General features: G+C 42.3%; 8 protein-coding genes across 8 annotated transcripts; 4 read left to right on the top strand and 4 right to left on the bottom strand.

The window, feature by feature from the left end:
* Window positions 1–82,282: 82,282 nt before the first annotated feature.
* Window positions 82,283–123,446, top strand: rapgef1b (Rap guanine nucleotide exchange factor (GEF) 1b). The gene is made up of 26 exons (XM_070850493.1): window positions 82,283–82,538; window positions 102,641–102,786; window positions 103,386–103,564; window positions 105,196–105,352; window positions 105,462–105,550; window positions 105,637–105,792; window positions 107,057–107,171; window positions 107,283–107,469; window positions 108,168–108,689; window positions 110,636–110,838; window positions 113,027–113,188; window positions 114,999–115,145; window positions 115,654–115,746; window positions 116,765–116,850; window positions 117,250–117,355; window positions 118,062–118,137; window positions 118,542–118,626; window positions 119,165–119,257; window positions 119,911–120,096; window positions 120,883–120,967; window positions 121,084–121,178; window positions 121,284–121,362; window positions 121,446–121,547; window positions 121,654–121,751; window positions 121,841–121,969; window positions 122,230–123,446. Exons 1-26 carry the CDS (start codon window positions 82,511–82,513, stop codon window positions 122,378–122,380), a joined length of 3,555 nt encoding a protein of 1,184 aa, XP_070706594.1. The 5' UTR covers window positions 82,283–82,510; the 3' UTR covers window positions 122,381–123,446.
* A 58-nt stretch (window positions 123,447–123,504) lies between these two features.
* Window positions 123,505–126,236, bottom strand: uck1 (uridine-cytidine kinase 1). Its single transcript, XM_070850412.1, has 7 exons — window positions 126,087–126,236; window positions 125,467–125,626; window positions 124,989–125,085; window positions 124,743–124,885; window positions 124,571–124,665; window positions 124,418–124,466; window positions 123,505–124,331 (listed from the first exon to the last, which is right to left on the bottom strand). Exons 1-7 carry the CDS (start codon window positions 126,174–126,176, stop codon window positions 124,138–124,140), a joined length of 828 nt encoding a protein of 275 aa, XP_070706513.1. The 5' UTR covers window positions 126,177–126,236; the 3' UTR covers window positions 123,505–124,137.
* A 5,481-nt stretch (window positions 126,237–131,717) lies between these two features.
* On the top strand, window positions 131,718–146,522 carry lrrc8aa (leucine rich repeat containing 8 VRAC subunit Aa). The gene is made up of 3 exons (XM_070850116.1): window positions 131,718–131,903; window positions 138,230–140,354; window positions 141,945–146,522. The coding sequence occupies exons 2-3, from the start codon at window positions 138,240–138,242 to the stop codon at window positions 142,218–142,220; spliced, it is 2,391 nt and encodes a 796-aa protein (XP_070706217.1). The 5' UTR covers window positions 131,718–131,903; window positions 138,230–138,239; the 3' UTR covers window positions 142,221–146,522.
* An 838-nt stretch (window positions 146,523–147,360) lies between these two features.
* On the top strand, window positions 147,361–153,474 carry phyhd1 (phytanoyl-CoA dioxygenase domain containing 1). The gene is made up of 11 exons (XM_070850444.1): window positions 147,361–147,477; window positions 150,478–150,636; window positions 151,001–151,076; window positions 151,151–151,198; window positions 151,285–151,340; window positions 151,425–151,487; window positions 151,600–151,621; window positions 151,714–151,842; window positions 151,933–152,049; window positions 152,212–152,338; window positions 153,119–153,474. The coding sequence occupies exons 1-11, from the start codon at window positions 147,445–147,447 to the stop codon at window positions 153,165–153,167; spliced, it is 879 nt and encodes a 292-aa protein (XP_070706545.1). The 5' UTR covers window positions 147,361–147,444; the 3' UTR covers window positions 153,168–153,474.
* Window positions 153,475–153,580: 106 nt separating this feature from the next.
* dolk (dolichol kinase) lies at window positions 153,581–157,450 on the bottom strand. Its single transcript, XM_070850443.1, has 2 exons — window positions 157,444–157,450; window positions 153,581–156,954 (listed from the first exon to the last, which is right to left on the bottom strand). Exon 2 carries the CDS (start codon window positions 156,811–156,813, stop codon window positions 155,242–155,244), a length of 1,572 nt encoding a protein of 523 aa, XP_070706544.1. The 5' UTR covers window positions 156,814–156,954; window positions 157,444–157,450; the 3' UTR covers window positions 153,581–155,241.
* A 948-nt stretch (window positions 157,451–158,398) lies between these two features.
* On the top strand, window positions 158,399–173,506 carry nup188 (nucleoporin 188). Its single transcript, XM_070850441.1, has 43 exons — window positions 158,399–158,429; window positions 159,411–159,465; window positions 159,728–159,801; window positions 159,889–159,973; window positions 160,084–160,164; window positions 160,463–160,507; window positions 160,617–160,709; window positions 160,831–160,950; window positions 161,116–161,327; window positions 161,909–162,023; window positions 162,246–162,446; window positions 162,979–163,059; window positions 163,162–163,254; window positions 163,355–163,474; window positions 163,559–163,685; window positions 163,876–164,034; window positions 164,577–164,703; window positions 164,830–164,917; window positions 165,022–165,098; window positions 165,192–165,306; window positions 165,425–165,545; window positions 165,638–165,704; window positions 166,065–166,190; window positions 166,347–166,587; window positions 166,698–166,904; window positions 167,008–167,177; window positions 167,290–167,359; window positions 167,449–167,516; window positions 167,630–167,825; window positions 168,439–168,516; window positions 168,634–168,719; window positions 168,842–168,987; window positions 169,097–169,278; window positions 169,786–169,986; window positions 170,172–170,264; window positions 170,396–170,548; window positions 170,975–171,112; window positions 171,219–171,293; window positions 171,428–171,643; window positions 171,821–171,952; window positions 172,041–172,114; window positions 172,255–172,384; window positions 172,652–173,506. The coding sequence occupies exons 1-43, from the start codon at window positions 158,404–158,406 to the stop codon at window positions 172,829–172,831; spliced, it is 5,244 nt and encodes a 1,747-aa protein (XP_070706542.1). The 5' UTR covers window positions 158,399–158,403; the 3' UTR covers window positions 172,832–173,506.
* Window positions 173,486–205,261, bottom strand: cdk5rap2 (CDK5 regulatory subunit associated protein 2). Its single transcript, XM_070850440.1, has 51 exons — window positions 204,993–205,261; window positions 201,751–201,806; window positions 200,591–200,652; window positions 199,738–199,848; window positions 199,174–199,250; window positions 198,928–199,051; window positions 198,367–198,545; window positions 198,115–198,262; window positions 197,835–197,888; window positions 194,789–194,908; window positions 194,583–194,702; window positions 194,330–194,426; window positions 193,900–194,114; window positions 193,557–193,727; window positions 193,361–193,471; window positions 193,143–193,280; window positions 192,853–193,032; window positions 192,525–192,719; window positions 192,002–192,193; window positions 191,732–191,861; window positions 191,495–191,634; window positions 191,280–191,396; window positions 190,986–191,129; window positions 190,781–190,893; window positions 190,538–190,677; window positions 188,072–188,212; window positions 187,874–187,983; window positions 187,554–187,697; window positions 186,943–187,038; window positions 186,622–186,809; window positions 186,182–186,530; window positions 184,530–186,078; window positions 184,253–184,354; window positions 183,665–183,813; window positions 183,175–183,563; window positions 182,787–183,019; window positions 182,443–182,494; window positions 180,609–180,781; window positions 179,454–179,801; window positions 179,121–179,246; window positions 178,884–179,000; window positions 178,470–178,659; window positions 177,265–177,386; window positions 176,606–176,818; window positions 176,427–176,516; window positions 176,067–176,329; window positions 175,809–175,961; window positions 175,579–175,717; window positions 175,191–175,237; window positions 175,002–175,056; window positions 173,486–174,070 (listed from the first exon to the last, which is right to left on the bottom strand). The coding sequence occupies exons 1-51, from the start codon at window positions 205,043–205,045 to the stop codon at window positions 173,928–173,930; spliced, it is 8,868 nt and encodes a 2,955-aa protein (XP_070706541.1). The 5' UTR covers window positions 205,046–205,261; the 3' UTR covers window positions 173,486–173,927.
* A 3,446-nt stretch (window positions 205,262–208,707) lies between these two features.
* col27a1a (collagen, type XXVII, alpha 1a) lies at window positions 208,708–272,128 on the bottom strand. The gene is made up of 61 exons (XM_070850684.1): window positions 272,076–272,128; window positions 267,400–267,470; window positions 260,508–262,015; window positions 257,111–257,164; window positions 251,017–251,070; window positions 248,588–248,641; window positions 248,404–248,457; window positions 242,623–242,667; window positions 240,000–240,053; window positions 239,455–239,499; window positions 238,238–238,291; window positions 237,473–237,517; window positions 234,133–234,186; window positions 232,633–232,677; window positions 230,502–230,555; window positions 230,143–230,187; window positions 229,134–229,187; window positions 228,686–228,739; window positions 228,296–228,349; window positions 228,150–228,203; window positions 227,560–227,613; window positions 227,370–227,414; window positions 225,406–225,459; window positions 225,263–225,307; window positions 225,127–225,180; window positions 224,981–225,034; window positions 223,486–223,539; window positions 222,719–222,772; window positions 219,625–219,678; window positions 219,304–219,348; window positions 218,578–218,622; window positions 218,151–218,204; window positions 216,568–216,621; window positions 216,075–216,128; window positions 215,868–215,921; window positions 215,722–215,775; window positions 215,507–215,614; window positions 215,339–215,392; window positions 215,116–215,223; window positions 214,934–214,987; window positions 214,778–214,831; window positions 214,280–214,336; window positions 214,119–214,172; window positions 213,979–214,032; window positions 213,802–213,855; window positions 213,502–213,555; window positions 213,132–213,239; window positions 212,783–212,890; window positions 212,446–212,553; window positions 212,244–212,297; window positions 211,133–211,195; window positions 210,992–211,045; window positions 210,870–210,905; window positions 210,759–210,776; window positions 210,606–210,641; window positions 210,467–210,493; window positions 210,276–210,326; window positions 210,028–210,196; window positions 209,828–209,937; window positions 209,487–209,705; window positions 208,708–209,367 (listed from the first exon to the last, which is right to left on the bottom strand). The coding sequence occupies exons 1-61, from the start codon at window positions 272,126–272,128 to the stop codon at window positions 209,221–209,223; spliced, it is 5,292 nt and encodes a 1,763-aa protein (XP_070706785.1). The 3' UTR covers window positions 208,708–209,220.
* Between the last annotated feature and the right edge of the window lie 1,536 nt (window positions 272,129–273,664).

The raw sequence follows: 273,664 nt of genomic DNA, 5'->3' as shown, positions 1-273,664 counted from the left end.
CTTCCCTCAGCATACTGTCATTAATGTAATAACAAACTTAAACCAACACAAGCTGCACTGGAACTAGATGCCGGATTTATTCCCTTAATTTAATTATAATTTCTATTTTAAACTGAATACATGAATAAATGAATAAATATGGGTGACATTTCTTGCAGTGTGCCCTCATTGATCATAATCCGACTGTCATCCCACACTGACAGGAGCCGGGTCCCTGAACCCATCCCACACAACCCTGTGGACTCTGACTTAGTTCAGTTGTCAAGTGAAGTCGCCAAAGCTATTTCCCGGCACTGACAGTCTTGTAGGGGTGTGTCAGTTCCTACAGTAGTGCATCCCACCGCGCAGCATCGCTCACACTGTCCGTATAGTGTGTCTTCACAAATGAATGCATTCATGTCTTTTGTCTAAAATATGGTAAATTTGAGATTTTCACAAAAGTCCCCTCACCACTCTGTTTATCCTGGAGTGGTCCGGATAGTGTGCATAACTCAGTGCAGCTTCTCGGTGCAGACTTCAGAGAGCTAAATAGGAAAATGCATCGAGATTACATCAGATAAAGCACTTACTTCTAACATGCATCCGTGAGAGAGGTCAGCACTTTGCCTGGCGTTGGAGTCCGTGCACGTCCCCCTCTGTGGGCTAAAAGATCCCCCCGATCACCCACTGTACTCGCTCCCCGCCGCGGTCGTCACAGTACTCCCGTTATCCGCCGGCCCGGTTCGTTGTTTGTTGTTGCCTTCTGCCGGATACTTTTTTATCACACCGTGGATGGCTGCGCTCGGTAGATCGGTGTCCTAGATCTAGAAATGGTTGGGAAAAGAGGACTGGAATCCAGCGTCAAGGAGTATCAAAAGTATAAAATATTGACTTTGAGGAAAGGCTTGTGCCCGCCCTGCTTCCCCCCTGTCCTCCTCTTCTTCCTACTTTACAAGCTCGGGTTTACCCGGAATGCTCAAGGGCAGAAAGAAAGAGAGAAAAAAAAAGGCTTTATGGAAAATATCACCCTCCCTCCTTCTCCTCCTCCTCCCTCTCTGTCTCTCTCTCTCTCTCTCTCTCTCTGTCTCACTCTGTCTCTATCTCCCCCCCCCCCTCTCTCTCTCCCTCTCTCAGTTAATGCCCAGGCTAAATCCTTTTACCATCACTTTCAATCACTATCTGAGCTTTTATCTGCTCCAGCCCTGCTGCCTGAACCGGGGCGGTGCAACTTCCCCTCTCCTCTGCGCTCCTGCTCCAAACTGTTCCCCACACGGTCCGGTCTGCACCCTGCCCGGCTTAAAGGACCAGCGGGGAAACGGGGACCCGCTGTTACTCTGCTCTCACCCTCAATCTGCTTAGATGTGTTAAACATTTAAAAAAAAAAAAAAGAAAGAAATGGCTGTACTGTACTGTACACACTGTTCACATGGAGGGGCAACTCACAGTTTCACATTTCCACCTCTCCTTGTCTTGTAGTTTGTCTGGTGACCTTATCCTACTTTGTTGTATTAGTTATCTTTCATAATGCTGCCCTATAACATTCCCCATAAGATGTTGTCGATATGAACTTTTGCTGTGGTTTCCTTCGGCCTGCAGTGCATGCAATATTATTATCTTCAGGGTTATAACACATGATTATCAGTGGATCTGAACTTCAAATAAATAGGTCATGTTTACAGGGCAGGTGCAATGCTGTGTAATGGTTCCATACTGCAGCAGGGTGGTGCGCTGTCCGTCGTGCTGATATGCAGCTTTAAACTTCTCATGCAGAGGACGCAACATAAGCCATGAATCTACACCACACTTTTTCCAGTTTCAGCTGATTTGTTGTTGTTAGAATTTGCCATGGAGTTGCAAAATTATGCGCACTATGGGGTAATTCAGTTGTTGACAAGATAAACAGGGAAGGAAAGCAGAAAAAAAAACATCTTCTGCTACACAATGTTTGTGTTTGTTTATATGTGTTCTTTTAAAGGGCCAGTCCACTGATTCTACACATGACGTTCAGTTTACTCATCAGGAGGGGATGACCTCGTCTGTAAAATTAGCTGCATAATATCTTTTGTAGTTCTAGAGTGTGTTTTCCAAAGTTTGAAAAATCACCCTGAATTGCATTATGGGAAATATAGGTTCCAGCAGTTGGGGCTTAACCTAAACTCGACCTAAACTGCAGAATAAAGTCAGGAAATCGTGACCATCACCTTTTTTCATCAAGAGTAACTTAACAACCCGTGAGCATCCTGTTTTTGGTGACCTCCAGTGGTCTAACTTCTCACCTTGCTTTAGTAAGTGTCAGTACACCTTGACATCATTATGGGGTCTCGTTTCAGATGTAAAAAAAAAGCACCCTTCTAATCCCACCCAGGGTGTCCGAGGTGAAACAAGCTTGAAGCTTTCAACATTGGGCCACTTTACAGTTTACAGCTTTGCTCTTTAATCTGTCCCTGAGTACTCCGACTTTATGGAAGTGCAATTCTCCAGTAAATCACAGAAGTGCCCTTTTAATCTTCTTTTTACTTACATGAATAACTGGATAATTTGACCTCTTCAGGCCTCTAAAATGTCCAAATAAAGAAAGGAAAAATAAATCCCTTTCCAGTTTCTGTAGACAAAATGCAGCTGATGGGGGGTCACAGGTAGACCTTTTATTATTTTACAGAGTCAGAGGCTTAACCAGTTGAGAACTACAGTTGGATACATATCTGGTTATCAGAGCCCTCTCTCTAAGGCAGCTATGACGTGTGGAAGAAATGTGAAGCTGAACAATCCCTCATTCTGCTGGAGACCTGCAGCAACATCCTTAAGAACTCCAAAGGTCCCTGCTCCTAATTTTGGACACCACTGAAGTAACTAACACCGTTGTACAGCCAGCAGAGGCACAGATGTGTATAATCAGCTCATAGTGAGCCAGGACAATGTAATTCACACTGCAGAGGTGAATGACAAGCATTTGGGCTTACATAATTCACACCTCTGGTCACATTTTAGGTCAATAGAAGAAGAAAAAGAGGCCAAAAGACAAAGAGAGAGGGGTGGGGGGTGGGGGGGTACGATTCATAGGAAGTTATGAACCTCTGTATGAAACAGTGGCAGTACACCCAGGCGAGGATCAATAGTTTGTCCTTGCAGGGCCTTTCCTCTATTTTCACATCTTTGAGATGAGTCTTAAACCTTCTTTTTGTACTGCTGAAGACCCCCTTTCCACAGCACTGTGAACAGGGCCAGACTGGAAGACCGATTTCCCCCCCACGGGGATCAATAGAGCATCACAAATATGGCATGCGCTGCTATAACCGGCTGTTGATATAGAATAACACAGGCCTCTAATCGACACTGCGCTGGGGCAGAAGGAAAAGAGGGGCCTCCTGAGTTTGTCAAAGATGAAACACAAACTTTGTGGCGTTTGTTAGAGGTTGAGACAAACCTAAAAAAACTCATGCAGCAACATATATTTTACTTTCAATATTAAACCTCCAAAGGTTACCAGATTTCACTGGTTGTATTTTGAGACCTTGTGCAACATTCTCTCCGTTTTTTCTTACTTGCTTTGAGGGTGTGATTTAAAGCAGAGGTTTCATCTCTGATTCAGCAGTGGTCAGAGTGCCAGCCATGCTTAAAACATGACTTAGTATGATTAAGCTCCAAACATTTATTTCACAAATGGATAAGGATTACATGTGTAGGCAGTGAAGCTGATTGCATTTTGTGCAGCCTCCACGATTAACTGCTCTGTGCTTCTAACAAAAATCACGATCATGTTCAGCCAACTACACATTTTCTACATCTATATTTTCTTTGACACTTTACTAAATTCACTTGAATGTGCATCAATAACCTGATAGAAATGTCATCCCTCAACATGATGAATGAGTGATACTGTAGTTTGGAATTCAATTATGTTTAACTAAATAAGAGCATCAATAACAATAGAACAGGCTGTCCTGGCTAATAGACCTGTACACACTGCACTATGTGGCACAACAGGCCATCGCTGCATTCATTTCCTCCAGCAATGTTGGTGCCTTGACCATGCTGTGTAAAATAAGACATCCTTTTAAAAACTGGTTGATTCTGAATCGGCTGCATGTGTGTATTATATCATTTCTGTCCGGACAGTTTATATAGAATTCTGCTCAGTGAATCATTCGGCTCCCCGGAGTGCGCTCACCGAATCTGAAAAGTTGTGTAAAACAATGAGTGTCAGTAAGTGGCAAAAATCAGATGACAAGACTCTCCCCCCCCTTTTCTTTTTTTTTTTTGTCACGCTCCATCTTTCTTTATACTCTCCCTCTCTTTCACTCTCACTCTCTCCATGTTTGTATTTTGGCAGAGGATTGAACTGTCAGAGTAGCCTAGCTGGCAGACCTTGATAAAAAATATACCCTTCATCGTGGCAGCCTGCAGAGTTTGGACAGGGTTCAGGACAGGCCTCATCCCGCCCAACTCTCTCTCTCTCTCTCTCTCTCTCTCTCTCTCTCTCTCTCTCTCTCACTCCCTCTCTCTCTATTTGCTGAGAGGATGACGCAAAAGTCAACTTGTGCGGGAGTCACGCTCTCACATAAATCAGTTTAGAACTCAGGGAACGCCCAAAACAAGTTGTGCATAATCGTGTGCATTGTGAAATGCTTTGACCAGATGGCCATGCTGGAATCACACGTACACATACAGCGCAATATACACTTTTCTGTTTGGACACACAGGCTGATGTCTTTAAAAAGTTCTCGAGGATGTTTTCTGAAGCTTTTAGCTCACAGGGCCATGTATCTATGAGAAGGTGGGTCGATTTTAAAGGGGAACTCTACTGATTTTAAACATCAAAGTCTGTTGGGGATTACATTTGAAAATGGAAAAAAAAAAATCCATGAATGTGGACTTAGAAAGAAGTGAGCTTACTGGATCTGAAACCTGCTGAATTGCATTATAGGTAATGTAGGCACCAGATTTTGACAAGAAAGAAGAATATACAGAATATTTTTTTAAAATTGTCCTTCGTGAAACTGATAAAGTTCAATGCTAAATATTTTAAATAAATCACTTTCCAGTTTTTCTCAAAAATGCCCCAATTTCCTGAGAGATTTGATATGTTTATTTCTTTTTTGCTAAATGCTAAAATCAAAGTGTGCGTGAATATTTAAGATAAGATATTTATTTATTGATCCCTCAGTGGGGAAACTTTGCTGTTACAGCAGCTCAAAGGGACAGACAAAAAGAATAAAAGCACACAGTTAAGAATTAGAAAAATTAAATAGCAGAATATAATATAATATATACAGTGGTAAAAACCTATGTACACAAAAAAATGTAATTACAGAGACAACAACAGGGTGAAGTGAAGTGGGGTGAGAATTATTGTACAGTTTATGTTATAGTAAAGTGCACAGGTGGTGGTGGTGGTTGGTTGGTTTCCACTTTGTTCATGTTTTTTTTAAATTTTTTTTTATTTAGATTAGTTTTAGTAGTAGTTTCATTAGTAGTTTCATTTCATGCCATTTTTGGCCAGTGAGCCTTACATGTGTCTCCCAGACTACACAACACCTGTCACTATGATCATATGATGTTCTTTAAACAACCAGATGGGTCCTTCAGAAAATGAATAGACACACACACACACACACACACACAGTCACAGAATGAGGCCTACACGAGCATGCACACACATGCGCACACATACACCAATCACGGTCTCCTAGCAACTCCTAGTTAGCAGACCTACCTTGGGAGCGATGCTCTTTTCACTTACATCAGGTGTTTGCCCACCAGGGAAACCAGAAATAACCTTGGGATGACCCTAAATGCAGACACATTTCACCTCCTTCCCACTAACCACATCTAACCTGTCTACCCCCAACAACCCCCCCCCCACCAAAAAAATATCATCACAAGCAGTTTTTCTTCCCTTTATATTTCACCACCCTTGTACGTTAATGGAGTTTTAGGCTGAACTCTGATTGTTTCTGTCCTGAGAAGTCTAATGGGTGGGTGGGTGGGGGGGTGGATGCAGTGGTTAAGGATCCAAAAGAAGTGAGCTGTAATGAGCAGAAAAATCACCTGAGGACTCATGCTTCTAAATCACGTATCGGTTACTTTATAAGGAGGGATGACAAGCCGTCGACTCTGAGATTTAATATCATCTGTGGAGCGCCCAGTTGGTGTCCTGTCCCACACTGGGCCAGCAGCAGAAACACTAATCTGCTATGGTGTGTGTGTTTGTGTGTAGGCATACAAAAAAGCCAGCGTTTGTGTTGATTTGGTGTGTGTATGCAGTGCTGTAGGGGAGTGGAAGGTGAATCCATGTGTGAGGTGCACTACATTTGTGTGTGTGTGTGTGTGTGTGTTTGAGTGTAGTGGCCTCTTTTCTGCTTGTCGGCCATGGCATGACTGAACCTCCTCAGCGTCCCTGTGTGATCCAGTGATCGATGCAAACCTCTGGAGGTGCCTTTCACACACACAGACACACACACACTTCTCTCCACTCTGCTGAAGGTTACGGTAACAAACCCAGCCTCTCACTCACCCTCTTACTCAGTCGATCAATCAATTAGTCATTCACTTCCTCATACTCACTCACTCACTCACTCACTCACTCACCTATCACGTCATCTTGTTAAGTTTGACATGATATTAACTCACCATTGCTCCGAAACTGGTAAATCTCATTGACATGACGGGTGCTGATGTCACTCGCACTGCTCTGCTACTCATTCATGCATTGAGTGAATGAGTGAGCTCATTGTTCACAGGCTGACTCACTCATTGGTGAGCTTGCTCATTCACTGTCGCTCTCTCGTTGGTCAAAGAATTTGTGATTTAAGGCCTGATTTATATACTGTATGTTGATGCTGACGATTTCTTGGAGTGGATTTCTCTGTTTGTTGTTGTGATCTACAAGGAGTTTCTGAGGGGATATATGTGCTATATGAGGCTGCAGCTGTATGGATGCAATGAAGATGTGTTTGAAGGTGATGGTTGCACAATCATGAAGTGTTTTAAAAAGTGGGATAAGTGACTCCAGAGTTTGCAGTATTTCACTACTGCATGCTTCAAAAGTCAGCCATGCACACGCCACAATCTCTCACTCATTCTTCCACTTATTTCCTCGCCTGCTGTCTGACTCTTTTACTTGCTATTTGTCAATTCTTAAGTTACTCACGGTCACACTCTTGATTTTTAGTCTCTAGCAGGGGCCATGATTCGGAAATAATGGATCCTACACTTCCCATTGTACAACCACATCATGAGGATGATTTTTTTTAGACTTGAGAAGCCCTTCCAGAAAACCGTTTTCACAAGTTGAATACTATTTCCCATGAGTAGTAAGTTGACTTTGACATGAAAAATCAGTGAAGTGCCCCTTTAATGCTGGTTTCTCAACTTAGAGGTCATGACCCCCTTTTTTTTCGATGGTCTGACTCAGTCATGGGAGATGTTATTGGCTGATAATCTGATGACATTGATTCATTAGGTTTGATATATATATTTTATATATATTCATTCTCTTGAAGATGAAAGTCAGAAGTATCTTCAACTGGGATTTCAGGCGAGAGTGTTGAGAAATCCTGATTCAACACCTGCAACTTGTATTGACTGTTTGCTTCTCATGGTGGTGTTTATTGATTTATTTTAACAGTCGTTACATCAGAATGAGATAAAGTGGTTTTCTATTCCGTGTGATTGTAATTCCATTGGAAATATTGAATCTTGAACGTTCATGTAACTGAAGATGAACACATTATTTGCCGTGTGCTATCATAGCCATGTATGTGCCTTTTTCATATTTATGACTCAGGTTTAGCAGCAAATTAAAGTCAGGTCTAGAAGAGGATAAAAGATTTGCAGTCTATTCACCAGAATGGTCTGCTAACAGTCGTTCAGCCTACTCACACCATTATATCCTTCATTAAGTGAGCTGTAGAGGAGAGAATGAGATTTATCCTGCTGCTCTCAGGGCAAACAGGGCACAGTCTCTTCTTCAGACTGACGCTCCGTGTTGACATTGGGGGGGGGGGATAAATCCAGCAGGATCAATACCAGCTTTTCGTCTCATTGATTTGCTCATACAACCTCGCCCTCGTCCCACCCAGAGGTTCTTCCGCCATGCTGACCCCTCTCCGTCACCTGTGGACGCCATTCATTCATCTATCTACATATAGTGCCTATCCATTTCCCCGACTGGAGGGAGTGACATTGTACAGTGAGAGCAGCTCTTAGAGGTCTCATGATGTCATCTCTTTATCTCCCCTTTTTAAAACATAACTCAACAGTGAATGTTGAACGTTTACCTACTTTGTGTATTTTGTATGCGCAGTTTATATTTGTAAAAGTGAACAACCTTTGACAGAACTTAGCTCCTGAGGTCGTGACAGAAAGCCCTTAAAAAATATCCCAAATTCACTGAGAAAATTCATCCTCCAGAATGAGTCATATAAGCATTTTCTGATTCTGCTGCCCCTTTCGTTAAGGAAAGATCATAGTTTGGGTTAAAATTATTACTTTTTAGTGGTTAGGGCACTTAAGGTTTCATGTTTACAGTATGTTATGTTTTGTTGATCTACCCTCTTCCCTCTGTCGACTTTGTGGCTCTATGATAACATCTCACTACTTACTTTTTTTTTTTATCCGGATGGATAAGAAACATGACAACTACAGTATGTCCGCTGGACTTATGCTGAAGACGACTGATACTGTCATTTTTCTTGGTAGAACATTCTCAGCAAACTTGATTCATAGACTGTCTTTTCTATTCTATATCTATTACACCCTAATGACGGAGCACATGACATGTGCTGTGCCTGATAACGGCAGACTGTCTATAACCAGTAATACCAGTTCCAGGCTCACTAGTTCAGTATGATAGAATTGTTGTGTGTAAATGCTGTGTTGCAGTGACATTTCTTTCATTATTGAAACACTGTCACAAATGAGCGTCATTGTGACTTTTTTATGATCGAAAGCCAGTGGGCTCTATACAGGAAGACGGCCACTCTGACCTTTCGCTGCAGCGGTATTTTGTTTCCATCACTCGAACAGCAGTGGTCTTTGTTTATTTCTGTCCTTCCTCGGGGGTAAATAAGACCCCGTTCTGCCAGAGAGGAGCCTGGGTAATGAGGCTTGTGTCTTTGGAAGCTCTACATCCAACAGGTCAGGGGTCAACCTCGGAGATACAGGCGAAATGGATATGAGGCTGGAGGGATCTATTTATGTTACATTATATGATATTTCTATGCATCGATGTGTGTTTTTGCCCTGTAATAGAATCCATGCCCATCGTTGTCATCATGAATGGAGAAACGTTTCATCAAGTAAAATAATCAAACCAACACAATGTCAAAAAAGAAATCAATGATAGTTAAAACCCAACATGTCACAATAACAAATCAGCAAAACTCAAAATATGACAAAAATGAGTGAACACATTAGAAAAACTAAATGTGAGTTTTAACAAGTTTTGTGCTTTTTAGGTTAATTTTAAAAACTAGACTGGAAATACAGTTAGAGGATAATAAGAGTTCCTTACCGTCATTTTTAAGTGACAGTATAACTTTCACTCAAGACACGTGTGTAAGTACAATATTCAGGATATTTTTGTAACAGATATATTCCCAAACTTCATGGTGCTTTCAAAGGAGAAGAGGAAAATTTTGAGGAAAAATAGGAAGAAAAAAGGGGAAAATATAATTATTCTGTCAAAAAAAGGTGCAAACAACTCTTCATCTGACTGTCGTTTCTCTCTCCAAGTAATTTTCTTAAAATCTGAAGCTCTTTTTAGTTTCTTTCCAACAGAAACTGTCATGAGTAGCCTCCCTGACGTTATCGGCTCTGATGGTTCCAATTCTAAGAGTTATTTCCAGTGCTACTTCTTTATGGACATCTAGGGGACATACAGTAAATTACGAGTATCGGGTCTAATAATACCATATACATTGGTAGTTTAACTTGTTAGCATTTTCCCCGTATATCTTCCATCAATAAAATACATATGCTGTCTATCATTGGGTAAACCAACCTATTGGGTATTGATGCTGTTTGTGTTTTGCTTGTCAGCCCGACTAATCACGAATTAATCAAATCCATTTGGGAACAGAAAGAGCTAGTGTTGAATTATTATTGTCTAATGCGGCTGGGATGAAGACAGTTAAAAGAAAATTTATAATTGACAAATTTAAATGATTAAAGCTGCACTCATCAGTGTTTTTGTATTAACAATCAGTCAAATTACGACGTGTGATGTGAAAGATGTTGTTTGTAGTGACAAACCACCAGAAAATAACTCCCCCTCTGCAGTTTCTTTTAGCTCTACAGAGAGTTTTAGCATCTTTCAGCTCATAGTTTTGGCTTTCCAGCCTGTGCCTTCACTGTATTTTTTCACTCCCATCAAAGTTTCCAGCAGCTCTGAACAACACAGTGGAGCATTTAGCAGCTTAAAACCCAGCTATTTCACTCAGGAGTTAGTGAAGACTAAAATGGTGTTAAAAGAGAGCGAATATTGGAGTTTTCACATTAATTTGGCTGGCGCAAATAATTCTTCAAATGTTTGTCCATGTCTGATGGATATGTAGTTATGTAAGTGTTTGCTAATATATCCACTTTATAAGGTGATATGTTAAAGGCAAAATATCTCTTCTAAACTAAGCCAATTTACGTCCCGTCAGTTGATAATTGGTTATAGTAACATGTTTATTAAAAAAATCAACAATTAAAAATATAATAAATAGTATTTGTACACTAAAAATAGCATCAAACATCAATTGGCAGCATTCAGTTCGACTTTCCATTTGATTTTATACACATGTGGTTTTGTTGGATGTTGTGTTTTGCACTTCCAAGCAGTGGTTTGTGGCCTTTTGCCTTTTCTTTTTTCCTCTTGCATCAAAAGCCTTTAAAACATCTGTGAACACAGTGAACAGCAGCTCCAGTGACAGTCTGCGATGGTACCTCTGCTAATTACCATCAGACCCAGCAGCCTACAGTAGCTAAACACTGCCGTGGTTCAGGGTACGATTTCAGCACAGACCAAAGGTTTGCAGGATTTAAAAGCACTTCTCCCTCCACTCTCTGATATCTCCCCTATTAGACCCAGACAAAGAACATTGATTCTCATGCAATTATTTTTTTTGCTCCACCACAACTGGATGATTTCCGTCATGCTTTTTAGTCTGTCTGCTGGAGTCATGGCCTGTCAGTGTGTGCTGTGTGTCAGTCAGCATGTGTGTGAATGTTTCCTTACTTCATATAACGTGCAATTCCCCAAATGCGAGTATCTTCACCTTTATTGTGCAAGTCCAACCTGTATTGGTGTATATGCACGTGCACTTAGATCAGTTAGAGGCTTCTTTGTGCCAGTATTGGAACATTTTCCCACAGCATGCAGACTTGGGGTGATGGGGCAGAGGTGGTGGGTGGAGGTAGGAGTACCTCCCCTGTCCAGTCAGGATGGGAATGAAGCAGGTAGTGGGTGGAGGTCTGGCAAGAGATTAGCCCTCCTCTCTGTGTGTGATCCCAGGACTGCAGCAAAGGCAGGGCTGGCCTCTCCTCTGCAGCGCCCCACGTAGCCGTTAATGTAAACACGATCAATATGTTTGCTGTGAGACCTGCACAACTAAAAGCAGGGAATGAAACCACATGAGGTCAGAATCCTGGCTAATTCTCACCGTCTGTCTATAACCTATCACATCTCCATGTCCTTCTTATTCTAAAATGTATTTGCTGTGTAATATTGTACTGTATACGTTAGGCGCCCTAAATTATTCTGTTTGAACACCTTTAAGCTCCTGTCAGGCTCCCAAGCAGCAACCACTACAACTGAATTGTGAAGCAATGCAAAGTACATTAAGTCTAGTTCCCCTAATGGCTGCTAGATGCTGGTATTGAAAACTGATATTGTTTTAAAGTGACGAGATTTTTTATTTTTAATTTTTTTTTTTCCAATTCAGTATAGTTTCAGTTGATTTTCCAAAGTGGGTTTGCTCATTTCAGTTTAGTTTTTGTTGTTTTAACATATTTAGTTTTTGTTCAGTTTTTATTAGTTTTAGTTTCCTCTGTCTGGTTGTTGTTCATCATTTTATTGTCTTATTGCTGTATGATTATTTTCTTATTTTCTCTCTGCCTCTCCCTCTCTTTCTCTCTCATTTCTTTTCAGGCTGCAGCTGCTATGCTCTGACTTGCATGCAGTTCTGATAACCTCTCACCCAGAATGACTTTTAGAGACATAGTTTTTGGTGATCAAAGGACCTTTCATTGCTGTGTCACTTCTGTAGCTCTTTTCTCAAGTTTACGGGCTTTTTTTTTACCCAGAGAAATTCTGCTTTTGAAGGTTAGGAGCATATTTTGAACCTTTAATTCCAAGCAAGTCAGAATGGCTATTATTCATACAGTGATAGTGATAGTTATAGTCTGTTCTCAAAAAAAACCCCAACTAATTCTTCATTAGATTTTTTTTTTTTAACAATCTGCCAATTTAATAATGACACATTCAAAGAATTTAATCCTATTAAGCTTGATTTTCTCTGTCAGAGAAAGTGGAGTCAGTACTGTAAGTTGAATGAGTTGCATATGAATGATTGCCACGGTCACAGCTGGTCTGTCTTCTCTCCTACGGGTTTTGCTGCCCGCACTCATCTGTCTCGGCCATTCCTCACCTGTCCACCAGATGCCCTCGGTGTGCTCCCCTGCCCTTCACACCTGTGACTCACCCCTAATCAGCTGTGATCCGCAGCCTGCCTTCCCAGCTGCCCCCTCATCTCCAATTATTGTTCCCCTGTTGCCTCTACCCTGCCTGAGATCTGTTTCCTGACATGCTACCTCTTTTCTTCCTATTGCCTGACCCACTGCCCAATCAAACTACTTAATTCTACCTGCCTGTTTCAGTAATATCATGTCAATCTGCTGAATGGTGTGTGCACTAAATACCTTAGAAATAATCTCTACTTGGCTTTGCTGCGTACCGTGTATGTGTTTGCGTTGTATAAATGTATTTGGCGACTGAGGATGCACAACTAGAGGTATGACATAAAGTCTTTATGAAAATTTGAACAATAAAAGACAAATCTGTGAAAAACTGAAATGTATTTTTGAAACAAAAATTGAGAGAATAAGTGAAATATTTTAGACACACTTTTATACTATTCTAAAATATAAAATATCAAACCTTATTCACAGCTGAATTGTATCAAAATGCCTTTGAATCACCATGTCACATTATTTACACAAATTTGACCTCTGGCTTGTTTTTGCAGTCGCCCCAAAGCAGCTAATGTAGCGACTGTACATATTTTAGCTGGAGGCTATGGTGAGGAGCGTAGCATGTGTGTGGTAGTCTGCCTGCGTGTGTTTTTGTAGCCGCTCAGTCTCAAGGAGGACGACAGAAGTATCATGTAGTGACGGTTTATACATGCCTACAGTGTTGTGAGAAGAGGTCTCAAAATGAGCAAAAACAGTTGTGTGGGTGTGAGGCTTGTAATAGAAGAGAAGAATTAGCACATAACTGCTAATAGACCTTTGTCGGACCTGTGTAAAACGCAGGTGTTATTAATAAACATTAATTAACACGGTTAGCTCCCTGCCACGCGCACCATATTGTGACACCTAAATGAAACTGAGCCATTGTTAATGTTATTAGTCACACCTGAGCTGTTCTTGATCTGACAGGTCACTGGAAAAATATTCAGTGTCAGCAGTGCAAAATATATTTGAAAGCCTATGCAGCCTAAATCTAAGTGTTTTATTTTAATAAATTGTCACCCAGAGGTCCATTTTCTTCCTTATCTTTTAAATAAAAATAATTGCAAATTGGTATTACTAATTTGACTTGTTATACTGTCGCAAGAACAAGGGAGAAGCACAAGTGTAAGTTATAACATTAATTGTGACATGTCAAAATGTCAGCCGTAAAATCGGCCTCTTGATGAGCTTTGTTGTCCAAAGATCGAACAAAGAAGACAAACATTGGATCATATGTAAGATTAAAGAAACATTATCTCAGGAGACCTTTTGAATGCACATACAGGGAGAGTTTTTCAAGGACTGCGTGGGTGTAAATACTGTACACATGCACAGTCCTTTGAAGCGACTTTATCTACATTTCTGTGATTTGACTATTTTTATCAAATGTTCCTTGGTGACCTCACATACATAATTCTGAACATCGATGAGCAGCGGATGTCTCACCAGCCAGGACATGTGAGAGCGCCTATGTGGATCTGCACAGCCAATTTTTATTATTAACAGGCCTTAATTAGCTTAATAGTTCTGAAATCCTGCAGACTCCGACACCACAGGGAAATGGGCTCAACTTGGCGTATGTGCATTGTGACTATATTTTATCTAAGTTTCTGTCTTTATGGTTTTGTGCTTAAGAAATTGTGCTATAAAAGCCTGACCTATCCAAGTTTTCTGTAATAATGTGAGTGTGTGCAGTGTATGATTGTGCATACATCCTAAGGTGAGTAGGGCCCCTTGAAAAACTCCCTTCATTACTGCTGCCCTCAGTGAGCATCACCTTCGAAGATAACATCACAGACAAAAATGAATGGAAGTAACATGTTTTCAGTAATTGGTTACTGTTCACTAGCAGTTTTCAGCAGACTGCTTCTAACAGTGCACTGATATATGAAACTACCATATTAATAACTTAATTTAACTTAATTTAGTTTCAACACTTGTCCCTTGTATTGTCCATTCTGGCTCACTGGCTTGGCTAACTAGAACAAATAAGTCGAAATGTGTCCTGCCTGTAAATGTCTGGACTCCACTCAGATCTCACCCTCAGTGTGAACAGTGTCCCAGCATCCCGCCACAACCTCTGAGCATTAGTTTGAGAAAGAGGAGACATATTTTCTAAAGGTTGAGCTGCTTACCCGTTCTCATTCTCATGGCGTCTTGTGGGGATTGTGTTCTAACAATAGAAGCTCAGAGGAATCTGATGGAGCTGTGGCACGGTCCGATCTTTGTTATGTGACTTGTGGGCCCAGGAACATTTGTTCTTCTTCATCCCTCGATATGTGTGGGATGAACAGATCCTTCCCAGGAGAGTCCAAACCATCTATCTGCCTCATCCTTCATGCCATCCTTTTCTCTCCCTTGCCAGCCGTCTTATTTTTCTTTATCTGGTTAATCTCTGTAATCTTTGTCTATTTCTATTTTGTTTGATTTTGTTTTTTTCCTCTTCTCTCAACTCTCCTTCCACCTCCCGTTATCATTGTTTGCCTGTAATCATATGAGTGGAGTGTGTGCAGAAACACACCCACAATAGCAAAATAATGAGCATCTAATGGAGCTGCTTTTATGAAAGATTGTCAAAATAAATTATTATATGCCTGCCTTCCTAGATAACTTGGATTAGGCAGAAAACGTTGCTATGAATGTTTAGATATGCTAGCAATCTGGCTAAAGGATGGTAAGTGTAGGTCAGTCGGAGGGTTGGTCCATTCAGACTGAAATATGTTAACAACTAATGAATGGGTTGCTATGGAATTTGGTACAGACATTCATGGTTCCCAGATAATAAATCATAATGACTTTGGTGAACCTGTCTTTTCTTTTAGCACCACTATTGTTTATGTTTGCGGGTCAGAATAGAGGACGGCCAATTATTCAGTTTGGCCAATTAATAGGCTACAATAGGACGTTTTACAAACTGTTATCAGTGGAACTTGGCTCTAATAGTGGCCGATGGCTGTGCAGCCTCCCCCAGTCTTACATCACTGTTTTGTATGGAGAGATGAAGAGGCGCAGTCCAAAAGCCCAGCTTACTAACCACCAACAACAAGACAAAAAGTGATTTTGGATTTGCCGCAGATATTCATGAAGATAACTTCTAATTACTTTGACGACCCTCTGACTTTTCCTCTAGTGCCACCAAGAGCTTAAAGTTTTCACTTAGAGTAAAATACCTTGACATCTGCTGGACTGGCACAACATTTGTAGAGACATTTCTGTTTCCCAGATGATGTATCCACATTAATTTGATGATCTCCTGACTTTTTATTTAGCGCCACCATCAGGCCAAAATTGAAATTTGTTCTTCTAATGATACATAATGTTCTGCTAGTGACTACTCACTACTGTTCACAAGCTGTCCAACTGCCACAACAGTATATATATTTTCTGTGCACAGCATTATATTCAATTTTAGTTTATTTCCTGTATTTTAAGTGTACTATTTTATTTGTCTTATATGTTATGCATTACTTTTTTTTTTCTTATTAATGTCTCTTCTACATATTTGAGCATTATTGGAGGGAACCAAAGATTTAGTTCCATTGCCAATGACTGCTTCACTGTAATAACTGTGCACATGGCAAATAAAGAACTTGAAATTTTAAACAAAGATATAAAATCATTTTAACAGCAGTGAAACTAAATTTTGGCCATCGCTAGCCTTCCGCAGTCGTCCAAAATGTGTCCCCCCATTGCAGCGTAAATCAGAGACACACAAACACACTCCCCCTTCCTTAAGCCAGTGACATTCCTCTGTGCATGCAGTTTCTCTCCAGAGTCACTAGATCACTGTCGGATTAGCCCCCTATTTCCCCGCAGGCACTTAGGGTGCCCCAAGTGTGTCTGTGTTTTTCAATATGTGTGTGTGCGTATCTGCGTGTGTGAAATGGCAGGGAACATGGTGATTAACACTGGATGTGTGGTTGCTCCCGGTGCTGGCACAGTCATAGGGAAGTGCTGAGCCGTGTAAGCACCTGCTTTATCCCCTCCCAGTGAGACAACAGAATAAAGACATCAAGTGCAACCCTAAACCCCACCCCCATCCACCCCCACCATCCCCTTGACACACTCAGATACATATACACCAATACACATTCACACACATTGAGGTCTGTGTATGAATGGTGTATATCCAAGCGTAATCTCTTCCAACCAAGAGGACCATATTGGACCTCTGCACCATTTTCCCAAACATGGCCCACACTGCTGGCCAGGCCAGTGCTGGAACGGAACTGTTGTACCACCTCAAATGCACCGTTATTCAGATCTATGGTCAACTCTGTTCCGGCTGTGTCTGCCACTGGTCCTTGGAACCAACCGGCTGACTTCAGATCACAGTGCCTGAATCTTTGGCTTGTCTTGAAGAGTCTGGCAGTGTGTTTTAAGGAATGAGAATTTGAATTAAACAAAACAAGCTGAGAGGAAAACACAGAATATCCTGTAGGGATGCCTCATACCAAGTAAAAAGAAAGAGTGGGGTAAGATGAATTGGGAGCTGGCGGGGAGATGGGGGATGTAGGAGCATGTATTCAATGCTCCTGAAAAGCAGCTTGTCTTTGTTTTTGCCAGACATTGAAATTGATAATAATTAAATTTTTAGGAAATGTATTGTAATATTTGTTTATGCCTTTAATACATTTGGACATCTTAGTTGAAGAGATAACGCACTGTATTGCCTTTTTTGCCCCTCTCTTGTTCTCCAACAAAGATGATAAAATGTATGTTCCTTAGTCAGAAATACTAGTACAGAGAAAATCCAGACCAGGATTATTGCTTTCAAATCGGGTTACTCTGGGTTCAGGTGTGGCTTACTTGAAGGCGATCAAATAAGAGGATGATGGAGTTTAAATCGATGATGCGGGACCAAAGATATCATGTTTTTTTATTCCACTTTGTCCTTGTTTAACCAGCTGCCTACGTTACCCACAATGCAACTTGACTGCCTACAGTTAGGCCAGAGATTAGGTGTGCTATGCTAGTAACAGCCACTATAGTCTCAGGCAGATAAGAGGAGTGGGCTGCAGGGATGTGATAAATCCAGATTATTTTCACTTTCAAACTTGTAGTCTACAATAGCCAATATAGGCTTGATACAGCTTTTTCACATATGCACCAGTGCACAAGACTTTTCTGACTGCGGACAACTCCAGGTCAGGTTTAAGCATCAAAATCACGAGGTTAGGTTTACGTAAAGATTATTCTTTGAGTTAAAATAAGTAAGTACATTAGTTACGGAAGTGAAGTTACATGACATATGTTGCGTAATTGCGTCACTTATGTGTGTTGACTTTTCATTTCACACAGGAAGTAAACCCCAGTCTATTTTATGAAAGTAGGCATATTTTCCATGTGCAGTTGTTAGGTTTCATCTACATCCACCAGATGTAACTTTTGTCACATATGTAAAGTACTTATGTCACATATGTCACTTTACTTCTGTAACCAACCAAACAAACTAAAGTCTCCTGAGTTTGACCCTTCTTACCACCCGACCTACCTACCAGGACTTTCTCACTACTTGTCGCTATATGTTCATCCCTTACTGTAGTCATTATTGCACTGGTGGGACACTGGGCTGAATGATACACTTAGTAGACAGGGTCCACCTACAAGCAGGGAAGCAGCAGTCAGTCAGGACACTCACACAACTTAATTTTTGAATCTGCAGGCTGTCTGCCTGCCTGCTACTGAAATATCCTGATTGCTACAAGAATCTGGGATAATAATGTTATTGCTGGTGCTTAAAGGAATAATTCAACATTTCAGCTATCTAATCCTCTATTTCAAAGACTGATACCAATCACCTATCTGTTCGTTAAAGAGTACCTTCAAAGTTAGCTATACAAGCTCTGATCTCGAGAGAATTTAATTTTACTTTATGGCGTTAAAGGTACTACAAATAAGGTTTTACACTCCAGGTGCAAAACATTACTATGATATATGTGAAGGGGTATAAAGCTGGCTGTCCTATTTCAATAAATAAAGAACAATTAGAAGTTGTGCATAATCTGAAATGTATTGCTTTACCTCTTTTCTTTTGGCTGTACACTTCTACCTATCTATCCACCCCTGTTCATTTATGGTGCGCAGATGTGTGAGACTGCACAAACTAAATTGGTGAACTGCAGGTTACAGTATATGACATGCTGAGCAGAGCTCTGTGCAGAAGCGCTGACAGTGACAGGGTCTAGCGGTGATACTGGGGCACTGGAGGTCTCTCAAGTGTCGCCGAGAGCTATGGCCACATAATTTGATATAGCTGCAGTGGTGAGAATGAAGAAAAACACAAACAGCAACCTTTAATTATGCTGTCACGGCTACTTTGGAAAGAGCGGCGTCTCAAAGTCAGTAAATCTCATCTTTTTATTAACAAGACTTTCAGGAGTTCATTTATCAGGTTAATTCTAAGAGGAACTGGAAGTTTTTGATCAAACTTCTCCCGTGTGCATCCTTACTCTTTAATCAAAGGTAAGATCAGTAGGCTTGTTCTTCACCTCAGATCTCTCTCTGTGACATTTCTTCAAGGGTTAATTTGCCAACAGCCATTGCCAGACATGTCAGTCTATAGTCAAATGATCTCCCTTGCACAGAAATGGTGCTTAAAATTCACTCCATCTCCCCTGTCAATCACTGATGGCTGCATCAGATCAGAGTTTTGTCTGAGCTGAGACTGAACTTGGTGGAGATCAGTGGTGTCAGAGAATTCCCCTGGCCTCCCTCCATCCCCAGAAGGTCACTTTGCCGCAGGCTCTCTTTTCGTTTCTTTGGCTCTAAGAGTTGCGGGAAAGCTATATGCTCGACTAATGAGAGAGAGAAAGACAGGGAGAGGGCAAGGGGAAAAGCAGCCAGCAGATTAGCTTCAGATTTAGATTTAAAATGTTAATCTGTTGTCTAACGTTGAACTCTGTGTCGTAGAGTTTGTGGCAGAGTACCAATAATCTTTCAGTGTTACTAAGCAGCAGAACATGTTCTGCTGCTGTTTCTGTTTGTGAGACTTTTTTGTGGACCAGCTTTCTCCTGAAAGCTGATCAAAAGCTGTTTATTCGTCTGTGTGTGCTGCAGCACCACTGTGCAGATTTCATCTTTGTGTGTGTGTGTGTGTGGTCACTTGTATGTTTGTTTCTGCATTTGAGCACACAAACATGTTTCTCTCAGTCACTACTGGCTTTAATCATCTGTAGAGTGAGGCCACAGGCAGAAGGCAGTGGTGACCCACCCACGCTTATTCAGTGTGTGCGTGCGTGTGTGTGTGTGTCTTTATGCATCATTCCCTCTCGTGCTGCAGTCCTGCTCCACTGCTAATGACCCAGCAAAGCACCTTAATGACAAGGAACACACACTCCCTGCTGTTCTGTGAGCCACAACTAATAAGTTGGTCAGTCAAACACAAAAAGTATTGTAACCCCTTCAAACACAAAAAAGAAATCAATGAGAACACAGCTAGGCGTGAGCTGCAACGAGCCAATGAGATTTCACAGCTCTGGTGTTGAGTGAAAAAAGCTCCCATCACTCAGATCTGCTTGGGTCTTTGATGGGTGGGTGGGGGGGACCACGGCTGAACATTGCAAGAGAAGAGAGGATCGTAAAATCAGAATTTGTTTGTTTATCTTTTACTGCTAATTCCTCATTAAAACCAGTCATAAGCAGCAGGGGCCCTTTGATAAGAAGCAGCACAGTGTTTGCTTTACTTCTCTATGCGCTGTCATCTGGTCGGCCCACTGTGTGAGTTGGCTACAGACACCAAGAGACTGTGTTGATTTACCTTATTTAAAATGTATAATTTTCATACCTCTTTCATTATTTTGCGCGTTGCTAACTGTTTACTCAGTTGTAATCTGGTGAATCAGACCATACAGTGCTGTTCAGACTCAAACAAAGACTTAGTTATTATTAAATACCACCCTGTCCGCTTCCATCACTTCCATGAAATAGTGTTCACGTAATTGCTCTGATGCTTGGCATGTGCATTTGTGTATGTAGGATGAAACATGCGTGTGTGTGTGTGTGTGTGTCCGCAGCCCACACTCAAACTCTATGTGTAATAGCAAGGGCTGTATTGTATTTAAAGACACAGCTATGTTTCATAAGTCATTTCCCTTCGCACCTCTAGCATACAGTATCTGGATGGCATCCATCTAAAGCAGAGATTGAGTTCAGCCCAGTTTTCAACTCTGCCTTTAGTCCAGGTTTTAATTGAGCCAGTCAAAGGATTGGGAGAATTGAGGGACTGATGCGTAGAGGATGACATTGCACATTCACCTCATGCAGCTTTGCCACCCTCATCAGTGTTTATACACCAACCCTGGCAGAACATGACATCAAGGAGGACTTTTACATAGACCTAGAATCCACCATTCTAACACTGAAACACTAGAGTTGACACAGAGCATCTCATATAGAGTAAAGTCTTAGGCTAGCATGGATTGGGGAAAGTGAGTAGCAGTGGGCTCAAGCTCCTCTCTCAACATCCACTGGTCATTACCAATACCACCTTCCAGATGAAGACCAGGCTCAAAACCACATGGCAGCACCCCTGCTTAAAAAACTGGCACCTTCTGGATTACATCATAAGACAAACAGGATGTTCTTACTGCCAGAGTCATGTGCAGAGCTGAATGTTGGAATAATTATCTTTTAGTCAGATATTCAACAATGTCGAACAAGGACAGCTCCAAACACAAAATTCTGCTACACAGCATTGAGTAACCCCACCAATACAGACAACTTCCAATTCTGAAGAAGAAATTCTGAAGGAATTCCCTGATTGAGTAGCTCTGCACACATATATCCACAGTGCAGCCTTGGAAGTACTTTGTCTGTCAAGGAAACATCACCAGGACTGGTTTGCGAACCACTCTGCTGAAATACAGTCACTCCTGCAAACAAAACATGAAGCCCACAGACCTCTCCTGTCCAACCCTGGACTGGTGGTACACATTTCAGAAAGTGCTCTCCCAGAAACACAAGTGTTTCTAGAAGTCTAGATCCACTACTGACATGATCTTTGTCTTACGGCAGCAACTAGAGAAAAGCAGAGAGCAGTGCAAAGACCTGTGCATAGCCTTCAATGGGTAGCTCCCATTCTGAGTCCTTCAGGGTTGTTATTCAGGTGAAGGAAGGGTCTTGTCACCAGTCATGTTCAATCTTCTCCTCCTAGCCATCACCCATCTCTTCGACCATGCCCTGAGATACTGAGATGGACATCATCTGTAGTACCGTCTTGACAGAAGTCTATTTAACATCCGATGGCTTCAGGTCCATACAAAAACGAAGACCTTCCAAATCTGTGAGTTTCAATATGCAGACGACTGCACTCTACTGGCATATAGCCCAGAAACCACGCAGCATGCCCTAAACACAATATTCTGGTCTGTACCAGTGCTTTGGTCTCCAGGTCAACATTAAAAAAACTGAAGTCATGGCACAACTCACTATTCAACCTCCTTCATCCCACGTCCAAATCAATAGGGTTCCATTGTAGTATTGTGGGCCACTTCACCTATCTGGGCTTCACACTTTTCTCAGACTGCTCCGTTGATGCAGAAATAAACAGCCGCATCAACAAAGCCTCATCAGCATTGGGGCACCTCCACAGAAGGATTTTTGAAAGCAAAAATCTGTAGGTCAGCACCAACGTTGCTGTACACAGCGCAGAATGTGCCTCCACTCTACGCTATGGGGCAAAAACTTGGACGCAATATAGATGGTATATCACAAAATTGGAGGCCTTCCACATCCAATGCCTTCAAATGATCGTCAGCCTGTTATGTGAGAATCAAATTCTCCATACTGAGATTTCTATCCCTGACTCCATCTGTATGGAAGCAGCAGTGGCTAAAAAAAACTGCTGGGTAGGGCATACCATCCACATGCTTGACCACTGCCACCAAACCCTCTAAGGGCAATTCAGTGCTGCAAAACAGGTCATTGGCAGTCGGTACAAGGACTATACCACTAAGACCTCCTAAAGCGCTGCAACATAAACCCCATCCATCTTGAACCACTGGCACTCGATACATCGACCTGGCAGGTTTCTCTATCCAACAGAGGAGGACTGGAAGGTGTGTCCAATGACACCAGACGGTTGCCGGCAGTACCCCCCAACACTTGGCTCCCTTGCCACACCTGTATATGAGTGTGTGACTCATTCATTGGCCTCCACATGAAGTGACACCAGCATCATCTTGGCAAGCATCATCTTGGGCATGATGGGCAACTAAGAGGAGTGTGCAGCCCACACTCTTACTAATGTGTGTAACAAGGACTGTATTCCATAGGTCATTTCCCTTCGCTCCTTCAGAGCACAGTACCGGGACGGTGGCCATCTAAAGCTGAGATTGAGTTCAGCTCATTTTTCAATTCTGCCTCATGTCCAGGTTTTAATAAAGCCAGTTGAAGGGTTGGGAGAATTAAGGGGCTGTTGGGTGAAGGGGGGGGGGGGGGGGGGGGTAGCAATGTGAAAGGCACTAATTCTAGCATCGCTTGGTGCTGGTTCAGGATCTCATTAGTGCTATGTTGTACTGTCACACATATGTGTCCACTTGCTCAATCATAGCGAGCAAAGACCTGTTTAAATCCTAAATGAGTTTCTGGCTACAAAGTCTGATTTATGGGGGTGCGACCTAGGAAATACCACAGACCTCTGTTTCAGTGCCCCCATTTTTTATGTTTGGAGATTACTGTTTGTTTTTTGTTCGTCTCCTTTCTTTTTCTCTCCATTCCCCAGTCTTTTCGTGTTATGTGAACATTTCTTTCTTTCTTTCTTTCTTTCTTTCTAATAAGACATATACATTATCCAGAGTAAAAAGCACACTTTGTCTGAAATATTTTTTCAGTGCTTGGAGTAGACCAAATTAATTTTAATGGGGTGGCAGTAGAAACATTAAAGACCGTAATCTCAAAACCTGAGAAATAAACCAAAACCTGAGAAAACTTGTTTTTTTGGGGGGGAATTTCAGTGAACCTGACGAACCTTAGCTTTTATTTTGTTATTGCTAGATGTTGAAGTAGTTGCACTGTAGCTGTAGTATTTTTTGTTTATTTCCCAGTTTTTTTTCTCATCACATCATTTTAATATGAAAAAACTCCTTCTGTACTGAAAATGCTTATACAACACATACAGTGCCTTAGAAACAGAAAGCTATAAGATACTGTAGACATTCCACTGCAAGCTTGTCACATTCATATTAATAAGATGAGCTGGGTTATTTCTCTCTCACTGTGAACATGATATGCAGCTCAAAGCATGAAACAGCCTCTCATTTGGCCCTCTCTACTGTAACAGTGTGTACCTACAGTATCTCATTTCCCTGTGCACCAGTATCCTCCACACTCTCATGAAGGGGCCTGACTATCCTCTAAATCCACCAGGGTTTGATCATTAGGACGTACAGGAGGAATCAATCCGGTGAGTGAATTCACATCACATACACCTCCAGCTCTCATCAAATGACCTTGACTGCTGCTGCCGCTGGCATCACTTGGTTTTAGATGAGAGGCTAAGTATGATAGTAAGATGTGTGATGTGCAGATGAAGTAAAGTACTGCACATTAGTGGGTTCGAAGAGGTAAATTCAGGCAGGCTAATGAATGTGCCATGCTGACTAATTTAAAGTTCAGCTCCCACGTACAGGTAATGAGAGTCGCTGCACACTTACAGAAGGGTTCCAGTACAGGCCAGAGTTGCTGATTTGAGGTTAGACATCTGCAGTGTTTGAGAGGACATGAGAGTGGTGTAGGTTGACTCAGAGCTGTTAGTTAACGGCATGGTTCACAGCGCTCTGGTCCTGGTGGTGATTACCTCATCAGCGGGACAGTGCCTGGTCTCCTGTGTCAGCTTCCAATATGCAGGCCCCATCCCAAGACATATGGAATTACAAAGCGATGCAATATTTGCACATGTGCTGTCACCTCACTGAATGCATACATAGACACTAAAACACGCTGTCACAGTGCGATACTGCAGATCTCTGCTCCTGCCAGCTCGGCAGCTTTGTTAACATCTTTGCCTACTGTACTACACTAGCTCCCTCATCCATATGCACTACATCTCGGTAATAAAATGAGTGTCACCTGCGTGTGACTGAGATATTTTTGTAGGTGAAGATGCGATACCCGTAGCCAGCAGTTCTGAGAATGCAGGTGGTTCGGAGGGAGAGATGAATGTTCTTCAGACTGGGGCAAATGTCGCTGTTACACAACTGAAGAGTAATAACTGCAATGAGGGCCAACTCCGTTTTTTTTTCCTCCTCTGCTGCTCTGTGCAGGAGACTGGGCAGAGTTTCAAAGCCTCCTCTTTTCTCACTCTGACTCAGTCGGAAGGAGAGAGAAGAAAAAAGTGTCCTTCTCCCACATTCACACAGGAAATTCATCATTCTGTTTTCTGTGTGTGGACTAAAAGATTCCAGAAGCGAAAGACTATTGTCTCCTCTGTTCAGTACAATGTCACTACCTGCATGTCATGGTCATCATCCCTAAACCTTTCACACCATTCGCACTCACACAAATACACACATGCACTTACAATGTTTGACATTCCCCTGAGACTCAAATGCCTTTACGCATCAGTGCCAGTGTGACCGCTATGCACAGAAAATTCAAAGCACTTGTTTATCTATGCATGTACTCCTCTTATTTATTCACCTTGTAATTTATTTATCCGCACATTTTGTTTTTTGAGTATATGAACCACAGTTCTTGAGCCGGGAACGTGCATGCTGCAGCAAGATGTCGGGTTCGTTTTAACTAGGCTCATTAGCTGCAGAAGGCGGCACCGGTTAATTAAAATAATTCCCTGTTATCGCGGCTGCTTTGGTCAGCCAAACGATACCCGGGGACTGCTATGCAGCACAGACTGCTCTCGCTTGGCGAACGGTGCTCCTCAAGCACAGCTAGCACCTAATTAGCGCTGGAGGAGGAATATTTTACCGTGAATTAACATGCCACGCTTCGGCCAGTGCTCTAATTGACGAACCTCATCTGAGGGTCGGTGGAAGACTGCGGCTGTACGGAGGCTCAACTCAAGCGCAGGAGAGAAACACGCACAGAATGTTTAACCATTTCATAATTAGTGAGAATCAAAAATCTGCTTGTTTAGTGGCGGATTTGAGTTCATTTTTATGGGCGTTGCATACTCAATCAGAGGAGGGCCTCCCTGTGTTCTCCCATGACCTCCGCTGCACTCATTCCAGCATGAAAGCAGGTGGGGATGTTACACAGGTTAGAGGGCAACAGTGGTAAATATCCTATAATCCATGTTCAGATCCAAACTCAAAGGTTCAGCCTAATGAAAGCATTTGGATGATCCATAATCCAGAGTAATAGAAAGGGATCCCACAAACACTCTGCTCATCAAGTCACTCTGTTGAATATCATTAAAACCCAAACAACCTTCAAAATACATATGTAAAACCCCAGGGTTAGCTTTCGCACATGGCAGGAGGGAGTGTTTTACAAGAAATATTAACTACACAAATGCTTGATTGGACTTTCTTGCTGGGCAGTAGGATAATTGCAGTTGTGGGTTGTTGATATGACTGTGGTCGTTCTTGCAACAGTGTTGACATGCACATATGCACGGTACATTGATAGAAACAGGTGGGCTATAAAATCTGCTATACAAGTCGGTCAAACCAAATGAACGTCTTCCAACTTTTCCAAAGACTGTTTTGTGTTACTTTGCTAAAGTCACACAGAAAACACTGGTCAGGGAAACACAAGTGCTAATGTTGCAGTAAAATGATTAACTGTGGAAGATACCCATTTGGTTTGACTAATTCACAAGAGCTCTCGCTAGATTCAGAATGAATTTTTACACAGGACTGTGAATTTTATCCCCCATCTTCTACATTGGAATCCCACCAGGAAAGGATCTTCTCACAGCCAATATGGCAAACTGATAATCTTGGAATCATGGAGAAATGATTACACCAATTAAGACCTTTCAGTGTACATATAGCATGGGTATGTCTTAAGATAGAAAATGTGAACAAATCCTGTTATTAATATTAAGATATTTAAAACAGAAAGATCCTATGTTTTAACCCAATAATTGAAAAAACAGCTTTTCTAATAAGGGATACTTTATTAAGACAAATATCATAACAAATATCATTAATGCAATGGAGACTTAAAAATGGTCAAAATCAGAGCAGCAAAGGCCACACATATCCTAATTTTAGTCCACAATGTGGATCAAGCTCCAAAAACACTGGACCACACCATCCCTATAATGCAATCGATAGCTCACTTTGAGCATGGAGATGGAAAAATATGCTAAGTCTGATAATATCACTATTATTATGGCAGTGATGCTTTGGTCTCACAGTTGGTGAAGCTCCTCCAGAGCCACAGAAGACCTTATGCTGTTATGCTGCAACTGTTTTGACAGTCTGAGTAGTACTAATCATGACTAGTAAACCCATTTTAATGTGTAAACTGTTGTGTTTCATTCACAGTACAGTTTATGCAGCACAGACAGATTCCACTTGTGTATTGTGCAGATTAGGGGAGGTTATGCTGCTGTAATCAGTTCATAAAACTGGAAACATTTGCCCAATATTCCCTCTGATGATATTTGTAGTACATCTGAGATAACTATTGTGACTAATACACTGCTCTTTCCAGACGAAAAGATGTCTCTTTTTCTTTCCCTCTGTTTCTCTCCTTTGCTATTTCTCCCTTTTGTCTCTGCGTGCAGAGCTGTAACAACATTGTCACATTTTAACATATTGGTTGTGAGGAGAGTGGGTGGGAGCGCTGACTCTTCTTAAGAATGTTTTTATCCATGTATTTGTATGGTGATGTTTGTTCTCAGTATGCTAATCTAGCAGTCAACAGTGGTAAAGCCCGAGTTGTGTATTTCAGACATCCAGGGATCTTTTGATCAGACCAGCGGTGCCTGCTGAGTCCCTTCGCAACCCTACTGAGGCTTGTTTGCAGCTGCACACACTGTATGCGAAGGCTGCAGGAGTAGAGGTTCATACTGTATGCTTTCACACATGCTCACACACACCTGTGCATTAACATTTGTCACACACAAAAAAATGTCTTTGTCCACATTCTGATAATGAAAGCATAGCCATGTAGGTGCACGTGGCCTGTACACCCACATACATCCATTCATAGTGGGTAAAAAAAAAAAAACCTACTACAGTTCAACTTTACCATAGACTCTGTGGGGGTGACACACACAGCTGTGCACACACACACATCTGAGCCCACTCACTGACACATGAAAGCAGACACAGAGACGAGCAGCCTCCGTGGGCCTCAGGGAGCTCTAATGGCCTTGTAGAGTGCAGTCAGGGAGAGTGAGAGTGAGGGTGAAGAGCAGAGCAAGGTGAAGGCGCACAGCCCTACTCCCAGTTAAACACACACACACACACGCACGCATGTGAACATCTGTGTGCTTTGACACATTGTAGACCAGCATAGCGAAAAGTACAACCACATAGAAAGCGCGCAACTAACAAACATGCAACTACAAGCAAAATTCTGTGCAACACACACTTTCTCTCACACACTCTCTCTCTCTCTCTCTCTCTCTCTCTCTCTCACTCTCTCTCTCTCTCTCACACACACACACACACTCTGCATTGCTACAGTCAAGCGGCCCTGTCCTGATGAAGCTGCTGTTTCTAAAAGGAGCAGAACATGAATTATGCAGGTTTGTCTTCACATGAGGGGGTTTTTCTCCTTCTTCGCTGCATTCCTCTAAGCCAGCTGTTTTCTACTTCTCCTCTGACTTTCCCCCTCTCTCTCTCACTCTTTTAAACTCATTTTCTCATGTCAAACATTTCTATCTTTTTCACTTTAAATCATCGCTCCCAAAAAACTGCAGGTCTCCCTCCGCGCTCCTGCATGCTGCCCCCCGGGCTCCCCACACTTCTCCTTTTCTGCTCTCTGCTGCACCCGCTAACCCTTTTCCCATTTCTTTATCTTTGTGTTGATGTTGCACACGTACCCACACTTTCCTCCCCTCTCCCGCACCATCTCTCCGTATTTCTGCTCACTTATCCCCATGGATGGAGTGCTGAGCAGAGGAAGGGAAGAGGGCCAGTGCTCTTCCAGTCGTATCGGATTCTCATAAGTGTGTGAAAGAAGAGAAGAGGAAGTCTTACAGTTTGTCATCCGCCGCTGCGGCTTAAGTTTCCCTATTAAAGATGCCTGTGACAAATGTCCTTTGTGATCTGCAACCATCAAATTGTGCAATGTTTGTTTGTTTGAGAAGAAAGTGGTGTATATTTGTATCAGTGTGGTGACAGAGGAGGTGAACACTAGCTAACAGCTACAGTACATGTTTCTATATGTGCTTGTGTGTGTGTGTGTGTGTGTGTGTGTGTGTGTTAAAAAGTTGGTTAACCCCTTGCAGCATATATTTAAAAAAATTCAACAGATATCTACTTTCCAGCGTAGCAAGGACATCTACACTTCAATCAGTTGTCACTGGAACTACTTTCTTCAAAGTTAGGGTTAGGGGACACTTTTTTTTTTTAAAGGCATGTTGCTTTTGAATGTTGGCGCTGGCAATATTCTATGTTGGATATTTTCTTATTGTCACTTGCTGATTGTCATTACTTAAAATCAAGCCTCGAAACATAGTTTTGCTCAGAAGTATGTTGTTGTTCTTTCAATTTGTCTTTAAAGGGATCACTTTTATGTATTTCATGTTTTTAATAGCCTTTAACTGACGCCATTTCCCACAAGTCAAGTGAATTTTATTCAAGTAGCTCAAAGACGAGACCAAACATCACCTGCTTAACTGAAGAGGGCAGTTGAGCGGCCATAGCTTGGATGGACATGGAGAATTTTAGCCTTGTTAGCTGATTGCCATTACTTCATGAATTACAATGTCGGATGGTTGGTCAACCACTTTGGTCCATAATATGATAAACCATTGGATGAGCTGCCATCACATTTGTTACTAACATTCATGTTCCTCTCACAATGAATTGTAATAATTTTGATGATCTCTTGAAAATAAAAATTTCAACCTGATGACGGGGTTAGACAAAAAGCTTCTTCTAGCCCCGAGCTGCTCTGTCATCAGGTTGAAATTTTTATTTGACTAATACTTTGGTTAAAGATTAAAAACCCTCAAAACCAAGAATATTCCTCTTAACCTCAATTTAACCTCATTTTGTGTGCTAATTAGCAAGTGTTAGCTTGCCAAAACTGTAAACGAAGTTGTCGATTATGGTAGACATTATACCTGTTTAACATCAGCATGTTCACATTGTCATTGTGAGTATCTTAGCATGCTTACGTGCTTACATTTAGCACAGCTTCACAGAACCACCTGCATTGGCCACAGCCTCTTAGTCTTGCTTAGACAGCAGAGATAACAGCTACATGGAGAAAATGGAAAGATATTGGAGGAGAGAGTGGGGGGACAACATACAGGGATAGGGGAGAAACCAGTTATGATGTAGGAATGAATAAAAAATTTGTTAAAAACTACACATAGTTCAAATTCCAGTATCACATGCTTTAGTAGATACTAACACATCATAGAATATGGATGGTAAACCTCAGGAATACAGTTAATTTTGTCAGAAAAACAGATTACATGGAGTTACGCAAGTTGGTGGCACAGCAGCTAGCCTGGAGGAGATGTCAGCGCTTCGGCTGATGGACAAAATCTTTTCATCACAAATAGATAGCGGTTTTAAAACTAAAGCTACATGTTTTAAAGACTAAACTAAGTAATTTCCTAAAGCATTGTATTTGTTGAGGACTATTTTCAGCCATGGATCACTACATATTTGAAGCTTTAGTGAGGTTCATGTGTATGGGATTGACTCAAAATAAACTTCAGCTCCCATGTTCATCATAATAAAGGAACTTGTTTTTGAACAACAATGCTGGCCCATAGAAACAATCCTTGTTCAAAAACAATTCCAATTTCATTCACCTCTATTTTACCGGGTTGGTGGCAGAAATTTGAGAAAGATCAGAGCAGCCGCTGGAATCTAAGGCAAAAAGGTCACCTCTCTTCCCCGTAGTGTGGTGAGAAGTCACCAGTGGGCCAATCACCGGGGCCATTTTCATCTCTCTCAAAGCAGCTGCTTTGTCCTTGCGGGATCGATCCGGAGTGGCATTGTCGGGTCGGTTCTGCCGTGCCCCTGTCAGCAGGGAATCCAGGCGTTCCTAACAGGAGCACCTCACATGGCCCCGGCTCCCCTTCGGGGTCCAGATCCACCCAGCTCCAGAACACATGTGGTCTGGCCCACTGCCATCTCTACAGCACACAGCACACATGACCACTGTAGCTGAGTCTGACTTTGTGTGACAGTGTGTGTGTACTCATGCAGATAAGTTTATGACCTTGTGTGTACCTGTGGGATGACAGAAGGCTCTCACATTGGGGAGCTTTTCTGTAACTTGTAACAAAAAGTTTATCCCTTTTATTCCTCAAGGGCAATATTTGAGTTTGGACAAGATTTTCTTTGTGTCTGTGCACCTGGGGTTGTTGTTTTTACAACATAGGGGTCTTTCATACAAAGAAGGATAAAGATGTTGAACAGAGACTGTCATGATGACCTGATTTTTGTGCTGCCTACTTAAGCAGGGAAGGGGGTTAAAGGGATAGAGAGATGAAAGACTAGTGAGTGATGGTGAAGATCTCTGCATTGTTAACCTCACAGCACCCTGTTCTCCTCCCCGTGAATACAGACATGCTGCTTGCTACTCAATCCCATTACCTCAGCTGTCCTTCTGTTGCCCCAACATTACCCGATCTCATATAGTCTCCGATTATGGGGGAGACAAGCAGAGATAAAGTGTTTACACAGGTTAGAGCAGCAGCACTGATGCTCAGATAAAGCTATGCTCTGTTTTGTTACCTTTCTCCCCTCTCCCTCACCCCTGCATTCTCCTCTCAAAGCAACCACAGAGCCTGTTGCGCAATGGTCAGTCATTTTTCCTGCTCTTGTTTGGACATCTTTTTGTGTTTAATCGTGGGGGATTGAAAGGATTATACTGGCGATTACGTATGGCGGGATTACACTGACCCCGTTATCGGGAGGCCTCTGGGACGGGATGAGGGGAAAGAGGTGCAGTAAGGGAGGTGGGAGAGGGAGAGAACCATGGGACCTAGATGAGGGTGGATAAATGACGAGAGAGAAAGATGGAAGGGAAGAGGAGGGGAGAGATGGAGTTGGGAAGGGATTTGGGAGATAATTGTGTGCGATCCGAGATGTGTCAGGAATAGACAAGATGGTGGGGTAACAGAGTAGAAGATTTCATCGGGTCGGGGCATGCGAAGGGAAAGGGAGGTGGATAAAAGGACAGAAAGTGTTGTCCCAGAGGTGCAGCACACACTCAATATTGAAGAATAACTCCTTATTTACACATCAAGTTAAAATAACTAAAAAAAAAAGTGAAATGGCAAAAAAACACAAGCAGTCAGATGCTCATACAGGTTTTGAAAATGGAAAGAAAAAGCCAAAACAAAGAGCAACTGTTATCCCTGTGCAGTAAGGGGGTTATTGCCAATATTTCAGGTTTAATTGCTTTCAGTTTTATGGAGAGGAAAACTATATATAAGGACTGGATTAAACAGTTGGTCTGCTATCGTGGCTGCAAACAGCACGTCTGACTAACTTACTAACCATTAGTAATGGTTACTGCTCTAACAGTAACTGCTGCAGCTGGCAGTGGCAAAGGGTCAGTTATTTTGCTACAGTGTATAGTGTCATCATAACTGAGAGTTATGATAGCAAAAGCTACAAAAACAACATCCAACTGGTTAGGAACCAGATTTATCCTTTAAGTTTGATGCGATAGATGCTTTTTTTTTCTGTTAATCTTTTCCCACTTATTACAACTTGTACCTTTGTACATGCCTGAGGCCATTAATGCAGTTCAAATTCAAAGCTGCACAGCAGTTGGTGAACTTGTGCGTGCTCTCGTCACCGACACGTGGAAAAACGTATTCACACTTTCATGTTATCACGTAAGCAATAACACATGCACAGACACTTACATGCACACACAAACACATACGCCCATACAGAGTGGCTTATTACAAGCCCACATCCCATATTGAGGGATTTATTCATCAGATTCTGTGTCATCTCTGCTTATCCATGTTTCATTCATTTAGAACTGCCAGTTTTGGTTTAACTGGGAGTCAGAACAGATTTATCAGAGCTACGGAGGAGAGTCATTAGAATGTGTCTGGACAGGGAGAGGGAGAAAGTGAGAACACAAATGAAGAGATACTACAGTAGTAGTGGATGGAGACCTTGAGTCTGTAGCATCATTCACGCACAATTGCCACATCATGCAACAGTCATTGTATTGCCAATGAGTAAGACTCTATTTGTAGAAGTGAAGTTCGGTGTTTCTGTTGTATGTAGTGGATTGATAACATAAGTAGAATTCATGCTCTAAGAAAACCACTTCCTCTGAGTTTGTTTAAACAAAAAAAACATCTTCACACACATGCCATGAAATGAACGATCGACCATTAAAGAAAATGTGGATATAGCTCAAAGAGTGAAGGTCCCATTCAGACAGACTGACAGGCGCTTCTTCGGCATCCACATCCTGTCCTCCTTGTTTACTCCAGAGGCTCTCTTTTGCATTGGCTACAATACCTTGATGTCACCCATCGATTGTCAGCAGTTAGAGAGACGTGCGCAATGCCCTGATTAGCATACAATTAGGATTGACCTGCTGCCCCAGGGACCGGACGGAGCAAGGGATGGATGGAGGGCTTACGAAGGAGGGAGGGATGGAGGGAAAAAGCAGCCTGACACAGTGGCTTCTGTTTCTGCTGACACTTGCAGGACACTGGTGGGGTCTCAAAGGGCACCGTGGGCCAAGGTGTGCCAAACCTGTATTGACGTCTGGGATAGGTGTCTCGGCCGCACTGACGGACGCCACTATGAGGGCTTAATGACCGTCCCAGCCAGGGAAAAGGTGTACAAATGCATACGTGTGTTCATATCAGTATGTGAGGTAGAGTGAGTGTGTGTTAAGAGACTTAGAGAAGCGAATGAGGACTTTTTTTTAACAGCAGCACCAGTAAATATAGACACTTACATGATGCCACGTTTGGACAATCCAGTTCAAGTGATTCTAAGGCTTCCACCAACCATTATTTTTTTCAATCCATTAACCTATGTATTATTTTTCTGTATATAAAATGTCAGAAATGTGTGTGAACTGCCCATCAGTGTCTGACACCTTCAAATAGCTTGTTTTGTTTCACCAACAGTACGAAACCCAAACATGTTCCATTTACTGTAACAGAAAAAAATCTAAAAATCCTCACATTTAAGTTGGCCAATGTTTGCCTTTTTTGCTGGATAATTATTATTAAGCATTTATGAAAAGTGACTAATAGATTAAGCAACTCATTGTTTCACCCTTGGGTGATTCCAATTTTAAGCCATGCTAGAGGCATGGCTCTATGAATAACAAGGCTGAAATTCGACTATTAGATAGACTGCAATGAAATTTGGTATTGACATTCATGGTTAGCAGACATTGTTTTTTTAATAACTTTGGTAATCATGTGACTTTTCCTCTAACGCCATCATGGAGTTGATGTTTGCAGTTTTGAGTGAAATGTCTTAGTGGGTCAGAATATTCATTTGTCCAGAACTTTGGTTTATTCCAAATACATGCAAATTCACATCATGCTCAACTGTATTCTATGTTTAGTGCTAATTAGCGATTGTTAGCATGCAAACACATTAAATTGAAATAGTAACCCTTAACATTATGCAGTCTTAACATCAGTATGTTAACACTCTCATTGCGAGCATGTAGGAGTGCTGATGTTAGCATTTAGCTCAGAGCACTGCCGTTCCTCACGACACTAGCACGGCTGTAGACACTTCATCTTGTTGAAGAACACTTTATCTAAAATAGATACTTGAAACTGAATTCTTGAGGAGCTCGATGATCGAAACTTGCTCCGACTGTGCCAGCAATTTTTTTTAGTGTTTCTTTTAACAGCAAAAGTGATTCTGGGAACTTCATTTTGGAAAACCCAGAAGTGTCCCGCAGTCATGTTGTCAGAGTAAATTATTTGAACTTTGCCTTTTTGAACTGTGTGTTAAATTGTTGCAAGTGAGTCATTGCAGTGAAGATATGCAGTGCTGACATTGGTTAACTGTCCATGAATTCATATGAGTAGCGCATACTGAAATATAAAAATGTTCCACTGAAATGAAGCATTGCTTTGGGAAACTGTTGTAATTCTCTTGCTGGCCTCTTAATGACCTCATATACCTGTACTTTAATGGAGATTTATGTGTTTGAAGATTTGACCTTTCTATTATCTCCTCTGGTGTGATCTGTTGTCATCTCTCTCTTCCCATTCTTCTCTCCTCTCTCCTCCAGACAAACGTACAGGCCCGGGCCGGCTACCTCTGCAGCTGCAGCACTGAAGCCTTAATCAGAGGTGCGTATCAATAATATCGAACCCAGAAATCCCCCTGTGTCCCATGGCGTTTGTTCTGATGCATTGATGTACTATTGACGGAAACAGGACGGCCAACGGTGACAAATTAAAATGTCAGCTGTGGCAAAGGTGAGCCTCGCCTCTCCTCACCGCGTCCTTAAGGTTGGGTGACAGGCCATCAGCTGAACGATTCCTGATAAAATGCTGACACCTCACTCAGACACACATACACACCCCGACAAGGGCATCAGTGACATGGGGAGTTGCATATTGAAAGGTAGAGAGTCAGGTGAGAGGACAAGTAGGGGGATAAACTGTGACATAATGGTTTAATAATAGCATTCTGACCAGAGATTCTGGTTATAAAGGTACTGAAACTGATACATTTAGCACAGCTGCTCCCGATTCACATATTAGAGTCTAAAATGCAGATCGGTTATTAAGCCACTTCTTTACATCTGTAAAATGTGATTACAGAGTACTGATGAACACTGTAATTACACAAATGACAGCATTTTCCGAGAATTAGACGAATTATAATGCTGGTGCACAGTTGTGTCATTTAGCATGAGTCGGCTTGATGCTCATTGATTTCATGCAGTGTGTTTGGAGGAGTGAGATGAAATGAAGACAGAGTGACGGAGGACACGAGCGCTAGGCATTCTGTCAACATTTAAATATCACGAGGCCTGTGCGTGCGCTCCCACCCATCTGCCCACTCACGACACACAGAGAGAGTATATGATTACTGTAAAAAAAAAAAAAAAAACTTTGCAAGAACTTAAGCCTCCTTGTCTTTCTTCTGGCTCTCTTTTGACTATTTTGACAGTTTATCTTGATTTGGCTACTTATAAATGTCCTCCTTGCCACATTAATCTGTCAATGTCATTCTCCTGATGTTCCAGCTGTGCTCTGGTTGTAATGGTGCTGCATTGTTGATGAGTATAACTCTGACAGCCAACTGTCCAACCAACTCGGGACAGCTATGGTCGCCCAGCCTCAAGAGAACACTCTTCAGCCAACCAGGGTCAAGGACTGCTGCTGATTGACAGCCCTGTATAATTTAGATCTACATTAAGTCATGCTGTTTACATGACACGCATCCTAACTTCCAGGGACTAACGAGTGCCTTAACTGTAAGGGTGTCTAGTTTCCCAGGCCAGAAGACTGCTCTGATATCCTGCTGTTGTAAGTAATGGATGGAGGGAGTGGTACTGTCGGTATCAGGTTTGTTTTATTCATGTTCTCTGTTGCAATATTAAGCCTGCTATCGAGCCATCCTTGACTGACCTGTACTGACGGGAGCCTCTGCAGTATGAACAGGCCCACTCCTCGTCTCACTCCTGTGTAGCCTAGATTCAGCTTGATCAACACGAGCTGTAGTCTAATTTATGCGCCAGCATGCAATTTACAGAACAACCATTAGCATAGTATCTGTCAACATAGTCCTATACATCTTGAGAGCAATGTTTTATAAAGATAAATCTGCATCATTCTGCCTGTAACCTAAAACAGATATATAAAATTGTCTTGCAAATGGCATTTTAATGTGATGCTTATGCATTTAAAAATAAAAATATGGAGTAACAGGCAAACAGGCCCCGCTCCAATCTCCTCACTCGTTTTCCAATAAACAAACAACTCTTGAGTTTGTTTTGTCCTCTACTAAAAGTCGCCTGTCATTGAAAGTTTGGCATCAGCCACACGAATCGATAAAATAAATATCTTACCATCATATATTTATAAAATCCACCTTACTGTGTGCACATTTCAGCGCAAGGTTTGTGCAACTCTCACCTCCATGTTAATCAAGTTTCGCTCAACTTTGATTGTAATTATACTGTCCTCACAATGAGTAGTCCTTACTCCAAGGCTACACAGTTAACTAACAGACTGAAGTCCTCCATTAAACACAGAGGACAACTTTACTCGGATATTTATTTTACTACTGTAAAACTACAGCAAACGTACCAAGACATGTACTAACTCCAAACAAACTGAGCTCATGGCACAAAGCTTGTGTAATTTAAGCACTATGACGTCAATTTGAAATCATTGCATTTTATCACATGTAGATCTCTTTTTTTTTATAATCAGAATTTGCTCATTTAAATCGCAGTCCGTTGCGCAAACACACCGAACAGCCAATTGTACTGACAAATGCAGGACTCAGAGCAGATTTGGCAGGCCGTGCACAAAGCTAACTACACCAGCTAACGTTCCGATCAGACAGACGGCGTTTTGCAGGTTGTAAAACAGGAGGTCTTTTTTGTTGAAGCCCATGGATGGAGAAGCCAACTATTTAAAAAAGTGTCTGTGTCTTTCTTGTTGTTGCTAGGCAACCACTTCACTTCATGGCGTACTTTACCTCAGAATCAGTGCAGCAATTAGCAAACTATGTATGCAACTTCTACTGACAGGGACGTACATTGTTTTTTTATATGTTGCTTGAATGATTAAGATGATCTGTCTTTGAGCAGTTAGCTTGTTAGCTTGCTAACCCCTGCACTGATTCTGAAGTAACTGCCGTTTTGAGGTGAGGAACAGCGTATAGCCCTATTACAGATGTTGTGTCTAGTATCATGAAATACTTTTGTTGTGAGCTATTTAGCTAATGTTCGCTCTCACTCTCTCTCACACTTCAATCTCGCTGAAAACCAATACAAAAAGCCACTCCATGCTGCTAACAAGCACTCTGTCTGATCCGGGCCTAAAATGCTGGTTACGTGTAAAAACAACATTAGGTTACATCCGGTTTTAGGTATTTCCTGAAGGTCTCCATCCATCTCCAAGTACAAAAAAAAGAAAATCTCTGTTTTTGCATTAATCCACACTAGAGAATGTTTTAAACACATTTGTGGGTGTGAAAATTGCAATGTTAGTGTGGACAAAAGGCCGAAATAGAGAGATAAAAATGTGTTATTAGATGTAGCCTGTATAGTGAGAAAAGGAAGGTGTCATTCAGAGACCCTTTGTGTGGCTGTTTCTTTTTTACTTGTACATGCAAGATCGAGTTTTTTTTCTTCCGTTTGAGTCCCAAATTATGTAAATTATCTTACAGTATGTCAAATGAGGACCTTTATTTTGTGAATAAAGCTATCCAGCGGACCAACTGTAGTATGTGTAGAGACAGTCAACAGATACTTGGCTCATTGCAGATAGTTGCCACAGCTGTGGTATGGTCACTGGTCATTTCTATTCCTAACCCTGTTCTGACCGTCTCTCCTTCATGTAACATGGACACACAAGTCCTTGAGTAATTTTTCAATTTACACTATATTTTCTCCTGTACTGTTTGTTTAACAGTAGTCACTTTATCATTTCACTGTAACAGTGAACAGTGTGTTCGCATTATTTTTGGCAGCTGGCACACACACACAAGCAAAGCGCTGTAATGTCTCTCTGCGGATGCTTCTCAGTTCTGGTGATAATTATTTTGCATGTCTCACCATTGTTAATGTGACATGCATTCACCTGGGTGAGATAGTCAGTGCCATGGTGGGTTGCCAAGATAATAACATCACTTGAATACACTCGTTTTACATTTTCTGTGGATGTTTATGTTCTGTAGTCACTCTGAGGACATATTGTGGAGCCAACAAAAAAAAAAATTATTACTTTAAATCAGTGTAACTGGGACCAGATTCAGGTCTATGGATTAAAAAAACATTTGCTACAGCAAGTAGAGCAACATTAAAATTTACCACCTGTGACTGTAAGTCCAAGATTCACTCCCCACCCAACTCTGTTTTGGTCTCCACCAACTCCTTGGGGAAATATCTGGCTGCACTATGTTCACCAGGTAGTTGCAAACTGTGACTGTCTGTTGAAAAAAACACTGATGAAAGAAGTTAAAAAAAAAAGCTTATAGTCCAGACTGCAGAATTGGGTGATAATCATTTGCGTGTTAACAATTTAACAATCCTGATGAGCTGATGAGGTTTATGGGTTTGGTGGCATGTAGCACCCTAGAACAGGTCATACTGACATCATTCTCAGGAACAAAGATAAAACATTTAACTGGCTTGCTTAAAATTACTATACAATATTGTTAAATTATCCAGAGTCATATGTTTCTGTGTAATATTGAGGTTATTGTTAATGTTTTATATATATTTGACAACACCCCAGGTTGTATGCCACTGGCTGCTCCTCTCAGTTGCTGTTGGATATATGAAGATTACACTAAATAACTGAGGCCTAAATTGTGAGCTACATAGAATTACACGCACAAACATTCACATAAAATAATTTGCAGTGAAGTTGGTCGTCAGTGCTTAGTCAAAGACCATCTCTTTCATGTCACAACAAAGTCTGCTCTCAGCCTGGTTACAGAAAGTCGTCCCACCCTTATTTTCCTTCATCTCCATCATTCCTCATCTATTACCATCTTTCTCTCTCACTTCCCTCTTTGCCTCATCTTCATTATCCCCCCTCCCTCCTCACTGCTTCTCTCTCTTATCTGCATCTTTTGCTCTCTACCAACCTACCTACCTACCTACCTACCTACCTACCTCGCTGCCTTCCCGGTGGTGGAGCAGCGGCCCAGACCTAGTGGTCGTGGGGTTCCAGATGGTCTGGCTGGCAGAGGATTCAAAACTGACCCCTCGGCAGCTGATCCTGTCCTACCTCAAACCCCAGGGGGTCCGAGCGGGAACACGTATCTCAAGCAAGATGAGAGGCAGAGGACAGGAGAGGGACCGAGAGCTGGGGGAGAGTTACATAACAGCCGAACCTGTCATTTACTGCATCTCATCCTCAAACAGTCGGAGGCTGTTTTTTTCAAAGTGTCTGCACTTCAGAGATGTTTGAAGCACAAGCACACACACACTTTGCTATCACTCAAGTAGTGTGTAACCAAAAAAAAAAAACTGACTTGAACAGTAAAGGGAGGGAGTTGGTAAAAGAAAAAGCAGACAGATCATATTACGGATAGAAATGTGAGAGAGAATTCAAGGCAATGAGGGAGGGAGAATGGAAAGGAAGACTCAGCGAGGCATGGATGACAGCTTGTGACGCCACATTAGTCATTGTGCAAGAATACAGAGGTGTCTACACGGCCTCTTTAGCGCTGTCTCCTCTAATGGCTGTGTGTGTGTTTGAGGAGGTGCGGTGCCCACAGCCTGTGGTGCGTCCCGCCAATGCTGCCCGTGTTTAGACAGCGGCTGCAGCAGTGTTGATGGAAACACACAAGGGGGAGGGAGGAGGGGATGTGGTGGAGGGGTGGGGGGCAGGGCAGTGCTAATTGGGACAGAAGATCGGGGTCAGGAAGAAAAGAAGGAGAAGGGAAGAGGAGCAGAGGAGAGACAGGGAGTCCTCAAGCCCTCCGGTGGCTCTCTCTGCTTAATGATGCGTCTCTCTCGTAATTAGCAGACGGTAATTAACGCTCGGATCACCTGGGTCTCTGTGGGTCACGTTCTCTCTCTCTCTCTGCCACTCCACATCCACGCCTCGCTACAAACAAGCACCAGTCACATCCCTGTGGTCCCGCTCCGCAGAGCTCCCAGCAGCCCCTGTGGCTCAGACTTTGCTAATAAAAGCATTCCTTCCATATGGGACACACATTTTATGGATTTATCTATGGCTCTGTCTAAACCAGCTTGTGTTTATTTTTTCTGTATGTATTTGTCTGTTTGTCTGCTCTGGTGCATGTGTGTGTGTGTGTGTGCGCGCGCAATAAGGAAGTTTATATGGGAGGCAGCCAGTGTTTTGTACACACGGTCTGTCAGGCTGTGTTAGAGTGGGCCTCACCTCCAGGCTCGTTTAAATATTAAGACTGAGTGGTGGCGCAGCATGCATATTTTAATGCAGCCCTTTTGTGGATGCAAGAAGTGGTTACTACTGGTCATTCAACACAGCGAAACTTCACACTCCAACTTAATTATCATGATCTGAACCAGACTGCACACACTTTACCTGACCTTAATGCGCCAAACACGCTGTGCATGACAGAAATAGACACACTAGCGCATAAACACACATTTGGTCGCACACAAACACATGCAAGGAAAAATACACACAGATGGTGGCGCAAGACACAATATGCTTTTGCTGGCTTGCTCCACGACCGTTAATAAAACATGGAGTTGGTGAGACATTCATTCCAGACAAACCCATCTCCAAACAAGACTTTGTGCTTAATAATACAGATATGAATTTATCCATATCTCCTCTCCTCTGTTTCTTCACTTGTGTGCCCTAGGATTGGGTCATGTTGGGCTTTGCCCCCCAGGGGTGGCGTTGGCTTCGTGGGATGTTCACTTTCTTATTAATTGAATTTTAAAGTGACCTTGCAGTGATATTGATCTTCATTTGATGAAACACACACGCACACTTGCACACAGAGAGACACACACGCATCCATCCTGCCTTATGCATCCTTCACAAGCTCAAGGTTAGCGTAGGAGCAAAGTAAGCAGCATGCTGGAGTGCTTCGTGGTGTGGAATATTTGTCAGAGTTCTGTGATGGCTGAAGTTCGGGAGTTGTGCTGAGCCGTGCAATAAAGGCGGAAGAGGCCGGCAGAAGAGACAAGAGGAGGAAAAGGTGGAGGAAGGGGAAAATGGAGTGTGAGTGAGAGAGAGAGAGAAAGAAGGGAGGGAGGGAGGTGAGGGGGAGCATGTCCAAAGTGCTGGGTAAAGTCAGTGTGATGATGTGGTAAGGAGGATAAAGAGGGAAAAGAGAAAGCACGGGGTGCTATTGTGTTACTGGATTTAAAGGAAGTGAGGAGGAAGTGAGCGCCGGGTACAGCCAGGTGTGAGGGAGAGAAAGACTTCTCTGACCTATTTTAAAGAGTTTGGATGCCGCTTCCCCACTAGCAGCTCCCTCTTCTGGTACAAAATAAGTAATACATCCAAAAACTAGCTCTATTAAGTGTTTTCATTCCTCATTAGTTGCAATGAAAGTCAGCTCTTAACAAATTGCTCACATCTGAACACGCTCATCCATCACTTTGCCTGTTAACAACAGCTGCCAGAGTGAATTTTGGTTTTCAACATCCAAGCAGACGTATGCTGTTGATGACCATGATTGCAGGAAATGGCTCGGAGATACCCAAATGTGTCTTATTTGCGGTAAAGATCTCAATTTATGCATGAAGAAACTGATTATATCATCTTTAACGCCTTGGTTGCTTGGATCACATGTAAAACCATGGGATTTGTGTGTCGCATGGAGCTGTGGCACACCCACGAGTGTGAGAGTGATCAAGCGACTGTGTGTCCATGTGTGGGTGTGTGCTTGCATGTCTGTATGGGAGTTGTGAGGATGTGAAGGAAGAAACAGTCGAAACTACAGTAGCTCAGCACATATTCACTCCTTCCTTTATACTTGTTCCTCTGTGTCCAATCATGCCTGTTGTTTCCACTGTAATCAGACAGACAGAAACATGTCAGACCACATGTGAAGTATGTGCAGAGGCGAGCTCAGCAAGGAGAGTTTTGAAGACTTTTTCGAAAAAAACTTTTTTTATATTTGAGAGAGTTTAACTCAATGCAGGGAAGTTTTGTGAAGCAACAAAATGCGGTGGAAGTCATAATGTGCTATTAGTCAGGCCAGACATCAGAGTGGGGTTAAACACGGTGAATCACAGATCTAATTTCTAATCTAATTTCTGCTTGGTGACATTACAGAGACAGAAGGATATTAAAGAGCTTCCAATAATTTGTGGCATTTATCACGCACATTGACGCTGATTGTCTGCTTAACTGGTGCAAGCAGGGGTTAATAGCAATTGATTGGATGATGTTAATCACCGTGGTTTGTGATTACCTGGCAGGGTCGCATTGATTGCTCATTGATCAATGCATCTCCGCCACTTCTACCACTGTGTCTGTGAGCTCACTGTCATTTAGCGCTTTGCTGGCGCAATATTGTCATTATGACACCCCAGGCGTCAGTGTTGCTCAATGACTCCCTGGTGGCAAATGTCTGCTGCATTACAGAAGCACCGGCCGGTCAGCCAAAGTTTGATTTACATGTCTGCAGGGTGGAAAACCAAACTGGAGAGACTGTGTCTTTGTTAGACTGCATCTTTGTGGGGCCTTCTGGCTTACCTCAGCTAGCTTGTCGTGCTTGAAAGGTTTGTTCCCCCACAGCTCTATGGTTAAGTGAGGTGAGGGTGTTGTGTGAATTAGGAATAAAAGTTTACTCTCACCTCACTCCCTTTCTCTCTCTCTGTCTCCTTCTCATTCATTTCTGTACCTTGGTGTGCCTGGACCTAGCCTCCATTAAAAACCTTGTCTAAAGTAATGAGTTCAAAGTCTGGGTACCTGTCTCAGGGAGGGAATAGAAACACTGTGTGTGTGTGTGTGTGTGTTTCTTGAACCTTGTGTGAGCATTTTACTGCACACCCAGGATTTTGAGAATAATTGCATGTGTTTGTGCGTCTGCTTGTGTGTGCGCGCTAAGGCTTTGAGGTATGCTTTGACAGCTGCGAATTTAATAAGCAAACGTTAAAGGTGGTGGTGGGGAGGGTGGGGGGTATGCATAGGGCTCTGCTTATGAAATATGAATGACTGCTTCTGCATCTTCTTCAGCGGGCTTGATATCATCTCTGGTTTGCAATTCCCCAGCTCCGCTCAGAGCGGGATGCACAGTCCAGCAGTCTTGTGAGAGGGATGCTGCACTGTATATAGACATCTCTCTTCAACTTGTCAAATTTGGCTGCACAGAGTTTTGATTGGCTGCGTCATATCTTAACTTAAAGAGATATTTCTCTTTGGTGGAAGATTTTTACATTTTAGCATGCGTACCCTGCTGTGGCTGCATGAGCAGTCAGTCACCAATACTAAGTAACTTAAGCTCTTTAAATTGATTTCACACTCAGTTTTTAAAGCCTACAAACTAAAGCAAGGTAATTCAAACCATGAGAATGTCCTTTGCACTGTACCATAACTTTTACAAAGTTTCTGATCCCTTATTAATCAGTCAAAAGTTATTCTTATCTTGTATATGTGAATCAAAGACAGCATCTGTAGTTCTAAACAGCAGAAAATGAACCAAAAGTTTCCTTATTTCTGTGAAGATGTCAGATTATGATTTAGGGACTGATGGTATGGACGAATGCTAATTTACCAAAATCTGTATAATATGTCTTTTGTTTGTTCATGGTATTCTTGATGTCTTCTGCATCCCTTTTATGACACATGAACAGACAAACAAACAGACAACAAATTATCAATATATAACCGATTTCAGATCCCTATTTGAATTGTAAGCGATTTAGTATTTCACTTCCAATAAATTTGGGGATTTGCAAGAGAGAGATTGTGAAGCAATGTCAACCCTGGTATGCTGTAAAAAATAGCATGTCATGGTTTATCTGCTATCTGTTTATCTTGTTAACTATAATTATAAATTCTAACAATAAATTCACACATATTATTCAAAAGACATATTAGAACCATCAGTGTCTGCAAACCATTCTTCTCATGCGGAGCAGTTTCTACTCATAGTTGGCTTAATTGAAGGTGACTTGTGTAACACAGCTCTCACAACTCTTCGTTCCCTCAAAGGTCAACATTGTCAATATTGTTTGCACTTGGTCAAAGGTGCAGATTTGCAGGTCAGAGTTCACTGAAGCTGAACTTGACGTAAAAAATGTGCGCCGGTTTACTTTGAGCCCTCATGCGAATCTGCTCCTCACAGCAGTACCACTGGATAAGTCACTAGTATGGATATAGGTCCAAAGAAAAGCTTGGTCTTGTACTTGATACCGTACAGTGTCAATCTCCACACCCATGGTTTGCAATACAATTGTAATGTAGTCTCTACTGCCACATTCTTGTAATGTCAGAGTTATCATAAATGCGTATTTTCCAACATATAAACAATGTTCTTGTCAACTTCTAAGCCACAATCAGGGAAACTGTGATTCTTCTGAGAGCTCTGATATATCTGACTTGGCATTTATAAATATTGAAATAACTGAAAATCAAACAAACATTGATTCCTCAGAACACCCAAGCACTGTCATTCAGTGTAATGTAATGTAATTAAACCCAAATTGAATGGATGTGATGTTATATTGTCAAAGCACAGTATTTTAATCCCCAAGCAACCAACCCTGTAATTGTATAACTGCCTTTTCCATCTCTCCCGTCTCGCCCTCTGTCCTACATGACTTGAATGTGGCATAAGCCTAAACTTGATGCCATAATCAGACTTAGTTTCTTAGACTTGACAAAGCCTTTCCAGAGCCACAAAATACATTAAGCCTTTCAGCGCCTCAGTATAACGCCCCATGTCCAATAAACATACATTTATGTGTAAATTTAAGTATTATTCCTGGTTAGGCAACATGAACATGGAATTTGAAAAGGGAATGCAATATTTAACATCCACCTCTGCAAAACTGTGAGACTGCAGAATTCATTCCCATAATCTGCTAAGTTTTGTAACATATGATGATCATGTTTGTGGCTTAAAAGGAACCCAAACTTTAATAAGTTTTTTTTTTTCCTGAATGTGTTTCTAAATGGTGCCTTATCTAATATGGATAAGGTTTTAGATTGCAATCCTGCCAGATGGTGCCTATTTTCCACACTGAACTGTAATAATGTTACTCTCTCTCTCTCTCTCTCTCTCTCTCTCTCTCTCTCTCTCTCTCTCTCTCTCTCTCTCTCTCTCTCTCTCTCTCTCTCTCTCTCTCTCTCTCTCTCCAAACCCCACTGCCACTCTTTCAACTAGTGTTTCCGTTTGTTATAAGTTTGTTATATAGATAAATAGCTTTAGTTGTGCTGCGCTGATGACAGCAACAGCAGTCCTGCATAATGTCTCACTGTCCTAACAGCTCGGCTCTGTTCAATAAAATCCTTTAATGACTGAATATATGTTCTAAAGTTCAAAAATACACCAAAGGAAGCCTCTGTTTTGTGCTGGGGGAGAAACAGAAATATTAATACGAGAAAAGTTGAAAAATATTTTCAGGATGATCTGCAGTTCAAACCAGCTCAGAATACAATTTAGGAACCAAAGTATGAACCAGTCTTGAGCGCATATAGAATAAGCAGTAACACATCTAACAAACAATGATAAGACAGAATGTATTAACAATGGTAATAAGTGCTATTATTGGTTATATTGTTTATCTTGTAAGCTAAATATTAAACCTCTCCTCTTGATTTAGCCTGAGGCCGACAGATTACACAGATCTGAACTATCCAAGCAACCTGCTGGCTCCCAGAAGCTTTGGGCTCGCTAACAAGTGGTTATATTACAACAAATCTCCATATGATTTGTTTTCATTGTAGAATAGTGATGTGTGATAAAAGTTGACACAGTAACACAGAGGCTGACCTAAGTTTAGAACCAAGTAACCACCTCGAGTCTGTCTTTAAACACTTCCTCCACACAAGTGAAATAAAGGCAAACAAGGTCATCAGACAATTAACTTTCTTTGTTTTCCTCCTCTATTCCCCGTGTATATTAATTCCACCCCCTCGATCTTAAGATTAGATTCCTTTCGTCCCAACAGAGGGGTCCTCCCCTCCCTCCCCGGCCTTCAACACTAAAAGGGTGATGAAATGCGAAAGAAAGTCGTAAAGAAAGACTTCAGCCTGTATTTCTGTGCATCGCTGTGCAGGGAGAGAAGCCTTCCTTCATCCGTTCTCCCAGATGCCACGGTTCTCCATAGTGTTCAGTTTAACCCCTCCATCCCTTTTCTTCAACCCTAATTACACACTCACACCCACACATCTTTCTAAGTCCCATAGTAACAGAGAACTGGCTGCCTGTTCACTAGGCTCAATAGGATGAAACTGATGAGGTTACAGGCACATACAACAGCTCTCATTAGCAGTCTCACACCGGTAATGTGGAGATGAAAAGACGCTGCGCCCCTGGGTGTGCTGTGCTGTTTTCTATCAGCTTACAATATGCATTACTGCAATGCTGAAGCCTTGAGAGACACACAGTTGTGCTTCTGACATTGTTTTAACTTGCTTTGTGGAGGGGAGAGAGCATTTCCAGTCCAGCCAGGGGAGAATACTTTTGTTTCCTTTAGAACAGGGTATGACTGACAACGGGGATGAGTGGCTGAATTAATGAATGTCGTGTCTGTCTTTTTAAATGATTAGAATATTCCTATTAACCGATACACACATGTTTGCATTCATTTCTTTATTTGACCTTTACATACCTTATAAGAAGAAAACTTCATCCTCAAGCCCTGCATAAGTAAAAGTTGTTGTGCTGCAACTAATCTTTTTTTTTATCTATTAATCTAATTAATTAAGAGAAGCAGCAAATCCTCACAACTGAGAAGCGGAATCAGAACATTTGGCTTTTTTTGAATAGTTGCTGAAATGCAACCATTTTCTAAGCTTCCACAAGTCATTTTGAGCCAACCCAAATGTTGAAGGTGCTGTAAGCATAATTCTTATGTTAAAATAAGTGTCAAATATCTCGACATTTTGACAGCCATCACTGAAATAAAGTGATCAGTAACATGGATCTCAGTGTCTCTCGGCTCTGCAGTGAGCAGAAAATAAACTTTCTGGTATCCCGTTTTCAAGTTATCCAATCAGGAGAGAGAAGCAGTATCTCCCTCTCCTTGGCAACACTTCGATGTGTTCAGTACCCAGGAATCATGGACAGGAGAACTGGTGTGAAAGTTCATTAAAATGACAGGCAGCAGGATCACTCACATCACTGTGTCTGATGAAGCTCTTGTGCTCAGTAATCCTTGGTTTCAGCTGCATGCTGCAGCTTTACCTTTGTAAATCTTATCACATGTGCATTTTATTAAATAAGTAGTAGTAGTAGTAGTGTGCTGCATGTGATAAAACCCTTAATATGAAAACCCAGTCTTGGATGTCTAAAAACAAGAGTTTTCCATGTATTGCAGCACTGAGCACAACTGCCACATTGTTAATCTCCTCCTTTTAGGAGCTAAAGTTTGTTTTGGACCTGCCTTAATGTTGTGTTATGTAGGACCACTTCTATAGACAAGCAGGGGACGGTCCTTGGGAGAGCCAATAATTTAGAATAGTGTTCTTGAGGATATGGTGATGCAGGAGACAGAGTACCATTTATCTTTTTTGTAAAAGATCACAGCAGGATTTTGAAAATGCAAATTGTTAAGCCTCATCAATACTTTAAAGAATAGTCTCTTTCCAAAAAGTGCTCTTTCATTGCAGCAGCTTCACCAATGACTTCCTCATTAGAGTGACATGCACAACTTATATACTGATACTTATAGAACTGCCTCTTGGGTAAAACATATTTCAGAGCTGTGGGATGAGCACTGCTGGCAAAGGAGGAATGTATTCCTATCCCTTTCTTGTTCATATAAGATAGTGATGAGGCTGCCATTGGAATTTTCGATCACCACATCCAAAAAAGACTCACGTTTATGATCATATCGAACGGAGAACTAAGGAGATTAATGAAATCATTCACCTCATTGCCAGACCCTTTGGAAATGCAAAAGATGTCATCTAGATATCTGAACCTCCTCTCTATGATTCCAGGTAAAGCATTCTAGTATGACCCCCAAATAAAGTATGAAACAGAAAATTGGCATAATATGTCTCCTTTAAGTCCTTGCTGAAAAGGAGGCCTCTTAGATCTGCTGGGTTAGGCTAACCCAGAGAAAAAAAGAGTCCAGGTGAAGTAGTCAGCCGAGTCGGCAAGAACAGACAGGAAGTTAGCCAAAATGCCAACTTCACTTATAGCCCCTTTAAGGTTTTTGGACTTGGTGAGGGCTAGGGTAAGACAGTGATCTGAGATGATCTGAGATGATCAAGGTTAGTGGACCTTCATCATAATGTTTAAAATGATAATTACTTGGTTGCGTTTTGGAAAGGATCATGGCATGGTTAAATAAACCAACACTGGCTGTCAGTGAGAAATGCGAATTATGTCAATGTCCCATGTTTTTCTGAACCAACCATCCACCAACCTATTCCATCTGCCGAGTCCTGATAATGCTGGTGTGCAGCACGGCAGTGTGAAAAGGCCTTATCACATTGTGCTGTCCTAAAGAATGCCAGAAAAATTTGGCAAGTGAACGAATCAGACCACTAAAAGTGATGGATAAATGGTTGAACTGACCAGCTTCTGCCACTCCAAGTGGTAACCACGCCTTCCTGTGTGAACAAAAATATTGTAACCATATCCACTTGCTGCATTTATAAGTTTTAACATAGAGTTTATTGTCCATCCAGAAGAACACGTTTGAAGCATGCCAAGTGGTGAGTTGAGTTCATCTGATGGGGTGGACAAAAAAGGTTAGGACCCACTGACAGAGAATACGATATGCCCTCTTAGACATTTTTCTCTCAGTCCTCACTTTCTGTCTCCGCTTCGTTTTCTTCTCCTTTGAGAATTGGTGGCGAGGTGCTAAAAGCCACTGTGGTGTTGATGGGTTGCACTTCCACTATGGTGGAGAGTAACCTTCCAAAATAACCAGCTGGTGCGGGTCTTGCTGGGTTTTTACGAAGAGCTCAGGGTTCTGTGCATGACTGTTTGTGTTTGAATGTGTTAATATAAACCAAACAATGCCAGAATGGACAAATGGACTGAGAAAAAGTCAGGAAATCTCATAATCTCAAACAGGCTTCACGTAAGTAAAACTGTAGTGAATGGCACAGTTCGGGTGTGTTTTATAATTTGGGTCCCTTTTCAAAGCCTTCCATGTATGTGGGTGGAAGGTGCTTGATCTTCCCTTGTTCATATTAAATAAGTCAGATTCCAGCCCCCACCTCAAAAACCTATACTCACATTTACTCTGGGGCTTATTGGATGTGAGTATGAGCCTGTGTGTAGCTTTCCTTTCAGCTCAGGCCAGTGAGTTTGAGTCCTTTTGAACAGGCAGTAACATGAGGCAACTATGACAGGCAGGACGACCCTTGATCACTGTTAATTATCTAAGTGGACGTGAGGCTCCCAAACCACCAGAGCGATGCAGCTAGCGCTTTACATCAGGGAGGGTCTGTGCATATGTGCTCGCAAACCAGTGTGAAACACTTTGTGTGAGTCGACTTGCATGTTTGTGTGTATCTGCGCGTTGCCGTTATTATCACCATATAACTTATTGCCCTTCAAGTGTATGTCATGCTCACAGGAAGGCAGTCATTGTCTTTAACACCATTCAGAAGTCAGACCTGTCAAACCAAAGCCACACTAAGGAGCTCTTGAGTAACATGTCTTTAATGAAGCAGAGGCCATTTAAGATTTATGAAAGAGTATTACAACCCCACAACTACAATGGACTGTCATTACATTTGAATTCAAAATGGTTGCATCATCTCATAGGAAATTGTCTGTACGTGTGGAGATGATGCACTGAATTCCCTGGTGATTAAAAGCAAAGAATAGGAAGAGTGCGGTATCAGTTTCATACATGCTCAGATCAATTACTAAACTTTTAGATCTTGTGACATGAAAAGGAAGAAACTTTCAAGAAATTTGACATTTTACCAAAAAAAAAGTTCGTTAACTTTAAGTGTCCTCAGACTGGTGCACATTTACATAATGACTCAACATCGTGTGTTAGTGAGTCATGACAGTATCAGTCAGTGTAGTGCCCACTGAAACAGCCAGAGATCACAACATAGATGGTCAAAGTGTCCTTGAAGGTACTGACTGAATTACAGCATATCACTGATGGACAGCAGATCTTATCCTGGGAGGGAATCTGCGAATAGCCTAAGAAGAAATAATGGTCTGTTTTTCACAAGAAACCCTCATCCGTGGGTGCCGTTTCATTTGCACTATAATGGCTTTATAGTCCAAATAGTTCCAAATGGATTTATGAAATAGATGTATTGATGTCCCCTTCATTTGAGGCTAAGACAGCTGCTGATGCGGATTTGCTTCATCATTGTTCTCTAGCGGTGGTGTTCTTCCTGTAAAATGACATCTGCTTTACTGACCTAATATACTAAGCAAATTTAAAACTATAAGTCCTCAAGACAGCTAATGAATCATAAGAATCCGTTTGACATCCTAGGAAACACACTTTTCTTGCTGAGGATTACATGAGGAAATCAGTACCGAGCAAGTCACTTGAAAAATGTTATCAATTATAAACAACAAATTACTCATTGCAAAAGTAATTATTTCGGTTACTCAGCCCAGCTCTGGCGAAGGTGCCGTTAAACACCTCTAAATCCTCTGTGCACCCATCCTGTGTTTAGTAGGTGTAGAAATCTAAAACAAAGGAAAAACTAATTGCACTACTGTCACATGCTACTAAGTGAAGGGGAAACCACTATCCTGCACTCAGCAACACGAAGAAGCAGTTAGAGCAAGAGAAATCACAGCTTTTTTAAAGTTTCTATTTTTGTGCATTTTTGGACTTTAGAGAGAACCACGCTAGTTATTTCCCCGTGCTTTCAGTCTTTATGCTAAGCTAAGCTAAAAACGCCTCCTGGCTCCAGATCCATAGTGCAATCTTCTCATCTAACTTTCAGCAAAGGAGCTAATAAGTATATCTGGCTTTACAAGCAATGGTAAGCGTTTGCAGAAAGTTACAGTGGAATCAATGAGCAGCATTGACTTAACCCAGAGCACTTTATAGGCTAACTGGTAAAGGCATGATAGGTTAAAAGCTGTGCTTTTCAGATTTTTGATTTTATTAAATGTATGTTGAACTCAGTTTCTCAGCTTATATATATAATGCTTTTCTCCTTGTGTCAGTGGGAAGTCAAAATCTTGTTCTTTCTGTCAGCCCTAAACCAAATAACAGCCATTTAACAAGAGGGAGTTTGTTGTCAGTTTTCCTAAGCAGATACGTCCTTGCATTAGCTGTCAGGATGTCTGATATAGAGAAATAACTTCTGAGTGCCTTTACATTTATTCCCCCAAGATTTTCTGAGGAGAGACCAGAGTAAACAGAAATGCTCCGTGACAACTTCTATCTGCGCAGAGGATGCTGAGGGAAGATGTGAATAGACTATGGCTAAGGGAAAGTTACATCATGCCGATGGACTTTCTATCTGTCATTCTTTGGGGAAAAAGGGAGCTCACTATGGCACAGGCCCAGAGTTTGAGTTACAGCATCCTCATGCTGGCAGGTGAATCAAAAACAAAACAAAAGAAAAACATAACAGGGATGGTCCACCACTTTTATTGTAAAATGAAATAAATTATTCCAAAAATTAAAGTTTTAGGGAGTGGGATTCCTGTTTCCCTTTCATTTTCCCTCTAAAATGTTTCTGTCCATTTCCAGCAAGTCATTGTTATTGCTCCGACTCTGAATATCTGTGTTATAGAATGTGTGTGTGTGATCTCATCATTGTGCAGATTAATGTTTGCGATCTACATTGTGTGTGGAGGGAAGGAAAAAGCAAGTGAGAGATAGAGGGAAAGAGATGCAGGGGGAGCACAAAAAACAACACTATCAAAGGAGGGCTTCAAAGACTATCAGCTACGTCTCCTGGGTAATTTGCGATCCTGCATTCTTTCGACTTCAAAGGGCCGCTGTGTGTTGGAATACTGCAAGTGGGAGAGTCGGAGGGTGGGGGGGGACGAGGGATGGAGAGGGGGAGAATCTGATTTCTCTAATAAATGCTGACACCAGGCCTGTTTGATATTAGATTCAGGGAACAGTTTGATTTGTTATCGCCTTTGAAACTCTTCGGACGTCCTTCAGAGGCAGGCTGACTACCACCACACCCTGAGTGCAAGAGAGGAGAGCAGAGAGCGCCGGGCTGGTAGGACAAATGTCCAGCTATAAAAATGACCATTAAGGAACTATTGATTAGGAGTCTCACAGTCTGACTCTTTGTCTGTCTCTCTGTCGAGACCCATTCTGTGCACACCTCAACAGCTCAATGCACCCTAAAAAACATTTTAAACAGCCAATAAGAGAGTTTGACCAGAGTCAGACCTGTGCTGAAGCAATGGTTCAATACAACATGACTCAACAGTTCTAATTCACTTCTATCATAGTTAAGGCAACTGCTTGAAAGACATCTATCCACGAACTTCTGATTAAGATAAAACTTAAAAGACTGAATGATCTTCATATTTTAATGATCATGGTAACATACTGTCAGTTTGAAAATAAACTGCTTAGAATAAGAGAAATTCAGCAGTCTCAGGAGGTCTTTTTTGATGCAGTGCCGTTAGTGAGCAGCAGGGAGGAACATTTTGATACCTACCACAGACTGCAGCTGAAGAGGAAAGTCTCGGGGGTTGTCAGAATAGCACTTCTATCGGGATAGTTCACAGCTGCAAGTTTGCATATTGGCAGACTTTTGGGAAGTTTTCTGAAAGTGAGATCTATGCTTGCAGTTCGGAGGTCTTTGGTGCAATGTAGATTTACTGCCCATGACTAAACATTCTTGACAAAACACTAAGTAGAGGAGGATGTTTAAGACACATGACGCACCCCACATGACATGAGCCCTCAGTGGTCTGACAGCAGCGGCTGAAATATGTGCATGCGCTGTAGTCACAAGAAAAGCCCATGTTAAATAGGATTATGGTGGAACAAAGGTGGAAGTGTGATGTTACTGGTGCCGTCAAGCCTGGGTGGTGAGGTGTTTGGATGGCTCAGCAAATCATGTCAATTAGACACACAAGATTGCTCCTTTTACTAACTGTCAACAACATTTTCCACAAAAGGTTAACCAACCTTAACCTTTGACCAAAACTGTAATCTTATCCTAATCTTAACTGAAGAATAATTAGTAAGATAATATTAGTACAAGACAACAGATTAGAGGTCTGCAACCCAAACCTCCCAGGACTCAATTCTTTCAGGTCAGATTGACCATTTTCTATCAATTTTTCTTCAACATTTTGTTTGGGTTTGATTTGGCAAGTTGTTTGATTAATCACATTTTATTCCCATTTATATAAATCTGGTACTAATATATAGGCCCATCCTATAACAGCTTTTATTACATCTGTCCTCATATTTACTTACACTACCAGTGTCAGACTACAGCCTGCGCTCTCAGGGCTCCCTGCTAGGGTCCTTACCAAGGGTACATATGGGGCTTGGTAAAAGGGCTTTTATGTGGGCAGCTCCATCTGCTTGGAATGAACTACAAAAAAAACAACTATTTTAGACGCAAAGTCACAGACATTTTAAGGAGCAAAATGGGAGAGTTATTTTCTGTTTTTTTCCCCTGTCACTTTCATAATTGGTCGGGGAAATCATTCAGTTTTGTGTCAGTGCATGCATTCTGTGTGTGTGTGTGCGTGCATGTGTGTGTGTGTGTGTGTGTGAGAGAGAGAGACATCCTTTTTTTTTTATAAAGCAGCCATCACACACACTAATTAAAGCCGTCACAAATATTATGTAGACTATCAGCGCAGAGAGAGTCCGTTAGAGGACTGAGTATCTCTTTCTTCAGTTTGTTTTGCAGTTCAGTGAGATGCATAGAACCGGAGACCAGTATCCCTCAGCTAAGAGTTTGTATGAGGAACTTTTAAAGCCAGTCTGACCTGTAATCTGGTGTCATGGATGTTAGCTTTGACCTCAACTACAGATGTCAAATATCTTTGCAACTTAGCATAGACTAGCATAGCCTTGCAAATAAAAAATATCAACTGCTGGATGTCAGTGATGGCCATCAAACCTGAAATCTCTCTCTAAAATGTTTCTTATCCTTGTTTTCAACAGCTATAGAATGTAAGTGAGAATAGCAAGAAAAAAAGGTTTTATTTGATGCTTTTCATGTGAAAATTGCTCCGCTGTTACTACCTGTTTGGACATAAGAATTAATTGCGTAGAGACTATATAGCATAGTGTGTTTTATTGTCGGTTTTATTCATATTAATCATATCATGCATAACTTTAGTGGATCATTACATATTAGGTATTGAATCAGATGCTACAAATGCTGCTACAAAACAAGACCAAAGTGTTCTATGGATGTGAGTTTTTGAACAATAAACACCAATGTGTGGCCTACAACAGACTAAGTAAGGCTTGTGTTTAACCTCGCTGAATGCCTCTTGCTCTTTCAAACTGAAGCACTTAAAAGGAGCGAAGAGTTGGTAGTCAATGACGGGATAAAACAGTCAATAAAACAGGTTTTTCAAAACTTGTGAAGCACCTCAACTGCGAGAGGTTGTTCGGCACACAGGCATACATGTGCACAAAAAATATTTGGCTGATCTGTCCAATGTTTTTCGAGATTAGCCGCGGACAGACTGAATACGCACCCACACTCCCCTCCAGGCGTACACCTGGCAGAGATAGTAAATAAACTCTGTTTTTGTGAATTCATCTTCATCTTCATACATGTAGTTCTACCTTTCCAGCTCCCCTCACACACACACACACACACACACACACACACACACACACACACACACACACACACACACACACACACACACACACACACACAAATGCACAGATGCACATCAAAGTGGATGTAAGCAGATAACACCTGCAGTGTCATCATCTTGCCCCACAACTACAGCATTCACTGACCCAGGGGAGGATTGTGGTATTTGATTATTCTACAGGGTGATTGATGTATCGCACACCACCGAGGTTTGTATGCATATGGAAGCATACATCACCATTGATCTATTGATGCATGGGATTGTGTAATGAATATGCAAAACTGCAATGCGCTGCTGCACATCCCAGCGATTGGCTATCAATGAGATCATTGCCAAGACACAGGTGTTAGCTTTTTGCTGTCCAGTCAGGACACTAGAGGCTTGTAAATGAGATGTAATCAGTACATCAGTACTAACACTCCTGTATCTGTGCCAGCTGAAAAACACCCCATCATGCAACCTCCAAATCTCTCGCCCCTCCTCATTGCCCCTGCCAGAGTCCCTCCCCTGCTTTTCAGTCTCTCTATCTGCTCATTAGTGCTGGGTTTGGAACAAAGAGCCATCTGGGCACGGCTACCTGCCAGCTCAGGTGGGCCTCTACAATGAAAAGACATCTTCTCTTCAACATCTGTCTGCCGGGATCAAAGACATTTCTGTTTACCCCTTTAACTCCCCCTCTCACTTTCTCTGCTTCCCTCCCTCTCCATCTCTCACTCCCTTATTTCTACCGCCAAAAGTTCCCATACATTGGATAGGAAGCAGACTAAATGCGGCGTCCTCCTCCCCCATTATGTCTCTCTCCGCCTCTTTGTCACTTCCTAGCTTTTCTCTTCACCCTCAGGGTGTCATACATTCTACCAGACTGCTTTGTTTTCTGTTTTGAGCGTTTTCAGATAATTGTTTCCCTGTATGTATAATGAGGGAGACATGATTTTTGGAATTCCTCTGTGCTTATGCATCTCAGCAGTCATTTTCTTTTTTAAATAATCATCCTCTCCTCCTAGCCTTGGGTTTTATATGCAAACACATAGAGGAGAAGCAAGTTCCTCTAAGTGCTCAAAGTAACTTCTTGGATTAGCAGCTAAAAGTAGCACTGGTACTTTTTATGGATGTCCGCACAAGGTATCACAATGTCCACTAAGATCGATAAACATGCTGCACTATATGTGCAGACAGTAAAATAAGGGTCAGTCAGATTTACAGCTTGTAATCAGATGCAGATGGGTCCCCAGTCCCTCTCTGAGGGCAGCTTACATCATGGAAAGTATTGATGCTTTTTTTTTTTTTCATCCACTTTTAGAGAAATGATGCCAGCTTCTATTGCTGGAGGTAACCCCTTCCGTGGTTATGAGATGTATTCAGCTGGTCTGGCCCTGTATATACAGGGGATCAGGGGAAGTGTTATCCTTTAAGCCAGGTGCCGCTGTTCAACACAGCCGGTTCCTGCTGACTGAAACACTTCCCTGCACGCTTCTGTCTGCTTGTCTGACTGTGCTCTCGCAGGCTCAGTGTGTGTGTGAAGACGTTACTCAGGCCCTCTGTCTGAGCTGTGAGTGTGTACCCTATGAATGCGAATGTTTGATTGTCTAAGAGCAGACTTTCTGGAAGCCTCCTCAATATATTGCTGTGTTTCTGTTAGTGTTTCAAGCCCTTTGCTCAGAACTAATAAAGATTGATTAGTCTTTCGTTCAAGATCAATGGCGACGCTATTTTGGTTATGCCTGTTTACCAGGATGCATTCTGATCAATGGCAAAGCTATTTTTTGTGTCAAGGGCAGGGCCCAGTTTACTTCAGGCAGAATGGGAGAAAAAAAGCTTGGCTGATGGACCGTTCAAGGCCACAGAAGCTTCAGTGGGCTCGGCTGAACTCCCCCCTTCTCTCCCCTGAATAGTCTCCTATTCTGAAAGTGTTGATGGTGAATTCGTTTTGAGAGATTTCACATGCTCTATGTCACACACATACCAGCAGGGACAATTACATCACTGTCGGATTGCAAAGCGCTACCCTGCTGTTCTGCCAGTTTCTAAAAACACTTCCAGGAAAACCCTACCTAAAGTGTTGCATGCGTCTTTTCTCCATTTTCTCCCTCTCTCTCTTTCTTCAACCTCTCCTTACTCCTGACCCTCCTCCAGCAGAGGCTTTCTCCTGCATTGACTTGGAACTGAAGGGGAGGGGATGGGGGTCATTGTCCATTTTTCTCCAGCATCATGTTCAGCAGGAGACAGCCAACTGGAGCGTAAAACAAGGCTGTAGTCTGCAGGTAGCCACCGGCTGAGCTCATCTGCCGCTAAATTCACTCTGACAGGTGAGATCACAGCCTCGTGGTGGGGCATGGCACCCCACAGAGTGGCGAGAAGCATGTGGGTGTAGCAGCTCAGCCTCCTAGGACCCACCTCTGCACTGCAGCTCGGAGGAACACAGAGATGCAAAGTTGTCACCTTTCGGCAAAAATCAATGTTTTGAATCCAGAATAGGCCATTTGTCTGATTTGTGTAGATCAAAGTAAGTATCTCTTATAGTAGTGTTATGATAACCTAAATTGACTAGTATGATGATATATTAATCATAAGGCTTTAGGTTTTGATTAAACAAATGCTAGCCATCAAAATTTGGGTCATATTAAGTGTTCAAATTTTTTCCATGGAGTCAAATATTCTCTATTATACTTGTTATTCCATAGTCCACTTGTGCAGCTTCACTGGAATTAGGGCTACTCATTTAGTGTGATGATGTTACATTAATTCTTCTTTTCCCTGTATCCTCATGCTAACATCAACTCTAAATTCACATTTCAAAGCTGATTTAAAAAAAAACAAAACGTTCTTCCCAGGGTGGGCATGAACACCGGACCACCCTGGGGGGTTCATATCTTTGTCACGTTTTTCATCTCTGAGTTTGCATCGCTTGGAACAAGGTGGTTAATAGTGAAATATCTCATGGCTTGCAAGGCTGCACAGCCTGTAGTCTCTCTGTTGGATAGAAATCACAATGTCCACTACTCTCAGCTGGGCAGGCTGCAAGATATGGGCCAGATAGTCACAGGAGTCGCTTTTAAAGAGGAGTTCATTTTGTTTTAATAAAAGATAATGACTTTCATTAAAGGTATACCCTCATAACACAAGCATGGACCATACTATAAAAGAAGTGGGAGTCTTTTAATGAATTTGAACCACCCTGGGTGGGACAGTATATCATTTATAGTATAAATACAGCCACATGAAAAGTACGAAATTAGCCTGCACAAATTGACATTCTCGTTTTAACTGACATTTCTCTACGTGTTGTAAATTAAAAACGAGACATCACACATAAAGTACAAGCTGTTTTTGAGTTTAGATATGATTTTGTTTAATTTGTACAGAAGGAGTCTTTAATCTTTGATAACCCAGGTGAAGCTGAGGCCTTCTGGTCCTAACAAGATAGGAATTAAGGATACACTAAAGCTGGACTGGATTTTAGGGTCATAGCTCACATTTGTTTGCCAAACAAAGCTCATCAGAAGCTCACAAGAGCCTCAGCATCTCCCATCTTAGTTTTAGCGTCTTTGTGCTTTTTCCCCAGTGACTGGTGCATATTTTCTGTTGAGTATTTTCATGTTTTTATGGGATGGGTGGTTAAAATTAAACTGGAGTTAAGTTGACAATGGCTTCCCTTTAAACTTTGAGGGGAAAGAACAATAGCATTCTGCAGAACTACTGGTGTGTGGTTTGTTTGTCACGTTCTTCCGTCGCCAGAGTGTTTTTATTTGTTTCACTCAGGTGCAAAACACACCACAGGGAAACCACTCCCTACACAAACATGCATACATCTACACACACACACACACACATACCTACACACACAAAGCTCCCCACTCAAACTTATCCCAGCTCCACTGCTGCAACTCAGCAAATGTGGCGGGTAGGGTTTAATTTTCTGGCCCCCCGCCTCAGCCCCAGCCTCATGCATTTTTCATCACCACCATCCTGTTCCCACTCAGCCACTGCCGCTGCACAATGGTATTGATTGGCGATTAAGCCATCAAACTGTTATAAAGAGGTTAATATTTTAAAACTGTTATGCTTCCACCCTCCTTACATTAATGTGTACCCTCTTGTACAGTTTCAAGGGTTTTTAAGAGTTTCCACTCCAATGCCAGGTCAGGTTATGAATGTTTGATGCACTGCAGACGGTGGGGTTTTTTCCCCCGCTCCTATACAATGCTTACTCCAGCTCTGAGGTGGTGTGTTCGATCAGCTGACTGTGCCAAAGGTCGAGAGGGAACAGTGTCAGTCAGCAGGGAGACTGGGTAGGGTCATACTCTGCTAACCCCACATGTTGGATATGTCTAGTTGTTGACCAATTTGCTTATGGTAATTCCAATAGATCTCTGGAGGCCGCCTGGCAATATTGAGGGTTCAGCGTTAATTGTGACCACTGGGCAAAGAATCTGCAATCTCATCCTATTCTAGCAACTGATGAGCATCTTGAGTTATTTTTAGGTGTTAATCCAGAGGAGAAACTCTTTTTCTCCTCTCCTTAAAGTAATGCATGCGGATATACTTAACACCTCTCCTATACCAGCCATGATATTTTCACTTTTTTCATGCTTTCTTCATGTGTCAGATGGCAAGAAATTATATTAATATTTAATTAATTGATTAATTATTCAAGTAATTTGACAATATGTATATTTTATAATCGTTGTTTTACAACGTTGATTATTATAACATGAACACTTCACTGAAGGACTTTTTAACTTCTGAAGAGACATATTGCATGCAGAGTGGTAGCCAGAACTGTAGATATACTGAGGTCATGTGTCCAAGTCCAAATTTACATATAATGTGTCTTCAGTATTGCAGTCAGGCTATAATACAGCCACCATGGGATATTACAAATTCCCCTTAGGATGGTAAAAACTCAGGAGGTGATCTCAGTATCCTCAAGGGTTGCCATGGACCTGTGTATATACTTGAGTTAGGAAAATACAAGTAACGGTCCAACAGGGTTCTTTAAGGGGGGACGCGAACAAAGATGTGGGTTAAGAGACGCGAGAATGGACACAGAATGGATTGAAGGAGAGAAAGAGAGGTAGAGAAACAGAGAGAGAGTTTGTGGGTGTTAGTCTGGCAGGATTCACACCTGCAGGTCATGGGACTAGAAGGTAAGAATGTCAGAGAGGCAGGGACAGGGTTGCAGGGTGTAGGTGAGCACTGAGGGAAAACAACCCTCCATTATTGTGCAGCCTTTGCTTCTAGCAAAGGTCATACACTGGAGGGCACAGATTCCACCTGTTATGTGTCCTCATCTGGCACAACTAGTCACTGTCCACAGGCCTAAATCCGTTCCGCTGATATGCTATTTCTCCACGTGCCAGTCATTTTCTCGCTCCGCTTGATGGTCCAGGCAAGTGACTCATATAATAAGAGCGGTGCTCTCCATTAGTGCCAGTCAGTTTGTGCTGTTTAAGTCCTTACGGTGTTCTCCTCTAGGGCAGAGCTGGATAACACGCTTGAGCAGTGTCCCAATCACTGTGATCACCTGTGACAAACCACACCGAGGCCCAATCAATACACTGCTCTCCTGAGGACAGAGGAATTAATGTAACTCTGCTGCCCTGCATGGCTGCACGTGTTTAGTGCCGCACAAATAAATAGATAGAGAGAGACACAGAGAGAGAGACACAGAGAGAGAGAGAGAGATGTCATTGTCCACCTTACTGGATATCTGTTTGGTTTCTCCCAGAGTGCAACAAAAACCCACAAACTACACATAGCATGAGAGCAAATCTTATAAAATAACAAGTCTTTGTTATGGCAGAGGGAATAAAAGCCTTCTCATATGTTCCAGTTGGCCCTCAGGACTGTAAATCGACAGCCAGACGGGAGCAGCTCAATGTGTAGTGTAGTGGGTGTGAGGTATCTGTAATTATATGTTTTGCGTTTCTGTGTGCAGCGCTGTCAAATATATTGACAAGTTGTGTTTGTGACCAGTGACCTTCCCAGCAATGTTTCACATTTTGGAGAGCTTGTTCTTGCTCTTTACGTTCAAGTTGCCGTACCATGCCGTTATGTTAAATAATAAAACACCTTCAACCAGGTGTCTTTATGCCATTTCAAGTATGTGTCACAAAAGCCCCCCAAAGCTTCCTGATTAAAATCAATCACTAATTGGCTCTGTAAAAAACGCTCCCTGAGTTCTCATTAAAAGTTCGGGTCTGATCTTACTTGCGTAAGATGTTCTACTCGTTCTCCAGGCTGGTTATTGAGTATGACAGGGAGAACGTTACTGGTTCCGCTTGGACTGCTCCAACAGAACATTTTGAAACTGATTATATCAAAAAAGTAAGAATCTAGTCGCCCCGGTTTGTGATTTGGAAATGATCTCTCCTTACCTGAAAAGACAGATCAGAGAGGGAGAAAGAATAACAGGAGAAATTAGAGAATGAGGACTGAAAAAACAAACAACAAAAAAAAACGAAAGCAGGCCCAAGAAATTAGACTCATGGAGAAAGTAGCAGCGGTATAAATGAAGGCAGTGTGTGGGAGACTCAGTACAGGCGAGGGGAGGGGTGGGATGGGGGGGGCACAGAGCTCAGTCGGTGACTCCTAAGGGAGAGTGTTCACAGCTATATTAATATAACACAGAGGGGGTAGTTAGAGAAGCTTTGTTTGTCTTGGGCTAAATTAACACCCCCTTACCATCATAATAGTCATGTCATTATAGGAGGAGGGTGAAGAGCCTGAAGAGTGTTTATGTCAATGTTTTTCCTTCCACTTAATGAGCTGGGTTTACTTCCTCCAAATAAATTAGCAGATAAGACTACTGAGCTGTTAGTGAGGTAAAGAGTTTGGGGTTTCTTTTGCTCTGTCAATGCTTTGGTGTAAGAGTAAGTTGGAGACGAACAGCCACAAATACACACCCGCGTGTACACAGTGTACCAGATGTCCAGCTGTTCAGTGTCTTCATTAATCTGTTATGAGCTGTGTTTTTTCTTTTACTTGTCCACGGCATTTTGTTGCTGGTCTTTGTTCCCCTCTTTCTCCACGTCTCCTCTTCCTCCACCTCCCCCCCAGCTCATGTCGAACCTCCTGCTGCGGTTGCCTCCAAACACTATCCACCCACCGCCACTACCCCCATGCCTGCAAGAGTTTGTCCCTCATTATCGGTCCTTACTGTACCCCAACCAACCTTCCCACCCAGCATGGTGTCATAGCTTCAGTGTGGTATTGTCTCATTATCTCCGCAGACACCAGAGAGGCCGGGCATTTGGACACATCAGACACTCCCCCTCGGTTAGAGGGCTGGGGGCTACTGACGGAGATGACAGGTGATTAAGACAGACCAAAGGTTTTGTCTGGCCAATGCAGCTAAACTCATCGCTTTTTCATGTGCGTCCTGGTTCATATATTTGTCATGAGCAACTCAAGAGAGCAGCCAAAATTAATGCTCAAAGGTAACAGTTGTTCATGCTTCAAACCACAATTTATGAGAAAAAAAGCTAGCGAAGAAGTTAAATGTGTATTTTCTTCAGTTTTTTCATCTTTGGGTTTGCTTAAGTCAAGCCAAATTAGGTCATATTGTCTCTATGTTCTTCTCCCAAAGAGACAAAGGACACCAATAAGGATGATAAAACAAGCGACTGAAAAAGCTGAAATAGATGTGGTGTTTGATTGGATTTACCTCAAACTTCTGTGAAGAGTGTTTTACAAGAACCGCTGTATTGGTTTGGTTTGTAAGCACTTTGCTCTCGGTTTTCTGTCATTTCTGTTGGTTAAAAAGCTCCAGCCTCTGCAGAAATAGCTGTGCTTCAACGTTATATTCACATGTGGAAATATTTCTACACAACAGCAAACTAGCCAACTAAAAGTTTCCAGGTTGATGTAACTATGGCTTGACTTTGCTTTGAGCAGACCTGTGCTGTTAAAAGAGTTTAGATGCAAATTTATCTTTTTGGCTTTTGCTCACATCAAATGACACCCATGACACTGAATAAATTCAACGGGATCATTTCATATTAACAGATGGTGCTGAGGTGACACCAAGAAGCAATGTAACAGGGAGGTGTGCTGTACAAAAATCTGAAATGAAATTATCCGTATTATGTAATTTGATTTAGTTAGAACCTGCGGTTACTGAGCTTGAAAAGTGTTTTGTCACAGATTGTGTTAACTTGTTTAAATTCTCTTTCCCCTGCTCCATGTGTTCCACCTGTAAACTCCTCCAAAGATCCTGTAAGACCAAATTATCCAAAGCAAATTGTGAAGAAGCAGGCTTGTCATAAATAAATCATCACTCCATCTTCTTCATGTATGGGTTTAAATGCACTTGGCTCTCCGTCTCCTCCTTGAGTCATCTCTCCAAATTCCTTCTGTCTTCCCAGAGCTCCAAAAAGCAACACGTAACGCCCGTGTAACTGTTGGGCCTGTTTTCTTGGTTTCGGGATGGGGGTGGCGTGGCAGAGGAGCGGGGCTGGCGAGGACACAGCGCTGAGAAAGAGGAGGAAGGAGGGGGGTTGTCTGTCCTAGGAGACAGATGGCGCGGGGGGCTGGTCCATGATGGGCTGGTGCTGGACGGGCTCCATGTGCTGTAGTGGGTAACTGGGGCCCAGGGTGGAACGTAGGCGGCACTCTGATCCTAAGCGCCACAGTAGTCCTCAGGCACAGGAGTCCACTTCCCCCGCCCATCTGTTCCTTCCATCGCAGCTATGGCAAATGTTCCCATACACACATGCACGCACAAAAATATACACAGCCGAACATACACACGCGTTCGCATACACACACATACGTCAGAGACTGCCCCCTGCTAATCTGCAGCTTTGGGTTCAGTTACAGTGCACCAGCAGCTCTTCCCCCAACATTCCTCCTCCCCATCTTACAAAATTAGCCTCCAGGTTTGACTAGATCCCACCAGTTTCCGCTCCTATCTCAGTCACGCTGACTACATCTCTTAATGTAACGTTTAAGCTCTCCCACTCCGTAATCCTACATAATATTACACTACTCCCACACATACTTGTCGATGGCCGCAACCTTTGCTATCAACTAATTCTGGCACTGGGGATTTAATTGCTCTACTGTCACCTGTGAGGGGTTTAAGGGCAGGGGAGAGCAGGTAGATCCACAGACTGGGAGACAGAAGCCAGAAGGCAAGGTTGTAAACAGCAGAAAAACATGTTGCCATAAGGTCTGTAATGTGTGCTGGAGGATGATGTGTTTCTGTGACTGATGCATGTCTCCCGAGATTTTTTTTTTCTCAAATCATAAATGTTTTCACAATCAGCCTGATAATAAACGTGCTACCACACATGCAGTACTCAGGGTGATACTGACTTGAATGAGAAGGTGACATCACAGTCACGGTCAAAAGGCTGTTGTGAGTCAAGGTCAGGCAGAGGCAGAGTACAAGATGTTTTTTTTTTCCTTTTTTCAACCTGGAACGCTCGTGATCTTCAAGTCTTCTTTTAAACACTTTTAATCTGCGCTCTGAGATGAAAATGCGCAATGATATTTTCAACAGTGAGTCATTTCTTAATTAACTTCCTCTGGTTTTTCCTTTTACAGACTGCACTGTGTGGACAGCAGGGAAACACCCCTGAAACAGGTTGTCACACTATTACAGGTTCAATAAAAACACACGGTCACTACTGATCATGTTCACACAGCGCAAGCAATTTGTCCATGTGGCTTGTTTGTCTTTGAACTGCAGAAAGAAACCGTAGCAGCTGGTGGAAATCCGCACATGAATGGGAGAAAATCTAAACTAAGAACCAAGAAACCAAGAAACAAACTGTAATTTTGCTTTGAGGTGAAACCGATGTAACTCCTCTGGGCTGTTTTTCACTGCTAACACAACTACAAATATAATCAAGTTCCATCTTTAAGTTCTCATATTTAAGCTCGCAATGATACACCTGAACTCCATCTATGTCACCAGCTTCAACCTTCATGCATGCCCAAATGTTCTCTACTTGTCTCCTGCCTTGTCACATTTCTCCGTTAGGACAAACAAAAGCCAAGACATTAAAGTGAGACTATTCAAGTTTGGCCCAACAGCAGCCGCTGTAGCCACAAGTAGTAATAACATGATAATCGCACACTGAATTTTTCTTTATTTCTCAAGGTTACCTTGACTTAGTTGCTTTAAAGATAACATCATTGGGTGGCCTGACTGAGAACGAATAGAATGAGAACACAACAGGAACCACCAAACATGTTTCCTGGCGAGCTGTGAAATACAAATGAATGCGTGTTTCCATCCACTACATTTATGCAAATATTAAAAGTTGGGCACAGATAAAGGGACAAACAGCCGGTGGTGCAAATTCTCCAGTCAGGTGCTATTAAACCATTGCAGAAGAAGAGGGTGAGATAATGAGATAGCAGAATTAAAAAGTGCCACTCAAACCTGAAACAGTGGAAAACAATGTAGAAAACATGATGTGCTTGTAAATTTCCCTGTTGTGGGGCTAATAAAGCTCTTTAAGCCCAATAATCTTGATGTTTTTGTCTGCTGTCATTTTTCATCTCTTTAGTGAAACTGAAGCTTCAGTGGACTTTTAAGTGTACTTCAATACTTCATGCACGTCATGTTTCCCTTACATGTTGTCACTTAAAAAAAAGATTTAGCAAGGGCACACTAGATTAAAGATTAAGCTATTTCCTTTTTTACACACTACTTCGTCTCCCTTTAAGACATTCTTAATAGGTAAATTGTTTAAGATAAATGAACATTCAGCAACAAATTAAAAAGAAACCATTTCTTTCAGTGTTTGTAAGTACAATCTTTGCTGAGCTCCATACATAAGACATGGTATTTGGAAAGGAAATACTTTAAAGGTCATTTAAAAATTGCCCTTAATTAAGTTACTTTCTTTTCTTACAAAACATTTAACACACTAACAACATATATGACATTCCACCGAGCGCCGGGCTTGACATGCTTTTAGAGAGGCCCTTAGCCGGCTGTCTGAATGCCAGTTAGGGAAACATTAGACCTTAAATATTAATGCAGTAATATGGCATTGTTGGAATGCTTACTGAGCTGTGGGCTCCAGGCCTGCTGGGTTATTTGTCACACTCCAGAAAGCTCACAGCAGCCAGAAAAAGAAACCTCCGCGAAAGGGTGAGAGCTTGCACAATGCAGAGCATAGCCTTTTAAGCCAATAGGAAAAAATGCACCACCTTTCATAACTAGGACACTGGAGTCACGTAGCTTTATAGTTGCCGTTTTGTATCTTTTAGTGTCCTTTGTGTAGCTAAAGCAAACCTCTAATGTTCCCTTTCTTCTGCTAAATGCACCTGGACTCCCAGCACATTAGCTGATACTTCATAGCTGTCTTTTGTAAGTACTAAATTCAACCAAAACCCAAACGAAATGTGGCTATTCACTCTGAATCCAATTGAGATTTGCACAATCAAAAACAGGTACAAAATGCATTAAGCTCAATAGTCAAAGCATCGCTCCCCTCCTTTTTCTCTCTCTGTGTGAATCTTCCAGCAACAGATGGCCGATAGAGAAATCAGCAACACGTTTATTTTCTCTGTCCTTTATTTTAACAAAATTGTGTCATAATTGGACGGCTACCCGAACACACACATATTTTAGTATACACTGATTTTGTTCCAATAGAGATATTTTCATCTTACATCATCCAGTGAACTGAATATGCGTGCCTTTGGGAATAAGTCGCTTTCCACCAACAACTGTTTTTTAAGATTTAGTTTTTGTGTAAACAGAAAATATGCAAACGTGCACAAAATGCTATGATTAATCACCACACACATAAAAAGTACAGACACATGCAGCCTCAGTGTTCTGTAGTTTACTGCTTGTAATGTATTAAGTTAACCTTGGAGACACCCTATGGTGCTTTAGCTAGGGCTGCCAGCGATGCCTTAAACTCTGCGGGGAATGAAAAGATGAGAAGACAGAAGGGGAAAAAAGACACGCTAACAACCAGAGTTTAACTTCAGAGAAAGAGTGAGATCTTTTTTTTTTTTGGCATATATATGTGTGTGTGTGTGTGTCTTTGTGTTTGAGGGGGTTATGTTGGAGCTCGACATCTGCCTGATTGGATATGTAAAGAAATGCAAATATAAAATCAGTGATAGGGTGCTGGTGCTGGTGCAGGCTCACAACTGAGAAACAGTTGCTGTGGGTTGCATGGAAAGGTCGGGGAAATGGGGGGCAGTGGCGAGTTAGGGGGTGCATGCGGTGAGAGGGGGTCAATGATGTGAATTCCATCGATCGCAGGCTTCCTGACAAGTGTTCAGTGATTTCCTGTCCCTGGCAAAAATATGGTGCTTGTTAATCCATTTGAGTCAAAGCAGCAAGGGGGCTCAGTGGAAGAGGCAGATAGTCTGTGTGTTTGCCTGAGTGTGTGGGCGCGTGTGTGTGTGTGTGTGTGTGTGTGTGTGCACTGCTGCTTGGAAATGGTGGAGTGGGGGGGGGGGGTCAACGCAAACAGGATGCTAATGAGTCTGCGCTAATCAATGTGTGCTTAATCAGCTATTCAGCTCTGAGTGGCCACGGGAAGGAGAGAGGAGGGGAGCAGAGGGAGAGACTGTTGGGAGGAGTTCATGAGAAAGTGCAGGCCCAACCTCTGATTCACTCCCTTAGTTAAGAACATTGGTTCTCAGGAACCCCTTGGTGAATGCAGATTCAGACAGTGGAGCAGCCAATGCGTTGTTGTGTTTCTGAATTAGTAGTTCTGTTGATTCACTCCTCTGGAAAAATAACTCTGCGACATTCAATGTAAAAGACGGTGACATCGTGATTTATGCTGTTTACTGTATATATATGAAATATTATCCAGTATATTGAAGAGAATGCACGTACACTGACAAGGAAGGTTTGCACATTTTCAGCTGGAGTTTGGCAAGTGTGTCCTTAAAAATGATACCTTAACAATCTGCTGTTAAAGTGAATATCTAATATGAGACAATATCTAGTGTCGTGTATTGTGATTTTGCAGAAAGATGCAGGAAATGCATCAACCTGTCAGTCTTCATGTCCTCTCAAGTTGATCCACCATACAAATGAATTCACATCATTTTGAAATCAACTTTCTTCCAGCCAAACTGCACTATATTTATCACCATTTGCTAAGCCCTACTCCCATTTGTTACTTGTTTGGTACACCCGTACAGCTCTCCGTTCTGGCACATATGCAGTTTACAATGGTACTGGTGGCGGATTTATTGCTTAAAAATTAGAAATTAGAAACAATTGGCTCTTGTTTTCAGTGCAAGAGAGACAAAAACAGGTTTCTCATTTCTACCTGCCAACTGTTCATTTTCACCGCTGACATGTCCATTGTTGCTGGCAGATTTTTCACTACAGGGGACATATTATGCAAAATGCACTTTTTAATGTCTTTTCAACATAAATATTCCCAGTGTGTCTACAGACCCTCAAATTTTGAGAGAAGACCACCCTCTCTCCTTTTCCCCTACTCCATCTTCTATTAAATATGTTTAAAAATACTCTGTTTAGTTTTGGCCCCACTTCTGATGTCACACACAGGGATCTCTTGAACATATGAACTTGTTGAGCATTAGCATGTTGCCCGGCTAATGTGTCTCCCATTTGGAGACAGCAGAGCTGATGCGGGAGTTGGTGGGCGGTGCTTGCTCAGCTTTGTGGGAGCTGACCTATCAGATAGGGTGAAAAGAGTAGTATGATATATGCACAGTATGAGAAAAATAGTGTGTTTTTTTAACATTACAGCATGTAAACATATTCCAGTAGGACCCCCAGTCAGAATGAAGTCTAATATTGTTTTGTGCTATTAAGTGCTTATTAAAAAAAATGCTGCTGGAAAGATCATTTACTCATTTCATTACTCATAAAAGATTTTTTTGGCACCCACGCTACTTTCTTTATGCACTCTCATTTCCCTGAACAAATCACATGTGTCCTCCATAAAGAATTAATGATATAGGACATAATTCTCTCGTTCATAAACTTTCATTATTTAACCCTCTCACATTGGACATTTTCTCACCTTTTTCTTTTCTTTTTTCCAGCGTGTTCGTCTCATGAGTTACGCATTAATCCTGTTCTTTAACCCACTCAGAAAAAGGCCACAACTCAATCAGTCTCCCGTCCTCTGGAACAGCAGCCTTTAAAAAATGACTCCATACCCTGAGTTGACAGCCCAAAGATGGGAAGAGAGGAATTAATCTCACAGAAAGACCCAGAATAACAGGGAGGAGGGAGGGGGGAGGGGGGAAGGGGGGATAACTAAAGAGAAGGCTAGGAAGGGTGCAAAAACAAGCTATGTGTTTGGTGAATGTAGGTGCAGCTTAGGTCCACTCATTGTACATAAATTCTGCAGCACAGCACACGGTGTATACGCACACCCACGCATCCAGTATGTGTGAAGATGAGAGGTCGGAGGGAGAGGGAGCGGGGATCAATCCATATTACGGTCTAATCTGTATCGCCCTGGGCTGCTGCAGATGCAGGGACCATATGAAGTGTCAACAAGTTGTGATTCCAACTGGAGCTGGACCAGGAAAATCGGACCACTGCATTTGGTTGTTAATATTCTATAACAGGGCCGGGTCAGTGCAGACACTGTGGCGGCTACTTCCTAACAGTTAACAAAGAGACACATTATCTGGCTACATTGACTGGCCACCCAAATAGGATGTGACCTGAGTGTAGCCAACAGCTGTAGGGGGATGATAGAGTAAAGCAGTGAGAAGTGGATGAGCAGAGAGAGAAAGAAAAGAAGTGTTGATTCCTGGCAGACGTCCATATCAACGCTCTCATGGAGTGTGTTAGTGAGTTTGCGTTGGTGTGCGAACTGTTTCGAAATTTGGATGGAGAACAGAGGCAGATAGGGAGGCAGATTGGGGAGAGATAAATGAAGAGAAGGATGGATCGCAAAGGACCATGCCAGAATCTTAAGCCTCGGGAGGACGGCGTATCTCCGAGGCCGGCCATTGTGAATCACGAATGCCAGTAAATTTATCACATCACAGCGTACAACACTCCTCATTCTATTTCATTGCTCCTCTTGATCATTCTGACCATTCATCCTGTGAGACAGCTGCATGTACATGGTGATGTCCAATTGATTAACTGTTCTGAAAAATACACATTACCATGCCTAACAGTTGTCACATACAAATCCGTGACTGTAATTCAAATGGCTCAAGTCTGATGTCATGTCATTTGGCTTGTGTTGGAGAATATTTGATAAGGCTACATCATTACAAACCCCTCTATCTATCTATGTATCTTTTCGGATAAATGAGCAATGGCTCTCGTTTGAGCCGGGAAGCCGAGCTGTCATTAGTCTGCCTTCAAATACACCCACCAGCTCTAATGATGCAAAAACATGCCTGGCTATGCCTGAGCACGAGCCGTTTGAAGAGCGTGAAAAAAAAAATGAAATAAAAAGATTTGAAGGAAGATGGATGTAGCGACGTGTACGTCTTCAGGTGGATGTAGTGTTTCACCACTAAGAGACAGGGATGATGATGGGATCTTTTCGTGGAGTGGCGATGTGTGTCTGTGTGTTTCGGTTTTATTTTCATTTTAAAGAGGAATGGGCTTTTAACATGCAACTCAGAATCTGTCTGTCTGTCAACCACTCTTTGATGTCCTGCTGCTTCTGTAGTCTTTGAGAGGGCTTGGGTATCATTAAGCACTTCCAATGAGTCCCACGTAGAAAGATGACTGGATCCCTAAAGTTTTTCATCATCAATAAAAAGGAGTCTGTCTCTCCTTTAACTGGGAACTTCAATCATTAACTTTAATTCATTTATTTGTCCATAAATAACCTGACTGTGATTAGCCAAATGATATTTCTTTGGCATTGTTGGAAAATCTATCACTGCCCTCTCTTTTTCCACAGCTGCTCCATCCCAGCGACGTCTGGCATGTGGTCTGTAATAACGTGCAGGTATCTATCGTATGTGAGTGATGTGGGGCTAATATGTGGAGAACTAATGTATGCCTGTCACCAGTAAAGGAGAGCATGAGCACTCCAGAGTGCACCGCATGCTGAATTTGAACGAGGGGGAAGACATTAAATATTCTTTTTGATTACATATCCAGCTGCATATTCTCACAGAGGGATTTTGCTTTTAACTGAATGTGCTGTACACAAGCACTTTGCAGTTTAACAAATATTTTTCCCCTGGCAATGTCTCAGCCCACCGGTGGTTTAGTACTTAATCCTTCCCAACAAATTCTACTACTCGATTCACCCAGGGGTGGGCGGGGAGCTGCCATCTCTACAAAGGGAATTATTGACATTATTAAGCTATCTGTTTACAGTAGAAAAAGCATTTTGTATCATAAACAAATGTATGGTTTCAATCCCTATAAGCCCTCTGTAGGCTATAACTTAGCTCATAATGATAAAAGTGACCTTGCTCTGGAGAGTTGGGTGGGCAGGTTTTACTAATGTAGGTGGAAATACTTAAGGGAATACTAATGTCAGTTGAGGCAACATCTTAGGCCTGCTTATAGCAGTTCTTACCCCAGGTTTCCCCCAGAATCAAGGGTCCTTTTGAAAAAGCCCATCTTCTCATCTCTGGCTCTGTTCTGAAAGCTCATTAGGACCAGAGATCAAAGAGTGGGGCAGCCGGCCTGTGAACTGGACACTGTGGGCTATTTCCATCTATTTATCACTCATACGGCTATTTTGGCTCTCACTGGAGGTGATCTGCATCCAGATCGCACCACAACTTTCCTCTGTAATCGTGCCATTTTGGTGACATCCATCAGCAGCCTTGCAAGAGCTCTCTGAACGGAATGCCTGTTTCCAAAAAATGCTGGCACCGCACATGAAAAGCCTATTCACAAGTTGGAGAAACAAACAGCTTTAACCTTGTCCATATGAGACTAAAATGGAGAGGCTGTGCTAATTTTACAAAATATTACAAAGCTAAAAGGACACCGAAGACATTTGCATAAAATAATTCCACGTTATCAAAAGTTGAAATGGCATGAAGATTAGTCTTTCCTTTATGAATTATTGTGTATTCTTGTTGTATTGTTTAACTTGTTCCTTATTGATTTTTTTTTTTTCTTACTCCCCGTGTCTGCTTTTCTCCAAGGTCAGCGGTTTGTTTGGTTTGGTTAGTGTCCTCTCTGCTCAGTTGTGACACTACATTATGCAACATTGGTGATGTTAGAATAGCAGTAATGGAGGAAAGCCAGACGGACACAGGAATATAAAAAGTATGTATGTAATGTGTATGATCTAATGAGGTAAACACAATATATACATACACATATGACAATAACTCAATTTGATGTGTAAAACAGTGGAGTTCTCCTTTTATGCAGACTGTGTGGCTGTTTTTCCTGTCTGCCTTTTCACTTGGAGCAGCTTTGTGAAGCCTCAGACTAGATGCCAAGAAGGAATTTGATCAGTTGAGGAAGAAGAGGACAGGACAAACAATGCACTTCCTGTCTGAACCTTTCCCCTGCTTTTACAGTCTGCAGACAAACACACCTGCAAGCGTATGTGGGCTTAAACACACATGTTCATTCACTTACATCAATGAATGACCTCAGACAGCCCAGAGCAGGTGGTGAGCAGGTGGTGAGGAGGCGATCTGTCTGTCTGCATTTATACTTGTTTAACGATGACATTGAACAACCAAGTCAAACAATACTGTGAAGACAGGCTGCGGATCTCATTCACTTGTGCAACTCTGTTCTCCCTCAATGCACAAACTGGGGGACGCGGGGACATGCAGTATTTATAACCTTTAAAACCTTTCTATTCCTCAGGCTTATAGTGTCCATATCACACAGGACAAGAGTAGAAGTGTGAGAAAATGCACAAAACAGGAGTCTAATGGGAGTTAGTCTAAGACGGATGAGCCATAAGGCACAGTGTGTGACAGACAGTGTCACACTACAGCGACCTCTCTACATATGATACATTATACATGACACACCTGCACTCCACATGCATATACAGCCTTTCCACTCCTACATGTCCCCCCATTCGTGTCATAAACATACCTGAACAGTGTACTGACCCGTTCCCTGGAGCAAGCGTTTTTGCTCTCACAAGCTGTCCAAACATTTCTGCCTTTGAAGGCCTATCTCAGTCTTTTCTGCCTCCGCCTGGTACCTGGCTTCTTTTAAAAGCAACCCTAACTACTGATTTATACTTCAGAGAGACAGAGACTGAGTGGGAGAGAGAAGGGATTGAGTGTGTGTGATTTGGTGTGTTCTTGTGCACATCAGAAACTTGTGCACTATGTTACAAGGATAGTGGGATGTTTCATTGCAGGATTTGTTTTTTGCCAATTAAACAGGCAGTAATATCCATCACAATGCCTGAGCTGAGGGGCTTCAGAGTTCGTGGTTGCTATGTTCGCGGTGAACAGAGCAAACTAGGTTACTATCTACATAAAAAAGTTGACTGCAGCACATCAGAGCTAAAGCAGCCCGAACACCCCAATGGCTGTCGTTGGAGCTCAACAGATGTAGCTTCCTTCGCTAAATCAGCTCCTGGAAAGTTGTCAACACAGCTCTGTCAGAACTGCTGCTTCTCTTCTTCTTGTACGTTATAGTTGCCTTTTTTTCTATTTGCTACGGTGTTTAGTGTTTGCTGACTGACTGCGGGAGCGATAATGAGGAGGGTGTTCTGTCTTTTGTCGCCCGTCCACGTCCTCCTTTTGCATTGACACGCACATTCATACTTTATAGACTTATTACTATACAGTGTGTTTGTCTAGTGTATGTGTCAGCGTGCATGGATGTGTGTGTATGAAGTAAGGGCGTGTAATAAATGTTATATAAGTGCCTTTTCATGCACCTTGGTATCACAATAGTATTCACAGTTCTGCGTTTTTGACTATTTTCAGGGACACCTTTGACATTTAAAGAGTTACCTATGAAATTTGAATTTTTTACAAATCTGAACACTGTCTTAATTCTTTTAAACTGGCACAGCTAACATGTTAGCAAACCATAGCAAACGGTTGCATTTACAAATCCAGCCGACACAGAGCAACATTAGCATTTGTTGCTGGGCAGGTAGTATAGTGAGTTTACAGTGAAGCTTTTCAATAGTTTTTGTTCATGAAATCAAGTGCTTGTCATTAAGAAAAAGACACAGTAACCTCATAAGGCCACAATGATCCATGGGTGTTTGAAAATGAAAACTTGATAAAATAATTGAGTTGACGTTGTAAATTTTTGTATTTTGGTGTCCTGTATAAAAACCAGCCATACTATCATCCAACAAATAAATCTCAGGTCAACATGTCCTCAATGCGCGGCAGGCATAAAAATAGCACCATGAATTATATATTCAAACTCAGATTGACAAGGCTGAGCCAGAGGTTAAAGGAGGTCAAGTGAAAAAGGTGATTTAACGTGTTGGAATCGTTGACAGAGCGTGTCACTTTCTGCTCACAGCTACAAGGCTCCAGGTTTGATCCCCAGTCACTGGTGCATTCTCTTTGTTCTCCCTCTGTACATATGGGTTTCTTCTAGATACCCTGGCGTCATCCCACAGCCCACAGGCATACAGTCAGGTGGATTAGAGATTCTAAATTTCCCACAGGAACGAATTGGAGTGTGCTTGTGTTTATCTGTCAATCTGTGTTAGCTCTGTGATAGACTGGCAACATGTCCAGGGCTTTCCCTGCCTTCTGCAGAGTGTGTGCTGGTGTAGGACCCAGCCCTTCTCCATTATTATTAGCCTGGAGAGAAATAAGTGAGAAAAGACAACACTCCTTTTTTTTTCCCTGAGAAACAAAAAGTAATTCAGTGAAATGTTAAAATTACCAGTGAGTGGTTCACTTCGAGCATTAGGTGCACAAAGTGTGTGTGTGTGTTTGCATGTGTGTGTAGGTAAGTAGGGCAGTTCTACATTAATAATGGCCTGTCACAATGTATTTTTTTTGACATAGCGCGAGCGATTACACCTGAACTGTTTCCCACTTCCACACTATATACTAATACAATTTTCACTATGTGCTAAACTTCGTAGTATAGCCTACTGGTTTGGCAGTTGATGTTCAAGAAATGCATTTTGCTATTTTGTACAGAAAATGATGCAAAAGCTGTGCCAGCAAACATGAACCAAACAGCAATTTTGAAACAACGCTTCCAATTTCAATTCTGGAAACTTAACAAAGACAAAGCAAAATGTTCTAAGCATTAAACACTTATTCAGTACTAATGGAGCTGTGAGCAGATCCTTCACCAACATGATTCTGGATAATCAAGAGAATTTAACATGCATACCAACATCTTTGAGAATATTTTTGTCACTTTTCCCGTGTGAGCACTCTCAGGCTGGACTAGACATGAAAAAATGCAAAGAAGAAGTCTTGCTTTCATTCACCATTGTAGCGCCTCATGTATTTATGAATTAGCACATAATCTGGATCAACACGCACATATTGTACATAAACAAAGTCAAATTTAAGTTGCTATGTAGATAAAAAAGAACTGTGAAGAACTTTAGATGTTTAAACTAACTACTCTTCCCACAAACGTCCTCATCTTATTCTGTCCAAGTCTCTGTTAGGGAGCTTTAGCTTCGGGTCTCACAATCCTAATTCAATTACTCACAGCCCTAATCACTGATCCTGTTAAATGGCCCTTGTGCGGATTGTAAGTTGGCTAGCCAGACAGCCGAGCCATGTTGCAGGACTTTGCAGGACAGCAGTGCGGTAACCCCCTCACCCAGGAGCTGGCATGAACTTAAGCGTGACACCCACGGACCAGACTGTCTCCCTCAGCACCTAGTTCATAATAACATGCTCCTGTCAAAACTGGGCTGGACCAGTGTGAAGAGACAGTGACGCATCTTAGTCAACTGCCATATCCACTGATAACACCTACCAGAACAACTGAACAGTATTGCTCGCTGAAAGAGTACGCTGAGCTGTGTGAGGGGGATATAACACGCAAAAAAAAGGTGTGCGATAAAGACGTTACTGAAACACTAAAGCTCTTTCAGGGAAGTACCTGAAGAAGGATAAACACAAGAATGATAGTGGACCAGATGTGTGCAATAGAAAAACATTTTAATGTCACTGAAGTAATACACTCATTAAACCCTCAAACACTCATTAAATACCTCAGGTCTGCAGAGCAGAATAAAGGATGAACGTTGACATTAAGTCCTCTAAAGTGGAAAGCAGAAGGTCAAAAGGAGGCTGAGGCTGCTAAGATGATAATCTAAAGAAGTGTAATTGTTCTTTGTGTCACTGCATCACACAGTTGGCCTATACACTCCCGTGCTTTGTGTTTTTACACCACGGGCCCCGAGCTCACCTCTCTGGCTGAGGGCGTCTGCAGACCCCAGGGACTCCAGCGGCTAATGGAGGTGGAGGTGCAAGATAGGGAGTGGTCATGTCTCACTGTGCACCCCCCGCAGCCAATCTCATTTCATGCTCTTTGGCCCTCTTTGCCCTGGCCTCAGAGCTAAATGTCAATCAGGCGCAGTGGAAGGACTGGAACAGTGGAATGGAGGGTCCCACCACGAAGACCGGTCGACCCTGCTGCTTGAAAGCACCATGAGAAATAGAAGGGAGGGAGAAAGCAATAGAGAGAGAGTGCGGTTTAGGTAGTGAGCGCTCCACTGTCATGGTGATAGGACGGAGCGCTCTTGAAAGGCAAGCAGCTGTGCTTTCCAAAAGCCAGGGCCGCCGCCCTGTAGCGCTCCAAAGAGCAGCGCAACAATGCCTGTCTCAGCACATAAATAATTCCTGTGTGTTAGAGGGTGTATGCATCCACAAATGTGTGCACACAGTTACAGTATGTGTGTGCCCTGTCCTATATAAAGTTGACTTTGGGAAAACTTGTGGTCGGTTTGATATCTGCGTTAATACATGTGTGTTTATGCACTCTTCATTTTAGGTGTGCACTGGAAAGAGCGTGCAGCTCTGTTTGTTTTTCCATAGCTCCAGTCAACGATCAAATTTTCCCGACCTTGTCAACATGTCTCTCCGTGTGTTTGTTTGTGGCAGTGACAGAGTGTTCTATTCTCATGCAGTATTGAGTAGGTCATGACCTAGACATCTTGTCCTCTTCGTCCAATGCCTCTCTATCTTCAAGCTCCACCGACTTGTGTCTCACCCCCTTATCGATGCCTCTAGCAGTCCATCTTAATTCCACCATGAAAAGCTCCCTTGAAAAACCACTGTAATGTATGTTAACAAAGGGGGCCAAATATAGAGGACCCCGATTGCTGTGGAGGTCTTTTTCCCCTCCTCAGTTAAATGTATTCATTCATTTAAGCCTCCCTGATCCCCTCCCTCTTTCCCCAACTCTCAGATGTGAGACAGACAGAGGGGCCTGACCGCTGGCCAAGGTTAACAGAGCCTTAAACTGTGTTTGAGCTCTGCATCACACGCCCACCACCGCAGAGATCAAACACTGTTCTTCTCCCAGCTCCCACTGACAACTCTCAGCTAACAAAACTGTCTCGCTTCTGCTTTCCTTGCCCTGTCTACCGTGAACCGTATCCAGCTCACTGCAGACCTGCTCACACTCTAAGCCCAGTGTGAAACTTCCTAGTGTGAACCAGTACGAACCTTCCCACATTCATTATACATTTCGATCCTGAATATTTAAGCATGGTGATTGATTGGTGCCTGTTTCGATAACCTGATGCAATTTACAGTAGTTATCACTTATGCGGTAGAATTAAGTTGTTATGAAATATATGACAACTTATCCATCATGTAAGGATTTAGTTACAGTATTTGTTATTGACTTTCTTTGTAAGCTTTGTCATAGTTTAATCTTAAGCCCTGCTATCAGCTTGACTTGTTTCAGTGGATCTCATTACGAAAATAGCAGATTTCATCATTGTAAAACCAGATTCTGGTACATTAGACTAACCCCTCTCAAATTAAATTTCATCAGCGCTCCCTCTATACCCCCATACATTGCTACAAATAAACCTACAGGGTGCATAAAGCAGAGCCCTGGGAAACAAGAATGATCAGTAGTTCATGAGCACCACTCTGTGGCACAAAGTATAATGGCAGTGTTTGTTTGCACTGTGTTGTGTAGCCAACAGATAGCAGCCAAGAGCTCCACTGCATGACCACGATACCTGTGTGACATAAATGACAAGATGAAACTTGACATGAAAAATGATGGATGTCAGTCATCGTCAGTGAAAGAGGGGGTAATGCCTGCACACTTGTTCCATGCCACAGAATCATCTGCCAAACTGCATTCTGTCACATGTGGCAGACATCTACTTTCACAAAACCTCTCATCATGACTGAGTATATTTTCCACCCCATCCTCCTTGTAAGAGCTAACAAACCGTTGTTTTTAATGACAGAGAGGTTTTGCACTGCCCTGTGAAGCCCGTATTTTGAAGCCAGGTTGTGTAAATGACAGCTAGGCTGATTCAAATTACACTGCTGACAGGGTGAATGTAGCCTGTCAAAGAGAGCTCGGACACACAAAACAGAACTACTGTACTCTGAACGCGCCGTGAGGCCTATTCCGCCCTGACAAGTCTCTCACTGCTTAGGAGTTCGTTGTCTTCCCTGGGTGACTTTATCATTCCCTCAGGGAAGGTATTCGACTCTTTCCCCTCCACCACACGCGCCCACACATTCCCTAGTGCACGCATACAATCAGAAAGCACTTCGCACTTGTTACATGGGTGTGGTTTCTGCTGTGCAAGCAAGAGCACGAGGGAGCAGGCATAATGACAGCCAGTGTAAATATGAACCCTCGACTCTCAAGGCCCCAGTTTGATAGCTGATTAAATGCAGTAGTGATGAGGTAAGCTGCACAAGGCTCCAAAGAAGCCTCTAACGACATGTAATGAACTCCTTATGTCAGTATTTCAATACGTGCCTCTGCTTTCACGAGTGCATCACAAGCGTACGAGCTGACCCAGATCACTCAGAGAATGTAGATCATTTCAGTCAGATCAATTATTCATAAATAAGATGACAGGGTGTGCTTGCTTCGTCTTGGTATGCCAGGGACATAGTCTAGATGGTTGCTCCTTAATGGTTTGGATAATGTGCAGCACTAAATTGGCAAAAGACATAGTCAGCAGTTTACTGAAATCAGGGTGAAATCAGAATTCATCCACTCCCTCGTTCTTCTGCTTCACTCATTTAAAGAGCAAGTTGTAGTGGGGGAATTATATGGCTGTATCCCTCGCATCAAGTCAAGATGCCCAACAGGGGGCTCTGTGCTTCCATTTAAGCAGATAGTATTATTTTTCTATCAATATGTCCATAAATTATAGATGTGAAAAAAATGTGATGACTTTACACCAAAGCTCAACAGGTACCCACAGATTGTATTTTTGTTTAACCATTTATTGCAGGCCATTTTCAGTGGATTGGTAAAGATCAGGTAAGGAAAAATAAAGATAAAATAGACCGAGTTCTGCTTTTAAATATAACAGCTGAAGGTGATGCCTGTTAATATGGCTAGTGCATCAGGTGTGTACCAGTAACCAATAGATATCACCAGGAAACCTGCATTTTTTAATGAGTTACATTAAGACAATTATTTCTTGTATTGCAAATTTTCTGAAATTGTATGTTGAAATATTCAAATAAGGCGTTACCTAATTAAATATGGGTTCCTTTGCACACATGTCCAGAACAGAAACCATAACATTGGATAAAGCAACATTTAATTTTGTTGACATGTGAGAGCCAAAAGTTTCTACAGAGGGAATTGTGGATATCTTTTTTTTTTTTTTTTTATCACTCCATAAATCCGAACAGCCATAAGAAAAGCATATTTCAGGGATAAAATCTAATAGAAACCAGGCTGTGGATGCCATGTGAACAAAGCCCTCTGTAAAAACCCTCAAAATATTAGTGAGCAAGGAGGTAAGGCAGAGAGTAAGATTAAAAACTCATTTTGACAAAACAGCTTTTAAAGAGATGGATTTAAGAGAAATCTACAGACACAATAGACAAAGTGTAGTAAAATAAACACCTAAATGTGTATTTTGGATGTTTTCTTTCCACTTGTCTGAAAGAGGAAATGTTACAGAGGCAAAATAGCCCAAAATCTCAAAATCTGACCAGCGTATGAAAAAACAATGTTTTCACCTGTAGTCTCTTGCCTGGAAATGTCTGAAAGCCCTGTCATGCTCAGGAAATACTTTAACCTGACCTAACAGAAAAATGCATGTGCACAAAAGTAGACTAGCCTTGATGCTAACCAGTGGACGGCCTTGGAGAGCAATGAAGGACCTGGACCTGGCTCAGGAAAAACTCTATGGACCAAAACAATATTCTTGGGCAGGAGATGAAGTAGAGAAATTACATGGGAGAAAAAGTGTGCCAAGGCATCTTTTACAGGAAAGAAAAGGCAAGATAGTCCAACTTGGTATGTGCAGAAAGAGAGAATTTTAGATAAAAATGCTGGTTGTTGATGTTGCTGTTAATGACAAGCAAAACCCTGGTGAGTTATACTGGGCTTGGAAGACAGAATTAATTACAGTCTCCATCCAACAGTATTAGCCTGAGTCTTGACCTGATGTTGTGGTCCAACACTCAGCAGTCTGTGTGAGTGAATTCTTTCTTTAATCAGGCAGTATCATTAGATATCATTAGGTTGAGATATTTTTTTTCCAAGCAGGAAAAGACACATTCATTCAGTTCACACAACACAGAAACATGTGAGTTGAGACAAATGTCAGTAAATGAAGCTTTAAAGCTGACAATAATGGGGACATATTATTTTGTAGAGGCCTGCCACAGAAAAACATGCTTTGTTTCATGGGGAAGCAGGGAAGCAGAGATACATTCATGTGATGTATGTAATAACCAATGTACTCTAACATTACATTAATACAGAATGTAGCCCAGAGAATGTCAGCTATTAAGATTATTGTGAAGCTTGTTATTGATTTGTAGAAACCAGTGCTGTTACGCATCCCCTCACTCTGTATTTCTCAAGTCAACTGGTGCATTTCAGTTTCCTCGTGCTGCTGAGACTGATGGTGGATGAGGTCAGAAATGAATGTGATGGCATTGACTACAGCTTTTAACTAGGTCATATACCACCCTATTCACGCTGTCCTACAGTGTTTCGTTTTGTTCTTTTTATCTCTGTATCTGTCATCTGTTAGGATGCACTCAAAATACAATTTAAAAAATCATATTGTTTTTGCTTTTCTGGTTGTCTGCATCAATGTATGGGACTTTATGCATTTTCATCATAGATAGATATAGATTTAAGTATTTTTGCAGGTGTCTGTGTGCAGTTCTGTGCTGTAACTAAGTGCATTTCCTCAACTGTGAATAAGCTGTGATTAAGACAATACTTTATTGATCCCAGTGGGGCACATTCACAAGTAACCCAGCAGCATATAAAGTGACTAAAATTAGCTCCAACTTTACCAGCTGCAACATTAAAGCGATGTGACGCTTGAATGGATCAGTTACTACAATCCAATAATATAATAAATATGATTCTGAAATGAGTCATTCTGCATAATGACTACTTTTACTTTCAGTGCTTTAAGTAAAAGTTGACGCTAATACTTTTGAACTTAAATCAGTTTCTGAATGTTTGACTTGTTCTTGTTTTCTACACATTGCTACCTTTACTACAGTACATTTTCTGAGTAGATCCTCCTCCACTGTCTGAGCAGTGAATTTCCACAGTGCTGTTGTGAGCATGCAAACGACCAAAGACTGTTAGTGTTTTTAGTCGTTTATGAGTGCATGTGCAACACTTGCCAGCTCTGCGTGAGTCTTCCATGCTCCCCACAAACGCACCGCACTGACATCTGTCCCAGAAAACAGACAAACCCTGGTCTGTTACAACTCTTTGAATTGAAATTGAAACACGCCCATGGTCTTGTTGACAGATTGGTGGGGCTAATTCCTCACGCAAGGGGGCGCTGTTACACTGAACCACGGCGCTCTGCCCGAGTCTAGGTTCAAGACACTAACGTGTGTGTGTGGTGTGGTGTGTGTGTGTATCCAGTGAAAATCACCCGGAGACGGACTGAGACAGTTTTTGACCGTACCAATGTGTGTAGCCTGTAAATATATTATATTAACCCCGGCGGAATCATCTCATGGACACAACGGGATATCGAAAATGAGGGAATAATCAGAGGAGACACACGGCGAGGCTCGTCTGTAGCTAACGTTTTGTTGAACTGCGAGTGGGATCACAGCTGCTGGCTACGAAAATGTCGGGAAAAATAGAGAGCAAGCAAGGTAAGTCCTGCCCGGCTAGACTCAACCACACTGCTCCACCTCGGGATACTGTATAACGGTATTCCTCACACGGGGCACGGGTGGATCAAATGTGGGGGTCCCTGGGACAACGCTTTCAATAAATGAGGATCCAAGTAACGTTGGACGTATATATTCAGTGTAAATGGTGGTTTAATTGGGCCTTATGGATTGTTCTTTTATCGACTCCAGTTAAAATAAAGCGTCACCGTATCAGCTAGCTGGTGTTAGCTCGTCTTAGTTACTGGAGCAAATGGCTTTTGTGTGCCGTTCCAGCCCCATGTTGACCATAAAGAACTGGGCCAGTAAATGATTAACGTTGTTATTACTCCAGCAATTCGGCCATATAGCTGCATGTCCCGGGCTAGCTAGCCCGGAGAGTACCATTTAAATGTGCTATAGCTTACACGGTACTTCACCGGCATTTCACCATTCACTCTCCGCTCAGCGGTCGTAAATAATGCCGTGGTGTGATTGTTTGAAAGCATCGCTAACATTCAAGAACAAATCTCGGCTTTTCACCCGGGGAGGAAACATTTGAAGACTGTTAAATAAACGAGCGCCTTGTGTTTGAAATCGTTTTTCTGCTTCATAGTTGGCCGTAAGCTAACATTTAAGATGGGTTTGTAACGGCGGCTAGCAGCAGCTAAAGGTTAGCTTTTCACTAGCTAGCGCTAGCTCCGCTGATACCCAGTGCCACTGGAGTTGTAATGCGTTCACGCCCAAGACTGTCGTCTGCATTTGTGTTGTGTTGATTTCAGCACTGTGCACGTGGCATTTTTCGTCGCTTTGAGACTCTTTGTGTCTGCGAGCCGTTCATTTTGCATGCAGCTCCAGAGACAAATGAAGCACAGCAGAGAGCGCTCAGGATGAGGGGAAACAGGGTGGTCTCGGGTATGTCTTTGGAAGGAAACTTTATACCCGCCAGCTACACTTGCATCCCACTCCACCAGCTGTCTCCCTGCTTCGCTCCACATACTGTCCTGTCCGGTGATGCCTGCAGTAAATGGACACACACACACACACACACACTCACACACTCACACACACATGCACACTCAGTTCCCAGTAACAGGCGGGGAGGGAGTGTCATCCACCACTAGCTCAGTCATTCTTCATAGGCGTAAAAGTTTCCGATTCCTTTCGTGTCTTGCAGACAGATGACTACATATGGTCACAGCTAAATGAAAACTCAGAGGCAGTGTAGATTCTGCTTCACTCATGAAGTTAAAAGCAAACAAAGGGTGAAGTGTATTTGGATGATGGTCACAATCAGCTTCAATCCATCACTTGTCTCATGTGGACCAGCCTCCCCAGGGTTCCTAGTTGTGTTTACTGGGTCACTTGTCGGCCTGCTGTCCCTGCTCTCCTTCTCCATGTACCCATCGATCCCACATACGTACCCAGAGGACACATTATGCCGGATGCCGGTGAATTGGAAAGAGAGGGCAAAGCCGGGGGACTCATTGTAGCACTGAAAAACTGTGCAGCAGGCATAGCTTCAGTGTCAGCCAGTTAAGCCTTTTCCTCAGAGGGAGAGAATGTGTGCAGGGATTGGAGGGAATAGCTGGAGTTAAAAGGAGCCTGTTGTCTATGTGGGCTTAGGCTGTGGAGACTCTACAGAAAGGGGACCCGTTTTAGACCTTGACAGAAGGAGATTAATTCACTGGTGCCTCCAGGAGCAAATTAAAAGGGAAAAGATTTAAAGAAAGCGAAATAAAGTTCATGCATATAAGAAGGGATTCCTGCACATGGATGCAGGCATGGGTTATGGTTAAAATAGTGACATGATGGACGATGCAAATGATTACCATAGCACACATACCAAGTAGGACTATCAATGCACACAGGGGGACCAAGCTGCAGCAGGAGACTTATGGCCAACATTTCTTCCAGAGTCACTAGCCACATCAACATACTCCCTAATCACCATGGATACCAACTTGTCCCCTCGTGGGACACTGACACACTGCTACCTGTTTAGGGTTGCCTCTGCACCCAGTTGTGTGCAGCTAAATTAGGAATGTCACCTCCTAGGGAATAATGTGGGTGGTTCTTGTGTCTGTTTCCACACTGAACCCCGTTATTTACATGCACCCACATGACTTCATCACAGGCAGCTCAAAGTGTAATCCGTTATCCGGTTCAGTGTCTGTGATGGTGTTGCCCAAAAGCCAAGAGCAGCAGCAACCAAGCTCATCTCAATGCTTACCTCAGAGAAAATTAACTGGGTGGAGATGACTGAAAATGTAGCGTGCATTTTTATTTGTAAGCCCACACTTTGTGTACTGTGTTGGACTTGTTTAAAAGGAATCAGAAAAGGGGACTGTCAGGGTAATTGGATGGTAAACTGAAAAGAATAAAGGTGCTGAAACATGAAGACCCACATTTACACAAATGATGTGTTATTTATAGTTTATATTTATAGTTAATATAATTGGAGGTACCTTTCTCTGAGCATCATCACTTTTATCCAAAACTCAATTTTTCTAATTTGTGCAAAACTAGCTAATGAGTGATGAATAAAATGGTTTGCACGTGCTTATATTGTGTATGAAATATAAATACTTACTGCTCTATCTAACACCATATTTTGTTGTAGAGACTTAGTTCAGTCATTCAGCTGTGCTGCACTGTGACTCTCCTACTGAGCCATTACCTAAGTTCAAACTCTACTCTGTTCATATACTTTGTACTTCAGCAGTGGTTTCCAAATGCCTTTTGCAATTGGTAAAATTGCTCATTGGGTGTTTTGTTGGTGTGTTTGTTGATTGTAAAGCTTTTGATGACTAATTAGACACCCTGGAATGATTTCACTGTTGCAGATATAGGCAAGTTGGCCGTGCTACATATAATGCAACACCCTTGAAACAGGCTTTATCGTTGCTGACATGGTCAGATTTTTGGGACAAAGTGACAAACAATTTGAGCCAAGCAAATATTTTCAGCTTCACATTGCAGAATAAACCCTGCATTCACTTTTAAGAAAAAAAAAAACCTTCCTGTAGAAAAATACAGTAGAGATGCACATCTGGTGCGACTTAACATTTTTTTTGGCTGAGACAAGGGTGTCACCCTGTTTATGAAGTCTTCATTCACACGAAAAATTCTAGAATTGAATGGCGTGACTACAACTTGTAACAATTATAGCTGCTTCTTGCCGCCAGAATGTGTGCACTGTGTTCATTGTACAGACTCTCAAATGAGTTTTATTCCAAGGATAAGTAGAGGCTTTAACGCTCAAATATCTAGTGCCTTTTTTCCATGCTGTGTTGAAAAAATACTGTATTGTGAACCTAGTAATGGCACATTCATAAAACCACGTGTTTGTGCTTTTGCATGGATCTTGTCCACACGTTTTCCATTTAGTACGATACTGATGTTGCTGTTAACTTACATTTCAATTGACGAAATATGTCTCTGAGTGTTGCTTTTACATGCATTACAGGAAAAAGGCTTAATTGAGACAATATATGTTTTATTGCAATGTTTGAAATTGCAAAATGTGTTTGTCTGTATTTTCCCCACAGAGATTGAGGTTGTGACACAACAGTTGTGGCATGTCAGTGTTGGTAACAAAGTAGTGGGAGTAGCTCAGTGTTTTATTATTAGCCTGTTGAATCTTCTCTTACTGGACAGTCGGTGGTAGTGGCCAGCGGAACTGATCCATCAGTTCGCTGCATAGTGTGGGGGGTGTGCATCGGTGTATTTGCCTTTGAAAGGGTCTAGCTGTAATGCAAAGAGTTGGCTCTCAAGCATTCCTAGAGTTAACACTGAAGTGTAAGTCATTCTGATGGCTTTGTGTTTGCTAAGTGGTTACTGCATCGCCTCAGACTAAAATATCTTCCTGTCTGATGTACAGAAATAGCAAGCTCCACATGCCTTAGTCACCAAAACCCTGAGCAAGAGCTAAAGTAATGGCGATTACAAAAGGGTTCCCCGGACGATTAGGTTTACGCACATTGCTGATGAGTGATCCTGCTGTTGCACAGAACGAGCTATGGCTTTCGGTTTGACATGCTGCAATTTTGAGGTTTGATGGCAAAAAAGCATTTCACCCTCCCTCTCCCACAGAATGAGAGGCTTGCTGTTCCCATATAGGTTTAGCTGTGTTGTAATTAGTTTTTTTTTTGTGTGTGTGTGTGTGCTCTGTGTATGGGAAAAGCGCAAAGAGGGTGGGAACAGAGCTGAGGGAGGGAGGGAATGTAAGAGGGTGGAGAAAGGTAGGGCATTGATGGAAATCGAGTTTCTCCACAGAGAATCAGGGAGAGAAATGGATGGATTACATGTTGACTGGAAAGAGGCTATCGACAAGCGATGGAAGGCAACCAGGTTCTTCAAAGATGAATATTTTCAAGGCCGCTCCGCCTTCGACATCCTCGCAGGAGCTAAAGACGGCAGTTAAGATCGTTTTCGGAGATCTCGTGTAATTCAGTGCTTATTATTTACAGGCCATATTCACCTCTCTACTTCCATCTGTGCTCTTGAGACTTCTCTCTCAGAGGGCTTTATCTTATAAGATGGTGCTCCACTTGATTTCTCTGCTGTGTGTTGGCCTACATGCCAGAGAGCAGGTCAATTTATTCCCGCAGGTGGTCTACTCTCTTCCTTGTGACTGTTCAGTACATCCCCACTCCAGATAACTGTGGGTTGGACCCTCTCCACGACCACTGATGACAGCTTAGATCCTGTCCAGGACCAAGTGATCCTGCCTGTATATACGAGAGGAAATATTTGATCAGCAATTGACATTACTTTTAGCAAGTACATTACTTTTCAGTTCCTCTCTCCGTCCCTCAGTGCTATTTGTGGATCTTTCCTCTGAAGTGTTGCGTAGCGCGGCTGACTCCAGAGAGAATGATCACGCAGACCAGTTTGTATGTGACTAACTCTCAGCAGTGCCATTGAGTGATAGCTGTGAAAATGCCAGCCTGACCAACAAGCCGCCAGGATACAAAAAGTAGAGCCGTCAGAGTCACTCCTGGACCAGTAGCTGTGTGGACTCAGGCCTCTTGGATGGGCAATATAAGCTGGAGGAGCCAGGCCTCCTCAGAGGACACAGACTCCTCTCTGCAGGGGGATCTGGATGAGGACACAGGTAAAGACATCCAGTTCTTCTCTTAATGCAGCCATGGTGGACTGTGAGATCAATGCTTTTTATGCTGTTTTCTCAATAATTGCTACAGAATAAACACGATTCAAGCGCTGAAAGAAGAAGAAAAGGGACTGTTGAGTGACTTTCATTAAAACAAATGAATATGTTTTATTCTTATTTTTGGAAAGGTGTATTTAAATGACAATAACAATGAAATAACTTGGTATAGCTTTTTGATATTCTTTGTTTTGTCTGTAATTTAAGAAGCTCAGAGCTTGAACAAGTCAGAAGAGAGGGCATTAACTGAAGTGGAAATGAACAGGCCCAAACAGACTGTTCTCTGCTAAAATTATTCTCAAGCACAGGCATTTGTCTGACTTGCAGAGTTACAGGAGTAGCTGGTCACAGAAGTTTCATGCACACCATGCATTTATTCAACAGTTTTTTTTGTTAAATAAATGCATGCTTGCATTGTTTTTTTTGGGATGTGTACTTCTTTGTTTCAGGCTGCTGTTGCGAGCTGTCGCCCGGTTTTGGAGCTTTAATGTAAAATAGGCTCGCTGGCAGAGGGAAATGCAGGGGACATTCCTTGCTGTGCTTTTTGTGTCGTGTGGCTTTATAGAAGGTGCTCATTTGCTCCGCTGAAGCCTTGGGTGGACCCAGCCCGAGGAGGGTGCTCTTCAGGGCCACGGCCTTCCATCATGGACTGCCTCTCTGCCTTGTCACCTCCAAAATCTGTAGGCAGAAACCGTAGCTTGACTAATCTGGGCTCATCAGGTGAGGATCTGCCAGTGTGCCTAGATTTTGTTAATCCAGTTACACAATACAAAAAATTGGTATTGATTACACTGTAATCTTGGCATCTTAAATCCAACCTGCCTGCTTTGCTTCACCATGGCAGCTTATCCTGTTTGTTGACCCACATTCTGGGGTTAACACTGTTTGATTTATTAATGTTTGTAGTGAGTTTTTGCTTCCCCTGTTAAGCTGTGTGGAGAGATCCACCCTGGTGAGCCCGTAGCACATAGAGGCTCCATAATTAAGGTAGTTGAGTCCATCATTGTGTAATTACACAGTGCCGAGTTCCATAGTACCTTGTTTTGAAAACACACAGTCTGTGGTGCGCTCAGCCTAATAAATCTGTGCATTTCAGCCCAGCAGGCAGCCAGAATCCATGGGTGTGTGTATCCTCTATTACGTCTGTCTACCCTGACCTACCCAGTCTCCATAGCTGTGAGTGAGTGATGTGTTTCAGGCAGATGGACGGTGGTACAGATGAGGAGGTGTCGGCTCAGCCACAGCTAAGTTTGCTACAGATGTTCTGAACTACTGTAAATAGTCTTGGCTTGACTGCAGTGAAGATCCACAGTAAGGATCATCAACAGAATGATCCAATCTCATACAAGCCCAAAGTAGCTGAAACGTTTTGGACATGCTCTGGGTGTTCCTGTCTTCTCATCCAGCAACAAGCTAATTGCATCAATGGATGCGTCTGGTGGTACGGGTGTAAAGCGAACTTTGACCCGATGCCAGAACTAAAACTAGCAAGACTGAGAACTACTACTGAAACTCTTAACGGGTTCTATGACTTTTATCTCAGTTCTTGTTTTGCACTGAGCCTTCTGTTGAGTTCACGTTTCAGCTTGCTGAGATTTGAGTTACATTTCTGCAGAGCTATAAGTCATGGATGCATAAATTTTCATTTGAAACCACAGCCAGTCATTGTCAGTGTATTTGCACTTGTGACTACTTGGCATGTAGATTTGAATGAAGAAATACACGTGTGCGTGTATCTATACCGTAGATGTATATTATATACATTTATTACAGAGACTTGCCAGTGAAAATACCTGTCTGCATGAAAATTTCCAAGCAGCCAAAGACAAGTGAGCAGCAGGGAGAGTCAGAAATAGCTAGTGGCCTTGACTGAGAACAACAGTCTCAATGGCCGAGGGAAAATGTGGAGATCCTGAAAAAGGATTTCATGTCAAGTCGCGTGTGTGCGCTTGAGTTGAGTGTGTCAAATCGTTCAGACCCCGGGGTGGCATGGCTGGGTCAGGGAGCTGGCATACAATGAAGGGGATGTCCCACAGTTGCTGCCAGTTTCCGATGCCAGTCTAAATCAGGAGTGGAGAGAGAAGTTGACACTGCAACAAGTCACCGCTGTTGTCAAGGCAGATGTGGCCGTGTGTCTGTGTGTGTGCGCTAGTCTGGGTGCAGGAATGATTCACATCGTTGGTTTGATATCTTTTTATCAAACCCAGACAGCATACGACAGACTTTCGTGCCAACACACACAATGTTTATTCTGTCAGTGACGGAGCCCGTAGCCCCGTGGGCAGAATGTGGACTTTACGTTTGCCGTCACTGACCCACTTTCTCCTGGATGTTCCTCCTCATACAACCTGAATGAGAGAATATGTTTATGAAATGGCAATAAAACATGCAATACTGTAGATTTATGAGCTTGCAAGGCAACTGTAAAACACTTTGCTTGACTGAATGAAGTTTTTCTCCAGAAAGTGAACTGTGGTCTGAGAAGATCAAACAGAAAACAACCTCGAGGTTTCATTCAGCACACAGTTTGGCTTTTTGCGCCAATGCCAGTTGAAATTCATTAATTAAGGTTAAGTGATTTACATTGAAAGTTCTTGAGGAAAAACCACAAACCTTTCATTGTTCACTCTCTCAGTGCCAACAGATCCTTGGGTTGCTCTTATTCCCTTGTGCTTCATCATTGTTGCAATCCTTTTAGGACCAACAAAAACTCCACTGCTGCAACCAAAGTAGTTTGAAAGAAATGTGGCAATGTGTTTGAATTGTACAGCACATAGCGACACAAATAACCAGATATTAAACTTGTCTGACTTATAAAGTGATGTCGTTATCAGAAAAGTAACCAGACTGACTGTGTTACTAAACAAGGTTGCACATACATACCACATGTACCACACATACTACATACATAGAATGTAACATACATGCTAACAGTTGAATTTTAAGAGCATGAATTTACATCAGAAACAGCTAGCTATTTGTGTTCAGATGTCAAATATGGTTAGGAAAAAATCTATGGAGAAGTCTGTAAAAGTAAGGAATTTTGTATGTGTAGGAACCCTGACAATCTGACAATAGATTCTTTTTAGCTGCAATTAATCAAAAAGAGACAGTACAACTGGAGCTGGACCAAAAGATGCGGATAGAACGTTGCAGTTACCTCATCAGCTTTTCTGCATAGACTTGTCCTAATGATTCCACCTGTGGTGCTGATAGATGCATCACTGTACCACACAATCTGACTTTTTTTTTCGTAAAACATAGAAGTGACTCAACTTGAACTCTCCGAATGGATGATTTTATAGTACCAGATGTGTTTTAAAGGTCCCACCATATTATGTTTTAGGATCGCTTTCAGTGAAAATGTAAATGCACGCACGTTTTGTCTTTTAATGCAGACTTTGTGCAGCTCTGCAGTGTGTCTGCTGCAGTGTGTCTGCATTCAGAGGAAAACCAGAGGGCAAGACATCAGTCGATCAATAAATCCCTGGAAGACGATATGCAGTTATGTGAACTTTTTTCGTTAGCCTTTTAGATATGACATCAAAAGTAAATCTGCTGCCATGGATTCAATGAATAAACAAAAAAGATTATATCAATGTTTTTTTTTGTGCATAAAAGAGAAAAGAGATTTTGTTTTAAAGACTGATTATCAAGGCCTGATGTTAAGTGATCCTTATATATATAGAGCTCTTGTGGTCTTTGTCCTGCCCACTATCAAATCAAGTTCCGGCCAACTTTACGTCCCGTCCCAACACGCTGTTTCATCCGGAAAAATCTCAAACTACAGAAAGAAACTAATGTCACTAAAGTCATTTTTATGCAACTTTTTTTTTTCAAAAAATGATGCAGCACCACAATAGATTCATCTCATCTTTATTGAAGTGATCAATGTTTTGCACTATTGGCAAAATATGTAGCTGTTAAGACAGTAACACTTGAACACAGGTTTTTGATCAAACAAAGTTGCAACACAAAATTTGAAATGGGAAAATAGGAATATTTATAAGAAATGACAGACGCACATATGGTCTATGACAGTACAGAGGGAGTGAAACAGGTTCATTGTTTTCTTTGCGTGCATGATAATTAAAATATTGAAAAAGAAACAAGTTATTTTGGTGCCTGTTGGATTATTCATCACTGACAAAGTTTTAGCAACTACTGCTTAATTATAAGTGGATGTGCGTGAGCGAGTCTGTTTCTTTCTGTGACACATCTGTCATCCAAGCCTATTTTTAAGAAGCTGTGAAACAGAATGCGAAGAGTTCGGTTTGCCACATTGCAGCTGAACTGCAAAATGAGATGTATTATTTGGCATCTGCGTGTCAGCCTTGTCCGACGACTTCGTGTGCGCGAAGTGTCAAGAGGATGACAAGCAGCGCGCCGTGCAGACAAGATCGGCTTTGTACAGCACTCTAACGCGGGGAGAGTGGTACCACTCCTCGCTGCTTGAGGCCATTTACTCACAAGAACACTGTTGCTTATGCTTCTCTGCCTCTCTGTATCTGTCTCTGTCTTACACTCAGGCAGTGAAGTGATTGGTTCTCTTGTGGCTATTTGTCTGTGTATACGATCAGTCTTCTATCTCAAGTGCTTTACAGTGCCCGTTTGCCTCGTGCTCTCTTGCCAAACAGCTGCCTTTCACAGAGAGCTCTGGATTCATCTCGGTAGATCACAGGGTTTTTAGCTGTCGCGGTGTCTCTGCTCTGGTGCTGCTTGATGTTACAGATACTGACAAGCTGGGTATTTATAGCACTTTGTGGTTCTTTAGTCTATTGGTTTCACCCAAGGTGAACCTGCTGCCTGCCAGCCGGTCTGCTCTCGCTCTGCCGAAACGTTTGGTTCAGACAGCGAGCTTTAAATGGAACACTGGAAAATGCAGTAAACCACTGTAGCCAGAAGGTCACTTGAAGGATCAGACTGCTTTGAGCGTGTTTCTATGTGTGTGTGATGCAGTGAGCTTCTTTTGTCTTGTGTGAGCCACTGTCTGGGTGTGTGTACTGTGGTATTAGGCCTGTTTAGGTTTGGCGGGTTGTTATACAGGTGAGCCATAGAAGCAGAGGTTCTGAGTCCAGGCTGCTCTGGACTGTGAAGCTTGTCCAGAAAAGAGGGAGCGGTTCTCACTGAGGGAGACAAGGGACAGGAAATCATGCCAGTGGCCTCGGCGTCAGGAGGGAAGGAACAGGAGGGGTAGCCACGATGGTGTATTCGTGTGTGTGTGTGTGTGTGTGTGTGTGATTTCCACGCTTTCAGCCCTCTACCTCATGTCCTGCCCTCCAATGTAACTGGTGAATGTGTGTCACGGTCTGTCGCCTCCCTCATTCCTTATCAGCGGAATCATGTGCGGCCACCACTCTGGATTCCAAGTATGGCCAAGCAAATCAATATCCAAATTAGGCCTAAAACTAATGATTGTTGATCGGATTGATCATTGATTATCCTGCTTATCATTTTCTCCATTAATCAATTGATTGCTTAGTCTTCAAAATGTAAGGAAATGGAAAAAGTCATCAAATGACACAGAAATCACATTTTTTGCAGTTTATTATCACTTAACATAGAAAAAAAGCAACAAATTATTCTAGATGGAAAGCTGGTACCAGCAAATGTTTGTCGTTTATGTAAAAAAAAAAAAAAATGTCTCCGCTATCAAAATTGCTTTCCTCAATGGCAATAAAATGAAAATACCTTTCTTTATTTATCCCATAATCTCTTTTCTCTGATAACATGAGTGATCCATCTCACTTTTGCGTTCCCCATAGCGACACACTAAGATGCACTTTTGTAAAAGAACATTATTCTTAATGATAACAACTCTATGATGTGCTGATCCTTTCTGGTCTTCAGACTCTCAAGATCATTGTTGTTGCGATACACATTCACCATTGGACCTTTTCTTTTTCACGTTTTACCCAACCCCTTTATCGCTGTGCCAAATAGTGTGTACAGCTTTGCGTTTTATTTCTTTTTTTATTTTACAACTGGGGCGTCAGAAGCTTGCTGCTCATGTGCTGTCGACCATGTTGTATTTGTTGTCGATGCTGTTGAAAACCCGGCCCCGTGGCATCCCCTTTGCAACCCTTTTGCTTGCGGTTGAATAGTTTAGAGGGACTCTTTGTGCGCTCGTTTGTTTCTGTCTGGGGATGTGGATGTGCATTGTGTGCATGTGTGTGTGTGTGTCTGTTGTACGTAGGACAATTGAATGACCTAGACCTCAGGGCTCCCTCCGTAGCTTTCAATACGACCTTACTGAACTGCTGTGCCAAGGGCTCCCATTTACTATTTCCATTAGCTCGTCCAGTGCCCCCTATGAGACCTCAACCCACATTTAGGATCATAAAAAGAGTTACAACTACTGCCAGAGAGTGAGGATTATTTGAATAGCTGTAATATCTTAAAGGTCAGTCACAGCCCACAGTCAATGCAGTGTGCTATAATGCAGTACTGTATGTGGCCATTGTGACACTAAAGCTGCCACACGCAGGATCACTAATAAATTGCTGTTAATTTAGTTGAAATTACACATAGACAGAGACACTAACATAAAAAGGGGGGGGGGGGGGGGGTAAATTAAAGGCCAACAAAAGCAGTGGGGGTGGAGGAATGAATGAGTAATAAAAGAAGTAGCTTGGGGGTGGGGGTTGATGTGGCAGTCCCAACAGTATATTTGGATATACATTTTCTTCTTCTCAAACCAACACGGTGATGTGAAAATATGGACAAACAATGTGGTGTTCACCGTCATCACACTTTAGCTAGAATGGAGGAAATGTGTGGGCTAACTGCCAGCAAACGATAGCAGCAAGAATGAACCACCAGCCACGGCAGCAGCAGTGGTAGGAAGGCACAGAGGGGCACAGAGAAATACAGATGGGAGAAAAGATGCTGTTAACGCAGAGGGAGCTTTGGAAGAAGGAGTTTTGTTGGCTTCAGAGTAACACAGAGGAGGCATTGAAGCTAGTGGCTTGTAAATGTTTATGCCACCACACAATACACACGCCTAATGGTCGCACCCTCTTCCAAAACACCACCTTCCAGACTACTGGCTTACATTAGACACAGTGCACAGCCCTGCGTCAGAGTCTTATTGGGCTGAAAATGCACTGATCCAAGTGGGTGGTTTTTATTCCAAGACAATCCTCCAATTCCAAGACTCCTCAAGAAATTTCTCATCAATAATTAACTGCTTGCCCACCAGGAAAGCTCTAGGAATGGCTCACTTTGGATTAATGCTGTGTTAATATTTCAAATTACCCACTGAACAGACAAACCTTCTCTTTGTCAGCTTTCAATATAACAGCAGCAGGTACAGTTAGCTTCCCGTGTGTGGCATTGCAGAAAGTCCCTGCCAGGCAGCATTTACTCTTTATTTCTGTTGCTGATGCATCAGTGGTTAAGCAGTCCATTATTTGTGTGCTGGAACACACCCTCTTACTGTGCAAATAGCATTTATATAGTGATATAGATCACCATTAGATTATGGTTGATTAATTGTTCATAAGAACATTCTACAATGAACATATAGAAATATAAAAGGCCTTATATTCATACATTGTATCCTTATCATAAAATGCCCTAGTGAACCCCGTAGTACAACATAATGGTAAATGACTAACGGTATAGAAAACCTATTACCAAACTATACTAAACCAGACTATAACGAATATCTCATATAATTTTTTCTATTAGGTTGACTCAAAAAATACAATATAAGGCCTGTGCTTCAAGTACTTAAGAAGATTTGAAATGACCCCCTACCCCCAATATCTGCAATCATCTGCAAACTGTGTAATTATGGGACTGTGAATAGGCTGCTCTAACCTCAGCAGCCTTGAGTACAAGCGTAGTAGTTTATTTCAAGCAGCATTATGACTGTAAAACATTATGTTTGTTCCTCTTCACCGTTCAGCCTCGAACCCTGTTTTCCTGTCATGGTGCTAGCACAGTATAACTGTGCGATTGTGTGACTGTTGCAAAACATTGCTTCAAGCCATAGTTTTGTGGCTGTACATGACAGACCAATGTGGTAATAGATCTGCATGTGTTTCAACTTGCCTTTTTAAAACCGAAGCAAAAAAAAAAACACATACATGGCCACAGATCTTGGTGACACGCATGTTGCACCCAATGCGACTGCCAACTACTGTAGAACAAGATGGTGCATCAAAGCAGAGATCCACGGCTGTGTAGTTGGTTTCATAGGTACTAACAGGAATAAACAGTTTGTTTTGGTGTAAATGATGGATTTGTCTCTGAAACTCCATTCTTCATGGGATGGAAATGTTTGTTTGTGATGTCGTGCTGTCTGACTTCAGCTATTCCTCCTTATTAATAAGAACACAACACCATACAAATATACCGACTCAAGAATGCGAGGTGTGCCAGTAAGAGATTAGGCCGGATTCTGTTGTTATGTGTCTCTACATGCTGCTTGTTGCTTATCATGGCTTAATACAACATGTTTTCTTCCCTACTGATGATTCTAGTTTCAGTTAATTTTGTACATGGTTCAGGTTGGGTAATCAGATCTTATTTGCATGTTGCGTGTTATGTGGATATTCTTTTTTATCTCATAATGCAATCTAATGACTCATAGGGGTAATGATGCCTTGCTCACAGAGCAGGAGTTTCCCTGTTTAGATCTCAGTCATCAGCCACGCACCTCTGTGGTTAGATTTGAGAGTAGATGGTATTAACACACTCAAGGAAAGAGTTTTCTGAGTTGCGTTCACAGTCACACACAGGCTGAACATGGGTCACCAAACCCCGCCTCAAGTTCTGGACTTGCATTGCTGTTTTGTAATATGGATCTGCGTTATAGATCGCCTCTGTTGTGTGGCCACGCTCTGTTAGCCATGGTTGACCAGGCCGTCTGTTCCCATGCAACCCAGCACGTGGAGCGCCTCCATCACCGCATTGATATTTGCTTCTGGCCATTGACCCTTGCTTGGTGGGCCTGCTTTACTAGTCATTGACATACTGAGGGCATGTTTGTGTTAGTTATTAATAGCATGAAATATTGGCTGAAGTGGATGTTACAGAACCAGAGATCAGGAAAAGGCAAAAGCAGTGCTTGAAAGACATTATTTTTGTTTCTAAAAAATGTAAAAGTAAATGTATGTTATTATATAAATGAGCTCAGAGTGACCTGTGTTCTATTACTTCAGTCAAGTATTCATTTAGATCTAAATTAGTATCTGAAGTGGCTCATAATGCTTTCAGTTAGAAATGGCTTGTAGTTTATTAAAATCCCTGATGTTATTGCTAACATCAACCAAATCAATATTATTTGCTCATCATGTTTATTTTAGGACTTTAGCCACTGTGAAGTGAGTGACCGAAGAAATCCAGTATTTGGATGTGTCGCTTTGCACTGATAATTTGATTGTCCACATGGAAACCATCTTTGATGTCTCATTTACTCATTTGTTAAGTGAAATACAGTAAGCTGGTGAGTGGACTGAGCACTTAACATCCACTACATCTCATTTTCTTACTCAGTAAGTGGACTGGATGCTCTCAGTCTTCCTGTGGCTCATTGTTGAACATCATACTCAAACAGCACAGCTGGAAAACTGGAAAACCCACCACTGGACTTCTTCCTCCATTACTTCTGAAATCAGCCATTAACCAGGGCCATGCTTTATGCTAGGGCTTCCTCTCTTCCCTGCCATCCCTTGGACTGTAGCTTGGCTTGCATTACCCACACACACCACACCCACACACACACACACACAGGCTGCTGTATCCTATAGTGCTGCTTGTTGATAACTTAGGATATAAAGAGGATTCCTATTGAAAATTGAAAACAACCAGCAGGAAGCCAACCACTACAATAGAGAGAATAAATAATTCACCAAGCACTTAACTATTTCCAGTTGAATCTTCCTCTCTGTTTTTCTCCCTGCTGTTCATATTACGTGCCTCAGGCTTGCTTTCCACACAGCAAGTCTTGCCTGTAGAGATATGATACTGTGCGGCTTTTGTTTTACAGTATAGCAGACGGTAATTGTTGTCGTTTTATAGACAAATGGAGCCTCGTTGCAGGCAGTGTTGCTTATTGACAGTGTCTATTTACATGTGTAAATGCTAGGATGGGGTTTCTCTCATTTTCAGAAGTTCTACTTAAAAATGTGAAGGGAGAAAGAATGAATATATTCTCTGTTTTAAAAGTGCAGTAAATAATGTCACACCAGTTAGCACACTGATATTAGCATTTAGTTTAATTTCAGAAAACTCTAAAAACTCTATGTTCCCCTAGGTCAGTAGAGAGCAGATAACTTTTAGGTAATCCATTCATTCACATCATTCTAACCAATGTTAACTCTCCTGTTCAGAAGATAATACTATTAATAATAATAATAATCTCCTGTACACACACTTTAAGGTGAGTTTTTCCTTTTTGCCTTCTTCCCTCTTCAACAGCTGGCACGGTGACCTTTCTGACTCTGCTTTCAGTCTTTTAGCAGGCTCAACAAGTCCATATATGCAGGGCTTGCACGCTTTCATTGAGCACAGTGAGGGAGTTCAGCAGGAGGTGACAGCTGTGTGTGTAACCTTAAGCACAGCCTCCCTGTATCCCTCCAGCCACTTTTTCATCCTGTTCCTAGAGTGGGGGGCCAGCGAGGGGCTGACCAGCTGTCCTGTATAGATCACACCTGTACTGAACAAGAACCAGATCAATCTGCCAGCCTGACAGACCTGGACAAGCTCACATGTCACAAGTCATCAGTTGTGTTGAGGGGATCACTACCAGTAACAGGGAGCACTGGGATTTCCTGCTGAAATCTCTTACTGTATATCCGTTGTCCTGAGGTTTGGCCAGGCAGCAAAGTGCATGTTGTATAAATTCAAGTGTTTAGTGTAATTTCCGAAACACATCATCTCAAGGGAATCCCACATGTAAAAGCAGGAACAACCAGTTGGCGCATAAATTCACAATTTTGTTACTAAATAGATACAAGAATATATAGACATTTTACACTAATATAGTTCAGTGGATAAGAAAGTAGTGTTCCAAAAACCTTCAATAATGTCTGTCACACAGCCACTCAGGTGTGCTATAGCTTCGTTTATTCATTACACCCTTGTGAAAACATATTTGCCTTAAGCACAAAATGTACCATAAAATAAAACTATTAAACTACTAAACTACTTTGGAGCCCAGCCATCGATAGGGAGGGAAATCCTTGCTCATGTTTAGAATGTAACATGTATATTTTTTATATATATACTTTTTAGCAATGTTAGACATACTGATTTCGAATGATGTGCCTGCAAGGATTGTACCTGAGCCTGTCTGTCTGTGTTGTGGTAGGAGAAACCCCTGACTGGAAGTTCCATGGAAGATACCAGATGTCCCCGAATGGCTGTTGGTATCTATATGTATAAAGAGCCATCTCTTAGGTGCATTGAGAACACACACTAAAACAGGCAGTGTTTTTAAAGTAACACACTTGTGTCATATGAGGGAAAAGTAGGCTGTCTCAGCTTCACACTATAATAAACACACTTGCCACACAATGCAAATATTTTAGAAATACAATATGATGTAAGCCCTGGACAGTATGAGGGCCACCAGTTAACTTGGCAAAAATATACACACAAATCAATCAATACAAGGTGTAATGCATACACTTAACAGCGTGTTTTTGCCAAAAGCACCCATGAATTGACCCCTGGTGTGTATGTGTACGTCTGTATTTGCTTATTGCGTAATTAAGCTTTGAGGCTCCTAGGGACTCTACTATACCACAGAGTTGTGCGAGAACTCTCCCAGGCTTTGTTCAAGAGTCATTCAGATTGGAGTGTTTGTTTTAAATGTCCCCAAGGCCTTTCGAAGCAGCAAAGTGTTTAAGCAATTCAAATTACTCCAAAAGATGCTTACTTGCTAAATCTTTCACTATTTATTGCTAATTGTTAAACTGATTTTTGTGATGACCTCCAATATCCTTTATAGCATCGTGATAAAACATGGACATTATCATATGTTTTATTGCTATGATATCCACAGGAACTGTTAAGTCATCACACTATACTCTGCCAGTGGCTGCGAGGTGCAGTGTAACATAGTGAGGCTCAGGGGAGGCTCTTTGTGATTCAGGTCTCTGTGGGACTGTTGCAGTCTACAAAAGAGGAGACACACCTCACCCTTTATGGAAGTGTAAGCACACTTTAGTGTTCATCAGGCTGGCTCTGCTGCTGTATTACCCTGCATTTAAAGGGAGTCGGGAAGAAGGTTGGAAACCACCAGCCAGAATCAATAAGGAAAATTATCTGGTCCATTGTAGGAATATTGAAATGTCCGTTTCAAACCATTCTGTGTTTACTATATCTCTAAAGGCAGCAAAAATCCAAATATTTTTTCTAAAGAAAGAACATGTTTTGCAGGTGTACCAGAGCAGACAGAGTTTAGGATGCACAGCAGCATAAAGGCGTGTTGTGGCCCACGCAGCTGAAAAAAAAACCAGGGGAGAAAATGTTAGGCTTCTTTCAGTCTTTTACTGACTCCACGACGAGTGAGATCCAGTGCAAGAGACATTACAGGCAATGACATCACCACCTCATAACTCCGGACAGCAGCACGCAGAGAGCAGGAGGGATGGCTGGGCCGGAGGAGTGGAGGGCGGACGCTGAGAGGCGTACATGACTATAACAGAGCACTTCACTGTATTCTCTCTCTCTCTCTCTCTCTCTCTCTCTCTCTCTGACTTTCTCTCTTTCACCCTGTTCATTTCTTTCTGTTGATGATGTCATTTCCATGCTGAGCCAGACTTCCAGCGAGCTCTAGACGAAGCAGGGAAGGGCTCTCAGTTCTCAGAAGTGAAAAGCGAGGGAGGGAGGTGGCAGAGAACTGAATAGGGAGCAGAGGAGACAGGGAACCTGCCCTGTGAGCACGATAAACAGCTGAGCCGCGGGGGCTGCGATGGTGTCTGAGGGACCAGCTGTATCGATCGTGGCGGTGACTCATTGTGCTGATGTCACTCGCTGCCCTCAACTCTGGTCTGAAACTGCAGCTGTAAACTCACACATAGTCCTTCTGGGCCTGAGCTAGAGGGGCCAGCATACTGTGATTCTAGCCACAGTCCCTGCACTTGTGCCAGGAATATGGGAGGAAACAAGGTCAAACAGACGGGATTATCTGAGGCTAAATTCATATGGAAGCTGCTGTGCAATCAAAAGCACATGACACATGCAGCAAAACTGACACAGGTATGTAAAGCCTCAGGACACTTCCAGCCCTAGCTATCCTATTCAGACTCTGTTTAGGTGCACTGAAGCAGCACAGCATCCCCTGTGGCCGAGCTGCAGAGTATCGATCCAGACAGCTGTTAAGATGAACAGGTTGTCGCCCTCTGCAGCGTCTTCACTTTGTCTAGTCACTGGTCTGACTCAAACACTTTGTTTTCTTTCTCTCTCCCTCAATCCTGCCTGGACTGCGAGCTGATGCTTTATCTCTTTACTCCACTGATGGTATCATCACACAGTATTTATAACACCCCCATGAAGAGGCTGCTATCTGTGTGTCATAGTAGTTTTGCCTCTGTAGTGACATAACTGGGCTACTATTGAAATTTACAAGAATTCTATATTTGTCTGCCACGTCTTCTAACATCAGTTGTGTTATATTGCAACAAAGCTGATGCATTTATACAGTAACATGTAAAAGTAATATACAAAGTATATACAAAGTGTACATGAGTGAATTGACCTATTTGGATGTTGGAAACTAGGTCAAATGCAGTTTAAAGGTGACACGACAGTCATGAGACACATTTCCAGTAACTCCGTTCATTAAATCAGCCATGCACCATTAGTAACAGCCAGTGTTGATTTATGTTTGCAAAACAGTGAGATAAGGTTTTTAGAAAAAATGCAGAGTAAAACAAGAGCCCAAGGGGTCATGCATGCCTCATCACATGCATTTGCATCGGGAGGAAACTCCACTGGAAGCGTTCTCATCAACATTTTTAATGAGACACACAGTCGTCCTTGGCTGCCTCAGCAAACTTTGGCTTTTGCCCGGAGTAAGGGATGATGAGGATTAGTGGTGGAGAGAGAGAACAGTAGGGTGGATATGTGCGCGGCATGTGGATCGATGGCGCAGATGAAAGCGCTGCCCAGCTGGAAGGCTAGTTTGTGGCGTGTTCCTGCTGGTGATTGCTATTCAGCATTCAGTGTTTTTTTGCGCTGATGGCCGCGGAATGCTAGATCCCGCTGTCATCGAACTAAGGGGAGATTACACCAGATAGAGGTGTAATTTTGTTGCTGATAAAACCCACGCTTCCTGCCGACTGCCTCCGCTGTTACTAGTATTTATCTCCTGATTCAGTTTGGCATGGAGATAGAGGGAAGGGGCAGAAAGGTGAAGGGAGACGGTGAGCGAACACTGAACGAAGTGGGGATTCTTCTCTTCCTAGATACAATCAGCACTCTCAACAGCGAACATGTGGAATTCTGCTAAATTACTCTGCTATTATGAAGCCTCTCTCAATTATGTACCATAAAGCAATTTTCATCTCAGCACTAACTGGAGTATTATAACCACACTCTTCTGCTCTGTCCTCTCTTTGTGTGCTCTCACATGTGTGTGCACACATCTGCACACATAATGGACTGCTGGAAGGGCCTCTGAATGCGCCTGTCCAGCAGATTTATCATTGGGAGCAAAAAGAGCAGATGAAAGCGGATGTTGCACATAAATATACAAATAAATCTCTAATGCTTGCTTTCCTTAAAAATACCAGTTTGCTCTTGTGTCTCTTGGGTGTTTAGCTCTTCACTTGAGCATCGTTTCAGATGAGTGCCATTGTGTGATAGTGATATCAACACTTCAGTGTGCTTGTGCCATCTGTTTTTATTCCCCCACAAGAGTCTCTCCTCAGCTGACCACTCAACTTTCCGCGTTTTTTTCCTCCACTGTTCGCAGACTCGCAGCGGTCCCATCTGTCCTCTTTCACCATGAAACTGATGGACAAGTTCCATTCTCCCAAGATCAAGAGGACTCCATCCAAGAAGGGCAAGCAGCTGCAGCCCGAGCCAGCAGCCAAGAGTACAGAGAAACCTGCTAACAAGGTGCGTGTGGTGTCATGTGCCAGAAAATATGTGTGTATTGTGGGAAATCCATCTCTTTCCCACCTATTCTGTGTGTTTGTTTGCTTATTTGTGAGACGATTGTCTTCCTGTCTAATGCTTTGTGCTCCCATAATCCATTGTGTCCGTGTATGTGCGCCAGTATCCCTGCTGGTTCCCACAGCTTCCCAGTCGCTGTGGCGGCTGGCTGCACTACAGCAGGTGTCTAAACCTATAAAGACATGAATGGAATCGGGCCGCTTCCTGAATGAACTCCTCCGCTGCCTCTTAAGGGTTTTGGTGTAATGAGTATATTCCCCAGCAGCCCTGCTGTGAAAGACTAGAGAAGCTGAAAGAGCCTGTTGCTGTATTACCTAGATGGCTCAAAGCCACATCGCTTGATAGACGGTGCTTTGAGCTGCGAGCAAACCATGGGACCACAGTAGAGAGCCCAGACTGTTGTGATGGTCCAAACACTGAATAGGTTCTTTTTTCACTCTGCATTCAGTTTATGGCATTTAAAAAAAGCTTGTCAGTTGTTTGACACCATGAAGAGTAGTTTTGTTGTACAATGCTAAGTCTGTGTTATTGCTTTGTTTTAGAAGGTTAGTCGGCTGGAGGAGCAAGAGAAGGAGGTGGTCAGTGCCCTGCGCTACTTCAAGACAATCGTGGACAAAATGGTTGTAGAGAAGAAGGTGCTGGAGATGCTCCCGGGCTCGGCCAGCAAGGTGCTTGAAGCCATCCTGCCTCTGGTTCAGGTAGAGGCCCGGATACAGCACAGGTGAGTCACACTAGGTAGAAAATGTAGGTTAATTCCTCATTCCTACTCGACCCTGTGATTTGTAGCCAGATAAGACAGAAACCTTCATGTATCCTTCTTGTTTTTTAGAATGCTCTTTAGAAAACAGTCATTACAATAAGGTCTTACTGTGTGGTTGCTGTCCTTTTCCCGATCCATTCTTACCATTAATCCCTCTTGACGTAACTTCTAACGCCGCTGGTATACATGCAGAACATGTCCCAACTAGCATAATGTAGACTACCACTCATGGAGCAGCTTGTGAAGACTGACAGTCGACATCCCTCACCTCAAGGCTTCCTGCACTCTATGCCTGAAACCTTTAAAGTCGTCTTTGTGTTGCTCACTGTTCACTCAGAAAAGTTACCTTCAAGGGAGAACATTTATTCCATCTTCTGGGCACATCAACCGCTAGAATGAGTCTGTTTGTTTTACTTCCTTTCTGGGTAAAGTAAAACCTTTCTGTAGAAGTAACCTTAGCTGCAGTTTTGTTTGGACTGTCAAGACATGTTAGAACTTCTCTGTCTTTGTCTTTGTGCCTTTCCCCATCCGTCAGTGCAGATGAAGGTATGGAGGTCAGAGGTGACAGATTTTGTATCTCCCAGCACCGTGTTTAGAAGCAATTGATGGATTGCTGCTGCAACACTGAGAAGCAGGCATCTCTGGGGATTTGACCTCAGTCTAATGAAGTCAAATACCCCAATAGATCAAAGTAGAAGTTTTAGGTTTATTTGCCAAATAAGCTACTGTACATCAAGTTAGTATTGTGTGAAAAAAGAACATTACTTTCATGTGCTAATAATGCTAAAATGATTTTTTTCCATTTGCTGAACATGCACAGCGTGCTGCAATGTGAGATTGTCTGCAGTGATTTAAATCAATATTGGTCAAATAACTAGGTCAACAGTGGGTGTTACTCCTACCCGCTGTCTTGGCACAGTGTTAAGTTGATTAAAGTGCTTATTTGCCAAAAGGTTAGTGTATCTATCTTATATCTACTCATTCTGAATGGTCTCTCTTAGCTGCAGACCTACCAGTGCAACCTAACTGCTTCCAACTGCTCCACCGTCCCTCAAATCCTTCCGCTAACCCCCGCAGCTACAGTCATCTCCTGCTCACCGTAGGGCCAGGCTGTGTTGGAGACAGTGGATGGGTATTCCAGCACTTTGAATCAGCTGCAGCGTGTTGGTACAGGCCTGTGCCACACCTTAGTGCCGGCTCTGAATGCACCACTCACTACAGGCAGAAACAACACCCCTCTTCCCCGTGTGGTTAAACATTCCTCTGTCAGCATCAGCTAGCACAAGCAGCCTCCAGGCATACCTGCACTTCATCAACAAATGCCCTCTAAATATTTAGTAGATGGTAGATAAATCGAAGTGTATGATGTGTTCTTGTGTTTATGTGATTTTTCTCACCCCCGCTCTAATATGTACTTGTCCCATTGCTTTTTTCACACCCCTCTGTTGTGCTGTCTGCACCTCCGATCTCCACCACTTCCTTTTTTATCTGTTCCATATGCCATTTTTCTTCTTCTCCCGCCTGAATTCCTCTTACCTCAATGCTTTGCTCTCTCACCCTCACCCAACCCTATTCTCGCACCCTCTCAACAGTTCGGCGCTGTCTTCCTGCCACAACCGTGTGTATCAGAGCCTGGCCAATCTTATCCGTTGGGCAGACCAGGTGATGCTGGATGGCATCGACTTAGAGGACAAAGAAAATGTGGCTTCGGTCACCAGTGTCATCAAAGCAGTGCTGGATGGAGTAAAGGTAGGCCCTCCGCTGATTTGGGAAATGTTGTTGGTGTTCTCTACACCCTCCCGTGTTGTTGTTTTTGGACGAGCCACTGAGGCTGGCTGTGTCGCCTCTCTGTGAACAGGAATTAGTGAAGCTGACCATCGAGAAGCAGGAGCAGCCGTCGCCCACCACCCCTAACAAACCAGCGCCACCTGCTATCACAGCAGAGAGGTGAGTACGGTGCGCTCCGCAGAATACAAACATTCATTCAAGCACAAGTACTTCATTCACTCAGACGGCTTTTACCTGCGTAGCAGCGTGTCATCGGAGGTGCCCTTGATAGAACGCGAGCAGGAGGTCTCGAGTAAGACGGCCCCGGCTGCTACTCCTGCAGAGGCTGCCCCTGACATACCAGATGAGGACGTGGCCCCTCCCAAACCCCCCCTTCCTGAAGCCAAAATGGCAGAGCTCAGGTGAGGAGGACACACTCTAAAGCTGCCTCTCCATGTAGAGTTAATGTATAGAAATTCAGGTGTCTGTTTGGCCAAAGTGAAAGTTGATAATGGGCTGAAATATTAATTCTACAGGAGTTTCTCAGCCAACTGTTCTCACTGGAGCCTCCACTTTGGCTAAACAGTGCTGCGGAGGTAGTTGCACCTCATGTAGCACTATTTGTTGACTTCATAGAGTCTTAAAGGTTTCCTGATGCTGAGGCTGATGCAAGACTATGAGATACTTTCTCAGTTCAAAGTTTCCTTTTTTTTCCCTGTTTTGTCTCCATCCAATGAGAAGCGAAGACGACATTTCGCACTAAAGTCACAAAAGCAGAAGTGCAATTAATTCATCAGAGCAGTTTCATTTTAAGTTTAACTTATTTTCAAACGTTTATGAATGTTTCACTAATAACAAATGAGGAATAAAGATGGCTTTTAGGATGTGGATATTTAAGGGGGACTTCTGTATGTAGTCCTTTTTTGAGAAGCGCATTATCTGCTCAATGCTCAAAATTCCACAAATCTTTCATTGCTTTCACATTTGAGGCTTTAAATATGGCACCTTTAGGTTTGTTTGTTTCCCTGTCGCTTCCTGTCTTACTCTTTCTGCTCTCTCTCTCAATGTGTCTCATCTTTGGTTTCCCTTTGGATTCTGGGAACAGAGCACAGTTGAGTGCTGACGCTGGCCAAAGGAGACCCTCTCAGAAGGAGAAGTATGTTAGCCTATAGGATCACCTGTCTCCATTGTAACATCCCACCCTAGACCCCCATAAAGCTTCTGGATTGGATGGCCGTGTTTTTTGACTTGCATGGTTGCATAATCCCAACGTTTGTGTCACCCTGGGCATCCCCTGAAGAATTCATCATCCAATCAGAAGACCGTCCAGTGCATGAGAGTGTGTGACTGACCTATGCAGTGTCTTTTCGCTGGCCTCCATGTCATGATGCCCTGTGTTCCGCTCTCTGTCCCATTTTGACCGGGTATTAACTCACTGAGAGAGTGTAGGTTTAACAAGCAGGACCGCTTCATGTCATAGCTGAGAGAGGCTAACATGAAACGCCCTCACTTTCATCTCACTATTCCACAGGAGGGATGATAACGTGTGTGCTCATGTATTCATACATGGATTTGTGTGTGCATACATGTCTGAGAAAGCCGTGTTTTGCGTGCTTGCCTGACTTTGCCACTGGGACAAAAGCCTCCAACATTCCTGTTATTTTATTCTGATGTTTCTGTCAACAGCCCTCCACCAGCTCTTCCCCCTAAGAAGCGTCAGTCAGCCCCTTCGCCTACTCGGGTCGCAGTGGTTGCCCCAATGAGCCGTGGCTCCAGCCTTCCCTGCAGCGTCCACAGACAGGTGGGGGTTTCATTGTGCTTTCAGCCTCAGTTTAAGACCATATCAACATAATATACAGCAGATAAACAAACCATTAAGAAAACTGAGTACAAATGGTCTTTATCTGTGCAGCAGCAGGACTATGAGCAGGAGTTCCTTCAGAGGCGTTTCTCTGGGGGGAGCCAGTCCTATGGGGGCGACTCTCCACGCCTGTCTCCGTGCAGCAGCATGGGGAAACTTAGCAAGTCTGACGAACAGCTTTCCTCCATGGAGCAGGACAGCGGCCAGTGTTCTCGCAACACCAGCTGCGAGACGCTTGGTAAGACTACGAAGACAAACTGAGATCTGTAGTTGATACATATGTAGCTGATGAGTTTAAAGTATTTTAATGATATACATTAATGTTAAACAAGGAGATTGTCCTGGATTTGATGTGCCTCAATCAGCTGATAATTTCTCCAAAGAGGAGCCATCATTCTGTTGATCTTGTTGAATTACAAAAACACCTTCTGCGGTCATAGAGTGGCATTACAGAGTGATGTTTCTTTTCACTCACAAACCACATACAGACACCAGTTTGCAAAGAGCACATTGACCAGACAACATCAGGAAGTTTCCGTGTACTGTAACCGTAATGGAATTAACATTTGCCAGCTCCAGCTGACATAATCTACTGCTGGTGTCTTTTTAAACGCAGTATCCTGTGCTGTTTTATAAATGAGAGGCCTACTTATGTTACCTAAATGCTTTCTACGCTGCTCTTTGCTTGTGAGGAGAGATAAAAGGTTTGATTGTGTCAGAGCTTATTGAGTCTGGGTTTTTTCCCAATAGGAAACCAGATCCAAAACGGAACCAACTATCTGAACCCATATCTTTGCTAATGTGCTTTCTGTCATTGATATTTTTCATCTCACGTATTGTGAATTTGCTAAAGGTAAACGCTTCACTCCTGTTGAGGGTTCAGTCTGAGTATATGATGATCGAAATGTAATTTGTGCCTTTCCTTCACCTTTTCAGACAATACGGAGAATTACGACCCGGATTATGACTTCCTCCACCAGGACTTATCAGTGGGGGAAAACCTACCCCCGATACCAGTAGGAGGGTGCCTGAGCCCCCTGCCCGAGTCTCACAGCGAGTCCTCTTCCCCTGTTCCCGGACAGCTTCCCTCACATCCCCGCTTCAGCGCTCCTCCGCCTCAAAATCCGCCAGAATACTGGACCCCGCAGCCCAATCAAACCAATCCCTTACAGTCCCGCATCAGCGCGCCCCCCGCCCTGCCCCAGAAGAAGCGACGCAGCACCCAGACATCGCCCTTCCCTGACGGAGGGTCCAGAGTGTTGTATGAACGCTACCCCTCGCAATATGACAACCTGTCAGAAGAGGAGCTGCACCCCACTCCGCCATTCCCCCTTTTCACACCCATCTCACCCATGCCCCAGACAAACGGGGGCGTGTTCGTCGCCCAGTACATAGCCAGCGAGAACGCAGATGTCCCAGCCAGCCCCCCACCACTGCCAGAAAAGAAAAGCAGACACAGTAAGTGAGGCAAAAGGAGGGGATGGGGACGTAATGAGGGAGCGATGAAGGCACGGAAGAAGAAAGATCCTTAAATGAGTTCACTGAGTAGAGGGCACAGAGGCAAAGGAAGGGACAAAGAGTCTAATGTAGGGAAGAATAAAGGAAAGGATGAGGTTGATTTAGGAAGGGACAGTGGGACATTGGCTGCACTTCATCATCAGTTCATTGAAACATAGCTTATGTCAAGGAAATATTCCACTGTGAATAGAGGCAGGAAGTGAAAACCAGGATGTGCTACAATGGGTACAGCTCCAGGGGCACAGAGGGCAACATTTGGTCATTTCCTGACACACCTGCTACATCACGTCCTCTCAAGCTACTGTATTATGTCATTCCATACAGTCGCCCCTTCCTGTTAGCTGAAACACTCATTAGAAAGTATGACTACATGCGTGCACGTTTTCATGTGGAAGTAAGTTTAAAGGGACACTCCACAGATTTTACACATCACGTTACAGGTCATGGTTTACAGGTGACTACTGCTCAGCCTGTGAGAATAGTTGGATAATATCTTCTGATGCTCTGGAGGTCTTTTGTCAATTCTGAGTAAATAAAACGATGATGTCATGGCAGTGATGCTGTTAGGCATGCGTCCTGCGTGAGTTCACTAAAGGACACGTGAACTCACAGCCGACACATCCCGCGGATCTTTTTTTTTTATATAATGCTTTGTGAACAATAAATCGGTGTTGAATCACTGAAATAAACAAAAGAACCCTCGCTGTCACAAATCAGTCATCGGATCACGTTTTACCCATGGCCTCCAGCCCGACTCATTACTGCTATTGTTAGCTTTGCACAGTCTGGACCATCGCTGTTGGAACTTTTCTGTGGCAACAAACCAACTAGATTCCATCACATACACAGGTTACCCACAAGGCCACCCTCTTTATTGCTATAGATAGATATTTAGGGTTTTGCTCATTTTAACTACTTTGTATACTGTTAGATAGTTAAATCTACAGCAGTGCATCGTTGTCTTTAAAATCATCATATGTTTGTTGCTGTCCTCTGAGAACCACATATTTTCAAAAAAGTCCACTTCTCATGAGTTCAGAAACAGCCTGTTTTCAGCTCTGTGGCGATGCATTTTCCAGCTAAGCCAAGAGGGTTTGAAATAGTTTGTTTAGTTTAAGAAGGAGGAGAATTTTCTCCATAAAGGAAGACTTCCTCCTTCAGTTTATCACAAACAATCATTAATAAAACATGTAGAGAAACATGGTTTTCACTGGACAGGAAGGGGATGAAAAATTGTGATCTGTAAAGTAACTAAAGCTGTCAGACAAATGTAGTGAAGTAAAAAGCACAATATTTCCGTTTGAGAGGAAGTGGAGTAGAAGTAGAAAGTTGCTGAAAATGAAAACAATCAAGTAAAACACAAGAGCCTGAGTAAATGTACATTCCAACAGTGGCTACTGTCTACTCACTACTGCTGCTGCATAACTATATTAATAGAAGCATTTTGATTAATATAATTATTTAATGTTTGTTTAGCTCATAGGGTTAGAAAATGTTAGACAATTAGGATATATATCGTATATAAGCATAGCAAAATATTGAGATATTAATTTATAAACCATAAAACACATATTTTATTGACCACCTGTTGGACCCGAAACTTCATTGAAAACCTATCAACATCTCTGCCATTGTGACATCATCAGGGCGATGTCATCTTGGGCTTGGAGAAGTTTTTGGCAGAAAGCCTTCTTTACAACAAAAAAAACACGTCTTTGTCCTTTGCTGTTTATGTTTTAACCATTTTCTTAAAATATGTCTCTGTAAGTCTCCCAACTTTGTAGAAGCGCATTACTAAATCGTCCCTTTAATGAACAGTGAGGAGTGTTAAGTCAAAGCAAACAAAATACACAATGTTTCTAATGTAATCCATCTCCCTCCTCCAGTCCTCCAGTACATGCAGTTTGTGGAAGACTACTCCGAGCCACAGCCCTCTGTATTCTACCAGATGCCACAGAGCGAGAGCATCTACGAGCAGCGCAACAAGCGCTTCCAGGAGGTCTACGGCTTCAACGACTCATTCAGCAGCACCGACTCAGTCCACGAGCCGCTGCAGCCCCCTGCATTGCCCCCGAAACAAAGGCAACTGGTAAGAAATCTCTTTGTCTGTGCAAATATGATGGCAGCGACTCTTTGGGAAGACCTAAACTTGTTCCTTTGATAATGTACCATTTCTAAAGAACTTACCAGGGTTAAAGTGAATAAGTGTCTTTTTACAAGTGGGTAGAAATAAACAGTTGGGTTAACTAATGTGGACTGTGTGAGCAAAGCTGTCATTTAAAGTCCTGAAATTGGTCAGTTCATCTTCCTTAAAACTTTGAGGCTGTGGATCCAGAGAGTGTAGTGAGGACAAGGTTACAGGCATGTGTGAACAACTCCGCGGTAGAGCTCAGTGAGTGTGCAGTGTCTTTGTGCTTTATGTTGGCTGTGGAGGAAAGAGTGGGAATGAATGCAGATTGCATTCTGGGGCTCAAGTACATTCCAGTGGTAATGCTCATCAATTTTCCTCCAAGCCGCCTCCTATCTTGTTATCTCTCTCACCTATTCAGCCCCTCCTCCCCACTCTCTATATCTCCCCTCCTTGCCGTTTTTGTAACGAGAACAGACACACACGGAGGTGTTTGGTTGTTAGTGGCAGATAAGACCAGCCTTTATCAGTCCCCCCCATCAGATCGAGGCCACTTATCTTAATCTGGGTCGGCGTCTGGGTTAATTGAGACAACTGTCTGACAGAGTCAGGAGGAGAGAGAGGAAGAAGCACGGTAGGATAGGTCATAGCAGGGGAGGGCGCGCTGTGATGAGCCATCACGTAATGAGAACGAAACCTTAAAATGATTCTTCTTACTACAGTATGATTGATGGGGTTCTGCATGAACACTCTATTTTCAGCCAAACTTAGAACAATTTAGTTTTATTTTCCTTTTCCATTGGTTTGAAGTGAATCACAGTTAAGCAGGGTTCAAATTGGATTCTGATTACAGTCGTTGGGTTGTTTGTTCGGTGTCAATCAAATCCGTTCGAACCATACCCACATGAAGCGGAGTAGGTGCGCGAGCCTCCTACAGCTTTCCAAATAAACATAATTTTTCAAATGCTTGTCTGTGAGTCCAACCCAAAGTAAACACAGAGGGTAGCCCCTGCCCCACATTTATGGGTTGAAATATACTGCAATTTCCCTGTAATGGTCGTCGCTGTAGAGCTACGAGCAAAACGCTGCGTTCAGTAGATGGTCCAGAAGCACCCTTTCCCCCCCCACTAATGCCTGCCATGCATATTTGAAGGTGACAAATTGATCTGTGGTCGGCCTAAAGCTTTGACTTAATTAGGACAGTACGTTGGTGAACAGTAAACAGATGACACTCCTCTCTGGGGGATAGCTACATGTACAGTATCACAACCCAGTAAAGAAAATAGACTGTGTGGCTGAGTGCCATTCCACCCAGGCCACCTCACAGAGTCTTTCTTCTGTTTCTTTGTCCATTGTCCTCTCTCTGCCACCACAACTGTGTATTCGGAGCCCTGTGACCAGCTTTTATTTTTATCATTCTTTTGTCTGAGCACACAGTCAGACCGAGCTCATCTCTGCTCCTGCCGCCAGGCCTAATCTGGCCTCATGTTTTGGACTTGATGAGCTCGTGGCCCAGTGGAATAAGCCTGTTTGCCTCCTCCATAAACCCATGTTCCAGGCTTACACGCTTTGGCGACTTTACACAGCTTTGAAAAAAAGAAAAAAAAAAAAAGTCATTTCAGCTGCCGTGTGGATAAGGAACTGGGGGGGAAAAAAACCCGAGCGGATAATATTGGCCCTGTTTAGAACGTGTTGCAGTTGGCCTGGATTCTGTAAAGCCCTTAAAGCTCAGGACATTAAAAGTTTATTGGACTGTCACAGTAGACGTAAATGTGTGTAACCTGTGCATGTCACATGACCCTCTAGCAATTAAGGCTTTCTAGGAAGAACTTTTACTGAAACATAACAGTGGGCCCATATTCAGTAACAGCTGTAGTCTCTTCCGTATTTACTTCCACAGCCAGTAAGCTGATGCTTCTCAACTAAACTACCAAAATCCCCCTCAGCTTTCACCACTTTGACTTTACTACTCTGCTGCTGAACTTTGATTAAATCTGCTCTAATTCAGTCTTGCTTACTAGTGTAATCAACTGTCCCCTTTTTCTCTTCTTTTTTCTCCCATAACACCCGTCCTTAACCTCCATTACTCTCACTCCCTTTCTTTTCTATCTCTTCTACCTTTCTTCCTCTCTCTTTGTTTCCGTCTCAGGCCTCCCACTCGTCCTCCCCCTCTTCCTCCTCCTCCTCTTCTCTCTCCTGCCACCTCCAGCCGTCTGTAGCGGCCATGGAGGAGGCGGGCTCTGGGCTGGGCCTCAGTATGTCCGTTTCTAACTCCTACCTGATTGGTCAAGCATCCTTGACCACACCCACGGTGAGTCCCCCCCCCCATCCCTCCACCTCCATTTCTCCACTTTGGCGTGGGTGCTGTGTGGTCTTGGACTGGTCCAGGGGCGGCTTGACCTGTGTGTGTGCTCCATATGTGATACAGTCTGTTTGTCTGCCCCTGCTCCTTTGAGGTTTCTGATGGGGCCATCCCTTAAGGGTCGGTGGTCCGGTTGCTGTGTGGTCCTTAATTTAGCTCATCAACCCGTCCATGTGTGCATTTGGTTTGACAGTGTGAATTTGTTGTTTTGTTGTGTGTTTTGTTTTACCTGAGGCATTAGATATGGTGCTACCATTGTGTGCTTCCTGTGGTCGTGAATGTGTGCAGTCATTCGTTGTGGGTCTTTGCGGCATCTCGCTAGCCAAGCTTGTGTGTTTTATGTGTCGCGCTGAAGCATTCCTTCACATGACAGGTAATTATTTGACCCTTTCCCTCTTTTCAGTTTGCCTCAGAGTTACAGTCGGTGAGTTGTGTGTCTGGAGCAGCTCGTCCAAATATCACAAGAGACTGTCAGGCCTTATAAGTAACAAACTTGCCTTTTGTTTCCACCATCAGCAAGTTCTTGCAAATGAGTTAGATTGTGGTTAATCAGTGCTATATTCAAGTTACTTAAACCTGACCCTGACCCCATAGCAGACCTGGCTAAGTTACCAGGGTTTGGTCAGTATTTTAAGGGGGGTTGACCCGTGATGACCCCTATGGTGTGCGAGCCACCCAAAGACACGATGTGGATCTCCCTCAGGATATCTCCAGTGGAATGCAGCTCCAGATGGACCTGATGGAAAACACATTCCTCCCATTTCTGCTCCTCTTCCTTCCTCTCCTCTCCTCCTCGCCTTTTTCATGCTCCTCTGTCCACACACTCTCTACTTTCTCCTGTCTGTCCAGCCTCCCCTCCACCCTACCTCATGCCCCCCAAATGCACACACACCTCCACACCTCCCATTCGCCCGTTTCTGTGGAGTGTTTGCATTCCTCCACTCACTCTGCCATGGTGTTTTTGGGGGATGACATGAGGGCGGCAAAGGCATGCCAGGAGAGCTGCTTTGCATATGATGGGTGGAAAGGGAAAGAAATATCCAGTAGTTCAGTGTAATGTGGAAGTGGTTAGTACAGTACAGTAGGACTTCACAACTTCAATAGAATTATTTAAGGCCGCTGCTACGAAATAAGGGGAGAATGAGTGGCCACAGTTTCCAGCTGATCCTGCATGTCTGTGCATGAACATGTGCATGCATTTGCACGCACGTCAGCGAAGTGTGTGCAGTGTTTATCTGGGATCTACGTACGCGCCGCTCTACGCCGGTATGCTGAAACAGGGCTCATGAGTGCAACATGTCGAAACAGGTTACCGCTACCTCCCTGCAGACAGGCATCTCCTCAGCTGGCCACACACACACACACAAGCATATTGTTAAGGCATCTCTGGTCTAAACACACATGCATACTCAGAGTTTATGCTAGCTTATCCACATGTTTCCCAGTTCAACATTTCTGTGTGGTCATCTTCCATGTTTTTTCACTGGAGATGTTTTTGTTGCCACTGGTTTCAGTTTTGTTTTTTGGGTATGAGTGTGTGTGCGTGCAGTGCAGTGCATTTCGTGTTAAGACGCATCCCTCCCATAGTCCAGGCATAATGGAGGTATCGGAGAACGAGGTGAACACTTTTTTTCCTCCGCTGCTACCTATTGTTCAGCTTCTTTTTCTATCTGCTCTGTCTTTACCTCTCTGATCCCTCAGTCCTGTCTTTTACTTTATTACTTTCCTCTCCTGCTTTCGTTCTTTCCACCAATCACAGAGCTTGGACCAAGTTGCCTTGACCAATGCCACCATTCTGGATGGCAGCGGGGGCGGGCCCAACGGTTCCCTGGCCGGCTCAATGGGCTCTGTGGCTGTCTGTCTTCCTTCTGAGTCTTCTCTCACTGACTCTCTCCACACCTCAGCGGTGAGCTTACAAAGAGTAGATTTTTGGAAGCACGAGCAGGATGCTTATGTGAACCAGCTCTCTAAAACAGATTCTAATATGTGACACTGGACCCCTTCCCTTGGCAGACTGGTGTTAGATTACAGGAGTTTGTTGTTCAGAATTGTTGTTCAGATGATAAAATAGTGACTCATACTGGCATCTTGTTGTCATTATCACTGCCCACAAACTGTCTGCTGTCTGATTATTGGTCTTAAAAGAATCCCAGTAGAGCATGTTGCACTGCATGTTCTTTTTGCCAGTAAATACTCCTACCTTTACAAATGATGCACTCCAGTGCCACCTGGTGGTCATGGCGATCCTGAGCCGGAAAACACACCGCTCACTACACAATACAATACCAAACCTCGGCTAGCTGCTACCTCTCCTCCTTAGCCACATATTCCCACTTGACGCCTGTAAGCAAACGCTCTGTGCCCCCTCTCTGCACCCTTACGCCTGGGTTTGTGTCCCTCCTCTTTTCCCGTAGAGCGAGAGCGCGAATGACGAGGGCGGGGAGGGGGAGTACGTCAACTTGTACTCATCCAGCCAGGCCAATGGGGAGCTGCCTCTCTCCCTCAGAGTAAGTAGCTGACCGCCACGGGTCAAAGGTCAATTCCATTTACACGTCCCATCACTTCAGGACCCGAATCAGTTTGAAGTGCGGTGATGGATTTGAAGTAAGGAGGCCTGTTTGACTGGCAGATATCACTCGCACCATTCATCTGTTGCAGCGAGCAGCTCTTATTGATTCATCTCTTGAACTGATGGCGCTGAAATGGAATGTGGATGTAGTCAAACCTGACTGAGCGTGCCTTAATGTTCACGGGTTTGCCTGCAAGGGACTCATGTGCTATGGTTGGTGTCTGTGGAAAAAGATGTCCATCTGTATGTTGCTCTGACTGCCTGGCTGGTGATTGCTGTCTCTCTGGCTGCGCTTCAACTGTAACGAGCGTTTAACCTTGTTCCAGTCTAACACCTGACATGTGGCTGCTCCAAAAGGGATTCTCAATGGTTCACCGGGTTTCAATTTTCCAATAACATTCCCCATAACAGCTTATGTGTACTTGTGCATGTGTGACAGCATATGTGTGTGAGTGTGTCTGACTGTGTTTGTTTTCTCTTGGGTCAGCGTGAGCATTCAGGTTGTATTGTAGGCATGTCTGGGTCATTGTGTGTGTGTGTGTGTGTGTGTGTGTGTGTGTGTGTGTGTAAGTGAGAGAGCAGAAGAGTAAATGTATGGATGTGTGGTTGTATTTATAGTTTTACATTTGGTGCCGTATCAGTGTGTGTATGAATTCCACCCTCTGGTATCTCTCTTTTGGATCTCATCTGTTCGGTTTTCCCCGCTCATACTGAGGAAAAGCTGCATTTTACCCATCAGCTTAAACCTCATCTAAGTCAACACTAATAGAGATAACATTCCTTGTAAACATAGTGATGTAGACATTTGAACATCCATCCTCCCCTCCACCAGCAGGCATGCACTGGTGGTTCATACGATCTTCTCACATCCTTCTGTCACTGCATGGAACCATTCACCAATGATGTTCCATGTTACGCACAAAGCAGATGTTGATAATTGCTTTTCCATTGATTAGGAAACGATCACAGCTGACGACGTACTTCAAGACCCCACCCCTCAGATGCCATCCACTAACAGCAAAGAGGCTTTGGACAAGGAAAGGTAAGTTATGACCCCTTATGTTAACATCATGTAAGTGGCATACGCTGTGTCCCACTAACTGTAAACAGTATGTACTATATACTAATCTTAATAGTAAATGTACTGTTATTGAATATCTTTTATTTTTTAAAGATGATGAATACAAATAGTTTGTTTTATATGGCCAACAGGCCAAAGATCCAAAGATATTCAATTTACTCTCATACATATCAAATATGAGTAGTTAGTTACATATCACATTTGAGAAGCTGAAACCAAATTTTTTTTTAGAAACGATTAATTGATTATTTTGAAATAGTTGATCAACTAAAAGTTTAAGCAGTGTGGCTTTGAGACTGTGGGTCTCAGAAAGCTGTGAGTTTTTCTGTGCTGAGGAGTTGTGTGGGTGTTTTGTTTTAGGAGGCAGAAGTCAACAGAGTCGGCCGGGAGCGACGAGGAGGACGTGGATGAGCTCTCCCTCATAGACCACAAGGAGATCATGAGCAGGATAACACTAAAACAAGAAGTAAGACAACAGCCACTGCTGATGTTGTGTGGCGTTTTTAGGAATCTGCTGTGACAGAGCTGCGGGGCACCAGCATACAAAGCAGATTTGATCCTGTTAGTGCAGCGCAGGCTAAAGGTCACTGTGAGTCACTCAGATGTGAAATCAGATCCTGAGATCCGCCACTGATAGCCATTGCTGCCCTCTGGAGTTAACTCTCCGAAACTGCAGAGCTGAAATTGACAAAACGCCCTCCACCCACGCCTCCTCCTCTTTTGTCCTGCGTGGTGCAGTCTGATAGACAGATGTGTGAAAACGCTGCTCGCCACCCCACAAGGTTAGGGCCAACGTGACAGCAGTGATTTACAGATAGAGATGGGGGAGATCAGACGTGGAGGGAGGGAAGATTTATAGCCTGTGATGACATTTAGCGGCGTTACAGAAGACATATTGCAGTGGTGGGGCTTTTATCATACACAAGTCTGACTTTTTCTTCGTCATCAGAGGAGCTGGTGCAGGACAGGGAGAGGTGGGGGCCTTTTTAGAGGGGTGGAAGAAAAAAAAAAAAAAGCAGGCAGAAGAAGGGAAGGTGCAAGCTACATTTGGCTTCACTGCATCACTCCACATCAACCCTAACCACTCTTTTCCTCCCTCGCTCCTCTCCATCTCTCTGTCGTTCATTTTCTCTCATTCTTCACGCCTCGCTTGCTCTCCTTAATTTTCCCAGAACGATGATGGCCCAGACGTTCGCGCTGGATCAGGAGATATTCTATTAGTCCACGCTACAGAAACAGACCGCAAAGGTACAGTACAGAACATTTTGATGCTCATTCTCACCCCGTGTATTTGCTATGTACACCACAGTATGCCACTGGGCTTCTGGGTCACTGGAACAGCTTTGTTTTGCTAGCATGACAGAGCTGCAGTCATTTTGTATTCAAAGACAGATTTACTCACAAAGTGTGATTCTGTAGTTTGACTGATGTGTTATTACTATGCTAAGTAGCATTTTAAATAGCTTCAATCTCTCTTTTGTTCAGTTATTTGCAGCGTGTCAGTCTGCGTGTGTTGCCTGATTATGTGTTTCAGCTTCAGACAGTGAAGTCAGAACTTTGGCTGCACTTGAACTGAAACATGCTGCTCTCCTTCCCCCCACCCACCTACACCCCCCCCCCCCCCCACCCACCCCTCTGTTTTTGCTCGACAGATCTTGTTTTGTACTGTGAAGCCTTTCTGACTACATATAGGACGTTTATAACCCCCGAGGACCTCATTAAGAAGCTACACTACAGATATCCTTTTCAAATCAACGTGTCACTCTGAGCTTGATTGCTGTTTTGTGGGTAGAAGGCTGTTCTTCTCGCCCAGTGATATTTTTGTTATGATCCATATTTACAAGGAAAGTCTTCTCTATCTTGTTCGCTCTCGCTCAGCTCTTTCAGTTACAAGCATTCATAGACTGAGACCTGCAGAACAACCGCCATCCTCTCTAAGTCTAAGTTACTACTGAAAATATATGGGGCTTTTTGTCATTGTCATTTTCTACCCTGTTTAATGGTACATAAGAGTCTATTTATACCATAAAATATAATAGGAAATAAGTTATTTTTTTAACTTCTGAATGGAACACTGTATAGGGTAAAAGCTAAGTAATTATTGAACTGATTTGTTGACCATGAAATGTCCTTATAGTGGACAGATGCACACTATTTTAAAGACCAAAGCTTGTCTCGTCACTTGATGAAGGATCATAAATGTCGAAGAGCTTGTAAACTTGTATTTTGTAGTCCACGTACAATATTGTTTTCTTTGTCCTTGACCACAAAGCACATACACTAGGTTCTGCCACAGTCCGGACACCTTCAAGAAGCGGGTCAGCAAGAACACATTCTTTGTGCTGGTTCGTGTGGTGGATGAGCTGTGGTGAGTAGGACTCAGTATTTCTCTGGAAAATCACTGAATTAATGAATAAAAGCAGCTGCATGTTTAGAAACATGGATTTTCTAGCTTTATATTGGACTGTGAATGCCATTATTTTGGTTGTCGCTTGTAAGCAAGGCTTTTAAAGAAAATGTACACAATGACAGTCTCAATGCAGTCTTTATAGTATCTACTAAGCAGGTCGGGGTTCCAACTTACAAGTCATAGACATAAGCAATCTGTGGGAAAGGATTGCGAATAGATATTGCTTAGCTTTAAAGGGTCATGAGCCAAAACTGTTGGGAACTAGTGTAATGAGAGAAGCTGGTTATCGGTACCTGTGGGCAAAGTCCATCATGTAAAGTCATGAATGATTGATTTGATGCTGGGATATAACAATAAAAGTATTTCTTCAGTGGTACTTCATTATTCTGTGCTGACAGCTATAACCACAAAATGTGCCTATTTCTGCAAAAGCATGCAGAGCTCTCTCTCTCTCTCTCTCTCTCTCGCTCTCTCTCTCTCTCTCTCTCTCTCTGCTCCAAATCGCCCTTAAATTGACGTTTTTTCAACAACCAATAGAATTACTTTCTTCTTTCCGCCTCCTCTGCTTGCCGCATCGCAAATTTGAATCGTTTAATTATCTAATCCTGCAGCTTGGTGGAGCTGACGGAGGACATCTTGAAGCAGCTCATGGACCTGGTGTTCACGCTGGTGTGCAACGGCGAGCTCAGCCTCGCCCGCGTGCTCCGCAAGAACATCCTGGATAAGGTGGAGCAGAAGAAGCTGCTGCGCTACACTAACTCCCTCAAGCCGCTCGCCGCCCGAGGGGTCTCTGCAAGGTACTGTGGGGGTCAAGGGTCGGCTTATTCTGACACTGGTGTCAGATGTGCTCTTAGTAAGCGTAGCTTAACACTGGGCTGAAGCCATTCCTATGGCTCACTGCTCCTGAGAACAACAGACAGTGTTTTGTTTATGACTGTTTGTAAAGACGGATGACATGACTGCTCCCCAAAAGTAAAGCCAAAACATCTCAGAGTTTATCCCAGTGACGATGTCACATTTCAGGTAGCTCCTCTCACAGTGATATGTGTTCAAGTGTTAATTTCTCTGATGAGTTTGGTTTTAAGTAATGTTGATGCTATAAAAAGGGGCTGTGGCGTCATGATTGGCAGCTAACCCGAGTCAGGTGGGTGGTTGCATTATACAGAAAGGTGTTTGTCATTTAGCTGGCATTTTGATAGTACAGTACAGTATATAGCAAGTATATAATAGTTTTTACAGTGTGTATGCATACAGAAATTTAGAGTGAGAAATATAAGAAATATAAATGACCATAAATACCAAACGTACAATATTACAACCACTTTTTCAAAATATTTTTTCCAAATACAGTGTTTCATATGAACCCATTTAAATTAGTTGGCACTAATGATTCACTCTTGGGTTAATTTTCCTTGTACAACATGAACAGACTTTCTGTAAAGCAATTCAGCTGCACCACAAAGAGTTACCATGATAGACCGGAGTTATTCCCTTCTATCCATTTCTTTCCTGTGGCTACAGCCAATTCGCAGTGTAAACGTTGAAGTTAAAGACATCAGCTAATAGTTTGTGTGTCCTGACAGGCCTGGAACTCTCCATGACTTCCGCAGTCACGAGATTGCAGATCAGCTCACTCTTCTTGACGCTGAGCTCTTCTATAAAATCGAGGTACAGTGGCCTCTTTGTGTTAAGTCCCGCCAGCATTTGTTGACACTGATTGCGTTTTGACGCAGAGCTCTACGGTCACTTCATCACAACTTTCAACCCTCCCTGTTTCCCCTCAGATTCCCGAGGTGCTGCTTTGGGCCAAGGAGCAGAATGAGGAGAAGAGTCCGAACCTGACTCAGTTCACAGAGCACTTTAACAACATGAGCTATTGGTAAGACCACAAACTAGATGCCCTCGTATCCTGCCTGTCCGTCATTGGTATTCCTGGCTTCCCTCCTCTGTGACACTACACTGCGTACTTCTCTTTATCCTCCAGGGTCCGCTCTTTGATAATTCAGCAGGAGAAAGCCCAAGACAGAGAGAAGCTGCTTCTCAAGTTCATCAAGATAATGAAGGTTAGTCACTATAGATTCAGATATCCCGATGTAACTTCCTCCTTGTTTGATGCTGTAACATTTACACAAATTTCCCATTACAGCACTTAAGAAAGTTGAATAATTTCAACTCCTACCTGGCAATACTGTCCGCCCTGGACTCTGCCCCCATCAGGAGACTGGAGTGGCAGAAACAGACCTCTGAGGTGAGAGGACCCTCAAAATCTGTGTCTCTAAATGTAGACATCTACTCCTGTTGATAATAGAGAAGTGTCATTGCTATTTCTATGATTTTCCTCTTTCTTTTTTCAGGGATTGGAGGAATATTGCACGTTGATTGACAGCTCCTCCTCCTTCAGGGCATACAGAGCTGCTCTGGCTGAAGTGGAGCCTCCCTGCATCCCGTACCTGTAAGTGAAAGAATGTTTGCACATATATTTGAGCGCATGTTTTTTTTCAGCCGAGAGCCACAGCTAGACACGACTCCTCCTTCTTGCAGGGGTCTCATTCTCCAGGACTTGACCTTCGTCCACCTGGGGAACCCCGACCTCATCGACGGGAAGGTCAATTTCTCCAAACGCTGGCAGCAGTTCAACATCCTGGACAGCATGCGGCGCTTCCAGCAAGTGTAAGTCCACCGGGATGAATTCGCATTAGGATGAAAAGATGCACGTGATCTTGATGTATGATTACAGAGCTTTATAAACATCGATCACAGTAATAAATGTCATCACTTATTTGCCACTGGCAGGCTGCACGATGTATGCCTACTTTGTTTTTCATTCAATTTTAATATCATGAAGCATCGCTGCCTCCTCCACGTGGGCTGTCTGTTTTCCTGCTAATGAATTCCTCCATTAATCAAACATCGACCTCTTCTCATCCCAGGCATTATGAGCTGAAGCGCAACGAAGACATCGTCTGTTTCTTCAACGACTTCAGCGACCACCTGGCGGAGGAGGCCCTGTGGGAGCTGTCGCTGAAGATCAAGCCCAGGAACATCACCAGGCGCAAGACTGACCGCGAGGAGAAGACCTAGGGCCCGTGGGCCTCCGAGACTGACCTCCAACTGTGCTTCATGACACTAACTCCACTTTACTACAGACTGAGAGAACGCTATCCGCTGGAGCTGATGGGAGACTCATTGTGGGGAATGCAGAACTACAGACGACTGAAGCGTGGCTGAGGTTTACAAAGAGCTTTGCCACTCGAGGAGATTATAATTGGGATTACTGTGGTTTGGGCGTTTAGATGGGGAGAGATTCAGTGACTATGGTGAAACGGGAGGAAGCCTGGTGCCAAGGAGGAGCGAAGAATCACACAGAGCGGACAGGGAGACGCTACGGAAATAACCAAAGTCTGCTCCCTGGGCTCTCTGTTTTAGAGTGGAGCTGTTGCGTGTGAGTGAGATTGAGCTTGAATGGTCCATTACTCTCCGAGTTGCTCCTTCCTCTTCCTTTTATGTATGTGCCATTTGTTGGTCAACTTCTGCAGCCCTCTCCTTGACTCACAAGCCCCCCCCCCCCCAAAAACAGCAGAACCTCGAGAGCGACCCACTCTGAACTGTGACGCCAACACGCAGGCCGCCGACCGGAGAATCTGCAGGGGATCTGCGTGAGGGGATTTGAACTTGAAGGGAGGACGACCATTAGAGACTGAGTTTGTTTTGAAACATTTTGTGTAAGAATCATGTATGGTTATGATATGTATTATATACAGTGCTCCTTTTGTTCTTAAAAAGGATGTTTATGCTTATGAGAAGAGCTTAGCTTCTCCCAAGTGCCATACATATGTGCACTAAAAAAAGCAAAGCAAAAACACAAAAAGATAAATTACTAAAGATGCTGTGATCTATGTATGTCATACTGAATCATTGTGTGCCGTGTTCAGGTGTAGAGAACCATCAGGCAATCACAATCATGTCCCAGTCATGTCGGCGTGTGAAAGAGTGTTTGTGTGTGAATGAAGTCCCCAGTGACTTGTGTGTTTGTCATTCCAAAATGTGCTGTAGTAAATCATTTGATTCCTTTTTGGGATAATTGTCAAAACCAACACATCACACTGTGCTATCAAACTCCAATAAAACATACAGCTCTGTTTCTATACATGCTGTGCTGGTCAGGAGCTTCATTTTCACTGTCAAAATTCAAATAAGCTTCACACTTTAAAACTTTAGAATTCCCATTTATTGTTGTACAGAATGGTCAGTGGGAAATTAACTTAAAAAAAAAATTAAGGCATGTATTCAACTATAAATGATCAAAAGGAAGCTCTCGGTACCAATTTAGGTGTGACGCTACTAAACCACACAGCCACTTGGAACTAATTTGATTTAAATAAATTAAACAGGAAAAGCACCAAGACATCTGCAACACATAAGTATTGATATAATTTAAATATAGTCTCAATAAAAAGCAACAAAGAAGCAGGTATAAATACAAGGTCAATGTGCAAAAGCATGACTGAAGTTAAACGTTTAAATAACTCTTCCTACCCTCCATGTCAGTAACCAGTCACCACTGAAAAATCAAACCGCGTGATGGAAGACTGTTGCATGTGAAAAGCATACTCTATTAGTTATGCACAGATAATTACAGTAAAATGAAGACATTGCAGCACTGAATGCTTTCACTGTGGGATTGTGGATAATTTTTTTTTTTTTCATAAAAAAGGCTGTAGAGGGTGAGACTGGCATCACAGTTGCTTACCCATCCAGCCCAAATCAGTAGAAGCAATCCCAGCTCGGCTCATATTCACAGTCTGGACGCATCCGTCCAGCCACACATCTACACAGTCTCAGTGAGGCCGACAGCTGGGCTCCAGCAAGACCCTCTTTCCCGGGGGATTAGCGGTACCGTTCTGCAGGTCGCCCTGCTCCGAAATGGCCCGTTTAAAGCCCCGTCCGTGGCCGTTGATGGACCCGCGTTGCCATTTGCAGATGTCGCCATTCAGGATGTCTTGGATGTGCTGTACGATGAGGTTGATGGCCACTGGTGAGAGACAGACGGTCTGTCAAGCATTCATGCTGGAGAAATTAGCAGAAAAGCATCATTTCATCAGGGAAAAAAACACTCACCCATGTTGTCAACTCCCCTTGGAATGATGACATCTGCATACTTCTTTGTCTGAGAAATAAAGCGAGGTAGTGATCGATAATGTCTGCTCAAAGGAGGTTTGTTGACAGACTCTGGAGAATAGCCACACAATCAGTGAGGACCATCATACTTACAGGCAAGCAAAACTCTTCAAAAGCGGGCTTGACAAACGTTGTATACTGAGTGAGGATCTGCTCCAGGTCTCTCCCTCTGTTCATGTCTCGAAGAACTACAGGAAAAATAGATCAAACTATTGATACACTGTGGAAACATCTGGAATATTGTATGTGGGGGAGACATTCGTACCTCTGCGAGACAGTCTGACGTCTGAATCTGTGTCCACGAAGAGCTTCATGTGGAACATGTCGCGCACTATCTGGGGGTAGAAGACCAGGATCCCCTCAAAGAGAACCACATCTGCTGGGTAAACTGTGATTCTGTCCTCCAACCTGGAAATATGCACACAGTTTTCATTCAGAGGCAACGATGACGCGATTAGCTCAGTAAAGACTGCAGAGAGCTGTTTCGTGATGTGAAATGTCTCCTTCCTACCTGGAATGGGTGACGAAGTCATACGTTGGCACTTCAACCACCCTACCCTCCACAATGTCCTTCAAGGTTTTATACATCAACTCATTGTCAAATGCCTCTGCAAGACATTAAATATATATTACCATGCATGAACACATTTATATACAGTACATAATTTAGACTACGTTCTTGAAGTGATTAGGAAAAAAGTATTGTCACATTAGTTCAGGAATTTGACAACCAAAATTGCAGATTCCTCACTACTAATATGTGACAGACATATTGTATGTATCATTTCTAAATATCCAGTAGGCCACAGTAATCTAGTACAAGACCCTGCAAATGTTGCAGTTTAATGGGGGGGGACTGGCATTACAGATGGCACATTGCTGATATTGTTATAGGGTTAAAAACAAGTGCAGTCCCATCAGGACCTTTGACTAAAAGCAGGGAGGGGTGTGTGCTGTTTTAAGGACACCACTCTGTAGCCTGGACCTACCTGGGTGATCAAAGTTGTACTGGCCCTTAAGCGCTTTCGCCTTTTGGTCAGGAGTAAGGACTCTGTAGAAGCTGTCTTGGCTTATAATAGCCACCTTCCTCTGGCGATGGTCCACCTTGTTCTGGCCCAGAAGCTCCATGATCTTGGCGCAAACTGTTGACTGTGGCAGAAAACTTGTTTCACTCAACTATTGACATTTATCATCTGTCCTAGTGCTTTATTGTGATAAAACTGCATGTCTATGATGGTGTCTTGGGGAACTGAAGTCCTAAAGTGTGGAATGACCTTCTCAATGTGACGTTTATCAGCTGACTCTCGGACTGACTGGCGCTGCGAGGGACTTGACAGATCTTAAAACAACGGCTAGTTAGCTATGTGGAGCTCTTTGGCGCTAAAATGTCCTAAGGAAGTGCTTGCAATGGCAGTAAAAACGAACAGAGCACAGATGCGCAAACTGGTCCGTATTAGAGAAAAATATAAAGAAAATATTAACAACACAAGTGGGCGTGTCAGCTGGTTTGACAGTTTACACAATGCTAACGCTGCTAGCAAACTAAGCTAAGCTACTCGGGATGCTAATTTCCGTTGTTAGGAGATTCTCCGGCTGAAAAAGGACCGACCTTGCCGCTGGCGGTTCCTCCGCTGACTCCTATTAGGAATGGGCGATGTCGTGGCCTCTCTGCCTCGTCTAGGGCTCCGAGGGCATCCATCGCAGTCCAGCTTTTGGAAAAAGACTGCCGAAATCTAGATAGCTTCGCTGGGTGCTAGCTAAGCTATCTTAGTAGCAACAACAAGGGGCTCTTCGCGCGAGAAGTGACGCGATTTCCACCAATGAATACAGGACAGTTCAGGCTGGAATTGTTCAATATTTACTTAAAACAGGATTGTTCAACACCTATACACATTTGGACAAAATATGATAAACTAGCACATACAGTGCAATCTCTTTGTTATATTTGTATATACTGCATAGCCTTTTTATTCTATTTATATTATATTATACTTATATAGGCACCTGTTGTTTAACTTATCTTTGCACTGTTGTTCTTGTTTTTTGCTGCTGCAAATTTGCAAATTTCCCCAATATGGGACCAATAAATGTTTATCTTATCTTATACAATCTAATCTACATATATAATGTAATGTTTCTGAATGCCTTTGGTTGTAGTTAGAAAATCTTCAGAATCCATGACAACAAATACATCAACAATTACAATGATTTGTGTTTATTATCAAATTAAATATAGACATCTCACAATATACATATAGAGTACAAACACTGCATTATTGTTTTTCTGGATCGTTGTCTGATTTCTCTGTATCTTCACCAGGTTGTGACTTGTCTTTGCGTGATTCCTCCAACACTATCTCCAGTGCAGCACTTCCTTCAACCCTCTTCACAGTTTCTCCTTTGGCAGCAAGGATTTCCTCAATGTTTCTAAAGCAACACAGCAGGAGTCATTCAGAAATATAGGCTTAGAAGTAGTATTGTAGAAGCAGTTATTAGTAAATCAAAAATACAAATTTCTCTAGTGCATTCTGAACAGTTTTTTGCTCCTTATATATACACTTAACGGGTTACAGATGTGTTGTTCATCAGTGGTTGCTAATGAATTTCCATGCACTTGGGAACTTGCATCCTTTGCCCAAACCGAAATTGTTATCAGTCAACTTAAATAGTATAAGCAGCACATGTACAGATGGCGTGACCAATATATCAACCTTATTACAGATATACTGGTATCAGCATACATGTATGTGGGCAAATAAATAACAAGAGTTTGTAGACTAGAAATTCCAACATGTTTGAGGAAATTTAGGAACAGTCGCCATTACAGAATTTGTCCACCAGAGTGCACTAATAAGTTCATTTTTCAACTCTTAAAATGCCCTGCGCAGTGCTCATCTATGTCCCAATTATTCATTTACTAAGTTTTAAGGATACTTTTAAAAAAAGGTTTGTTTATATTATGTATATGTCTTTAAATATCACTTGATATATCAGATTTTTCTTAACTCTCAAATACTGACATCAGTATCAGCGCCAATAATCATATATTATTATCCAATGCTGTGAAATACTGCTGGATGGTTGGATCCATTACACGGCATGACACATAAGGGCGCACATCAAAATGAGTGACAGCACAACACTTGTAATAGTTATGGTTTGGGAGATGTGACGAATCGATGACGTGTCCTGGTTGGTCCTAAAGCGCTACCAACCTCTTCCCCTCCAGGTCAGAGAACCAGCTGAGGTTATCAGCGATGATGTGGTGATTCTCACAGCCCGGACATGTCACTATCACAACACCTTTGTGATAAGCCAGCTTGGATATATTCTGCTTAGACCTCGTGGAGCAAACCTGAGAAAAACAATAACCCAGCCTGCCTGTCAGATACATGACTCCAGACAGGAGAGGCAACAGACAAACACAGACCAAGGTGACCAGAAATGTTTTGGTACCTTGCATGTGTAAATGAGCTGATAATGTGTTGACTGGATCTTTCCAACAGCGTCGCTCCTGATGCTCTGTGAAGCCGAGAATCCTCTGTGACCGCTAACACGAGCTTCACGTCTGTCAGCAGGTGAGAAAATATGAAAACTACGCAGTTGCAGCGAGGAGAGAAGTCCCGTCGGTGCTTCTGGAGGACTACACGTGAAGGCAGCACATAGCCTGGACCGTGTTGAACGACACCACCGACTGACGGTCAGTGTCGTCCTCGAAGACTCCGACACACGTAAAATATCTAAACTTTTACGCAAAACAAACATGACAGGTTCTGTCTAAGTATTTAAGGACACAAGCGTTTCTCGCGATTTCATCAACCCGTGGTGCGTCGCGGTTTGGTGACGTCACAGATGTTGACATTTTCAAAATTACCTTTATTGACAAATTGTTCTTACAACAAATTAAAGGTGATGGTGAATAAAAAAGTTGAAGGTGAAATGCAAATTGTTTGCATAAAACTAACGTAATTGTTAACAGACAAACAAAAAGGCATTACACGGAATTATGCAGTATTAATTGATTAAACAGATTGGGGTCAGTGATGAACGAAGTGCTCAGATTTTTACTTCTGTAATATTTACCCAGTCTGTGATAATACCACAGTGTAGAAATACACCATAGAAGTCAAAGTCCTCCATCCAGTGTTTAAAGAACAAAAGAATTAGCATCAAAATAAGTACCAAGAGTAAAAGTACGTACTATGCAATGGTCCATTTTAGAATAATGTATATTATGTTATTGAATTATAATTGTTGAAGAATTAATGTGTACATCACCTTAATGTTGCATTTTGTATTATTAATTTGAATCTGCAACGTAACAAGTAACTGAAGCTATGAAATAAAAGTAGTGGGGTAAAAAGTACAAGATTTCTATACAGATTCTTAGATCTGTTTGACAGAATCATAAGAGCTTTTTTGAGTCAGTGTTTTTCTGTGAAAGTTGTAGTTACATATAGGTTAAATATTGCAGTTGTGGAAAATAACTAAGAGGGTCAGTAACAAGGTGTATCAATAAAAGTGTAAAGATAATCCTGTATCGATGTTCAGATGAGGATAGTTATACAGTCTTAATCTTGTGTTTAAATCACCAGGTTACCAACATACATGAATTTTAGTTCTAAATTCTGCATCACAATGAAGAGCCATTTTAAGGAGTGATGTATATTTTTAATATACAACTGTGCTGCCACAAGTGTCTCTCCTGTTACTTACATTTTCTTCCTGTCCCTGGTCAGTGGAAAGTTGTCATGTGAAGGCAGTCTTGCAAAAGAATAATGATATTGTTTGCTTCGAGTTTATTTTTAACAGTAACGATGGTGCACGTTTATATTCAAAGACAAAATCCAATTTAAGTTTTGGTTAAGTAAATGTGTGAAAGAGGGTATTTCTTTGAACACAACCTCTCAGTCTCATATGACACTGAGATGTATCTCTGAGATGTACAGTGTGGCCCAAGTCAGTATTAGTATTATTATTGTACTGGGTTCTGGAGCTATCATCGCCTCATTGTTTTTTAATGCTTAAGAGGGAATAGGGGATTATGCATTTTTTGCCTTTGTCCCAACTGGCTGAGGCCAAGGCTGCTGCAAGAGTGTACAGTTGAGATGAATGATAATCAGCACAAATGACAAATTTAGCGACCTGGTGGTGACTGAAGGGTGCGTTGCTTAATTCTGATCGGAAAGGTGCAGAGAGCTTGTTTAGGGGAAACTGCAGTCAGTCTGAAACTGGAAGGCCTCCCAGTGCTGACACACTGCCTCTTTGTTGAGTCCATGTGCAGTTTTTGTGAAATGTATGCTGAAAACTGATCATTATGCCAGAACAAAAAGGGATGTCATAATAGAGCTTACGTACAGTATATTATACCTACTTACAATAAAACTGGACAGCATAGATACAGACAGAATAGGTTCTTTTATACTAGAACCTAGACAGAAATGACAAGAGGTTTGATTGTCTTCTTTGAAACACATGATCCCCAAATGTTGCTGGTTTGACATCACACCACATCTGATATTCTGCACAATTAATTTTTACAGGAAGCATTCATTCTTTATTTATAAGATCTCACTTTAAGCAAACATTTATTATTTAATAGGAACGATCCTCTCTTAAAAGTTAGATTTTAGATCTGGTCAGTGGGTATACAATGTTTGAAATGAAGTTCACACATTTGCCACAATACTTTTGATCATAAGGAGTGAAGACCTTATTTAAATGTATTGTGCATAGCTTTGGAGTTAACGCTTGGCTATATTTCACTTCATTTCATGCCTTGTGTGGCTTTTGATTAGCACATTCTCCTCAATTATTTTTATGATATATGTTGTTATTCCAGATTATGATCTGGATTGGTGACATCAGACACACTGAGTTGTCTTAATGTACAGTGAAATCACATATGTTGCAGAGATTTTAAAATTAAAGAATACTTTCTCTCTCACGTTCCCATACTGAATACTTACATTGTTAGTGTTGCACATTATGATTTGAAAAAATCATGGCCATGCCAATATAGCTAATTTAATTTGGTACAGTAAAAGGCCACTATGAAGTCAATACAAAGCCATTTAAACACAGTAATATCTTGAAGATGTGCTGTTCATGTTTACCTTTATTGTACAGCAGTCTATGGAATTGCAATGCAAGCATTTATCAGGTGTAACTGCGATACTGAAATAAGAAAATAGCAGCATAGCAAGACATGCACCCAAAAATAAAACACTTGCCAAAATCATGGAAAAGAAAGGAAGAAGCAATAAGAAAACACTGAAAAGAAAGGTCTGATTAGAAAAATATGCATTGTCTTCCAGTCACAATCAAGTAAATTTTACAAGATTTTCTTCTCTGTATCACTTCTAATTTTACATTTTTAGGTAGAAGTTCTTTATTTGTCGTGTCCATAGCAATCTCAGACTCCCTGCAACAATGCTCACACAATAGTCCTACAGAGAAAAACATGCAGGTAAAAGTCAAAACGAGAAAGCTAAGGCAAAGGAACGAAATTCTGTTTCTCCTGGTCTCTGGTGCAAAATAACAGAAGTATGAATGATACAACATTCAGTGGAGTGAACCAAAAAATCAGACCACACATAAGGTGTAGAGTACAGATAAGATACGAAACAGGTATAACACAAGATACAACAAGTACATGCAAACATGTACTGCATCAACAGAACTGTACAAGAATTATAAAAATATAGATATAAGTAAGTGTGTACAAATATAAAGTGAGGTAGTTCTTTAGCAGCAATAAAAACAGCAGCTTTTGGGTCTCTGAGGATATTAATGCATACAGGGTATGTATTATTATTATTATTATTATTATTAGGGTATGTATGTAGTGAGATGGTAGAAGACAGAAAGTGTGGTGGGTAAGTATGAAAAGGGTATGAAGGGACTAGTGTAGGTGTATGTGTATCTGAGAACTTAGACATAAAATAGTGCAGAATTGAATATAATATTGGTAATATTGGCAGACGTACAGTAATCATGAAGCTGCAATGAAGACAGGTTGTGCAAATGTAGGAAGGTACTGAGAACTGGTGAGGACAGGACAGAACTGGTAAACACAGAAGAACTGACGCTCATCAGAGCAGCATAACAGGTGAGCGAGTGTCCCTTTCACTGTGATTGATTCCAATGCTGTGTGACACTTCGTCACTCTACCACTGCCGTGCTTTTATCTTGATAGCGTTTTTTTTTATGGTTGTACTTCCGCCAGTCTCGTGCAGCAGCAGCAGTTGTCTTCGTGAGAGCCGACCAGCCCGCTCGGCTCGTGCCTCCGTGGGCTTTTTCTCCTCCGTCACCGTCGTACGGGGCTCCGGCCCGGTGTCCGACCAGCCGCAGCAGCCGAGAAACGCTTGAGAAATGTGTCACCCGAGTGCGGACGAGGCGAGAGACACCGGCTTTGCTAAAACAGGTGGGTCCTCTCTGTGTTTTCTCATGTGTTTAACTAGCTAGCTGCGCGGCTCATGAGTGATTTCACTGCCGCAGCGTGCTAACCGGGCATCGGTATGAGACATCGTTTCCAGTGGCCGCTCGGCGGACTGGTTGTTGTGGAGAGGAGCCACCTTAATGAAAGGTCGCTCCCTGGTGTAGATTACATGCTTTTTTTTTTTTTTTTTTTTTTTATCAGACTGCATCACTGACACACTCTTAATCTCAGATGAATAGCGAATGGCACTCTCGATCAAATGTGTAACGTTTTGTCCACAGGTGAAGGCCGGCAAGGTAATTTTACTCTGGTGTTATGACACAAACACAAAATCAAAGACTGGGATAATAAACTAAGGATTTTGTCACAAACTACAGATCTTGATAAAGCGATAAAGCCCTGTAGAGTCTATCTGTAGTGTTATTTTCTGTCATGAATTACACTGCTTTTATGGTGTATTGTTGAGTTTATGGTGATCAGTCTTTCTCAAGGTGTTTACAGTATGACGCGAATATTGCAGTGCTAAAGGGATGTTGTGTCACTGTAACAAGCATGTCAGAGCTTATATTGTAGCTGTGATCTTTGTATTATGTCTGTGCAAGGTGTTTTATAGTATAAGTGGAGTCAAATCTGTGCAAATCAGGCTGTGCAATGCTGTGCAATTATATCATCAAGATATGCTTTTGCAAAGGTTTTAGATGCCCCTTGTCTTAGATGTGTATTGTGAGCATGTACATATGCATCACCACTGCTGTAGGGAGAAAGAAAGTAGCCTTTTGTGAGCCAGAACCAGTTAGACCTGGTTGAAAGCTGAAAACACTGTCCGGTCTGCTCATTCTCTCAATTGCTATCGTTGGGCAGATGGGTTGTGAACAGAAGCCCTGATAACTGTTTTAGAGGAAAAGGAAAAATGTCATGATTTGGAAAGATTTGTGGGTGTCTAGGATCCCCATATCAGCTGCTAAGAATCCAATCCTGAACCCTTTATATCCACAGTGAACCTTTCTCACCCACACCTCAAAAAACACACCCAATCAGAATGGGCCATAGCAAAACCCAGAAACAGGCAGATGAATAAATACATCAAAAATCATCTAAAATATATTTTGTAGAAAGGTTATGCATGCTGAAGAGGCTAAAATCTTGATAGTTTTGTGTACCAGTTTGTTTCGCTGAATAGTATCGAAGCAGATACTGACCTCATTAAGTACATCAGGTACTGGCCCGACATAATTGATCCACATTAGCCTAAATTCAGTTCAGTAATTCAGTTCACAGTGCTCAGCAGACTCAGTTTTCAGTGGCACAACAATCCCTGGCTTCATGTTAGCTTACATAAAAAATGGATCCGGTGACTTTCAGATACCCTGAGTGAGGGTATTAAAATCGTATTTGGAGTGAAAAAAAAATGGGAACCATTTATTTCTCTAAAGTTTGTTAAGGTTGTGCACTAGAGTTGCCACTTACAATTATCTTCATTGCTAAATAATCTACCAGTTACTTTCTCGATTAATCAATTAATCATTTACGCTAAGAAAAAAGTGAATATGACAGTTACAGTCCCCCAAAACCCAATGTGACATCTTCATATGTCTTGTTTTATCCAGCTAACAAAGTCCATGGATATTCATTGTACAATGACACAAAACACAGAAAAACAGGAAATTATTACATTAGAGAAGCTGGAATTAGGACATTTTTGCTTGAAAAATCCTCAGTGATTAATCAAAACAGTTGCAGATTCGTTTTGTGTTATTCAACTAATTGATAAATTGATTAATCGCCATTGTGCACCCATCACAGACAGACCGTCAGTATGAGATGGTCTAAGACTCTTGAGATCCTGTCTTAAACCAGTCTGGTCCTTGATTTAACATTTCCCTTACATCTAGTCTAGTATGTGTTAAGCAACAACTACAACAATAGGATCTGAATATAATAGTTTAACAGCTAAGGGCAGGAGAAAGAATCTGTAAATGCACCATCTCTCATTGTCTTCCCAGCCATGCTGTATCACGGGGTGTGCACCATCAGGACAAAGAAGAAATCTGTAAATATTTGAGACTCTCTCTTGCTGGACTTTGACTGTCCTTTGGGTGAATTCTAGCCCTTGGATTGAAATTCAGGAAGTTTTTTCAGTTAGAATATTGACAGATATATCAAAGACAAAAAACAAATATGAAACTAATAGAATGTAATAAAAGTCCAACTATTAGCTAAGGTGATGCTGGCTTTTATCCATCTTTCCATTCATCTATTTCCTAAACCATTTATATTCTTAAGGGTTGTGTGGAGGCTGGAGCCTATCCCAGCATAGATCGGGGGAGAGGTGGTATACACAAGGCTACACACATAGATAAACACAACTGGGTTATGCTCATGAAGAATTAGTTTGTACGACAGGTTTTCTGACCTCGTTGACCTCAGCCACAGCTGAAGGTGGAGTGAAAAGCCAATCATTATAGGGAGGACGGAGATGCCACAGCATGCTACTTCAACAACAACGGTGCATAGTCTGTAATGGAAGAGATTCATAGTGTTGCACTGGCTTGTTCACATTAAAAGTGACACAGATAGTTGAGATACGTTTAAACCCTGACTCCTTCCACGCCTCAGCACTGTCCAATCACAGCGGGTAGTGTGTGTGAATGTCAGAAAAGTTACAGAAATAGTCAGACACAGTGCCCCAATTCCGAAAGGTGTGGAGGAGGGTTTTTCCGAGACTATTCATCTACGTTAAGAGTCTACAGACATGCCTGCAGCACTGATGCTGTACTGAGTGGTGCTTTGTGCTAAATGCTAACATCAGCATGCTAACATGCTGATGCTGTCAAGCTCGCACCATCTGGTGTGTCGTCTTTGAACGGAATTTGTATCCATGTCTCATCCTTGTCTCTCATTCCTGAGGAATCGGCCTCAGAAAAGTATTTTCCAGTTAGACCATTGACTGCATCCAAATGTTCAACAATTGCATCTTCTGAGTTAAAAGAAAGCCTTCCATTCTGTCATACGGCTGGATGGCATGTGTATGGCAGCCTCGCACAGAACTGTTCAGTCTGTTTGGCTCAGAGAAAACTTCGGCAAGATATGCAAGTTTAGTGACCCAGACATCATCACTGAAATTTGCAGTCAAGTCCTTTTCTTGACAAAACTGACAGCTTTCCTGGCCGAGTCTATTACCCCTGACAATTCAGCACTCATTGCTTTGGCTCGTTTCTTTGTAGCATGTGCTGTGTCTTCACATCAGTTATCAAGCCACATGGTTAACAAGTTCTTGGTCCACAAATGACAACGGAATAGTTTTAAGTTTATTAACATAATCACCATTCACAAATATTGTTTTATACATATTGCTTTTATGGATTTCTCTCCGATCAATCCAAAGTGTAACTTAATATGAGTTTATCAAAGCTAGCTTGCCAACTTTAGCTGATTGTTTCATCAATGCCTGTTGGCCTTTGAGCGATTTATTCCACTGGTATTTCTTTAAGTGGGTGGGTTGTTGTGCCACCACACTTTCATAACTTTATTTGCCAGCACTGTAGAGCAGATTACACACGAGCAATTAAACGTCCTCAGTCTCCTGGAAGGTGAACCTAAACATGAGGGTACTCTTTTGTTTATGCTCATCCGTAGCTGCTTAGTCAGCAGCACTTGTAGCATAGCCAGTGTAAGTGTGTTAGCCTCACCTTCTACACTTTGAGGTGGAGGTCTCTTGGTTGAGAATTTATAGCACGATCCATTGTGACTCACAAAAATGTCTGTACGCTTGAGATAATAATACTGCTAATGGGCCAATATTTTAACTTTATTTTTACTAATGCGTTGTTGCCTATTTTGCTGTTATGGATAAGTGCAGCACAGTGATCTACTGTGGATTAGCTAGCTCACATGAAGAATTGGAGGAGATGGGTTGTCTATCATCAGTGTTGTGTAAATTAAATGTTCTTTAATAGGGCAAATCCTCTTTCTGCATGCCAATGTGTATTTTTAGACATATTTTAACATTTGGAAAATGTCAAACAATAATTTGGGACTCCCCCTGCAGTAACTCTGAAGATGCCCTAGGGGTTGCTGACCCTCGTTGAAGACACAAGTGCTACTATGAAAACATTTGATCACCAAAGACATGAGGATACATGGTCTGAGAATCATGAACATCTGTACAGAATTTCATGTCATTTCGTTTTTCTGGGCCAAAGTGGTGGACCGACATTGTCATTCCCAGAACCATGGCGCTAGCATGGCTCAGCGGTTTTAAAACAATGTAACGTGCATGTGTTTAGACCCAAAGAAAGTCCACTTGCACATGAAGAGAAGATGGAGAAGGTGTGAGGTGTAAAGTTAGCTTCTGTTCATTGTTTGATTTAGTTTGTTAATGTAGGCTGTCAATTATGAATACTGCAATTTCCTTTATATTCTTTTCAGATTGAGTATAAAATACAGATGTCTCAGTCAGGACTTAATTTCTTTTTTTTTTCGTTTGACTGCAGCTTCAGTGGAGAGTCACTGGTGTCCTTGAGGGAAATAATAGTTGGCTCAGTAATATATTGGCTCTCACAGCAGCCAGATTCACCTGCACCTCTTTCAGCCCGTGTGTCAGAGCCCGGCTACAAAGACCGCCTACACAAAAGCAGCTCTGTTCAGAGAACAAATTCAGGAGAAATGCACCATGGTAAAGCTACAAACAGGAATCCAAGAGCAGAGTCACTATTTAATCCACTCTTGACCTTTTCTTTTTTTAATCCAGCTTTGATTTTTTTGATCAGGACATCATATTCCTCTGGTGGTGTTTATGGTGGTGAGAGTGATCAAACAGTTTGCGTTCCTCAAGGGAGTATTTTTTGGTTGAGATTGTAGAGGAGCGGTTTGGGAAGACAGGCAGTGTGATGCATAGACAAGATAAGCTGCTTGCAAAATGTTGTTTATTTTCCTGTGCCAGAATAATCGGAAACAAACCTTGGGTGTTCTTTTAAACTAAAGATGGCAGTGGCTGTGATTATGTCACACTGTGAGTACACTGAACTGGAACTAGATGCTAGAGTGAAGCTCTCCAAAAACTTAAGCTTTTATTTTAAGACACGCTACATGACTCTTTGTTACTGTTTATTTTACCACATAAGCGCAGTCAGGTGACTGGCCTTTATCTATAGTTTGAATTAGGGAGCACAATTGCTGCTTCAAGTTTCCTTCCATCTGTGCCTGGCAATGAGAAACAGTGAAAGTGAGCAGATTTACAGTTTTTTGTGCTGTAAAACCATGTTACACATTCAGCCTAAACATATTTTATGTACTCTTCTGGCTGTGTTCTGTATCTGGTGCTGTTCAGTGGAATAGCGGTTTCATTGGTGTCAAAGATTCCCTGTTGTTGCTTTTAATACCATGCAAATGGTCACAATTAGATGTGTTTTGGCAGCTGTTGGGGTCACTGTGTGTGCTGTAATATCTGACCAGCAACCTAACAGAGGACGCCCACAGCGACTGTACTCCCATTCTGGTTTGAACTGGATGAAACAAGGCTTTTTTTGTTACCACTTGACTAGCTATCCTCTTTCATCCTTTTCCTGTAAGTAAGGAGTGGACAGGAGGTGGACAAGTAAGTTGAGCGGACAGGGAGAGTTTTTGTTTAACAAATTCTTCCCAACTTTGTATTAACACAGGAAGCAGAAATGATAAGATCATGATATTTAGACAGTCTCTTACCAGTTTCGTCTAGGTTAACATTAAGCTTTGAGTGATCAACCTGAATAAGCAGAAAACTGCTTGCTCTATTTCTTGCATGACTCACACAGTTACTATGTGAGGAAGTAGCCAAGCTTTGGTTTGCACTCAAGCATAAAATGATGCCTGAGAGAGTCGTTTGGTTTTGGGTTTTTTTTATTAGTTACTGGTCAGCCGTCACTTCCACTTCACCAATAGATTTTTCCACTGAAAGTTTGCGTAGTTGTTCTTGACTTGATTTCAGTATCCCCACTCATTCTGAAAACATCCCATTTTACAAACAACAAAGAAACAACAACCAATTTGCTGTTTTTCTCTGTTTTATTTAACTTTAAATAGAATATTTGCAGGTGTTGGAGAGTTGGTTGGGCAAAGAAAGTCATTTGAAGATGTCACCTTGCCACATTTTACACTATATTCTGACATTTGACAAAACAATGAATTGATTCATTTAGAACTTAACCATATTAATTGATTAACAAAACCCAACCCAAATCTTAACACATTGAGGTTTCCAAAATACAGTCCATTATGTTTTAAGCTTGACAGGCATGTCACCAACTAATTCCCTGTTTTCTCTGTCTCTCTAGATAAACCATCATGATTCCCATCACAGAGCTCCGGTACTTTGCTGACACCCAGCCAGCGTACCGCATCCTGAAGCCATGGTGGGACGTTTTCACCGACTACATCTCGATCGTCATGCTGATGATTGCGGTGTTCGGTGGTACTCTGCAGGTCACACAGGACAAGATGATCTGCCTGCCTTGCAAGTGGGTGGTCAACAAGTCGTGCGAAACAATGCCCGTCCCAAACGTGAGCACGGCATATGCACCAGAACCTAAAGGCATTCAGTATGACCTTGACCGTCATCAGTATAATTATGTCGATGCCGTCTGCTATGAGAACAAACTACACTGGTTTGCCAAATATTTCCCCTATCTGGTGCTACTCCACACCCTCATCTTCCTGGCCTGTAGCAACTTCTGGTTCAAGTTCCCCCGCACAAGCTCTAAACTGGAGCACTTTGTGTCCATCCTACTCAAGTGCTTTGACTCCCCGTGGACAACAAGGGCCTTGTCTGAGACCGTGGTGGAGGAGAGCGACCCCAAGCCTCTGGGAAAAATGAACGGTTCAATGGACAAGAAGGCCTCATGTGTGAGCGAGGATGTGGAGGCTAGCGTGCCCATGCTCCAACGCACAAAGTCCAGGATTGAACAAGGCATTGTAGATCGCTCTGAAACTGGGGTTTTAGATAAAAAGGAAGGGGAGCAGGCCAAGGCTCTTTTTGAAAAGGTGAAGAAGTTCAGAATCCATGTAGAGGAGGGTGATATAGTGTACCGTCTTTACATACGTCAAACCATCATCAAAGTAATCAAGTTTATTCTAATAATTAGCTACACAGCCTATTATGTACGCTACATCAGGTTCAGCGTGGTGTGTACGGTGAACATTCAGAAACTTACAGGATACAGCACGTTCTATTGTGCTCACCCATTAGCAACTCTTTTCAAGATTTTAGCCTGTTTTTACATCAGCCTGGTGGTGGTTTATGGTCTTATCTGCATGTACACTCTTTGTTGGATGCTCAGCCGCTCCCTCAAACGATACTCCTTCGAATCAATCCGCGAGGAAAGCAGCTACAGTGACATCCCTGACTTGAAGAACGACTTTGCCTTCATGCTACACATGATAGATCAGTATGACCCTCTCTACTCCAAGCGCTTTGCTGTATTTCTGTCAGAGGTGAGCGAGAACAAGCTGAGGCAGCTGAATCTGAACAATGAGTGGACGTTGGAGAAGCTGAGGCAGCGCATCACTAAGAACTCCCAGGAAAAGCTGGAGCTGCATCTGTTCATGCTCAGTGGGATCCCAGACACGGTGTTTGATCTGATTGAGCTGGAAGTGCTCAAGTTGGAGCTTATCCCCGATGTAACTATCCCACCAATCATTGCCCAGCTCTCCAACCTGAGGGAGATGTGGCTCTATCACACACCAGCTAAAATTGAGGCTCCGGCTCTTGCTTTCCTGAGAGAGAACCTGAAGTCTCTGCACATCAAGTTCACAGACATCAAGGAGATCCCATTGTGGATCTACAGCCTGAAGAACCTCTGCGAGCTGCACCTAACTGGGAACCTGAGCGCTGAGAACAATCGTTACATCGTCATCGATGGGCTCAGGGAGCTCAAAAGGCTCAAAGTGCTCCGTCTGAAAAGCAACCTGACCAAGCTGCCGCAGGTGGTGACTGATGTGGGCGTGCACCTCCAAAAGCTCTCCATCAATAATGAAGGCACCAAGCTGATGGTGCTCAACAGCCTTAAGAAAATGGTCAACCTAACAGAGCTTGAGCTTGTTCGTTGCGATCTTGAACGCATTCCACACTCCATCTTTAGTTTGCACAACCTGCAGGAGATTGACCTGAAGGACAACAACCTGAAGACAATAGAGGAGATCATCAGCTTCCAGCACCTGCACCGGCTCGTGTGCCTGAAGCTGTGGTACAACCAGATCGCCTACATCCCCATTCAGATCGGAACACTCACCAACATGGAGAGGCTGTATCTGAACAGAAACAAGATAGAGAAAATCCCCAGCCAGCTTTTCTTCTGTCGCAAGCTACGCTTCTTAGACCTGAGCCACAACAATCTGACCAGCATCCATGCTGATGTTGGCTTCCTACAGAACCTGCAGTACTTCGCTGTGACAGCAAACAGGGTGAGAAGCAAACATTCCCTTAAATTTGTCCATATTTTTCATTTTAGTGACAGTTTGTCTCATACTCACAGAAATGTAATCTGTCTCCACCTCACTATCTTTAAATTAGCTCAAAGGCCAGATAAGGTGTTTACAAAGGTCAACGCTTATAAAAGCTGAAATGCTCATGGACAGATTGAGAATTATGGCTTTAAAGATAACCACATTACTCTGGTGCTGGTAGTTTTGCAGTGTATCGTCAACAGATACTTGTCTGTATATTCCTTGTACTAAAAGTGTCTGTAGGAATCATTTTAAATGTACGTAGAACTTCTGAGTGCAAAACGGTTGCTAACATTGATATATAATCTTGATCTGTTTATCCGATGTAATCTGGGGACAGGCAGCAGTGAATTTATGCAGACTGCTGTCACACATGTTAGAATGAAACACAGGTTTATACGGCCAAGTCCTTTTTTTATCATTCAGTCCAGCAAGTAGAAACAGTCAGGGATTTTCTAAGCTTTGACTACAGGTGATTCTTTGAGCATGATGCACTCCGGGCCTTTTTCACAGTATAATCCAGTCTATCCTCTTCAGAAGAGAAAATGGCTGATTAAAAAATGTTCCCATTTCCTCTAGACTTCCTAGAAAATTAGCTAATACTCTCAAGTAAACCCTCACAAATGGGCTTTATTTAGGATGTTGTTTATTTCAGTTGCGAAGATAATTAACTAAAATACTAATTTATGCGCCAGAATCCTGGCATTACTGTCATGGCTGGGTTATTTTATTTGGTTTTGGGTGAAGCAGATTATTTCAGTCTTGGCAAAATGCTGTTTATTTGATTCATGGTGCAGGAATTTAATCCTTTTCATTGTGAGAAATTAGAAAAACAGCGTTCTGTTTTTCAAGCAAAGGATCATGTGTTTTCAGTAAACACTACTATTAATGCTGTTTTACTGCTTTTGCTTGTGTGGTTGCACACTGAAAATAGGTTCCAGCAGGTTTGTGTGCAGCCAAAAATAGCTCCATTAAATGGGACCCTTCTGGTGTCTCTCGTGCTTTGCCTAAATCGTCTTTACACCATTAGCACATTATCAATTCAAATGAGTTGTGTAATTGTGAATATTGTGTCCATGTAGGTGTTTTAATGGGATGGAATTTCTGTGGATCTCAGTAAATCCAGATTGAAATTTTTGTTTTGAGAAAAGCAAGAATTCATAGGAGTTTGTGGGACATAAGCCCACAAAGGCTATAAGAGATTATAAATTATTAGTTTGACATTTTTGAAGTCATTATTTTTCCAGAGGCTTTATATCTAAAGGCTGACAGCAAAGTTTGAGTGCCCTTTAAACTTATTTTGATTTGTTTCCTGTGCTGAGATCTGAGTTGTGTTATGTTTTTTAATGAGTTAGATCTAGAGCTGAACCATTCTCCAGTCATTACAGTGGATACAGCTGCCTCATTTTCTTAATGCCCTTTGCTCAGTCCTCAGATTCCCGTCTCATCAGGCCAAAGCACGTGGATTAAAAATTGAGCAACTCAGCCTGTCTGATCACTGTTAACTTCCACTCCTCATTATTCTGCCTCTTATCCTCTCCTCTTCAGATCGAGACTTTGCCCCCAGAGCTGTTCAAGTGCAAGAAGCTGCGTACTCTGAATCTGGGAAACAACTGCCTGCAGACGCTGCCATCACGCTTCGGAGAGCTCACCGGGTTGACCCAGCTGGAGCTAAGAGGGAACCGTCTGGAGTGTCTCCCAGTGGAGCTCAGTGAGTGCCGGCTGTTGAAGAGAAGCGGCCTGGTGGTGGAGGAGGACCTGTTCAACACGCTGCCATCTGAAGTCAAAGAGCAGCTTTGGAGGGCCGATAAGGAACAAGCTTGAGCCAAACCGTAGTAGAGAACAGCAGTGGAGAGAGGTTTGATTGGATTAGTAAGCAAGCACTTATTTTGTTTATAAAGGCGGGCAAACCTTGAGAAGCTTGCAACAATGTTGGCCATACAGGCTCAGAAAAGTGATGACTTGTTGCTCTGTTGGTGCTTGGGGCTTCACTCCCTGGACCTATAAAAGAATGGATGTCCACTTATCAATTCTTTTTTGGAAATCACTAGTTTTGTGGGTGCCAAGGAAAAATCTCATCACCAAGCTCGGTGATGAGAGTTGGTTCAGTGATGTGGCTTTTCTGTAATATCTTCCTGAATATAAAGCTGCAAGGATGCAAGCAGGTGATGTTGATCATGCATGCCTCAGTAGGACCTTGCTAAAATTGTTTATTAGAGAGCCAAAAAAATAAATAGCAAAAACTTTGCACGATTCAGCCTTGCCGGTGAGCTAAATTTGCTCATGTTGCTGATCATGGGATACATGCACAAATTAAACATGCTCGAAGCAGTGTTTGCCTGACCTCCCTCTGGCCTTGAGACTCCAAATTTTACTTAAGAAATTTTTACATTTGTAGTTGCGGTGCAGCGCGGCTCAGAGTACTGGCAGATGCTAGTAAATAAATGATAGCGCAACTGACAGCCAATTTGTTGAGCCATGAAAGTTTGGTCCTGTTGTTTTCTTCAGGCTCTCTGTATGCTTAACATGCTCGGAGGCATCTTTTTATGTGAACAAAATGACTCAGCGATGAAGATCAACAGATCATCCCACAGCGGATCTCACAGCGTAGGCCTTAAGTCGGAGGACTGATGAAACGACATCAAAGGAAAGCTGTCGACTATTCAGCAGAAACCTATGGGAACAAACTCTACAGTACAATGTCTAAATACCCTGCAGTTGTTAATTTATAACGCCAGCCTGTGTGGCAGGCCATTTCATGGGAGCTGTGGTGGAGAAATGCACCATTCTTCTCAGACTCTTTATTTTGCCTCACTGAACATCATGTCTTATTTAGGCATGTGAACCAGTCTTTACCTTATTTTGCATGACTAAGCATCGCACACACATTACTGGTGTGTCTTTTTAAGGTATGATTGTGATTGCGTCGGAAATGAGGTCAATAATTTATTTTGACTTCAAGATTCATAGTGTGGTACTTCTAAAGGCTACCACACATTGGTATCATGTTTGGGTCTGTGAAACAGGCTGTATTGTAATTGGTTTTGATATTCAAGTAATACGTCACACATCTTACACAGCCATCGATTTGTTGTCTTGTACTTGTTATTTTAAGCTTCTTTTGGAACATATATCTGTAGTCAAAGATTTTAAGTGACCTTTGTTCGACTGAAGGCTAACTTATGTTGCACCACTCCCCCCCCCCCGCCCCGTCCGCTGACATGAAGTTTTCTGTTCCTGTATTAAAGTTACGGGATCACAGACATTTAGAAAACTCCCTGTCACAGTATATTTTTTTCTTTTATTTATTTATTTCTTTTGCTCTTTGTTAAATTAAAACATATGCAAGCTTGCACGTTAATCATACAACCAGTAGATTATGTAGTCCAATAAAACAAACCAGAATCAAGGTACTTTTTTTTTCACGCTGAGTATGATTTTGAACTATGAAACCATAGGTGATTGTGACCTCTACGTCACCTCCATGTGGATGAACTCCTGCAGATGTGAGGCAGGAGAGTCCGAACTAGCTTCAAGGTCTCCAAAGGAAAAGTGCTGGTGACTGAAGTGCCCAGCTGTTTGTATGCTAACCCCTCTATTTGTCTTGTTCAGTTTACTCCAGGGAAAAACTGGACATTTGTCAGCACTTTGTTTATCCATTCGAGACCGAAACGCGGACAAACAGGAAATTACAGAGCAAAAGAAACTGGTTTTTACCGACACAAGGGAGACATTTATTTGCAGAGAGAGTATGTAGAATATGCGATTTCCACATCCATGGTCCAAATTAGTGCAACATGCTTTGTCTGCTTGAAACACTTTTCTTGTTAAGACTTTGGATTTAATAGCATCGTTTGGAGTAACCCTGCTATGTTTACTCCAGCCAGGCATCTTGTTGCTAATATGGCCTTATCTTTTACAAGCTGTACACCCTGTTAATGATCACAAACATCACATTCATGACTTGTTTTTTGAAGCGTTGTAAAATGTATAGCTGAAATGTTTAGCGTCTTTGTCTCATACATATCAGTCCTATGGTATGCAGTCTTATTGTTACCAGCTGTTTTTTTTTTTTTTAATTTTAGCTTTTGAAGAGATTTAAGGGAAGTTTGACTGTAATAATACAATTGCACCTTTGTTCACAGTGTATTTTGTTTCATTGAGGCCTTGGCAAAATCCAAATGCCCCCCTAGGGGTCATTAGTGTCTCTGTGTTAAATTTGTCGTCTAGTTACCAGAGTAAAAAGGAACAGATGATAACCGTGGAAAGGCAGTAATTCAAAGGAAATCTCTGCTTTTCCACCATACATAAACTTTTGAAGATGATTAGTTTTAAGTGGCATGTCCACCATGATATGGGTGCTCCTGTTAAATCTCTCTGGTACCAAGTAAGAGCAAAAACATATTTTTTACTACGCTCATCAGACAGGGACCGTGGACCTGTTGGAAGCCAGAAAATGAGTGCAAATAGGCAAGAAATTCAAATACTTGCACACTGAACTGCAAAATAAGTAGATCTTACAGTAGCCGGCCATAGATATGGGGACAAGTTGTAAGACGACTGTTGTGTCACTCCAGAGTAAATTTGATATAGTAACGTGGCTCGTTGTAGTGGTGCAGTGCAGTTGCAGTGCTGCTGACACTAAAAATCTGTCTCCTGCAGTGCACCACAGAGTGTCAGATTAGGACGTTCGAACAATGCCCGTCAGTTATTGTATCAAGTGTGTTTTGGCCTCAGTCGTGTCATTAGAGGTCCTTTTTGTTTTAAGTAAAGATCTTATCTACCCCTTAATTGATTCTTGATATTTGGACTGAATGCTATAGAAATCTTTTTCACAGCAGTACTAGGAAGTTATTCACATCTTTGATTTGGAAAATAACTGTATACATATTGCGATATCCATAGGTGTGGCCCTTCTCCATCGTGGCCTGTCTACTTCATGACACATCTGCAGTCAGCCAAATGTGTCTCAGTGTCGCTTTTTCCTGCTAACATTTGGATTTGTATCCACAAATATTTTGGCCAGGAAATGCCTCTGTCATTTTTTTTTCTGACCTCCAGAGCTGCGACCGCAGCCACACAGTCCTTGACAGTCACTTCCCTCTGAGTCACAAGATGAGCACATTAAACCCGAGCCCGACCCCCCCCCCCCCCTTCCTGCACGTCAGCGTCTGAGATGAGGTCAGTCAGCCGTTTGAAAAGAAGGAAGTTGACTTGAGGTGACAAAGACCTCTTATGCTAGCACTTTAATTAGTATCACATCAGAAGCAGCCCATTAAAATAATCTCAATCAATACGTTTTTCTTCTGTTTGACGTTATGTATGCCTTAAGAGGTGTAGTTTGTGTGAAGCAGCATGACTGATCACTTTATCATTCACACAGAAAGAAGTCATTTGAAACCAGAGGGTCTTCACAGCAGGCAGTGAGTTTTCTGATGTCGCTGGACACAGCTCTTGTCTCCAAAAACAAAACAGGACAGAAACACCTCGTGACAATCTGACATACTGTAAATGGAGGTGAGCTCACCCTCCATCGAGGGCATTGTGTGAAACTGTACATGTCATCTGTGTGTGCATCTTTGGACGATCACGTAACATTTCTCCTCAACCCAAAATTTGCATTATTTAAAAAAAAAACCTGTCATGATTACATTGCTTTAAGATCTAATCTCTACCTATGTATGAAATATTTTTAAAAACATGATTGTATCAGTTCCTCTCTGTATTCTGATGCCTGTAGATCAGGGATATGTGAAAACAGTTTGTTGCTTTTCTTTCTGCGTGTTTCACATCCATCACATCTTGCGGCATGAGTTTGTTGATGCTGAAATTGTGTGCATCATAGCCATACAGAAAGCCACCCACCCACTAACCCTAACCCCTCTAACAAACAGACACTGTTGAATATAAACCGTGAGCTGGATGGACAGACTTGTTTTAATCAGCACCATCTGTATCACACTTGACAAGGCCTTTATTGATGAATTGCTGCCAAGTGGACTGAGTACTGGCTTTTTAAGCGGGATGTCTGTAACAAAGGACAGCTGAACTTTGATTTCCTAATGTTCAGACCCTACTTTTGTACCACTCTGACACGTGATAATAAAATAAACACTTATCACTAAATTCTGCTGCAAAGACTTGTTAATTCCTCATCCGGTGGATGGTTATTCTTACAGAGGAAATTCCCAAGAACCGAGCAGGGAAACATTTTAAACACTTAAGTAGCAACCTCTCTTCTTTGCAGACATTTTGATCTGTCATAGCAGGACAAGCACAGATGTGCAACACCTGTGTTTGGCATGCTGTGCTGTATTTCTTTCTCAATAGGAATATTGAATATCCAAATGATAGCAAATAATTTCTTCAGCTGTTTCTCCCTTTTACCATCACAGTGTGTGTCACCATTAACTGATGATGACAGTGCATTATACGGGTGCACAAGGTTGTAGGATGAAATTCTGCACCCTCCATACATGCATAGTGTGAGACCCCTCTTAGACAGTGTACAGAGTGAAGGTTAAATTCATAATAATTCACAGGAAATACACAAAAAATAATGCAAAATCTTAAAAACGTAAACATGATTTGTAGCAGAAATGTGTTTTATGTGTTATCTTACACCCCCTAAGAGGTAGGATTACACTTCTGTTTAATAATGAATGACTTTATAATAAAAATCTCTATTATTGGCTATTGTGGTGTACTTAGTTTTTTCTAGTCTGCTAACCCTAACCAGCAGTAGAAGCATAAAGTAGTAAATAATAGGAATATTAAAGTTAAACACAGAAACCACGTTGTAATTCACTTGTGCTTATTTCTATGTTACAGCAGCGACATCTAGCGGCCACCCTCTGCTACTACAGCACAGTGTTGCAACGAAAGAGTTAAGGTCCAAAATCCTCTTACCCGTCTGCGATGTTACACTTTAATTGATTTAGACACGTCATGTGATCGGAAATCAGCTCCTGCAGGCTGGAGTAGGAGTTTTCCCGGATGGCATACACGGTACACGCTTCATGAGCTGGACTCCTTCGAGCAGAACACCATGGATTATATGACAGATCTTGATGTGCAAAAGGTGAGCGTTACATTGGAATAAAAGCCAAGGTAGTCAACCAGTAACCTGCACTTTATGCTTTAACTCCAAATGCACATTGATAATTAGACTAATCAAAAAGGTCTGTCTCACTATGTAGAACTGTGTAGAACCCTTTCTTCTACTACTGTATCATATTCCTGCGAGGTTTTACTGTTGAGATTCATTTCGTCTTTGTACAGTATTTGTGCACATCTCAGGCTCATTGCATAACATGCTGCAGCCACAAGTGGCCCATTAAAGGTCATTCACATGACCAAATGCTCGTCTATTCTTGCTGTGTGTAGATCTGCCCCAAAGAGGAAATTTGCACGAAGACATTGAAAAGAACTTGTTCATTCTCTCAGCCTAGTTTCTCCTGTTAGTGTAAATATAAGAAAAGAGACAACCGAGACATAAAGAGTGAAATCTAGAGACTCTTCCCTCTAGAAAACTCATAATCCTACTACTACTGATAATAATAAAAAGATGAAGCATCAGACAAAATAAAATTTGTAATGACACAGAAGTGTGAGTGCATATGGTGTGTACTTTGTACCTGTATTTGCGCTAAAGATCCCAATATGTTTATTGATTTCTTATGTTATACAAGCACATAGAAATATACAGCAACCATTCAACAGTTTAAGACCAGAAATATGTACATGTACACACACTTAACAAACACTGATATCATATAGAATCCAAATAAAGTTGAATATTTCCCTACATTATTTATGCTCCAAGTTTGGTTCCCAGAACTGAACAAAGTCTTCCACGAGTAAGTTAGTCCTTCCAGACCGATATAGTCCAGGAATCTTGCCTGTTTGTGTGAGATGGTGGTCAAACAATTCCAGCAAATCTGACTATTTTGAGTTTCAATCAATAGTTTTAGCCTTTTACTAAGCAAAAATGCCAAATGCTCCCTCGTTCTTGCCTCTCAGATTCGCTGTATTTCTTTGTTTTATGTGGTGGTAAATTGGAGTTTTGCACAGCTACTTACATGAAAACAAAAAGCATTTTGATAGCCTCACCATGAGCTTTGGAAATTGTGATATGCATTTTTTGCTATTTTCTCCAGTTTGAACGAACAATTTTACAGAACAATGGAGAAAATAATTGTTGTAATAGATGTAGCCTTTGTCTGAATAGGCAGGACACAAAAGTATTGGAACAGTGAGGCCAATTCCTTTATTTTTGCTGTAGACTGAAAACATTTGGGTTTGACATCAAAAGATGAATATGAGACAAGAGATCAACATTTCAGCTTTTATTTCCAGGTATTTACATCTGGATCTGATACACAACTTAGAAGTTAGCACCTTTTGTTTGAACCCACCCATTTTTCATGTGAGCAAAAGTATTGGAACATGTGACTGACAGGTGTGTTTTGTTGCCCTGGTGTGTCCTGTTACATTGATTATTCAAACAATGAATAGCGCTGAATGTCTACGTTCAGTTTCAGATTTAGGTTTTGCCTGTGCAGACTGCATTTATAGTTAGAGGCGTAACCAACAAGAAAACCAGAGAGCTGTCCGTGGGTGAAAAACAAGCAATTGTGAAGCTGAGAGAAGATGGAAAATCATCATCATCAGTCATTGCACAAACATTGGCCATAGCCAGTACAACCATTTGGAATGTCCTGAAGAAGAAAGAATCCACTGGTGTACTAAGTAACAGACATCGAACGGGTAGACCAAGGAAAACAGCAGCAGTTGATGACAGAAACATTGTGAGAGCTGTAAAGAAAGACCCTAAAACAACTGCTGGGGACATCAGCATCAACCTCCAGAGAGCAGGAGAGAAGGTGTCACAGTCTACTGTACGCAGAAGACTTCATGAACAAAAGTACAGAGGCCACACCAGAAGATGCAAACCACTCATTAGCAAGAAGAATAGGAAGGCCAGGCTGGAATTTGCCAAAAAGTCCAGAGACAAGCCTAAAAATTCTGGGACAAAGTTTTATGGACTGATGAGACAAAGATGAACCTTTACCAAAGTGATGGAAAGGCTAAAGTTTGGAGAAAGAGAGGATCTGCTCATGATCCCAAACATACAAGCTCCTCTGTGAAACACAGTGGAGGTAATGTCATGGCTTGGGCTGGCATGGCTTCTTCTGGGATGGGCTCATTCATCTTCATTGATGATGTAACACATGATGGCAGCAGCAAAATGAACTCAGAAGTCTACAGAGACATTTTGTCTGCCAATTTAAAGAAAGATGCAACCACAACTTCATGGTGCAGCAAGATAATGATTCAAAACACACTGCCAAAACAACAAAGGAGTTCATCAGGGGCAAGAAGTGGGAGGTTTTAGACTGGCCAAGTCAATCTCCAGACTTCAACCCTATAGAGCTGCATTTTACCTGCTAAAGAGCAGACTGAAGGGAGAAACCCCCCAAAACAAACCACAACTGAAAGAGGCTACGGTGAAAGCCTGGAAAAGCATCTCAAAAGCAGAATGCAAAAGTTTGGTGATGTCAATGGGTCACAGGCTTGATGCAGTTATTGCAAGCAAAGGATTTGCAACTAAATATTAAGTTTTTTCACGTTAATGTATTTTAAGTCTATCTGTTCCAATACTTTTGCTCGCCTAAAAATTTGGTGTTCCGTTACAAATAATGCTATCTTCTAAGTTGTGTATCAGATCCAGATGTAAATACCTGGAAATAAAAGCTGAAATGTTGATCTCTTGTCTCATATTCATCTTTTGATGTCAAACCCAAATGTTTTCAGTCTAGGGCAAAAATAAAGGAACTGGCCTCACTGTTCCAATACTTTTGGAGGGGGGTGTATATGTTGAAGTTTGAGTTTGACAGACGTGAAAGATCAGTGAGAGAGCCACCATTCTATCAAATGGAAATATTCTACATTGAGAATGCATGGTGTGTAAACCCTAGATTTGACTTCACAAAACAAAGAGTTTCATCATTGTGTGAAAAAGCCGAAATAATTGACTAATTGAATAATTGACTCCTCGATGATTCCTCTGTCCTAAAAGTACATGGAGGATGGATACGTGGTTCTGGACGGGCTGCTGACCCCCCAGGAGTGTGACGAGCTGAGGCAAAGGATGGCAGAGATAGCTGACCAGATGGACGTCCCGGAGCACTGCCGCACCACCTTCTCCACCTATCACGACGAGCAGCTCAAAACACAGGTGAGCTAAGGCACGGCACAGCTTCAGATGAGGCTTAAACAGCGTCACAGACTCACAGTTTCATCCCCCGATATTTCTCTCACATGCTTTCCATCATATTGCACTTAAAGATGCAGGTAAGGTTCCCACTTGTGCTCCTGAACTGCAGATAGTTGTGTGTGTGTGTGTGCCCCTCAGGATGACGATCATGCAGTCTGTAGGTAGGATATCCCTCCACTGATTCCCAACCCCAAGTGTTCTTCCTCTCAGGCTAATAGCAAACCCTTAAGTCAACAGTGCAGTGTCAGCGTGTGTGTTCCTCCCGTCTGTAACGCAGTCATTCCCTGCTGGATCAGGTGACTGATGTTAACCTTTTGACCTGCAGGGAAATGCCGACTATTTCATCACCAGTGGAGATAAGATCCGCTTTTTCTTTGAGAGAGGAGTTTTTGATGACAAAGGTGAGCTCTGCTGAAATGCTTTCAACTCTGTTCACTATTTTTTATATATATATCTGATTGGATTGGTCTTGCAGGGGAATTCATAGTACCAAAACAGCGGTCGCTAAATAAAGTCGGACATGGTAAGATTTTGTCATATTTTTCCCACTAAATAATGTGCAAAAGGCTTTCCAAAAGTCCAGAACTAATCCCAGTTTATGTCTTTTAGCACTACATGCCTATGAGCCATTGTACAAAAAAGTTACACATTCACCCAAAGTTCAGGTGAGTGAGCTGTTGACCAATATCAATCAGTGATGCACCGAGCCACAGAATAACCAACACTCACATTAAATCTTGTTCTTGCAGGGTATAGCAAAGAAGCTGGGGCTCGTAAGTCCTGTGGTGCTGCAAAGCATGTTCATTTTCAAGGTAAAGCATTCAAGTTTATGTACCTATTTTGAAATACCTTTTTAGTGTCAGGTGATGTTACAGTATAGGGGTAGTTCAGGATGAGATATCTTTTTTTTGCTCTCTATTTCAGCAACCAGGGATTGGCGGGGAAGGTAAGAAAGCTAAACTGATTAAGAGTCAATTAGAAAGACTAAATATTCCCTCGATGAAATATCCTTGTAGCTGATTTACGTCCATTTGTTAGTGACGCCACATCAAGACGCCACGTTTCTGTACACGGAGCCCCTGGGCAGAGTTATGGGGCTGTGGATCGCCCTGGAAGATGCCACTGTTAACAACGGCTGCCTGTGGTTTATCCCCGGGTCACACAACAGTAGGTAACACAGTAAACACCAGTGTATAATCACCATCCAGCCTATATTTAACTTCTCCATCATATTTTTTCATCTCCACCTTTCTCCAGGTGGTATTTCTCGGCGTATGGTGCGTACGCCAAAGGGCACCTTTCCCCTGACAGACTTCACCGGTCGAGAAAAGACCTACGATGACGAGAAGTTTGTCATTGCACCCGTTAAAAAAGGTAACTCCCTTGTGTTCCTAAATTTAAGTGGGGAACTGACAGCCGATGGAGGCTCACTTGACAATAAAAACAGCCTCAGTACTGTGTAGCACCAAATAAAGATGTGAGCGATGGTCACCTGCTGCACATTTCCCACCTATCCGTCCCTCGCTCTGTGGTCAGGTGGTGTGGTCCTGATCCATGGGGAGGTGGTGCATCGCAGTGCTGAAAACACCTCAGAGGACTCTCGCCACGTCTACACCTTCCACATCATGGACTCCCAGGACACCTGCTGGAGCCCTGAAAACTGGTGAGAGATTATCAGAGCCATGTGGCTTCATGGTGTACTCTTTCTTTTAATGTTAATGAGCAGATGGCTGTCAGTCAGTACAAGGGGGATGAATAAAATGAAGTCCTGAGTCATCAAAGTGACACTATAGTTGAAAAAAGAAATAAGACGATCTTCATTCACAATCTTACATTATGAAATGTTATGTTCATCCGTAACGAGGCAGTTCAATGGTTTTATCACAAAAGTCGAGGAAGTGCTTTCCACTCTTGGTCCCATTTTATTTGCTCTCAGGTCACTGAGTGATCATGTCTTTGTCATGTGTCAGGTGTTCTTAGTGACTTGGGAAGGAAGAATTCAATGTGTCACTAATCTGTCATTTCTATGGTTAGTGGCAGTTCAACAAAAGTAAAGTAAAACACGAGTGCAGAACTTTAGCATCCAAATTAACACAAGTAAGATGATGTAATCTCTGTGTGGCCCACAGTTGTGGGAAATGCTGAATGCTGAAATGCACTTTTAACAGTAGAAGGAGCACATGCAGGAAAAAAGTCCTCCAAATGTCTGTTATAGAACAATATATATGTACAAAGTTAGCTCCTGTTGGCTAACATTAGTCATCATAAGTTAATGGTCATACCAGACTAAGTACGGCTGTGGCACCCTCTGTTGAATTGATCAAAAGTCTATTTTATTTCTTATGCATTCAACTTTAAATTAGGGGTACATGTTGCTTTAATTTAATAACAGTCTCACTAAGATTTAAGTTTTAAATGTTTTCCATGTCTTTGTTACTTAAAGGCTGCAGCCCACTGAGGAGCTCCCTTTCCCGCCTCTCTACACCCAATGAATGTTTTTGGTGCTGCAGTCAAGATCCTTAATGTCCTCAACAAGGACCAACACGTATGAATTGTTTTTAACTGCAGAAAATGTGCTGAAAAATTCTTATAGCTTGTTTTGTATCCTTGTTGTGACACCATCTGCGTCTCCAACTCCAACAGCACAGTCAATAATGGAGTAATAGTGACTAATATTTCTCATGAACGTATCAGTGTTTTGATAGATGGGGAAAATTAATTTGTATAAACTTTCCACGGACACTATACCATACAACTGATATTTAGATATACTTTTATTCAGCATCTCCTCATCAACATTGTCACCAGCCAGCATTATTCTTTTTCTAGTTTTCTTTTTAATTTGTGTCAAAATGAGACTCAGATTCCTATTTTTACAGACAACAGTAAGCATTTCTGTTTTCAAGTGTGTTCATTTTAAGATGCAACTTAAATGATAAAATCAACAAAAAAAAAAAATGTATGTGTGAGTGATTCTTAACCACAACATCCAAACCTGTCATGTTAAATTCTAAAAACAAACAGGGACAATCGGACCAAAGGGTTAATGTTCAGGTTGTCAAACTGCGTTCAAACATGTCCTGCTCGTGGATTCTCAAATGAGTAATAAACAAATGGACTAAACAGGAGACATATCAAGTTTATCTTCTCTGATGCACTCAACATGCAATATTACATTTTCAAAAATGTAAGGATGGTGGCAAAAACAACACACTAGTGGGATCATGCTAATAAATTGTTACAACATAAAAAAATAAATTAAAAAAAAAACACCAAGAGGACTCTTACAGATGAACATAAACCAAAGACTGTTAATTAATTCATGCTGAAAACAAGTTTCAGGTTATAAACTGTAACATCCTCATCCGATAATGATGAGAAGAAACCTGATTACAGTTGAGGATCTTCCTAAAAAGCAAATATTCAATAATAAATATAGCTAAATTGTTGCAAAAATAAAAGGGGAGGGCTTATGTCCATCATCTAAGCCCAAAGCATATGTACAGACTCCAAAAATATGCAGTGTTTGAAGGCTCAGTATCACAAGGAAATGTATATATTAAGTTTACCTGTAAGGGGTCCCATCAAACCTCATAAATATTAAGCAAAGTCAATTAACCAAACAAAATAAATACTGTAGGATACCTGTGTACAGTACTGAACTTCACATTAGTGTCATGCAGGAGCATAGTGAGTTTTTACAATAGTGAAGTATAAATCAGCCCTTATAGAGAAGAGTTGAGAAGGGCCGTCATGCTTTCATCTACAATAGTAGGTTATGTGTGATAGAAAATATACTTCTTAAGGCAAATATTTTTAGCAGTAAGTACGTCATATTGCCATCGGGGAGGTTAAATAATCGAATAACAAAATCATTGATCAAGAAAAAGACATATCAATAAGCTAACTTTAAATAATGTTCTTCAAAGGCAATACAAAAGGCATCTATCCGTTTGGATGAAGATAGGAAAACCTTCTCACTGATGATTAAAATGTGCCATTTAGCAGCATCTGTACTGTCCAGAATCATGTAAGTGTTTAAAGGACATTTTTCCACTTTGCTAAACTATCTCCTGTTGCATAATTCAGGAGTTGTTTTGTCAGCGGTTGAGTACCTCGCAGTCCCGACAGTGGCGTGCAACGAAACCATACACCACCGCTGCCACTTCTCACTCAGCTCAAAGAATATTTCGCAACTCTTATTCCCATTCCTTTGTAACGTATACTAAAACGTCTCATTCCTCAAGCAACTGATACTGAAATGACTTGTGATCTGACGGCAGCAGACTCTAATGTCATGCTAACATGTCTGCTGCTGCATAAGGAGTAGATTTTTTTTTTTCTTTTGCCGCTTGATGAAGCCATCAGCTTTTAAGAATTCCATTCTTGTGCTAGAAAAATGGCTCCCACTTATGACAAAGTCCACTGATTCCTAAAGGGATTACTTGTACTATAATTTTTTTCATATTTCTTACATGTTTCCACGAATTTTACCATTCTTTCCTCCCCCTGAAAGAGCTGAGGAGAGCAAGAGGGAATCTGTTTTTGTCTGTGCCATCTGTCCAATCAAAGCAACAGCAGGATGAAGAGGTAGAGTGGGAGTAGGAGGTTATCTATTTGGGAGGTGTAGGCTTCCAGCATGGCCACCAGAGTGACAGAGCCGACAATCCAAGAGTAGGAGGAGTTCAGATTGATGCTCCCATCAAAGATGAGAAACATGGCCACGGCGATGATCTGGGCAAACACAGATGTAGCAGTCCCCTCCATGGTTTTCTTAGTGCCCGGCCAGCGAATCTCCCCCATGGTGCTGCCAAACACAGATGCCACAGTGTCTCCGACCCCTACAGCCAGCACACCTGCATAAGGCACCAGGCCGCCTGCACCAGGAAGTATCCCCTTAGGGGCGCAGGGCCCAGGGAACAGCCATATGGGCAGAGACATGCCCAGCAGCAGGTAGATGTGGGTCAGGATGAGAGGTCCAGAATCCCGCTCATCCAGGAACAAGGTGAGCACCTGCCTGAGTAGCTGACCCAGCGGCCTGATCCGAAAGTAACGTACATACTCCAGGAACAAGAAAACTGCCAAGCAACCCACAGACGCCACGTGGAGCAGCTGTCTGTCGTAGATCAGCCCTGGAACATATGTGGCTACTACAATCAGATGGAAGTACTTCCTGACAACCGTTGAGGCCTGGTGCTTCTTGGACCCCGACTGGCGCTGGTAGTTCTGGTGTAACACAACACAAGTGGCCACAACAGCCAGAAACACCCAGTACCCCAGCAGACAGAGTCTCTGGTCATTTAATGTCACAAAGTCCAACAGCCACATGATGGGGTGCCGGCCGATGAACAGGGAGAGCCACGGCATGAGGATTCCCAGACCCAGAACGGCCGTCATCATGTGAAAGAAAAGCGACGACACCCAGGTTTCAGACTCCATGAAACAGAAAAGCAGGGCAAAGAAAACACCCAGCAACAGTGAGCCCACCACTATGACCGGCAGGAAATAGCTCACTGGATCACCTTTGACCTCTGCCAGGTTCAGGGAGCGCTTGATGAGCTGGTTGACGATGAAACTGATTCCACCGACGATGAGGAGCGCCTCTCCAGGTGTGAAGCAGCGCGGCAGCAGGTAGAGCACAATCAGGCTGAGATAAACGAAGATCAAGAGCACCTCCAAGACCTCGATGACCTCGGACACCGTCAGCGTCTGTTTTGTTGTGTAGAGAATTGCACTGCCAGCCATGCCTGCGATCACACATGTGTTGGTGGGTACGGGTCTCGTGATGCCCAGCGCGATCAGGGAGAGAAACAGGGCCAGCATCATGCCCGTGATGGTGATCACCATGGAGAAGCGCTCAAAGTAGACATTCCCTGAGGCAGAGCACTTTTCTCTCAGCGCCAGGCCCAGTAAAGGCATCACCATGGAGGCCGGGACGATGCCGCTGTTTGCCGCAGGACGGAACTGAAACACGGCGCCCCCCGACTTGAGCAGACGGTCCCATTTGTGCTGAACGTAGAAAGCCTGGATGAAGAGGGCTATGCTGGCCCAGGAGTGCTGGTTCCACACCGCCATGTGGACGCACAGCACCACAGCCAAAACTACAGCTGACTCCACATACACTGCATTGATCTGCATGGCTGCAGGGGTGGAGGCTCGCAGGGAGGGAGGAGGTTTGATCTGAACAGATGGTCTGCAACAATAAAGGCCTTTTTCTGTCAGTTCCTCTCTCTGGCACACTTCATCATTTGGCAGGCATGTGTCGCTTGCTAGAGGTGTCTGGGAAAAAAAAGGGGAGAAATGAAATCAGTGAGGTTAACATTCAAAAGGAAACACCACAAAATAGAATAATGATCTAGTAGCTGTGAGCCTACTGTGTTTAAGTCCATGAGTCATCTTGGCTTATTCTACAGTGAACCTTGCTCATGCTTTATCTGTCGTGAACTATGGCCACACTACTTCTACGTTGCCTGGAACCTTCTGTTCCTGTGGGGGTTGGAGGTTGAACTGCATTTCTACTGAATCAGCTGTCGTGGTTGTGTTAACACATGGCCACCACATCTGTCGGGTACGGTGGAAAGTCGTTGCGGGGGCCAGCTCACTCTTACCAAAGGTGAAAGACGCAAGCCAAGGATGCTGCAACCTCGGACAGCATCAAGCTAACGGCAAAATACAGCTGACTGCACCGAGTTAGCTTAACGCCACAAAGCACAACACTGCAGGCGGAGCGGAAATAAAAGCCAGGCTGACAAAGACAGGCGTACGTACCACATAAGTGCAGTGTTGTCTGGACTGAGTCGCGTTGTGATATGAATCGGTGCCGTCTTTTTATGACCGATTCTGTTCCTTTGTCAGCTGTCCCTTCTCTCACACCCAGTTGGAGGGGGCCATATTTGACAGCCGGATCACGTGGTACAACCACGGCTCAGAACGGCACATCCGGGAACTTCAGTTTGCGACAAGTCCCCGCCCCTTTCTGGGGGAAATCAACCCAGAATCACTTTAAGCTTTTATGTGAAATAGTCCAAAACAACACTAATAGAAAACCACGATTTAAATTACGTTATAAATGACATGAAGACATCATGTGAGGTGAATATACATCAACTCTGCTTGACATGTGAAGCCCAAGATACACGGAAAAGATTAATTTGATCCACTTTATAAAGAACACAGGTCCAACCACAAGCTATTCTGTAACAGGCCATGAATTATTATGCAATTCTTAGCTGCCTTAATTCTACAAAGAAGATGGTCGCTCACAGGCTCTCTGCTACTGTCCCTTGCATGTTCCATGGTTGACAGCATCCGTGCTAGTGACATTAGTCTTCAGCTGTCAATATTAAATTGATGCAAGTAAAATTGGTTTGGCTTTACGTCCCTTAAAGATGCCAAGCTGGTTCAGGGGCAAGAAACAAGTGACTCTTTCCAGGCACTGGCAGATGAGCAGCGCAGCGATAACACGCAAGCATATAGTGTTAGCATGCATTTATCTATTAAAAAAAAAAAAAATCTTATAGTACTGTGTCTTTATAAAGGCATATACTGTTAAAGTGTTTAAAACATTTAAACTAAATTACAGGTAGTCCTAAGGCATAATCATTCCCCCCAGAAGATGGCAGCAGCTTTATTAAAAAGAAAAACACGGCGGCATCAACGAAGAAGAAAGTGCCCAATGACGCTGATGACGATGCAGCACCAACTACCAATCACATGGCAGGAACGAAGATGGCGGAATCGGAGATGATTGTCAGGTAGGCAGATGGCAACAAACTTTAGCTAACGTCTACATTGTGCTATAGTTTTTAAAAGTATTTATCAGCGAGTAAACGTTTTTACGCAGCGTGTCTATTGAATGAGTCCTATTAGCAGTCACATTTATATTTCACAGGGTGTCTTTTGAGCTGTTAGCACCACGCTAACTTAGCTTAGCAAGTGTTAGCAATGTAACATTTGAATGGCTTTTCAACAGTAGCGCGGTGTGCCAGCCGCATGTCAACAACAGAACTCTGTGAAGTTGCCTCGTAAACTATACATTAACTCTGGAGCACCTTTTCTAATTAACTAGATTTAACTGCCCATGTTTCTAGACAAGTAGCCCCTTAATTAGCTCCAGTAACCCACTGTGGTTGGTCATGGAGATGGAGAAGGGGCTCACGCAAGTGTTTGAGCACGGAGAGGACAATAAGTTAGATTCCTATGAATGAAAAATATTTCCCATTGCAAGCTGATAGTAAAGCAACTAATCTGTATTTAATATAAGGGAAATGTAATGAAGGTGTTGCATGTTTAAAATGCATTAATGAGTGTCACAATCCACGAGTTACAAAGTGCACGGCTACATATCAGTCAGCTTTATGAAGGGCTTCAGCGCATTTTCCTACATGTATTCATCTGAATTTTCCATTAGAGTAGATCTAGTGACACCTACACTCAACTGTGTCAGTGTTTGCAAAAACTGTACCACAGCTGGTAAATGGGGTGGACAGCACTGAAAAAACTTTCTCACGGTACAGGTAATGTATCACAACAATGGTATATTCAGTGTACTGTGATGCATTTTCTTTAAGTTCAGATGAAAATACTCAAAAAGATATTGAAAGAAAAGCCACCACAGTTTAAATGGTATGGAAATATCTTTGATGGTTGACAACCCACAATCTGCCCATTAGATCGAGCTGCACTTTCACCTGCAGATGAACTGATGCATTTTCCTGTGTAATGTGTATTAGTAGAAGCTGTCGAGAATTATGGACCATACTGCTGGGAAGGTCTGCATTACGAGAGCCGGTATGTCCTCTTGCCACATATCTTTATGTCCCATTACCTGCATGAGTGTGTTGCTACGCCAGGAGTGTGGGGGTTGAATATGGTCCCATTCGTTCTTTGATTCTCACATGTGTAATTGGTAGAATAATCTTCGTTTGGGAGAGTTTGGCTGTACCAAAATCACAGAAATATTATACTAAAGAAGCAACTTAATTTTTTGTCCACTCACAGCATACTGTTGTTTAGATTCTTCTTCTTATTATGAAATGTTTGGCATGCACAGGCTCAGATAGAGGCAGAGCTAGACAGACACTGGGACAGATTGCATCAAGGACTCAACTATTACAAGCCCCCCAGGTATTTCACAGTTACTTTGATCCTTAAATCAAATACACCATTATTTATAACAACTGGGAGAATAATTGTCTGCATCACTTGTTCTAGCTCATCCTCTGCTGGGAAAGTGAAGGAGAACAAAGATGTTGCACAACCATTGAAGGATTTTGGTCTGAGGATCAGCAAACTATTGGTAAGAGCTAAAAATGTTTGATTTATGTTAAATGCGTGGTCCGCTGCCTTCATTTGGCAGTGCATTTCCTAATGATTTAATAATGATTTAAGGCTTTGATAATGTAACAGGGTCTTGATGAGCAGCAGAGTGTGCAGCTTCTACAGTGCTACCTACAGGAGGACTACAGAGGCACCCGTGATTCCTTAAAGGTGTCTGTCTCCCCGTACATATTTTTAGCTGTGTTGGAATGTGTTTCTGAAATCTTGCCACACTTGTTTGCAGCATAAAAAATATTACCTGCCATACATAGTTTTAATGGAAGAATTTTACCGTTTATAAATGTTTCACCCAGTTTTAGGTTTTCAGTGATATTGTTGGTTGTATGTGGGATTTAGTAATGCAATCACTTGGGATTAAGGTCACTATTTTTAATGACAGAAGAGCTCTTTGTAAGAAAAAATGTTATGAAAGGTATCCAGATGGTGGCTAACAGTGTTTTCCAAACAGGTTGTTCTCAAGGATGAGCGGCAGAGCCAAGCACTGCTGCTGAAGGTCAGTGCAGAGATCTGCAGCCATTCACACTTGCTGTATAGTTACACTTTCACATATTTCCATATTTAATTCAATAAATACAACTATGTGTGTGTGTGTGTATTCACAGATCGCTGACTATTACTACGATGAGCGCATGTGTCTGCTCAGATGTGTCCTGCTCTTGCTGACATACTTTCAGGATGAGCGACATCCCTATAGGGTGAGGAGCAGCAGTCACATCAGGAAATATAAAGAAAAGTTTAATATGTGCATTTCTCTCTGAAAATGGGTTTACTTGTTGCCTCTGTAAGATAACTCTGGGCGTGTTTGTTTTTGTCCAGGCTGAGTATGCTAACTGTGTCAATAAACTGGAGAAGGACCTGGTGAGCAACTACCAGTCTCAGTTTGAGAAGCTCTTCAAAGCAGAAGCACCAACATGGGAAACTCACGGGAACCTCATGGTGATAATTTGATTCATATTTGGCACAACTGTACTGTACTAACCTAGATCTAATGTATAATCATATATTGTGCACTTTTTTTCTGTTTGACTGAAAGCTCAAAACAGATGGTGACATTTGTCCAACAAAAGATATAAAATGTTGTTTTTGTTTTTTCTTTTTAAGACCGAGAGGCAAGTATCACTGTGGTTCCTGCAATGTCTGAGAGAACAGTCTCTACTGCTGGAGATCATCTTTCTGTACTACGCCTACTTTGAGATGAGCCCGTCTGACCTGCTGGGCTTCACCAAAATGTTCAAAGAGGAAGGCTTTGGTTTGCGGCAAACCAACAGACATTTAGTAGACAAGAGCATGGATGCACTGGTTGACCGCATAGGGTAAGAGCACCTCATTGTGTTTTTGTATGTGCCTTTCATATGTTTAAAGTGAGCTGTCCTCCAGGAAGTGCAACTGACAGACCATTATAAGGATAGAACCTCCAGCACATACCAGAAATGTCTAGCTTGTCTTTATTTATCATTTAAGTCGCATATAATTACAAATCTGTGAGTTAAAGATGAAGTTTGTATTGTGGCTCACAGAGCAAACTCAGATTTGTAATTCTGTATGACTGAAGTGAAGATGAAGATGTTGATTCATTTAACCATAGGGAAATGGTTTTCTTTTTATGCTGATGTGTGTTTCTTAAATGAAAGTATAATAATTAAAACTTTTTGATCTCACAAATTTGTTGTTAAAGAATCATGATCAAGATAATCACTGAACAGGACAATCACAATTGGAAGTTAAACACATCTTTGACATTTCTATGCTGCAATGTTTTGTTATGTATTGGTCTGACATATACACTGATACAATAAATCTGCAATAAGCATGTTTCTGCTGAAGTGTCTAGTTCATTGCTTAATATTTAATTTCTTGTGGAGTCTTACATGGCTTGAATGTTTCTCTCCTGCAGATATTTGAGCTCTCTCATCCTGGTTGAGGGAATGGATATAGACTTCCTGCACAAGTGTGCCCTGGAAGACAGTACAGAGCAGCATCAGTTCACCAGTGCTCCTGATGTCATCAAGGTTTGACTCAAATCTTTAAATTCAACAGACATAGATATGCAACCGTAGAGCACTAATGCTCAACCACACAAATGATGATCCCAGCTTTTCTGGGAAAACGTCAATTCTATTTTAGTCTAGCATCCATTCATCCAAAATTGACCTTAGACTGAGAGAACTGATTTTAAGTACCTGTAATAAACTATACAAACATCTCATAATCTCTTCCTCTGTTTCTTCCAGGAGATGGATCAACTGCTGCTGACATTTGGTGACATTCCACATCACGGGCCGGTGCTTCTGGCGTGGGTCCTGCTGAGGCACACTCTGCGACCAGACGAGTCCAGCCCCATCATCAGGAGGATAGGCAACACTGCCCTGCAGCTGGGGGTGTTTAAGTACCTTTCAACCATGCTGAAAGGCCTCGGTGTCTCTGGGAACAATGTAAGAGAGCATAGATGCACACTTGGGTCGGGTGAAATTTAAAGTTCATGAGAAGGTGCTTCTTTGCTGCTCCCATCTCAATAGAAATACATCAAGTTAAGGAAGTAATAAGTCATTTCACAAGGTCTTAATCCACGTTCTCAGCGTGCTTCTCTACCAGGCAGTTAGATTTAATCACATGTGGTCTCAGACCTAAATCATTCTCTAATGAGATGGCTAGAATGAAAACGACGACCAGGCAGCAGGGAAAGAAGATTTATAGTCAGAATCTGAGCTTAATCAGACTACATCATGCCCCTCGAGCTGTGGTTTGCATCTGCAGTGAATCCAGACATTGAAGTGAAGACAGTGAACTGGGAAAATAGACTTTCATTCTTAATTTCAACAGCCTAGCAAAACCATCACATTTTATGCATGAAAAACTCACATCTTTTCCTGATAAATTATGAGACAGCAACATAAACATCGACATACCAATAGATGCCAATGTCTGCTCTCACATTAAAGTTTGTTCGTCACTCTTTCTCTCCAGTGCACAGCAAGCACAGCAAAGATGTGTATCTACGGCCTCCTCTCATTTGTGATCACATCGTTTGAAGAGGAAAGCTTACAGGTATACATCCAGATTTTAAATGTATATATGTTAAACATTCCTCACTCATATTTACATTTTTAACCAGTGTTGGTAACTTGCCTTATCATGTCATGTTGACAGACTGACGGTGTGGCGACACAATGCTCCCACCTGATCGATGCTGCCTGTGAGGTCCTCTCTGCTCCCAGTCTGGCTGAAGTGTTTTGGGAAATGGTGAGAAAAAATGAAGAGAAGGTTGTTTGGATAGAACTGGATAAAAATAACAAACGTCAGCTTTTGATAACTTGTCCGATTTGTCAAATTTTTAATCCAGAAACCAAACATGGGATTGGGAATGATCCTGGACAGTGCAGTTGGGATGTTCCCTCATAAAATCGGACCACTGTTACAGCTTCTCACTGCACTCCTGTCAAACAAGTCAACTGTGAAAAAGGTAGATTTTGCACTTTCATAGAGGTGTAGGCACAGCTTTGCTGTATGTTAATGGTTTAATATATTTTTGACCTCTATGTAACAGGTGTACAACTTTTTGGATAAGATGTCCTTCTACACGCAAGTTTACAAACATAAACCCAACGATATAATCTCCAAGGATGATGAGACACTGTGGAGGAGACAAACACGAAAACTCCTCTACCCTCTCGGTTAGTTTTTTCTGATTGTTGTTGTAAATTCTATAAATCTTCATTCAAATCTCAGTGTGCCGAAGAATGTCAGAGGGTCTGGTGAATTTTTAATGCATATTTGTGTTATGCATAATGATAGAAGATTTAAGATTTTTTTTGTGGTATCTTTTTTTTATATACCGCTACAACATTTCATCTCAACCTTCAGGCACAGGGCAGACCAACCTGTGGATGCCACAGGGAGTGCTGGGCCAGGTGATGATTGGAGGCGACCAGGGGTATGTGGTTCGCTGGGACTACTCCTACAGCTCCTGGACTCTCTTCACCTGTGAGGTGGAGATGCTGCTCCATGTTGTTTCAACTGCAGGTACACAAGTGGCCTCTCATACTTACTCAAGCTTGTTAAATCCTTTTAAAAGATAAGGCTGTTAGTAATCCATATTTGTGTTATTGTTAACAATTCTCATGAAAAGACCCAACCATAGAGCTCATGGCACAGAGAACTAACCTCTATCAGACATCGTATATACAAACAATGTTTGTCAACCGGATCAATTAATTGTCTGGTCAGTTATTTGTTTTTGGAGCTTATTTACACAGTATCTGCAGTATTTTTATTATTTATTTAGGAAGTTAATAACTTATTGGCATGCATTCAATCAGTTGTAATTTATCTGTTTATGAAATAAGAAAAATGATCGTCACAATTGACAGCCAGAGTCCAAAGCTATACCATCAAACTGCAGAACCACTTCTGCTTAGACCATGAAGTATTCATTTCATAATGACAAAAAATGAAATGTTTACTGTATCCAGGAAATTATTATTTTTTTTATTATATCAGCTAATTACTTTATTGTTTCAGTGTAATTAACTTGTCTGTCATTCTCTCCCTTTTCTCGTGCCTAGACGTTCTAGCCCACTGTGCACGTGTGAAGCCCATCCTGGATCTGGTCCATAAGATCATAAGCACAGACTGGACTGTGTCAGACTGTCTGTTGCCTCTCACTTCACGCATCTACATGTTGCTGCAGAGGTAAACTATCCTTACAGAGACATTTATCAAACTCTTTGATGTGTTTGGTTTTTTTGTGCTCCCTATATGAAACGGTGAAACCAAGAATGAATTTGTCTTGACATTTGTGTGTTTACCGTCCTTTAGGTTAACATCAGTCATCAACCCTCCAGTGGACGTGATCGCCTCCTGTGTGAACTGCCTCTCCGTACTGGCTGCAAGGATGCCTGGGAAGGTGAGTACGCTGGGTACTTCCAGTGGGAACACGAAGTAAAATTAAGGATTTAAAGTCATTGTTCTTAAACCCTCATCACACACCTCATCTGATGTTTACTTCAGGTGTGGTCCAGTCTGCACCACACAGGTTTCCTCCCCTTTGCCTCCAACCCTTTGACCAGCATGGCTCAGTGTGTAAGGTAAAGAAAAAAAGCTGCCTATTATTTCATTCACCTGGAAAATACCTGACTTATTTTTGGGGGAAGTAAAAAGGTTTTTTGTTTTTTTTCTAGTGCTGAAGGGATGAAGGCAGGTAACTATGGCAACCTGCTGGTCCAGATTGAGCAGCCCAGGGGGGACTATGCTGTGACCATCGCTTTCCTTCGTCTCATTACAACCCTGGTCAAGGTAACAGTTTTTTCTGCTGACCAACATCCTGTAGTCACAGCTGAACCGTAAAATAAATCTCCCGCTGCTATGAAGTATATCACGTGTTTCTTTTTCACTTCCTGTTGCCTAATGTCAGGGTCAACTTGGCAGCACTCAGAACAAAGGCCTGATCCCCTGTGTGCTGCTGGTGTTAAAGGAGATGCTGCCCACATACCATAAGTGGCGTTACAACACCTATGGAGTCAGGGAGAGGATCGGTAAGAATACATGTCTGAAGCAACAGTGGTCACATTTCTTTCTTCCAGTCTGGAAAATGGAAGCAAAAGCTGAACACTTTATTTTGCTGCAGGCTGTCTTATTCTGGAGCTGATCCATGCCATTCTCAATCTGAGCCCAGAGGGAGAAGACCAGGCCAGGTGAGGATTAGTCTGTTGAGATTTTAACTTTGTTACCTGCTCATTCTCCTGTAACTTCAGTCAGGAGAACATTTAAGTCGTACAAACAGCCTGGGAGGAATAATAATTCTAAGCATACCTATTCCTGCAATTTAAAAGCGGTAATTTAGTTAATTTTAATTTTCATTATTTTCTGTTTGTTTTTTGTTTTTGACCAAATGACTAATTGATAATAAAAAGGATTGTTGGTTGCCGCCCAGATCTATCAGATACGTTTTAATTCTTCATTGTAAAAATGAATGTGTTTTCATGTTTGGAAATAAATTGACAGACATTTGTTGTTGTTGCTGATTTACTCTGCTCTTATCTTCCGTGATGCAGCACTCCCACCCTGCAGTCTCTGTGCATCTACAGCCTGGCAAACACTGAGGCTGGACAGGCCGTCGTCAATATCATGGGTGTTGGAGTAGACACCATTGATATGGTCCTGGCTGCACAGCCAAGCAGGTGAACAGATAGTGCTCATGCCTTGTCTTCCTTATTATGTTTTCATATAAGCCCAAACCTTTCTGATGTAGACTCATTCTAAATAAAGGTCTTATGTCTTCTGTTGTTTGGAAATTCAGTAGTTGTATTTTCTTCCCTTTCTTCCATGACGCCCAGCTGCGGCTCGGAGGGTCCCGGTCAGATCCTGATCCAGACTGTCAAACTGGCTTTCTCTGTCACCAACAACGTCATCCGTCTGAAGCCACCGTCTGATGTCGTGTCCCCTCTGGAGCAGGCGCTGACGCAACATGGTGGCCATGGCAACAATCTCATAGTCGTCTTGGCCAAGTATATTTACCACAAACATGACCCAGCGCTGCCTCGCTTGGCAATCCAGCTGCTCAAAAGGCTCGCCACAGTAAGGACCTCCACTATATGTGAATAGTATGTGCAATTGTACACGATGCGTTTGTTTGTCTTCCTCCAGCAAATGTTGTTGTTGATGTTCAATTTCTATATTGTCCCAAGGTGGCACCCATGTCAGTCTACGCCTGCCTTGGCAATGACGCAGCAGCTATCAGGGACGCATTCCTCACTCGGCTGCAGAGCAAGACGGAAGACATGAGGATCAAGGTCATGATTCTTGAATTCCTCACTGTTGCTGTGGAAACCCAGCCCGGGCTTATTGAACTTTTCCTCAATCTGGAAGTCAAAGACGGAAACGAGGGGTCCAAGGTACGAAGTGTGGGGATATGTGTAGCAATTAAAAGTTTTCACTTTTAGTAGTGTGGTATCTGGGCTGGATTTAAAATATCTCTGGGTACTTTTGTTTTTATAGGATTTTCTGCTTGGTGAGTGGAGCTGTCTTCATGTCGTTTTGGACCTGATTGACTCCAAACAGCAGGGGAAATATTGGTGTCCCCCACTGCTCCACCGAGCAGCCCTGGCCTTCCTCCTTGCCCTCTGGCAGGATCGCAGAGATAGTGCCATCTCTGTCTTACGTAAAAAGTAAACGCGTTATCTTACACATAATTGTAACTTTGACACCTGCAAAAATATTTTGAAAGACTGAATAACGGAGTATGATGATTCATTTTGCTGCTTTCTTTTTTTATAACAGAGAAAGATTTTGGGAAAATTTGACAACACCTCTCTTTGGAACCCTCACCCCACCTTCAGATACCACAGAGGTATTTAGCCCTTTTTTTCAGTGCTATAATGATTACATGAGCAATTGGATGTCAAGTATGCCAACTCAAGAATGATATTCTGCCCTCAGCCTTGTGTTCTGGAGACCTGTGCTTTTGTCATGAAAATCATCGGCCTTGAGATCTACTATGTTGTCAGGTAATTTTAGAATCCCTAAGATGATGAAACTGTTCCCATATTTATCACTTACAATTACAGATGATGTGTCAAACCTTACTTAACTATTGGTTATTGTGTCTTTGTTGTTGCAGTGGTTCCTTGGAGCAGTCTCTGAAGGACGGACTTCAAAAGTTTTCCAATGCACGACGTTACGAGTACTGGTCCCAGTATGTCAAGTCTCTAGTGTGCCACGTGGTGGAGATGGAGGAGGAAGGCATCTGTTACTTGACTGAGACCCAGATGTTGATCTCTGCGTGGCGGATGCTGCTAATTCTGTCCACAAGCCATGTATGTTACAGAAAACACAATCATTGATAAGGTGTTTTAAGTGTTGATGCACGGGCCGGAGTATAACCTGATCAGGACCAGTTCTTCAAATCAAAAGTGTTTATAGTTGTGCCAAATGGCTAAACATGAAGGGAGGGAAAGGCTGATGATCAGAGAGAAGTGGGAGATGAGATATTGTTTAAATAATGATAATTTTCAGCCAGTCTCTCCTGGAAGACATTCATAATGCTGCATTCAGTTATTCACATTAAAGGTGACAGAAATATTTGTGTCAGGAGTGAAAACAGACAGCAGGAGAAGTACACACTCCTGGCTCCTCTCTCACCTCCGATCATGGGGTGAAGTGAGTGGGAATGTTGGACTGGTCACATTCAGACAATTGCCGAAAATGTAAATCTCACCTCTGAAGCTCGTTAATACATTAATCTTATTTGTTCAATCTGTATAAAAACGGTTGCTTCATTTTCTTACAAGTATATACTTAAATGTCCAGCTACCTATACTTGATGGTGTGTCCTGAGCCTTTCAGCAGCCCGACACATTCACTCATGTTATTGCTCAAAACCACATGAAAATGTGATTCACTGATTATTGCTGCGTTTCATGTTTTCAGTCCGATGTGATGCAGGTAACAGAGGATTCGACCAAACTGAAGCTTTTCATGGACGTGCTGGACGGGACCAAAGCTGCTGTAAGTTGTCGTGGCAAAGCATGATTTTCTGTCATTTGTCTTCTCACTTTACTTCTATTGCACTGCTCTTCCTTTATATTGCTGTTTCGCTCTCTAACTTTTTCTTTCCTTTTTCAGCTGACCACACCCACGTCCGTGCCTTGTCTTCGCCTCGGATCCATGATGGCCACTCTACTACTCATCCTCCTCAAACAGTGGAAAAGGTGTATATTCATTTGACAGAGAGTTTCTAAGTTTCCTAGATGTTGTACTCAACAGTTTACACTTGACATATCCTAACTCCTTTATTGCTAATAAACTGTGACTGCTCTCTTCCCGTGTCCAGTGTGGTAGCAACAGCTCCTGACATCCTGTCTCCACTCTCCCTGATCCTGGAGAGTGTCCTGCAAGCTGACCAGCAGATGATGGAGAGGACCAAAGCCAAAATCTTCTCTGCGCTTATCTCTGTGCTGCAGATTCAGGGACTTAACGGTAAGAGACGTGTGTCCCCTCTTGTCTGTGTTTGAATTGAACCTTGCAGTAGTGCCTCGGTCAATTGTTTTGTTGATTTTTTTTTTTTTTTTTTTTTTTTGTCAACTAGGTGGCGATATTTCCCAGCTGCCGCAGCTCCTGCTGTCTGTGTGTGAGACGGTGAAAGATGAGGCCCTGGCACTCATTGACAGCACTCGTCACATGAGCCAGACGGGAGACGGGGCGGGGGAGGACGAGGACAGTATGGAGACGGATTGTCCCCGCGGCCCACAGAAGGATCAAAGAGACGGGGTGAGCCGAGGAGGAATGATGCACACCACGGTTTTGTTAGGAGATGGTTTTTCTGACACTTTGCGAAAAGCTGGTCCCAACCTTCTCCCTCCAGAGGAAGTCAGTTTGACATTCAGTGTTCCAATAATTTTTGGAATACCGAATACAGTTTTCAACATTTAGCTTCAATTTTACCAGCTGTCAAATATTTTTGGGGTTATTTAATGGTTTTAGATTGTATTGATATTTTTGCTTAAAACGTTACTAAATAAATACTAAAAATATTTGTACTTGCTTGTGGGCAGTGGAAACAAGCTGTGAACACAATTGATCTTTGTTGATAAGGCACACTTGTACCAACCCCTGAGGGAAATATCTGGCTCTTTAATTGCTAATTTCCCCTTTAACATTATCACATTGTTACTTGGTTGCTGTAACAGTGGCAAAAAGATAGACGTCTATGTAACATCCTAGAGTGTGCAGAGTAGCAATGTAAAACATAAAGTTTTTTCACGGTCTTTTTATCAGGTGTGTGTGCTAGCGCTGCACTTAGCGAAGGAGCTTTGTCGCACCGATGAGGATGGTGAACACTGGGTGTTGGTGATGAGGAAGATTCCCGTCCTCCCCTCGGTCCTCAGCGCCGTTGAGCTCAGCCTGCGATCCAAACACAACCTCTACTTCACTGAGGCTGCACTTCACCTGCTGCTCACACTGGCCCGGACTCCTCAGGTACTCACACAAACACACTTTTCTGCTTTGAAATTTAAAGGACGAGGCTGGTGTTTTTCTATGTTTTGTTTTTTTTTTCTTGCTGCCAGTAAATACTGCAACACAGACAATACTTGTTTGTAGGATCAAGTTATCGTCTTAGGAGGCTTTAAATGTCACATTTTTAAGTGTCTTTTATCCACCAGGGGGCAGCAGCTGTTGCAGGAGCAGGAGTCATCCAGACTATCTGCCTTCCTCTCCTGTGTGTCTATGAGGGGTCTTCAAATGGAGCGTCACAGGTAATAAAAATTACCTTATAGTTATATCGACCCCTTTACAGACACATTTTTCTTCGTAAGTCTTCTTAATGACACAGACGAAACAATGTGTTAATATGAGATGATAACACAGTATATTCATGTCTGAGCAGAGTTTCTCCAGAAAGTCCCAGGACTCCGCCTGCTGGCCGGGCGTCTACCGCCTCTGCATGTCTCTAATGGAGAGTCTGCTCAAGACTCTCCGCTACAACTTCATCAATGAAGCCCTGGACTTTGTCGGAGTTCATCAGGAACGCATACTACAGGTATGACTGTAATGACATGAAAGGTGTCTCATGTCATTAGCTTCAGCTTCATTTGATGACTTTTATGCACTTATTGTGATTTTTTACTTTTATCCACGTGGTTGAATGCACATATTGTAAGTAGCTTTGGATAAAAGCATCAACTAAATTAATGTAATGCATGAATGAATCCATGAATCCTAAATCCCATATACAGGTTGAATTAAAACCACTTATTTTGTCCAACCAACAGTCCAATTACACAAAGGTATTCAGTTTAATATCTCTATGATTGAAAACGACACTTTGCTACTACACTATGCTGATATAAGTTTATGCTTGTAAAGTTCACCTGCATTCACAACAGTATTCTGTTACTGTAGGTGTTGTTTCCTTGTTGACAATGATGTCACTAATCTCCATGTTTGCCTTTTCTCTCCTGCTCAGTGTCTAAATGCAGTGCGGACAGTGCAGAGCCTGGCATGTTTGGACGAGGCGGATCACACGGTCGGTTTTCTGCTGCAGCTCTCCAGCTTCTGCAAGGAGTGGCAGTTTCACCTGCCCAAACTGCTCAGAGATATACAGGCACGTCTGGAGCGGAGCTGCACGTCAGCAAAGGGAACACCACAGCTCCTCTGGTGCAGTCACACTTTACTGTTCACTTATCAAGCTTTTTTTCTCCTCTGTGCAGGTAAACCTGTGTTATCTGTGCCAGACCTGCACGTATCTGCTTCACAGCAAGAAGATGCTCCATCACTACCTCCAGGTCAGAAACCAGGAAATCTGCCTTCCTTTGATTAGAAATGGAATGATGCTGCAATGCCTGTCCCTTTTATTCTGTATTATAACCAATGTATTCAAATAGTTACCAGCTTCATGTGACTCTTGTATTCACTTCAGGCTAAAAACGGTGAGGCGTTGCCCCCTGGTCCCCTTCCCAGGGCACAGCGAACCCCCCAAACCCCATCTAAAGAGGCAGCAGGTGGAGGGGAGAGAAAGGAAGCAGAGCAGAAGGCCCTGCTAGCTGTGCAGTGCAGTCTTCTGAAGATCCTCAGCAAAACCCTGGCAACTCTGCAGCACTTCACTCCAGACTGCTGCCAGATACTCCTGGACCAGGTCAGCCAGCTTATTCGGCTCTAATAAGCTCCAACATTAGTCTGCTCATTTAGTTTTATTTTTTTGTATCATATTTCTATCAGAAGAAACTGTGCTACTGTGTTGACATTTATGCAAAGATGTGAACACAGACACATAAGAGAATAAAACTGATTAGTGTCTCTGCCTGTGTGTCAGAGTATGGACTTGGCAGAGTATCGAACCCTGTTTGTACTGAGCTTCACAACGCCGGCGTTTGACCCCGACGTGGCTCCGTCTTTTGGAACGCTGCTGGCCACCATCAACGTGGCTCTGAGCATGTTGAGCGAGGTAGCCGTATGTTCAACATTATCATGATTAACCACAGATACATTCAGCCCACTGATCCCTGACTGGTTTTTGTGCCGTTTATTCACAGATGGAGAAAAAGAAAGAGCCAGTTTCTTTGAGCATAGTCTCACTGGCCTCATCAGAGGAGATCCAAGCTCTGAAGTGAGTAAATCTGCTAAATAATGTGACTTTATGATGTGATTTAAGAGCGCCACTGAGAAACAAGTGTTTCCCAAAATTATTTGCGTCTTTTATTCTTTGTTTTGCTGTAGAACATTACACTAATTGTCTTTGTCCGTCAGGTCACTGCTGATGTTCACCATGGAGAACTGTTTCTACGTGCTGATCTCTCAGGCTGTTCGGTGTCTCAAAGATCCCTCCATCCTCCCTCGTGACAAACAGAGGCTCAAACAGGAGCTCAGCTCTGAACTGGTGAGTCATCACATCCTGCTCATCCAGTCTTTGTTTGGAGTCTTCTGCGTGCTTTTAAAGGATTTCTCTGATGTTTTACATTTTTATTGTCAACTTGATCCTACTAACATGTGTTGACTTTATAAAGCGCAGAGCCATATAAGGCTCCAGCACAGCCAGAGCACAGAAAGATGGACGGTTTTGGTTTTGTGGTATTTAAGAATTGACATCCAGTATACTAACAGCACATTATCTAACCTCTTGATTTTCTCTTTTCTTCACCTGCAGAGCACTCTCCTCTCGAGTCTCTCCCGCCACTTCCGCAGGGGCTCTCCGTCGTCTCCGGCCAGCGGAATCCTCCCCTCCACCCAATCCAAACCATCCACTCCAGGCTCCAAGGCAAGCCATGAAGGTCAGGAGCCGTTCATCCAGCTCGTTCAGGCCTTTGTCAGACTTGTGCAGAGATAGATGAACATTTCCAGCAGGAGAAACACAAGGAGTTACTTTTTTTTTTTTTTTTTAAACTAAGCCAACATGTGTTTGTACCTCCAGTAGTGCAATCAGAAAAAAAACTTTCTGGTGTTAAACCTCATTTTTAGTGTACAGTTACTGCAGTAGTTCAGATAGCACAAATGTGTGACCTGGAGTGAGTGTGTTTATTCTAAGTGATGTTTGGAGCCATAATCTGCTGAACATTTCATTTTGCCAAAACTGCTGTTATAACTAAATTTGACATGACCACAACCAAAGTGTTTACTTTAAAAGGCCAATGAGAAACTGCCTGATTATCCAAACGAACGTGTATTATGAAGAGTAGAGATCTTGGTGCTACAAAACATCAGTCCACTGACTGTGCTTCATCTTTCCAAGGCCTAGTTTTATAGGTCACTGATAATACGCAATGACCAGACACATTTCAAGTGCTACTTAAAAAAATTAGACCTTTCAAGTGTAATCCTCTCATGTACAATGACTAAATGTAGAAGAAAAGCTTACTCTACTTTTTCTAATTCTCTTCATTTTCTCTGATCCGAACTTCGCTATTTTCGTATCTGCTTATCCATGTACACATTTTGAAGTGGCCGCCAAGATTTGTACTTAAACATAAATATATATGCTAATAAAGGAACTTTTGTATCACAATTGGGTTTAACTAAAACGTTTTTCTTTACTGCATTTGCACATAATTCCTTGAACACACGGTACCCCTGAACCATCCTATACATGAACTGACCGATGAAAACAAAAGGTAAAAACAATAAGTCAGTAATAAAATACATTTTCATGTTCTTATATGCATCATATAAAAAAGAATGAAGGAAAATATTTAAATCGCAGGAATTACTATTTACAAAGCCATTTTCTCTTTTAAAGAAAAACGTTTACAGCTTCAGTACCTAAAATAAAACTGTAAGCAGGTCATGTGCAATTATAGTACATAAAGGCTTTGATGTCTAAAGAGTAAGGTGACAGTTATACAGCAGGACAGAAAGGCAGGATAAGGCCTGAAGAACATTAGGTAGCTACGTCATCAAAAGCAGCGTCAGGCGTTGAATTGGCAGATTTAGTAGCTGCAGTGTAAAGAGGCGTCACTGTTGTGACCCTCTGAGGATCCAGAGTCTCTGCCTCCAGTCCGTCCGGACTCGGGGACGTTAATCTGCTCGGGCTGCTCTGTAGCGTCCTCTACTGGCCATTGACTGGGACCTCCTGAGATAGAAAACACAAGTTGACAACATAATGAAATGTCAGCCTGAACGTAGGCAGGAAAAAAACAGTCACTTTACATCTTCGGCCTTAAACATGCAGGGTAAAATCCAGTTGGTGCCAAAGGTATGAAAAAAAAGTAACCAAATACTGAGGGTCATTTTACAGCTGTCTGCAGACACATGCATCCGACATCATGTATAAAAGGAATAGTTTGACATTTTGAGAAATCTGCTTCTTTGCTTTTCAGAGAGAAGACTGATACCACTTATATTTCTGTCCAGTCCGAAGTTGGTGATTTGGCATACAAACTGAAAACGAAGGGAAACTGTTTGGCTTGTCCAAGGCTTGAAAAATCTGCCTCTGACGCTCAAGTAAAACTGAATATCTTGTTTATTCGATCCCTTTAATTTTTGTATGGATGAACAAACTATAACGTGCTAATTAGTGAGCTTTGGACAGAGCCAGGCGAGCTGCTTCCAGACTTTCCACTGAGCGAAAAGTCTCCCGGTTGTAGCTTCATATTTAACTGGCAGCTATAAAACAGAAAGCAAGTAGCACAAGTGTATTTCCCTAAATGTCAAACTGTCACTTGAAAGATGCCTCAGCCTCATGCAAAGTGCATTGTGCAGCAAAAATGCAGATTTTTTTTCCGCACAGTCATTCATATACACAATGACAAATTTCCTGTTTATTAGGTAGCTCAACCAAATCTTAATACAGTTCATCCTGTGTCCAAAGTAGACACAATGGTAGGATTTATTACATGACTAGATTTGACTGAATTGACCCAATAAACCATTGGCTCTGAATATTTCACAACACATTAATATTGTGGTATTTGCTCCATGCAGTAGATGAAACCAAATCAACGGGGTCTCATAAATCTCATGCGTCAGATCACTGTCAAAGCCTGCACCTCAACCACACTAACCTTCGTCTGGTCCTCCAGACAGGCCTTTCAGGCCAAAGAGGGTACAGTAATTTGTCTAGCATTATTTCGCATGGAGGATGAGAAGGAAAACAAGAGTGACTCACTGAAAAGGAAGTTACCGCTGTAGACAAGAACATTAGTTTCACATTTTATCACTGGGGCATTTTTTTTTTCCTTTGGTAAACTCACCTCTAAATTCCCCCTGGCTTTCTTCAGGACCCCATGGGTTAGACACACTAGATATGGGGAAAATAAAATGAAGTCACATACTCTAATTTATTTACATACTGATATACAGAAGAGCTGTTATTGATTATTTGTCTATAAAATGACAGAAAACTAGGAAAAAGGTTTTTTCTCCCGATCCGACTGTCTAAAACAGATATTCAATTTAACACAGACAAGTAGCAAATCCACACATTAGAGGAGCTAGAAGCAGACAATATTTGACTGACTTTATGATGATATATGACTTTAAAAATGACATGTAAAATCAGCTGCTAAAATATCTTCTTACAGCTGCTCATTTCAGCTATACCATAAGATATAAATTGTCCATGTAAAAGGAGAAACATACGCTGATCGATGATGACTCTTTCCATTCCCTCTTTGAGCTGATTGGTTGTTCGGAGGCGTTTAACGGCTCCACTCAGCATCCTCTCCTGCTGCGACAGCCTGCTCTTCAGTCTGGCTATCTCATTTTTCAGCAGCTCGTCCTGATATGGAGGACAAGAAGATTAAGGTTTGGTTTCCATGGATACTGAAACAGACAGGGTAGATGGAGTGCATGTGTTTGTACATGTCTACCTGCTGGTTGTCGCCGCTGCCATCCCCTGCTGTGCTACCAGCTGGCAAAGACACTCTCCACACCAGTTTGAGCAGTCGACCGGCCTCCTCTAACACTTGCTGCATGGTGTTAATGCTGCCGGACAAACTCTTCAGATGCTGCTGTTCTATCACCTATGAAGATCGGTGTCAAAGCTTTAGTGCAGCCTTCACATTCAGCCATTGTGTTCCCATCATTCTCAACCAGTTCATCACTTAAACGCAACAGTTCATCAGTACCTTATTGTCAGAGCCCTGCTGTCTGAGTGTACGCAGGCAGTCCTGCAGCTGTGCGTCCATGCTGCGTGACAGCTTACGGCCGTCTGAGATCTGCTTGCGGAGGGCGTTGTAGTCCTCAATCAGACCTAAAATATGGCGGCCATTGCGATTGGACCACATGCGGTGGCCTGGCACCAAGCGAAATGGAGCGCTGGAGATGCTGTCGCCAGAGCTGCTGCTGACTGAGCCGCCGTCCACCTCTGAGTGAGCGCGACGTTTCTCATCTGAACAGATGAAAGCATGTCAAGGTGTTTTCTGCACTAATATTCTCTATGACTGCTATGATTAAACTTCATGCCAGTTCTGATGAGGCTTTCTTACCATGGAGGATGCTGGTGTGTTCATTGTGGCTCTGGCATGAGTGACGGACAAGATCGCAGCCTTCACGTCCAGGTGACCTGCCTCCTTCATCTAGGACGAATGTAAAACCAACACTTAACTGACCTGGCAGATTCCTGCTTGTGTTTACAAGTCTCTGCATGTCTGTGCCTTGTGTTTACCTGGAGAGGACAGCAGGTAGTTGATGTTGATGGTTTCTGAGCGGTTGGGTCCTCGGAGCAGCTGTTCCTCCAGCCTCTGTCGCAGTGCCGTGTTGGTCTGGATGCTCCTCTCCAGCTGCAGCCTCAGGTGTCTGATCTCCGACAGCAGCTCACTCAGGTCCACAGGGCCGGAGGGAGGGACGGAGACGGGCTCCTGGGTCGTCTCATTGGATTCTACACAGAGGAACGATGAGGGAGAGAGACGGCTCAGCCCTGAGTGAAACACTTTATCGAGGTGAGCAGAGATCTTTGGCCTCTGCCAAAGTATAAATGTAGTCATGGCTGACAAAGCCAATGTTTGTGTGGTACATGATTTTGAAACCACAAGCAACCACTTGCTTTTTTCTTAATAACATGCTTTTACAGGAGTTATACAACCACTGTTATTGTGTCAAACATCCCACTAGCAATATCGCAATATCACACACTCACACACACACACATGTAAAGTGATAAAAACGAGCCACAGTTGAAGTTGAAAGGAGAATCAGAGTTTGGCTACAGAGGCTGACACACTTTAAAATTTAGATGATTATTAGTAGTTGCCACTGTTTAGTGTCACTCTGCTAATATTAAAACTAGCCAACATGTCAGTAGGCTCTCTGAAAACTTTGCAGTACCGTGGCGCTTCTGAGCTTCGGTCTTGATCTTTTCGTAAACTTGCAGCTCCACCCGCAGTGACTGCAGAAGATGCTGGGAGTCAGACAGCTGCTGCATCTGGAGCTTCACCTCACACTGCAGCCTGCAAACACACACACACACACACACACACACACACACACACACACACACACACACACACACACACACACACACACACACACACACACACACACACACACACACACACACACACACACACACACACACACACACACACACACACACACACACACACACACACACACACACAGAAACGTCAGTGATCAAAAAAGTTTAAAACAGAACATGCTATTCTTTAAAAAAAAGATTGATATGCATACTGTCTACTAAGAGGGAACAAAGAGTGTCATCTACTCTTAACTCATCTATGCATAGTATATATACATATGTACTTATATATACACGTGTATATATATACATATACATACATACATACATACATATAAATATAACGTCAAAGAGCTGACAGTCATTAGTTTACAGAAAGTGAAAAGGAAATGGGGGCAAAACAAACTATCTAAACTACCTCGCTCAGTAATTTAACACCTCTTAGTAAAGCGCAACACAAATTGGCAGCATCAGGAACTACAGCCTCCAAAGTGACCATTAAGTTGAATCAACACTTCTTTGAAACGGTTTCATCAGAAGCTGTGCACAGAAATCTTCATGATGTTGGGATTTATCACTGAATTGGGTAAAATCGGAGCATCTTTTTGTGTGCAAATCACTAAAAACCATATACAGCGAACGTTGCGTATTTAGTCCAAAAGCCCATAAAACCAGACACAGGAAAGGGTAAAAAGGGAAGGGAGAGGAGAAGTGATCTGACAGTAAACTAGACTCCGGGTTTCGGGTGTCAGCCTCACTCAACTGTGTCAGTAGGACCTGGGGCAAGAGGTCACGTACCATCATTATGGTGCGTGTGCATGCGTGTGCCTACAAATGACAGACTATCGCGTTTCCGAGTTGTACTAATAGTATGGAATAATGGTAATAGTAATGGCTCTTTAGAATGGTAATTAGCAGCCTTGTGTAGTTTCAGGTTGCATGAAGGAGAGTAGTAATGATCATATGTGTGCACTGCAAGCACACGTTTAGAAGTGTACGGTAGTGATGCACTAATGTTCCCTGTGTGTGTGTGTGTGTGTGTGTGTGTGTGTACCTGTGCAGCTGCTCCTCTCGGTGGTGCAGTGAATCCTGCAGCTGGGAGTTTTCCTGGCTGCTGTGCTCCAGCCTCTCCTGCAGTTGGCTGTTTTCCTGCCTCAGAGCTTCACACTCCTTCCTGCTCTGTTCCAGTTTGGCCGTCCGCCTGGCCAGAGTCTCCCGTAGCTTCTCGTTCTCCTTCTGCTTGTCTGCAGGAAAAGAAAACATCTGTCGGTTGGTGTTGAGCACTGAATCAATGATGGATTTGTGTGTGTGTTTTAATAAAGACTTTGGTAAAACTGCACCAGCCAGGACGGACTGGCAAATATGGGTGTCTGGAAACATCTGGTCTCTCTACCTCTATTGGACTGAGAGGGTGCGTTTGTGTTCCTGATTATAGGTTAACATCAGCTTGTACGTAAATGTGTTTTACCTCTAGACCCCAGGTTGAGCTGTTCCTTCAGGGCTTGGTTTTGTCCCCAGAGGAATCGCACCTCATTGGCCAGCTGACCCTGCTCGTCGTTGCCCTGGATGAAGATGTTGGTGGCTGCTGAACACAGGCACATGCACACACTTGTCAGTCAACTAGTGAGGTGATAAATGCTTTCCAACAGTAACACTGACCGACAAAAGAGAGATGAAACACAGACAGGTGATATCAGGTGCGTACCTGGGTCCTTCTCCACCTCGGCTAGTCTCTTCTCCAACTGTTCCCTGAGACGATCGTTGGTGCGGATGCTCTCCTCCAAGCGCTGCCGCAAAGCTCGGATCTCTTGTAGATGTTCTGCTAGCAAGTCTGACCAACACACATGCGCAAAGCTAAATTAAAAGGGGTACTTTACGTGGATTTGGGATCGAAAGAAAACAGCTTCTAAGAGAAAGTTTAAAAAAAGCAGCAGCTTTCAGACTTTTGATCGACAGTATCTTTGTGTTAAGTGTATGATGAAATTCAAAGTCTAACTAACTGACATCATGATTAAACCCACCTATGCGCCATATTTACCTGAATTCATTGCACGAGGTTGTTCGGCAGCATTCTGTTGTGAGCCGACGCCACCGTCCTGTTTATGTGCATCTATCTGAGGCCCTGATGCGTCCTCGTCCTGGCCGTGATCCTGTTCCTCGTGGTGGGAGCTGGTCTGGGCCATAATTGAGCGATGCAGGTCCAGTTCACTGCGCAGAGTGATGTTGAGCTCTTCGCTGCCCCTCAGCTGCTCCTGCAGTCTCCTGTTCTCCCTCTGCAGGCCCTGCAGTCTGCTGGCAGCGTCCCTGTGACCGGACACACCTTCCTCCTGAGCTCCTCCTACAGAGGAGACAGCTGATCCCGTCCAATCAGTGTGGTGGTGCTGGCCTAAACACGTACAGAGAGACATCAATGGGTAAATAGTTGATTAAATGACCAAATGTAACAGATATTCACCATCATTTTTTGTGAGACACCTTTCTCCCTCATTATTAATCCCTAAATGAATACTTAGTCATGCTCCACCTTCCATAGTTAGAGTTTGTTAACTATGCCATCCACTGCCATATCCTCCATGCTAACACAGGTAGCAACAGAACAAGATGAACCACTTCAGTATAATGAGGCAAACAGGTTAAGTGTTAAACTGTACAGTGTTGTAACAGTGACAGAAATGTGTGTTTGTGTCTACAGGCCTCTCTGCAGGACCTCTCACGTATCCACACACCTCACTTGTCTCTGTAACAAACCGTGCCGCTCTTTTCCCGAAGGGAAACACAATTTGAAGATTGAACCGGATAGGTGCCACTGAATAATGCAACTTTAAGTGGAGGCGGATTGAAACTGGACACTTGCTCTGCCCTTGGCCGGCATGCTTTGTTCAACGGGACGCCTCGCTGCAACAGAATGGATCTGAGTGGAAAATAAGTGCCATTACAGGCTGCTACTAGGATGGTCGGGCCCGTGGACAAGGACTCGGCTAATCTCACTGATATACCACTGAGGCCAGAAAAGGGGAAAATATGCATTTTTAATGGACTTAATTTTAGTGTGGCCTAAAATAACTAAACAGTCTAGTGCACACTATTGTCCCTCATGCTTAATACTATAATTTGACTTGGCTTTCACACCCAAATAAATTCCACTATTAAGACTATGTTGAAGTATTAATGTACAACATTTCTGTGTGCTTACTGTGGGCTTGAATGGCCCCCTGTGTGGTCGGACTGCTGTAGCAAGAGGAGGATGTCCTGTCTGAGTGGTGCAGATCAGAGTGAGAGCTGTGCTGGCTGCTGGGCCTTCTGACTCTTAACTGGCTCTGTAGGCTCTGGATTAAACGGTTCTTCTCCTGCAGCTCTTTAGCCAATCTGGGAGGAGGAGGAGGAGAGGAATTAGTCATTTTATAGTTCTCTCAGAGAACCCAACAGCTGGATTTCACATCATGACATCATCTCGCTGGGCGGTGGAGGCCAAAACAATGTAAAACAAAGAAGTAGTACACAGCACGGGGAGCAGCACCCAAAAAACAGACACAGCTGAAGACTGAAGAGCTCAAGAAAAAAAGTGTTCCTGACAAGAGGATTTGAAACTTTCAGCAGAAACACACAGCTGGGAAATATCAAAAAGAGGTCACAGCAAACGTCATGCTGTCTGTCTGGATCACACCCACTCACAGGTCCAGCTGCTCTCTGGTGCATTCGGCCAGGTTGAGGTTTTGCTGGACCAGGAGGCTGACATGCTGCTGCAGCAGCTCTCTCTCGCCCTCTAGCTCCACACGCAGGTTTTCTATCTCCTGTTGGATTCTAGCTGTGCTGTCAGGTGGACCTCTCATGCTCTCCTCAAACGATCGTGATCCCTGCTGAGCCTCCCCAAGACTGCCCATGTCAGTAATAATGTGGATTAACGGATGACACTGTGAGCAACTTCAATTCGTCTAATGATACAAGAGTGCTGCTGAATGTATAATTGTCATCATGTAATCTTCACGTGACAGTAAAGTCAATGTTATAGTGTGAATAAATGAACCACAGATTAGCTCCAATTTCACTACTAATGCCAATAAAAATGAAAAATGAAAAACTTGGAGTTCTCTGATTTCTCTGACTTATTTCTATCCAATGGTGGGAAATAAAAGTGTAACAAATTTCAGAAAGTGTTGTTCAGAGGGCTGAATTGCACACATATACTTATGTTGGTGTTTTATGCCAAACTTAATAATTAATTTGGTTTCTGGGTGATTAGTGTGTGAACTGTAATTGGCATAAATGGATGAACATTGACGTAAATGGATGAACATTAACATGTGGTGTGTGTGTCCCCTCCAATTTCTCAGAGACACCAGTGACCCAGTTAGGGTGAATGCAATGGCCTGTAATGTTTTGGTTGCCACAGAAAAAATTAGGCCAACAGCAGGACACTATTCAAACCTAGCAACACACACTCCGCCCAGGGTCATAAGGCAATTGGCTGGGTGGCTGTGGGGGGGTGGGCATTAAAAGGGTCATGAGACAAACATCAAAACAGCTTGGCTAACAACCCGCAAATCTCATACAGTAAAATGTGCAATGTGACCTAAAAAATGACAGAACCTCAAATACTAAATAAACACACTGAACAAGTACAATAAATCACACAACTGATGCAGGAACGTGAAGTAGGTTACACATCAAGTCATATGTGGTAAAGCCAAGAAAATGGGAGGAGTGCTCCAGGCCAAATTGAAAGCTACAGCCAGCAGCTTCTTAGCTTAGCTTAGTGCAAAGACTGGAACCGGAGGCAAACAGCTAAACTGGCTCTGTCCAGGGACAAAGTACCATAAGCTCATAAATGAACATGCTGTAGCTCATTTGTTTAATTCAAACAAAAAAAGATGACAAAAGACATACTTAGTAGTACTTAGATACTTGCTGGGCTATTTTTTCTTACTGGATGTTACCATTTCACTTCACCACAAACAAACAGCCAAATTGAAGCGAATGAACTGAGACATTGTCAACAAGCAAGTGCAGTACGAGAGTCTGAGACGTACCTGCGAGACAGTTCCAGAGCCGCCACATCCTCATTATCCAGATGAGACTCTCCTAGCAGACAGAGGGAAAGACGCTGTCAAGGACAAGTCTGTAAAAATCAGTTACGAATGACTACTCATTTGTGTTCCCCTCTCTCTGCTGGTGTCTCTCTCTTGGTTAAACCAACAAAATGTTTCTGGATAATAAGCGAATATGGTTTAGAGAGTCAAACTTTCTATACTTGCACATGTGTTGGCTGGAGTTCAGTGTGTTTTGGCCAAAATTATATTAATATAATTAGCACTATTACTATTAGGGCTGTTTCTCAAAAGATGACTGCAGTTAAAAGTGAGGCAGCAGCTACCTTTGTCCAGCCTTCCCTCCAGCCTGTCCAGAATGCCCAGGCTCTTGTCCAGCTGCTCTTTGACCACCTCCCCCATGTAGTAGTCGACTTTGCTGGCCTGCAGCAGCTCCTTGAAGGCCACACTCAGCTCCTCCAGCTGCCGACGCTGCAGGGCTCCCAGCCTGCGGCTCTCCTTGATCTGCTGCCTCAGTTGTGACAGCTCCCTGGCCTGCGACTGCACCAGGGAGTCCAGTCTGTGGACAAGACAGAATGAGGACAAGCGAGGGGAAAGAAAAACACATCAAAGTCGACAGCATGAGTCAAGGTTTGATTTTTAAAACGACTATGCAGCTTTCACTGGGTGTAAAACTACTATAATATTAATAATGGACCGAAAATGGATGTTGACCTTGCAGGTGATGTGGAGCGGCTGCGGTTCTGCTGCAGCTGGTCGCCCACGCTTCTGTTCAATGTTCTCTCTCTCTCCAGTTCCAAACTCGGCCTGCTGGTTTTATCCTTCATCGCCAGGTTCTCCCCCTCCTTTTTCTCCCTGAGCTGCCCACTTCTGTAGCTCCTATCTTGGCTGTGGTCCTCTTGATCCCTGATGGTCGAGGGATCAGAGGCGCTGGCAACTAGGTCGTAGGAGAGAGAGTTCCTGCGCAGAAGACTTTGCATTTGGAGGATGAGTTTGGTCTGGTTTTCCAGGTGGACCTTCAGCTCTCTGACTTGTCCCTGAAGCTGGAGAGGGTCCTCAGAAACGCCGTAATCATCATACGCCTGTGGGCTTTTCAGACTGACCTGAAAACAGGGGAGAGGAGACGGTTGGTCACACAAATTCAGCTGCTCAAAAAGCTTGACAGACTTGCTGCGCCTTGAAACAGGCAAGCTAAATTGAATACCTTGGCTGAGCTGAGAGCTGGGGAACTAGGGTATGGGGTGCTGGAGCTTGAGTCCAGGTTTTCAGTAGAGGAGAATGTGGCCTGCTCGTGTTTCAGCAGGGAAGGCAGGCTAGAAGCACTGCAGCTGGGTTTCACACCAACCTCTAGATCTGGCAACACAAGGGACACAGAAACAATCAACTAGGGAACAAGAAAATATTTTTGTTGAAGTTGTGGAAAACATGAGGAAACAAATCATTTCAGATACAGCTGGACTGTGAAATAAGACAAGAATTCAAAGTGAAAGGTTAATGAGTGCTCGAAAGACATTCCCAAACTTCAGAGTGAGGACATGCAAGAATTCGTCAATGCAAAATATTGACAACCCATTCAGATTTGGGAATCGTGCAGAGAAATACCAGATTAAAACCAGTTGAGAGTGTGTGGTTATGAGACCCGAACAGAAAACGTTTCTCAAGGTAAGAGACAGTGTATCACAGTTGCCTTCTATTCCCTCCTCATGCAGACATATAGAGAGAATCCATCCACATGTGAGATTAGTGTCCACTCAGCAGACAGACATGCAACGTCCGTCTAAAAGCCGGCTACCTGTGCTACTGCTCTCTTCCCTATCGTTCTCACTCTTGCCACTGGTTTCGTAACCCAGGTCCTGCAAATCCACCTGCACGCCTTTGTCATCCTGCTCCAGAGCTGGCATTGGAGGCAATATATGTTTGGTTAGGGGAAAAAAAATCATTTCATGTCTGCAGAATCATGTCTCTCTCTCCTTTATGGTGCTCCTGATCAGTTCAGATTCACAAAAGTTACACATGCGCGCTTTTGCAGAATCATAAACTTATTACAAATTTGAATTGCGTCGTCTTACCTTTCCGTGCAGTCTCAGGGGAGGGTGTCTTGGTAAGAGCAGTGGCCAGTTTCTCCTCCAGGCTTTTACATGCATTCTTCCTCTCTCTCAGTGCCTTATGGAGAGTCTCCAGTTGGACCTGAACGCTCGGTGGTAATCCCTTGGTATCCTGCACTGTCCTGTGGACCTCGCTCTCCTCTCTACGGCCCCTCTCTTCTTGTAGGGAGGCTTGGAGCTCAGAGATCCTCTGACAGTGATCACCGAAGACCTTGTAGAGGCGACAGAGGTTGTTATGGAGCTCTTGGTGAAGGTGTCCCTTTGTTCCAGATGAAGTAGCGGACTGATTGCCGCTGGATTTGGCGTTTGGCTCGCTGGCTTCTCCCAGTTCCTTCCTCTCCTGCAGGGCTCTCTGAAGTTTTTCTAAATTCATCTGCAGGTCAGGGCTGGTCTGCGATGATCTAGCAGATGCAGAGGAGCTGGTGTTTGTACAGTGTGCTGCCAGAGAGGCAACAGCAGACTCTGCTGCACTGAGGCAGTTCATTAGAACGTTGATCATCTCCTGATTTAAACTGACATTATCAGAACGTCCCATTTCCCACTGATGGCCATTTGACTTCTTTTCCTTAAGTGATTCTGCTATCTGCGTCGAACAGTTACCATTCTGGTTACGTTGAGCAGCAGCATCCGCAGCTCTCAGTTTTTCCTGCAGTTCCGCATTAAGTCTGTTCTGCTCCCACAGTGCCTCCTGCAAAGAATCTGCGTGCCGTTGTAACTCCTGCATAGAGTCCTGTGTGCTTCCAAAAGCATCCCTTGGGCTCTGTCTATTTGAAGGTACGTTCACCTGCTGCAAGACTGTCTCTATCTTTGAACATAAGTCACTGGTTTCTGAATTCTTTTCTTGGAAGTCAGGGGAGGCGATGGCTTTCTCCGCCATGTTCAGAAGCTCTACAAGCTGGTTGCTGAGCTCCTCCTTCTCCTGTAGGGCTCTTTGCAGCTCCATGCATCGGCTATAGAGGGCAGCATCTGAACCCACGGGGCCAGAACCTGTACTGTGTGACCCAAATCTTCCCTGGCTGTCCAAACTACAGGCAGTCAGGTAAGCAATGGTGGATTCTGCAGCCTGTAAAGCCTCCGCATACTGCCGGTTGAGACGGTCCTTTTCCTGGAGCTGAGCGTGGAGCTGTCCCCAATCGGCTAGCTGCTCGCTTAGCTTGTTGATCAGGGCCTCTTTCTCCTGACACTCCTGGTGGAGAAGCTCCAGCTGGGTGAAAAGAGCAGACTCGGCCTGGGTGTGATCCAGTGTTGTTCTGGCTTCTGAGCCTTTGTCCGACCCAACAGGACTGCCGCAACGATGCGCGTGTCCGAGTGCAGAAGAAGGGAAAGTGCTGTGCTGGGGCGACAAGGGGGAGTCGGAGTCTGTGTGGAGTTGCTGGTTATACTCATAGGCATCATCCAAGTGAGGGTGATTAAGTGCATCAGTTTTCATATGGTCAGAGCTCACAGGCTGCCTGCTGCTGTTAGTCTCCACTCTCAACCTCACGGGGACTGGAAGGCGAGATTTGACACAAACCTACAATTGAAACAAGTGAAATGAAAAGATATTCAAAAACACTGCCTTCATGCAGAAAGCAATGTGGCATTTATTTACCCTCCCATCGTAAAATAAAACTCACCCCATGCCTTGCGACATGCTGCATTGTACTCTTGCTGCGGGACTGGCCTTTAGTCTGTGTGCTCTCCATTTCCTCTGTGGTGCTGACAATTAGCTCCGTGGTGACAGAGGTCTCCTCTGACATCTTGTTAGAGTTCTCCTCTCCCTTTTCCTTCGACAGATCGGAGACCTCAGAGTGACCTTTTGACTCGTCCTGCAGTGTTTCCACACTCTTTCTCAATTCATTCTGTCCATCACTGCTGTTCCCTGAGGCATCTGTGCTCTCTTTTTCTTTACACTCGGTAGATTTTTGTTCTTTCAGCAGACCGCGTAGCTCCACATTTTCTGATTTAAGTCTGAGCAGCTGCTCTCTGCAATAAGAGAAACTGATTAGTTTACTGTTCAGCCGACTGACTCTTAAATTAGAGTGAAAATTAAGACACTGCTGAGAAAAAGGCCTACCTAAGGTGTGAGACTGATGTGGCCCCACAATCAGTCAGCAGGGATTTAAGTGCCATTACATTAGTGCTCAGCTCCCTAGGTCCTTTCTTTGTAGTGTCCAAGGTGTCGTTGCCAGACTGAGGATGCTCTCTACTCTGGCCAAGGCCACTGTCCATACTCATATCATCCAACAGCTTTCCAGACACCATCTAGAAAGGGACAGTTCAGGAAAAAAATTGTGCAAGTTACATGAAAAGTATTTTTGAATTATTTACATTAAATTTTGTCTTAAAATATTTCAAAAGCTTTTCAATTTGAAATAAATGATCATCTATTTCACACCTGTACTAGTTTGATGTCTGTCTGACTCTCTTCATCCTGACAAGAGGGATATGTGACGTGAGCCACAGGGTGCGTCTCCTGCGTCTTCTCAAGCTGCTAGAGTAATGGGATGGGAGGCGAGTATGACACACATGGCTCGGTAAAAGAAAACTTAATGAGGGAACAGAATCCATAAAACACTGCACAGCAACAGCAGAATGGTATGACGTGTCTAATGTGGCATGACGAAGAGAGACCATTTCATGGGACAGAGATAAAAAAAACAAAAAAAAAACAGGGACTGATTAGGAAAAGTGAAGGAGAAAAAGAGGGTATCTTCTACTATAGACAAGAAACACGTTTGTTAGAGAAATAAGACATACAGTGCCAGAGTAAAGAGACATTAGTAACAGGCTAGACAGAGCAAAGGTCAAGATGTAGGTTCAAAGGTTAGAAAGGAGCTAAGAAAGGTGGATGTTAGACAATGACTCGGGCATGATCCATCAAGAAATCACTAAATGTGGATATACTGCACAAACATTTGCTGATAAATGACAGAGAGGTTAACTTTGATGCCTCAACCTCAAGTACAACAAGTTCTTCCATTTGCAGCGTCTTTTGTGGACTCTAACCTGTTTCCAGGGGCTACTGCTGGCCACGTCTTTGACTTCCTTGTCGTAAGTGTTGTGGTCTGGCTTCTCCAAGAGCGACAGTTGGTTCTGCAGCTCGTTGTTTAAAGTCTGCAGTCTGCTAACATGATCCTGCAGCTCAAGCACCTGAGGACCAGAAGGACCCATTTTTATTCATTTGCATGATTGTTTTCCTGTTTTACTTCTTTTGACGATGTGGTGTCTACTAAATAAGTTTACTGTTATATTCATTAGACAGCAAGACAATACTTTATTTTTTTTTTTATCATTTTATTGATTATCGACTTTGAAAATGAATTCACCTTCTGCCTGAGCTCCTGTGCAGAGAGTAGAGACAAACTGTCATCCTGCCCATCTCCCACACAGATACTCATGTAGGAGGTTTGGTCTCCAATGAAACTCAAAGTGTCACCTGAAAAACATTAGTCACATGTAAGAGAAAAACTCTTATCAACCAAAACTCTGAAATGAGCCATCAAGTGTATTTTTTCTACTCTTACCACCATCATTGGCCCCACCGACCCCTCCTCCACGGTTCTGTATGGCTCCTAAGCGAGCCTGCAGAGAGTTATTCCAGCGCTGTGCATCTTCCAGCTGATGTCTCATGCTCTCCAGCTCTTTAGGATCAATCAGGTCCATACCTGAACATACACACAGAGGGTTAGTCAGCCATGTCTCTGGTGAAAGCAGATTTCTGCATGGGTGTGTGTTTCTAACTCACATGCAGCATCATTAGTAATTATCACTTTGTGTGACTATATCACAAGGAGCAGAGATTTTACACAAATCCAAACAGAAATCTGTTATCCTGTAATTAAATGACTAAATGTAAGGCTATTTCAAAAAAATAATAATAATAATAAATATATATATATGTACAGTGGTCCCTCGTTTACTGTGGGGTTACGTTCCAAAAATAACCCGCAATAGGCGAAATCCGCAAAGTAGTCAGCTTTATTTTTTACAATTATTATATATATTTTAAGGCCCTCACCATACAGTTTATACACTTTTCTCAGACAGGCATTAACATTTTCTCACATTTATCTCTTGTTTGACTTGTTTGTTTGTCTTGCAAACAGGCAGCACTTAAAAGTCACACTGCTAGCGATGGAACATTTATGTAAATTATGTAAATTTGGCAAGCCGAACGCACTCTGTACTGTACAGAGACACGGCACGGAGGAGATTTATTGACATTGGTCTATAGTCCCTTAGCCAATCAGGACGCAGAACACAACGCACGTTCATACACTGTAAATAAAAGCATGCAAAATTGCACTAAAAAAATCTGCGAAACAGCGAGGCCGCGAAACCTAACCTACATATATAACCTAATTAGTATTTATTTGCAAAAAACTGGGGCAAAAAAACAAAATTGCATAATTATTCTGTAGAAGTATGCCTTATGAATCTAAAATACAATAATTATGAATTAATGAAGGCATTTGATGCATCTTTGCACTCTTATTCAATACATATTAAATTGAAGTTGAGTCAGGCACACTAGTGGTGGAACTGAATTAAAAGCTGCAGTGTGTAAAAAGAAGTTTAGGATCTGCAGCCATGAAACAATACACATTCAAAGCACATATAGACATACAAGGCAACACTTTACCGTACCCCCCTCATTTAGCATTTATAAGTTGTAGTTGTAGACAGCTTCAGTTGGGGTTACTGAATAACAATCATTAAACTCTTGTACTTATAGCTGCTAACAACTACATTATAGTGTGTTCTCAGCCATTGACTAGATTTAACAGTGTACAGTTTGTACACTGCTTATCAATACTAAAAAGGGGGACTTGAGTGTTACCATATAGATATCATCACTATGTTTTTGTTTTTATTTGTCTACATGCATGCATGCTGCCATAAATTAGAATGATTATATAACCAAACCAAGATCATCAGGGGTATTTACTGTAGCTGCTATCATGCATTCAGTGTGAGTGTGAGCCACAGGCCTGTTACTTACAGCTGACCTATTTATACACCTGGCTCTCTCTAGACAGGGGCGGGGGATGAGCAGGCACATATAGGCGAGCACACACACGCATGTGGACAGACACTGAAGTAATTTGGCTTAGACAACTACCTAAGCGTACAGTGACACTTTTAATCAGTCTCAAGGCTGTGCCCTGATGTCACATTTCAACTGAAGCATTAAGTGTGCTAAATTCCATTAGCTACTCAATGTCATAAGATAATACACTTAGGATGTTTTTATTAAGCTCTATTTCAGGGGAACTACTGTGCAGTAGGGTACCATGTGATTGTAGAGTAGTATAACAACCTTTAATACCCATCTTAAAATTGTTATATAAGGACATGCTTTTGCAATTAAATGGCAGATGGTTGGATTGATAACCAAGATGGATGTCAGAGGAGGTGATGCAATCAACATAAAACCAAATGACTTAATGGGTCAAAAAGAGCAGACAGCATGTCAGAAGTGAGAGACAGGAAGACCAACCGACAGCAGCCTTTATTCACTTTTCTTTTTTTTTTTTTTTTCTTATAAAGGACAGACTGAGAAACAGTGAGGATAAGAGTGAAGCCATTACATTTGAAGAGTTACAGAGACAAAAAAGGTATGAATAAAACATGCAGATGAGGAGGTGATGACGAACAGGACAGTGAACATAAAAGTGCACAAAGATGAGTAGTGGAAGGACCAGGTGTGCATGCTTAACACAGTGACAGATAAAGAGGGGTGGTGAGCTTGTCAGCAGGAGATATTATTGGAGTAAACATGCAGGACAAACATGACAAGTGTGTGTGTGTGTGTGTGTGTGTGTGTGTGTGTTTTACCTAGCAGCTATGGATATACATCTCCCTGAGCTACAGTCTCCTGACTCTTCTAACAACTTGAGTGATAAACATGCTCTTCATGTTTTTTCTTTGGTTCTTTTCTCTCATTCAGTTGCTATCGTCATTCACCAACCAGTGTGTTTGCACTGCACCTTCTCTGAGTTTGGCTCTGTGTATCTCTCTCTCCAAGTCGTCCCTTAGCTCCTCATTACTTTTGATGCTTTCCTCCAGCTGCTGCCTGAGGAGCTGCACCGCTGTCAGCTCCAGCTGCAGAGCATGGAGTCGCTCAGCACTGCAAAATACATGTGAATATGAACAGAGTAGAGTCATCCAATAAGTTAATCAAATTATCTTTTCATTTTTACATTTTTTGTGACTGTGACCATTTTCCTTACCTGTCCTGCTCCTTCACAGTCCTGACCAGGCTGGAGTACAGCTGTTGTTCGGCTCTCAGGGCTTTGTTTAAAGCATCATGCTCCTGCTGCAAGGCTATTAGGTTGGGCAAAGCCTTAAGGGAGTCAGAAAATTAAAGGTTAATGGTCTTAATGTGAAAGCATTACTTAAACATGTTGCTTTCTGATATGTATAAGTTTAGTATACTTCTTGCTGGCTGTCTCCACCAATCAGGGTTCGCTCTCTCTGAGGGAGCCCAGGGAGTGATCTCTCCATGCCAGAGCCAATGACATGATCCTGGGTATGATCAGCCAGACTGTCCCCTCTCTGGCCAAGGCGCTGGTGGAGAACCTGTTCAGACAGATAAATAAAACCTGAAAGCTGCAAGTGGAGAGAAAGGCTGCCGAGTTCAAATGCAATCCGAAGAAAAGCTCCTTATCCAAAGCTGCTATGTGTTTCATTGAGTGACAAGAGTTACTCTGTGAATGGGGGAATCCTTACATTGATAATCTCATCCTTGGTCTTCAGAGTGGCAGTCAGGGATTCAATATTAGCAGCTTGACCTTCACTGCGACCCTCCAGCTCAGATAGCAAAGACTGTAGCTCTGCCAAAGAAATCTGGACATCAAGAAAATAAAGTAGGGGATTACACAAAAAGATAGTTGTCAGCAAGTGAGCTGATTGTGGACATAGTTAAATGCTTACAGCCAACTGACCTTCAGTTCATTCTCCCTCTTCAGTGCTTTGTTCAGCGCCTCAGTTTTCTGAGCTAGCTCCTTCTTTAGGACGACGACGGTCTTCTTAGAGAATGGAATGTTCTCCACATTGTCCTCGCTGTTCCTCCTGGACAGCTCAGCTTTAGTGCAGACAAAATAGAAACAAATGTAGGACCAAAGTGAACTCTTAAGTTATAAATATCCAGTGAGAGGGTTTAAAGGGTGTAAAGGCCTCACCTTCTCTCACGTCCAACTTCTCCTGCATGATCTGGATAGTTTGTCGGAGCTCCAACACATGATCCGGTTCCTCCTTGTGCCTCATCTCTGCCAGAAACTGGTCCCTCTCTTGACCACGCTGAAGGAGCTTCTGCAAAATTTTCAGCCAGAATGGAGGAGAGGAGTATTGTTAATGTTATTCTCCTTGGGAGATTTTGGGAGCTTCTTGTTAGGCTCCTAAGTCAAGCACATTTTACAGCTGAGTGACTGATGTATCCCAGAGGAACTTACATTGATGAGGCTGTCTTTCTCAGTGAGCAGGGCTCTGAGTTCTGCAGTCTCTAAATAACCCTCCTGGGCTGCTGTGGAGCTTTGCTTCTCAGCAGTGGCAAGCTGCTGCTGCCTGTCAGACAGCTGCTTCCTCAGTTCCTGAATCTCTTGAGTGCGCTCAGACAGCATGCGGTTGTAGTGCTCAGCAGACTCCTGAGGAGATAAAAGAGCAGATGAAAATAATGTTAGTGATGTCTGACCACATCATGTGCATATGAATGGCTTTTATAGATCTGAATGTGTAGTGTATGTCTGTATAATGTGTACATTCACTTATTCCAAACTGTAAATAATTTGCTGTCTATTTCAATTTGCAGCACAAATCACATTTCTATTCATTTTAATGTTGCATTAATAGCATTACGTTATTGTTACTGCTATTACGTTTTCTTTGCCATATTCTATCACTGTTTGCAACAAAGGCTACCTCTCTCTCAGTTGATCCCTGAAACCATTGAAAATATTTTCATAATTAAATGTTGACCTTGAGAAGCTGGTCCTTGCTGTTGATTGTAGCCAACAGTCCTTCAACAGCACTCTCATTGTCAGTGACCAGCCTCTCCCGGGCCTTCACAGCCTCAGCCAACATGGCCTCTGTGACCTTTAACCTCTGGCCCATCTGCTCAGCGAGGTCTCGTGCATGCGTCTGCGACTGGCTCAGCACTGACTCGGCCATTTCCTTACAAACAAGAATGACAGAGTTAGAAAAATCAAAAACTAACTCAGAAACACCAAAGGACAAGGCGTTTGCAAATGTGAACTTTCTGAGTCTGAATGGAGAAAAAACACAACATGACTCTTTGTTAACTTACCTCCATATCCTTTGTCTTGCCCTCCAGAGAGAGCTGTAACTGGCTGATGATGGAGTCTTTCTCCCTCAGTGATCTGTTCAAGTTATCTTCTACATCTTGCTTGGCTCTCTGGAGGTTCTTAAGAGTGTTTGCAAGATGCTGCAGCTCCACATCCTTCTCCTTGATCAGACTGTCAAAACTCTGGAAGGAGAGGAATAAGCAGACAGATTGAAGTCCACTGATTACTAGACAATTTCTGGCCTCAGTTTCTGTTATCATTTTCCGATCAAACACGTTGCATAGCTGCTTACGTTGATGGTTTCCTCATTGTGAGAGAGCAAGTTATTGAGCCTATCAAGGTCCCTTTCTTTCTCCCTCAGAGACAGCTGCAGCTGGTGTATCTCATTGTCTTTCTCCTCAATGGCAGCAAACTTCTCATCCAGCGCTTGCTGTGAGGAGGCAAACAGAAGAATGTTAGAATCAAATTATAGTCAATGTGGTGGGAAGATTACACAGAGGGAATGCGCACCTCCAGAGCCTTCTCCTTTTCTTTCAGCCTTTGCCGCAGCTTGGAAAGCACAGTATCGTTTCCTCCCGGGCTTTTGCTTTGCTCTAAGTCTCTGACCATGTTTATGTACTCCTGATGGACACAAAACAACAATGTCAAGCCAAGTGAATACATTTCTCTAAAATCTGTCTGTATATATTTAATGTTGTTGTGTCACCTGTAGCTGCTGCTCTTTATCGGCCAGGGTGGTTGTGAGCCGCTGGATTGTGACCTCATGGTTCTGCAGTTTTCTTTTGGTTTGATCCAGCAGCTCCTGGTACTGCTGCTCCAGAGCACTCTCCCTGTCCCCAATCTCACCGCTCAGCTTTTTGAGCTGATTGTTCAGATCCTTGAGGGGGTAATGACAATACTGTCTATAAATATGATAGGAAATTATAATACAAGAGCCAATATTTGAATGACAGACAAAAGAAACTAAAAATGATGGCCTTGTTCAGGAGCCTAATTAAGTTTTATTTGAAAATATTTACAAGAGATCGACTGTTCTCAAACCGTCTTACGTTCAGGACTTTGTCTCCCTTCTTCTTCTGCTGTTGCAGGTCCTCCAGTTCCACCTCTAGCTGGTCCTTTGCCTGCTGCAAGTCAGCCAGCTCTTGCTCCTTCCTGTCCAGGGCACGCTGTAGCTTTTGGCTTTCGAGCACCTTGGCATGGTGTTCCCCCTGGATTTGGGCCAGTTCGGTTTGCTTTTCCATTAACAAATTTTGGTGCTCCTCTACTCCCTGAGGGATATATACAAGAAATGTTTAGACGCTGCAATGGAGATAAAAATACTCCCTTTGTTTAGTAAACAATTTAGAGATTCTCATCTCTTAGCAATATAATGTGTGAATCTTCAGACACACACAGACCAAGGAGCCATTACCATTTTCAGATTGAGTCAAGGGTTGACTCTTTATTAAAGTTTGGCTCTCTATAGAAAAGGTACAGGACTTGCCTGGTATTTCTGCAGTTGGGCTTTATGTGCTGCCTCTCTTGCTTTGGCCAAAGCGTCATCCCTGTCCTCAATCTCATGACACAGCTCAGCAATCTGTGCAGTACACAGAAAGAAAGACAAACACGTCGGTGTTAGTTTGTGTTGCATAATCCCGAATAGTAAGAGCACAGACAGGTGAAGTTTTGTCAGTTAACAACTGTTATCATCCCCACAATAAATAAAATGCGTCAATAATACTATGGTACTGACCTCTTTTTCCTTTTCTCTGAGGACCTGAGTAAGTCCCTGGATTGTTTTGTCTCGCTTTAGAGCATTTTTCTTCTCAGAGTTGAGTTCATTCTCCTTCTCCTCAAAATTCCCCGACAGGGTCTGTTTAGATGAAAAATTATCTCATAAAATGAAACCTCTTAATCTAATTAAAAATATCTAAAAGAGCAAATGTCACCTCTGCGTACCTTGTTTTGATTTTGGATATCCTCCAAGGTTTTAGACAGGTTCTCATTGGTGCTTTTTGCCTGGGTGAGCTCTTCAGTCAGCAGCTTATTGCAAGACTCCAATCGGCTAACCTCGCTCTGCTTCAAAGGAAATCCAGAGGGCACATTAAACAGAGAAACAGAAAAATGTATTAACAGCAGCATTGGTAAACAGCAAAACTTTTGTCTGTCATAAGTCATCACCAGCGCTATAGTGTTTAGCTCAGCTGCAATTACTACCTTCACTCTGACAGGAGCGTATTCATCATTAAATTCCTCTGTAAGGTCATGCAGAGACTTCCATTCTGCTTCTTTGTGTCTGCGCTTGGCTCGAGGGTTGAGGGGGCCAGTACTTAACCTCTTTAGGACAGGGATATGGCTCCCTGCAGGGACAGAGATTTGTTGTCTGGAGATGCAGCGTAGGAGCTGGATCAGGTCAGAGATCACGGATGGCTGACTTGGGGATCTGTGGAGCAGTGCTCTGGCCTGAGCCTTTCCTCCTGGGTCATCTGTGGCAACATGTCTGGCAGCAATCCCCTTGTGCTCTCTGAGTTTTAGCTTTGGAGTGTCTAGGGTGGTGTCTGAGGAAAAGTCTCTATTGAGGGACTGAAGGGATGTGGAGCGACCTTTGAATCCAGGTCTAGGCAGCGTGCCCTTACGGTGGACCAGATCAAGGTACATACTCTGTGAATGGTGGCGAGTGTCGCGGAGACCAAAGCCCTTCATGGACCCATCGAGCCCTGCCACTGATCCCAGCCTGCTGCTCCTGAGGCTCGAACGTCCTTGGAATGCCCCTTTACCAGCAATTCGATCCAGACTCACACACCTTCTCATGCGATTCTCCACATGACCACTTCCACTCTCCCTGAACTGTTGTCCTTCAAAGACCGTCTGACAAACGGCCTCATCATCAAGACTCCCCCCCCCAGAGGACCTGTGGGGAGTTTTACAGCTGGTCCTCTCCCAGTCAAGGCTCGGGTTGTTTTTTCTATAGATGTGGACGATGCACTGGATCAGGTGGTCTTTCTCCGCCTGCAGCTTCTGGATCTGACTGTTGTGTTCATCCTGCAGCTGGCTGATGTTGACATCACATTCTACCACATTCTCCAACTGGAACACACATTTCCCACAGAGGAACTCTCCGCGACCATCTCGAGTCACCTCCCTGCCCAGCACATGGGACAAGATGACTTGTAGCTTCCTCCTTGCTGATGAGCTGAAGATCCAGCGACACTGGTTTCCCACCAGGCGACCACCACATATACGACACGGGTCCTTCATGGCACTTTAAATCTTTAGATTCCAGGCACACCCTCTTAAAACAAGTCCAAAAAGCCTCTCATTGACACACAAACTGTTCGGTGACCTAATGGTCATCAGTGTGCCAACCATGGAATAGCCATCTATCATTCTCTCTCACTGAGCAGCAAGAGCAGCACAGAGGAGAATGACTGAGTGCAGAGCTGTATAAGCCCTAAGCCTTCGATAATCCCTGCTCCCGCCTCTATTCCACTCTCCCCCACATATTCAATCAGATCAAATCCTTTTAGAATTGCTGCAGTGATCTGTGTTATGTCCGCTGCCAGACCATCTCCACAAAACCTTGTCCCAGATGCCGACCCCATGACGACCCTCATACCCATCAGGTATGAAGGTCGGCCCATAAAGGTGCCTCTCAGGGGTGTAGTTAAGTTGGCAGCAACAATCACAGGTGCAGAGTCCATCCTGCCTGGCAGTGCATCTGAATATCCGCTTTGAGATTAGAGGAGGTGTTTTTTGGCAATCAATGCTGTCACACATTCCATTACCCCTTCTATCCTGGAGAGGCCATGGAAAGGCCTGTCAAGCCCCCCTGGTCGACACACTGTCCCCAATCTTTCAAACTCCTTTGCAATACATGCAGCACATTCATTTATTTACTCAGACCTGACAAACATTGGCCGGTTCCAATGTTATTTCCCCTTTAATAAAGCGGGATAGACGTAAATAACCCTCAAAGGAACTGTCTCCAGACAGCATGCTAATCCAGTCTTAACACCGTGACCTGAGTCCAGACGTCAAGGCCTGATGAGGAAACATGGACACTGCCCAACTAGCAGCTTTCCACTCCACGTCAACAGCGCAGTACTTTCACTAAGAACCTACATAATGTTTTGACCACAACTTTCAAACCATACTGTAATGACAGAGTGACAAACTATAAGCTGTTTTAGATATTTAACTACAATTCATTAAACACTAAAATACATCATGCCGAACAATCAACAGGGTTCATATTCAATGTTAGAGTTATGTGCCATGAAATTCTGCCCCCAAAGCCACAGAAGATAAAATCATACAGAACATAGATGAGAATAATTTCAAGATGTCATTTAAAGGGAAACTGAGAGATTACAGACATCAATCTAATGTAAGGCAAAAAAAGTGATGATCAAGGAAGACCAACCTTCCTCCTGCACAAAGTACTATTAGTGATGTAAGCTTCCTGTTAAAATCAGCATTACACAACCCATTAAAGCCCCAAGATTACCACAACAAACAAGAGTATCCAGCCTCTTTACTGAAGGGGGGAACAAAAATAAAACCGCACCAGGAGGCATACAGAAGCCATAAAACACGCCAAAGTACATTTCCTGTGGTTCAACAGAAAAACAGTGACAGTCCTCTGAAGGCAACAGTGCGTGCTTTGTGTACAACAGCAAAGAACATAACCTGTGTCCGTCTGTTGGTGTGTGAGTGTTTGGGTTTGAATGACATGACACATTAATACACTGTTAAGTGAGTTGGCTTTTGGTTTGAGGCAAGACTACTGCTGGACACTGAATGTGAAAGAATGACATAACAATGATTGACATACAAAGTCTCCCGATGGGCAAGACAAAAACAGTAGAAGACATCACAAACATAGGTAGATGGAAAGAATTAAAGAAAGCGTGAGAAAGAGTGTAAGAGGTCAACCAGAAATCAGTACAATCATTTTATGCCACACCACAAAGAGATTTAGTGAGGAAGTTGACACAACACCAACCTGATGGTCCGGTGTTGTTTTGTCCTTCCCTCTATGTAGCTCGTTCCTCAGTGCCTGGTAAATAGATAATCAAAGATCACTTAAATGTATTTTCATATCGCAAATAATGCTGAAACCACATTTTAGTTATTTAGTGGCAATAATTTAAATTTTGCTGAACATACTTGATGTACTCTCAAAACATGGCAACAAATTACTAAAATCATGTAAATCTGTTTAATTAAAATAATTTAACACATTTTGGTATCAATACGAAGGGAGCAAAATATGAAAGTCATACCTCAAGTTCCTGATCTTTCTTGGCGATGAGATCAGATAGCTGTTTAACACAGTCAGCTGATGGTGCATCAGTCCCTTGGTCTGCACTTTTCTTTTGATGGATCACAGCTTCCTGGTTCTTTAAAGTGATCTTGAGCTGCTCGATGATGCTGGTGTGAGCAAAAAAAAAACAAAAATGGAAATGGAAACACTTAGATCCTAATACAGAAGAAAAATGTATTAATGAGTCTGAGCTGATTTCTTGTGTCCCTACTTGTCTTTCTCCTGCAGAGCCTGCTGCAGGTCTGGGGCTGGGCTGGGGATGGGGACAGGGGTGAAGGTGCTCTGTGGAATCGTGGCTTGGAGCTGCTTCTCCATGTTGATACTCTTAAGCTTCTCCTGCTCAGCGATGCCTGCCATCTTCTCAACCTCTTCCTCTGCAGCTCGCAGACACTGACATGAGGCAAAAAGACCAAGTGAGACAACTACCAAAGCAATTATTACCAATCCAACGCTGACTGTTATGATTGTCCAAAGCTAGACTATTTTTTACTGTACTGCATAGGGGATAACTAGGTCTGACATAAAAATTATTTGGATAAATCTTTCCTCTGCAGATTACATTCACCAACAAAAGTGAACATTAGACTATGGAATGGTGTAAATTTAAATGACAAACAATCTAAAGAGAGGGAACTGGGTTATCATCACTTTATTGGAAACAGAGAACTACTGCTCTTAGGGAGCACAGTAAACCGATATAATACCTGTAGAAAGTGACGAGTAGTTTTATAGCGCCAAGTGTACAATAGACTGAAACCATTTGTTGACTGACCTGTTCTAGGTCAGCTATCCTCTTGCTGAATGCGTCCCGAAGTGCATCCATCTCTCTCTGAGCCTGTTCTCTCACGCGCTGCGGTTCTCCTGATTCTCGACCAGCCAGACTCTCCAACGCTTTCCTAGAAAACATTCACAGGGATGACTAGTTTAGCACTCACACACGACTCTGTCAACAATAAGATCTTGTTTTGGTCTGAATTGTTAAAATGAAACCAAGTGTGCAATAAGGAACGATGCTCACGATGCAGACACGAGCAGCTCCTGTTTCTCTGCCAGCTCTCTCTTCATAGACTCCAACTCCACCTTCAGCTCAATGTTCTATAAACAGACAACATTCAGTCCATTATATTATAAAATTGCACATCTGGAGGCAACACAAAAACACTGGCACAAGGAGTAAAAAAATATTCTACCTGACATTCTTATTGTTAATGTGACCAATTAATAAATCTTAGGTTTATCTTGGAGTGGGTAAATCACCATAACATTCTTACATGACATTTCACTTCTCAAAATATAAAAAAAACAGAAGATAAGAAACACAAGGAGCCCTAATGAGACCAGGAGATTCCAATGTGGTTACATCAAAAAACTATGAAAAAGCAAGACGGCTGTTCTAAGATCATAATGTGGGATTTAGGTTGAACAAAACCCAGCTGTTGTTGCGGCTGCAGTTGTGATCTCAGTTAGCCCCGGTAGGAAACACTGAGTCACATGCAACTTTAAGGCACTGGGGGGCCACATAAACGCACGACATAGACACAGAGGCTAATACGCATTTTTCATATTAAAGCAAATACAACACCGTTTTGAATATGTCCTCAGTGGAGTCGTCACACTTCTGCTGCATGCGCTCCTCCATGAAGTAAATACGGAGCTTCAGATTAAAGTTCTCTTTCTTCAGGGCTGTGATTTGCTGCAGATGATCGACAGAAACATTTTAATATACAGGAAAATAATTGAACAGTTAACATTTTAGTGAAAAAGTTTTATAAAAATATTTTTGTGTCTATCCAGCCCAGAATGAACTATGCATTTACTTTACTTATTATAAAAAATAAAACCAAATGAGATAAATAATTTGGGTCAAAGAAAACAAAAACAGTAGTTGAGCAGTGAAAAGCAGGACAACATGTTTACATGGCAGAAAAGGATAATGTCTATGGTTATTGTTAAAATGAAGGGAGACCTTCATTCGTGTGTGTGTGTGTGAGTGCAAATGTGTGTGAAGTGGACTGTGCATCATTGTGCTGCAGGCTCAGAACGTCATACATCTGGGAATGGGGGTTGGGTAGACTGTCAAGGGAGGAGGTAGAGGTCTGGACCTTTCCATAAACCTCTAATCATTCAGCCAGCCAGGCAGCACAAGCCAAAAATCTGAGCACGCATTCCATTCAAACACTGAAATATAGGCTTCAGCCTACTTCAATCCAACTCCCCGACACACACACACACACACTTCGACGCTACATCTCCATACATGGTAAATGTGGCTTTATTTCAGTCAGACTGAGGATCAGGTGGATGGGTAATAGTGACTGCAAACCCTCAAATTGTCCTGCTCAGCATTTCATATTATTGAAAAATAATAGCATCAAAACACATATTAAACAACTCCAATTTAAGCAACATCATACCACTTTGCACAAATCACTCACGTTCTCATAGTCCTTCATGGTGAGAGCTTTGATTGGGGACATCTTGTCAGGGAAGGATGGAGCTGTAAAACAATCAAGTGATACACTTTAATTCATTTGAGTCACAACTGCACTCTGGTCTCTGGTCTCTATGGCATTGAGTCTTGCCTGAAGACTGAGCTTTCAGGAGTCTGTTTATTTTAGAGAGATAAAGAGAAAGAGAAAGCAAACATGTTTTTTCACTGCAGAGGCATCAGAGGTGAGGCAGCTTCTGGAGAGCTGCCCTGCTCAAACTAGTTGAAAGCAGCCCACAGCTGATCATGTAACACTCTGCAACAGCATATTTCACAATACTAACTCACAGTGTGATGGCCAGGCACCCTCACGCTTGTATTAGTTGCTTGTTCATGTACATTTCAGTTCTAATCAGAGAGAGTTTGCTTTAGTCCTTGTTGTCTTCAGATGTCTCATTAAATCTAGATCTCTACACATGGTATTCATTACCCTTAAATCATCGCTCCCTTAATTCCTCAGTCTAATATCTGACAAAACTACTGAGGCCATGGCTGTGGTGAGGCTAGAAGCAAGCTAAAGTCAGAGACAAGAGGCGAGACAGCAGCAGGAGACAAAAGGATGCCTGCTGCCATGGATGAAAATGAAACCTTATAGTTTGATCTAATTTCTATGATTTAAGTACATTTCCCATTATTTTCAGCATACTTATATCAACTTGTGTTATAAATCATCATATCACCCAGCCCAGCTAGTCACTGTATATATGGATGATAAGCTTTCATTTTCTATGCATAATAATAAATAAGCGCACAATATTTATCTGATATAAAAAGATCTGTAAATAAGAATAACTGTCTGTTAGTAGAAACACAACTACTATAATTCTGTAACTGTTTGTGGATCTCTGAGAATTTGCCCACATGACCAACAGGAAGCCACAGATGCTGACCTATATGTAGAAATCAGTTGTTTACACTACAAGAGCGTGACAACAATTAGAAACAGGATTAGCTAATTAACATCATCCAGCTAATCCCTCGTCACAGCCTTGGGGACGCAACTGTGGGAGGTCACAGCAATGATTCAACAGCGGCATTAATTAATACACATGGGAGACACAACCAGAGCAAGAAATAATTTAAGAGAGGAAAAAAGTCTTACTGTACCTGTCATGCTGTCTGTGGAATAGTCCCCAGCATCTATGGAGTCTGGCAGCCTGCAGCTGAGGACAGAAACATCTTATTAGTGCTGTAGCCAAGTCACTATGAATATATGGAAAAGCGATCGCTGTTACATTTTCAACAAATTCAACAAAGACAATCCACTTTTTTTTTTTTTTTTTTAAATCACAGACACCGAACCAAGCTCTGCCCTCTATCTGTGCTCAATGTACACACACACTGATTATTATGGTTTTCGTACAACACAAATGCACCTTGTTTATGCGTTACTCACGCTGGCCAGTTCCACTGAGCCTGAAGAACGCTCCATAAATAGCTTAAGAATGACTCTCAGCTTCATTTACATCCACTCTGGCAGAAACCCTTTCAGTGTGTGTGTGAGTGTGTGCGCGTACATGTATGTGTGCACGTGCATGAGACCATGTGTCAGTGGCAGCCTAGCTCCCATGTTCAGACAGACAGGAGGAGAGCAAACAGAGAAACTGGAGGACGGAGAAGGCTTTCTTCGGTAGACAAGGAGACGACTGTGGCTCTGATCAGCTAAGCATCACACAGTGATGGGACAGTGGCAGCACTCAGACACGGCACAATGAACCAAACATCAGCAACGCACATCTGGATGACACAAAAGGAACTGGGGTTGCACTGCCACAACACAAATGTATCACTTGCAGACGTAGTAATGCTATTTATTAAGAATTAGTGCAAAATTCTCCTGAAGATTCTGTTTTACTTGCATAAACAAGTCACTTGCACAAACAAAAACATTAACTATTTCGGTCCAAGCTCATGCCCCTCAGCCTTGACCCTTGTATCTAATAATATAATGTGCAGCATTGCATAACCACTACCTCCCCCAGCAGTGGAGGCACAGCCATTTCTGCTGCTTCCCTGTTACACCCCTCAGCAAAGATCAAATGCTCCAGTAATGTTTGTATTTCATATTCAACTATTGTTAAAATGTCTTTATAAACAGAAAGCATCACAAGAAAAAAAAAAATACTGAAAAATAATACAGGAGGCCTCATTTTTGTCTTTCTGTAATTATCACATGAGATTCTTTTTTAAAATAGCAACATTGCTCTTTGATATTGCTGTGTGTTTCTGTAGAAATTGAGATGTGACAGATAAATATGACTCTAGATCAATTTTGTCCAGCTCCATTCCCTTTCCAGATTTTCTGTGACTTTGGGAATCAAATATGCCTGCTAGAAATACACTTCATTTACAGCTTGTAGTGTCAGGCTGCAGCAATAAACTAAAATGAGATTGTTCTTCCCTGACATCCAACAATATAAAATCATTCAACCTGAAGCAACATAACACAGTACATTACAGCGGAGAAAAGAACATACAACGCCAGTTGATATCACTCAGCCCCCTTACACAACACTGAATCACAGTGGATGTAACTCAGGTTTTGATCCCCAACACTAAAAAAGACTCTTTGATGTTAAATTGGTCCTACATTGTCAAAAACATAACATAAAGAGTATGAGCAGCATCAGCATAATAATCCTCACAAAAATCAGTGAATGTTTGCTAAAAAAATGTGTTGACAATTGTTGCATCACTGAGGTTTCACATGCCAAGCAACCCCTTCCTGTGTTAATACGGAGGAAGCACTTTAACAAGAGCCATGATAAGAGTAAAAGCAACAAAATTACATACATGAACCATCCTCCATAGAAACAGTCTTAAATCAAACTCTCACAAAGAATAGATGACATTAAGAACAAATCTGTGTCAGTATTATTGACACAGTGCTGCATTTGTAGTAACCCCTGCAGCACCCAGTGGAAACAATGTACTGTAAGAGCCTGTAAACAGTGACTTCCGCTTTTTTTTCTCATTTTGTTGAACTTCTGGTGGCAAACATGAAAGCAGCTAAGCTCACAGTAAGTTAAGGAAAAACACTAATTCAAGCGACTAACAATATGCAAAGCCATATTTGTAATGCTACAACAGTAAAGTGAATCAGGTTTCAGAATTACGGAATAAGTAATTCACACCACACATATCAGCTAACGTCTTGGATTACTGAGGCACGCTTACCACCTGGATGGCCGATTTTACACAGATCCCAGCTGGGCTAGATCATTTAAAGAGGAGACGAGCCAAGGACACTACACACTTGCACACAGAGATGCTGAAACTAGCTGTTCAGGGGAGCAGAACGAGCTATAGACTAACTAGATCCTGCAAACACTATCCAGCAAGAGCATCGAAGAGCAGAGCTGTTACCTACCACAATCACACTCTTCCCTCGTGTCACGCACGGCACGCAAAGACAAAACAAACAAACAGAACAGGTTATTTTACATGTTTTTAAAAAAAGCAAGGAGACGCTGCTGCCTCTGTCTGTACCCCGCTGGAAAGCTGGCTCCGATAATTTCCGCTTTCTTTCAACTGTCTGAATGACAGGTCAACGAGCCGACCTACCAATCGCAGTAATATCACAGCAGCATCCAATTAGCTGAACATGAGTTATGACGGGACTAACTACTGGTAGCCTCAGTATGACAGGCAAGGGGGGAATTCAGGTTTTGGTGCCCAAATCTTTACTCTGTTTTAGTTAAACTGGCAGCACAAAACTATTATCATTATTATTATCTATGTAAAGATCATGCTAATTATGACACAATCAGTAGTTGTATAGTTAACATTAAAAGCAACATCCCGTGTATTGGGAAGACATTTGTTTTCCATTAAGCTAGCTAACGCTAATTATGTAGTTATTCAAAAATGTTGCAGCCACAGACACAAAAGCAACTTAAACTGGAAGCTGTGTTTATGTTTCTCACTTCTATGGTCACTAAGTTAGCTTATGGGAGTAGATAGATAATATTAACATTGTCGAAACCGATATTACAGATCGTTATGTTATTTCTAAATGTGAAGTTTTACAGATACACTTGTTATGTGTGATGACCTACTAACCTACCATCAAAAACTAAACATGATGACTAGCTAACGTTAGTTTCTTTTCCATGAGACCTAGCGTTAACGCTATAAAACAACAGCTAAGTCACCTAACGTGGCTAATTCAGTGCCATTTTAGCGTTTTATTAAAGACATGATAAGTTGGGTGCTTCTGTGTTGTTCCAGTTAACAGTCAGAGCCCATGAAGCGGTAACTATTTACTGCTTTCGGATTAGTGGGTTAGCTATAACGTACAGCAATGCCCTTACATGCTAGCGTTAGCTTGCTAGCTATCGTGAGTTTACCTTCCGTTGATGTCAACGGGGAGCGTCAAATCGTCCCCCACGACGGAATCCATGATAGCGGTTCACTTATTTTGTGTTCTCCCCAGGATAATAAGACATTTTACTGACTGCATGTGGAGTAAACTTCGAAAAGCGGGACGGAATTCAAAATAGTCCAGGCTACCGCCATCATGATATGGTAAACGTCACCATTGTGCACGTTGGAAATTGGTGATGCCTTCAGGCTGTGTAGGAAATGTTTGAACATACGACGTAAACTCCATAATTAGATGCCTTAAAAGATGAACATGACGATGTCAAGATAAAAATTCACAACATATTCTCTATGCTTATCTTAAGCCCTGTCTCAGTATGTTTTCACAGTGATGCTTACATGCAAGTATGTTTTTACGACTGCAAATATAAGAGTTTTCGAGCTGTGGAAAGGCACCATAAAAAAGGGTGGATACTGGGACAAAGTGATTGGCCAAAACAAACACTTTGGGGAGGGACATAGAGGCTCGAAAACACAGACGCTGTTGGAGGAAGAGTTTGCCCTCCAGATCATATTACCGCCTCTGACAGTGACACAGTCATAAAAAAGCAACTTCTTTTGAGTGGGCCTATGAATCCATATCCTCTCCACATATAAAGATCATCACGGTCAAACAGAGGACAGTGATCATAAAGGTCAGAAATCTGGGAGTATAAATAAGCAGTATAATTACATTACTTACAAGAAAGGGGAATAGACTTGTGCCGTGTGTTTATCTCACATAGTTAAGAAAATATAAGTAAATAAGGCTTGTATCTGGCTCTTGGATCATCTCCTGACTAGAACTGAAGCAATGATGCCTTATGCCCTAAACATAATTTGTATGTGTGTGATGGGTGTGTTGCATGGATAATTAACATTTACACCAGTGGGCTAATTTTAACATTTAGTAGGAATACAGTCTCCAGTAATGACCACAGTCTGGGTGTTTAATCACCAAATTCAGACATCTATGACTTCTTTGGTGTAATCAAGTCTCATAGATCAGCCGCACATGAAATTCATCCAGACAACAATAGTGACATCAAGTGGTGTAACTCTGTAACTCTCAGCCGTCATTGAGCACAGTGTTCAGAATTAACTGTTTGGGTGTCATCCTTTTATTAAAAGACATAAAACTGTAGATGCAGTGTGTGAGTTTTGAATGAACCAAACTGGTGTTCACTTTAGCAGCTATTTCACTACATATATACTAAACTGTGTCCTTCAAACCGTTGTGTGTGTTTGCTTTTTATATATATGTACATATTGACACACACTTGATGACCGCGGTGTCCAAAGCTCCAAAATTTGATTAACTGCAAATATAACCTACAATACCAACCGAGGATGCCCCTCTACATTATTAGTTAAATTTGTGGGCTTGTGTTAAAATGTAGCTAAAAGAGCATTAGTGTTTGTGTTTATAGTGTGCTCAAATGGTACATGTTCCTAACACAGTGTTATTCCAGCATAAAAGTTGCTCTAGAACTTAAAGGAAACTTGAAGGCAATAATGCACATACACATTGCATCACAGGGAAGTAGGTGCAGGGTCAGTAGGAGCCCCCTAACAGGTTTATCTGGACAATCCTCCTCTCAGCTCCTCCACGTATATTGGGATACAAGCTTCCTGATGGATCTTGGAGGTCTATGGAGGTTTCTGTTGTGGCAGCTACGAATCAACTAGAGATGGTGTTTCTTGCTCCTTGTGGGAAAAACTCTTTGCATCTGATACCAACTTTACAGAACTGAATATGTTAAAAAAAAGTCCATAATAATAACCATTGAGATCTTGAGTGAGCAACAATGTGATATGATTTTAAGAGAAATGGCGTTGTTAATTGTACCCTCAGAAGCTTATTAGGTTTGTAAATATCAAGTTAAGAGGTAGGTCAAAGTAATAATCCACACACAAATTGAAAGTATTTATTGAACAAATGGACACTGAACAATGAATAAACAGTTGACAGATAAAGGATGCTGGCACCAGAAATAGTCTTGTCCAGAGTTTGATGACTTACTGTATTTGGCTGATATTTCCCAACAGGCTTTAGTTATAAAGGCAGCAGAAAATCCTTGCTCCAAGTCGTGTAAAAATGTGAGGTATTCTTAGCTCGTTTTAATGTCTACAACAGATTTACAAAATTAAGAAACAATTTTCACATATTTGCATAATTCTTTAAAACACAAGTTATAGTATAGCACAGAGTCCTGGTACAGTACATGGTTGATTATCATAGAGGAAAAACAACATGAAGCAAAATAACAAAAATTAAAAAAATAAAAAGATAATTAACATTGCAATAAATTTGTTCTCTGGAGCCCCAAATTTACACATAAAAAAATCTATAAACTCCAAGACCAGTTGGGCAAACTGATATATAAAGATGTCAGAAAGAGTAGTATTGCTTCAACCAACAGAATTTTGCTCAGTTGGCAACCACGTTAACAACATTAAATAACATTAAATTAGCAAGAGGGGATCCATTGTATACAGCAAGGTTTGCACAGTTATACACACTTGTGTCCAGCTACAACTTTTATTTAATTAAATCTCCACTATTAATCTCCACTAGTTGTGTTCCTAAAAATATTACATACAGCTGTGGGGGGCTTTGTACAGAGAAAAAGAAAACTTTATTCTTAACAAATACTTCAAACCCTGTGAACAAAGCACTGAACATGTTGAATAAGCGACAGATGGCTGACTATTAAGGAACTATGTAGTATTGGATGGGATATTACCACGATAGTGCATTATGGAAGCTATGGCAATACATTATATGGACTTTTTAAAATTCATCTAAGCAAGCATGCACTATAAACATCAGAATATTTCTAGCAAAGTGGTGTAATTACAGGGGTTAAGGTTAGCACCTCAGATAATTTACTTAGCACCATGCATTAGAGAGAGGATGGGATAGAAGATGGGGGTTTTATTTTGTTTCATGGACCCACTCTCCTCTCTCCTGTGGCTCAGTTCTCCTCTAAGGAATGCCTGTACCTGTAGTCTGTCTACTGGCAGTGGGGTAGAAGAAGAGACTCCTGGTCCCGTATGGTGTTGAGAAAATAATAACTGTCGACCTCCTATCTTTTGTCATAAGCGAGGAAGTGATACGCCTGATTTCACACTCCACAGTTGTAGAGAAGTTAATAAAACACTACTGAGAACTAGAGCTCTATACTCTTGTTTCTTTTACTCTGACCTCTACTCTCCAAAACCACAGATATTCTCCCAAATCATCAGTGGCATCCAGTTCAATTATGCATGAGTAATAAGTATAGCAACTATTTAATGCATTGATTCTCCATGCGGAGGACAGCTTTTGTGCATCAGTGTGTGGGTTCAGATGTTTTTACTGAAAGTTGACTGGGTCCCACTGGTTTTCTGCATTAGGGGGGAAACTGAATGCAACAATTTCCCACTTAGAGAACTAGTAACTACAGATGTGATTTACGCTCAGTTTAAGCAAATGAGCCTGCCACTGGATTAATTCACACGGGCAAGATCACAAGGAGATGAGCACCAAAACCAAATAAAATGGCACCCCTGAAAAAAAAAAAATCCTTCCATATATGTTTAAAATATCAAATTATCTTCTCATTTTCTATTGCACTTTAAGATTATTTCTTTACATAAGATATACATGTATAAAAGTTAATAATAAGCATACATATATATGTACATTTAACTGATCCCAATTACTTTAATTCTTCTCTTCTAACAGAATTGAATTCCTGGTATTTCCAAAAAAAATTACACACAGTATACAGACTGTATACAGTTAAAAAAATAAGTTACTATAATGTCCGCTGATTAACTTGGCCTTGGTCTCCCTTCACTTAGCAATGTTCCAGAGAGATTGTGTGGCATTGAGCCTTTTTTTCTCCAAGCGGACGTACATATGGAGATCCTTCTTGAAGAGCTTGAGGAAGCTTTTGCCGAATGGAGAAGTTATTAGTGCAAGAACTCCCCTGCTCCTCCTCAGCTCTTCTTTGTCCCAGCAGCTCCCCGTGCTTCCTCCCTCTGTGTCTGCAGTCCAATGGGAGTTTGGCAGAGTGAAGCAGGATCTGTTTGGGGGGAGGCTTGTACTCGCTTGGATTGCTTTGCCATGGATTGGAAGAGACTGTTCCGATTTCCATGCCTGCATGAGGGTGTCACCTAGGGCTGATGATCCATCCCTCCATGCTCGGACCACTTACGCTGCAGCCTTCACAGGAAGCATACAGGACCTACTTCTAGGTGGTAATGTGAGCCAGGGGTTGTATCAGGGAGGTTGTAGATGTCGACCACAGGGAGCAGGGTTGGGTCCAGGGAGTGAAATACAAAATGGGTCTGGTGCCAACGGCCATCTTTTATCTGAAACCCAGATACACAAGAATTATTTTAGTCCAAAACATGAATGTCACACTAGTCTGAAAGTCAAGAATGATGTCAAGAAAAGGGCATTAAGCCAGATGACATCATGTTGGTCCTACCCAGCAGGAGTCTTCTATAATTTCTGGCTCGAGCTCTCCTCCCACCTCGAACACCTCCCCACTCCAGGCCTTGAACCTCACAGAGCCCTGGGCACCCAGCCGATCCTCAGCTGACTTCCAAACCGACATGTTCAGGCAGTGGATGATGATGTGCTGCACCGCCTCCGAGCTCAGCAGGTGCAGGAAGTTCATCTGGACACGGCCAACGCTGATTGCTGGCTGCTCAAACAAGCAGAACAGGTGCTGCTTAACAAATCTGGTATGTGCTGATGTGTGTAATATTTACCATTCTTTACATTTTATAGTCTTGTAGACTTTGCTGATGGTTGCTCTTGAGTTACCTTGGATACCGTTATTGGTTTTAGGCAAGTCTGCCCATCTCCAGTAAAGTTGCAGGAGACTTCTATTGTATCTGACGAGCAGCCCAGGTTGGGGTCAATCCAGTAAGTGCCTGAAAATACAAACACATTTGGGATACCTGGTCTATCCAAACATAAGATTCTCATCTCTGTTTCCAACACAACACAACACACAGCCTCACCATCGTTTAACTTCTGTTCACAGCTGTGCAGGTCCCTGCAGATGCGGGCGGGGTTGTCCCGGGTGCCCAGTGGGTTCTTCAGGCTCTGGATCAGGTTACTGAGGTAGTGGAGGGTCTTAAAGATCTCTGCGCCCTGGTCCAGCATCGGCAGGTCCATCACTGGCTTATTCTGGAGGACAGATGAAAAGATGAGTCTGTGCAGTTTGCAAAAGACAGAAGACAGAAATGTCGATGTCATGCCCACTAACCTCAGTCCTGAGTGGGGTGTGTGAATCCATGAACAAAAGACCATCTTCCTTCTGCAGCGAAATAACAAAATCTTATAATATCTCATTTGTTCAATGCAATTATATCTCTCTGGATAACACATTACAGTATATTTTAGCTAACTTTAAGCTGTATTAGATGTAATGAAATCAGAAAACATAACATGACTTACAAATGACAGAGGAACACCTGGCAGACCCTAATATGAAAAAGAGTTGTTTAGACAATGAATCATGCAACTTAAATCTGACATTATGTATGTTTGAACTGTTTTAAAGGTTTGGTTGATCCTATAACGGTGGAAAACTTACTGGAGGTCCTGGGGGTCCACGAGGTCCAGGAGATCCCTAATAAAATGAAAAACATACATGCTGGATGAAGTTAAATGACGTCAATCAAATGTCTGCAGTAAAATATAAGTGAGTTGTAACAACAGAAGAAACGGCAATGCCACGCAAACATACCCTAGGGCCTTGCAATCCCTGTTAAGAAGGAGAAAAGACATATTTTCAGTCTGGATACTGTCAGCCTGGAAACTGAAAGAATAGCTGTGGCAAGAAGTCAAGAGGACTTACAGTCTCTCCATGATTGCCCTTGTCTCCTCTGGGACCCTGTAAAGAGATGAACACAGTCAGTTGGCTAAAGAATAACACCAGAGAGAAATGTTGAAGCTTGTTTCGATCTGTATGATACATACTGCGCTTCCAGTGGGACCAATAATTCCTATTGGGCCAACAACTCCTCCTCTGCCCTGATGGAGGGAAACAATTGAGAAAAAGAATGAAACAAGAGTTCTAGTGCATTTTATAAGTGTAATTTTGATCAACCGTCTACTTACCATTGCACCCTGTGGTCCCTTTGGCCCCCTTATCCCCTTTGGCCCCAGGTCTCCCGGAGGCCCCTGAAAACAGAAGCAATAACTGTGTTCACCTGTTCAGAATTGTATTATTTGATGCCTTTTTACACACTACACTATACAGTATCTACATCTCATCATGGAACATCTGACATCCCCTAACTGTTTCCATATTGAGGCCAATGTTTCCAGCTGTCCTAACAGATTTTGGCTTTGGGTTCTGTGTAGTGATTTCAATACAATAGAAAAAAGGTTTTTCTCAACTGTCACTCAACCACATGGAATGTGTTTATGGTGCATGATGGAAACTTTGCTTCACACTAGCAGTTGTATTATTGTTTAAAAACCACATAAAAATACATACAAGCAAATATGCTTTTAAAACTGGCGCTTGTAGATTGTTCCAGAAAGGAGCAACACAAGCATGTCATGGGCCAGCAAGTGAGGAAAAAAATCTGCTGGCTTGCTTCAAAGTGTGCTGTCTGTAAATGTGATCTGGTGATGGGAGAGAACAGCCAATCATTTTGAAAGCCTTTAGGACAAAAAGGACAAAGCTGTCATGCAGAGTAACTGCTCACTGAATAGTCATAAATAAGGTATAATTGTTTCTTTGATGTATGTGTAAAATGGGATATATATATAATCATGTAACAGTTCAGCAGATGTTTGTGCAAGCAAATGTGTAATTATTGTTACTGTGACAAGCTCTGCTTCGCAAAAGCCAGGTGTTGCAAAGTCCAGACTACACCTGAATCCCAAAACAAGCCATATTTGAAGAAGTTCACTAGTTAGAGAGTGAGCCACTTCCTGAAAAGACACTCTACGTTTGATAAAGCAAACTGTCCTGGAATCAATACAACTTCTAATCCAAAAAGGGCTCATTCTAACAAAGCTCTAGTTCTCTTTGTATGGTACTGTATAGGATTAAGTATGCTGTCCATTTCCTTCAGTAGAATTGTGATGCACTCATTTGCCAGTGCTGATGAATTCATTTGCTATATTGTAATATCATATGTGTTGCATGTCAACAGCCATGGTTTGTACTATATACGCAGAGTGCAGATGATGTGCAGCTGTTGGATGCTGAACATACCCTTGGTCCAAAAACTCCCAGAATTCCTGGAAATCCTGGTTCACCTGTAACACCCTGAACAAGAATTTAGTAAACAATCAGAGACACAGAATTTCCAAAAAGAAACACACAGAGTGTCATGAAATCATATCCATCAAGATCTTGGTAAGTCATTGGCTGTATTACATATGGTTATGTGTGTGTATCTGAGGCTGACACTCACAGGTTGTCCTTTAGTTCCTTTGTCTCCCTGTGTCCCTGGAAGTCCCATTCCGCCTCTGAAGCCTCTTTTCCCTGGAGGTCCATTCTGGCCTCGAAGACCCTGCTCACCCTGGATGGATTAACAAGTGATCATATGACTGAGTGAAGATCACCCATGGCCAGTTAAACAATTATTTACAAGCTCATTTGATAATCATAGCAGTTGTACTAATAAATCCTTTGCACAGCAGCATAATTGCATCTAAGATTGCACATTGCTAACCCATTAACACACGTCATTACAATTATTTTACTTTTTTAGCCTGAATGTTCTATACAACATACTGTTTTCCCCTTACCTTTGGTCCAATGCCCCCCTGATCTCCTGGGAGTCCTGGAACGCCAGTTTTACCACGTGAGCCAGCTTTGCCAGGAAGACCAGCCTCCCCATCATCACCATGCTCTCCCTAGATACATTATTATGAAAACAAGATGGATGAGAATCATACCTAACACACACGATACACAAACGTTTGTCCTTGTAGTACTGTGGCCTTAAAATGTTGAAAACTATTAACTAGTTTTTTGTTCTGTCCGACACATTTGCATTGTGTAACATAATGAATATTCAAGCATCTAGGGCATGTTTGCAAAGCTATAGACTCTTGTGTAAATACGATAAATAAGATATTAATTTATTTGCCTCACCGGCATGCCTTTACTTCCATCCTTTCCTGGGACTCCATCCATCCCGGGTACACCCTCTTGTCCCTCTCGGCCCACCACACCTCTGGGACCAGGAGGACCACCAACACCCTGAGAAGAAGAGAGCACTTATTAGAAATTTTGACTGGCTTCTTTTTCATCTGTCTTTAATTGAGTACATTGGCACCATCAGTTTTCCGCTGTCTAGATTTCTATCTATTTTTTCTATCTTTTGTTTCTGCCTTATTTCCAAGTATTCTAGTCATGAATGCAATAATAGTAAAGGCTGAGAGGATGCAAAACAGTCTTTTGTAATGAAATGCTGTAAGGCACTGAAGCAGATTTGGATATATATGTCAAATCAATGACTTACCTCTGTTCCTCTGGTTCCTTTTTGTCCTGACTGACCCTTTTTGCCTTTTTGACCCTTTAGAGAGAGAAAATGTTTTACAGGTGATATAAGATTGTTGATCATTCTTTGTCACTACCAATAATGTACAGCTACATTTAAGCAGGTACAAGTGACCAGCATGTCATTACTGCATATCAAACTACAACTCTTCAAACATACACACAGAAGCACAATCACCCTCTACCATGCACAGCAAACACCTTAATCCAAAACTATGTCACATATTTGTTGCACATAATCTTTTTGTTTTAACATCCTTACTTGATCTCCTTTGGCCCCCTTGGGTCCTTGTTGCCCACGAGGTCCAGACTGTCCCTGAAATTGCCAGTTATGTTAATAACAGCATATAAAGACAACTTGTGTGAGCATGCTTGCCGGTTGTTTAGGCAGACCTCATGACAGAACCGTGTACTAGAGATCAAAACTTTTGACACTCACAGGTTGTCCAGGAGCTCCGGGCCTGCCTCTCTCTCCATCAACACCAATCTGACCCTGAGAGAGAGTAACAGAATATAAACGTCCTAAACCCAAACACCCAAATAAATAATGTTAAAATCACCTGGAGTGACGATACATACTTGGTACCCTGGATCTCCTGATTCCCCCCTCTCTCCTCTGTCACCTGGAGGACCCTGATAAAACAAGGAGTACATGAGTAAATTGCAAATCTTTTGATTTCTGCAACCTTATAGCAGACAACAGTAGAAGGAAGGAGAAAAGTAAGTCAGGTGTGACTTACTATGTCACCTGGAGGACCAGGAGGACCCTCTACTTTTCCATCATCTCCCTGCTCGCCCTGCACATCAAAATGAGAACATTTCAGATTTAGATGGTTTCAATAAAAGACATACCCCTAACGTTTCTGCTTTTGAGAAAATGTTACATATCTTGGAACATTTGCCTTCTGTAGATACGCTAATATAACTGATTTTGATGTGCTAAAGCAGAAATCAACAAAAACAACCTCCCCATGTGAATAAAATCAGTTCTCTCTGCCTTTGTGTGGAATAAAAGCCACAGTACATTAACAGGCTGCTTACACAGGGAGGTGCATTTTGGCATATTGTTGGCTTCATAGCTCGGTGAAAAACATCTGCTGTTATTGATCTACTTTCAGGTTGGGGCCAATTCAAACTGGTATAAGTGGTATATGCTGAGAAAGTTAAAGTTAAGAGTTATTGAAGGTAATGTGGAAGAATGAGAGATTGGTGTTACACATAAAGTAAACGAGGTGTACCTTTTCACCTTTTGGTCCTGGAGGCCCCATTGGGCCCTGTGGTCCCTGATGACCCTGCAAAGAAAGACACATGGAATGATGTTATGTCAAATTAGACATCTAAAGGTTTAAAATCCATCCAGTTGCAGACCCATACATATAATAGGATAATCTTACCTCATAACCTGCAAGACCAGGTTCCCCCTGTTGACCCATTCGACCAGGAGCTCCCTGAAAAAAACCAATGTGTCACTTTACGTAATTTAGGACATTAGATGTCATTCAAACTTGTGATGAAAACCATTTAGGAATTTCAAAGATGAATGATAAATATCTTTATCATTACTGTTCCACTTTACCACGTGTCCAATGGTTCCTCTGGACCCCTTCTGCCCAACAAAACCTGGTGGTCCAGTCTTCCCCACAGGCCCAGTCTCGCCAAGGTGACCTTGATGACCTTTGGCACCCTAAACATACACAATGGATAAGCTATAGAATAGCTGACCACATAGCAGTTCTATGTCATTGGGTTTGAATCCTTTTAGTTTCTGAAAGTCATCAGAGATGATTTGATATTCATACCTTTGATCCTGGTTTGCCTCGTTCCCCAATTTTGCCAGGTTTCCCTTCTGGACCCTTTAGAGAGAAAACAAAATTAAGATACAGCTTAAGGTCTGATTTGAGAGTCTGAGAAAGTCAATTTGCAAAAAATGTGTGTCTATGAATTCACCAGAAAAGCAGAATACTTACTCTGACCCCAGTGAGTCCAGGACTTCCAGGTTGGCCTTCCTTTCCCTTTTGCCCAATTTCACCTTTTTCTCCGTTGTCGCCTTGCTGGCCCATGTCACCCTTTTCCCCCTGAGCACATGCACATAAAAACATGACTCTTTGTCTCAAGCATGGATAGGCAGATTAAGATTAGTAGTGCATTATATTGATTACGACATTTTGGTAAAACATGCCACCTTGGCTCCATCGGGACCAGCTGGACCAGCTTCTCCCTCTAGGCCTGGCTCTCCCTGTTATCACACGCATACAAAGGTTAATGCAATGAACAGCTCTACCTCTGAGGGATGCAAAATATTTGATAGTTTAATGCTGATAAACACACCCGCTGTCCCATTAGTCCCTGCTCTCCGATGTTCCCAACAGGTCCAATGGCTCCCTGACACACACAGAAACAAATACAAATGATGTGCATCTGGTGTTTGCTTGATATTAATCAGTGTAGTTTCATCAAATTAAGCATGCAATTGTTTATATCAAACTTTAAGAGAAACTTATATCCTGCAACGTAAAAAACAATATGTTGTCAAACCTTCTCCCCTGGTTCGCCTGGCAGTCCTGGTTCCCCCGCCTTTCCTGGAGGACCCTTTATAAATACGTAGATGATGGAGAAAGGATAATGTTGGATGATTTTGGATTAAAATTAAGGTCTAATGACTCTTTGGCATCAGATATGAACAATATGTCAGGGGTGAATTCCATTACGCAATTTCATAATAGAAGGGACAGAAAAAGAAAGAGGACACCTTTGTGATGTAGGTTAATTAGTTTAATTTGACAGATTACCTCAATCAGAGAGCATTACTGATTCACTGGTATAGGGTGAACAACAGATGTCACATATTTAATCATTTAGTCTTCACAATACCCCTTGTGTGTGTGCGCGCAAGTGCGTGTGTGTGCGCGCAAGTGCGTGTGTGTGTGCGCAAGTGTGTCTGTGTGTGCGCAAGTGTGTGTGTGTGTGTGTGTGTCCAAGCGTGAGTGTGTGCAAGTGTGTGTGTAAGTGTATTTGCAAAATCTCTCACCTTTGGACCAATTTCTCCTAACAGTCCCACAGTCCCTGGAGGCCCAGGTGGTCCCTAAAGATGACAACACAAATAATTAGAGAAGAAATTTCACACTAATCAACATCAGATTTCATTTAAAAAGCACAAAAAAATTGGAAATCTCCGGCTAATGTTGATTGTGGATAAGCCAATGGCAGATAAATCAGTAAGCCATCTGTGCACAGTTTGGCTCTGAATGCAGTGACTAACTGTGACACTAATTATGCTTTTCAAACATTGACGCTTTGCCACAAATACTTCTTAATCTCACTGCATATGAATGTTTGACTGATTGACTGGTATCCAGTAATGGTTAAACTAAAGTCACCTGTGTGGTCTTTAATCTATATAATGTACTGGTTGTGAGCTGAGAGAAAGCGTTAACAGCAGGGCTCAGAAGCGTATTGTCTATTGGTGATAGCAGCTGTTTTATTTTCTAGGGATGAGACAATGGAGGATGATTAGGAGGGAAAAGCTGATGTGAACAATGCATATGAGGAAGGAATCATATTTTAACAGATGGTTGCCAGGAAACTTTGTCTTCCCACGATGATAAAATCTTATTTATAGGGAACCAACAGCTTGTCTAAATCAAAACTAAGTTGTCTAATAAGAGTTAACAACTGTTAAACTATTAACAGGAACAAATATATTCTACAGCATGCAATTTCATGCAATTATATATTGCCTATCAAAATTAATTACACCTCTGCTAAGCAAAATACATCGGAAATTCAGTCAAACATTCGTCTTTTCTACAGTAGGTATAAACAGTCTGCTGCATGAGTGTCCTCTTGAGACATTAGTGGCTAAGATCCATATTTAATGTAATAGGGAACATGAGAAAAGTAACCCGTGGTTCATTCATATCAATGAAAACATTGAAGGAATGGGTGACTGTCTCTAATATGAGATAAATTTAGTGTGAATGCAAACTGTGTGCATAACATAAAACCACAAGAAGGGCAGCAAATCTTTTACAAGAAAAGTTTTATCCATCATGGCAATAAACGCATATATTTTCCCTGCAAGTTCAGCAATTTAGCACTTCTATAGAAAATCTGTTTCTCTTATTCTTTCATTTTATCCTTTATTCTGTCCATCACCCAGCATGCTTGCAGTTCACCCCCCCGCCACTACAGAGCACATGTGTGAAGTATGAGACCATTCTCTGGCTGCCCCGGAGGAAACATTTAATACAGGCGAATATATTTTTAATAAGTACTAAAATATGTCTCATAAACTCTGTCCTGGCCATGATATATTGGAGCTAACAGATCTGGGCAGGGAGAACTACAGGGCTGTTTGTTGCCAAAGAGAATTTAATAAAAAAATAGCAAATATAATGATGAAAAAGCGAGAGGAAAAGTTTGATGAGCTAAAGTAAGAATCCTGCAAAAGATCAGGCCTCAACAAAGATGGTAGAAATAGAAAGAGAGAAGGCAAGAGACTGAGACAGATGAGGACATCAAGATATGTTAGGAGAGGCATGAAGGTGCAGAGAAGATGAGGAACAGGGGAAAAATATATAAAATGAATGAGAGACAGTTGGAGAGTCATACCGGCTCGCCTGCTATTCCCTTGTCTCCTGGAGGTCCTGAGGGCCCTTGGATACCCTGGAGACAGAAAGATAAATGAGTTCAGATTACATGTACATGCCCACACCTCAAAAAACACTGCATACATGCATTGCTGTAATTATCACGAATAACAGAATATAGGAGATGTTCACTCGAACCTTCTAAAATAATGTATTTCTCATCTTTGGCAAGAATGACGTCAGATGCAGTACATGTCAGGCATACAATTGATTTTAATATGCATTGACAGTGAACCAATAAGTATTTGTACAGTATTTACATACAGTACACTGTGTCACTGTGTGCAGAACATTAAGCTTGTTGCTCTCTGTCGCTTAGCCCTTAGGTAGTGTGTATTGTGTATATGAATATTATTTCTACGTATGTTCTATGACTCCTGTGAACTCACAGGAAAACCTTTAGGCCCAGTTTCCCCTGGCTCTCCAATCTTCCCCTGTGGAGACACAGTAAAAGGAACAATGCAGTATTGCAGTATTACAATGCAGTATTCATTAGCATGTGATCTATGATGCTCACAGAAAGTACGTTAACACATAGGCCCAGATTTACTGAGGTCAGACACATTCTGCAACTAAAGACACGTTATTTATGTAGTGACAACACATCGAAACAATTTCTGACATTAGCACGACACAAAGAAATGGGAAAGAAGTGTTTGATAAGATACCTAGAGGTCATTTTCACATTTTTGTAACACCATGTCTTTCTCCATATCTTTCATCTCTCTCTCTTTGCCCCAAAAGTTAATGTTTGGACCCCTGATTTACCACAGATTTACAAGCCTTTCTATACATAAAGGTCTTCAGCGATATATGCCCAAAAAACATTCAAAGGTGCAGATTAAGTGCAGACTGAGTAAATTCTAATTCCACCAATGAGGTAGTCAAAAAAAATTGTGATCAACTGTCATACATGTAACAGTCTGTAAAAACTTTCCAAGGAATTTTCTATTCTCCAAAGTAATATGTAGTTTCTAACTGCAATCCTCCACAGTACTGGTATCATACAGGTCTTCTAAATCATTCTGATGCCTTGCCTCTCCAGAGGAACACAAGTACCAAAAAATATATGAGAGGAAGGAGTGGAAAAGTAGAAATGTACCCCACTGCTTTACCTGTGGTCCGGGGAAACCTATTTTTCCTGGAGGACCATCAGAACCCTGCGGAGAAAGGGAAGGGTGAGAGATAGCTGTGTGTTGAGACATGTCAGTTTGCTGTATATTTCCTGCCTCCTGGGTGGCAATTTTTGTTTCACAAGACCAATTTTAATAAACTTTTCTGTATTTATTTTATTCAGAAGGATATTATTTTCACACAAATGTTGTTTTATGGTCATTACTCTTGTGTCTGCATAGTTTGACTTTGCCAATATTTCCAGTTTCATATATCAACAAGGAAATTCCAAAAAATGCACCCAGTCAAGTCAGATTTCTTACCAGCTTGCCCTCTAACCCCATCTCTCCTGTTGGACCGTCAGGACCTATTGCTCCCTGAAACACAAGACAGCTGTCACTTCACCAACAGAGGTCACTGTAACACAGCCAGACAGCCACAACATACCACAAACAAACATCTCTGTATAGTGCACGGATGCCAGTAATACCCCCCAATGTTAGAGGCAGTGTGGGTGTCACTGTGCCTGTAAACGACACTTTTCAGGGCAAATAAGGCAGACGTGTAGAAATATGTGTGTTAAATTGCTAATGGTCTATCTATAGGGTGTCACGCATGGCAGTGAAAGTTACTGGTCTATCACTTGCATTATTCTAATACTAGAATCAAGACATGAAGTCTGGGAAGACAGATACATACTGTTCACACTTAAACACACACACTGTCAGAACAGTCTGAATGTTTAGATTACATGGGTGCAAATGTCAAACATAATCAATCTAAAGTGCTTAAAGGCCTCTAGTCCAGTGAGCAGTGATAATAAATGGCAGCCAGGCAGTGGACCAATACAGTCCATCTGCTCTGCACCTGCACCCACACAACTTTCTCATTTATACTGTGGAAGATGCTGGCTCACTGACGCTGTGAAGATCCTCAACAGCTGATGATGTGACTCCCTATCGGTCAATCTAAGCTAAGAGTGATTATAAATAACTAGTTGTAAACTATGGTTTTCTCAAAATCATTAGTGATTTGAAAGTAGAAAACAAATATAACACGATACAGCCACGCAGGAGAGTGAGTGGATGAAGACTGAGCACAGTGGGAGTTTGGCCCGTGGAGAACGCCGCTCGCTCAAGTGCTATAAGCCTATTATACATAGAGCTGGATAAGCAGCGCTCATTAACATTCCTGTCTGGGGTACCTGCTACCCACTGCTTGCGTTTATATAGCCGGATTAGCCGATGTGTAGGGAAAATATTTCACCCGAGTGGGCCCCTGGAAAAACATGTTCACTCAAATATTACGCTTCAAAGGTAATCAATTACATTGAGTTACATTAATTTGTAACACAAGTGTGACCCTTTTCAAACAAAGACAGGAGCAAGATTCAAAACATCTATTTAAATCAAACTAGCTCAACAATAAGCACAGAGGGAGGGATGATGAGATTAATATGCTCTTCAATATGGTAAAAATTAGCTGAGGATTTGCAGGTCAGACGTCATGAGGAGTTATTAGATACAAAGCATGGTTAGTCAGATTGGTGACTCCTTATGGCTGACATAGACAAATTTGAGTTCATGAGTTCAAATAGGTTTTACACATATGAATAAAAACTCAAGCAAGGAAAAATGGAGACGATAGTGGTGCCAGCTTCTTAGCTGGTCTGATGCCAACATGCAGTTTTATCGCTTGTCTCAGATTCCACCATCTTTCCATGTTAGAAAACAGTCCATGCCAACGTTTCTGAGAGTGAGGCCAGATGTTTCAGTGCTGTCGTTATTAAGGCCTTGTGCCTGAAGCGAAATAGCAAACATCTACAAGACATATGGTGTGTAAAAGTCTCATTTTGCACTAAGATGCTTTACTTATTGTTGCATTGTCGCTGTTGAATCTCTTGTGGAGACAGAGCTTGCGTGTAGCTGGTGAGTGAAGGTAACGCATGTCTGTGGTTGCACATATTTACGTCTGTGAGAGAACCACCTCTATGTCTTCTGGTTTGCTGCACTCAGGTTTCTAACTTTGGACTACCCAACATAAGTCATGAAGCAGCAGGCAGATTTACTGGCAGTGGAAGCTGCGAACATTAGTATTAATTGAAAACACAGCTTGAGACATGACAGTGTGTTCAGGCCAACCACAGCAAGGCCCATCTCCCATAGATGCCTCAGATAAAGACGCTCTGTGCTATTTAATCCCACTTTCCAGCTGGCTTAGTGGATGATAGCGATAAAAGACATATTTCAAAAATCTTTGAAAAAGGTTGGCAATGGTGTCTGAGCTCCACAAGACAGCAAATAAAGTGCAGAGTATGTTATGATATTGACCATAGAAGCTGAGGTGGCAAGCAAAACTGACCCCAAAAACACATTTTACTGTGTTTTTATCATTATTGCCAATAAATTATCTTTGAGTTCATTCTTGGTAAACAAGAATTAGTTCCAGAGGCCAAATTCTATGATTGATGGTATTTTGCCAGCTCAAACTCCAGCTTGAGAGCTGTCAAATACTCTGGTATTGTGTACAATTTCACTTTCATTACCAATCATGTCAGTTCCGAAACTGCAACACTGTGGTTAGTGTTCTCGGTGTGGATGCTTTCAGGCATTAAATGTCTAAATCAGGTGTAAACTACTTGATGTGATAAAAAATGACAAAATCTAATAATCTCTTCAAACATTTATCACATTCAGGAAAAATATAAAACCAAGTTTTATATATATATTTAAATAGGTTATCATGAAAAGATTAAACGTCTAAAAGCTGCTGCTGAGGTTTTTGTGAATGGTGCTTTATGGTTTTGAAACCTTCTGCTAACCCAGAATGCCTGAAAAACATGAAAAAACTGATCCAGTCCTTTGCTAATCCCCACCATATTTCATGTTTTTCTAGTTGACTAAATTTACAGCTAAAGTAACTTCCAGAATGACAACAAAAGCCAGGCAGTTTTTCACAACATAAGACATGTAGCTGGATTGACAGCGGTCCTTCCTACAACTAGTAGTCACTGTTTTATTAAAATGAAATAAAGAAGAGCTGTTTGTTTTACACCACTGGAGCTCTCCCAGCGGTTATAATGAGCCCTGACTTTTGAAAAGAATGAAACAGACTCATGCTTGAACTCCTAACCCAAGATTCTGTTATGGAAGCATCCATGTCTATTAAACACACATGACCATATCGCTGCTCACAAACTATAGTTTTACCAACGGCTCAACAACAGCAGTGGCACATGGCTCCTATACACACACATACACAATACAGCATACACATAAGCAGTTAAGGGAAGTGTATCTACACTCTTTTGTAAAGGTTTTCATCTGTTCTTAAGGCTGGGAACTATGGGTCCCTGACTGCAGAGCCTCGGTCAAAAGCAAAGCTGCAACAACAACAGGTGTGAAACTTCAAATTTACCCGTAAGCCTTTGGGTCCTCTAGTACCGGCTGGCCCAGTCGCTCCTGGAGGGCCCTAACAGACAAAGGAAAAGGAGGATGAAGAGGAAAAAGACAAGGGGGGAGGAAAAAAGGGAACAAGAGATAAAACAAAGATTTACACTGACAGAGCACAGAGCCCCCTGCTTGTTGACCCTGAGGAGCAACCTGACCTCAGGAACACACTATGGGGTTTGTTGTTAGATTTGTCACTCACACCAATTAAAGGGCCAGCTCTGGAATCCCATCCTGCTGCACCCCGGAGCCCCATATTTATGTTTGTTTTGGTGGCTAAGTGGCCCCCACCTACAACCAATGCTTGGCCCGCTCTCTGTCAAACCTGGCCGTGGCAAGAACGCAGCGAGGGGAAACGAAGGGCAGGGGCAGCTTCTAATTGGTTATAGGTGTTGGGCTTTTGATTGACAGGAGGGTAATGCAGGTTCAGCAGGAGGCTGCCAGCTCTCATCATGCTCAGAGAGACCTTTGCTGCCGTGCAGACTGTGGGTTATTAACACTATACACTACTATCATCTACAACCGCTAAAAAGATTCTTTTAGTACACAGATACAAAGACATCTATGTTCATGTGTTAGCTTTTTAACTCTTTTTCTCTGATACAGCCATACTTTCTACTCACACAGGGTAAAACCTGATGTTGATAACCATACAGCTCATTGTCTAAATACTATCATCAGTAAAAACTATCAAGTAAAAGGAAGGGATAAAGTACAAATACAGTGGCGACTTACTGGTCTTCCTGGTGGTCCTGTAGGCCCAGTTTCACCTGGTGTCCCTGGGTGACCCTGTCAGAAAGAAAAACACACACACACACAGTGCAGAGATTACAACTGACACAAAACTGGGCACTGTACAAATGATAGGGGTCAAGTTTTTACAAAGCTTTCAAATGTGATCTTATTAAACATGCGTTAAAGACATAAACTCACTCTAAACTCTCTTCTATATTCTAAATTCCAGGTAGATACAGTTTGAATTTGTGTGAGGTAAGAAACTACATGTCAGTCACATGCACTAGCATTAGTACAAACATACATCTGCAGAAATGTTCTGTGGGACTGTAACAATAAGAGACAGTGGGGAAAAGAGAAAAACAGAAAGCCTGAGGAGATGATTTTATATCTGAAAACATACTGCTTTTGGCTGCTTTTCTTGCTCTTTTATTAGACCTCATTCTTTGGCTGCACCATTTGTAAAACAATAACTATGTAATGGGGAGTATTTTCAGTCAGACTAGTCAGATCAGCTGAGTACAATAAAATATATCTAATATGCAAACCTATAGCACAGTAGGTAGCTCTGATCTCATGCCTCCACGGGATTAAATCATAAATGCTTGCAGTATGAGCTCTCTGTTTGCAGCAATAGATGTCTGCTGGTCAGCTCCCCTCACTTTGTATGATGCAGACTTTTCCAGAGGGTCTGTTTCTGTTTTGCAGCTGAGAGCGCGGGACAACAGAGAACTTTCTTATAAGTGTGTGAGTGAGTGTGTGTGGTGAGGTCCTGGGTGAAATCCAGCTGGCTGTCAGCCAACAGGAAACTTCCCTCTGTTTCAGCAAGAATGATGACTAAATTCTTATCCACTCCAGCCAGTCAAACAGTATACATTCATATCAGATAAAGACACTCCATGACAGGAGAGGCCACTTGCTCTGTCTTAAAGAGCAAGGTAACGTTTGTGACAAAGGTAGAGTAAACCCATGAAATACAAGACCTTTGGGGGCACTCGGGTGTCCTGCAGACTAAAGAAAAAATATGGATGGAGGTCTGAAAATGAATCACCGTCTTTCTTCATTTCTTTATTCGTGTGAGCAAATCCCACTGGCATTGGAGAATGAGAAGTCAGCACTTCCTGTCACCATTAAATACCGTCAAGGGGGTAAATCATTGGCACTTATCCATTGGAACTATTTCTACCTTTGTTTAAACCAATGTTACAACTTCTTCCTTGTAAAGGCCTCCTGCCAAGTGCTAAACCACTGCTTAGAAAACATGGCCCATAGTAGTCAACTGAGAGATGTGCCTCTTTTCCCCTTTGGCATATACTAGTGGTATTGACCTAATCCCACACATCACAATATTCCCATGGGAATAACACACACAGCCTAGTATATAAGATTACCATTTTCTCAGGAGTTTCTTAATGATACAGCACACAGGAAACCACGCATGAGCTCATACTGTCTTTATCAAACTAAAACCCAACCGCTGCTCGTCGCGCCTTACCATCGATCCCTTTTCTCCAGGTGGTCCTGGAAGGCCCATCTCCCCTCGATCCCCCTAAACATACAGAAGCACAACGCTCAGCTTTCAAAGTAACCTTGTGAGGATTTGTAACACTTAAAGATAAAGGAAAGAACAAGTTATTTTACCTTCTCTCCTGCCAGTCCTGCCTCTCCCACAGGTCCGATGAAACCCACCAAGCCCTGAAATACAGAGACTCGATGTTGGATGGATGAATGGATAGACATTTAGAAAAACTGAAGTGGCTATGTCAGGGTTCCTTACTCTTTCTCCCATGGATCCAACTTTTCCTGTGATACCGGGCTCTCCCTGCAGATGCATATATTATACGAGTTACCTCTTTACAATGATTTTATCTTTTTTTTTTAGATATTTTGAGAAAAAGATCATATGCGTGGATTATTCACCTTAAGTCCCTCTGGCCCAACCTTCCCAGGAAATCCTTTTCTGCCCATTATACCCTGAAAAAGGACACACCATACAAAAATAAATAGTGAATTGCAGGCATACATACTTGCCAGTTAATGCACTGTTAACATTCATCACAAATTCTCAATGAATATAAAGGATCTGCTTCCTGTCAGATGACAGTTTGATTAGAGAAAGCTGGGAAGTAGTCCGCAGCTGTTGATCACATTCTGTACATTCTGTTGAAATACGTGATGGCATGTACAGGTAATGCTGACAGTACATTTTGGCAGGCTGTGAAAGTGTTCAATGACTGTAATGTTCCTCTTGCACAGACAGTAATTCCCGGGGTTAAGAGGGGGGCTGAGTGCTTTTTTTTTTACTAGCAATAACTCCAGGTTAGAAATCTTTAAGCCAAACTCCTAAAGACTGAGTGACTCAACAATTCCAAAGTTTTACTCCAGAACGGTTGGCGGCTTTCAGAAGTCAGTACAGGCTAACATTGTATTTCACTCAGTGGCACTCAGTAAAAGCAGTAACATGACAATAAATATGAGCTGTCCGGGATTAGCAACTTCTTATCACCTGATTTAGATTTATGTCAGCCGTTGACCGTATTAACCAAAGAAATAAAGAAATACCAAGAGAACGAACAGAAACTACACTAAGAGAGAGGGATGAAGAGCAACTGAGAAGGTGTGGGAGATGATAAAAAGGAAGACAGAGGTAAAGACAGGGTGTCATTCTGCAGAGCATTGAAGCTAAAAGACAGCTGGCAGAGGAGACGGACGAGGTGGAACAGTAGGAGGACCTGTGGCACCTGGCCAGAGATCAATCACAGCTCCTGAAGGAGTCATACACCACTTCCCCTCAGATGGAGAACAGGGGGGTTAGAGAATGAGACGAGTGAGTGGGTGGGAGCCGAGGGGGAGTGTAGAGGGGGGTAGAGTTAAAGAAAGGATGTCTGGCGGTAGGAAGAAGTAAAAGACAAACTGATGAAGAAAAACAGGTAGCATCTGAGACAATCAAACATTCTTAAAAAACTAGAACACATGCAACTGAAATGTGTTTACACCTCACAATGATTAATTTTCTTTGTCATTCAATAAAGTGCCTGAGAAATTAAGTCAACAAATCTCATATATCTGCAGTGGCCCATTAACATCTAGCACTTTATGGCAGCTATAAATCTTTCCACCTATAAACATGGTGATGGCGGTTATCACCCCCTTGTGGCCAAGAATATGGATTGCATGCAGCCCTTCGTTGTGACAGGTCTATCATCCAGGGACAAGTCAACATAATAACCTCCATAAAACTCTAACCATACACATCCACAGCTTCTCTCCAATGCAAACCGAGAAAAATCCATTTTCAGAACCTACTTTATTGCATCCCATACATTTCAGATCAACTCTCACCATGGTATAACAAACTTTGGCATGCATAATTAAAATTAAACGAATTATACTGCATACTGAATAGGCAGCTGAGACTAAAATTGAGTTACACATGATTTAGAGTAAGCCATACATTGATCACAGTAGGGTGATGACATGCAGTCAATGCCTTGTACGGCTAACTATAAAAAAAATGTTGTACTGCAGAGCATGTAAACAGATTTAACCTCACAATGCAGTTATGTTTCCACAAACTCTGTGATATTTCTGTCCCTTCCTCTTTCTCTCTTTGATTTGTTTACCACAGACGGATATGGAATGAAACCACAATGATGCACATGACAGATGGTTTGATTGTTTTGCATGGGATACAGTTTAAACAAACACAAAAATGTACATGCAATCACATAGAAACACACACAGACTCAGTGTTTCTCTATGACAAAACACACGCGCGTTTGCTTTTTTCACATGCTATAACCGTAGCAGTGACTCCTGCTATCGACTCTCTCTCTTTCCTCTCCATCAGCCAGGCAACACCAGGTGTATATCCAATAACTCACCTCAAGTCCTGTTGGTCCTGGTGGTCCAATCGGGCCCTCGTCTCCCTGGAAACAGATTATATTGATCTTAGCATGAATTACGTTTGGGGACATAAAGCAGCCCTCGGCAAAGAGAAACCTTGTGTCATAAAACTTTTAATGTCTTTTGGCGCTTTGTGGTTGTTCTGTGGGCGGTGTGTGACATTCTTACCTCCAAGCCAGGAACCCCTCGTGGCCCTGGTAAACCTCTGGCCCCTGGCTTTCCCTGCATGGATAAAAAGCAGTCAAATGCTAAATGAATGCGAATGCATAAAGGTAATGTGGTATTAACATGAGGGTTTTTAGCCATGAGTGGTGTGGCTCTAGGGAGGGCAATGTTGGTCTGTCGGTCAGTTGGTCCACCACTTTGGTCTAGACTGAAATATCTCACCAACTATTGGATGGATTACCATTGAATTTCAGACATTCACAGTCCGTAGAGAATGAATCCTGCCTGACTTCCTCTAAAACATCATCACGTCAAAATTTTGTGGCCTACCACCTGCATACCTAATGGCAGTCCCATCAGCCTCAGCTGTACTTTGCTTTTAGTATTAATTAGCTAAGGTTAGAATGCTACCACACTAAACTAAGCTGGTGAACATGGTAAACATTATACATGCTAAATATCAACATGTTAGGATTGTAATGGTGAGCATTATAAGCATGCTGACATTAGCGTTTGGCTCGAAGCACAGTGGTGCTTAAATAAAACCTCACAGAGCTGTTAGACTAATCAGCTACGATGATGGTTTGACTCACCTTTGGTCCTTCAAGGCCGTTCTCTCCCGGTGGTCCCATGTCACCTGGGAAACCCTGCCATGATTAATAAAAAAACAAAGATTTCTTTTGACTGTCGTAAATACAATACAGACTCACATATTTAATGCATTAATGTAGATACAAACCTCAGGGCCTGGCGGTCCAGGTGCACCATCAGGGCCTCTCTCTCCCAGCTTGCCCTGGGACAAAGACAAACCAGGATATGAGAAATGTCTTAAAGGAATAGTTGGATATTTTGGGAAATATACTTATTCCCTCTATTGCTGAGACTCATTACCCCTTGCATATCTGTGCACTTAATATCAGGCTTTAGTTTTGCTGGTAAGTGGATTTTATTATGATCCAGGCTTGCTGATTCCCCCTGTTTGAAGTCTTTATGCTAAGCTAAGCTAACTGGCTGTGGCCTTCTAATGCAGGGATAGATACACAAGTGTTGTTGATCATCCGATCATATTGTGGGCAAGACAACATCAACACGTTTTAACGTATTTCTTGTCATTAAAGCAGGAGCTAACCTGTGGTCCTGGTTTCCCACGGATTCCTGGTAACCCTGGAGCCCCCTGGATGCCCTGTCCAACACAAACACAACACATAAAAATAAAAACTAAGAGAGACAGTAGGACAGTATTCAGAAACAAAAAACAGACTTCTGATTTCTTTTCTAGGGAAACAGTCATTAGACATGCATGACTCTGCTCAGTATGTCTGTTATCTCTTGGGACCACTCACTCTGTTCTATGATGCTAAAGGGGTTAGATTTTGCTTACACGCGCAGACAAAGGGGAGGAGGGTTTATATAAAAATTTCCATAAGCTGGACACCACACATCTGGCTAAGTCATTTTGAAAAGGCACACTACTGCAACAAAGGCTGTGTAACTCTAAATGTGTGTGGTTGGAGGAAACATGCAGGCAAGGGGCAGAACTGTGGTTAGAAAGTGTTTGTGTTGCAGTGGTGATCTACCTTGTCTCCTTTGTACCCAGGCTCCCCTTGCTCTCCAGGAATCCCAACTTCACCCTGAGGCAGGAAGATGGAAGGCACGAACAAAGAGAAAGAGAAATGAAGGACATTAGGGGGAATGGTAACTTCCTACTTTGTCAATCACACTTTTTCAACAGACAATACTAATTACCGCTCTGTACATTATGAACGTTCACTCACAATGAATTGATTCATTGCATCAGCCAAGTTCTTCATGTGGTGTCAGTCTGTTTCATGAAAGGCCCATTGATAGCAATTACACCATTCTGTACACCCACATGTCTTAGAGAATAAGCCAGTGTTCAGCAGATTAGTAATTAAAGACAATTAATTATTTCAACTCTGGTCTGAGTAGCCTCTTTACAAATGTAAAGCGAGAAGTGCATAACGTTTATCTTTTATTCAGACCCATCATTAGAAGTTACTGTAATTTGCACATTTATTTTATTTTTTAAGAGAATTTATTGTAATTATATCCATCAGTAGGATCATTTCTTGAGATTCTATTTCAGAGCCTTTGAGGCAGATCCCAATACGCCTCATCTATACTGAACAGGTTTTTGTTTTGAAAACTCCTGCTTGAGGATCTCAGACAAGCAAAATCCTAAATCAAATCATCTGCTCCTGTCTTTTGGCATTCTCCCAATTCTTTGAAATTCTTTGCAATTGTCATTTTGATATATCAACTATTTTATCTAAAAACACAAATGGGGTGGGTGTGGGTTCATTAACATATCACACAATAGATTTCATAGAAGAAACATAGGAATAACTTATACTAGTGGAAATGAGAGAAATCTGTCAAATGTCATGCTTTATATGAGTTAAAACATCATCAGAGGTTTGTAACGATGTGATTGATGGTGGGACCTAATGAAAGCATGCTTTATATCTAAAAGTTCAACAGAGATGACTAAAGTAGGATGCAAAGGAGTACATATCCATCACATGCTGCTCAAACACAGGCCAATAACAGGAATATTCAGATCACCTTATCACCTTTCAGTCCTGGTTCTCCTGGATTTCCGGGCACCCCCTGGAACATGCACCAATGGACTGGTTAGAAAGGGACCAACAAAACCCTAACCCTCATGGGACATACTAAACACTGTTTTGTGCAGAACCATGGAAGTGAATCACACGCAAATCAGTCTCTCATATGCTTTTTCAGAATGATATTAACCAGCAATGTCTCCAAACTCTGTTTATTGGCCATTCTCTTGTATTATGTAACAAATGATTTCACTAAAAGTCAGTCCAAATAAGACAATACAAGATAAGACAGTGAAGGTAACACTTTCCATCTGTGTGTGTGTGTGTGTCTGCGTGTGTGAGAGAGAGAGAGATTACCTTCAGTCCACTAGGTCCTGGAAGGCCCATCTCTCCCACAGGTCCCATATCACCCTGGTGCCAGAAGAGGGGACAAATAAGAAACATATTCAGTGATATCATATGCTTAACGTACAGATAAACAGATGGCTCAGACCCTCAGACTTTTGTTCAACAAACACACACACAATGAGTGCACTACAGTTCACTTAGGCATTCATTAAACGTAACAATAAGCTTCATTGTCTAGCTTCCAGACTATCCTAGACATGCGGCCATCACATTGCATGCAACTCAAAGCAATGATGATGATATACAACAATATTTGAGAGATAAGGAACAAAATAGAAATAGGCCTGAAGTCATGAACGTGTTTCTTCTGAAGCCAAATGAAAAGAGCCAAATGATGTGGAATTTATGAGAAACAAATAGATGCTTGAGGTAACATCTGCTTCATCACTGGAAAAGGAGCCAGAACTGCAATTCTGGGCCAAGAGCAGAATAAATAAACTGCAGTTGCAGTGGCAAAGGAGAATTGGTTTTGTTGTCATTAAGTAAGGAGCAATTATGCAGAATGATCGAAAACGTAAAGGGATTATCTGCTTTCTTGTCAGCATGTGAGAGGAAGAGAGACTCTATTGTGCCCGTATTCATGAAATCACTTGTGGAACATGTCATATCAACAGAGAAGCATCACAGGCTGCTAGTAGTTATCTTATTGTCATTCTATGCTGCTTTGCATTTTCTGTTTGTAAAGACCTACAGGGTGGCCTTGGCTCAGTGTGTTAAATATTTCTCTCTGTCTCTGTGTGAACGCTGCAGTGACTGCGTGTGTGACAGAGGATGTTATTGGATTAAGTTCTGCAAAAATGCTCCTCACTACAAATCATTTCATTTCATGCTGACAGTTGAAAGGTAAGAAGTTTCCTCTTCTTCAGCTGGGAAAATCTAATGGAGCCAAATAAGTGAGGACTAAAAGTTTTGTGCAGGATTCATTTTGAGTGATTTGCCTTTAAATAACAACATTGTCTGTTCTATGGCTCCAGAGCTGCAGGCCTCTAGAGGGCCCACTGACACCTAACTGTCCCTATCAGCCACATATTTTCTACGTACTTGTCCAAATACTATAAATGCATGATGAAATACATTATATTATACTGCACTTATACTTCTAGGTTTATTATCAATACATGCCACAGAGGGCGGCCACTTTCAATTCCCGGCCAGTGCAATAACATTTTCAACCTTTTCAGGAGGAAGATCGTGTATGAACATGGACCATTAAAAATATTCTACACTGCCACCTCAGTTGCAGAACTCCCAAAGTATGAAGGGAAAAAAATTTGAAGGATAGAGAGAATCAAAGAAATATGAAAGTGGTTGTGCTATTCAGAGAGACCCTCTACTTCTTGATAATTCATCTGCATGCACTTTGAACATTTTCCCTTCTTCAGCAGTGGCCCTCTTTCACCCTAAGTTGAGGCCTGCAGTCCCCAGAGAAGGGTGTTTGTATATTTATATCTTTGAAGAGCAGCTCAGTGCTGCTGGTGTGTACTGTACAGTATAGTGTCTGGTCAGATGGATGCAGAGGACACAGAGCTCAAAGCAGAGCTGTAATCAGGCAGTCCTCCAATTACAGGCCTGCTACCACCACCGGTGGCCGAGAATAGACCGGGAGGAGTGGCAGTGACGGGTGAAGACGGGACACGACAAGAGAAACCAGAGAGACATTATAATCAGACACAATTATGTGGCTGGGCAGGCGTGGAGGGCAAGGTGATGGGTGGGCAGGGGGGAGGTCCTGGTCAAAAATAGTTAATAAGCGTGAGGAAAACAAGATGCTTCTTTTTGGCCTTGATTGTTCTAGTGGATCACTGCTGTCATGAGAGGAAGTGGGAGGTACAAAATGTATAATTCAGGCTTTACGGTCATAACTTTCTCTTCCATCATGGATTGCAAAGACCATTCACTTTCACTATTTTAAATATGTTTGCAGTGGTAAAGAACCTATGGAGAGTGGTGGCTGGAAGTGTAAATAATGATGAGAGCTAATTGAGAATACTTATGGAATACATGTCTGGAAAAATCAAATGTTTAAAGTGAGAAAAGGCACACAGACTACACCCAGAAACATACACAAACTACTACTCACAATAAGTCCAAGAACTCCATTTGGACCGGGGGCTCCCATGTCACCCTAGTCAGAGAGGAGGAGAGAGAGAGTCAGTGAGATGAAGGGAGAGGGAGAAGGAGCAAGTTTCTGGGGTTATTGGCTCTTTTTTAAACAAACATGCTCAGAAGAGTGGCTCAGTGTTCATCACAGCTCATGAGAGGGGGCTGTGTGCATGTCTGTGTGTGTGTGTGTGTGTGTGTGTGTGTGTCTGAAATGAAGGTGGAGGGGGATTGTGACTTTTTCAGATCTGCAGGTTCGCTCTCCCTCCAAAAATGAAGGAGATGTATAGATAGATCTTTGTACAGATATTCGTGGTCCTCAGAGGATGAATCCTAATGACTTTGGTGATCCCTTGACTTTTCCTCTAGCGCCATCAGCATGCTCACACACACACATTCAGTATTTCATATGAAATGTCACCATCTATCAGGTGAATTGGTACAAACATTCATTGCTTGCATGCATGCTGACCTGGAACCTGCATGCTTGCAGGTTGACATTTTTGGTTTTTAGTGAAATGTCTCAACAACTACTCGATGGTTTGCCATGTAACTGTTAGCATGCTAACAAGTGCGTCACCAATGATTTCATAAAGCCACTGTACAGTTGATTCAAACAATATGCTAACATCTGATGCTTCTGATGCACAAGTTAATTCACACTCCTTACTCTCAGAAAAAAGAAAATCAACAGAGCTAAGAAGGATTTATTAGGAGTTGTGCTGCCTGAGCTATAAGACTGAAGTATTGGAAAAGGGAAGTGTGAGCAAAGTGTTTCTTCAAACATGAATGCACTTTATGTTTATTATGTATTTTAGAGTTTGTTAAAGAGCAACTTGCCGATGTGTTTATGTTGTTATTTTAGAGCTTCACTCTGAGTGATGAAGTGCGGCATTTGTCAGAATGACAGAGAATATCCAGAAATAGTGAAAATGCTAAGATCAAATAGTTTGATGCCTTCCATATGGACACAGACATGCGACAGACTGGCAAATAGTCTTTCGTCACTTAACTGGGAACAATTACTCAAAATGACATTCTATTACATCATTTACTATTCTTGGATATCACCTCCTAATAATACTGTAAGTGTGTGTTGGTGGCCAGTTCACATTGGTTAATGGAAAAGGTTGCATTTGAAAGCCAGGCCTGCTAACTGGTTCCCCCTTAATACTGCAGGTTTTTGAAAACGAGTGCCAAGTAAAATTATCTACAACAGTGGAAGGGATGGGATGAAATTAAATACAGCAGTAAAGCTTGTCCGGAGCAAAATACTAACTTCAAATAAACCAGAAAAACAGAGGCAAACTGCTGGACCGCCGGATGATTTACCCACCAGCAGTGCCAAAATGTCAGCACTAAAACACCAGGAGGCTGGGGGTGTGAGAGAAATCGCTGCTCTCAGTCTGTGTGTCTGTTTGTGTGTGTGAGCATGAGGATTGGCTATGAATTTAGGTGTGTGACTGAGCATGCGACATACGGGCTCTCCATCTGGTCCAGGTGGTCCTCTCTCCCCAAAGTCCCCTGGAAACCCCTGAGGACAGAGAGAGTGACTTTTATGTTCTGTAACTTTTATGTGACCATCAAACTCAGACATCCAATAAATTTAAAGAGGACTTTTCCTCTGTGTAAATATTCTCTGACTTTCTAAAACATATTATTTCTATATATATATATATATCAATATATATTGTTATAGCTGTATATAGCAATATACCTATGTTATGGAAACAATTTGTGAACACAATGATGGCATATAATCACCGTCTAAGTAGATATGGTGAACTTGTTAGCAAACTTTTTACACATTTAGAACACATGGTGCAACATTAGCCTCATTTGAAGTTTGTGTTTCTGGTCACCTGGTGAATAAAAGTCTAATATTAACTCTCCTTTCAGCTCTGTGTTTGGTCTCTACCAACAAATGAGTTTTTCAATAGCTTTTTTGATTCGAAAATAGCTGCCTGCTGCGTCTGAAAACGAAGCTATGACAACACTGAGAGCGAAGCAAAACAGTCAAGTTACGGACCAAGAAACAAAAACAGTGAGCTGAAAGATGCCATAAAGCTCCACAGAGCTGATGGGAACTGCAGCGGTGCTAATTGCAATGGTTGTGCAAAAATTATGAAAAAAACACAAAATCAAAGAAACTCATTGTGAAATATGACAAAAAAAATTCTTTTCATTCAAAGAGGTTGTGTTTAAATGTTTATGTCTTTATCCAAGGAGTCAAATTTGCAGACCACATTTTCACAAATACCACTGACTGTTACAGAACTAAGTGCTGCTACTGTAATTGCACAGCAATTATAACAATTTTCCTGAGTCAAACATAACATTAGACATAGTGTGAAATATGCACAAAATAAGACCATAATGGCTCCATTATATGCATTAAATCTATCAGCTGTAGGGTGTGGGCAGCCAACTGTTCTACTAAAGGCAACAAGTGAGACAAGCAGCCAAGTAATTACTCTGTCCATTTAGCAGTAAATGGGATGCTAATCTGAGTTATGCTAACAGTTTGTGGGGCTGCAAAGAGAAACCACACCTGCAGAAAGCACGAGCACCAAAGTATCTTAAACCCTGACCATCCAGAAATGCTCATAATGGTTAGACTCTGCTATTGTGGCTTCCACAAAAACTTTTAGAAATGCTAATTATTGTAGATACTCGTGGAAAATTGCTTATTTTCTATGGTTATTTAAGTAATAGTGGAGATGTTTTAGATATGCAGCATGTATTTCAATCTCTAACTCAACTTAGAAATAGAATATGCTGACTAAATGTAAGTCTTTGTATTTAAGTTTGCAGTTTATCTTTTTAAGTAAACCAGTCTGGGATAATTTTGACATCTAGGCTTCATATTCAAACAATAATAAATCCCTGAGCCTGATGGTATGTAAATGTTAACCTATCCTTCAACCTAACAACACATCCTATCAGGTCAAATCGTGACTACTAAATGCTGTAATTGTAAGAAAAAAGCTCTTTTCTTTTCCTTTTCGGATTGCATGGGGCTGCTTTGAGGTACTGAGAAGTTGTGCGCACAGGGGGAGGCACAAGTGCAACAGATATCTATGAAGCATGACAGTGACCCAAAGGATGAATCATACAACTGTCATCGCTGCCATACAGACTAAGGACAAATGTGGGAAACGTAGCTTTGCCAAGAACAGCACTCTAAAAAAGCCTTTGCGGAGAGACATATGAGCCTTTGGTGCATCTCTGCTTTTACATGATGTCAGAGAACCCCATTCTTCAGCTTCAGGATTAAATAGTAACACACAGTAGCAGTGCTCTCTGTCAGATACTGGGTTTATGTGAAATACTGCAACTGATAAAGACAACCTCAAAAGCACAAACAAAGCCAAACCCTAAACAGTTATGTGCAAAAAAAAAAAACGTTAAGCTGAGATGCAGACCTGTTGGCGATGCACTTCGGAAACTTTTCATGCTCTCCACTGTTTTAGATATATCTGTTCCCTCATCGCTCTTTAGTAGATGGCGGACTGTGTGTCTGTGTGAATGTTTCCTCGACAGAGAACAAGCACTGTGGTTATGGCCATTAAAATGTCTGGCTCAGATTCAGGTGCTTCTTCTGTTCTTTCTCCTCCATCAGGGAGGAGAGGGACGATCTCTCAGGGATCATCTTATGAGCGTCTTTCCATTTTCCATGCAGGCGCACCAAAATCAAATGACGACGATGATGATGTGTGTGTTTTCCAGTTAGATTTACAGGTCAGATATAAGAGGCTTTAGCAGCCCCTGCTACTCTCATCTCAGGACAATGCCGTTTAGTATGAATATGCACATCCAGGATGTGCTTTGAGCAGGTAAAGACCAAGCTGTGATGACAACACTCCCATCAGAGTGCTTTCAGTTAGCTCTTAGAATGGCCTCAATAAGAGTTTTGCTGTACACAAGTGTCAGCTCATGGCTCTTATTATGCAGCTCTATTTGCCTGAGGAGAACACACACTCACACACACAACACAAACATGCAAACACCTGACAAAGTCTCACACGTATTGAATTTGCATCCATGGCTACTTCCAAAGCATTTATCTAATTACAGAATAAGCTGTGGTTCTCAAAACCTCACACTAAGTGGACATAGGCTTGCGTGTGTTCAGACATTTCTATAAATGCTTTATTTACTGAAAAGCCAATAAGCAACAGCTGCAGAATGATCTCAGCAATGAGGTTCGGTTGTTAGACACTTTCTGAAACACTCTGCCGAACTGACTTTGAACGCTATCTGACACATACAACAGAACTGAGGGCTTCCTCCAAATGGCTTGGCTCCATGCTGGGAGCTGGGGTGGGGAAGGGGGGCAAAAGCCCTTTATTGCAACAAAAGCCTTTTTCTTGTTGCATCCAAGACCCTAACGTGCGGCTGGTGGGACTCCACAGCATTCAGGCTGTAGTTAACCCTTCCAACAGCCATGGAAACACTGAGCTGACTCAAACAATGACGTAAATGCAGAGCTTATAAATTTTCACATGTGTAGGTGTTGGACGCTTTGCACCAGAAGCTCTCAATATGACCCCAACAAAAGAATGAATTATAAGACTTGCAATTTGCTACGCTAATTTATATCATTTCCTTATTGTGAGCATGCAGCATTAAGATCTATCATCAAAAAAATAAAGGAAAATATTGATTTGAATTTTGATACATGTCAGCATCTCCAAAACACATTCTTTTCATTCAAAATTCAATAACAGATGCACTCACAGTCAACCGATAACACTCAAAGCACAATTCATCACACTTTGGAAAGATTATCTGTAAAGTATGTTGAGACAAAACTTTACCGGCCTACCCATCTTGCCCCTCTTCCCTGGTTCGCCGGGGATGCCCTGAAAATCATAAACAAGAGCAGAGGTGGGATAGAAGACAAAGCAGGAGGGGGAAAGGAAAGCGTTTGAGAAAGGCAGGAAAACAAAGAAGACGGAGAAAAACAGACTTTATGTAAAAGCCGTATCAAAACCAAAGCTTAACATTCTGAAGCATAACTGATGGAGGCTAAAAACACATAATTAAAAAGCCATAACTGTGAGCTTCTCTCAACTCCATCTTCAACAGGTGTGAGGAACAGCTGACTGTAGCCAATCCAATACTTTCCCAACCTATTATGAGGGATTTAGGGTGGCATCTCATACTTGTATATGTTAAATAAACACCAGTCTTGCCTGGGAGAAGACAGGCAGACACCGTCTGTTGTGTGCAGCTAAGGTGTGAGGCATCTTGCTGGCTGGCGAGAGGTCCTGATTACAGTCTGACGTAACCCCCTGGAGCATGTCATAAGTAGGCTAATCGTTTCATGTTTTAGAGGCTGTGCAGGAGGACGAGGCCTTGATGAGTTCAGTCAGTTCAAAGGCTCTAAGAGGGGGCTTTTATCATGTGAGTCATCATCGCTCCCACACAGCCTTATACAGCAGCATCTAGGACAGCTGGGGACTGTTTCCCACATTACAACAACAACAAGACAGCTGAATGAAATGGCGGGAGATGCACTTGTCTCAAAATCTTAAAGGCCATTAGCTGGGTTTAGTTTAGTACATTTGACAAGAACTCACTCTTTCGCCATCAGGCCCAGGAAGGCCAAAAAGCCCCGGGATTCCAATGAAACCCTGCAGGAGAGGACAGAAGAGGAGAGGAGAGGAGAGGAGAGAGGACGATGGGAAAAAGGAGGAGAGGAGAGAGGAGGGATATGGGATGTGAGGATCTGAATGCCATAAAAGAAGCAGGAAGAACAGCAACTCCCATTGGTTCTAGGGCTGGGTTTCAGGGGCTGACGGTCGGGCCAGCATGGATAGGGTGGACTTCCATGAAGAACCAAGCCATGAGGCAAGTGTATATGCCCATGGACTGCATGGTGCTGGCTTCCACGATGTAGTCCAAGGGCACATACCCTCACGCCAGGGATCTCTGAAGATAGCCAGGGCATCGCACTGAGCTGTCGGTACAGGGTGAGACACACACAGGGGAAAACAAGCACAAACACCACAATGGCTAAACACTGGAGGAACAGTTAGATGCTACAGGCGAGCACGGGTTGATTTGGTTTAGGTGTGCACAATATGATGTATGCAGCAACACAGAGTGCAGAATATTTGGAAAGGTGGCTGAGAGAGAGAGAGAGAGAGAGAGAGAGAGAGAGAGAGAGAGAGGACTAGAATGCCTCCTTAAGACAGCAGGGCCTCATACGGAGCTTAAACAGGAAATTCCAGCCAGTGGGGGCAGGGGAGGCTTTGGAGCAGCCAAGGGGAGCTGATAAAGAACCTTTATTGGAACGCAACATAAAAATCACTGTTTGTGTCCACGAGTATATGTTTCTTTGTTTGTGTACCTAAAGGGTGTGTGCTTGTATGTGGAGGCTTATCAACAGCCAGACTTTCAGTAAGTGTCTGTATACAGTAATACAATGTTTACATTACAAGTAAAGCCCCCTGAGTTTACCATACTATTAATAGTGGCACACACTGGTTCAGTGAGTGTGTATGAATATGTTTATGTGTGCAGAGGTGCATGCTAGTGCATGTATACATACGTGTATGCACTTGGATGTTGTTGCTTCCAGTGGAACATAATATCAATAGTTTGCAGGCTTTAATTGAACCAATTTCTCTGTGTTTTAACTGAGATTTACAGTCTTCTTCTGTAAATAGTGCATAAAAAGTGTCTGGCTGTCTGCCTTGCCTATAAATATACTCAGTGTCAAAGCAGCAATGTTAGTAATTTAGATAAAATCATAACCTGAGCAGCACATTTGAAGGGAAGAAGTTGAACTTACCCGAACGCCTTTAGGCCCCATTGGTCCTATAGGCCCTGGTAAACCCTGCAAACAAAGAGAGGAACTTTATTTCAGTGGTTCAACACTTTTAATGGTTTATACCTGAAATAATGTTTTCCCAAATATACTGTGAATGTGTATGTCATTGTGCATCATGATTAGGAAGTGGTAAACCTTAAAGTAACGTAATGCTACAAAATTAAATTGATTTATCTCGTAAATTATTTGTATAATACATTGTAAAGATGCATATTGTAGAGGGGATGGACACAGTAACAGGTACTCCTATACAATATAATGCATTCCAACACAGCTGTGAAATAAAAGTACCCATTCAGCTTTTATAGGAATTTCTGAGGCTGTAGTTTGTGATGTTATTCTCTTGAACTACTTTATTTAAAAAAAATCCAACTCCTCTATACAATATTTACCCAAACACTTTCTTCCAAGTCAGTTGTTCAACATAACCTAATTCCACTTGGCCCTCTGCCCTTACTATGGCCCTGACTACAACTGTACCAGTCACAGCAGAGGATTTACTGCACCTGCCTGCCAGGATAACCTTTGGCACCTGGGCTTCCGACTGGACCTTGCTCTCCCTGCAGAGAGAGAAAGACAGACAGAGAAGGGGGGTGGGGTGGGGGGGGGTGTAGAGTGAGGCGGTGAGGGAGAGAGGTGGGGTGTAAGATCAAAATTACAGAAACACAAGCATGTAGGCAGGGCATTCTGCACAGTAGCAGACAGTTTCAGAGAGAGAGAAGAGCAGAGGAGATGGACTACAGTTAAATATAGAATATTCTTTGCAATAATAGCTTAGCATTATGGTTGAGCCACAAGGAGATCAATTGTATACTGTGAATATAATATAAATGTGCACTTCTGTACTGTACTTACCGTGTCAATAAAGTTGAATCTAATCCAATCTAAAACTGGATAAAGTACTGTGATTCGTTCATTAAATCCAACCTAGTTATTCTATGTATAAACAGCCTCTCAGATGAATTTTCAAAAAAAAAAAAAAATCACTACATTGCTCTAAATCAATATCATGACACACCATGATAAAGGATTTCATTCATATTGCCAGTGGTAGAAGAGGTATTCAGACACTTCACTTAAGTAAAATTACCACACGAAAAAACTCCAATACAAGTAAAAGCAAGTATTATCAGCAATAATTAACTTAAAAGTATCAAACGTGAACGTTGCGTATTAGATTTTATTTCACTCATTACATTTCTGTGCAGAGTATTGCATTCTACTGCCGTAGTTTGTCATGGTGGAGTTACTTTAACACATTTGTTCGCTTATAAAAGCTTGTATAGCTTAGCATGACATTTTGCTAAATTATCACAGGTTTTGGATATAAAGCTGAATTTAGTAGAGAAAAGTACAATATTTGGCTCTGAATAATAGTTGAGTACAAGTGTGAAACAGAGGGAAATTGAAATATTCAAGTAAAGAACATGTACCTCAAATTGGTACTTAAGTGCTGTTCTTTAGTAAATTAACTTGGTTACATTCCACTTCTGCATATTGTCCATTTGTACAGAGTGTATCTCTTGGACATCAGGACTCATAGTACTGCTGAAAGTCTTTTTTCAGATGTGGTTTATGAATAAACCATAGAAGCTAATTAGGAGTTTGGTTTGATGTGTGTGGCGTGTGTGCGTGTGTGTGTGTGTGTGTGTGTGTGAGCAAGAATAACACACACACAAATGCAGGTTGTCTGCAGTCTGCAGAGCGCAAGTGTTCATGTATAACTTCCTTTGACACACTCCGGACGTGCAGCCATGTGCACTACTTGCCATTCCCTCTCTTGGATAAATATAGTGCATAGTGCAGCCAGTTAAAAGCAGACATGAATTTGGCTGAGTGAGGTTTGGATCTTTAACTGGCCAGCGGTGAGGAGGGGCTCGGAGCATGGTTAATGGTGTATTACGGTAACAAAGAGTCATCAACACTTTGTACACACCAGCTGGCCTTTGCTCTCAATAGCCGGAGAGTCCACACTGCCAAACAGTTGTGCTTATTACTCAGTGGTGCTACAGTGACTCAGACTGAAGGCTAGAGCTGTGGTCACCAGCAGCAGCAGCTCTGTGGGAAAGAGGGGGGCGTACGAGGATGGACAGAGTGGAAGGACATGACAGTGTGAGGGAAAAAGTACTCCTTCTCTGTGATGAGCACTTGTGGAGCTCCCTGCGTTTATGACGTCACTGGGAGAATGGGGACTTGCTTAAAACTGTGTGACAATGAGGAAAATGTTCCACTCTGCTTTCCATGACTAAGGCCTTTCTTTAATACAAACAGTAGTATGACCCAGGCCGACTGAAAATAGCTCTGGACACGAGGCTGGATGCTCCATACTTAAAAATAGTTGTTTTGGCCGAACTCAACAGCCAGAGTAATGTCTCCTCCTACATGTAGTAGCGAATAAAAGGGTTCATTGAATTGATTTCCTCAGTTTAACGAAAGCAGGATGATGGAGGAAAAACTGCAACAGAAATAAAATGACCACCTGAGATAAAGATAGCATCAAGTTTAAATGATGTAGTGTAACAGCCGTGAGTGTGTCACTGTTGGCCTAGTTGGCCTGTCCCTGTTTCGCTTCTCGCTATTTTCCCTCGCTTTGGCACCACTTTCTGATATCCTGGAGAGCGTCGCTGCAGCACAGCAGTTTGGCCAGATGTCTGTCCTCACCAGTGCTTCATAACAGGCTAATCTAATCTGGCTACCCTGCAGGCATACTTGGTGCGCGCTCACAAACACAGACACAGTCTGAGCGGATGATGACTGTGCTTTTAAAGAATGAGGTGAGATGTGAAAAAGCAAGGGATTAGTCATCGATAAGAGCCTTGATGGAGGACACCATAGGAGCAAAACATTTCTTTTATGGAGACACATGCATGAAGTACAAGTGATGGGGTGTGAGGAATGTTATATCTATAAGAAAGGATCTCTAGGAATTTACGCATGAATGTTAGGCACACTGTAAAATGTTATAGAATGACATTATATCATCTTGGCATGAATTCCAAGATATGGGAATGTTGGACTTTTTTCAAGATTAACAGAGGTGTGAAGAACAGCAGAAGCATGGGAGAACGCCTTTTACAGTGTGTCAAAGCATTGGAAGAAGGCAGCTATGACATGGAGAAAAATACTTACAGGCTCTCCAGGGAGTCCAGGTGGACCAGGGTAACCTTTCTGTCCCTAAAGAGACAAACATAAGACATGGGAAGTGAGATGAAGCATAAAATGATAGAGGGGTGAAAGAAAACACACACATTCTGAAAAAGAAGAGTTCTGTGCAAAGTAAAATACGCATGACAATGCTTAGAGCACTGACAGACATGTTCAGTGCCATATGAAAGGAATCAATCTGCCCTTCTGTCAAGGGTTCACAATTTCCACTGGCCGTGTTCACTGAGAAATGGTGCTGGGGAGGCTGTGCCAGGATCATGGCATGTTGAAGATATAAATGCCTTCCTGTTTGAGTCAGATAGCTGGTCCTTCCCTCTGCTTGCAGAGCAGACTACAACACCAAAGACAGCCTGACATAGTGCTTTTCTACAGTTCTGCTGACTCTGGCAGCACGGACCCCCAACTAAGAGGGGAGAAAAACTAAATCAAAGGTGGGAAGCTATGCATTTCCAGACCACAGTTTGATAGAGTGAGAGAGCAAGGGAGAAAGGAAAGGAAAGAGGGTGAAAAAAAACAAAACAAAAACAGAAGGGCAAAGAAAGGAAAGACTCCTGTTGTCCCGTTTTCCTAAACCACAGCTACACAGTACCAAGCCAAGACTCCTTGAGTTCCTGTAAACCATCCTTTAGCCCTGTCATCTGACTGCAGCTGGGGGAGAGAACACAGCATCCCCCTTCTCATTATATTACATGATCACTCTCACCTTCTCTCACCTTCAAACCCGCACTTTAAACTGCCATTGTCGGCAATATACTCCACTTTCAGTGCTTAAATAGCTACCGCAACTATTTCAATAATACATTTGTCTTTATTATAGTTAAAATTAAACATATATACTTGCAGGCCCAATGCTTTAACATCAGATCATTCTCTCTGTAAGTGAGACATACCCACATTCTCTTTTGGAGAACTTCTCTGTCTCACTATTACCCTACATCATGTGTTGCACATCATCAGAGGACCACTAGGAGGAGACGCTTAGAGCTTGGATGAAATTACATGAGTAATACACTAACAGAGATGTCACCAGGTGCTGACAGACTGCTGCCTCAACACAGCAGCACAAGCAGAAATGTGACTGTGCTTTCCATATTTTTGTGAAAGCTCTATTGGTAAGCAGTGTTGTGGAGAGAACAGGGATGGGTGCATTTGCAGACGTACGGCGCCTGTGTGTGACCTTTTGAAAATTTCCATTTGTGTATTGAACCATTATAACCGTGTGGATGAATCTCTGTTTGCCTGAAACTGAGTGTGATTTCTGTTTTCCATCCGCTTTTCAGGTGATGTAGTGAGTCGGTGCCATCCGCTTGGCATGCACACACATGTGCACGTGGACACACATATGTGCATGTAAGCAAAGACAGGCAGAGAACACACACACATGCACATTCACACACAAAGACACATGCCCACCGTCATCTTATTACATGGCTTACTTATAGTACAAACATGTGTAGCGGCTTATGTTCCCAAGCTGTGTTGTGAGGTCCATGAGCCACACACACACACACACAACACACATGCTGGGTATTAACCATACCCTCCCAACCCCAGCTAGACCATCTCAGATCCTTATCTCACTCATTATGAGCTTGCTAATGAGAGTGGCCATTCCCACCAGCCTGCCTGTGTTTACAATGCCACTTGCTTAACAAGCATGTGTGTTCAATCAGATAAACCCACCAGAATGCTTTTCATTTACAAGAGCTCCCCAGTAGCACCTTGTAAGTACTTTTTACCCCCCATTCTACCCAACTAAGCCGTGTAGCGCCTCAGGGAACTTTAAGCGCATTTTGGCAGAAATAAAATAAAAGACACATTGTGTCTGCGGATGACATGTCACTCCTCTGACTCATTAGCAGCCTGCTCTGTACACACTTAACTTTGTGGATGTTCAATATGAGCGCAGGCCTCATGTCTGTTAACAACTGTACACCATAAATGATAAATATGTGCCGTCCACTGTGTGCCTCCATTGGACAGTGCCCTGGTAGGAGAAATATACCTCTCACCTCATTAATTTCTGCTTTCATCTTTCCACCTCTCGCTCTCCAAATTCCCTCTGCAGCATGGAGCCAGATGATTGCTCTGAGCAATCGTCTGGCTCCATTCATGTGCTGCATGTACAGCAGAACATAAACCCTGCACGCCGATCTCTGGTGGGGGCAGACGTAACAAACAACTGCACGAGCCCAACCAGACAATTTAGTTGAAATGTACCCGGCGGAAAAACATCCCTCATCTCATCCCTGTCTGAACCGCAATTTCGGCAGCACGTTTGCTTGCATGCAGTATCACTTTGAAACTACTAGTGCAGTGGAGGACAACAATGATTTGTTGTTCTTCTTGTGAAACATGCAAAGAAAATGATGGTTGATTTGAATTCTCCTATAATTACAATGACGATGAGCATGTGGATTTGTTAGTTTGAACAGTGGGTAGGAGCTAAATGGAGAGAGTTTGGTTTGGAACAGGTTTTAGGGAGCTTCAGACAGATTATAACCTACAACAGACTGTCTCGGATAAATTAACAAAATGAGTATGATTAATACACTGTGTAGCCCCAGTAGGGGAATTACAGTGTATCATTCTACTTCGTATTCATTGGATTTTCTTGTTAGAGGAGGACAATGGTTTGGACTTAGTTTGAAAGGAATAGAATCTGAGACTAGGCAGCAACTGAAGGGTCCACAATGAGGATTCACATACACAAATGTAATTTTTTGCTGTGTGCTAAGGCAATGAAACCAACAGTGGGAATGTCACACAATCCTCACACATATATATGGCACATATGTAAAAAGCACATGAACAAGTTAATACTTGTATTTTAACAAACACAAACACAAACTGTAGTCCGACCACTTCTTTTTTAAGGACGTGAAAGTAAAACAGATTATCTGAAGCCGTATTTAAAGCCATGCGACTGAAAGCTAAGTTACAATGCTACTATATAGCAGGTCTTGAGAAAAAGCAGTCATAATGTGGAAGACAGATGTAGGTAGGCCGGACAAAGAGAAGAGAAGAGAAGAGACAGATCAACTAGCAGTGGGAATAGACACAGAGGAAAGAAGCATGGAGGCAGTAAGGTGAGACGTGTGGCTTGTAGTGTGGCCTTGTAGTTGAGGTTTGGCCCTGTGTGTGTCCCCTCTCCCTGACCCTGCCTACCATACTGAAAAGCCATTCAGAAACTGCTTGGTAGAACAAATGTTGTACAGAGCGGAACATGCTTGGCTTGTCTGACGGTGTAAAATCACACTCTCCCATCACACATTCAAAGCACCACTGCTTTCTCCATTAAAAGTTTTCCATGAAAAACCAGCAGCCAAATTCCAGAATTCCCGCTTGAAGTGTCAAGCTAAGGCTGATAAAGAGCCTGTATGTGTGTGTATTTTGGTGTCTGTGAGAGAGACAGAGAAGGTGGAAGGGAAAAATTTAGAGGAGAACAGAGGAATAGCTGCTGTTGTCCCGTTTTCCTAAACCACAACTTCACAGTAACGAGCCAAGCGAGCGAGACAGAGCAAATCAAACAGTTAGAGAGGTATGAAGAGGAAGAAACAGCACAGTGTTTAGGGGTGGCCCACGGCTGCCATGTAAGTGCAATGAAAGTCATCACTGCTTTTCAATATTGTATTGACCTTGGCCTCAGTGGAGAGACCTGCATCAAGACAGGATACGCCTGGGACTTTCCACCTGAGCTGACCGAAAAGGAACAGAACAGAATGAAGCCTGTTTCTAGCCTGTCTGCCCTACCACATGACAGTATTGCCTCACATTTCTGTCATAAGACTGCAAAGTGTAGGCAAGTAGGTTCAGTGGTGTGAAGCACAGCTGGGACCTGTGAGAGGTTATTGTGTATTGTTTAGTGTGGGATGAAAATGGGGTTAATCAGCCGCTCTTGTGTTTGTGTACAGAAAGGAAGCTGACTGCTTGTGGTTAATTTAACAAGTTTCCTCCACAGTCATCATGTCTGTGGTTCACTGGCCAATACCTGAGGCATGCTGTGGTGATGTCAGAGTGTGTGTGTGTGTGTGTGTGTGTTGATGAAGTTGCCATGGCAACGACTTCCCAGACAAGAGGATGTGATGTCTTTGTGATAACTTGCGGAGAAGCTATATTATACCCTTGGGATTAATTTACTGAGCATCTACTACTCATCTCATGGCAGTCAGGTAGGAGTGTAGGTGCTTACTCTCAGTTTCTGTCCCTATCAGGCTAATCTCAGAGTACAGGTCAATCCGCTGTCTGTCTCGGTCCTGTTCTCTCATTCACATCATTGCCTAACTTTCTGATAGTCCATCAAATCACTGCCAAGACTCATTTCGTTTGAGAGAACTCTGCAAAAGTTTTCCACCAGCTTTACATTTTCCATTTCTGACTGTGTGAAAGAGAGAGTCATACGACTGGACACAGAGACACACACAGAGCAGAGCAGACTCCTAACAAAAGCCATATGTTAAGATTAAGGCAGCCATCCAACTAGAGCCCAACACTCTGTTATGGAGCACTGTGGCTTTGAGAAGACAGCGAATATGTGCAGAGGCACTTTACACCTCTTCTGAAATGCATACAATCAACCTGCAATTCACTCAGCTAATTATTCTACTTTGTTTGAAATGTGTGCATGTCTCTGTTCTATCTGATACATTAAGTGACTGAAAGTGGTTTATGAGATCTGAGGTGGAGCTGATTTAATTATATAATAATAATAATTTAATGATATTATAATATATAATAATATATTAATATTTAATTCTGACCTAAGGAGCACACAAGACTCAGTGGGCACTGAGACAGTCGTGGTGATTATATTCTATATTGCAGTGATTCCCAACATTCAGTCAGATTAACTCAAGTATCCCTTCTTCAATACCATTTATCTATCTATTAGTTTTAGTCTGAAAATAAAGCATTGCTTTTAGCTCACCGTCTCTCCTAAATTGCTTCAAGCTTGCAGCCTAACTATTTGGTGTTTATCTCTATTTTTTCAAATTACCAGAGCTAAAATGTTTCCATAAACCAAGGCAACTGCAGAAGTACCCCTTGGGGTACAGATACACCTGGTTGTACTATAGCTGTTTGATGTCTGTTTCACGTGCACAAAATGACAAGAACACAAGAACATAGAACCTGTGCACAACTTTTCCATTGTTGGCCTTGTTCCACTCCTGTCTACCAGAGGCTCTGTCCCACTTTTTCTTCCCTACACTCATGAATCACTCAGGTTGCGACTTAAGTAACACACTGGCTATTTTGTGTTTGAGTGCATGAGTGCATGAGTGCATGATCCCCATTCTCGTTTCCCTGATCACAAAAAAATCTTCCCCTTCATCCCGCATGACATCCTTCCTGCCAACATTAAGACCCCTCTGTGTTGGATCCAGCAAACCCAGATGGAAGAAATGGTGAGCAGAGCACAAAAGAAGACAGGGAGATGTGGAGGATTAAGGAGGAGGAGACAAGGAGGAATCTTTACAAGGATGAGTGGGTTTGCACACTCATCTACACACAGATGCAGTACAGTAAAACATCAAAACAGGCTCAACAGAAAAAAACAAATGAATCATGAATGACTCATGCAAACTTTGTTTCTTGGGCTTTCCCAAACTTTTCGAGGGCCTCGTTATGCAGAGTTTGCAGATGTAAACCCTATGCTCACTCAGAACATCGGTTGGTTAATGGGAGCTGAATTTTTATGTCATTGGAAGGAATTTAATGCAAAGATATTCAGCTGTGTGATCTTACCTTCCGACCTTCTTGGCCAGTCAGTCCAACTGGGCCAATAATCCCTGAGTCTCCCTAGAACACAAAACAAGAGTCAAAAGGCTGTAATGCAAAAATAGCTGGTTATTATCATAAATGTGCAAGCTGCCCAACAGGACATTGTTACAAATTAATGTAGCGTGTAAGAAAAGGAGGGACACAATACCTTTTCTCCTTTGGGTGCTGGCCCAGGTGAGATGCCAGGGTCTCCTTTTTTCCCCTGATGAAAGGAAAAAACACAAAGGTGGACTTTGTATGGGTGAAAATTACCTAATTCGACTTTTCTATGCCTACTTTTCTAAGCATATCTAACAAAGAATCATATTAGAAATAATTCCATGGCCAACACCTTTCATTTGGACGAGCAGAAAGGTTGAGGGTACAAAAACTTGCCTCTGATACTAGATAATAGCCATAAAATTTACAAATAAGATTGAGTTACCATGTGACTGGTAAATTCACAGTACAGATGCTTTTCTGAGCCACAGTGAACTGCGTGGGCTAAGTGCCCCTCCAGCCGCACACACCAAGCTTCATTGTCAGCAGGTAACAATAAGGGGCTTCAGCACATCAAAGCTATGGATCGGAAATTACACTGAGTGCTGACTCCTTCTCTCCCCATGGACCCCCGCTATTTACAACTTTGTTTCATTTATTAACGATGAAAGGGCAATGTTTGCAGTGCACCCGGAGACATCAAACACTTCAAAATCATTCTCTCAGCACACCTGCCAGGTAGAAGAAGTCTGCTCGGCACCACTCTGCCTAGAATTTACCCAAGTGTTCATTCACTGAGGCAGGGTTTCAAATATTTGCCTTGTCGAGAATTCCTACCTCACTTTTTACTCTTTTATCCCTACCTAGTATTCCTTAAGTGTACATTTTTTTAAATGATCAAACTTGTTTCGATGATAACACATTTGGGGGGTTTAGAGGCAGACTGAGAAGGGATTTATATATATATTAAACCAGGGACATTTATATTATTATATGATTTGCAACTGGTAAATGACTTTTGTCTCTTTTGGACGGAGCCAAGCTTGCTGTCTCCCCCTATTTCCTGTTTTTATGCCAGGTTACTGCTATAGTAGCTTCATATTTACCATACAGGCATGTAATTATCAACAAGGAAGTAAATACATGTCCATCCATCCATCCATTGTCTATACTGCTTATCCTTAAGGGTCGTGGGGGACAGGAGCCAATCCCAGCTGACATTGGACGAGAGGTACACCCTGGACTGGTTGCCAGTCAATTGCAGGCAAATACATGTGTCTCCCATTATTCCCTTACCAACAGGCCACTGGATGCCCTTTATTAATTGTCTTGTCTTGTACCAAATGTCGAAATTGATTATTGGGCCAAGAACCTGATCAACAAAGGGCTAGTTAGCCAGAAGGCAATAACTGTAGCCATAGATAATCTTTGTCTAGCATGTCATTGTCAAAATAACAAATTGATGAAAATGATTTTTTGATTAGAAAAACTTTATTTTTAAATCGCCTGCAAAATAGCCTTCTTTATCTCTTAGGTAAGTAAGCACTTAAGTAAGTAAGAGATAAGAATTAGGTACATAATGATGACTGTAAAAAGTGAAGAGTGCAACAAGGAATCATGTAGAATACATCAGGGAGACGAGTACAAACACAGGCTCTTTGGGTGACCTTGGAAGGTCAGGGCTCTGGTGATGGGGGTGGGGATGGGCAGTGTGACCACATGCAGCTGCATAGCTGTCATTTATGCAAGGCATTTTTATAATGCACTTCAAATACAGGTAGTGCTCCTCACTATGTACTCTGAGCACACAGTTCCAGAGGTCAAGGGTGTTTGCCAAGGCATACATCAGTCCAGACAATCGGATGAGAGATGCAGAGAATTTGTCTTGGGCAGGGTCACCTCCTGTTCACACGTTAAAATTAGACAGATTTATTTGAAGTTGTCACTTTCCGACTCATAATGTCTTTCCCTTTTCCCTTTTCTTTGTCTTTTCTGATAAATCACCTCAACTCCCCTGGTGTCCAAATACCCTCCTCTCCTCGCTCAGCTCGATTTGCACTGTTTGCTCATAGACTTGCACTCATTTTACATGGAAACAGCATATAAAATGCATAAACATACACGCACATTAAAGAATATTTGGAGTTTAAATCGAGCAGATCTCAAAGAACTAAAAAACTAAATGGGCTTTAAATCTAAATGGGACTCCAGATGTTCACCTCTACAGCACACATGTTAAAGTGATACTTGATACAGCTCTTCAGTATTAAGTGCTGTGGTGTTTGCATTGTCTCCAACTACCGAAAGTGGTTGCACTGCTGTGAACTTAGATGGCACTGATTCTTCAGCCATAAAGCTCCATTACACTTGTTTCTCTTTATAAATTCCAGCTGCTATAGAAAAACTGAAAATGCAACACATCCTCATAGGATTCACCTTAGAGGCAAGAGAAGATCATAATTTTCTTATTAAATTAGTAGTAGACGCAGGTACATAATCATGTTTGTTTCATGTGGAAAAGTCAACATGGCTGTCGGGTTCTTGGCAAAAAAAAACAAAACTTGTGACCATGGATTTGACTAAGAGTGTGTAAGATACCTTGAGCCCGGGTAGACCAGGTCGGCCAGGGTTTCCATGGGGACCAGGGGCACCCTGTGGTAAAGGCAGAGAGAGGATAACATAATCAAACTGTGATCAAGATCGCAATCAATCTTCATATTGGGGTAAAGCTGATGCAGACTGTGGCTTTGCTACTGTGAATGAGACCTGACAAAGAGGGGGCAGGGGGGGCAAAGTCTGTCTGGTGAACCTCAGCCTTCATGCTACTTTAACCTATTTTCCTATACATCAGCTGTGTGAGTGTGAGTTGGGTGGTGAGGTATTTGGGGTTGGTGTTGGGGGTAGAGGCTTATGGAAAATGGGGCTCTGTGGAGCTGCTTCACCATATGGATGTGGTTTTCCTGCCCCCTGTTGCCTCACACTCCACAGCCCCCCTTTCACACATGCACACACACACACACACAAACACACATTTGCCAAGCATCTTAATGAGTAATGCAGATCATCTCGTATCATAACATTTTGAATTCCTTCGCTGGTGTGTGTTTCTGTCCACATTGGCTGTTGCTGAGGAAATGAACACAACTGTGTCTGAGAGCAAACAAAGTGAGATTTACAGTAGCAGCATATTGGTTATATGAACCATCTCGCCCTGTCCAGCAGCTCCCACGGGAAGGTTTGGCGAAAAACCTTTGGAAACCAGAGAATGAATCTACACCAATTTTTCTTTGGTTTAAGCAGCAGCCGTCAGACTGAAGCACACGGGTTGTTGCTATGTCTCCATCATCCATCTATCTGTCTACTGTCTCTTCCTCTGAGTGACTTTTTCCTGTGGGTCTCTGACCTCACTCCTGCCCTCCACGTGGTGTGGCAACCCTTGGGCCTCTAACCTACCCCCGTAGTGGGTCAAGGGTCGAGCGAGTCAGAGAGGGCGGAAAAAGAGCCACAACTGCTTTAAGAGTCGGGTCAGCAAGTTTCACAGAGGTGAGTCAAAACAAACCAGGAAGCCATTATGTTAGCTATCTGGACTGCAGCATCAAAAAACAACATCTAACAACATCCACACAGACAGCTCTCTATATCACCCCACAGAGATGAAAAAGTAATCTGGGGTTTGGGCTGGGTTATACAGCTCAACAAAAAGCCCTTTGAGCAAAGTTCAAAAACAGACATACTGGTCGGGTGCAGACATGACAACATAAATGCTGCAACTGCTCTTCCCGTCGAAGGGTGCTATGATGACAGTCATGTCTGATTCACTTGAGACTAAGCCGCTCGTGAATGAACCAGACTAAGCATGTGTAAAGGTGTTCTTATCCCTGTCACTCAGGATTTCCACACTCCAAACTAATATTTAAAAAATAAACCACGGGACTTAAATGCCACTTTAGTAAGATCTCAAATGTTCATAAGCCCGGTCTGTTTTTAACTTGTTATGTTTTACAGATGAGATACTGTCATTCCAAGGATTCTCAAGTTTTAAGATTGTGCCTCTTTTCCTCCCACACTCTCTTCCCCCTTTCATTTTCGGTTTGTCCTCAGCTGGCGTTCCCTCGAGAGTTAGTGCGTCCAGACAGTGTTAAGGGACATTGTTGTGCCCTAAATAAACTTAAACAAACTAGACATGTTTGAATTACATGCTTCAAAATTAGCCCTGTGGTTTGCCGCAGTTTGGGCAGTACACTGGTAGGCATGGGCTGGCACTAACATTTGGTACTATGCTCTTGCCTCCATGTCGTGTCCCCTTCTCGCACAACAGGTGTCTAATTAGAGAAGACCAGGGTGGGGCACACACAAGCTGAGGACTATCAAATGAAAAACCACCAACCTCTGAACAGCGATGCAGGGCGTCACTGTGGTTCCTGTGGTAATAATGCTGCTAGGTCTGTGCAATTCATACCGATTCTAAGTTGAGACATAATGGTCAAAATTCAAACAAATGATAGCTCCTAATGTTTCTTGTTATGGTAACATGCGTGCTGAGGTATATAAATATCTGTGCTTGAATCAACAAAATTCAATATCAACACCATATGTGCAACTTAAAGCCAAAACATACTGTACATGTCGGCCTACTTGTGGATCTACTTGTGGATGTGTGACATCACTGCCAAGGTTACATTCCCACACAGAATATTTTAGACAAGCCCTTTTAATGGGCTACGTTGTAAACATAGTCTGACTTTCAACACTGGCTCGTAAAAGACAGTTTAAATGTATATACAGTCACCGTATTAAAGATAAAAGAGATTCTGTATGATGCTGTGCCAAATGAGAGCCGAAGGGGCAACGTCTGATAAACTAACATTAGATCAAGAGCATGTGAAACCACTGGACGACCTCATAATTAAAGATTCCAGTCAGCACACACACACACAGAAGAAACTTTGCCTTTGAGGATTCAGGAGAATATTTCACTGTTAATTAAAGTTGCAATAGCCATCCATCGCAGAGTGAAAAGAGCAGAATTTGCTGTCCAGTGCCACATTAGTTACCGTAAAACTTCATAAATACAGATGCAGACAGGGTGAATGAATTAAGTTATGCTGGTAAAAAGCCAACCATATAAATTAATTAGCTTCAAACGCCTAAGTTTTTAGAGCCAAATACATCATGCAGTGACCAGGGTATATGAAAAAGGAAATACTAAGTTATCCAAAGTATTATTTAGGTATTTACAACAATAACAGTAATATCTCATAATGACTATGACAAGTTTGAAAATTACGATGGAAAGTAGAGCTAACTTTATGCCAAACATCTAAAATCTAGTATTAAAAATGTTAAGTGCCCAAAGGGGTATTACAAAAATAACGAATTGAAGCTTGGTCTGTGAATTTTACTGTCCTGGAGCTTATTACAGTAATGTTCCGGAGGAGAGATCCATATACACAGTTTACACTGGAGTTTGTACAGACCCTTTAAAAGCTGATCTGTTGCCTGGTGTTACCAAAACAGCCCAACACACAGTACCATGCAGAGCTCAGCACCTTTATTCATTTATAGTCATAGTTTTCCAGGTTTCTATATGAAATGTCCATCTGGGATATAAATTAGCTTTACGTACAGGTGGAGCAAAGTGGTGGAATTTTGTTTAGTGACAGGAGTATTTCAGAGGGGAAGCATGAGGAAAGATGGGCGACAGAGATTTTTCTCACTCAGACAAAGACCCTTTTGACCCAGCAGGCTCCAGACAAATCCATGCAGCCAGTCTTCAGATAGATACAGGCCTGTGTGCCCGCGATGCATCCACCGCACCTTTCCTCTCACACCCCTCTACCACCGTCCTCAATATACACCTACAAACAGACTCGAAAGAGCTCACCCCGACTATTCACCATAGGGAATATTACCATAGCAACGGCATCTCACACTCATGTGTGGGATCAGAGGTCAAGGTTCATGGGTGGTGCTTGGTGGACTCAATGGTGCTCTGTGTGTCATCATACAGACTTCCAGTAATCCAAGGCTACAGAAGGTCATGCAAAAAAAAAAAAAAAAAACTGCCAGAGCTTTGAAAAGCTTTCTCTTCAACAAGACCCTGTGAGAGGAAGTCTTCCATATGAAGAGATGAAGTTTATGATCAAATCATGCTTTTCCACCTGTGAGCTTGAAGTCTAAGTCAACCTACAGCGTAAATTCAGATATGGAGTTCATTAGTCCAGTGATCAACAAGTGGATTTCTTTGTTCAAAATTGAAACCACATTCTTATCTGGCCAAGAGGGGATAAATTGGACAGCATGTGTTTGTGAGTGTTTGCAAGTGTCTAAGTATGTGTATATGTAGCTCTGTGTTTGCACACACATACACACACGCACATGGCAGCAGCAGCAATTAAAGTTGATAAATGCTTTTGTTTACAGGAAAGCTCCATAATCTGTCTCACTCTTTATATAGGCAGGTCATAAACACAGCCACATATGTCTGTGCTGCATGGCGTGGGACTAGTGCTGTAGCGTGTATACACTTCTGTGTGAGCGCTGATGTGTAGTTCTGTGTGCGTTAAACAAAATGACTATGAGGTCAGAGTCAGACACTGGCGGCGTGTTTGCGAGTGACCCCCGTTAAAGTGGCATCAAAACCAAAGGCCTTTACAAGTGCTTTTTTATTGACGAGGCTTGTTTTCATTGTTTGCGCTTTGCAAACCAACCACTTCCACTGACAATGCCAAAGACACTTCAACAGCTGGTTTGCTGTGGCTGACAAAGGCCACGTCTAAGCCGCCAGGATGTAAATCAGTATGAGGTGATTGGTCGATACATACTGCTGATGGATGAGGTTTGAGACAGGCATAGGCGCTTTACCAAGGATAAGTTTGAGTCAAAAATGTGTGTCCAAACCCATCGAGGTAGTCGAAGCTGGAGGAAATGTGTGGCAGTGCATATTTGCAAGCGTTTTTCTCTTAATATGTAAGGAAATGTTGATTAATTACTTGCTAGTCTTGGTAGACAAAATTCTTCTGAAGACCCTGAAGTTAATCATGATGAATATTTTGAGAAACAATGCTGCTTGGTCATACCTAATAGTTCCACTGAGAGTCAAATATATAATATTTATCATACTTTAGTAAGTTCACACAGCTCTGATCTTACATTTGTGAGACCTATTTAAGTTAATGCCAGATAGGTTTGATTTGGATCATAAAAAATCCACCTATGTCGGGCTAATGTTGAACTGCTATTAGAGACGGGATGGGAGGTGCTGCAGGGACTTAAATAGCTTTAATTAGAGCCAGACAAAGACCTCCTTATACATCTTTAGTGGTGGGGGATCACAGAGGCTTTAGCTTAAGAGTCTCACAGACACAGACAGACATAAACAGTACGTAATGATTAAAAAAAACACACACACACAGAAAAAGACACAGGCACATGCAACCGAATATGTACACGTCCAAATCTGTCATTTACTGTATGTTTGATATATTTAGATGATTGTATTACCTGGACTGACTCAGTACCTTGTTTGTAGTGTTTGTCTAAAAATACAAAAATGCAAAATAAAATAAAATTTTGACCTGATGATGGCGCTAGAGAAAAATTAAAGGGTTATTACAATTCACCCTGAGGGGAAAAATTAGTCAAATTTCATGGCAATCCATCCAATAGCTGTCGAGACATTTAACTCCAAACCACAAATGTCAACCTGCTAGTGGTGCTTGTGGGAAAGTCAGGGGATCACCGCTGTTATCAGGGTTTCTCTTCTGGGGACCATGAATTTCTCAGGGCAATTCATCCAGTAGTTGTTTAGATATGTCAGTTGGGACCAAAGAACTGGACCAGCCAACTGTAATCTATACATCAGAGAGAAACAGAGGAAGTAAAAGAGAATTCCTCAGAGCAGACCCACGAATGAGACTATACCTATTTAACTGCCTTGGAGAAAGAGGCCTTTCATTAGTCCAGAATGGGATTCCTATGAAGTGTCAATGCAGCCTGCTGCAACAGCTCAGTGAGGAGAAGAAAGTCCAGTGGAGCCATGTGTTCTCTGTCTGTTTACAGTGCTTTTATTAGGCATCCTGTGGCACAGGCAGCCTTTTGAAAGGCCGTCTTTATAGGAGCTTTCCTGTTTATGCTTAGGGGTGGGAGGTCAGCACTCGCAGCCCCGTGCTGAATATGGTCAATCTGCCTGCATAGGAAAACTCTGTGTGACTATGTGAGGGAGTGTGTGTGTGTGTGTGTGTGTGAGAGAGAGAGAGAGAGTGTGCGTGTGTGTGTGTGTGTGTGTGTGTGTGTGTCAGCTGGGTGATGGGAGGGATTCAAAATGATGCGGGAGCCTGGTTTGGCAGGTTATTATTGTAACAGTAGAAAATGGTCCAGGACTTTGCCTTCTTGGCTGGAACACACAGATACAGTCCTCTCTGTCCTTGACTGTCTGTTTGTCTGTCTGTCACCTCTCTGCCAGGGGGGTTATTTACTGACTGTTTGTGTTTGAGCTTTCAGTCAACATGTACGTCAGCAGCAGCAGCACAAACACAAACACACATGCAGAGAAATCCCCCCTGTAAACCTAAATAAAGACACACTTATTGAAACTTGGGGTCAAACACTAGATAAAATCATGTCTGGAGGTTACAAATGGAAATGTGTTTGATGCGGTTGGAGGTGTTAGAGAGCACGCAAGGAGACTTACCCGAGGACCCCTCTTGCCTGGCTGGCCTGACTTTCCTGCAGGTCCTGGCGGTCCCTGGAGACAGACAGCATCCAGTCAGTGTTACATATTGACATATACCAAACAGATGATATTATTCAATACCTGAATCTCCTGCTATCGCACTCTATCAAAACCGCCAGGTCAATAGGACACTTTTATGTGTTTTCATTGGCTGCATGGTTAAAAATGACACCTTTTCCCTATGAAGTAATTCCATCTCAAGGTGACGAGAGTTCAGCCTTATCCATCAGGAAGTTCTGAGCCTGTGTGGCAGGAAACCGTAGAAACACTAGAAATAACAGATCATTTCCTGCGCCACTCAATGCCCCTGTGTGGCTTTATCAGCCTTGTGCTCTTTCGTTTTCTTTTAATGAAAAAAGAGGAAAAGGAAAAGTGAGGAAAAACAGAGAGCCTGTGGCTGCTGTGGCTAACAAGAGCTACCTATGGGAGTTTGGATCCTGATATAAATGTGTGTTAAAACCTCCATATGGTATTTTAAAATGTTTTCTTCACTGTCAATCCAGTACAGTATTTTACTATGTTGTTAAATTCGAAGCCTGAGATAACATAGATATGAAGATCTAGTAAAAAAGCAGCAGCATCTACTATAAAGCACTGTTATTGAAGTGTGAAAGTTGTACCATTTCTGCAGTTTCTTCATCTCAATTTTCACAAGGCTATGAACTTTAAGAGACAAAGCACAACTTCAAGAACAATTCCAACTACAAAACAACACCAACCTTCTCATGAGCACACAAACCTCTCAGTCTAAATGTTACTGTCATAGCCGCTACCTAGCGGGCTGTCTGCGATCTGGTTTGTGTCACTCTAAAAATGATAATTGGCCTCCTACCATCTCTACCAGGGCGACCTCCATGGTTGAGACCACCCCCATGGTTACAGGTGGTGTGCTCTGTGGTGGCCTAAGGACCTGTCAACATCGACACACACTCCTGTCCATCTTCACACTTCCACCCTTTGCTTTAGCCCCACTTCCTTACACTTGTTTGTTTGTTTGTTGCTTACTGCCTTTTCCTCTTTGCACCTGTCCACCTGAAACATATTTCTTTCTTTCTGATAGAATTTGTTTGTTGGCTGGGGTATAACAGTCTCAAGAAATTCCCACATTAGTAAGCATTTTCCAATCACCACATTTTAAACACAGCCTGATGGAAAAGGCAGTTTTCACTTTAGTTTAGACCGGCCCACCCTATGAGAAAGTTTGGCCATTATTTAAGCCAGCTGATAACTGAATATGATGGGCGGTTTGCATGTAAAATTAAACTGGATGCAGAAGCCCAGATATTAGAGAAACATTCAGTTAGATTTAAACTCACAACCAGTACAGCTCTGATAAAAATGAATCAGGATGAAACTACAACTCTTGCTTCCATCAATGGCATACAAATTGAGAAGATCTGAACAACATTCAGGTGTGCAGTGGAACACATCGCAAAGAACTGTTGCCATATCAGTGCCTGGATGTTTCTCCTGACAGCCAGAGTGCAGAATCTGCACGGTGGAAACACAAGTCCAAATCACGTTTCCATTGTGTCTTTCAGTAGAAGACTCAGAATACTTCAGGCAGCAAGGGGGATGAATGACAAAACTATTGGCTGAAACCTCAATGCATCCAATGCTTTTTATTGGCTTCTGAATGATTTCATATTTGTTGAAATGCATGTGTGTGTATAAGACTGTGCTGTGAGAGCCATGTCATGTGTGTTTATGAAATACAAACTATGTTGACAACAAAGCGTTACTGGGTTCATCTGGGATCTCCCAAGCCACTATATAGCAACACACACACACACACACACACACACATACACACTCACACACACTTTAGCAGGAGGCAACTGTTTAATCCCCAATATATTCTCAGACAAAACACGCATTTGTATAGACATGTAACATAAAGCCTTGAACACGTACACAGATTCTGAACACTCATGTGCCATAACTTGAGCAAATGCTACAGTTTTGCATTGATACTTTTGAATTTTCTATAACTGGACATTTAGGCAATGTTTTCTATTGAAAGCATTGCTCTCAGATCAGTGTAATTTACCATATATTTGACACTCAGTCATTCAGTAAATGACTTAATGAATTCCCTTAATCGTCCTTCTATAATCTCTTTTCTGTGGGAGATTATAGCATTGAGATTGTAGGTAGTGCTTTTCTAAATGGCAGTTATTTTGTCTCACTGTAATGACAGTGAGGTGGAAGCCAGTATAGATGTAAATCCTTAAAACCTTGATTCGCCTCACTCTGAAAGCAAATTACACACCACAGAGAATAAGCAGGGCACGCGTATCAAACACACAGGCCCTGCTAAATTATTATACAACAATGACTGAATCACAAAGGTAGCTTCAAACACAAACACATCCAAAATGTGCTGAGGAGGCATTGAGGTCTGATTCCTCACATTTGGGAGAGAGGAATCGTGTAGTCAATTGATACCAAACTATACCAAACAACCAAGACACAAGTCTGAACTCCGTATCTGCTACCAAGTGGTTAACAAAGTCATTTTCTTTGCTGTGTGGCCAAACACACAATCACACATGTCAGTGTGCATTTATTTTTTTATTTTTTGTTACGAAGCAGCAATAGTCGACCCACAAATAAAATAATGAAAAACAATGAAATTAAATTTGATCTCAAGTGGCCTAGCCTACCTTTGTGCCTGCATTGGGTAGCTGAATGATGGTGTTTACTGACTGCTTTGACCCTTGACCTAGCTTTGAAAGAGGGCCATGAGACCTCCAGAAGCCCTCTATGACAGAGGAATCTGGTGCAGAGACGGCAAGGCGTCAGACCTGACACGTCACACCCAGCCTGGAGGGTTCTGTGCACAGAAGACGAAGGAAAGGAAAAGTAGGATTTCTAACCTGTGTGGGAAAGGGGAGATAGCACCACATTAACCTACATATCTCTGTGGTCTCTTATTTCAAGCCCCAGAGCACTAGAATCAAACCTGGTCTTTCAGTGGTGACAAAGACCAGCACAGATTGGGATGTGTGGAGTGTATGGAGTGTACCTCACTCACTTTCACCACTTTACTAATGTAAACCATCAAACTCACCACCTACAAATGTCAGCACAAACAGCTGAGACATCAACGAACCTTTACTGCTGCAAAAACAGGGTGACTGCCAAGTCATTCACCAGAGCCAAATATGCATTTTATATTGCTAATGCTATGCTTCTATGTTCACCACCAGTCCATCAAGCACCTTACCACTCCAGCATATAATGACAGCTAGCCCCAGATCCAAGGCAAAGAAGAACGACTAATTTACCTTTGCTTGTGGCACACACACAGAAACTCACTCACTAACCAACACAACAGACCAGAGGTGCTTACCGATCTGCCTGGATCTCCTTTCTGTCCTTTAGGTCCAGCCAGCAGGGAGAACTGAGTAGGTGGCACCTCCCAGCTCTGGAAGCCATCAGTAGCAGGTGGTGTTACTGGGTTGTACGAAGGTCTGGTTGGTCGTGGTGTGACTGGAGCCTTGGTGGTTTTGGCTTGCTTTGTTGGTTTGATGACCTGTTTGGAGACTGGCTTGGAGGATTTAGCAGTTGTAGTCTTGGAGACTGTTGACTTTGACGGGTTGACTTTGGGCAGTGTTGGTTTAGAAGGGACTACTTTGACAAAGTTTGCCTTGGGTTTGGACGGAGTGGCTTTGGATGGTGTAACTTTAGGCTTCAGAGATGTTTTCTTGGCTGGTGGTTTCTTTGGGACTGCACCTTGGTCTGATAAGGCAGAGTCAGGCTTTGTCTTGGAGGGTTTGGTGGTGGTAGTGGCTGGAATAGTAGGTTTCTTCTTGTTGTCTGTTCCTGTATTTGTCTTTTTGGAGCGGTTATGAGGAGTGGGCTTTGGGGGAGTGGGTTTAAAGGGTTTCTGAATTGAAGCTTTAGGGGTGTAGGGTCTAGGGTTTGGTGGTTTTGTGGGGGGTACTCTTGTCCTGAGTGGTGCTGTGACAGTTTCAGTGCTGGCCTTGGGAGGTGGGGAGACCAAACCAAGCTGAACCGTGACTGGCATCACAGTTCCCAGCAGGGGTGTAGAAATGGTCCAAGGGCTGGGCTTTATTGTTTGGGTGGGGGCCACATATCTGACAGCAGAGGCAGCAGCAGCCACACTCTTGGCAAGGCTCAGCCTCACGGGCTTCCTGCCTGTTCCCAGGCCACCACGTTTAGGGGTAGCAGCGGTAGCTGTGATGTTTGTTTCTCGTGGTAGGATAGGCAACAAGGGAGGAAGGTTAGGCCTGTATGTGTCAGCTTCCCTGCACTGTTTCTTAATGTACCTGCAGTAGTTGTGAGCTGCCTGTGCAGAAGGGACCAGGTCAAATTGGCAGATTGCTCCTTCAAAGTGTGCTGAGGCTTGCTGCTGGCTCGTCCGTCCCAGCAGGAAGGAGCCCTGGAGCTCTGGAGCCAGTCCCTCCACACTGTCCCACCCAAAGTCTGCATGAACACTCTGCTCTCCGCAGGAGGCATATAGAGTCACTCTCTGTCCATTAATTCCCACCGCCAGTTGGTGCCACTGACCATCATGGGGCTCATAGGGCAGTGCCACCGAGGTGTTTGGTCCCGTGTGAAGAACCAGATTGCCCGGTGCAAGCTGTAGACCGAGAAGTAGCTTCCTGCGGCCTGAGAGCAGGGTGAAGAGGAAAGCACTGTTGACACGGTGTGAGCGCACACTCAGGACCAGTGCCAGGTTGGGCCAGATGGCCGCTGGGAAGACTGAGCCCAATGGAGATTCAATGTGTGCCCGCTGGTTGAGGATGATCCCTGATCTGAATGGAATGACCCCTGCTGGCACAGAGCGCGACGGCTTCTCTCCCTTGAGCCCCAACTTTTGGAGGATGTCCACATCTGGATAGAGGGGATAGTGGTGTTAGAGGTGTAAATAATCATGGCAGACTTGTTTATGAAGATTACACAGCAGTGCAGTTAGACAAAAGTGAAAATTGAAGCCTATTATTGCATGCTCTCTTACCTACCTAGCAAGTATATTTTAAGATTTATTTAAGTTTGAAGACTTATCCCTCTAATATTTACTGTTCTGTTGACCCTTGATCATATTCTTTTCCTATGTCATTATAAGTCTGATTTGTAATCTCACTATACAGAAATACTTAATGAACATTTCCTGTCTTAATACCATTTGGCACAGTGAAAAACAAAAATCGCAACATGCATAAATGCCAAGGGGAAGTTTAATATTGAAACAAATCAAACATTACAACAGGGCAATGGCAGGACACATGAGAGCAATGAGGCTCCCGTTACACATCTGGACTAATAAGAAATTAATGTTGTGTCCACAAACTATGCTGACCCTGAACCCAACACTCACCCATGCTAACTGGTGCAGCACGGGGGAAAATGAATGGAACTACTAGTGAAAATCAACGGAAATACTAGTCTCTGTTTTGTTGATGTGGTAACATTCACAGACATGGCCACTTGAGCAACATTACACACACATCATCAGCTTGAAGATATGGATGAGATGGGAACTCTTAGAATTATTAATAAGACATTTTGGACTCATTGTGAGAATTTGCTCTTTCTGAAACAAGAGAGGCTTGACAAAATATTTTAACTGTCTTTGACAGTGGCAGTTGGATTTACTACACTGGCTCATGAGCCAATTTTCCAATAACTTCCTGATCTTTGAGCCAACACAGAACATCAGTTCACAAAGTAATTGAGCTCAAATACTGCAGGGTGAAGAGATGGCAAAAAAGATGACTGTAGCAAAAAGCTAAATACAAAGAATAATAAACTCACAGGGTTCTGAGGCCACTGATCTGCTTCGTAAGGCAGTCTAGTGCTACTTCAGGCCAAAAGAAATGACTACATATAGGTACACACACATCATGAAACATGAGGCAGATGAAAGGGGAGTATGGAGCAGCCTTCAGGTCTGGTCAGTTCATGCTCTATGAGTGGGTAAATGCTGAAAAGAGGTGCAGTGGTGGCTTTTGTTTCAAATGTCAGTCGTTTGCTGCTCAAGCTTCTCCTCAACATGGCAAGTTGTGGCATCACTTTGACCATATGACTCTTGTAAAGCATAAAACAGTTTTAGGCACACAGCAGCAGCCCACAACAAATGACCTCAGAATGTAGCATGTTTATAACTATACAGGCCTGCTAATTCTTAAAGGAGCAGCCTGATGCGGCCATATTTTAACAGCTCATAAGGGTAGTAAAAATCATCTGAGGTTTTTAGAGCAAAACCAAACCACTGTGGCTTCACGTTTATGATCTTAATCTAATTTTGCCTTTCTGTCTTTGCTTGTTGAATTGTTTATTTTTTTTCTAGAAAGTGCCATGCTGTTATGCTATTTGAGGAGGCCAAATGAATGTCCTATAATGAATTTCTATATCCTTTTAATGATTTTATTTTGTCTTCATGGAGCTGAAAATAAGTGAAATATAAGCATGTCTTTAAATGAGAACTATTGACTTGATGCAATAGCTATTCATTCAATAATGATGCAGTTTGTGCCTTTTCTACTTAAAATCAAGTTACATAAATTCACTAGAATCTAATTCCCCATGTAACAGAGAAAAAACAATGGAAGAGATATATTTATTCCTTCATTCACCATTCACCCCTGTGGTCATGTGAGCAAGACAATACTGTGTCGTTAGTGTTCAGCCTGTGCTGATGGAAATATGACGGCTGCTGGAGGTAATTGTGAAGGGAGCTCAGTGGAGGCCAAAGCAGCCAGTACCAGGAACGCACAATCAGGCTAAAGGACCTAATCCTCTCTTTCAGCCAACGCACTCCCCTACAAGGGAAAAAGAGACTGTTGGATTCTGCATAAAGCTAACAATACGTATTTGTGAATTTTGAGGCACAAAGGGACAGAGTTCAGGTTCTAAATGTACATTTGGTGGCAAACTTATATAAGTTCCACACCAATTAGCACATCTGAGAGCTTGCTGTACTGTATGTTAAAGTATATGTGCTGGAATTGTTTGCTTCGCTGATATCAAGGAATGGCCTCTTCGGCTATAGGGGATTAATGAGCCAAAGGACGTCGGCATCATCAGACAGCCTCCCTTCTCCTCGCCTTCCTTCTCATCAATAGAGTCAGTTTGGAAATTCAAAACATGACCACAGTCACCACAAGTGAGTGCAGCATCTCCCGGCCTAGAGGCAGAACACAATTTCCAGCCTTTCAGCCAACTTTGACTCTCTGTTCAGTGTTTCAGTCTCAGTGGTCCCGGCGCTCATTCTTTATATGACCTGTGATCTCAGACCCAGGCCCCTCAACATCTTTATTGTCTCCGTGCTCACTCTGACCTGTGGTCATTGGGCCTTGTCTAATGGGGACATGTGTATAGAAGCTCTGCTTGTGAAAAGATAGAAAAGTGGGCAAGCAATGTTGATGAGATGACAGAAAGTGGGAAAGATGAGGGGAAAGACAGATGGGATGTCCTAACTGTTGCTGTACTGGTAAGCCATAGAAAGCAAGGACTTCAATGAGTTGCTTGTCTTTCTATAATACAAGGCTTGCTTCATTAGACTCCTGACAGGGAGGGCTTAGACTTTGGAAATATATAATTGCATGGAAAGTTTAAAAAAAAAAGTAATGAATGGGAATTTGATCCCCAGTAATACTGGTAGTTATCAAGGAATTAGTCCTGAGGGAGGAAGCAGTTCAGAACTCAAAAGTCTTTTGGTGAAAATGATACAAAAACAAAACGTCACTTAAACTAATATGTCTAAGAATTATTGAGTGCTTTTGATTCATACCAGGTTTTTACAAATTGTGAAAAAGCGTTGTACTCAGTCACAGCTAAAACAATCTTTTTTTTTTGCACAGTGTAAAGTGAGGCAAATGTAGACATGCCTTTTCTATATTGCCAGTTCTTTGTGGGTTTTCAGTGCTTCCCAATGAGGCTGTAAGACTTTCCCTTGCCTCAAAACACCAGGGCTTTACAAAATATTTTGATGAAACAAGACCTACATGGCGTACAGTGTATACCCATGCACACACTGAATTCTGCTCTCTGTGTGGTCTCTTCTGCAGTAAAGGACAACAAAACATGGCAGTGTGACAGGGGGTGCATTACATGTATCTGTTCTGTACATACACTCCTGTCTCCAAACTTTTTTATTTAAATACTATTTGTAACAGGGCACACATTAACCATGTGGTTTTAGATGTGCTGCATAGGGTATGGATGTGAACACACGATCACACACTCATACATACATACAGACAGACTTGTGTTTAACACATGGCTGGAGTTCATAGCCTTGCTCTGTGCCAAGCCACTCAACTAGGACAGAGAGAAAGTCCAAGGCTCTTCACTCTGTAATGTTATCCCTTGTAGAGGATGAAGTCACTGGTTCATTTGAACACACTCAAAAGATCTCCCCTTGGCTGGCCTACGCTATTCTACAGTGAGCTATTTATGATACCTCTGGGTGGAAAAATCATCCTCACAGCAACACATTGCAGGTATTCGTACAACACCGCATTTGGAATCTTTGGATCGATTATCGATTATTTAAATCAGGGACAAAACTTGGTAAAATGTTGAGCCCGGTGTCTGCCAAAGATCCTGAGACTGATCTTATGGTATCCACTGCTTCTTAACAGGCTGATCAGAAGAGGTTTTGGCCTGGCCTTGAGTTTTGATTATCCCTGATACCCAATGTGCTTGGTTGTGATAGTAATATTGAGAGCACAGTAACTGGGTTACAATGACGTTCCCATACAGACAGTTTCTTATCGTTCACCATTGTTGACCTTGACTGCAGAGGAAGCCACTGTCTAATGCAGGGAAAAGTGTATCAGTACAAAAACCATAGTCACACTGACTGACTGAGCTGTTTATCATTGCTTTGGGTTTAGGGATTTCTTCATTCACATAGTTCTTCTCATATACAGAGAGTAGTAAGTAGTCCAATTTATCTATGTCACTTTAAGAAAGGTATTTTTTATATTTGAAAATAATACGCACACAGCTTGGGCACAAATACCTGCTTCCAGACAAAACTACATCCAAACCCATTGTTACAGGTATGAACAATGGGTCTCCGGTCTCCAGTCCAGTTTCCAGTGACTGCGTTTCGTGCCTATTGAACTTTGCGCCCTATCAGTCTCAATCATACTAACTGGAGAAGAGAAGGGACTGATTCACTGGACTGTATCTCTAACTTTTCATCAGTGGAAACCGCTAAATAGTACAAAAAGTAGCTCAGATGATATAATGTTGCCATAGCCATCTTTACCTGCCCAATCAAATAAAAAGTAGAAAAGCATATGACAACTCTCAATCTGCCAGCTGTTAGTGAACAATGAAACACTGTTGTTTCAGTGTCCACTCACTATTTGCAGTATTACCTAACCTACCCTGCACCATATTAATTAAACCTGCAAAGATGAGTTTTTTTGGCCACTTGGGGGCAGCAGCAACTATTTGTGAATATCATCATGAACATGATGATGAAGTTTTCATAACCTTTTAAGCTGATATGACAAACTTGTTAGCAAATAGTTAATTAGTGCATCCAGCAGTTACAGCGCAACATTCTAGTTAATTTGTGATTTTTCTGGCCATCTCGTGAATGTTTCTTTTAACTCTGCTTTTGGTCTCCACCAACTCCTGAGAGAAATATCTGTCTCTTTAGCTGCTAAATGCTCCACTGTGTTCACCAGCTAGTCGCTATCTGTGTCTGTCTGCTGTTTGCTGCTGAGCAGGTAGTGCAAAGTGGGTTTCTTAGAACTTTTTAGCTTAAAACAGCTGCCCGCTGCAGCTGACAAGCAGAGAGCAGTGAGGGTGAAACACAAAGTTGCGGTTGCGGGCACAAACAATGAGCTGAACCTATAAAGCTCTGTACAGCTGAGGGAAGCTGCAGATTCAGGTGATAATCCCCTGTAGGATCATAACTACGAGCGACCCATTTCACATTGCTTTCACATTGCCATTTGTGGAGAGTCAATCTTCTCCATAACGGTCAACTTTGAATCCCTGATCTGATCACACCCTTGCTCATTCAGCTTACTCAACACTTGTCGTCATGACAACGGTTAGGCCAATTCACATAGCAATGTGTTTACGTGCTTGGGCAATGACCAAACAGGCAAAGAATAACTCTAAACTCCCCCCAGTGCTCCAGTAAGTTTCACAGTTTTTTCCACTGGTAAAATTTCACTGAAGAGAAAAGAGGTGAGAAAGTGAAGTGACTCAGTTGAGAGAAGTGGAGTGGACATTAAGTCATGTCTTACCTTCAGAGTGTACTTGTGTAAGTCCCAAGTAACAAGTACAATATAAAACTGTACAGAGCAATAGGGCTCTCCTGGGGGAAGAGAAGAGAAGACGTTAGAAACCTGCAGCAGTCACACAGAACTGATTCATACCATTGTTTAACTCTTAGAATAATTTAGTACCATTTTTAATAAGCTTTTCATCAGTTGTAACTAATGACTTTGACACATCAGTTAAATAATTCAAATTACTTAGGAGCCATTACATGGAACAAATTTACTGACTTTATAATAGGCCATCGATTTTGTCGGTATAGATCCTAATGAGTCATTAATTTAGGGTTTTCATCATCAAGACTGTAGTTGAAAATGTTAATAAGTTATCTATAAATATATCTCAGTCTAATTGTTCAAACAGTCCAACAAGTTGAACGGATTTTATCACAACCTGGCAACACAAAAGCTGTACTTTTTCATGTTTGAAACATCTACTCTATTAAGCATTAGTAAGGCATTTATTAAGTATTAATAAAACCCCTTTTTTTTGCCTTGTTACAATGTGGTACCAATAACTGATATTGCTTACATTTGGCCATCTTAAGGTATGCTTTAGAAACAAAACTGCTGTCGTAAGCTGCAATTTTTTGGCGATAGATCAAAATCATGAAATAAACACAGATTACAAAAGGATGTTTCATGAAAGAATCGTTAGGAATTCAGAATTAATCGGATAATAATATGCAATCATTGCTTTAACAAGACACCAAAACACAGATTCAAACCCATATGGTTTCCATTTGAGGTACTGATACCATGTGAATAACAAATGGGAAGTGGATGCTGCAAAAGCACTTACAACTCAGAGCAAAGAGGAGCACCTCTCTCCAAAACACACACACACGCACACACACACACACACACACACACACACACACAGCTTCAAGTTGTGGTTTGTAAGACTGAAATACTACAGTAGACTTATCCATCAACTCTCCTCCCAAAACCAACATGTGTATACACACACACACACACACACACACACACACACACAGAAAACAAAAACGAAATGCTCTCTCTAAACACCCTCACCACATCCAGGTGTGCGACATAGCTGAGGAGACTGATTGGCAAGTGGAGTGAGAGCTCAGCGGGGGACTGAGATCTGGTGACAGGCAGGGGAGCCACTGTTTACCACTGGAGGTCATCCAGACACACATGGTCACACACACAGATCGGAGGAGGAAATGTGTATAGCAGCTGTGGCTGAAGGGTTAGAGTGGAGCAGGCAGACGGGGGCATGGGCCAGCAGCTCCAAATATATAAATGTGGGAGAAACGGTAACTGTTGCGTAAGCATATTCATCACTCTGCACTATCACAGGCAAAGAAGTGTCTGTCTCTGTTTAGAAATACTCCTGCAAATAACGTCCAAGATAACCAGTATCTGCTTCCCTCATTGGTCTGAATGATTATAATCAGAGTGTGTGTACATATCTAAGTGCATGTGTGTGATGGTGTGCTAATGTGTGTGTTTTCGCCGTCTATGTCTGCCTCTCCCCCAGTTCCTAGTTGCTAATAAGGCTTCATCACAATCAGCCCCACACACAGCTGGCTGTGGTTACTCAGGATGCTTAAATTGTGTGTGTGTGTGTGTATGTGTGTGTGTGTGTGTGTGTGTGTGTCTGTGTCTCCCAGCTGGTTACAGTCTCATTCAGCGTCTTATCAGCTGAAGAGAGATCAGCTTTCTGAAAATGAGTCATAAATGCTGAGATTTTTAGTGCAGTAAAAAATGACTCTCAGGCTGTTTACATCTGTGCAAACTGGACCACGTTTCTTGGGGAAACTGCACTGTTATCTTTGGCTTTTCACACTGAAAACTCTCGGTAGCTTGTTTAGCTTTTCATTAGGTTTCTTTTGAAGTGAATGTGACAGGTTGGATTTTTCTTCTGCGGAGAAGTTGAAGGCGGTTGCACTGAGATGAATTTGTGTGCAGCGGACATTTAAATCAGTGGGGCTGACATCCATGCACTGACCCTGTCTGGTGTGCTTTTCACATTGCAACAGTGAGCTATGACATGACTCCCCTGGAGGTATCCTTGACAAAGCTGAGTGGACAAAAAGCAGGCCAGACGAACAAAACCTCCTATAAGTCATCTATCAAACCAGGCAGTCTAACTTGTATATTGTGCTGTAAGCCACTGAACTCACATTTCACACTCACATTACAGACACGGCTTTGTAATTCTGATATATCTCTATTCTGATCTTAACTGTGCACACCTTTACAATCAAAAAGCCAAGTCATTTAATGGAAAAAGGTAGACAGACAGATACACAGTGATCAAAGCAGTGTGACTGAGCAATAAACTGATGGATAGAGTGAGTCAGACTGTCTGAATGTTGGTTACGGTGTTTGCAAAATGTGGTAAAGATATTCAGTCACTGCAGCTGACAGAGATATATGGTTCAATCTGCAGATGAAAACTCTCAGACATGTTTTACACTTCCTCAGAGCAGATTTTCTATTTACTTGCTGAATTTTCTGGCATCATAGTCGTCTTTCCCTAAACCCGCACTGCTGATGTCTAAACTCTGATTCTAACCTCTCGATCCCCAAAACCACCAGCCCCTCTTCACACCTCTCTCTCTCTCTCACACACACACACACACACACACACACACACACACTCAAACAGCAGCCCGTCTGCAGGCCAGAAACAAGTCAAAGGTTGAGAAAAGACACACTGAGAAGCCAGGACAGTTTCCGTTTCTTTTTACAAGTTTGGACTGCTCAATGATTCCCTGAAAGGATTTCCCAAAGGCGATCCTGCCTATCACACACACACACACACACACACACACACACACACACACACACACACACACACACACAGTGGAAAATTCCTGAGGATGAGCTGACAAAGGGCTGATGAGAAAGAAAGGATAACTAACATCTTTTAAGACCAGTGTTATACTTGCATGTCCATCATCTGTCCTCTCTGCAATTATTTACTTCCTGACCAATTTCTATTCATCAAATGATCTACAAACGTCTTGTCCATACTATTATCATTCTGTCTAAGAGCAGATGAAACATAAAAAGCATGTGTCTCATTGTGATAACATGGCTCTGTTTGGATTTAGTGGCAATTGAAACAAATTACACAAGTCAGAGTTAGAGTGGTTCACTAAGAAAGTGTCTGTGTGGGAATTTATTTCATGCATGCAATCAAACTCTATGGGTTTTTTTTGTCAGTGTAGACATTATAGGAATATATCAATACATTTCCCAAAGATGAGTGCATGTGGACAGCCAGGAGTGAGGCATGCAGGGCGACACCGTGTGGACATGTGGGGAAAGATGCTCCCTGCAGCTGACACCTCTCAGGTCTTCACCAAATCGCAGTCCATGCACATATTAATTTAATGATGTAGTTGCGCCAGTGTTGGGAGGATAGGAACCTACAAGGGCCATGTTGTTATTTTTTCTTAACACATGACAGTTTCTGCCAAGCGTCCGGGCACAAAAAAAAAAGCTGATACCATTTGGCCAACTTTTAATGAAAAACCAGATGACGGTGGGTCAAATCTTCCCTGCATCCCCTCTATCCATTAGCCACTATCCGTCCACTGATCCATTAACCAAACCAGATGTTCACTGCGCAATAAAACCAAATTTAAAGTAAGAATGACGCAAGCGTGTGTAAATGAATGAATGCATAAATGAATGAATGCATGACTTTTCAGCTTGAATTGTACAACAGCTGGCTGCAGCGTGTACGTCCGTAAAAAACTCTGCAGCCAAGTCGAGTCCACATATTTCTATCCATTTACTACAATAGCCTATGTGTTTTTTTCACTGCCTGTGAAAATGCACCCTGTAAACACCTATATAAAACAGCTGCATTTCATGTCACGTCAATGAATTGATTCGTGGGTGTTTTTCAAACTATTGCAAAAGCCGGGGTCTTCGTTAACCAACTGTGAGAGCAATTTCTTTTAAGTATGCTGTCCACCTTGTGTCTAACTACCCTGCGTAAATGCAGCTGCGGACGCTGAAGGAGAAACATGGAAAGCATCCTCACAAAATGTAGCAAACGCTCCACTGGAAGCTGAAGAGCCACTCGTGAAACTTTATGGGTCTGAATAATTTCCTGTTTTGTTTGCAAGATCAGATGAGTCAGTAAAGTAAACACTTAAGTAAAAGTCCTTGCATGCACCCACTGTATATTGGCCACAAATCCCCCTTGCAAGCACTGTATTTCTTGGAGCAACCACAGTCTGTGTTGCACTAAAGTAGCCTGCACAGAGAAGAGAGGATACTGAGTGTTGCCCATTTAAATGCTTACTAATAAAAAATTTTTGTACAGTTTAATGAAAATTAAAATAGAAATGCACAGGGGGAACAAGCACTTGGGCAGATTGACTCTTAAAAAGTTATGGTGCATGTCAAGTAAGTGACACCCATGGTCCAAACAGACCTCAAACAGAGTCTCAGTGGTCCCCAGTGGACCCCACTCCTGCGTGGAGAGCTGGACCACAGCCAGCCGGCACATCACAGGTACGCACATGGAGGCAACAGTTCCTTAAATTGTAGCTCAGTCTCCGCCAGTGATCTCTCTCCCCTCAGCTCCATCCAACATCCTCTCACCAGAGCGCACAGACGCATCAGAATAAAATAACATGAATGATACTCACTTTGTGTCTAGATGAGAGGTTCTGCAATCTCTCCTTCGGGTGCCTAAATTCATTTGTATTCATTTGTCCTGGCAGTCAAAAACCTGACCGTTAATCACAGCGTGACTCCTTTGCAAAGGGGAAGAGGACACCGGTCGCCGTTTTACACATTTGACAAGCTTGAGATGAAGTTCCAGAGGGAAAAACTCATGATGATTTGCCTGTCAAGCCCGACATAAATTCCTTCTGGCAGGCTGGTTTGACAGAGAGTTTTCCTGTGCGATTGTCTGTCGATATTCCCCTGTGTTTCATTCATTTATGCCGATCCAGATTGAGGGACGCGCAGCCGGAGAGAAAGCTGGGTTCTTTTGGAGGGGGGTTACGGAGTCAGGAGCGTCGGACTCATCCCTTTCCTTTTTAAATAGGCTTTGTGTGGGTAAAGCGATGGCAAATGCACCGCTCAGCCAGGTGTCAAGTTACAAACCCAGCGGTTGTATCGAGCAACTACACGCCTTCTCCAGGGGGTGGCCACACGGATCTCAGCCAAAGCCCCATGCGCCGGTCAACCATATGAATGAACCACGGTGACACACGGTGGGCAGCGCCTCACAGACGGAAACAGCCAAACAGAGACGCCCACAGCTACTCCAGAGACTCACCTTTATGTATAAACATCACTATCTCTCAGTGCGTGGAGTCATTTGGGTGATTGCAAATAATCCATGATAGCCTTGACACTTAAGGTAAACTTAAGTGTAAGGTTAAACTTGAGTGTAAGTGTGTCTCATCTCCCCTTGGAGCAAATAAAGAAACAAAAGGGGAGTTGGTGTCTAAGATGCTCACATTAGTCATCTTCTGGAGAGTTATATTTTCACACATAGTCATAATGTGGTGTGAATATTGTGTCAGATCTCAAGAAGGTTCATGCAGATGTTTTGCAATATTTCCCTGTGTGAGATATCAGTGTTGACACCAGTCTTGCCCATTGTGTTAATGGAGACACTGCAAGGGAGCAGCACCTGGATCAGCTCCCATTACCTTAAGAGGGGTCATGGCCTGGTGCAGGGTAAGGCCCACTAAAGACCTCCACATAGCCACAGGAGCCAGTAATTACCACCTGACATCTGTTTTAGAAGTTTCATGTATGTGTTTGCTTAACATGGTGATAGACAGTTTCTTGAGTTAACATTACAGATGAAAACCTTTCACTGCAAGGTCTATACAATAACGGAAATATTGTTTCTCCAGGCAGATATTGCTGTTGAATTTCTTAAATGTAATTTTTCTGTGCTGTGAGCACCACAAACAAATTTGCGTTCACCTCTATCATGTTAGGGGTGGAGGCAGCAATCTTAGAGACAAAAATCTGAACACCTGGGCAAGTCAAACTAAGACTATTTGCATGGCTAGATGACACCAATGAGAAAAATGAGAAAATATGTGGTTTTTGTGATTTAAGTGCAGTTAACAGATCGTTTAATTTACAGGGCAAATGAACCAACAATACAAACAACTCCCACATCAGCTAAACCACTTGCCTCTGGCATCCCTTAGAAAAACATAACTACTGGGGCCTGAGCCCATCATCTATTTTCTAAATAAGAACTGAT

This window comes from Pempheris klunzingeri, chromosome 19, assembly GCF_042242105.1.
Source record: "Pempheris klunzingeri isolate RE-2024b chromosome 19, fPemKlu1.hap1, whole genome shotgun sequence".
Taxonomy (NCBI): Eukaryota; Metazoa; Chordata; class Actinopteri; order Acropomatiformes; family Pempheridae; genus Pempheris; species Pempheris klunzingeri.
This window is presented reverse-complemented; position numbering and strand designations above follow the sequence as displayed.

What these genes read in the sequence shown, in the direction of transcription:
- lrrc8aa (XM_070850116.1), top strand. Translation starts at nt 138,240, where the DNA reads ATGATTCCCATCACAGAGCTCCGGTACTTTGCTGACACCCAGCCAGCG. An exon ending in TCGCTGTGACAGCAAACAGG is followed by an intron (nt 140,355 to 141,944) that starts GTGAGAAGCAAA and finishes TCTCCTCTTCAG; the next exon opens with ATCGAGACTTTGCCCCCAGA.
- nup188 (XM_070850441.1), top strand. Translation starts at nt 158,404, where the DNA reads ATGGCGGAATCGGAGATGATTGTCAG. An exon ending in ATCTCTGTCTTACGTAAAAA is followed by an intron (nt 167,178 to 167,289) that starts GTAAACGCGTTA and finishes TTTTTATAACAG; the next exon opens with AGAAAGATTTTGGGAAAATT. An exon ending in CTCTGAGCATGTTGAGCGAG is followed by an intron (nt 171,953 to 172,040) that starts GTAGCCGTATGT and finishes GTTTATTCACAG; the next exon opens with ATGGAGAAAAAGAAAGAGCC.
- uck1 (XM_070850412.1), bottom strand. Translation starts at nt 126,176, where the DNA reads ATGGATGCCCTCGGAGCCCTAGACGAGGCAGAGAGGCCACGACATCGC. An exon ending in CGTCAGACTGTCTCGCAGAG is followed by an intron (nt 124,666 to 124,742) that starts GTACGAATGTCT and finishes TTTTTCCTGTAG; the next exon opens with TTCTTCGAGACATGAACAGA. An exon ending in TTGAAGAGTTTTGCTTGCCT is followed by an intron (nt 124,467 to 124,570) that starts GTAAGTATGATG and finishes TTTATTTCTCAG; the next exon opens with ACAAAGAAGTATGCAGATGT.
- dolk (XM_070850443.1), bottom strand. Translation starts at nt 156,813, where the DNA reads ATGCAGATCAATGCAGTGTATGTGGAGTCAGCTGTAGTTTTGGCTGTG.
- phyhd1 (XM_070850444.1), top strand. Translation starts at nt 147,445, where the DNA reads ATGGATTATATGACAGATCTTGATGTGCAAAAG. An exon ending in CAGATCTTGATGTGCAAAAG is followed by an intron (nt 147,478 to 150,477) that starts GTGAGCGTTACA and finishes CTGTCCTAAAAG; the next exon opens with TACATGGAGGATGGATACGT. An exon ending in TATCCCCGGGTCACACAACA is followed by an intron (nt 151,843 to 151,932) that starts GTAGGTAACACA and finishes ACCTTTCTCCAG; the next exon opens with GTGGTATTTCTCGGCGTATG.
- cdk5rap2 (XM_070850440.1), bottom strand. Translation starts at nt 205,045, where the DNA reads ATGGATTCCGTCGTGGGGGACGATTTGACGCTCCCCGTTGACATCAAC. An exon ending in CAGCTCTCAGCTCAGCCAAG is followed by an intron (nt 183,564 to 183,664) that starts GTATTCAATTTA and finishes CCCTGTTTTCAG; the next exon opens with GTCAGTCTGAAAAGCCCACA. An exon ending in GCTCTGGAACTGTCTCGCAG is followed by an intron (nt 180,782 to 182,442) that starts GTACGTCTCAGA and finishes TCCTCCTCCCAG; the next exon opens with ATTGGCTAAAGAGCTGCAGG.
- rapgef1b (XM_070850493.1), top strand. Translation starts at nt 82,511, where the DNA reads ATGTCGGGAAAAATAGAGAGCAAGCAAG. An exon ending in GCCCGAGGGGTCTCTGCAAG is followed by an intron (nt 120,097 to 120,882) that starts GTACTGTGGGGG and finishes GTGTCCTGACAG; the next exon opens with GCCTGGAACTCTCCATGACT. An exon ending in ATGCGGCGCTTCCAGCAAGT is followed by an intron (nt 121,970 to 122,229) that starts GTAAGTCCACCG and finishes TTCTCATCCCAG; the next exon opens with GCATTATGAGCTGAAGCGCA.
- col27a1a (XM_070850684.1), bottom strand. Translation starts at nt 272,128, where the DNA reads ATGAATTTAGGCACCCGAAGGAGAGATTGCAGAACCTCTCATCTAGAC. An exon ending in GAGGGGTTCCTGGCTTGGAG is followed by an intron (nt 227,415 to 227,559) that starts GTAAGAATGTCA and finishes ATCTGTTTCCAG; the next exon opens with GGAGACGAGGGCCCGATTGG. An exon ending in GAGGCAAACCAGGATCAAAG is followed by an intron (nt 215,224 to 215,338) that starts GTATGAATATCA and finishes GTGTATGTTTAG; the next exon opens with GGTGCCAAAGGTCATCAAGG.